The sequence below is a fragment of the Chanodichthys erythropterus genome, chromosome 21 (genome assembly GCF_024489055.1).
Source record: "Chanodichthys erythropterus isolate Z2021 chromosome 21, ASM2448905v1, whole genome shotgun sequence".
Taxonomy (NCBI): domain Eukaryota; kingdom Metazoa; phylum Chordata; class Actinopteri; order Cypriniformes; family Xenocyprididae; genus Chanodichthys; species Chanodichthys erythropterus.
This window is the reverse complement of record NC_090241.1, coordinates 31,056,437-31,344,794: the sequence shown is the minus strand read 5'-3', so window position 1 is coordinate 31,344,794 and position 288,358 is coordinate 31,056,437. Positions and strand designations below refer to the sequence as shown.

At 36.2% G+C, this 288,358-nt stretch overlaps 1 protein-coding gene across 3 annotated transcripts; it reads right to left on the bottom strand.

The window, feature by feature from the left end:
- Positions 1 to 169,072: 169,072 nt before the first annotated feature.
- Positions 169,073 to 287,394, bottom strand: tafa3a (TAFA chemokine like family member 3a). Of its 3 annotated transcripts, XM_067373678.1 has the most exons (6): positions 287,224 to 287,392; positions 280,031 to 280,163; positions 200,637 to 200,749; positions 176,301 to 176,450; positions 173,656 to 173,780; positions 169,073 to 169,798 (listed from the first exon to the last, which is right to left on the bottom strand). In XM_067373678.1, exons 3-6 carry the CDS (start codon positions 200,746 to 200,748, stop codon positions 169,787 to 169,789), a joined length of 399 nt encoding a protein of 132 aa, XP_067229779.1. In that variant the 5' UTR covers position 200,749; positions 280,031 to 280,163; positions 287,224 to 287,392; the 3' UTR covers positions 169,073 to 169,786. The 3 variants fall into 3 exon arrangements, with proteins under 3 accessions (XP_067229779.1, XP_067229777.1, XP_067229780.1); XM_067373676.1 differs by lacking the exon at positions 280,031 to 280,163 and having other exon boundaries at positions 287,224 to 287,394; XM_067373679.1 differs by lacking the exons at positions 280,031 to 280,163; positions 287,224 to 287,392 and adding an exon at positions 247,156 to 247,169.
- Between the last annotated feature and the right edge of the window lie 964 nt (positions 287,395 to 288,358).

Sequence of the window (288,358 nt, the reverse complement as noted above, 5' to 3'; positions counted from 1 at the left end):
ACACACACACACACACACACACACACACACACACACATATATATATATATATATATATATATATATATATATATATATATATATATATATATATATATATATATATATATATATATATATTCTTGACCATGAAATGTTTACCAAACAACCATGCATCATTCACTTCATTCAAGGAAAGGAATTTTGTCTTTAATGTCTCAGTGAGATTGTAATGCTTTAAGTGATTCATGTTTACTTATTTAAACTCTGTAATTACCCTGTAATTATTTAGAGATAGAGAACATGTTTTTCCAACTTATTAACAGAGCTTGTGATTTGCAACACTGGAAAGGGTTTTATAATTCTTTGCCTCCTATTAAAAAGATGAGAAGACAAACATCGTCCTCAGACATAATGACTTGCTTTTCTTCCATAAATTACAATGCCATCCATGACTCAATTCACACGATCACTTTACACGAGTTTCATTAACTATCAATTAGCAGGTGTCTGCCAAGCGGTGGGTTTTAACCACAGTGGAGAGCATCGCGGGAGTGGACTTCAGAATGAGAAGAGGCGAAGCATGACGGAATTTTCCTACAGGACGATCGAGCTGCACCAACATTTCCTCCCTGTACTAATGAAAAGAGCTGACCTCTCACCCTCAATGGTTTTACATTACCAGAGAGGGAGAGAGAGGTAGCATTACTTGCACCAGTGCCCCTGAGAGATGGACTGTGAGACCAAAAGATAAACTGAGAGAGAAATGTAGAAAGGCTATCTCTCTCCAGACAGTTCTACTGCTGCCAGTGTGATCCTTAATTATACCACAGGTACAAAGCAGTAGATATCCGATTTCCCCTCCTCTCTCCCACAGACTTTCCTAATTAGATAGTAACATACAGAAGGGGGGGTGTCCAGATCCCCTTTCTGTATTTAAATCAGAACATGAGCAGTGGATTCTGAAACCAGTCAATCAAAACCAGAGGCCCGTCATTCGAATCAAGACTTTATTAACTCATTCTAAATCCTGTCAATCAAAAACCTGTCAGAATCCAACATATTTCACCTCTTCTGTCAGAGCTGTGGCCAAACACGTGACATATTGAGCCATGAATGATGCTCAGTGGTATATTATATTATATTATATTATATTATATTATATTATATTATATTATATTATATTATATTATATTATATTATATTATATTATATTATGTATTAATCTAGGTGAGAAAGCTAGTTAGTTAAAGTAAGTAAGTTAGTTAAACTGTGGAAATGTTTATAGCTACCTAAGTATTATAAGGCGGCATGAAATGGAAGTTGCGATAGGCTTGTCGAACAAGAAAAATTGTAGGGCGGGACTTAATTTTGTCCATCGGGAATTGATTGGATCATTGTGGTTTACTATTGCTGTGACATCATGTGAGTGACAGCTTGTCCCACCCACATGCCAGTAAACGTCATCAGGGAGAGGGAAAGTTATTTTAATTAAAGATCACAAGGGTACATGAATTAATGATGCGCACAGAAAAATCCTTTATAATAAATACTGTAATATTCAATAAGAAAATAAAAATGATCAATTTTGATTTCATGATGACTTTATAACAAAGATATCTGAAGGCCACTCTATCGCCCCCTTGACTACTGGGATTGTTACTGCAACAGTTATAGTTATAAACTGTGGCGATTGCAAATATGCATGTTTGAGTCCTAAAGGGATCCTTTTAGACTTTGAGTTGGGAATTTGGGTCTTGGGCCATTAAAAGGTATTTGTACATCAATTGCTTGTAAAGGTTCCACAAGCTTGTGCCAGTCCTTTTTTTTATATAAATTGAACAGTTACTGATGTGGCATCTTATTCTGTAGTTTAATTAAGGTTTTCATTTATGACTAATTAAATTGATTATACCCCCTACAGATCCCAGCAGCTATGTAATTACGTGGAAGTTGTTAAGCAGGTGCTGCAATGAAAAAATGTCTTGTTAAAGGTTGTGATTGTGAATTCATCACATTAGTGTCATTGACACAAAACGCATGTAATTCACCCAAATCCCATATGTAATCCCACATATAAGGCAGCCTTAAAGTTTATGTTGCCCTATTAAAATTAATAATGCTTTCTATAAAGCAGTTGTGAGGAATAAAGTATTCCTTGATCTTTCCAGAATAAAAGACTTATGAAAAAAAGGTTACAACAAAGTGTAACTTCCATATTTAAATTTTCATTTATGACTAATCAAATTGACTATACCCCCAAACAACATTTGTCTGATGTCCAGTCAACAACTACTGTACAGACGTGAATTTGCATTTCCTTCAGCCTGAGGCTTATTCATTTCACTTTTGGTGTGAAAGGGCCTGTACATTTGCCAAAAATATAACTTTTTTTTTTTTTTGCTATTAAAAAACAAGCAAGCGTAGCCCAGATGAGAAAAAGTAACTACTTCACAGTAATTACTTTTAATAAAAAATATAAGTAAAGCAGTTACAAACCCGATTCCATAAAAGTTGGGACACTGTACAAATTGTGAATAAAAACAAAATGCAATTATGTGGAAGTTTCAAATTTCAATATTTTATTCAGAATACAACATAGATGACATATCAAATGTTTAAGAGAAAAATAAGTTGATTTTAAATTTCATGGCATCAACACTTCTCAAAAAAGTTGGGACAAGGCCATGTTTACCACTGTGTGGTATCCCCTCTTCTTTTTCTGCAAACGTCTGGGGAATGAGGAGACAAGTTGCTCAAGTTTAGGAATAGGAATGTTGTCCCATTCTTGTCTAATACAGGCTTCTAGTTGCTCAACTGTCTTAGGTCTTCTTTGTTGCATCTTCCTCTATATGATGCGCTAAATGTTTTCTATGTGTGAAAGATCTGGACTGCAGGCTGGCCATTTCAGTACCCGGATCCTTCTTCTACACAGCCATGATGTTGTAATTGATGCAGTATGTGGTCTGGCATTGTCATGTTGGAAAATGCAAGGTCTTCCCTGAAAGAGATGACGTCTGGATGGGAGCATATGTTGTTCTAGAACTTGGATATACCTTTCAGCATTGATGGTGCCTTTCCAGATGTGTAAGCTGCCCATGCCACACGCACTCATGCAACCCCATACCATCAGAGATGCAGGCTTCTGAACTGAGCGCTGATAACAACGTGGGTTGTCCTTGTCCTCTTTAGTCCGGATGACATGGCGTCCCAGTTTTACAAAAAGAGCTTCAAATTTTGATTCGTCTGACCACAGAACAGTTTTCCACTTTGCCACAGTCCATTTTAAATGAGCCTTGGCCCAGAGAAAATGCCTGCGCTTCTGGATCACGTTTAGATATGGCTTCTTTTTTGACCTATAGAGTTTTAGCCGGCAACGGTGAATGGCACGGTGGATTGTGTTCATCGACAATGTTTTCTGGAAGTATTCCTGAGCCCATGTTGTGATTTCCATTACAGTAGCATTCCTGTATGTGATGCAGTGCCGTCTAAGGGCCCGAAGATCACGGGCATCCAGTATGGTTTTCCGGCCTTGACCCTTACACACAGAGATTGTTCCAGATTCTCTGAATCTTTGGATGATATTATGCACTGTAGATGATGGAAACTTCAAACTCTTTGCAAACTCTTTGAAACTCCTTTCTGATATTGCTCCACTATTTTTCGCCGCAGCATTGGGGGAATTGGTGATCCTCTGCCCATCTTGACTTCTGAGAGACACTGCCACTCTGAGAGGCTCTTTTTATACCCAATCATGTTGCCAATTGACCTAATAAGTTGCAAATTGGTCCTCCAGCTGTTCCTTATATGTACATTTAACTTTTCCGGCCTCTTATTTCTACCTGTCCCAACTTTTTTGGAATGTGTAGCTCTCATGAAATCCAAAATGAGCCAATGGCATGACGTTTTTCAAAATGTCTCACATTCAACATTTGATATGTTATCTATATTCTGTTGTGAATAAAATATAAGTTTATGAGATTTGTAAATTATTGCATTCCTTTTTTATTCACAATTTGTACAGTGTCCCAACTTTTTTGGAATCGGGTTGTAGATACTTTTTTAGGGAGTGATGCAATATTGTAATGCATTACTTTTAAAAGTAACTTTCCTCAACACTGCCTATCAATGAACTACACCATGGTCGCATGACTTCAACATCACCACAGTTAATCTTCTGACAACTCTTTTAGTCTTTATTTAAAAACAATTTGTTTTAACCACTAACCTTATTTAAGGCATTTAACGAAAAACAACAACAATGAAAAAATTAGGTTGGGTTTGTCTATTATTTTACCTAAACATTGTGGCCACCAAATAGATCGCCACCAGTGGGCACTCCTCCCTAGTCCATTGGCATCTCATTGTGAACTGCATTTCCCATAACCCTTTGCCTGGACTCATTATTCTTCATTACTCTCAGCTGTGTCTCATTAGCTTGTCAACTCTGCCTTTAAGGCAGGAACACACCAAGCCGACGGTCGGCCGTCGGGCAGTTTTTGTTCGTCGGCCGACTAAGTTTTCTCAGTGTGTTCCACACCGTCGGCTTTTTTCCGGCCGATTCGACATGTTGAATTTGCGTCGGAGCTTGTCGATCCATCGGGCCATCTGATCATTGTTATTGGCTGGTCAGCTACTGCCACCTGCTGGTACGGGAAGGCATTTCATCTTACGCAGGCACAGAACGGACGTGCTACTTGACAACTTTGGACCCAGACGCTGCCGACGTGAGCCAACCCCGCAGTCTGGATTATGGTATTGATCTCCTGCCTGTTGCCCTGGATTTGCGTGTGTCTTGGACTCTGTCATTGTTTGTATCGTTTGCCTTGGTTTTGACCCTCTGCCTGTTACATGGATTATGATTTTGGATTGCCCCAATAAAAATGCATTTGGATCTTCACTCAGTGTTTCAGAGACACATCCTGCAGCACTCTATAGGACCAATCTTATTTCACATGCAGAGAGGGTATTTATATATTTACATAGGCACAGCAGCAAAAAAAGAGACAAGTCTGTTTAATTCTAAAAGTCAGAGAAGGAAGAAAAAACTTTAACAAGTTTAAGCTAACCAAAACAAATGCATTTCAGTTGAACATATTACAAAGCAATAGCTCTTTGAATTTCCACACTGAAAGAATCATCTTAATATGAAATTGTGCAGCACACAGCAGATCCATTAAGATACTGTAATCCCTGGGTGTCTTTCGCTTCGTTATGTTGCTGCTAAACAACCCTTTCCTTGGTGAAGTGAGCCTTTGTATCAAAATTAATTTCAGGACAATGAAGCTTTTAATGTGCTCATAACAGAAATGGTTGGATGAAGATGAATGAGTGCAGCTCAGGGAACCGCAGGTTTATCTGCTTTAGAAAGAGAGAGTGAGAGAGGGAGAATGAGAGAGAGACGAGTGAAGCAGCATGCTAGCTGGTCTCTCAGGCCTTTGATTAATAGCCTAAGTTCGGCTCCGGGCCCTCCTCCCCGAGCTTGTGTAATAACTGCCCCGTGGCTGTGCTCTACTCAAGATATTTTGAGGAGAAATGGATGGCTGACTGTTCATCTTCGAGACAAGCATCAGCCGGGGCAATTAAACAATACAAACATGCAGGTCTTCACAATTCGTTACACTGTTGGGTCTGACAGAACAAGAACTATGGGGAACAATCCGCAAGGGTGATCTCGAAGCCCAACCAGTCATGTTTTGAATTACTGGTTAAGAGCACACATCGATAAGAAACTGAACGATGGCATTGTCTCTCAGTGGCTTGGGATGCAGTTAACGGGTGGTTAAGTTGCAGTTTGCAGTACAAGATTGTTAGTGTCAGTAAAGGCTGAACGCAAGCTATTTTGTTGAAACAAATATGGAGTTGTATGCGACAGCGTATCATAAACCTTAGTCAGGGTAGTGCCACATTGAATTTTTGACATGAATGAAAATGAAGCTATGAGGGTTAGAAGTACAATGGACTGTAGTTCAATGGATTGTACTGTTGTTCAACATACCGATTGTTCAGCTGACAAAACATCTTTCCAAAAGACTTACAATAGACAAATCTCCATAAAACAATTTTCAGTTTTGAAAATTAAATGTGATGTAGGACCTTTATCCATCTTATTTTGCACTGTGGAAAGAAGCTATTTTCGGATTCATTAGTCGCTATCGGTGAATTACTAGAAGAATAGCAAAGTGCAATAAATGGTAAAACTGACAGTAAAATTTAAAAAAAAAAAAGATGCAGATAGAGGCATAAATGTACTGTGGAAGCTTGTTTCCGCCACTGAGTAAAAAATAAAAAAGGTATAATTGCAACTTTTTATCTCGCAATATTTCGCAACTTGCAATATCTCTTTTATTCTCAGATTTGCATTTAATAAACTTGCAAATGCGAGTTATAAAGTCAGAATTGTGTGATATAAACTCACAATTGCGAGTTATAAAGTCAGAATTGTGAGATATAAACTCATAAGTGCGAGTTATAAAGTCAGAATTGTGATTTAGTCAGAATTGCAAGATATAAACTCACAATTGTGAGTTATAAAGTCAGAATTGCAAGATATAAACTCACAATTTTCACTTTATAACTCGCAATTCTGATTTTATATCTCACAATTCTGAGAAAAGATTGCATGTAAAGGACCTCTCAGCCTGCACCCTCTAGAGTTTCATGACTGAACTAGATATTTATTAAGTAGTATGGGTAATTTAATAATGCTTTCAGCTAACAATAACACTGGGCCTATAGGCGACACAAAACACCACCAGTGATCTCATCCATATGCCGTGGCTATGAGTATTTGCCCTATAATCTTCAGTGACTGCATATCATTTAGCCCCGGCTATACAGTGAAACCTCACTGGCCCAAAATCATGTTCTGATTGGCCAATGGCCATTGCTATGCCCAGGCACGATACAATACAATGAATTATAATATTTCAGCACATAAAAAGCACATTTAAAATACAAATCAAGTCTTTATTTTCCATCAAGACTTGTTCTGATGCATTGAAAAGTCACTGAGAGTTTAGCTGGATGAGTAATTTCACGCATATTCTCAACCACATTCACTCAACTTCAGAGTTGGCATTTGAATTTACCCTACCTTGACATGCTAAGTAATTTCTATTTGATTTCTCTGTGAAGGATCATTCCTCATGAATCCTCAGTTGAGAGTCTCCCTCCATGAACATCCAATACTTTGTGAGCTCCATCTGGCTGTAATTAAAGAAAAAGGCTGTTCCTAGACACCAATAACTCACAAGTAATTATACATCAATTAATAAATCCCCACAAGCTTATTAAACACAGTGTAATAATTAGCTACTTGCACCTGACAATTTATTGACTATTTACTGTACAAAAGAATAATGAACAGAAAGAGGATGTTGATAATCGTCTTCCTTATTAACAGATAGGGAGGGAAGTATGTAAGAGAGAGTAAGTGATGAGGGGGAGCGAGATTTTCCTTTAATTACTAGCTTTTATGACCTGTAATCCTATTATTATGTACAGTCATTCGAAGAAGCAATGATAAGCTCATTATTCAAGCACCAGTGCAATAAGAGACGTGCACTTGGCACTCCGTCATAAAATACGCAATCTTAAAGAATCAGCGCTGAAACTCCTACAAGAAATGCACATGAGGGGTGACCGTGTTCAGGCTAAGTGAATGTGTATGTTGTCAGTGGTTAGCGGGAGGAGACGATGTGGACTGAATTGGATATTGATCCGTGTGTGTATTGAGCAGCATGTAATGAATGAAGACGACTGGGCCTGTACATGACTTCGGGATGGTGACCCTGGACGTTCAGAATGAAATAGCTGTGCTTTAGTTAGTGTCCTTACAAGCCCAAAGTTAGAATACCTTGGAGGTTTTTTTTTTCAACTACATGCAATTTATGTGTCACGGGTTGATGTCTTTTTATGTTTGGTAGCTATTTATTGTTTTATCTGTAAACCAGTGTCGTTAGTGTTCTACTTTTTATTATTCTTCAGCATTGGAAGTCTATGGCAGCCCATAGAATTGCTTGGCACACAGATAGCGGATAGTCTGAACATTAACCACAGCAATTTTGAAGTCTCTAACTCAATCGCTCTAGCGCCACCAACTATCCAAAGTTGCACTCATGTTTATGCTAATAACTTTTGAACCATAAGGGCTAGAAACAAAAATCTTTGTTTTCCACTGATGCCTTGGCTCAATCCGATTCTATGAATGTCATTTTATGTCATGAAAACTTTCCCGCCATTTTGAATTTCCAAAAAACCTAGTTTTTCAAGCTTGATTTTCACCAGAATTGAACCAGATCATCTTTAGACCATGTTGACAAAAAGTTATGGAATTTAAGTTGATTCGTCAAACCATTCTCAAATAACGCACAAACAAACTCGACAAAGAGCATTTCAAAATGGACATAAGGCTATATCTCCGCAATGTTTTAGCGTATTCTGACCAAACTTGGTGTGTGTTATGACAACCATGACATGAGGTACCTGCACAGTTTCGGCACAGTGCCACCTTGTGGTCAGAAGATATGAAAAATTAACATTTTTGTTTATAACTTCTGAATAGTTCTGCCAAAAATCAAACTGGTCTCTTTAGATTCAGTGCAGCTTGCCGATTCAAACAATAGCCAATTTTACCATATCTGACATTTTGAATTACGTCTTAAAATTCCTTGGGTCATGCCAAGAACATACAGTAGATGCCAATTTTGCCATAGTCGGCTGAAGTTCCTGTCTGCCATTTTGAACTCCTTCGACCATTGGTTCGATTTTCACCAAAATCAAAAACAAAATCGAAGCGTATCATCTTCAGACCATGCCAGCAGAAAGTTGGATTTCGTGTCTATAGACATTTTCATATACCGCATCAACAAAGTTGATACCATGATGCCAAAATGACTCCAAGGCTGTATATCTGCAATGCTTTTGCATACTGACAGCGCCACCTATTGGTCAAAATTGATAAACCATTAAATCACATTACCAGTGCTTGTATTTAAAGTGATAATTTTGCCGCCATTTTGCCTGAAATTATTTTAATATGTCTTTAATTGCTCATTCTTGTAGTTGGTCTGATGCTCCCAGCCATGGTGACATGACTCATCGTGCCCTCTTTGTGCATGGCCCCTTAATGGCTGCTAGCAGCTGCATTTTTCATTATGTTGTTATTAATATATTTTATTTTATTTTTATTTTATTTCAAATGTTAGTGATTTTGTTATGTTTTTGTAATTTGTATTCTTTTTTAACGTCTAGCCTATATAGTTTTGATTATTTTTTATTTATTATTTCAAGTTAAACTAGAGAAATTATTTTGAGATTAAAAAAACATTTTAAACATTTATATAAATTTTTAATTTTTACAAGTCACAAACAGAATTCTTAATGTATTTGCCCACTGTTAGACATTGTTATCCAAATAAACTAGTGAGAATGTGAAAACTCTTTTACTTTTTAAATGTCTACATGGCCAAAAGCATCCATAGTTGAAGGAACATCCAACCAGTGATAAAAAATAAACTCATAAACTGATCAATATATATGCCAGTCTGTGAAAATAAAAGGAATTGAAGCTAATCAAAGTTCAAAACAACAAACAATCAAAACCACTGAGTCTAATAGCAGTCTATAGCAAGATAGTAATTTTGCTAGTAGTCCAGGATCTAATCCAGTGCATTGATTTGTCACAACTGATGGCATTTCTTTGTCACAAAATACTCAGACATTAATATGATTAATGTGTGATAGTTAAGAGGACCGCCTGTAATCGTCTCACTGATTAATTTCTCGTCCTTCAGTCTTTTGGGATTGAGAGTGGAAAAACTATTGATCGCCCGCTATCATCTGCGTTTATCTTGGTTAAGACATCAATTCCACTAGCACTGATAGACTCAATTGTTCAGTCAATCAATGCATCATGTGAAGGTTATATGGATTTTATAAAGGTACACCTTTAGGATAATATAAGGAGAATTCACTAAAAAAAACCAGTATGCTTGTTGAAAAAGTTTTTTTTTTTTTTATTTGCACGTACTATCTTAGTTGTTTTAGCGCCCGATTCACTAAAGGAATTATGTAAATCAAATCGCAAAAATGTATGCAGGCACCTGAATCGACTCTTTAAAATGCAGAAAGTGTGCTCGACTACACCGCTCATGACTTTTATGAATAAGGCATAATCTATAATAAAACTTATTTGCATATAAAGGAAGTGTGTTAGAAAAATGTAAAGAATGGCAATTACTTAATTTAAATATGCATGACGTAGCGCTATACCAGACAGGCAGCACCTGATTAAAGTGAATTGCAGGTGGTTGGTGAATAAAAGAGGTTTTGTGCTTAAATATCATGCTCAAAAGTGTTTAGAGAATCTGCTGCAAAGTGAATTTATGGTGCAATAATTAAGTTGAGATAAGCTTCATGTTTGTTCATATTAGAAAGGATTGTTGGCTGATTGCCTTCGCTTCAACACCAGATTTGATATTACAAATTTCATTGTTAGTGAATATTAGAGCCCATAAATCATATCTCTGACCCAGTGGACTAGCTCACATTCATTAATAAACATGCGGATGTTTCGATTTTATCATCTAATACCCGACACTCATGCTGAGGAGAGGTTATTCCTGTCTGACTTCTGATATGGATTCTTAGGAGACCAAGTGAGGTCTCACATGAAGTACAAACACAATTTCTTTCCTCATGGTTCTCCTGACATAGAATGTGAATTGTTCATGGTACTTTATTAGCATTGTAAGAGGAAAAGGCAGGCTAACTAATCAACGAATCTCCTGATAGTGGATTTCATGCCAGTGATGAATTAGGTGCTGTCTGCCAGTCGTGAAATGTATTTTTAATTGCTCTTTGTAATTAAGGATTGCCAGTGGAAGACATATTACAGGTCTGGGTGTGTATTTGCTTGTGTGTGTGTGTGTGTGTGTGACCCACGTTCTGCACTTCAGAGGTTTTGTTTGGTTTTAGGCAGTTAATTGTGAGATTGTGCATGTTGCGAGAGAACAATTCTCGGCTGGACAACCGCTGGGAATTAGGAGCAGGAACAGTGAAGTGAGTCACACATTGTAATGAGTCCTCTCACACACAGACAAATTGAGTCTCCAAGTGCAGAAATGCACCAAATTTTGGCATCAGTGCAGAGGGATGCAATCAAATTCTTGTGTATACAGATAGATAAATAGATAGATAGATTGATGATGATAGATATATAGATAGAAAGAAAGGTAGAAAGGTAGGTAAGGTACAAATAAATATCTTTAGCAGATATTTTTGCACAATATGGGGAGAATTCAGCCTGGAAAGCAGCCTGGAGCCTAAATTCATGCCAGACCAACCTGTGCAGACCAGACCTGTGAATGATGAATGACATCATTAACCCGCTCAGTGAAACTCTGCGGCATCTCAGGTCTCCGGTTGATACAGAAAAAGCTGATGAGCCAGTGAGACACAGATGAAGAAAGGTATGAAGCACACTAGAACCTAACTGACATTACAGCAAAGAAACACTTAACACATGTAATAAAGGTGCATTAAATTTAAAAAAAAAAAACAATTAAAAAAAAAAAAGGTTATGTTTATGTTTTGCTGGCTTGAAATATAATGTACACACAATACCATTTAAAAGTTTGGGGTCAGTAAGAATTTTTTTTTAAAAGAAATTCATACTTTTATTCAGCAAGCATACATTAAATTGAATAAAAGTGACTGTAAAATACATTTATAATGTTACAAAAGATTTCTATTACAAATAAATGCTGAAAAAATTCTGAAAACAATGTTTCCACAAAAAATATTAAGCAGCACAACTCTTTTCAACATAGATAATAATAATAAATGTTTCTTGAGCAGCAAATCTGCATATTAGAATGATTTCTGAAGGATCTTGTGACATGTAACGATGCTGAAAATTTTAAAATGTATTAAAAAACATTAAAAATTCTAAAACTTTTGAACAGTATATTAGCTAAAATATGAAATTAGAATAGACTAGAATGGAATAACCTTATTTGCTGTTTATGATAAGAATGAAGAAAAAGGGCCAGCAAAATAGAGAGATTTATCTTTTTGATTCAGACCATCATTTGACAAATCCATAAACATATACTGTTTGTATTCAGTAAACTGAGAGAAAACGTATAAATTACTTAAAAAAAAAATTAATAAAAATAATAATAATAATAATAATAATAATAATAATAATTATCCACCATCAGAACTCGTGAAGCTGGAGTAAACCACCTTCTCAACACCTTTTATTGAAGTGTGGCTATTTGAGGTCACTTGCATTTATTTAAATCAAATCCCAAAACTCCAGCCAGAGTGGCTGATGCATTGGCTTCCCCAGCACGCAGGGCCTCTGACACTTCCCGGACGTGCCCTTGACATTTCGGCAGGTTATTAACCTTTTGGGATGCAAGCATGAGACACCGATACACAGAGAAGGGATGCAGGTGATGCGCTGGATCTGATGGATGATTCAGTTGTTGGATGTGTGCTTTAACTGTAACAGCGATGACAGTAATTAATGAAATAAAACTGAAGTTAATAAAAAAAAAAATAATTCACAAGTATATTGAGGGGGAGATTGGGAAAAGTTGTAAGAAATTTACTTTTGGCATTTGGTACCAAACAGAATTGTAAAATTAATGATTGCTTGTTACAAGTTTTCCAAACACTCCTTCTGCTCCAAACCAATCAGTGTGCCTAATTTCACAGATTACCTCTTTACTTGTGTGGGCTGCAGAAGATTTCAGTGATAGGAAGAATAGAAGCAAGTTTGCCACACATGTCCTGAAAAATGAAGCCAAAACATTTTTGATTGCCTCCTGGTGGCTGGCTGCAGTACTGTATATGTCAAACCCCTGCCCTCTCCATGTAATCGAATGGGATGTGATCCAAACTATAAAAATCAAATTACACTTAAAATAGACTTTTAAGTAATCATTCACGCTGATGTGTGTTCAAGTGTTCATTTACTAATAAGTTTGGTTTTAGTAAGTTATTTGTTGCTATATAAACAGGTTGTGATGTCATGATTGATAGCTGTGCTCGTGATTGAGTCTGGGGGAGTATGGGCGGGATCTTGATACCATGACAATTGCTCTGACTTGGACTCCAATTCCCATAATCCTCCCTGCCAGTCACCTGCACACACTCCACACTAATCACTAATCACCACACCCAGCTGAAGCACATTAAAGGGATAGTTCACCCAAAAATGAAAATTTGATGTTTATCTGCTTACCCCCAGCGCATCCAAGATGTAGGTGACTTTGTTTCTTCAGTAGAACACAAATGATGATTTTTAACTCCAACCGTTGCCGTCTGTCAGTCAAATAATGCTAGTGGATGGGAACTTCTACTATAAGAGTAAATCAAATTTGCATAGACAAGTCCAAATTAAACCCTGCGGCTCGTGACAACACATTGAAGTCCTAAGACACGAAACGATCAGTTTGTGCGATAAACCGAACAGTATTTATATCATTTTTAACTCTAATACACCACTATGTCCAACCGCGTGCAGCACTCGTTAGTAAGGTCTGATCGCGCTCTGACAGCGGCAGTGATGTCTCGCTCTCAATTGAAGTATATGCGCGAGACATCACTGCCGCTGTCAAAGCGCAATCAGACATCACTAAGCGAATGCTGAACGCGGTTGGACATAGTGGTGTATTAGAGTTAAAAAATGATATAAATACTGTTCGGTTTATCGCACAAACCGACCGTTTCGTGTCTTAGGACATCAATGTGTCGTCACGATCCGCAGGGTTTAATTTGGACTTGTCTATACAAGTTTTATTTACTTTTATAGTAAAGTTCCCATCCACTAGCATTATTTGACTGACAGAAAGCAACAGTTGGAGTTAAAAATCATTATTTATGTTCTACTGAAGAAACAAAGTCACCTACATCTTGGATGTACTGGGGGTAAGCAGATAAACATCAAATTTTCATTTTTGGGTGAACTGTCCCTTTAACTGGACTATAAAAGACTCTCATTCACCACACAACATTGCGAAGTCTTGTTTACCTGTGTTGCAATTCCGAGCAATTCTGCCTGTCTGTTACCAATCCTGTCTGTTACTCATTTACGATTCTCTGCCACCTGCCTTTGGAATGTTTATTGTTACCTGGACCTGTGAGTGATATCTGCCTGCCCTGATCTACTGCCTGTATCCTGACCACGATTCTGCCTGTCCCTTGTTATACCTGTCTGCTCCTGTTTGACCCTGCCTGTATGACCACGCTCTTTTATAATAAATGCTTGAAATTGGATCCCTGCCTGAGTCCCGCTTCGTTACAGTCATCAGCATAAAGCCGGGTGCACACTGTGCGATTTATAATAGTCCTTTACGATTGTTGCTTGTCAGACTGTACGAACATGATCATCATGTCACACTGTGGGATCTCAGCCGTCATTTATGTCAGACTGTACCACAGTCAAGACGCGTTAAAAACGGACGCATGCATGAAAACTTGTCTGGAGTTTTACATCATCAACCCACACACGTTCGGTGACTGTGAGCTGCATTACACACGGGACTGAAATGGTGGCTGACAAAGGAATCTCTAGCGTTAATTTGATCATGGCTTGTCTTGAAAAACGGGGGACAATTTGTCATTCGTCGTAGGAGAAGTCACACTGGAGGACTGTGCGCCAAATCTTCTGACACTGCGAGAATTTAGTCGGAGGTCAAATTTGATTGCAACGGTCATTAATCGGCTGTCGGTGAACATGTCAAACTAGCGATCAAAGACTACAGATTTTAGCCTAGGAATCTTTTAGAATTCTCAAAATTTGTCTCAGACGACCAAATCGTGGCCAAAATCGCACAATGGAGGTGGTTTTGGAGGCCTGAAAACTAAAAATACTTTTAAAAATACTGTTACCTTCTTCATGTAAACTAAAAAAATGCAAATTTGTGAAAACAGTGATGTCACGTGCATGTGTTTAGTCTATAGGCATGTATGAACACTTGACTTTACTCCAACTCCACATTTTCCTGACATTTTGTCGCTTTGTAGTCCAAGGTCATTTGTAGTAATAAACCAACCTCAATGACTATCCAGACAAAATTGCTTAATGTTTTTGACATGTTGATTGTTTGTGTTCACCGCTCTATAGAAGAATGCATTTGTACACAGGCATGTAGTGTTTCTTTACAAAGTGACATCGCCACCTACTGGCCTGGCATGCATAATAAAGCGGATCCGTGTGAACGGGCATCGTTTTGACATTATTGTCGTCTGTACACAAAAGTTTCAAAAATGCAAAGAAAAAACTTTTCAGTTTTTTAGTGCATTGTTGTCATGTAAACGTACCCTAAAATGAATTCAATTAATAATAATTTGTTTGCTTTTCTAAGATAAACAATTTTGTTACTAGAATGGATCATCACTTTTGTTCAATGTAAAATCTGGCTCCTGAAGCAGCTAGAACCAGTTGAAAACCACTGCCCTAAAGTATAGGAAATTTCTTCTTATGTTTAATTGTCAAACACTGACCTATGATGCCCAGGTCCTTGCGTTACACACACACACAAAAAAAATGTTTCCCCTTAGCCTTTACATCTTTAATACACTCACCTCAGTCTCATGGCACACCAGGGAGCAACAAAAGAGTTCCACTCTGAATATAGAATAAAGGGCGAGAGTAGAGAGGAGAAAAAGAAAAACTGAGATGGTGATGGAATATTAGTTTCATTATTCATCTCACACTGGATTGGCCAGCTCATACTTTTTCCCAAAGGAAAGCATATGAAATTTCAATTGGCATCATTCTGTGTGTTGAGTTTTAATGTCAATATCATAGACTGGCTTTCAGCGGCCTTGCAGCCACAAGAAACAGGAAACTTCAAAGGAGCAGCTCTGTGGAATCCCTCAGTCTTGAATTAAAAATGTTAACCTTGGAGACATGTTAAGTACAAGGAAGGTAATGTTGTAGAATTCAAATGAACAGCTCAGATGATGCTCAGAGATCAGGAGAGTGGGGAATTATTTGCAGTTTCTATGTTTCTAAATTTGCTTTTAATACACTTTGTGTCAGAGTGTAAAAATATTCCATGTCATTACAGACTAAAAATGCTCTTTTAGTGCAACACATCAAAATTACTGAGAAGATGTTAGATGTTGAAATGCATTCAGAAGCAAAAACGCTGATAGAGGCGCACTCAAGTGCTGAAATATGCATGCATGATTGAGAAGTGCTGAATGAGAGTCTCGAAACGACAGGTGATTGAGAGACAACACAGAAGCGGAGAAGTGGAATTGGAAAATTAGCTCTAACTAGGTGCGTAAGAATTAGGGCTGTCAGTTTAACATGTTAATTTGAGATGATTAATTATTTAAAATATAATGAGATATAAAATAATTAACACAAAATTAATTACGGCCCCCTGCACCCAATATAAATTCTACCACCAAAATGCAAAGCATATTTTTGAGAAATTTACATATTGCAACACTTGCTCAAAAAGTCAACTAGTAGATCATGATGGGGTTGGTTCCTAAGGAAAAGGCATTTTGGGAAAAATGTAAAACATTGAATGCCAAAAGAATAAATGTAATGTAAAATATAAACAATTAAAAATAACAAAAGTCTAGCTCAGAAAAATTGTCAAACTTGATAGAAAAATGTTGTGTAAGCCAGTGACAGGCTTTTGATCAATGATATGGAAATAAAACAAACAATATACTGATTTCCACATCCACATTTTATCTATTTAATGTTTAAACCTGCCACAAAAATACAAAGTTCTGTCATGAAACTTTAGATGGCACAGACTGATAGGTCATTAACTCAATCTGCTTGTAATCACATCATTCTCTAAACTGTAGGGCACAGCTGATTGGTTCCTGTCGTATCAGTAGCCAGCGAGCTCGCTGCTCACCCTTCAAATACTTTGTTAGCATTTGCTGTAGCAGTGCAGCGCACTTTCAGAAACCCCCACCTTCCCCAGCTCCACCTGTATAGATCTGCTATGGGTAATTCATACTATTGTAGCAGCAGTTTGTCTTACTTGCTCACAGGAGTGTGTTGTGTATGTATTGGCAGGTGAAAATCTTGTACTTGATCTGCAGCAGCAGCAGCAGCGTTACAGATCTATTCTGCCAAGACCAAACATATAAACATTGTCATATCCATTACCATCTGTGTCTTTGAAGTACCTTTAGAAAACATTGATATCCATCCATTCTCCATACTGCTTATCCTCTGTAGGGCCACCTCTGTGGACCTTTGATGGTCCACTTTAGACATTCAGTCAGACTTTAGATTAGGGTCCAATTCTCATTGATAACTACTAACTACAACTACAACTACAACAATGACTGCTTATTAGTTAATAAGGTAGTTGTTAAGTTTAAGTATTGGATAGGATTAAGTTATGTAGAATATGGTCATGCAGAATAAGGCATTAATATGTGCTTTATAAGTAATAACAGCCATTATCCTAGTAATATGCATGCTAATAAGCAACTAGTTAATAGTGAGAATTGGACCCTAAACTAAAGTGTTACCAGACATTTCACTAACTTTGCAACTACATGTGAGCTAACACTCTTTAGAGTATTAGTAGACTGTCTATCCAATATCTGCTAACACTTTATTTTCATGGTCCCCAACAGACTTTGACTATAAGTAACTTTGCTACTACATGTTAACTTCTTCGACTTACCTGTACCCTAAGAGTCTATACTAACAAACTACAGTCTACTATTTCTCTAATGCTACGTTCACATTGTCAGTTTTTGGGATTGACAACCACATTTACTTACGGGTGTAAGTCTTGAAATGTCCCATTCACACAGCAACTTACAGTACCGTCTCGAATACTGTCTGTATGAACGTGCAACGAGAGTCAAGCCCGTATTCTCGTACTAGTAACTATGGTGACATTGACCAAAGTAATATCAAAGATGGCAACATCTACAAAACTGAAAAGTCTTATCACTTTTGACATGACAGAGTCTAATTCAGACGTGAGTTCATCCATCACATTTTCATTAGCCAACAGCAGCTTCAATGTAAACATGCACTAGCTGGAAGCCTTTGTTGTAGTAGAGTGTTGTTGCCATGCCGTCATTTTACGTTGAACTGCTTCTCAAATGAGGGTCAATTCAATGCTGGATTTGCATAAAAGATTAACATGACGGCACATGCTAGCCAGTGAGTCGAATCAGCTCTACAGCAATTACATAAATTTATCCACTAACCATTCAGAAACTTCCAGTTGCATTCTATAAGATTAACTTCTTCCTGAGTCTCTCCATCAGTTTCCAGCTCCGGTTTGAACAGTGTAAGGCTAAACACAGTTACTGACAATCGTAATTTTGGCTGCGTGAGATTCTCCAGCTTTGTTGTTGTTGAGCAACTGAAACGCAAGCTGTTAAAGCTCCGCCCTCTTTTGGAAAGCGGGGCGGGAGCAGCAGCTCATTTGCATTTAAAGGGAAACACACAAAAATGGCATGTTTTTGCTCACACCCAAATAGTTGCAAATTTGACAAGCTATAAAGGATATGTGAGGTATTTTGAGACTTACATCTTGTTAAAGGGGCATTTTAGGTCCCCTTTAAGGACTCAAATACAGGACTGACAACCATTTTCTACTGCTGTGTGAATGTGGCCTAAGTGTTAGTTGACATGTAGTTGCAAAGTTACCTATAGGTAGTAGAATGTCTAAAGTGGACCATCAAAATAAATTGGAACCGACAAGAAGCAAAGCTTAACCCCTTACTGACCTGAAAATAAAACTAGATATGGCTGGTCCAAACTCCCTGTGGTGTATCTTGCCCCAGGGTATAGGCGCATAATGGTTGGCAGATGCTGTTGGTTGAGGGTGCCAAGGCTCTGCATCCAGACACAGGCTGAGGTCCTGCTTCAGTGCATAGAACACCTAAAGGCCTGTGCAGGCCTGGGGCGCAGCCAAGCACATGGTAGAGCAGCCATGCTACATATATCAACATACAGCACTGCATGCATGCACTGTTTCCCTGTGCCTTGTTTCGGATAAAATGATTTGTAGGTCCTGTGGTGCACGGACAGAACTGTCGAGGCCCTATTACAGGCTCTGGTAATAAGATTAGCAGCTTTGCTGGTTTGTTAGAGCATTTTGTTTCGGTTTTTAAATGTTTGAGAACGAAAACAGCCTGATTAGCTTTACATCTAATAACATGGATTATTTATCCTGTGGTGTTTTTTGATTTAGAAACCTAGGCTTAATTGACTGCTGGTCCCAGATGTTTGGGTTCAGTCCTTGGACTTAAAGACCTCATGCAAAGATCTCAACTTGGAGCTAATTTGCATAGCAAACAAAACATAATTAAAGTAATCTGTTGATTACATGGAGTTGATGCAGTAACCGTAATTGGATTTTTTCATCCATTTTAAGATATTACTTTGTAGCTAAAGACAGTAAGACATGTATGAACACAGAGTTTAGATGAAGAGTTTGGAAGCTGCACTGTCTGTAGCATTAGAAATTATGTTTAAATATGGATCCTTGTAGTTGCAGTACCACCAGTGGCCTGTGAGTGGTTAGAGGCCTAGCTTTTCAAAAATGCAATATAAAAAAGATATAATGATATATAGCGAGAAATCTTCCGATAAATGATTATATGTAAATGTAAATTTACTTACTCTTTAGGGAAAACAGCCAAGCTTCTTTTTTTCCAAAAAGACTGTCAAGTTCCAAAGGAACATCATAAAAGTATTCATATACAAGTAAACGTAAAAGTATTGCATACACTATATTCTTATAGTGTAGTCTAAGTTTTCCAAAACCATAAAATAGCTTTGTCGGTGGAACTGAACAAAATTTAAACCATAAACTGTCACTGATAATCTGCCAAGTCTTTAAATAGTATAGGAAAGCATATTTTGAGTAATCTGAGAGCACCTGAACCCTTTGTGAGTATAATAGGTGTTTTTGAGTCGGCAACACAGAAGAGTCACATAAGGACTGCAACAGCTGTTGTGTAAACGCCGGGGGGAGCAGCAAACTGACTCACATGCCACAGAGGCTACGATCTGTCATCTTTCATCTTTGTTGCATGAGTTCATTCCTCTGCCCACCTTACTGCACACTCAGCAAGAAAGTGATGGAAGTAGCATTTATTGGCAAGTTTTGTTTCATTACCCCAAAACCTCTGGGGTGAATTGTTTGCAGTTTTTCGGTGCAAAATTGCAGTGTCCAATTGTGTTCAGAACATATTTTGTGAGTATATTCATGTTACAGTACTTATATTGCATAACTCCTTTTGTGAATTGGGCGTTAAAACAATGCATGCATGGCTATGATTAAATCTTAGTGAATTCCCTCTTCATTCCACCATGTCATTTTAATTAATTTTTGGTTTGATTTAGCTTTTGGTGGTGAGTTACATAAAAAAAATTTGCAGTAGCGACTATATAATAATATTGGCAACCATAGCAACAGGTTAACATGTTATCCACATAATGAGATTAAATGTCAAATCTGGTCAAGAAAGATCATTTGCTCTACCAAGGAACATAAAAATCAAAATGTCAGGATGAAAAAAAAAAAAAACAGCATGTGAAATTAGATTTTACATTTTCTGTAGAATCTTTTTCTGTGCTTGTCCGTGCAAAACTCAAAGTGAAGGTGGTAACATAAATATGTCAACAACAAAAAAAGCATAGAAAAACAAAAGGATTACAGGAAAAAGCACACACTGACTTCAACAAAATCAGTTAAAAATATTTTGTTGTTTTTCTCTCGTTTTTGCATGTGTTCGTAATTTCTTTGTATGACAGCCTGGCCAAAAATAATATCCACCCAATTTGGCATCATTTGACATGGTTTCATTGCTTTAACACAAATAAAAATGACTCCAAGCAAAACTATGTAATATGATTACAAAATCTTTGACAAATTTTTAATAAATAAAGGGTGAAGAGGCACCACTTTTGGCCACTAATATATTCAGGGCTTGACATTAACTTTTTTGCTTACCAGCCTCTGTTTCCTATAGGTTTTCCAAAGATACTAGCCACTCAGCATTTTCACTGGCCACAAATTGGACAGCGATACCATGGGGAAAAATGGCCATATAGATATTTTTAATATTATATCATAATTTGGCAGCAGGTATATTAGGCTGCTGTCACTTTAAGACCTGATGCATGGATCCATTACACTGTTACACATGCGTTTTCTTTCTGGTTATGTTTACTTAAAACATAACTGACTGTGTTTACCTGAAGACTCACCAAGTCAAGCATTTTGCCATTATTTTGTGTGTATTTGACTGTTTAAGTGCAATACGCAGTGAAAAAGAACTCAATTTAATACTGAAAGGTGGCTTTATGTTATATATGTTATAAAAATGCGCAATATACGCAATCCCACACCAAAATTCAAGCCCTGTAATACCAACAATATTCATCCAGAGCAAATGAAATGAGTGAGTGAGGGGAGGCGGGTTTGTGTGTCAACTCGCTGTCGGAGAAATGAGAGAGTGAGAAAGCTCAGCTACTATCATGTATCTATTCTGTGTAAAATGAATATTAGAAGCATTTCATATATTTTAATATCAATATGTATAAAAAAAAAATGATATTTTTGACACTACATTGCACTTAGTTTATTATTTCAGATAAAGTGAAAAATGTATATTATATATAAAATTCAACCCACCAAAGTGCTTAAACACTGCTGAAATCCACCCGCATCTGGCGGGTTAGCAGGTGTTAATGTCAAGCTCTGATGTCAAATGTCTAAGTTGCAAAAAGAAACAATAGCAATAGCAATCAATAGCAGAGGTCTTTCATTTGTCACTCAAAATGCAATTGAATGTGACATCACTGAGAGTGTGTTTAATCTACAATCGTTGAGTGTTTGAGATGATATGTTGAAGTGAACGGCTCAGGGAAAAGGCTTGGTGTTGACTATGACTTCTGGTGCTCATAACCAAAACATGATGACTAGAATCTTATTATCAGTTAATCATCTTTCTACCAACAGCTCTGATTTCTCTAGTGGGTTTGCACAATTGACCAAGAATTTTTAATTGAAGTTGATTATACAAGGCTTCATTTTTAGCAGCGACCGTCCCTTTGAATGCTAAACTATGGCTGGATGACAATAAAATGACCTCTCCGAGAGCTCACCTGTGCAAGGTGACGTGCGGCAGTCATCAGTATTCAAGACAGGATCTCGCTTAGAAACCATTAGCATCATCATGGATCTTCACTCTAATGAGGCTCCAGGTTTTCATGTCTTAATTGGATTGCTTCAACACGGTCCCCTATTGATGCTAGTCCTGCACAGTTTATCATGGTAAGTAATGAGCAGATAATTCTCTGGCCATATCTAATCTTTGGCATCATCGATAAATTAGGTGAAAAGTGCTTTTTCATCCTTGACCCTAACTGGGCAGAGGAACAATCCCACCAGAATACACAGTTTCCACATTTTAGAATGTTTTTTGAATGACTTTTCTACTTATTTAAAGGTGTTTAGCAGTTAAAATGTCTAGAATTCAAAATCAATTTACTTGATAAGTATAACCAGTACTACTTGACCTGCTTCGAGCGGGATTCGAACCGGGGTCTCCATCGTGGGAGGCGGGCACGCTAACAAAGATGCTAAAGGCTGCAGCCACTAACATGCTTCTTGAGGCCAGGGTTTTGAGTATAACCAAGTTGAGTGAAAGTAACAAAATACTATTGTTATAAAGATACATTATCTGAAAAAGGTCTTAATATCTTGTGCAGTATTGCTTAAGTAAATTTACCTTGTTTAGAAAAATTTTCAACCGGTAAAATAAGACAAAAAGACTTGATTCCACACAGGCCTGAAAATATTGCTAATGCTACATTTTCGCTTACATATCATACAGGGGTTAAAAACTAAACTAAAGGTTAAACTAATACATTTACGAGCTTAAAAGACTGTAGCACACAGTTCTTGTTTAACTAGCCACTTCAGAAAATATTACCTGCTAAATTTTTCTGGTTAACGGCATTGCTGCTAGTCCATTCTATACCAGCACTAACATTCATGCTAGTCTTTCAGCAGGGTACAGAGTAAATCTGGGGTGTATGTATGTGACAATTTACTCCCAAAGCAACAAATTACTGGCAAATAATCAGGAGAATAGAGCAATGCAAGGATACAGTGTTTTATCAGCAGAAGAGGAGATGATTGGCTTTTCGAAGGCCAAATAAGTGCAGCTGGGGCTCTTTCAGTTGTCTCTCTGATATCTCAGGCCCTGAAGGAAATTGATACTTACACTTGGAAACTAAACTGTCAAATATAATTTATCTATGGTCATTTGTTTTATTATCTCTAAAAAGGACATCGCTAAGTAAGTGAAGTCAGCCCAAACACTGTGGAGAAGACAGACTCGGAGAGAAGGGGGCTGGAATACTTATTATATGTAGAGAGAGAGGGGGAAAGAAACAGAACAGTTTTACAAGGAAACATGGTATTAAAAAAAAAAGCTTCCATCTTCATTTATAAACCTAGCAACACTTTATTCCAATGATCCTCAGTGAAACCCAAAGGCAAGGACTGCTCAATCCATTTACCTAAACCCATATATCTGTTTAACAAATGCTTTGTATGTTTATCAGGACATCCATTTAACCGGTAAGACTAACATATGCTGTTACAAACATTTGATTATTGGACTTCTGAAACTAAATTACATACCATTCTAAGCCACAGTTTTAAGTCTGGAGCATGATAAAGGAATAGTTCACCCAAAAATAAAAATTATCCCATAATTTACTCACCCTCAAGCCATCCTGTATATGACTATCTTCTTTCAGCCATACACAATCAGAGTTGTAGTAAATAATATACTGTCTCTTCCCAGCTTTGTAATGGAATTGAATAGTGCCCATGTTTTTGAAGCTCTAAAAAGTGCATCCATCCATCATAAAAGTAATCCATACAACTCCAGTGGGATAATAAATGCCTTCTGAAGCAAAGCGATGGGTTTTTATAAGAAAAAGTGCCTAATTTGTGTTTCACAAATCTGGATATTAAGCTAGGATTGGAGAAATATTTTAATACTGAAACTAGGGATGGGCGGTATACCGGCAGACACGATTAACCAGTAGAAATGTGTCAACAGGTAGAGATTATGGACTATAGTCTCTAGTGCCATTATGCTCATTTCAGGTTGCTGTGCAGCGTGTCTGGTCACAAAAGCTTATCGTAAAGCTTAAGCTTAAGCTTTGTGATTTTAAACCGTTGAAGCACAATAGGCAGTGAAACAGATCTCATTTTGCCATATGCGCACTGTCTGAGAGACGAGCGCACATGAAGCCCAAGCTCAGTGAGCGCATGTGTACGGAACTGTGTACTTTTTGCTGCTTTATTGGCCTTGAATGGTTAAATACATACACTAATATGTTTCAAAATGTCTGTCTTTGCAAGTATCTAGTAAATACAGTCATTTATGCCTTCATTTAACATAAACAGTTGAGAAAGAAAACGCATGTGAAACAATATATTAGATCTGGCCAGCTCTTAAAGTCACAACAGCCTAATATTCCTGCTCTGTCATTCATGTTAATCAAACAACAAAAGAGAAAATCTCTCATTTTTTGCAACTTTAATAAGAACAAATGTATACTTAATTTACACAGTGAAGACCACGCAGTGGTCATTTTTTTTTAAATACATTTGACAACTTTATACAATTTATGTAGCATTTTTTTCAGGTAGGTTTATTTTAGTTGTGTCTGTTGTATTGCAGTTTTTTGTCCTATTGCTTGTAATTAGTTTATTTGTTCTTATTTTATCACTGACTGTTTACATGTCTTCAGTAAGCTTCAGTTTTTTATGTAGTTAAGCTACAGTAGTATTAGTTTTTTTGTGATATTGACATTGGCGATAAGAATTATATGCTGTCTATGTATCAAAAATGTTGATATAAAAACATTATTCAAAGCAAAAATTACTATATCGTGATATGTATTATTATCATGAAATAACACCACTCATATCATGATATAAGATTTTGGTCATATCGCCCACACCTAATTGAAACTATTGCTATGTTTCCATGTTGTGAATTTAAATTATGGAGATTATTGTAAAAGCAATTTGCAAATAAAGTGGGATTCTGATAAATAATAGTAGCCAGTCATCAATTACAAGAATTTTAGTGAATTTGTTTTCATCACAGTTTATGCACGTCTTATGCACATCTTCTTACCGAATAAAAATGTATGCAGTTTTTATTTGCTTTATGGTTATATATAGCATTTTTAAAATGTGATATTCCAAAATTTATATTAAAATATGCGGGTGAAAACCCAGATAATTGTACACATCACCCTTAAGCTGTTTGTATGCCATAATAGGCTAAAACTGCTAAAAAAATAAATGTTAGTTCCAAGTCTGAGGAGGTCTAAATGGTTAAAGGAACATATATGCCTTTTTCAAAACAATCTCAGTTTTACATTTTTAGTGATTAGCAGATTGTGCTTCACATTAAATGTGTAGAGCAGCTGGTACTAACATCCTACTGTAGGAATGGGTCTCTCTTTGTTCTTGCCAACCACGATGTATAAGCACAGCTCCCCTCTGAGCTGCTGAGGAGCTGTTCTGAGAGACAAAGGCCCCGGGCAGTGTATGACACTTCACTGCATCTCATTAACAAGGACTTGGGAATGCAGAAAGAAAAGTTCTCAGTCATGCAACAAGAACGACAGCACTATCTCAGCCACTTAAAGGTGCGGAACATTTTCTTTCTTCATCAGAAGCTGAGAAATGACGTCAGCGTCGGCCACACAACAGATGCACAATGTAAATTATCCAGTGACTCACCACAGAAAAAGTATCTGAATTCAGGCAAGATCCATCTTTTAAATGAATTGGTGATTAATTTATGTCTTGAGGGAAAACTTGACATAATAAGCTTGAAATATGTAAAATTGGTATACTTTAATCATCGGAAGACCATCCTGCCAAAAAACGACTTTGACCAGCATAAATGTAGTTCGGGAGGAGCCTAAACATTTAGTCAATCATCATTACGAGCGTATATAAGCAGCAATCCCAGCGACAATTCTTCCAGCTTCCCTATCCTCCTCTGTTTATCTTATTCTCCCTCTACGCAGTACAGGTGTTGGTCATATAATTAGAATATTATCAAAAAGTTGATTTATTTCATTAATTCCATTCAAAAAGTGAAACTTGTATATTATATTCATTCATTACACACAGACTGATATATTTCAACTGTTTATTTATTTTAATTTTTATGATTGATTATAACTGACAACTAAGGAAAATCCCAAATTCAGTACTTCAGAAAATTAGAATATTACTTAAGTCCAATACAAAGAAAGGATTTTTAGAAATCTTGGCCAACTGAAAAGTATGAACATGAAAAGTATGAGCATGTACAGCACTCAATACTTAGTTGGGGCTCCTTTTGCCTGAAGTACTGCAGCAATACAGCGTGGCATGGAGTCGATCAGTCTGTGGCACTGCTCAGGTGTTATGAGAGCCCAGGTTGCTCTGATAGTGGCCTTCAGCTCTTCTGCATCGTTGGGTCTGACATATCGCATCTTCCTCTTCACAATATCCCATAGATTTTCTACGAGTTTGCTGGCCAATTAAGAACAGGGATACCATGGTCCTTAAACCAGGTACTGGTATCTTTGGTACTGTGTGCAGGTGCCAAGTCCTGTTGGAAAATGAAATCTGCATCTCTGTAAAGTTGGTCAGCAGCAGGAAGCATGAAGTGCTCTAAAACTTCCTGGTATACGGCTGCGTTGACCTTGGACCTCAGAAAACACAGTTGACCAACACCAGCAGATGACATGGCACCCCAAACCATCACTGACTGTGGAAACTTTACACTGGACCTGAAGGAACGTGGATTGTGTGTCTCTCCTCTCCTCTCTTCCTCCAGACTCTGGGACCCTGATTTCCAAAGGAAATGCAAAATTTACTTTCATCAGAGAACATAACTTTGGACCACTCAGCAGCAGTCCAGTCCTTTTTGTCTTTAGCCCAGGCGAGATGCTTCTGACACTGTCTGTTGTTCAAGAGTGGCTTGACACAAGGAATGCGACAGCTGAAACCCATGTCTTGCGTATGTCTGTGCGTAGTGGTTCTTGAAGCGCTGACTCCAGCTGCAGTCCACTCTTTGTGAATCTCCCCCACATTTTTGAATGGGTTTTATTTCACAATCCTCTCCAGGGTGTGGTTATCCCTATTGCTTGTACACTTTTTTCTATTGCATCTTTTCCTTCCCTTCACCTCTCTATTAATGTGCTTGGACACAGAGCTCTGTGAACAGCCAGCCTCTTTTGCAATGAACTTTTGTGTCTTGCCCTCCTTGTGCAAAATGTCATTGGTCATCTTTTGGACAACTGTCAAGTCAGCAGTCTTCCCCATGATTGTGTAGCCTACAGAACTAGACTAAACCGCTTAATATATATTGATTAGTTTTACAATCTCTTTATGAGCTTTTTGAGGCATCAAAGTGGTAGTTGCATAGCTGCAGATTGTCAATGGAGGGACAGAAATCGCTCAGATTTCATTTAAAAATATCGAAAAGATGAACAAAAGTCTTATAGGATTGGAATGACATGAGGGTGAGTAATTAATGACAGAATTTTAATTTACATCAAACCTTTAAAGGCACCCAATTTTAAAGAACTATCTGAAAACTAATATGCTAAGAGTCTACAGTCCTATTTAAAAACTCTCTAATATTATTCCTTTCTTATAAAAATAGTATTGTTAATATCTTTTAAACAGAATTCCCACACTTCCCCATGAGAGCCCGATTACAATCTTTCAGTATCAGAAGCTGCCCTTTTCTTTCTTCTCTATATGGCCACGCTTTGAATGACAGACTTCATTAACAGCTTTTGGAGCTTCTTGGGACCTCACATGTTCAAGCGCTCTTTTGGCACTGTGTGCTTTTCCCCAGTTGGTCCCCTATGGTTTATCTAATCACGCAGATGCAGACAGACTGGTGGGGGTGATGCCCCCTATGCCACTCTCGCTGCGGGCAAGGTCGGGCAGGAGGAGGTGCTGCCAAGCAGCCAACGATTTCCCCAAGACTTTAATCTTGGCACTGATTCAATTGCCTGTCCTGCTTGTTGTTTTTTCCCATTAACAGGTTTATTTGGATGTTCCTTTTATGCACGCTTTGTAAAATGAATGTGGACATTATTATTCATCATTATCTAACATTATTTGCCTATTGAGTGCTGAAATTACTTTCTTCCAACAGGTTTTTTCAATTTCACTCGTTGGGGATTTGGTTTTAACTTGAGTGAATCCCTATTCCTAACACCAAGTGTTTTCTCATCACACAAAAAGTAGCCCCAGGAAACGTAACTTTGGGAATTGTCAGCCAATTTACATTTAATTTGATTGGAATCTTAATCAATAGAACAACCAATATAGTCTCCCCCTCAAACACAACAATTTACACCCGTCTTAAAGCTAGAGCTAAATCTGTGTGGTATTGGTGGGGATTTCTCAGTGATTTGTTTTGTGTGTTATCATTACACAAATAGGTGGTGCTAAGTTTCGTTCGTTTAAATCTTTCAACCAATTCATTCAAAACATTGATTCATTCAGTAATGTGGCTGCATCCGAAATCACATACTTCCCTAATATAGTAATTAAGGTCAAAAAATGTAAAATTAAGGTATTTTTTAGGTCAAAAAGTATCAAAATTAACTAATACTTCTGGCGAGATTCTGAAGTGTGCACACAATGGACACCATGAGGCCATGGGAGAGGATTTGTGAATGGCAGTAAAGTGACACAACTGACTATCAAAACAGAGTAATTGACAATATTTGAGTCTAAGTTACTAAACTGTATATTCTTTGAATAATTGTATAAAAGCAATATCACACTTGCAATCTTTTTTTTTTTAATCTTTTTTTTTTAATCTAATTTGTGATTACCTGCAGTAATATTAACAGCACTCTTCCTCTGTGATATTGCTTAGATGTAGGGTAGGTCATTTTCGGAGAGGCTAGTAATAGCGAGCTAGCTTTGAAAGCACAGGATCCCACCCTCCCTTTAGAGCGTCTCCAAAACCATGCCTCCTCCAAAACACATGAACGCGTACAGCAGGGAGCAAACAAAAGTACCAAGAGAGACGGCATTAAACATGATGCCTGCACAAGGGTATGTAAAACATATGTTGACAGGCAGGTAAGACCGAGGGATATGATTGGATGAACATTTTATGCTCCTATGCCTTCTACACATTAAATGTTTTTGAAGCAAATCACCTACTCTGCCTTTAACGGTAATATAAATATTTTTTAGTTACTAAAACCACATATTGCCTCCAACCTATCTATTTAAAACAGACAATGCAGTCAGACAATGCACCATAAAAACGCTACGCAAGTCTTCGGAAGCCATGAAATTTTGGGAAATTGAAGTTATCAGCATTTGATACATCACAAGATACATTTAAAGTTTCTGTGCTGCAGTCAGTCACAAAACACACAAGAGCTATCACTGACGTCAAACCAGCCCGAGACAGGCTCAACCAATAGCATGAGTTCAGGGCGGGACTATAAGTGTGTTCAACCAATGGCGGATAGGCGTAGTGCAAACAATCATTATTTTTGATCAATTACACACCCATCAGCTTTAACTAACTAACAGACTTCAACACGTTTTGGTGTTGTAAGATACAAGTCGCTAGAGTGATGCTTCTTTATGTTGGCCTTAGGATGTTCACAGCTCTTTATCCTGGTCCCACCTCTCTTTCTCTAATTTGTCACAGGCCGAAATCAAAGTGCTGGGGGCTTTTACACAGTCTGCGCTGTCTTTCATCTGGCAATTGGCAATGTCGAGAGGTGGGCACGTGTGAACAAACATGCAAAGCCTCCAAATGAGTGATCCTGCTGTTTTTCCTCATCTGCTGCCCCAACCACCACCAAATCTCTCTCTCATTCCCTTAACGCTCCGTGCTGCTCACCTCTTTCTATTTCTCACTTTTTCTCTGGTGTTTTACTTATCACACCCTATTCTAGGCTTTCTGTTTCCTGGCAGAATGTTAAGAGATGATGAATTGCTAAATGGTAAGCGACTGAAGTTGTAGAAGCACAAAGTAATTGAGAATGAGATAATATATATGCCTAGTATTTGGCATAACCTGATATTGCTGAGTTCAACATCTTCCTTGGTCAACATTTTTGTTGATCCTGGAACAACATTAAAATTAACCAATCAGATTTGAGGGACAAGTTTACAGGTTATCTCAAGTTTTGGCTTAAAATCATGAATTGGTGCTTCTACATCAGTGTTATTCATCTATCATTTCCCTCTGATTTTTGGGATAACTTATGGGTAGGGTTAGGTTTAGGCGTAGGAATAGGGTTAAGACTACATTTTCGGTCCCACGTTATATTAAGTGGCCTTAACTACTATGTACTTACATCAAAAAATAAGTACAATGTACTTATTGGATTCATATTGAATTGCAAAACACATTTGCAGCTATTGAGGTGGGGTACGGGTAAGGTTAGGGAAAGCTTTGGTGGTATGGGTAGGTTTAAGGATAGGGGTAAGGGTTAGGGGATGGGTCAACAGTGTCATATTAAATGTAATTACAGAAATTAATTAAAGATGTAATTACATGCAGGTGTTTTTAAAATATAAGTACAATGTAAAAACATGTATGTACACAATAAGTGCATTGTATTAAATGATTAATTTATATGTAAGTACATAGTAGTTAAGGCCCCTTAATATAAAGTGGGTCCAAATTTTCAGACTAGAATGTTGTTTCAGGATCAACAAAATATGTTGATCCAGGAACGCATCTAACTCAGCAATATCAGGACGTGCCTAGTATATATGTAGTGGTTTTTGTTATATCACACATCATGGTGACATTATTTTATTTTTGACCCCTCCACGCCACAAGTGCTGCTGGTTTTGTTCCTAAATTACATTATTATCACTTATAGCTGTATATGTAACAGTTCTCCTTGTGCAATTACTGACTGTATACACCAACACATTATATTGCTTAATGTGACTACTTCATTTGTCTTTATTCTAACAAATGAGTATGGATAAATGTGTTTTTGGAGAGAGAGGGCTTTTGGGTAATCAGCTGTTTTGATGCTCTCTTGGATAACTGTCACATGGCAGTGCCTCAAAGGAAAATTAAAATTCTTTCATCCTTTACTCACCCTCGTGTTGCTTCAAACCTGATGACTTACTTTCTTCTGTGGAACACAAAAGGAGATCTTTTGCATGTTCTCTTTTATACTATGAAAGCAGAGAGCTACCAGAGGCTGCCAAGCTCTAAAGGAAAGAGAAACATGATAAAAGTGCATAAAACTGTTCCTTTAAAAAAGGCATTTGGTCATTACTCAAACTTTCACAGTACATACACATTTTTTGACTGTCACACACTAATGTGTGCCTTGTCAATGAATCATCATATTTTGATACTCAGCTTATAGGAAGGTAATAAAATATCAGACGTTTTACATCCAGAATCATTCCTTTAAATGGATTTGTTGTGGGCCGGTGCATTGTAAAGCGGTTCACCTTTTTAATGAAGACATGAAACTTCACCCTCAAGTTTGCAGGTGGTTCAAGACTACTTTAAAATCAAATCTGCGAACTCAGGGCATAAAAAGAAACATTTGATGCTGAAAGAGCGAAAGAAATCAAGCTAGACACAGAGAGAAACAGCGTAGGGCTCCTCTAATAAGTTTCGTGATGCTCCCATGTGCTTTTTTCTTTTGATGTTGCACCAGGGCAAGATTTCGGAGGAGTTAAGCGTAATCCAGGAGACTACGGGAGATGTACTCACAGACAGGGTGGAGCTCCACGTTTGACAACTTTCTTTATCAGGTAGCAGGAGAAACAGAAACCTTTCGATACTGACGAGACTTATGCAAGACTGTGGAAGATAATGATATGGGGCATATTCACAGCATATTAAAAAAATTATATATACATGATGCTTTAACTTAGTATTCACTGTAAGTAAACTGCTCTGTTAAAGTCAACCTTTTAAGCATTGCTGAGTATTTTCACCTTAAAACTGCAGTGACCAAAGACTTCGCAGGCGTTTCTGACGTCACAAACTACCTTGTAACCAATCACGTCAATGTGTGATTGTCAAGACTGGATCTCTGAACTAATGTGAGTGAGTGGAGGCGGGGATAATTTGCATATTCATAGAATCGCATATACAAAGTGAGGCAAGGGTGTAGAGTTACATACAAGCATTTTTAAGGCATGAAGAATTTTTTTTTTATGGAAAAAAATGTTTCAGTGTGTCATTTTGGTGATCACAGATGAGTTTTAAGGGATAAAATTATTGAGGGGGACTTATTATTCATTGTGAGCATTTCAGCCAATACCTGACATTGGTAAGGTTAAGCAATAAGGTAAAAATATTAAGGGCACAGATTTCATTCATATATTATTTTATCTGGCAAATTCATTAGTTGCCATCAATCTAAAGATATAGTCAATGAATTTCATTACAAACATAATTTTCATTTTGTAGCCTATATTTACCTTGTCTATATATAATTGTATACATATAAACACATTTTACACATTTATAAATGTATAAATATAAAAGTAAAAATTAACAATAAATGAAAATGTTTCAAATGAAGTTTTCTCATCTAACAACATTTGCAAATTAATTTTCTTGCTCTTTAAGCAAGCTTAAAGTCACCATGAAATCAAAATCGAAAATTCTTGTTTTATTATGCAATATTGCAGTATTGATCATAAACTGTTTATTCGTGCACATCATTATTTTTTTTATTTCATATGCCCTCATAATCTTTAATCAAATTAACTTCCTCTCCCTCTTGCAGCGACATCTCTTCTCTTCTTTGATGATGTGTTTAAAGGCATGAGGGAGGGGCGACCTGTCACTCACATGAGATGGACCAATAGCAAATCACAACCATCCAATCAATTCCAAATAGACAAAATCAGGTCCCGCCCTACATTTTTTCTTCTTCGACAATCCATTTTGCTCATATACATCACAATAGGGAAGAACAGACTATTCCAACTTCCTTTTCATGCCGATTTGAACACTTAAACAAGATATTTATAGAATGAATTTCGTTTCCACTGAGTCTTAGTTTGTATTTCCTTGATTCACCTTATGAGTTGGAGAGACTGATTAAGTCGTGCACCTGTTTTTTTGTTGAGTTGCTCTTTAGTGTGTGTATTCAATCCCTCAGTTCATTCACTTCTTTGTTTGGTGTTGTCTTTATGTATTGTCTAAAGCTGTGATGTTGCTGTATGGGTTTACTCTTTTTTTTCTGGATTACCCTTCTTTGTTTAATTTGTTAAATAAGTCTGCTGCAGCGACCCCTCTTCTCGTCACCTTCTTCGTCCTCTCCTCTTATGGATTGTGACACTAATGAATTTCCTATCAACAGTTCAGATTGTGGTGCACCAATGTTTCATAGACAACATGCATACATACATCGAGGGTAAGCAAGAACAGGCTGGAAAGGAAGCTTCATGTGACTTTCAGCAGAGGCACAATGGCAATTAATTCTTCACTGTCTGTTCACACGCATAATCCATACTTCTGCCAAGTGGCATGAGGATGGATTTCTCAGCTCCTATAAATTTTCCAGATTCTCTGCTTCAAGTAGTCTTCCAATAATCTAGGATTATACCTGCAAGATAAAGTAAAAAAGGCGATCCATCTTCTTTAAGGGGTTTAATCTTTTATGGAATAGACTGGATTATTTCCTTGGGTAAGGTTTTATGACCGGGCTTAATTCCCAGAGAAGTTTCTGCACCGTTCTGAGATGCCCCCCAACACACTGTAACCCCCTCCCACTCACCGTTTCCATTGCACCTGGGATGTTTGATTAATGGCCACCACTTGACCCGTTATGGCAACACTCTGCCAAAAAGCTAAGATTAAGTGGCAATGTCGGACCTGACGGGGCCCCTGCTGCTAATTTTACGTGATGTATGGAGGTAATACTGCTGTAGCATCTAGACCGGGGAAACAGGAATCCCGGCCACCCTGTTTGACCGTTATGCACTTACTGACTATAACTGAAAAGTTTCTAGGCACTCAGATTTTCTGGTCATGCCACACGTGTCCGTACTTGTGCCAGGAGTTTCAATAAATCTCCATATCTGTGCAGTTTAAAAGGATTCAGCTGTCAGTTCTGAGGATGCAAGTTCTTTTTTCCTCTAAAGCAACAGAAAATATATGGCTGTTTCTTCAAGTATATGTGCTATTGTGGTAGATTTTTGTATTAAAACAAACAAATTTCAATGTTTATATGAAGGTCACAGCTGTCTACTAAGCCTTTTTTGTTGTTGTTGTTGCAAGTAGATTGTATTATTTTATTCTTGTCCTAGACTTTCAATCTTAAAATATGAAAATCTATTCTAAAAATATGAATTATTAAAGGCACAATATGTACATTTTTGCCACTAGAGGTCGCTTATTCAAAACAGTGGCGTATCTTGATGATGCCTTGTTTGCGTGGAATCATGGGAGGTGTTGTCTTCACATCTACAGCCGGTGGACAAGAATCGGGATGGGACTCAGGCAGAAATCATGTTAATGGATGAAATTATTAACATTACTGTATTATGAAGCAGAGCAGGACCGAGTGATGTGCGAGCAGAAATGAGGCCACTGGAGAGATTGCTAATGAGAAGAGCGCGACACATGACTCGAGAGCAGCTGAACTTTTATTATGCCGCAGTCGCCGCTTCTGCTTCTTCCGGTCAAGCATATGTGGGGTAACACAGTGCTGTTTTCTCATATTAGATACATTTGTGTGTTGAAAGTTGTTATAATGCTACACTCTAAAAAAATATCCGTAAAAACAAGGAAAAGAAAAGAAACAGGAAACTAACGAAACCATACTTAATTGCAGTGAATGACTAAAATATAACAAAACATAACTGTGACATTTATAAACAAAGTGAAAAAATCATCAAACATTTCAGTATTTATTGTGGAAATAATCAAAATACATCTTTACACATTGACTGTCCTTACCATGACCAACAATTTTGGTTATCAACAAGTCAAAAGTGTCAGCGAGGTGCTTAAGATGAATTTACCTATTAGAGTGTTTTATCAGGTTAAGCAAAAAGTGTAAAATAATATTTCATTGCACATATTTGGCTTGCATAACATGATAGCTGTGAAATGAGCCATAGCAAGAAAAAGGAGTTAGCCATAATATTTCTATAATGGTTAAAATGTCATTTTCACCACTGAATGCTATTAATCATAATACATGATATTAGATGTGGTGGTAATGACTTTCATTGGGCAAAAAAAGGGCAAAAATGATACATTTTATGGTGTGCATGTTTATTTACTGTTAGTTAACAGACAAATGAACTAAACTACTGAGGTTGTGAAAAGCTAAAATTGATGGGGCCAAAAGTACCAATTTGAAGAAACACAGACATAACTATTTTCATTTTATTATTATTATTATTATTATTATATTTATTTATTTATTTTTAAATAGCTTACATATACACTCTAAAAAATGTTGGGTTAAAAACAACCCAAGTTTGGTTGAAAATGGACAAATCCAGCGACTGTTATTTTAACCCAGGGGTTGGGTTAAATGTTCCCCCAACCTACTGGGTAGTTTTATTTAACTCAACTATTTAAAAAAAAATATATTGTATTGCTTGCTTAAAATGAACCCAACATATTTAGGAAATTAACATTTAATAAATTAACATTTATTAATAAGTTTAATGAACATACATTTATTAAATTGCTTATTCATACACTCTAAAAAATGCTGGGTTAAATATGGACAAACCCAGGGACTGGGTTGTTTTCACCCAGCCATATTTCTCAACCAATTTTGGATTTATTGTTTTAGCCAGCATATAGTAATATAATAAAAGGCATGTTTTTGCTCAGCCCCAAATAGGGGCAAATTTGTGGGGTATTTTCAGCTGAAACTTGACCAGACCAGAGACTTCTATTACATCTTGTGAAAGAGGGCATAATAGGTGCCCTTTAACCCATCCTGCTGGGTTTGTCCATATTTAACCCAGCTTGGGTTGTTTTTAACCCAGCATTTTTTAGAGTGTAAATGTTCACCTTTTGATTATTATTGTTTCTTCTAGAAATTATGTGTCTGATTTTTAATTTCCAACCTATTTTAGGTTCATTTTAAGCCAGCCAAAAAGTACAATTTTTAAACAATAGTTGGGTTAAATAAAACTGCCCAGCATGTTTGGCAAACATTTAACCCAACCGCTGGGTTTGTCCATTTTCAACCGACCTTGGGTTGTTTTTAACCCAGCATATAAATCAAATACATTAATAAAATATAAGTCAAATTAAAAAAAATAAAAAGCAGACAATGACAAAAGAGATTTTCTCTATGTTCGGTGCATATTCTTCTCATAGTTTTCAGTTCAGTAAACAAAGGCCTTTGGGCCACCTTCACTATTGATATGCCCAACAAAAGTTTGTCCTTGGAGGACTGTGGGATGCTTAAGCACAGAGCTTTGAAGCATCGAGCAGGATGTTCTCCGCTGGCTCCTCAGAGGCGTGTTATGCTATGGAATGATTAGCGAGCATGCTCATTACAAATGCATTCATAGTCTTCTTTGAACTCTCGCGCGGAACATGATCAGAATACCGCCGTGGTGAGGGATGTTTGAAAGAGAAAATGTGACAAATTTTGATGCTGAGTTAAAGGTGGAGTGGAAAGGAGAATGAAGAGCGCTAATTTTCCAAAACCAGTTTGTGCTCAAAGGTCTGGTGACTCAGAGATTCAAAGTAAATTAAAAACTGTCAACGGCACTGTTAATAGGCACTACAGCCAGCGTGAAAGTGAAAAGCTAATCTCTGCGTTTAAAATCTACTTTTTTTTCCCGCCAGTCTGTTCAGGCGACCTCTACAGCAGCGTACAAGGGTATCAAAAAACACTAAGAATGACACCTCCTGAGGCAGATGATAAGATGTTGAGGTAGAAATGTGTGTGCGTGTCCATTATCTACCTCAGAAACTCGCACAAAGCAAAATGTAATTGCTTGCTACTATGGAGTCCATGGACTTTCCTTGATTCAATCATTTACATGATAATGAATTTCAAACAACTGTGTATCCCAGCATGCAGTGCATTGCATTAAGGAGGAGGTAATCAGATATTAAATTAAGAGCTGTGTACATGGTACAATATCATAATGGTAAATCAGAAACATTTTGTTACTCACATTTACTGATAATTAGACTACTCAGAGTAATCTTCTGATTCAAAGGGTGTTCGTTAAAAGAGCAAGGAACAAAGAAATCTGATGGAAGTTGCTGTTAAATGAAAGCCAATAGCAATGCATCACAAGAGGAAGAGAGAAACGCGGAGAACTCCCTGCACCCTCGACAATCTGCAATGTTACCTGGGTAGTCAGATCCCTAATGAGCATGCTGATTAACTTTAGTTTTATCAAATGAGCGCACTCACAGGAGGAGAAAAGGGAAAGGGAGAACTGACAGAGCGTTCTCCATAGGTTGGATTTGATTTATGAACATATGCACTCAGAGTAATATGTGTCAGAGTAATATAATTCCCCTTGAGGTGTGTCTACGGGGGTTAGAAGACCACTGAGATTGCACGTTATGTTGTTCATTCTGAACATTTCCATTAAAGCTTAGCTCATGACAGATTAGTGGATATTACTGCACACCTATCTTCACATAATAATACAAGGAAGAAGCATTGCTTTCATTTTGATTTAATGATTTAAATGTTCATGAATTTTGGTTGTGGCTGGTTTAAACTTAGAGATGTCAATGGGTGAATCTCACGAAACCTGTATTATGTTATTATGTTTCATCCCAACCAAAATAATTAAACAATCAATCAATCAATCAATCAATCAATCAATCAATCAATCAATCAATCAATCAATCAATCAATCAATCAATCAATCAATCAATCAATCAATCAATCAATCAATCAATCAATCAATCAATCAATCATAGTGACATTATTTTTTATCACAATTAAACACCACAAATTCTCATTACCTCAACATAAATAATAATAATAATAATAATAATAATAATAATAATAAATATAATAAATTATAAAATTATAAAAATAATAAAGATATATATTTTTAAGTATTTATCCATAAGTATTTCTTGCACTTATTTATTTATAAATAAATAAGTTATTTATTTATTTATTTATTTATAAATACATTTATAAATAAATAAATATTGCTTAAATTAAATATTTTAATATTTTTTGCATAGTGATGTTTTTTTTAATCACAATTGAGCACCCAAATTTCCATTACCTCAACATAAATAATAATAATAATAATAAAAAAAATATAAATTATTAAAAGGTTTTATACGTCAGTATTTCGGTAACACTTTACAATAAGGTTCATTAGTTAACTAATAATGAACTGCACTTCTACAGCATTTATTAATCTTTGTTAATTTTAATTTCAACATTTACTAATACATTACTAAAATCTTGTTAACATTAGTTAATGCACTATGAACTAACATGAACCAACAATGAACAACTGTATTTTCATTAACTAATGCTAACGAAGATTAGTAAATACAGTGACAAATGTATTGTTCATGGTTAATTCATGTTAGTTAATACTTTAACTAATGTTTAACTAATGAACCTTATTGTAAAGTGTTACCAGTATTTCTTGCACTATAAGTAAAGTAAGCAGCATAATACAGTTAAAAAAAAAAAAAATTAAATGTCTAAATTAAAAAAAATAAATATGATTTTCAAGGAAGAATTGCTTAATTGCCAGGAAAATATTGTCACAAAAATGTTAGGGTGAAATGCGACTAGAACATGTTTTTGTGAGATTCACCCTATAGCTAACACTGAGGCTCATTATAAACAAAACTTCAATTCAACTTTTAAGACCTCAAACGACATGTGCCACAGAGATTTGTTCCTTATTTCAGAGAAAAAGTCAATGGCCTTTGGGTTCAAAACTGAAAGAGTTTCAGCATGCACCACGATCTGAATGAATTCAGACCCTGCTGGGGATTACAGCTCAGCTCGCTTTGTATTGTTGTTGTGTAGCATTGTGTTTTCAATGCAAATAACTACACCTCACTCTCTTAGGCTTACTCAATCCCCCGTGCACAAATTATAATGCCATTACTTGTAAAAAAATAAATAAATAAATAAATAAAAAAAGGCTTCAAATATTTAAAAGATGCAGTCTGTTGATTAAGGAAAGAAAACATACTGTTGATATAACTATTAAACTTCATTCACTAACTTGTCCCACACCATGTGTGCAACAGACATGAATCATACCTTAAATCACTGATAAATCAAATGATTTTTGCAATATGGACATTTAAAAAGACTTACATCGATGGAAAGACCTTAGAGAACAGATTAGCTCTCCACATGGTGGAGATGTCTCCACAAGTGATCAGCACTAAATACATGTAAGAAACAGAGTCTTAAATGTTTTGTGATCGGATCAAAGCGTGTGACAGCGTGACATTTGTAGTGGAAACGCTATCCGCTTGCCGCCCACATGATTGTTTGGGGATGCTGGGAAGCGCACCAAAACAAGCAAAGTCATACCATGAATACTCTTGCTTTCAGTATATTAGCCTATATTATTACATTTGAATACAACATAAGTGGCTGATAACATGCTCATTATCATTTTCTCTAAAAGCAAGAGTCTCATCGGAAACTCTGGATTATTTTGAGTTCCGAGTTCCTAAATTGGGGAAGTGTCAGTGAGAAACATGGTGGAATCAATGGATGCAACATCTGTAGTTGAAAGTAAATTGAACTAAAAACATAAAAAAGCGAAACATATCTGATGTGCATTCCTTGTTCTTCATTTTCTAGGAAGTAGAGTTAAAAAGCCTTGCTGTTTTTTTTTGTTTTTTTGTGTGTAGTTAATTAAGAGAAAGTATGCCGCCATCTTACACCCAACTCATAAATACGAACTTCCCAGGAGGACTTGAACACACCATCAGCTATCCAGTGGGTGAAATTAAATATTATTTTGGTTTAGGTTGAGGAACGCAGCAGCTAAAATAGCATTTCAATAATACATTCTCAGGTGTTAAAAGCTGACAGATCCACCTTAATGTCTGTGCTGTGTACGGTTGAATAGCATGTTAGTATGCATGTGAACAGGAGCTTTTGCAGGGAGGTGATGTTTGCCTCCAAAAACAGCTCTTTTGTCAAAAGGTGATGTATTATGGACAGTATGAAATGAAAAGCACTTTATTAGAGGAATTATCCTGCTGACCTTAGTGCAATGAGAGGGATTACAGAAGGCAAAGAGAGTAATCACGAACCCCTCTATCACCAGGGAAATAACTCACTCGCTCTCTCTTCCAACCCGAAGAAGTATAAAGCTCCTTATTTCCACCGTCTTAATTGCTCCTCACAAATATGGTCACCTAATGCCGGGTATTAAAGAGTAAAACCATAATACCAACACACCAATCAGGCTATAGGTGAAGGTGTACTGCTTATCTACCCCAACAAGTGGAGGGAATATGTGACCCGGGAATAAACCCTTTTATAAAAGGGCCTAGCCGAGCTCCCAGAGCACTACAAGACACAGGGCTTGGGAAAAGGAAACAGGCTCCGCTGTATATATGCCGGTGAGGTGGGTAAGCCAATGAAATTCTGGCATCTTCAAACAGGGTGCTGGGAAGAGTCAAAGGTTAATAAAAGGGCATCTGGATGGGAAGATGAAGACATGGCAGCCAGAGGGATTAACCAGCTCATATATCAAAGAGCTTCCCAAGCAAAGGGGCTCAACGCACGGATCAGCCAGGAAAATCTCTGCCTCCTTCACTGCAACTTGAGGTGAAAGGCCTCCGTCTCTCTCTCTCTCTCTCTCTTTGTCTGAATGGTTAAGCATGGGTCTAAGTGAGTGGTTTTTAGTTTTTTTGGTCACACCGCCTTTTGAAGCTAGAAAAACTTTTTGGGTCCTCAACCACAATCTGATCTGTCTATTGATATTGTTGCTAAATGTTTTGGCACTTAAAAGTGTAGAATAATAGGACAAAAATGTATACTTATTTATATTCATTCCTTAAGAAGATGATTTTGTTCAAAGTGATTAGCAAATGAGATTCATTCAAGGAATATTTTAACCCAAAAAGTGAACTTTTTTCCCATCTGTGAAACACAAAAGGAGATGAATGAAGGGTAGGAGGATGAAAGACTGTCAAACTCTAAAAAGCACATAAAAGTATCATAAAATATGACTTTTATGCTATATTTAAAGACCTCTAAAGCTTTTTTAAAAAATCATAACACAAATCATACAACTCGTGTAGAAAAGGTGTGCTTTTACGGTTACGCTTTATTTTACAGTGCCATAGTTACATTGTAATTACTCAAATAAGTACTTATTACTATTAATTAGCTACATTTACTTACTATAGAATTACAATTAGGATTTGGTGTAGTGTTAGTTATTTGTAATTATGCAAAATTTACTGTATTTCTATAATGAGTACATGTAGTAACGTGTAACTACAGCACTGTATAATAAAGTTACTGCTTTTACTTCACTAAGTGATCAGACCTTTGATTTCACCTAGCAATAGCCCAGAACACCCTAGCAACTACCAACAAAACCCTAGCAACCACATGGCAACAATACTGCATATATAGATGCCTCAAGTCACATTAGCCGTTCAGCATGCTACCAAGCACATTCAGAAATGCGGTTTGGAAACATTCACAAGTGCGATACTTACTTGTTCTAGATATGAAGTTTGAGCACGAACACTTGGTATCGACCAATCTTTCATAATCAACTTTTATGCAAACCCAGCGTTGAACTGATCCTCATTTGCGAAGCAGTCAGTCATAAAATGATTTGCACAAACATACAAGACTTTACCTAATTTTTTTCATTAATGAAATTGAGCCACTGTGTCCTCAGTGGCTCAGATGGAGACTCTTATCTTAAAAACAGAACATTTGTAATGTTTATGTGGTACATTATATCCATAGGTGCGATACAATCATGGTGGACTATGTGCGGCTCACTCAGGCTTGTCCCTACTGTGACATCACGGTAGAGTGAAATCTGGAAAAGTGTATTTTCAGATACTGCTTCTGGTTTATGAGGATTATAAAAAAGGAGTGGGGGGATTTTTACCAGTATAGGCTGGTTGTTTATACCACTGTGGACACATTAGTGTTCAAACACCGAGTAAAAGTGAATTTTGCATAATAGGTCCCATTTAAAAAATTACCAGGGATACTATCAATTTTGATCAGACTTATGATTTCACCAGACAGCAACACCCCCCTGCATTTAGTTGCTGATATTCAGTAAAATAAAATATTTATACCAACTACAAAGCTCGGAACATTTATAATCATTCTGAATATGTGTTTATACTGTAAGGGAGGAATAAGGTGGAGAACTAGAGACAGAAAAACTCTTTCAAGGTGCATTTCACACGTCAGACATCTCTCCCTCCTACTGAGACAAATTCAGGAATATTTCATAACCTTGACACGTTTTTCATGTTATTGTTTTTCCGACACTGCATCAATTATTCAGGCTGATGACAAAAAGAGAAACAAACCGTGGCCCTGCAGGTCGCTCAGTCTAAGAATTTCAAGCTATTGCTACTCACCCAGTCAAACATTACATTATGTTCCTCTGCAGATCACTGGCACCAGGAAGTCCTCAGCGTCGCATTTACCGAAACATGCTTTTGATAGCACCCACAAGAGAAATAGATTTTGATCATAATGCTGCGCCTCATCTCTCAAATGCGGATATTCACATATTATTACAAGCTGCGCATTTGAGACAGACGTGTAATCTGGTAACAAAATAAGGATTTGCTTCCCCCCTCCCCCTTTTTGTGAATGATTGTTTCCCCTGCTTTCACTCCCCATATCAGTCAAGCAAATGCAATAACACTGTGTTGTGCAGAGGGTCTTGGTTGGGCGAGACTGAGCTCATAACATTTCATTTATCAGATGTTAGGAAACACACAATGTACTGCATATTGGCTTATGCTGACCTGGTGTAGCATACGACAAAAGCATAATAAAGTAATAAAGAAAAATGACCATTAGAGATTCGTATTAGCTGGCCACAGTGACCAATATGTCCATAGATCATTTAGCGTGGGCCCTTTGTGAATGGTAATTTGAGACAGCCATGGCTAGTGGCTCACTAGTGCTTTGCAAATGAACAAACATTCCCAGCATATTTGTCATTGGTGTCTCATTAAAATAGTTGTTTCATGCGTTCGTTTCAAAGACTCCAGTGCTCTGTTTCCCAATGCATTGTGCGTTCTGTAATACAATGAGCGGGCGGCTCGGCGACTGCCTGCCGTGCATAAATGACAGATCTAAAAAGATGCTCTGAAGCATGCATTCTCCTGTAACACTGCATTCTTCAAACACGCCAGCGATCACATCTGACACAAGAAACTGCAATGGCTTTTACATACAGTACAGCAGTATATGTTTCTTGCTCGTTTCCAGGAAGTACCTACAGAGACAACATTTCAATGCATCATAGATGATACCACCTTGAAGCTGCTCTAAGTTTAGTAACTTTAAAGGGTTAGTTCACCCCAAAAAAGTTCTGTCATTAATTACTCACCCTCATGCGAGATCTTTGTTCAACTTCAGAAAACAAATTGAGATATTTTTGATGAAATCCGAGAGGTTTCTGAACCACCCATAGGCAACAACGTCATTGCAACTTTCAAGGTCCAGAAAGGTAGTAAAAAAATAATTAAAATAGCCCATGTGACTCATAGACTTTAAAAAAAGATGGACGACGCGACAACGCTTCCTTCCATTGTATTGAACTGAAGCCAAAACGGACACCGATGGGCGCTGACACATTACGCAAAAACGTCAGTTTGGAACCTGGGCATGCGCAGAAGGAATCGTCAGTGGAGCCCGGAGGCGGAGTCGCGGTATCAAACTTCCGCCCAGACGGCTGCGTCATCATTGATGTATTTTAAATAGGCTATATAAAGTATACGTAATTTAAAATTCTACCTATAAAATAATAGGCTATTTTGTTTCTAGAGCAATAATATTTGTGAAACAGCAAATTCAGTAGATAAACTCAATATAATATGCCATTAGAAACAACTTTAAAATGTCAGAAACGGTCCTGCCATTTTAAATAAAAGGTTTAAACTAACGTTACAGGAGATCGATTGCTGTAGACAGTGCTCTATAATTAATTAGAGTAGGCTATCATTAGTTTTATCCTGCTAATTATTATTTTATACCCATAAAAATAATTAGTAACTGCCAGATAATGATCACCTGCTATTTTCCGTCATGGCTAACGTTAGGCGTGTTATCTTAACTAATAACGTTTATTCAGGGGCGCAACTATCCAGTGTTAGAGGGGTATGCAGCAAAAAATTTTGGCGCCCCACCCCCACTTCTAAATAAATAAGTGTGCTGGACATCATCATGTATGGGTTTAAAATGTTTATTTTAAAGTATATCAGACAGCCACTGTAAGCCTACCATAATTATATGGTATATATGTACACATATATATGTTAAAAAAAAAAAAAAACTATTTCTTTCCATGATAAACCAGCCTTATTGCATAAGTAATGTTTTCCAGCTTCTAGTCATTATTATTGTGCATGCTACCTTATATTTACCAGTTGTCATTTTACTTTAATAAAATTGAGATGTGTCAAGAATGGGATTGGTACCAAAGGGTTTAACCAAAATCTAAATGTAGATATCAGCAACATTATTTTGCAGTAAGTTAGTAAACACTTGTCAGTCAACATTAATATTTGCAAGCCTCCAAGTTTGGTAGCAAATATATGCATAATTTCCACGGTAAACCAGAGATATTAAAGTTGTTTTCCAGATTCTTGTCATTTATTGTACATGCTAAGTTACCTTATATTTTTCAGTTTTCACCTCAGCAACCTCGGTTTTGCATATTCTAAGCTAGCTACATATTCTGTCTGCTACATTCCCAGTGTTAGCAAACGCTAGCTAGTCTGTTAACATGGATAACGTATTTGCAAGCCTCCAAGCATAGACGTCACATTTTAAATCCTACCTGTTGCCTTTCACCATCATCTCCTTTTCCCTCTTTCTTTTTCTATTTTTAGCCCCCGATAGCTTTTTTGCTTTATTCATCTTTTTCGAGTTTCAATTAACGTTACAACTCACTAACGTTACTGCTGCTCACTCAGCGCTGCGCCCCGCCCACTCGCGATATTACCCTTCTATGTCTAAATTCTATGATGGAATCTTATGAGGGCACCGGCGCCTACTCTAGCCTGTTAGTCCTCTAAAATTTATATTACCTTTTTTTATATATAACTTTTATATAAATTTATATAACTTTTATTATTAAAAAAAAAAAAAAAATTAACCACTTTGGCGCCCCCATGGTGCAGCGCCCCAATGCGCCGCATATAGCGCATACCCACTTTTTGCGCCACTGCGTTTATTAATTAGCTTATGAAGCCCACATTTAACGTTACCCAGAAAAGCTCAGATATCCTTCAGATCCTGTAGGTCAGTTAGTACAGCTTACTGCTGAACAGCTCAATTTGTCGGTGTGAAATAACACAGAAACTGAAAATTAATAGTTATTTATTTATCTTCACTCTCCCCTCGAAGCCCCGACAGTCCTCAGACGAGCTGTCAATCAACTGTGAATCACGATGACACGCCCCATTTCCATAGCACCAAATTGCTAGCTAAAATCAAACTTATCACAAAAACGAACAATTGAATATAAATCAGCGTGATAACAGCTACCTTAAATGACCAGAACCATCTTTCGGAAAATTTTATTTGAAGCATAATTTATTTTTATGTTTTAACTTAAGTCTCATTCGTCTGCATTGAGCGGGCGGGGGTTTATGACCTGTACTGCATCCAGCATCCAGGGGGCGATCAAAGAGCCTGCAGCTTCACTTTTCAGGACGTATGAGGCACACCCAATGTGACTGCAGTGGTTCAACCTTAATGTTATGAAGTGACAAGAATATACAAAACAAAAATAATGATTTTATTCAACTATTTCTTCTCTTCCCTGCCAGTTTCCTACGCTGTTCATGTTGTAAACACAGTGCAGTGCTTTTGGGTTCTACGTCAGGACGCCGACTCAGTTTTGGCCGACGCTGTTCACATGAGCACCCCAACGCATGCGTGTGATGCTGACATTCTGATGAAGAACCTGGAAGCGCTGCACTGTGTTTACAACATGAACATGTAGGGGAATGACAGGGAAGAGAAGAAATAGTTGAATAAAGTTTGTTTTTTGCATACAAAAGTATTATCGTTTCTTCATAACATTAAGGTTGAACCACCGTAGTCACATGGAATATTTTAATGATGCCTTTACTACCTTTCTGGACCTTGAAAGTTGCAATGACGTTGCAGCCTATAGGTGGTTTAGAAACCTCTCAGATTTCATCAAAAATATCTTAATTTTTGTTCCGAAGATGTACGAAGGTCTGACGGGTTTGGAACGTGGAACATGGGGGTGAGTAATTAATGACAGAAGTTTCATTTTTGTGTGAACTAACCTTTTAAAACCTTATAACGCATGTCTTAGATAGCAACAGGAAATTCAGAACATACTAAAACTAAAAGCTACAAAACTAATTATGATGGGCTCTCTATTTATGCAGTTTTTTTTTTTTTTATTGTTTTAATAATAATTTCAGACAAATTGTAAGGCAGCATCACATTATTTGCTTTAAAATGTAATCCGAAAATGCACTGCAACAAGCTCAGGCAAGATTATTAAAGTTGCAGTAAGTGATTTCTGAGAAACGCTGTTGAAAGTGGATTGGACTGAGAACCACAACACAATCAGCTGTAGGGGGCGTGTCCACTTTATGATGGGGGAGGAGAGAGAGTGAGCAAGAGGGAGATTTATAGAAAGAGAGATGGCTGAGAGACATTACAAAAGAGAAACTGTTAGAGGAATAAAAGAAGGTTTATGATCAGGCAATAGCATTAATATTAGAAAAGCTTTTCAGCGCTGGAGAGACCTAAGAGGGAAGGCCTGAAAACAGACACAGAGGCTGCGTTGTGTCTGCTCCATACACGAGTAACACTGATTTTGCTGTTTCACAGAAACTAGATATGCTGTTGTAATGTCATCATCTTCGCTTTATTTTCCATTAAGCGTTATTTTGCTTTGCTTCAACTATGATAAAGAGACGTCTCTTGCATTGCATGTTCATGTCTTTTGGGGGCGGAGCAATGAAGGGAGGGGTGTGTTTGTTTGGCTTCATTTCAAATATCAACAGTGTTCCTCAAAAATTGCATACTGCACCTTTAATAAATGTAATTCAACATATTAAATAATTTCCCTCATAGTTTCTGTGTATGTTTTTTATTCTTATTAGAGAATGTTTTTAGCTAAGCGAGTTGCTAAGTCTAAGCAGCGTACTGTACACACTCACCGGCCACTTTATTAGGTACACCTAGCTAGTACCGGTTTGGAAACACTTTTGCCTGCATAACTGCCTTAATTCTTCATGGCACACATTTAACAAGGTGTTGGAAACATTTCTCAGAGATTATGATCCATATCGACATGATAGCATCATGCAGTTTCTGGTGTATGGTGCATGAAACTGGTGCTCATGTTGGTAGCTTAGCAACTCTCCTAGAATCAATTGCATTTACAGCATCCAAATCCGTCACTTATGTGTTTCCACAAGGGTTAGGATGCTTACAAGCAGAAGGCAGAGAGTCTGCACTCAGGGCTTCCTTAGCAAAGTTGCTATTTATGCCTAAGACACTGCATTAGTTTAAGGGGGTGGATTGGGCAGGTCTGTTAGAAGGGCTCATTAGAGATTCAACCTTCAGCATTAAAGATTCTTTAGACCGTTTTCTTGCAGTGGGAGGATTCTTGCTCAGTTGACCTTATCAGCTTCAAACGCATTAAAAAACTCTAGATTAGGTCAACAGTGTTGAAAACAGATACAGTGAATAATCCAATATAACAAGATTTACATAAGATGATGCAGAAAGAAGATCAATTACAGAAGGCAGAAAAATTATGATATACGACTTAGAACAAACCAAGCATGAAGAGTAATGATGCTTTAGTGTGATAATGAGAAACCAGCTATAGACAAAAATAAATAAACAGCATAATAATACATGTACGCTAGCTGCTGATGAAGTGAGCACATGAGACTAGTCTGTCTTATTAACTGTTGAAATGCATACAATTTGCATACCAATGCACTCGAAGGGCTGACAACGATTTTGCATTCTTACTAACAGGTGTTACTAAAACAGATGTTTCTTAAAAGGTGTGCAAGCTATGTGCGCATGGTTGTTGCTCACTTGACTGCTATTTACAGTTTTAAAAGTGTGATTATACAACATGTTTGTGTTCTAACAAGACTACAGGGGCATTTTTGAACGCTGCTCACTGACCCAAGTCAAACAGTGTTCTCTATGTGGGAATGTTTTATTTTGCCCCTCACTGTAAACCCTAACGCTCAAAATAATTAATTAGTTTGAGTAGGGCAAACTCAAATTAAACGAATTAGTTCAATCTAATTAACTTCTATGAGTATTTAGAACTTTCTTTTTCTTTTGAGTTCACAAAACTTTAAGTAATCTGAATTGTTTATTTGTTTTGAGTTTTATGAACTTCTTTTAATTTAGACAAACTTAAATTTACCTGAAATTAGGCTAGGATTTCTATTTCCCAGTATGTTTTGCCATGACACTCAAAAAGGAAAATAAATGCTAAAATTAAGTATTATTATTATTTTGCCAGATGTTAAGTGGGAGATTAGTCTTTAATGTTCAGCCATGCTAATTTAGAAGAGTTTCTGTTATGTTGAGTTTTTTGGGGGGTTACCATCATGAGGGGCTTTCACACTGAATAGGAACTCTGTTGTAGGAACTAGCCACTATAGTTCCCCGAGAACTATTTTCTCCCCCAGGCCATGTTCCTGTTTGCTTTTGCACCGGCACTAGGAACTATGAAGCGTCTTCAAGCGCGGCATTTACAAACACTAAAAAACTGTGAATGGAGGATGCTGTGATTGGAGCTGTGTGTGTCGTGGGTTTCGTGCTAATGAAAATGGAATGTAAACGCATAATTCACATGACTGAAAGAGAAAAAGTAGGGCTAAGAGACGAAATCTCCTATGACAACTTTCAGTATTGCATATCATCAAGGCTGAGAAAAGAACACAACCCTGCAGGCAACAGGTAAATGCCGTTATCACTGTTTTCCATGTTCATGAGTTAAATATGTTTACACAGCTTTTTAAAAAATACCAGTGCCGGCGTTTGACATGCATTTGACCAATCAAAATACATTTACATCACTGGTGCTGGTTTAGACCCCACTTTGAAGTAGAAGCTAATTTAGTTTCATCAAAAGGAGATCCTGCGGTGTGAACACAGCAAAATCCGGGTACTTCAGCCAATAGTTCTAGAAACTATGACAAGGTTCCTCAGGTGTGAAAGCCCCTATGGTGATGAGTGGAGCATGGGCTTAGTTTGAGAACAGGTATATCATAAATATTCTATGTTGACATACTCTTTCAGCAATTACTATGCTATGCTAATGTTATCAAAGCCTTGTTATCAATTAGCATTTGTTGAATTAGCTAGCTACATTTCCACTACTAAAAATATAAGTTGATATTACATTATAATTTTAAGTTTAATGTATGAATTAACTTATTCAAAAATTTAAAATTAAGAGCAATTAAAATGTACGAGTACAAAATTGAAATCTGCCATTACTTAATTAATTAATTTTTTTAGTTTTGCCAACATATTTGGGTTTACAGTGCTTTTATCATCCACCAGGGAAAACTATCACTTAGAAGAGAATGTAAAAAAAATCCTAAACCTTAAGAATGAGCAATAGCCCTAAGCAACCACCACAACAATGCGAGTAGCCTATGCATAATCACAAAGCCTCTGAGAACCGGACAACGGCATTGTAGAACTGAAAAAAAAAACAATAAGAATTCAATGCATGAAATATGCTATAGTTCCCCATAATGTGCCAGACTGCAATCCCCGAAGAGAAGCATTTCTTACAGAATGTGGGTTTACCCTTGCATACAGTAGAATGATTAATAAACACAATTCTGCCAAGACATTTACAAAAAAACAAGTCTGAAGTGGAGACTTCAAAGCGTTATGTATTTTAATCATGTTGAGATGCTAGCTTGGATCTCGCCTCCGGCTCAGGCAAGCTCCCCAAACGCCCTTCTCCATTGTCTCTGCTTCACTGAGTCATGTGATGGGCGAGGTCCCTCCATGGTCCCACAAGTCTCTGTTGCTCTCTCAGAAATGACAGTCCAGAGAAGCACTTTTATGATGATTTATTTGAGCCAGTCACTGCTCAGTAATGGAAATTCATTTGCTGGAGTTCCTGATGCTCTGCAGGGGTAGAACGGAAGCTGCAGTGCTCATCTATAGGCTCGGATAGTAGGAGACCACAGACTGTTTGAAAACTGTTGAAACAATGCCTGGGGTTCAGGAGACAAGCATGAGGTCAACTGAGGTGGCCATTTGTGACCTGAATAGGAGTTCTGCAAAGAGCCTGTCCTTATATTTTGTGTCTTTATCAGTAATACATTAGAGACCAAAATCTGAATAATGCTCTTATTTAAGCAACAGTTAGTACAAGTCTGTGCATTATTGATGGCGATTTTTCAGTGACTCTTTCTGCAAGTTACATAAGTAGGCCTTTATGAGTCAATCGTTTAATCATTCATTCAAACGATTCATTCAAATACACTGATTTATTCAGGAATGAAACAAGTGTCTTGAATGAGATGTAACCGGCTGGAAGGAAAAGACACACACCGGAAGCAAAATTATGCTTTTCATAATTGGGGTTTGTTTAATCTGACTGCTGTTCTTAAAAAAAATGACAGCGGTCAATGGGAGCAAAACTTAAGCAAGCAAGCTTACAGAAACAGATTTTGGATAGATGAAGATTTCACTAATTACACCATACAAAAAGGGAAAACAACTCATCCACAGTTTAAGCAATCACAATTTAAGAAATGACAGAATAATTTGTTGCAAATATAAGTTAAGACAATAGTTAGCGTCAATCCCAATCAACTAGATGTACAGTAATTCAGACGAGGACATGTAGCCCCCGACGAAGTACAGTAAAATACAAGGTAATAGACTAACAAAACAAAACAAACAAACAAAAAAAAAAAAGCAACAGAGTCCACCAGAAATAACCAAATTAATCGAAAAAACAACTTAAATGTTAGTACAGACTGGAATAAGGCAGTGGCTGAGGTACAGAAGAAAAATAAAAGCACATTAGCAAAGTCACATTTTCTTTGCCACACATATTATTGATTAACCATCAGAAAAATAAATCAAAATAAATCACAAAACAACTTTTTTTGAATGGATAACAGTTAAAGTCCACGTGAACCGGAAGTTGCAAACGACTTTTCTCCAGTGCTATGACGTATTACCAAGTGAAACGGAATATTGAATAGAGGGCAGAGTTCTACTTTAGCACTCCTCCTCTCCATATCTCGCTCATAGCACACCAACAGTTAGAGGGGAGTGGTTTACGCGTTTTCAACCCAAGCTGTCAAACTGACGTCATCAGAGAAGGAACGCCATTCCAGACCGGAAGTAACTTTTCAGATTTTGATTAAAGATTACCGCGACAAACAATTTTTTTTCTGTGTATTAACTTGCATGGATTAATTGTTCACCACAAGACTAGTAATATGCACTAACAAAGTAAATAAGGTCAATTTTGATTTCATGTGTACTTTAACAGATATATAAATTATCAAATAAACATTATATTGAATCACTTTGTATCAAATCGTGAAATTTACATACCCAATCCTTAAGCAATCGCCATGAGGTTCACTCATCACACAAGCGATCCAAATGCATCTACTGAAATGTACACATCAAAGGCTCTTTCAGACTCTGTTTCATAACATATGTGTGCATATTAAACACATTGGAGTAATATTTACCTGAAAAGATGATGATATCAAAGTAAATTAGATCTTCTTCTTCTTCTTGATTTTTATGGCAGTTGGCATACAACTTCAAGGTGCATTAACGCCACCTTCTGGTTAGGAGTGTGGACTAAGATTGCAAAAACCCTACAATATTGTGCTGTGCTGTTATTGTCAACTAAAACTGAAAATAAATATATTGAAATTGGTTTTCATCAATTTAAAAAAAAAAGTTAACGTAAAATATAAATATTAGATGAAAGACTTTTCAGTTAGTTGCCAAGGCAACATTTCTCATTTTCATTTCTGTTTTTAAATAATAAAATTAGTAAGTTATTCAAACTAAAACTGAAATAATGGTAACACTTTAGTTTAGGGTCCAATTCTCAATATTAACTAGTTGCTTATTAGCATGCATATTACTAGGATATTGGCTGTTTATTATTTTTCAGTATTAACATTTTGTACTTTTTGTAAGCAACATATATGGGAATTGACTGAATTGTGGAAGTTGGCATGACGTACCAGAGCAGAGCCAGTGACTGAAGATGAGCAGTTGAAAAATAAAGCAAAAAGGCTTGATGCTTCAGCTGAAAAGTCATTTACGAGAGAAAGCAAGTTACTTTGATTTCATGTGCAATAACATTTTGATTTAATGTAATGTTTCGTATTTCCATTTAGTGTTTTAAGGTTTCATGTTCTCATGTGCAAAGATTAATTAGAAAAAATCTATTTTTGTATTCAGTGTCATATTTGTCTTTGTTATGTCTTAAATGAGTATGAAAATCTGCATATGTGTGTGCTTGAATAAATGCATGAGATGAAACTGTGTGAAAAAAAGGGGGAGAGAAGGAGGGAGAGAGAGAGAGAAAGAGAGCAACCAGCACTCTTGCGTCTCTGTGGCATCTGCTAGGCCTTCCCTATGTTTATGATCAAGTGCAAACAGTGTATTTTTGAGTAAAAATGGCATTGGAATCCCATTTAATTTTCATCATCCATAAAAAATTAATGTATGACTTCACATGGTCTTCAGAGATTCCCTGGATAGTTCTAATGGTCCTTTTTGACTACAGCAGACCATATGCACCAAGAAGCCCAGCCTCTGTACAGCCTGCCCTCAGCAGTAATTCAATTCATTTCAGTTGTCCATTAGCTCAACAGAGCAGCAAGTCTAAGGCTATTTTTCCTTTCCCAAGGTGCTGTGCTGCATGTAAACACAAAACAAAAATCACAAAGAGACAAATAAATCTTTTGCCTTTAATACAACACAATGCAAACCTTGACTTTATTTTTCTCCCCACAATGTATTTGCAAGATGTACGCTCCAATGAGTCTTCCAGTGTGTCTTCACGGGGAGATAAACTTCCTCTCCAAAACCTCCCAGACAGTGAAGCGATTCAGAACCAGGTAAATTCACCTCTCTGAACCATTCTGTTTGACAGCCTATTATTTTTGCTTGCTTTCCCATTTCCATTGAAATCCGTATAATAAAGCTATCAGTAATTACACTGCTAAAAAAAAAAAAAAAAAAAAAAAACATTTTCTTAATCAGTTTTGTTGTGTTGTTTTGCAGTAAAACTATCTACTTAAAGTCTAACTAGTGCACTGATTTTCAGCCCGCTTTGTACAGTATTGTTACAATGTCAGAAGTGTTTGTGAACAATGTGCACTCGTTCTCTGTGTTACCTGGACCCAGAAATTCATCTTTATTTGTCAGCGAAAGACTTTTGATATGGCTTTCATGAAAACAACAGATTATACTTCCGCATTTTTGTATTCCCGCCCTCAGACATTCGGATCGACAGAACAGTTATTGTAAGGGTAGATTTATTACTGAAAATTGTATCGTACTTTGTCTACTCTTTAAACAGGCCGTTTTGATTCAGGGGTTGGGCGGAACTGATAGAACAGCAGTACAATACAACAGCCTGTTTTTTCTTGTCGTGTAGCACCAATTTCATATGTTTTTTCTGCGTTTCTACTGTATAAGTAGGCAAGCTGCATGACAGGAATGAGCTGGAAAATGGAAAATAAATAAATACATTTTATTCAATATATTTTCTCCAAAAACATGTATTATTATCAAACTGAGATGGAACAATTTTGTTATATATTTTGTTTTAAAGATGTTTAGATTTTTACTGAAAAAAACAAAAAATAAATACTGATTAAGAAAATGTTTTTTAGAGTATATGCGTGGTGACTATTATAAGACTGATAAAAGGTACATTCTGTGCATAAATTAGTCTTTAAATTAATGGATGTGACCCTGACATAAAACATACCAAAAGAGCTTATCGGAACAAGGTGTAAGCATGCTGCCTGTGCTGCTCATAAATCTCTTGCCAACATTTACATGGAAATCAGCAGTGTAATTTACTGAGGGCCATCCTGTAGCTCATGATTGTAAAACATAGGTTACTCTTGCTTCTTTGTTCCAGGGAAAAAAAAAAAAAAAAAAAAATCTATACAATTACATTGTCAACCTTTAACCTTTACTTTAGTACTTTGTTAGTCTTCCTCTTATCCGGGAACTAAGAAATTGAACTTAATTAAACGTGTCACCTGTTTATAATAAATTTTTATGCACTCTCAGGATTTTCCTTGATTGCAATCAAGTGGAAGTATTGATGTAATGTTTCACATTAGAAGTGGGCGGTGTGTAGGTGTGTGTGTGTGTATGTATGTGTGTGTGTGTATATATATATATATATATATATATATATATATAAATATATATATATATATATATACACACACACAGGTGCTGGTCATATAATTAGAATATCGTAAAAGTTCATTTTTTTATTGTAAATTATTTTTAAAAATGAAACTTTCATATATTCTAGATTCCCTACATGTAAAGTAAAACATTTCAAAAGTTTTTTTTTTTTTTTTTTTTATTTTATTTTGATGATAAGAGCGTACAGCTCATGAAAGTCCAAAATTCAGTATCTCAAAATATTAGAATATTTCTTAAGATCAATCAAAAAGTGGATTTTCAAAACAGAAAAGTTAAAGTTCTTTAAAGTATGTTATTTAAAGTTATAAGACTTGATTTTCCTGCTAAACAAAAACTGAGATCAAGCATCCTGCAATAAAGCAATAAAGCGTATCTGGAGAGAAGATCTTAAAAGAATAGCAAGGGGCAACGCCTTGCCCCACTCCAAAAGGACAACGCCTCCCTCCACCACACACACACACACACACACACACACACACACACACACAAACTCTCCTTCCCCCTGCCTCAAGTCACTGAAAGTTATTCAAAACATATAATGTAACTTGTGTATCTATTGTTTTTCCCTTTTCATGTTTGGTATCATTTAATTTGTCTCAGTGCGATTGGTAAAACAGTCTCAATTTCATAGCAGTCACTAGAATTATGAAGAAGATGGAAAATTAAGGAAAATTCTGCCCCCTTTTTGGGTGGTGTCTCTTCTCCTCTCCCCCAAAACAAGTGTTGGTGTAATAAACATTTACGATCCTTTTGTTCTGGTTCTGGTATAAAAGGTAAAGAGCAAAGCAGTCATGTGGGATCTTCTGCAGACCCCCACAGAGAGGTGGGTGAATGTCTGAGCATTTCTTTGAGTAATCGATATTATGCATTTATCATTTCTGAATTGGCTTCAAATTGTCTAATTGTAATGTAATTGGCATATATTTTTACTTGACAAATAAAATGTTATATTTGGTTGATTCTGTATTATTCTTAATCCATTATTTCTAGTAAATCAAAGCGAAGGTATTCCCTCAAATCTGTGTTCAGGATTGTTCATACGAAAGGTTTAATAGATGGAGCATAGGGCACGTCAATTAAGTCCATTTCGATTTCTGACAATCACTGCCTTAAATAAGTTGCAGTTTTCGTAAATATATCAAAACTATGCTTTTTGTTATGAGTAAGCAGAGCGCGACCGACTTAAAGGTAAATATTTACCCTGCATCCAATGTTTAAGGTCAGACTGACGAGTTTGTGTCCGGGAAGAGCAAGTTGGCCAAAGTGACTCTTCTAAAGCGATACCGGGACTGCAGTGAACGAAATAATTGAAGATATAAGGTAATCAGAATAATCGAATATCTAAATTAATACATAACAAATTATTAATTTCTAATTGGAGACACAACCCTTAGAATAAGAATCATTTGAAATTGGAGTCAGATTAAGCGAGTGAAATTAAGTAAACTTAATAGAGACGCTGAAAAGGTATACACGCGTAACCTTCGCCCAACGCCGTCGGACTCCGTTTTTGGGCCGATGGGGGGGGTCCTTACAAAGTACACTCAATACTTGGTCGGCAGCACATATTACAGCAAATGACTTGCTCCTAGCACAAATTACAGTATCAGTGAAGTGTGGCATGAAAGTGATCAGCCTGTGGCACTGCTGAGGCTACAGCAGATGATCACTACAGATCATCTGTATATTGTTGGATCGACTGTTTCTCATCTTTCTCTTGAAAATATCCCATAGATTCAGGGGTCAGGCATGTTAGCTGGCCAATAAAGCACAGTAATATCATGGTCAGCAAATCACTTGGAAGTGTTTTTTGCACTGTGGGCAAAAGTCCTGCTGGAAAAGGAAATCAGCATCTCCATAAAGCTTGTCAGCAGATGGAAGCATAAAGTGCTCCAAAATGGAGCTGCATTGACTTTGCACTTGATAAAACACAATGGACCAACACCAGCAGACGTCACAGCCCCCCAAAACATTACTGGCTTCAGAAACTTCCCACTAGACTTCAAGCAGCTTGGATTCTGTACCTCTCCAGTCTTCCTTCAGACTCTGGGACCATGATTTCAACATGAAATGCAAAATTTATTTTTATCTGAAAAGAGGACTTTCCACCACTGTTCACTGTCCAGTTCTTTTTCTCCTTAGCCCAGGTAAGATGCTTCTGACGTTGTTTCTGTTTCAGAAGTGGCTTGGTAGTCCTTTTCCTGAAGATGTCTGAGTGTGGTGACTCTTGATGCGCTGACTCCGGCTTCATTTGACTCATTGTGAAGCCCTCCCAAGTGTCTGAATCGGCTTTACTTGACAGTATTCTCAAGCTTGCAGTCATCCCTGTTGCACCTTTGCCTAACCAATTTTATCCTTCCAGTCAACTTTGCATTTAATATGATTTGATACATCACTCTGTAAACAGCCACCACATTCAGTAATGACCATCTGTGACTTACTCTCTTTGTGGAGGGTTTCAATGATTGTCTCCTGGACCATTGCCAAGTCAGCAGTCTTTTCCATTAGTGTGGTTTCAAAGAACATGAGATACCCAGAATTTATACTGTAGGGATGGTCATTTAATGAAACTCAAATGTAAATATTCTAATATTTTGAGATACTGGATTTTGGACTTTCATTAGCTGTACACTCTAATCAACAAAAAAAAAAAAAATAAATAAAATAAAACTTTTGAAATGTTTTACTTTACATGTAGGGAATCTAGTATAAATGAAAGTTAAATTTTTTAAAATAATTTACAATAAAAAAATTAACTTTTCACGATATTCTAATTATATGACCAGCACCTGTGTGTGTGTATATATATATATATATATATATATATATATATATATATATATATATATATATACACACACACACACACAGTGTACAGAAAGTATTCAGACCCCCTTAAACTTTTCACTCTTTGTTATATTGCAGCCATTTGCTAAAATCATTTAAGTTCATTTTTTCCTCATTAATGTACACACAGCACCCCATATTAACAGAAAAACACAGAATTGTTGACTTTTTTGCAGATTTATTAAAAAAGAAAAACTGAAATATCACATGGTCTAAGTATTCAGACCCTTTGCTGTGACACTCATATATTTAACTCAGGTGCTGTCCATTTCTTCTGATCATCCTTAAGATGATTCTACGCCTTCATTTGAGTCCAGCTGTGTTTGATTATACTGATTGGACTTGATTAGGAAAGCCACACACCTGTCTATATAAGACCTTACAGCTCACAGTGCATGTCAGAGCAAATGAGAATCATGAGGTCAAAGGAACTACCTGAAGAGCTCAGAGACAGAATTGTGGCAAGGCACAGATCTGGCCAAGGTTACAAAAAAATTTCTGCTGCACTTAAGGTTCCTGAGAGCACAGTGGCCTCCATAATCCTTAAATGGAAGATGTTTGGGACGACCAGAACTCTTCCTAGAGCTGGCCGTCTGGCCAGACTGAGCTATCGGGGGAGAAGAGCCTTGGTGAGAGAGGTAAAGAAGGACCCAAAGATCACTGTGGCTGAGCTCCAGAGATGCAGTCGGGAGATGAGAGAAAGTTGTATATATATATATATATATATATATATATATATATATATATATATATATATATATATATATATATATATATATAATCTACTAAATTAAATATACTACACAAACAAAAGTGAAAATTCTAAATTCTGTCTTTATTTACTCACTTCAAATGAGCCTGACTTTCTTCCATGAATCACAAAAGGAATATTCAGGCTGCTATTTCCCATGCAATGAAAACAAAACATAAGCATATTTTTATGCAAAAAGGCTCAAAGTGACGCAGCATCTTTGAATATGCAAATTATGTTGAGATTTGAGGGCTACGGCAGAAGGCAGAAATTTTCAGAGAATAATGATTTTTCTTTTGGAAGTTTTGGGTATCCCTCAGTTTTATGTAAGGCGCATCAGGATTATTGATGCATAAGTCAATGTGCAGCTACAGGGACTGTTCATGCATTCATGCATCTCTATGCGCCATATTTGATAAATAGAGTGCAGCTTGCCCATCTTTTTTAAGGAATATCACTTCCCATCAGGCTGGAAAAAGCACTCCATGGTACCAGATTTCAGGGGTGTTTATGGTTTGCAGGGTGCCTCTGGGATATGCTGACAGGGCTTGAGGGATTTATAGTGCTGAGGGGCCAGATCCCAATGGAGCGCTGTAAGTGGTTCTACAGGAAATGAGGGTCACCTTCATAATTGCTCAAACAGAAAAGGAAGCCTTAAACGTTTGAAGGATTGATTTTGGCCACTGAATAGGGAATACTAACTCATCCAAATGGAAAAATAAAGAAAAATTACCTCACCGTGATGAAAATCTTCCCCTCCAGCATAGCTGTCAAATCTCATTTGCGCTTTTCGGTTTTCACGTGTCTTGAAATCATGATGCAACGTGTTTGAGATCATTTTATTGCACATGAAGCTATCATATGGCTTCAGAAGATGTTTTTTGTCATATACTTCAATGTATAGATAAAAGTAGGATTGACATTTTACTAGCTCTATGTGTTACACATACACTACCATTCAAAAGATTGGGGTCGGTAAGATTTTTTTCTTTTAAAGAAATTAATTCAGCAAAGATATGTAAAAAGTGACAGTAAGGGTTTTACATTGTTACAAAAAATACATATTTCAAATAAATGATGTTCTTTCTATTCATCAAAAAACCCCCAAGTATTATTATATTTATTATTATTATTATTATTATTTTAGAATGATTTCTGAAGATTGGAGTAATGATGCTGAAAATTCAGGTTTACTATAACAGTGTCACGCCTGCTAGCCGGAGTGCCTATGATAGCCACCAGAGGGCACTCCTTCTGTCACATTATGAACTGCATTTCCCATAATGCTTTGCCTGGACTCATTATGCTTTATTACATTCAGCTGTGTCACATTATCTTATCCTTGTTAACCCTGCCTATAAAAGCCCTGTGTTTTCTGTCAGTCTTTGCAAAGTCTTGTATGTTGTTACACTGTGTTTCTGGCTGTTATTCTGGGTACCTGTGTCTTTTTTTTTTTTTTTTTTGATTCTCTGCCTGTTTTCTGGATTACCCTTTTGCCTGTGTTTTCTGTCCCGTTGCTCATTTGGATTGTTTGCCCATGTGTTTGACCTTTTGCCTGTTATATGGATAATGATTCTGGATTGTCCCAATAAAGCTGCAATTGGATCTTCAACCCAAGTCTTGGAGCAGTTTATAACAGACAGATATAAATTATATCTTAACATATAGTAAAATAGAAATTGTATATTTCACAATATTAGTGCAATTTTTTAAAAAGTAAACTCCTCAAAGTTCCAACCAAGAAAAACATGACACCTATCAATGACAGAAATAAGACGCTGTGCATCAGCGTCGAGATTTTAATGAGTATCTGTGTCTGATGTAATGTTTTCACTGAAAGCAATATCCGACAAGAAGCAGAACAGTTTCATTGTTGATTTTAGCTTGTCACAATTCCAATCCTGCATCTTCCTCTCCACTTGCAGTCAGTAAGGCAGAGAAAACACAGAGAACACTACTGACCCGAGGCAGATAGCTGTCAGTCATCTTGAGTGACAGCTCTCATTGGAGCGCCATCTTTTAGGTTGCTGCTTGCCAATTTGTAGCAAGTCTTACACATGTATCATGCACATAAAACATTTTTAATACAGCCTACAAAAAAATGTGGGATGCGTGCAAAACAAAATTCTATCCTCAAATGGTGCCTTTAGGCTCTGAGCCACATACTCAGCAGCAGTGAACAGACTCGAGCACACTTCTTGGGGAATTTGCATTGGAGGGCGGTTTGTCAAAATGCTTCATCCAAATTGATCTGGACACATATTTTTTATAGCTGTTCCTGGGTATCTGTGTTATTTCGCTCTGGACGTTGGGACTTAATTTGGTGCGAGCAAAGCCTCAGGCTTTTTTTTTTCTCCCTTAAACAAGCAGATGCAAGATGGTAATAGTAGAGCCAAGGTCCATCTGGTGCTTGTTCCCCTGGCCTGTGTGACAAATAATCACCTTCATGGCCTAGTGCATCTGAACCAGGCAGGACAATGTCCAGCTGATCAAGTGACCGCTCTTTGTTTCAAATATTTGTTGCCAGACCTGTGGAAATTTTAAAAATAAAATTGCAATACAATAGTAAAGGTATAGAAAAGATGCTAAGTAAGTGCTTTTGAGGAAGAACTACCATTGCATTTGAATCTTTGAAAGAACTCATGAGAAGAAATGCATGTTCTAAAATTTGAGGTCAGTAACATTTTTTGAAATTTTATGATAATTAAGGTTACATTTCAACATTAAATACAGTAAAAACAGTAAATTACAATTTAAAATAACTCTTTTCTATTTTAATATATTTTAAGATAATTTATTAGTAAAGCTGAATTTTCAGCATCATTACTCCAGTCTTCAGTGTCACATGATCCTTCAGAAATCATTCTAATATGCTGATTTGCTGCTCAAGAAACATTGTTTTATTATTGTCAATGTGTAAAACAGTTGCTTAATATTTTTTGTAGAACCGTAATATCATTGTATAGCTCAAAAGATAAACAGAAATCTTTTGTAACACTATAAATACTTTTACTTTCACTTTTGATCAATTTAATTCATCCTTGCAGAATAAAAGTATTAAGTATTAAAAAAAATATTACTGACCCCAAACTTTTGAACAGTAGTAAAATAGCTTGTATTATTAGAATCTGTCTTGTTTCTTTTGTGTTAGCAGGAATTCTTATCAGTTTTTCTATACCATTTTCGGTGTACATTTCTGTGACGAGCAGGGTGGGCGAGAGCCGTGAGGGAACTGCGCGAGGCCAGTTACGCGAGTGATAATGAGCGTCACCTGCGAGGCGTGCCGGCCTCGAGTCTCTCACGGAGGAGCTCCGGAGGCATAAAAGGAGGAGCGACTACAATGAAGGACGAGGGAGGACCAGGCCTGGACTTTATTTTATGTTTTATTATGTTTGTGTGGCCGGCAGACGTCCGCGAGGGTCTGCCGGCATTACTTTCGTTTTGTTCTTTGTTTATTTTTGAATTAAAAGTTACGTTGAATGTTCGCCGGTTCCGCCTCCTTCTTCCCACAACTACTAACCGTGTTACAATTTCATTTACATTGTTTTCTATATAACCATTTGCAGAAACTGCTGAACCATTAATTAAATTGCATTTATTTGTGTGGTATCTTCTTTTTCTGATAAACCCAGCACTAAATGGGACTCTGTGTCTAGCTGCTTTACATGTCATTCAGATGGCCTTTCCCTGTCCAAGTATGTGAGTAGTAATAGTGTCCTATTTATAGAAAAAAGATTTCCACCTCCCCTTGACAAATTAACTCCAAAGACTTCCTTTTTTGAGCAAAACATGGACCTCTAAGATGCTCAGAGGCCATTTTAGTTTTGTTGAACAGCTTTGAGGGACTGCTCCAATGTCTCTGTGACCAGCTTTATGCCTTCCTTCTTTCAGAACGTCCAGAGTTTCTTATTAACATCTTTTGCAACTTTTCCCTTGCCAGATCACTTAGAAAAGGCACTGAAGCAGCTCTTAGTCAAGTCTTTCCAGCTGTGGGAGTAAGATACAGTAGCTTGCTAATCCATGAGCGTCGACTGCTTCAGCTCAAGGACTCTGCTATTTGTCAAACAGAGGCTTGTGGGAGTTACCGATGGTCTCCTCTCTCTTTATTGAGTCACCAGGGTTTGGACAACTCTGATTGGTCGAACCCTGATGGGAGCCGGGGAAGCCACAGCACTCTTCTCGGAACAACGGATAGATAGGATTTTCAGTGCTTTTCAAACAGTGCTCTTTGATAGCAGAGAACCACTATGGTTTTGAGAAATTAAAATTGTGTATTTAAATATATTATATATATATATATATATATTTCTTTTTTTTCTTTTTTCTTTTACACCAACAAAGGAAGTTTCAAAGGAAACCAAAAAATGCACAGATTGACAGCCTGCCTGGTAAGAGTATAAGTGGAGCGAAGCAACAAAGATTACTGTAATCACTCTGAGCATTTACCAACGGGTTTAAGGTCCAAATGACAGTTTCAGTGCAGCCTCAACGATCAGCAAAACGATCAGTCATTTTCTAAAAAAATTAAAATGTATATACTTTTTATCCACAAATGCTTGTCTTGCACCAGCTCTGTGATACGCCACGCATTACGTAATCATATTGGAAAGGTCACGCTAGGTGATGTAGGCAGAAGTACCGAGCAAGTGTTTACAAAGTGAACGTGCAAAGACTAAGTCAAACGGCCTTTACAAAAAAAGGTAAAACAATGATGTTGGACGATTTTGAAGTTGTAGGAGAAAATAAGATGGAGTTTTTCGCCCTACCGTGGTACTTCCGCTTACGTCACACATGATCTTTCCAACATGATTACGTAATGCGTGGCGCATCGCAGAGCAGTGCAAGACGAGCATGTTTGTTTTAAAAGTGCCCTAGAACTTTTTTTTAAAAAGATGTAATATAAGTCTAAGGTGTCCCCTGAATGTGTCTGTGAAGTTTCAGCTCAAAATACCCCATAGTTTTTTTTTTTATTAATTTTTTTAACTGCCTATTTTAGTTATAATGATTATTATCATTATAAATGAGTCGAATCAGGGCTACTGGCCCTTTAATTCTCATGCTCCACGCCCCAAGAGCTCGCGCTTGCCTTGAACAGTGCATAAACAAAGTTTACACAGCTAATATAACCCTCGAAATGGATCTTTACAAAGTGTTCGTCATGCATGCGGCATGCATGCTTTGGATTATGTGAGTATTGTATACTGTTATATTGTTTAAATTTGATTCTGAATGAATTTGAGGCTGTGATCCGTGGTTAACGGCTAATGCTACACTGTTGGAGAGATTTATAAAGAATGAAGTTGTGTTTATGAATTATACAGACTGCAAGTGTTTAATAATGAAAATAGTAACGGCTCTTGTCTTCGTGAATACAGTAAGAAACAATGGTAACTTTAACCATATTTAACAGTACATTAGCAACATGCTAACGAAACATTTAGAAAGACAATTTACAAATATCACTAAAAATATCATGTTATCATGGATCATGTCAGTTATTGTTGCTCCATCTGCCATTTTTCGCTATTGTTCTTGCTTGTTTACCTAGTCTGATGATTCAGCTGTGCACAGATCCAGATATTAATACTGGCTGCCCTTGTGTAATGCCTTGAACATGGGCTGGCATAAGCAAATATTGGGGGCGTGCATATTAATGATCCTGACTGTTACGTAACAGTCAGTGTTATGTTGAGATTCGCCTGTTCTTCAGAGGTCTTTTAAACAAATGAGATTTATATAAGAAGGAGGAAACAATGGTGTTTGAGACTCACTGTATGTCATTTCCACGTACTGAACTCTTGTTATTTGACTATGCCGAGGTAAATTCAATTTTTCATTCGAGGGCACCTTTAAAAGTATATAATTTTTTTTTTTTTTTTTTAAATGACCAATTGTTTTACTAGATAAGACCCTTGTAATAAATGTAATAAATTACATTTTATAATATATTCAAATAGAAAAAAGCTATTTCAAATTGTAATAATATTTAACAATTTTTCTGTTTTACTGTATTTTTGATTAAATAAATGCAGAAGAGATGTGAACGGCACTGTAGGAAATTATGTACAGTCAAATGTACAGTTTAGTGAATCAAAAATATTAAACTACAGAAATCTGGAGTCCCATGAAATAAATAATTCTTTAACAATTTTACCACCTGTGCTAGTTTGTTTTACCAAAGTTCTTGTTCAACTTAATTCTGCTGAACAGCTTACATTGCATTTTGAGAGGAGACTTCTTCACAGTTGGACACACTCTTTCCTTCTCTCTGGCTGTGCCAAACCCACTGTGCAATCCAGAGGGACATTTTTCCTGAACAGACATCAGCTTAGCTGGGTCGAAGGTTCTTAATTACATTTAGAGTAAATGGAGAAGTTAAGGAAGGTGGAAATCACAAGGGGAACAAAAACAGAAATTTAAGCATAAACACAGAGATCTAAAAAATAATGTGAATAATAATGCAACAGATAAAGCATCCTATGTCAATAAAATGTTTAGCCCAGCACAGTGCAAGAGTATTAAAGTATTATGTATTTCAAGCATTTATATTAACTGATTACCAAGACAAACACATTTTTCTTTTTAACTTGCACGGATAAATTGTTCACCACAAGACTAGTAACGTGTGCTGACAAAGTAAATAGGATCAGTTTGATGTTATAAAAACTTTAAACGTCATCATATAAACTTTTAATATAATTATACAATATATATATTTTTTAATATCATAAATATATTGATATTTCATTTTGTGGTTTAATTTTAATACAGCTTTGAAAGAATTTATAACAGTTTATTGCAATAAAACTATTTTTGGCATCGTCATGCACAAAATGTGCCTTTATTAATGTTTATGAATTTCGATGAGGATAAATCAACAAGAAAAGCATGCTAACTGAGTATCTAAACACTAAACAGACCATATAACACTCGTGTGTTAATATGTGTGAAAATATGCCTTTCCAATTCCATTACAGTTAATGGTGCATGTTTCAGATTTTATGCTCATATTCTAAATTTAATTCCGTTTTCTCACCTCTCACCTGAGACAGTGAGATGATGTCAACTGATCTGTGAGAGCAAAATGGGGGAGTAAATATAGGATAAAAGTGATTAACGACAGCACCTCGTCGCTCTCAGAAAGCAGATGGTTATGAGTGAATTCAGCATTCATACACCGCTCACCTTTGCATCTTCTCCTGCTTTATGCTGTTATTTGGAAGCTGATTACAGGTTGCCTGTGAACATTAAGTACCATACACTATGATAAGTAAGTGGATTTCAAAGATTTTCTCCAGAGCGCTTTGTACAGAGTGTTCCTGTCTTCTTCCTGCAGGACGAGGTTGTCATATCCTGAGGACATCAAATTCTGCAGTATCAATCGCTCAACTCAAAGATGTTTGCTTCGCTGTAAGAAGGCTAACACAATCTCTGAATATATCTCAGATGCAAAACATGCCAAGAAAGCATTTTAAAGCATTACAGGCAGAATTATATCATGTGTTCTCTCTATAGAGTTTGACATAAGCTGGACTATTCTATTCTATTCTATTCTATTCTATTCTATTCTATTCTATTCTATTCTATTCTATTCTATTCTATTCTATTCTATTCTATTCTATTCTATTCATAACTAGTGTTACATTTGCCCCTGACTTCATTGGTAAATTTTCTTTGGTTGTATAGTCCTATTTTTGTATAAATTCATAAAATAAAATAAATGTAAAATATAAAATAAATAAATCAATAAAATGAAATAAAATACATTAAAAAAATCTAAATAAAATATATAAAATATAAAATAAATTAAAAAATTAATTCGAATAAATAAAAAAATAAAATATAAAATAAATAAAATGAAATAAATAAATATATAAAAATTAAATAAAAAAATCTAAAATACATTTTACTGATCATTAATTCTGATTTTGATGATTATTATTACTGTGAGATTAAGTGAGATAAATGTTTTATCAAGTTTTTTTAAAGATTTTTACAGTTACTTTTTTGATCATGTTTGAAATGTTTCTTCCAAAGTCGGCAGGTAGATTTAGCAGTCTGTGAGCGAAGAAAGAAAATGATGCTGGTGGATATCTTGTTACCTTGCTACTTATTGTCTCAAAGTATACAAATTTTATGCCATAAGCTGACAAACCCAGTGATTAATTCCTTCCCATTGCACACGTTATTTCCAGACAGAATTATAAAAACACACCTGTGCACCTTTTTCTCCTGGAGGTTGCATCAAGCCAGCCAAAACCTTAGATCTTGCCAGATGGAGAAACTGCTTTCCAGTTTTGTGAGCAATATACATCAGGCGGTCAGTAAAGGGAGTGTGGGCGGTCCGTGGGTGGGCCGTCTGAAGTGGAGACTGGGTAGAGAAGGACGATTCTTTGCTGCTTGATAGCTGGAAGTGTTTAGAGGTCTTGTGGGAAAGTAGAAGTCAAGTAAATATATCTCTGTCTGATGGAATGTCATGTTTCTGTCAAAACATTTGCTGTAAGTTGAATCTTCTACTATTTCAACTCCTAGCTTCATTTTCATTGGACTTGTTTTATTGTTTCAAAGTAAGGAAAAAAGATATATATATATATATATATATATATATATAGAGAGAGAGAGAGAGAGAGAGAGAGAGAGAGATGCCTTAAACTGAGGCATGAGTGTCACTCGCTTTATTTTAAAAAGTGGTGAGGTTCACTGATGCTTATCTCTTGAATATTAATTAGGTTACACACAAATCATTTAGCATAATATTTTGTTGATTGTTATGTTCAAATCAACTTGTGTCATTAATTTGATAAATTCACTCATCGCTTTGAGTATGAACTTTTTATTTTAATAAACCAAAATTAGTAGATGCATATCAGGGATCTTCATTCTGTGCTTTACAATAATTTAAAAGCATAAGTGTATAATTTATGAATAAAAATCTTTTGTTTCGAATCAGTGGTTCGGAGCGTGTATCAAACTGCCAAAGTCACATGATTTCAGTAAACAAGGCTTCATTACGTCATAAGTGTTTCGAAATTTCAATGGTTCACCACTAGGGGACGTGACTTTGGCAGTTTGATAAAAGCTCTGAACCTCTGATTCGAAACAAAAGATTCGTAAAGCTTTGAAGCTTCACAAAGCAGTGTTTTGAAATTGCCCATTACTACATATTGTTGAATAAAGTTGTTATTTTTTTGGCGCACAAAAAGTATTTTTGTCGCTTCATAACATTAAGGTTGAACCACTGTAGTCACATGAACTGATTTAAATACATCTTTATTAGCTTTCTGGGAATTGAAAGTGTTAATTATCTTGCTGGCAATGTAGGCCCGGATTTCATAAAAAATATTGATACTATTGGCTTGTGGGAGTGAAATTAACTATTGATTTCAAATCATGTTAATAGAACACACCCCTATCTGCCATTGGTCAGACAAAAGAGTTAACTCCGCCTCAAACTCATGTCATTGGTTGAGCCAGAGTTGCTATGCTGGGCTGAGATTCTCAAAAAGAATGTTTTGTTTTAAAATTTTTGCATTTTTCAGCAGAATTAACAAAAAAAGTTTGCTTGCAGTTAAAATCATTATTTTAGCTGACAATACTAACTTCAGTTTTAAACTGGAATATGAGAAAGTAACACCTTCACCTTTAAACCAACACATACATACACACAGACAGTGCTCCTGTTGGACTGAATGTTTTGATGGTACCCTACGAGGCCCTATGTCATAATTGTGCAAATATAATATCGAATGAATGTTTGCGCATGTGGCACGAGAGTGACTGTGCATACATAACAGACTGAGACAAGAGTAAGCAAGTGGTTGAGATTTTATGCGATGAGAGAAAGAGAAAGAATGCAAGCAAGAAAGAAGGATGAAATGACAATCTTGAAAGCAAACTCATTGCATCAAATCGAGCTTCTCATACTGAGCCCGTCCACATTTCACAAGTTCCTCACATCAGAGAGGAATTCAAACTTCATTTTAAGACAGAAAGAGAGAGATGCTCGGGGTCGGAAGCTACAGAAGGAAGGGGCGTTTCCTTGGAGAAGGCATGCAGTGCCTCAGTAAAAAAATAAATAAATAAATAAGATGAGGACATAATTAACAATATAAAAAACAATATTACCAAACGTGATCAAACTTCAGTGGCTCTGGCTCCAAACCCCTTTCATTATTACTGAATGATCGACTCTCAAGAATAAGGGTTATCGGCCATTATTAACAATGAACGTGTTTACACTTGCTGGGCTTTTAATGAACACTGTGTGATGCAAATAGTGAGCAAATAGTGATGCAATACTCAATATTAGTTAGTTACTTAGTGCCTGAGTATAAATCTGCTATGCCATTATACTCCCCTTAAAGGGCCCTGTTATGTTTTTTTTTACATTTTCAACATTTAGACATTTAGACTGCTGTTTAACGTTGCATGAAAAGATCTGCAAAGTTACAAAGCACAAAGTCACTCCAAAGGGAGTTATTCTTTATGTCAGTGTGCACTGTTTCTGAACTTCCTGAAACACCTCAATTGTACTCTTCAGTTTTCTTCCGGGAACGTACTTCACAATCTTCCTCATTTAAATAATTCCCACAGAAGGAATATGCAAAATAAAGGGGCGAGGCCTGCCTGAGTTGCATTAGTAGTATGTTGAAACTCACAGTTATGGTAAGGGCTGTGACATTTCTAAAACATGCTTGAAGAGTTTGACCAATCACAGCACACTGGTCCAGCAAACCAATCAGAGGACATTGTGATTTTCGAAGGAGGGGCTTCATAGAGACTGGAACTAATCAGAGCATTTCTGACAGACTGAAAACAGAGGTGCTGCAACAATGTAAAATACAGTAGGCCCCTATGTGAAAAATAATGTGTTTTTGAAAATTCAAGCATGAAAACCTATTCTAGTATAGGTAATATTATGCTATATTCTAGTAGAATAGGTCCCCTTTAAGGCAAGTCAACATAGGCAAAAACACTTTTTTCACGCACTTGTCAATTTTGAGATTTTGGACTTAAATAACTTACCTTCTTTGACAAAACATCCAAAATACACATTTAATTGTTTGTTTTATTACACTTTATACAACAGTTCTTTCTAATTCTTGAATCTGATTGGCTGAGAGCCGTGCGATATTCTAGTGATAACAGCACTCCTATCTTTTCACCATTTGTATCACTCGAAGTCATGGTGGTCGAACAAATCCACCGTACCTTTTATAAATACTACACTTGTTGTACCACAAACTGTAGATTTAAGAGGGTTTTTTTTAGGTGAGAATGTAGTTGTTTAGACCTGAAATATTTAATCATATCGCCTATTTTAGATGTCTTCGGAGATGCGAGCTCCAGGCCGTCAGCGGTCGTTCAGTGCTCTTGTACCCGTCAAGAACAGCTTAATCTCGGCCAGTGCTTCGGCGATTCGCCGCTGTGTCTTATAGTGGTTAAACATGAGATATAATTCATTTTGGGTACATTAAACAGGCAATCTTTGGTCTTATTAATCTATTACTTGTTCCTGAGCAAATCGAATGTTAAATTTAATAATATTAAGGCTATATTTAACTTGCATCCTGTAGAGAACTGCTTTTGTAGGTTTGAGTGAATTGTACAATTGTGTTTATTTCCTATTGTCATTTATAATGGCTATTGTTGTTCATTTAAATATTGTTGTTCAATAAATATTATTTTATATAAATAATATATTGTATTTTGTATTGATAAAGAGTCCATTAGTGTAGTAATGAGTGAAAGTTACATTAATACGGCATTAGATGGTGGCAAACTTTACGAGTGAATGAGTCAGTCACAAGAGACCTTTAAAATTGAAAGGGACTTTTGTAAACTAAGGACGTTGTTTTAGCGCCATTATGGAAAATTCCCTTAACTGTAAAAAGGTCAAATACAAATCGTGTGATATTGCTGTATATCAGCACAGCTGTGATTTGGCCGTATAGGTAAGGAAAGCGATCTTTGTATTTGTCCTTTTTATAGTTAAGGAAATTTTCCATGACAGCGCTAAAACAACATCCTTTGTTTACAAAAGTCCCTTTCAATTTTAAAAGTCTCTTGTAGATTTCCAAATAATTTCTGTTCTCAAAATGTATGTGCATATTTAATAAGATAATGCTCATTTGCATTTTTAAAGAAAATTGCACTTTTCAGAAAACTTTTAATGTAAAACAATTGTCTTAATGTACTGTGATTAATAACCTGGGGAAAGTATGGTGATATCCGTTTTATGGTGATATAAACATTTTTACCCTAATATATTGACCTCTTGCCTTAATACAAGCATATACATTTTTTCATAGGTTAAAGGAGTTCAAAAGGCACAGGAATAGAATTTTGGTTGCTTGTTGAGAGAGTCAACTAAATGCATATAGGCTACCTTTAAACTTGAAACTGTGTAATGATCAAATCGAACTGGAACATTCATTTACACTTGACTAGAAACACCAAAACATTCTCATTTCAGAAGCCAGCTACTGCCACTGAAACACAGAGAAGGAGCAAGAAAACTAGAGAAAAAGTGCAGAGAGAAGGAAAGAGAACTCAGAAGAGACAATGTAATTTTGTGGTGGTGTTTTTTGGCCGCATGCTCCATTTGCCCTTTGAAACAGAGAGAGAGCGATGAGCATTGGCAGGAATTGAATGAGTAGATTAAGACCCCCTCCGCATAGTCCTTCTCTCTCTTTCCCCACAGGCCTGAGAGCAGCAGAGATGGAGAAGAGATTGCAGGCAGAGATGTTCTATCACAGGAGCCTTTGTCAAAGGCAAGATTGATTGGATGATTAAGTACAGAGATAGGAGGAAGAGAATTAGCGGCCACTACCAACACTCACTGTCACTCGCAGGGTTACGCGAGGGAAGGCAGAGTATCCGCTGCGTGTATTGTCATTCCAGTTATGCAGCGCCAGAACCCTCTAACTTTGTGCCTAAAAATAAATATGCTTGTGCGGTGATTTCAGGAAGTATTTCTATAAAAGGGCTCAGCAGACTTTCAGAAACACGCTCTGGTCAAACTTTATCAATGAATATGGTGGAAATAAAGAGTTATCTTTTGAAAAAAAACTGACTATTACATTGGCTCAATAAATGACTTCCGAATAACTATCCCCATTCAAAAATATGTATTGTAGTAATATTAGCTTAAAGGTGAACAGTTAAAATTAAAAATTGATATTACCCTAACATATTTAATTGTTTTTAGTCAATCTATCCACCTTATTCCTATGCCCCATGACGCTTTGCGCAAATTATGGGTGTAACTTCCATTAATCTGTAAACAGTCAGTGAAAGACTCGCTCTATGAATGCAATATGTAAAAAAAAAAAAAAAAAAAAATGAGTACAATGAGATGACATTATTCTACTCTCCCTTCAACCAACGAACATTAAAAGTACATTTAAAAGTGTAAAAGCATCAACAAGGTACTTTCAACAGCACAATTCTTTCCACAGCAATAACGGAAGGGTTAAACATAACTATAGTGATATATATCTGTATTGTGCAATATACGTTGCCTTAAAGGTGCCATTGAATGAAAAATTGAATTTACCTTGGCATAGATGAATAACAAGAGTTCAGTACATGGAAATGACATACAGTGAGTCTCAAACATTAATATGATAAAAATATATATCTTTACAGTGCAAGAGGCATAAAAGTTGCATTAATTATTTTAATTTAATGGTTTAAAATATGAAATTATTTATATAGAAACATGATGAATGGAAATGTGAACTTATGTTTTTTAATTGTGAAATATAAGCTTTATGACAACAACACTGGTCTGATGCTGCATTATATTTACACAGAATCAACGCAGCATCAGAGCAGTAGTAGGAATGACCCACATGTGTCCTATAGCCTTCTGGACTCTTGACACTTTATTATAGACCCGCTAATCGGCGGTTTTCCCCTTGTGGGCTCTTTAGCGGGGTCAGATTTCTGCTCTGTCACCTTCAAATCCCACCAATAACAGATCACATTCAATGCGCTTTGGTTTTTCTTTCAGCAGGGATTACTACAACAATGCTGATCAATACGTCAATATGACATCAAAACTTCTGATTCTGAGACCGCTTTCATGGTGACTTTGTTGCGATCTCCACTGAAACTCTAGAGGAAGCACATGTGAGATTACTAGGGTCTTTTTCTCAGGAGAACAATCAGAGAAGCAGAGGACTTCAGCTAAATTCTCCATTTGCTATAAGAAAACCAAATTTAGCCATTAAAGAGATGTGATTTCTCTTTCCAACAGGTGCAGTGCTTATTTACACAACCACATTTGGCTCTATTATTGAAAAATAATAGCATTAGACCATTAAATCAGTATTTGGCCACATTCAATATTTTTACCCACGTTCTATCATTTCAATTTATTTCCACAAAATAGATAATGGCATTCTGTGAAAAACAGTGAAGACTGTGGCCTCAAAGGCAACTGAAATTCAGCACAGTAGGATGTAGTGGGGAAAAAATAGCTTACGTAGCCTATTTCATTCAAATATGAGTTCAATTAAGACAACGTGCATCACAAAGGAAGCGGGAGACCGAAATCATGGCAGAAGAGAAGCACACAATGGATTTTTCAATTTGGGGCCTATTCATTTGTGTTTGTGTAGCTAAGCAGGACCACCCTGCCTCCCCTCATGAAATCAAATGGCAAGCATTGAATTGGAGCCATTAGGAGCATTATTCCAATTGAATGTATTGATTTGTTTGGTAAGGCTTTGAATGGTCCGCTAAAAGAGTGAATGTGCGGCAAAAAGAAAGAAGAAAAAGAGAGATAAATACTGACAATCTAGCATGAAACAAAATAATGAGGGTTATTCAGTTTCATAGCTCCTTTTATTTATCATTTGACCTCCTCGAAAAATGTTAATCATTTAATTTTACATAAAATGCTAGCGTTTTGCCCTGCAAGGACTTACATTTCCATGGACTGTCATTTGAGATTCATATTAAGCATATGGGGCCGTTTGCAAAAGCAACTGCTTTGTCCCTGAGAGACCAAGTTATGGATGAATTTTGAGAACCACTGAAATGTATTTGAAATTCAAAATGAGGACTCGCTTCATGTGGCGGTCTCAGAGGACTGGGGATTCAAACGGCTGCTAAAATGTTTGGTTTGCAAACACATTCTGTGAGATACAGAGGTTATTTCCAAAAACTTTGGGCCAAATAGCCACTTCAAGTTTATCTTTTCCTTTGGATGCATGTTGGATATGAATATGGATATTGAGCGCCAAAGAAAGGCATTATGGGGGATGAGGACAATCTAAAACAGAAAATAATATTTATTTTGCATTTGCCCCTTTTCCTTTTTATATTCAGTTTGCCCTGCTTCGTTACAAAATGATGAAAAGGTAAAAGACAATAAACAAATAAACGTGTTTTAAACCCTATAAGCTGCCAACCTCAAAAACATTATTGGGCTTCATCGGTATGCACATTAACTGTGCTCAACAAAATGATACCAAGATAAATAATTGTGGTAAAATTCTAAGTTAGCTTTGAGTATGTCATTCATAGATAATCCCAGAAATATATATATAAATATATAAATATAAATATATATATATATATATATATATATATAAGATATAGCTTTTCATCCAAGATGATGGGCAAAGTCAAGGAAAACAGCAAATGTAAGTTGGATTTGGATAAATATTTAAACATGATCAAAGACTACTTTTTGAAAAAAAAATTGAAATGTTGATTTATAGTATCAGTGTTTGCATTAATTTTACTAGTCAAACCTGAACACCAAGACATTTTGTTACATATAATATCAAAATTCAACAAAAATGTAACAAAAATTAACAGGAATGCTTTATCAGAGCTATAACCTGATTTCAACCTCTTATTTGAGTCTTCTGGCTCAATTTGCCATATTGTTACACCCACACCAGTTCATTTGTGTGTGTATGATGTTGTGTTGTGTTGTGTTGTGTTGTGTTGTGTGTGTGAGTGTGAGTGTGAGTGTGAGTGTGAGTGGGTGTATTTTTGCCTATTTCCCATTCATTTCCTATGGTGGTCATGACCGTGAACAACACAAGTGAGAATCATTTTTTTAAAACCCATTTAGCTTTTTCAAATCAAGTCCACTATTATTTCATCACATAGCGACTACCATAAAAGTCACAGAGTTTCGTAACATTCTGATGAAATTACTAAAATGACCGAACAACACCAGAGGGTTAATCCTTGAGTATACTGAAGGCCCGCAGATTTGGCTCACTGTCTGAGGGTTTGAGCTTGAGTACGTATCTGAATGCACAACACAACTCAGTGTCACAGTATTACATGGCATATGCATCTCAAAGATTAAAGAAATGCCTACTGGGATATCTCACTAATGCACAGCACATGAAACACACACACACACAGTCCACATATGTTTCTGTAGGGAGACATTGACTCAGCTTACTCTCTGGATCGATCCAGCCCTGCAGGTTCCTTTTAATACTGACTATTGACTCCAGCTAGTCTCACAGAGCCAGACTTTTACATAAGTCTGGTCAATTTAGCAGCTTATTCTGACCAAAAGTGTCCACTCACACTAACATGATGTGGTCGAGCAACAAGCTATACATTTTTTTAAAAATGTTTTTTACTTTAAAAAAAAAAAAAAAAAAAAATTATTACATATATGAACCTATGCACCCCTAAAACTGACAATCAGATTGCAAAATATGAGTAGAAAAACTGAAATATCACATGGCCCTAAGTATTCAGACCATTTGCTCAGTATTTAGTAGAAGCACCCTTTTGATCTAATACAGCCATGAGTCTTTTTGGGAAAGATGCAACAAGTTTTTCACACCTGGATTTGGGGATCCTCTGCCATTCCTCCTTGCAGATCCTCTCCAGTTCTGTCAGGTTCGATGGTAAACATTGGTGGACAGCCATTTTTAGGTCTCTCCAGAGATGCTCAATTGGGTTTAAGTCAGGGCTCTGGCTGGGCCATTCAAGAACAGTCACAGAGTTGTTGTGAAGCCACTCCTTCATTATTTTAGTTGTGTGCTTAGGATCATTGTCTTGTTGGAAGGCAAACCTTCTGCCCAGTCTGAGGTCCTGAGCACTCTGGAGAAGGTTTTCGTCCAGGATATCCCTGTACTTGGCCGCATTCGTCTTTCCCTCGATTGCAACCAGTCGTCCTGTCCCTGCAGCTGAAATACACCCCCACAGCATGATGCTGCCACCACCATGCTTCCCTGTTGGGTGATGGTGATGAGCAGTGCCTGGTTTTCTCCACACATACGCTTAGAATTAATCTATCTTGGTCTCATCAGACTAGAAAATCTTATTTCTCACCATCTTGGCAAACTCCATGCAGGCTTTCATGTGTCTTGCACTGAGGAGAGGCTTCCGTCGGGCCACTCTGCCATAAAGCCCCAACTGATGGAGGGCTGCAGTGATGGTTGACTTTCTACAACTTTCTCCCATCTCCCAACTGCATCTCTGGAGCTCAGCCACAGTGATCTTTGGGTTCTTCTTTACCTCTCTCACCAAGGCTCTTCCCCCCCGATAGCTCAGTCTGGCCGGACGGTCAGCTCTAGGAAGGGTTCTGGTCATCCCATAAGTCTTCCATTTAAGGATTATGGAGGCCACTGTGCTCTTAGGAACCTTAAATGCAGCAGAATTTTTTTTTCTAACCTTAGCCAGGTCTGTGCCTTGCCACAATTCTGTCTCTGAGCTCTTCAGGCAGTTCCTCATGATTCTCATTTGCTCTGACATGCACTGTGAGCTGTAAGGTCTTATATAGACAGGTGTGTGGCTTTCCTAATCAAGTCCAATCAGTATAATCAAACACAGCTGGACTCAAATTAAGGTGTAGAACCATCTCAAGGATGATCAGAAGAAATGGACAGCACCTGAGTTAAGTATATGAGTGTCACAGCAAAGGGTCTGAATACTTAGGACTATGTGATATTTCAGTTTTTCTTTTTTAATAAATCTGCAAAAATGTCAACAATTCTGTGTTTTTCTGTCAATATGAGGTGCTGTGTGTACATTAATGAGGAACAAAAAAGAACTTAAATGATTTTAGCAAATGGCTGCAATATAACAAAGAGTAAAAAATTTAAGGGGGTCTGAACACTTTCCGTACCCACTGTATATGTGCAAACAAACCTGGGTCATTACCAATACCTTTACTGGGAAAGTAAAATCAGTGTTAAAGGAATATTTCACCCCACCCCCCCTCCCTACAAATTTCTCATGTCGCTTTGACCTTGTGTTATTTTTATGCTTGAAAAAGGGAAAAAAGCATCAAAACCATCAAAAGGGAAAAAAGCATCAAAACCATCAAAGTACCATAAAAGTAGTCCAAGTCTTCTGGAAAAGAAAAGGCATATTGTCTCCTTTTCACAGAAGAAAGACAATTAACACAGGGTTGGAGAAACATATAATAATAAATAAATAAATATTATTAAAAAATAAATAAAATATTATTATGATCTAAGAGTATGGAAAAAAAATATAAAAAAAAGAAATAAGTATTTATTTATAAATTATATATACTTTTATTTATTTATAGTATTTATATATAAATACTATATGAGTAAAAAAAAATCCATTTCAATTAACAACACAAAAGTGGGAATGTCTCCTTCACCTCAGTATAAAGGAAAGCAAGGAGAACAGGCAATGTAGGCCTCACACCTCATATTTATCACAGTTGATTTTGCCTTTGCCAGCTCAGTGTTATATTCACTGCCCTCCCCAATAACACCCACAACACAATTTCCCCACACAATGAGATTAGTTGACATTAAAGCTTGTTTGAGGACGGGCCATTTTCTAGTCCGCCCTAGCTGCTCTTACCCCTCACTGGGAAATCGCATCTCATTTCAACTGTCAGATAAGCCCGGCACCACGTAGAGGTCATCGACCTTCTCCCGCCCACTCTGCCACCTCTCCTTTGAAGTGGTTGCGCTGACCTGCAAATTCCCCACCCTCTGATTGGCTAAGGGACCGCTGATGCGATTGGGGAATGAATACTGAAAAAGGTCAAGATGGCTGCTCACAGGCCCAGGCATGTAGGCATCTGATACGGTAAAGCCTATTTTCAGCTCTGTGCACCTGAGGTTCCACGTTGCGTGGAAGAGGCGCGTGTCCTGACCTCCTCCGTGTCATACCCTTCAAATGGAAATAGGTGACATTAACATGCGGCTGAATGCTAACATCTTGGAGTGGGAAGATTTTAATGTAAAGCTGCTACAGAAGCAGTGACAGAGGTCATCTGATGCTGCTTTGATGTGTTTTTCATAGCACAATAACACCTAGAAATATATCTGTTATATCTGTGAAATAATCAATGTTAAATACACCTAGATAGAGGAAACTATTCATAGAGGATTTGTTATTGTCTGCAGAACAGACTGCTGTGCCATAATTTGAATTAAACAACTTTTATTACAGAATTATGCCGGTCTTGCGACATCTGGAGAACAGAGCAGTATTTGAAAAATCTGAATTGTTTTATTATACTCAAAACAGACTATGCATTAAAACTCATTGGCAAAGACAAGGTGATGCTAAAAACATTTGGAGCTTAAGTCCCAGAAGCCCATCCCTGATGCCATAAATGCAGTTATGTTTTTAATTACAGGACCATATACTAAAAATGGACACAGAAAACGTAATCTCATCTGAGGTTCACTTCAATAAGCAATCAATAAGTACACTTTAATGAGTCATTTGAGTCCACCACAAACAATTGCCTTAATTTTGAATTTCCAATACGTTTCAGCAGTTCTCAAAACTCCACAGCTGTTAACTTCACAACACGTTCAAAATGGCCCCATTTGCTAAATATGAATCTGTCCAAATTGACCTACATTATTTCATGTAAGCTCAAGAATGTTACTATATATATAGTTCAGTCATGAAACTCTAGAGGGCACAGGCTGATTGTTACGGTGCTGTATGCAATAGAGATGAGGCAGATACGGAAATCCACAATGATGGGTATTTTAATGATCCAACACGGAGCCGAAGCATAAACACACATTACAACATTAAGAACAGACAAGGAGTGAAGGGAGTGAGTGCCATATAAAGGGAGTGCTAACAATAGAGTCCAGGTGCAGGTGATCCGTGATGATGGGGAGATGACGAGGGAAGTGAGTGCAGGTGTGGAGAACAGGAGGATCATGGGATATGGAGTCCAGGAAAACAAGGGATCTGTGACAGTACCACCCCCTCCCGGTAGGCGCGTCCTCGCGCCGTAAATAGAATAACCGGGGGGGGCGGGCGCCCTGGAGACCTCATGCAGGTGCCGGGGGATGAGTGGACTGGAGTGGAGGTCTCCAGGGCGGATCCATGAGCCATGGCGGGTCAGGGGCCTTGGTAGGCCACGGCGGGTCAGGAGCCTTGGCAGGCCACGGCGGGTCAGGAGCCCTGGGCTGCCGAGAAGCCATGGAGTCCAGGCAACGCTGAAGGTCCGTTGGACCATGGCGACACCGGCGGCTCCGCCGACCGAGGTGTAGGCAGGGCTCCAGAAGGCCGCAGCGGAGGCAGGACGACAGACAACAAAGGGAGAACAGGAGGGAGGGAAGAAGCCAACAGAACTGAGGGACAGAGGGACGGAGTGAATACGGAGGAGTGAAGTCCTGAGGTGAGGGCAGGCTGATGGACGACCAATGTTTGACCGGAGGAAGGATGGAGACTGGTGAAGCTGGTGGACTGATGGGCCATGGTGGAGACGAGGGAGGTTGGAGCCAAAGTGGAGGTAATGGGACCGAGGGCCGAGGTGGAGTACTGGATGAAGGGGCTTGAGGTGGATGTGACGAGTGGAGACAAATGAGAGGAGGTGGGAGAGGGAGGCAGGGAGGGAAAACAGTCTTTGAGCTGGAGACTTTTATAATAAAGTTCATGATATGAGCAGCTAGCTCGGCGGCGGCGGCGGCTGGAGCGGCAGGCTCGGCGGCGGCGGCGGCTGGAGCGGCAGGCTCGGCGGCGGCGGCGGCGGCTGGAGCGGCAGGCTCGGCGGCGGCGGCGGCTGGAGCGGCAGGCTCGGCGGCGGCGGCTGGGCTCTGGAGAGACTGGAGCGGGCTCTGGAGAGACTGGAGCGGGCTCTGGAGAGACTGGAGCGGGCTCTGGAGAGACTGGAGCGGGCTCTGGAGAGACTGGAGCGGGCTCTGGAGAGACTGGAGCGGGCTCTGGAGAGACTGGAGCGGGCTCTGGAGAGACTGGAGCGGGCTCTGGAGAGACTGGAGCGGGCTCTGGAGAGACTGGAGCGGCTTTCCTCCTCCTCCGCTTTCTGGGCCCAATAGAGGAATGTGGGTCCAGCAAGGGGCAGGCAGGAAGTTCACTGGAGGGGTATGAGGAGGAGGACGGAGCTTGGCAGACTGGCCAGGCTGCCCGTGTTTTTGGAAGGACTGGACGAGAGGAACACTTAACATCCTGAACCTCTTGGATAAAGAATTTGGAGCAATTTAAATACAAAACTAAATTTATAGCATCAGCTAAGGAAACATAATCGTCAGGTTCAGAAAAACGGATGGTGTCCTCGTCCAGTCCATCCAAAAACAGGGCGATCAAATGAGCATCTGACCAATCTGTCAAATAAGCCAACTCAACAAACTCCTCCACATACCTCTCCAGTGAACGACCCACCTGGAAGAGGCTGACGAGCTGGTCAGCCGCTGATGTCGGAGTGAGAGGCTGTGGGGGAGCTGGAGCCACAGGAATCAGGAACAATCCCATCTTTTGGTTTGTGGATATCCAGCGGTATAGGTCTGTTCTTCTGTTACGGTGCTGTATGCAATAGAGATGAGGCAGATACGGAAATCCACAATGATGGGTATTTTAATGATCCAACACGGAGCCGAAGCATAAACACACATTACAACATTAAGAACAGACAAGGAGTGAAGGGAGTGAGTGCCATATAAAGGGAGTGCTAACAATAGAGTCCAGGTGCAGGTGATCCGTGATGATGGGGAGATGACGAGGGAAGTGAGTGCAGGTGTGGAGAACAGGAGGATCATGGGATATGGAGTCCAGGGAAACAAGGGATCTGTGACACTGATACAGTAGGTCCTTTAAATGCATTATGTTGATCCTGCAGCCAGTTAGATTGCTTGCTCAAAATGTAAATAGTCTGGTTCATTATTTGCTGTAAGCTGGCCTTTCAGAGATCCTCTGAAACCCTCCACCTCCGCCAGCTCCACCTGCATAAATCTGCCACAGGATGTATTTGTCTGTTTATACAGTAGCAGCATATCTTAATGCTCACAGCAGTGTGTCTGTGTATCTATTAGCAGTAGCAGGTCCATACTTGTTCTGCAGCAGCATAGAAGATCTAGTCGGCCAAGACCATAATAAATTAACATTGCTATATTCAATTACATGCAAAACCTATTTTGAGAGATATCATATATATATATATATATATATATATATATATATATATATATATATATATATATATATATATATATATATATATATATATATATGTGTGTGTGTGTGTGATGCAAAGCTGAATTTTCAGCATCGTTACTCCAGTCTTCAGTGTCACATGATCCTTCAGAAATCATTCTAATATGCTGATTTGCTGCTCAATAAACATTTATGATTATTTTCATTGTTGAAAACAGTTGTGTACTTTTTTTTTCAGGATTCCTTGATGAATAGAAAGTTCAAAAGAACAGCATTTATCTGAAATACAAAGCTTCTGTAGCATTATACACTACCGTTCAAAAGTTTGGGGTCAGTAAGAATTTTTATTTAAATTAATTAAAGAAATGAATACTTTTATTCAGCAAAAGTGGCATTAAAGACATTTATAATGTAACAAAAGATTAGATTTCAGATAAACACTGTTCTTTTGAACTTTCTATTCATCAAATAATCCTGAAAAAAATATTGTACACAAATATTTTGTACAATTGTACACATTAAATGTTTCTTGAGCAGCAGATCAGCATATTAGAATGATTTCTGAAGGATCATGTGACGCTGAAGACTGGAGTAATGATGCTGAAAATTCAGCTTTGCCATCACAGGAATTAATTACTTTGTCAAATATATTCAAATAGTACACAGTTATTTTAAATTGTAATAATATTTCACAATATTACTGTTTTTACTGTATTTTTAATTAAATAAATGTAGCCTTGGTGAGCAGACGAAACCTCTTTTAAAAACATTAAAAATCTTAGTGGTTCCAAACTTTTGGACTGTACTGTATATATATATATATATATATATATATATATATATATATATATATATAATATGTATAGTATATATGGTGCACAACCCTGTTTGAAATACAGGCTTTTTTCTTTTTCTTTGACTGATGCTGTGCAATGTAAAGCACACTATCTAACATTCAAAGTTTCCCTTTCAATCTAAATGTCACCCTGGCATAGTCAGGCCCTAGTGGTATAGGAAGCTTGGAGTCCCAAATGTCAGTGAATACACTGTTTTGATTAGATGACAGCACTCCCTGGCCCTGTATTATTCTTCAGCCCGCACAAACACCTGATAAAACACCCTCATATCTTGCATCATCCTACTTCTTTTTTTGTATTTGGACATTGAGGATTTTTTTAGGTATGATTAATTAGAAAAGACAGCAGTAAGAAGCTTTCAATTAGTTCTAGGGTTCAATTACATCTCGAACTCAATGTCTTTTCACACTGGGATGGAGAACGCTCATCTGTGCCCTGGTTGTATAAGCCACCCCGATTGTGGCGCTCTACTTGTAAATGGTCTAACAGATCTGAGATTGCGACAGCATGACGCCACACTCAGTGTCTCCCCTCTCAATTTCTTTCGAGCAGCATGGGGCCTCTTTATGAAATTCTCCCTGGCAATCTTCGGCTTATCCTCTCCTCTCCACAGCAGCACTCTGTAACCCTGAGTCATCAGAACTGCCATTTCTTTAGCTCATTTCAGATGGGCACATTCTTTGAAAACTTGTCAAGGCTCAGTATAACCAAGTTATTAGTGTTAACTGAAACTAAACTCGGGGGAAGACCATCAGTAAAAAAAAAAAAAAAAAAATCTGTAAACTAAATTAATAAATTACTTTGGAATAGCAAAAGTGCTAAGTATAAATGTGAATGTAAACAGAACAGAAATAAAAGCTTTAGATTATTGTGCATTCTGTCCAAAATCTATACCCAATTTAGATAGGCAGGGTCATCTGATCAACATATAAAACTACCAACTAGTTGTCTTTTTTGTACTAGACATTTAGAGACAGGTAAATCTGAAATCAATGATGCTACAATTATAAACCAGAATGCTGCTAAACTCTTGAATATGTTATTCTATGCAATGAACTTCAAATCCAGCAGCTATACTGTAGGTATTCTCTGGTGTGGGGCATCTGACGCCACACCTGAGCGCATTCAGACCTTGCTGCTGAATCATAAATGCCCCAGAGATGCCAGAGCCAGATATAATTTATAGAACATTTCTTCTATAGCAAGTACTGCAGTATGCTGTATTCCTTTGAATATGACAAATAACACTTTTTTAACAAATAAAGCAAACTTAAGTATAGTGCAGTTTCTGATAAAGAGTAGTGTATGCCATCATACCCAGATGCAACAATTTGTGGTGTTATTTTACAAGGTGCAAAATAAAATGAAAAACTGAAAAATAATAATGAATAAAATCTATTTACAGTGACCCCCAAAAAATTACTTTAATCACAATAAAAAAAAAAAAATTATATATATATATATATATATATATATATATATATATATATATATATATATATATATATATATATATATATATATATATATATATATATAATGTTTTTGCATTAGGTAACAAAATATCAAAACAATGGATATTTATTTTAAAGAATTATACTAAAACATGTTGGTTAGACTTCAAAATATGAAGCATTCTTCTAAATGAGGACAAAAAAGTTGTTGTCAAATTTTGTGGAACATGTTCATATGTTAAAGGTCCCGTTCTTCGTGATCCCATGTTTCAAACTTTAGTTAGTGTGTAATGTTGTTGTTAGAGTATAAATAAAATCTGTAAAATTTTAAAGCTCAAAGTTCAATGCCAAGCGAGATATTTTATTTAACAGAAGTCGCCTATATCGAACGGTCAGTTTGGACTACATCCCTTTACTTCCTTCTTTAATGTTGTCACTAAAACAGTTTTTTGACTAACCTCCGCCCACAGGAATACACAAAAATAGGGGGCGTGGTCTTGTTGCGTTTGTAGAGTGTGTTTGTCACCATGTCGTCGAAACGCTGTTATTTTCATCCCGCAGTCGAATCACCTTTGTTTGGCCTTCCCAGGGACGCTGTACTTAGAGATCAATGGTTACAATTTATGTTTAACTCGGTTCCCGAAAATTATAATCCACATGTAAAACTATGTGCAGCAGATTTTGCTGAGGACAGCTTCCTCAATCTCAATCAGTTTAATGCCAGATTCGCACAAAGATTATTCTTGAAAGATGGAGCAGTTCCCTCTTTGTCTGGAGAAGGCGTTGTTTATGGACCACAACTGGTAAACTAAGCTGCTGTCGAATCACAACACAGGAACCGCTGGCACAATCAGAACTAGTTACGTTTTTCTGAAGGAGGGACTTCATAGAACAAGGAATTCATCAGCCCGTTTTTATGACAGTGGAAACAGCGGTATACAGATAAGTAAATTATGTGAAAAATACTGTTTTTTTTAAACGCGAAACATGAACACATGTTATATTGCACAATATAAACACAATCAAAGCTTCAAAAAAACACGGGGACCTTTAATGTGACAAACTGATCTGGGTTTATTCTGAAATGATGTCACATCTATGAAAATTGATGTCACATCTATGAAAAATTACCCCTTGAGATCAGTTGTTTAAAAATATTTTATCTCAGGAACTTTAGCATTATTTGTTTGCAGATATCACTTGGTATGATATTTTGCATCTAAGTGCCCAAAAGTGTCAAAAAAATTCACTCTTAAAGGTGCAGTAAGCAATTTCTAAAGAACACTGGCTGCATTTGAAAATGTGAGGACACATTTCAAGGTAAGAAGGCATCAGGGCACATCCGAATCCAATGTTAGCTTAATTTCCTGTCTCCTGAGATACCTTCATCTGATCGATTTTTGAAGACAGCATAGATGTATCCTTCTCTACTTTTGCTATCCCACAATCCTATGCGTTCCATTCAGTGACAGTTGAGCTAGAAAAAGAAAGATGGTGTCTGACATTTGCGGATGCTCGATTGGATTGAGATCTGGGGAATTTGGAGGCCGAGTCAACACCTCAAACTCATTGTTGTGCTCCTCAAGCCATTCTTGAAACATTTTTGTTTTGTGGCAGGGCGCATTATCCTGCTGAAAGAGGCCACAGCCACCAGGGAATACCAGCCACCTGGTGCCATGTGTTCCCCAGGTAAGAGATGCATTCGTCAGACCAGGCCACCTTCTTCCATTGCTCCGTGGTCCAGTTCTGACACTCACATGCCCACTATTGGTGCTTTCAGTGGTGGACAGGGGTCAGCATGGGCACCCTGTCTGGTCTGCTATGCAGGCACATACGCAACAAACTGCAATGCACTGTGTATTCTGACACCTTTCTATCAGAACCAGCATTAACTTCTTGAGCAATTTGATCCACTTTTTTTTTTGTTTTTCTGTTTACACAGCCAGGATCATGTAAAATTCATGTTTTCAGCACACACAGAGAAGAGACATCTAGCAAATATTCACAAAATTGTTTGTGTGTTGATTTAAATTTTCAACAGCATTTCTCATAAATCATTCTCTGCAACTTCGATTAAACTGAAATTGAAAATTAAAGAACAAAACAAAAATAAAATCTAGTGACATTTTCAAAATAGTATAGTAACCCTGCCCAGTAGTATTGAGCTATCTTCTGTAGCTCATCGCAACTCATACATACATCACTGACATCATGTGATTTCCATGTCGGGAAGTTCTGTCAACTGAAATGTAACCTGCCAGAGAGGTTTATAGCTGTTTTCATCAGTAGTTGTTGTTGTTTTTACTGAAGGGAAGAGTCAGCCGTTGACATTTGAGTGTTCGGCCCTTTACTGTAGCCTTGGGGAATGTCTTTGCACAGTGCATTTCAGCAGGACTTGGCCGAGCTCGAGTTCTGACACCTTGACATCCCTCAAACATGGCTGGAAGCATCTTATTCATTTGAATCTCACACTTCTCTGACTGCTGAGGTGGAAGGGCGCAGCTCATCCCTCACCTCACTCATACTGATTCATTGAGATGGCAGAAAATACAGGCTGAATCACATTTGTGTTTTCATACATACAGGGACAAACACATACAGACATGAATACTAGTGGCGACGCTATAGAAGTCAAGGTTCAACGATAAGGATGAGCACATAGCTTGGGGCCATTGAGGAAAATTCAGGCTAGATGATGGAACTGTCACTTGCTATATTGGGACAGTTCAGTGCTGTATGTACACTCTATGGGTTCATTTTAAACCAGCCATATAGTAATTTTTAAACAGTAGTTGGGTTAAATAAAACTACCCAGCATTTTTGGAAAACATTTAACCCAACCGCTGGGTTTGTCCAGTTTTAACCCAACTTGGGTGCTTTTTAACCCAGCATTTTTTTAGAGTATACATTTTGCATTCATTGATCAAAGCCTCACAAACATAAACATGATTTTTGTACTGTGTTTCTTTACACAGTTTTTCAAATGGGGGCTGTAAGAGTATGATAGGGGTCTATTAGAGAGATTTTATGAGAGAGAAAATACATAAAAAAAAAAATGTATTTTTACTCAAAAATGCAATGCCTTTACAAAATGGATAACTTTATTTTGATATATTTCTACGCTTTGTATAAATTTGTAAACCACTACCAGTCATTGGAGTATTAGTAGAATATCTGCTTAATATCTGCTAACACTTTATTTTGACGCTCCCCAACACTGACTGAACTGTCATCTTATTCTACCAACCCTAACAGTCTACTAATACTCTAGAGTTAGTTAACATGTAGTTGGAAAAATGTTTTTTTAGGACAAGTGAAATATTACAGGGGGAACAAAAAAACTGAACTTTGAGCTGCTATTCTGATTCAGGTAGTAGAAAAAAAATCTTATTGTTGAGTCCTGGCAATATCCAGATGACCTCTATTATGTGCCTCAAATTTCAATGGGAATATTATGAAGTGAACCACTTTTCTTGGCCTATATGTCTTGCCCATTGTACACAGCGCAGGCAACATGTACAAATAAACACTATCAGCAGTACAATTCATTGCTAGTCAGTTCCCCACGGATGGAGCCATCAATCTGGGTGGAACAAATGCACAAACAAATACACAACCACGCCTGAAGGCAGAGCGAGTTTGGGACTACAAGGCCTCCTGAACACGATTCAGAGGAGACATCATAGAAGAACCTCCCAAACAGCACCTCCTATCAGATTCACCTCTCCCTCACTGTCAGCATGGTGTTAGCCTCTCCTTTCATGCAGCGCCCTTGGGATTATCATATCAGTCTACGTGACCTGATTAACCGACTGCCGCCTCACGGTTGAAGTGCTGGTTCGAGCGATGCTGCTGCCCCTCTCCATTTCTCTTTTCTCATTAACCTCTCTGTCATGTTTTTCTTCCTTCCTTTTTCCATGCCAGCTGAATTTACCTTTAAAACTTATTTCGGACGCCTCTGCTCTGCTTTGATGGTGTCAGTAACTTTCTGCAGCATTATGGTGCTTGAATTGCATCATGTTGTAGTTCATGTATTTCTTCATGACACTTGCACATGAACGGTTCTACTGATGTTGAAATTCTGCATCCTTTCTTGTAGTTTATGGTAATTTCTCAACTTGTAATACATACAATTTAATGTACACTTCATTTATGATTATTTAAATATTAAAACGATGACACCTGCAATAGCATGAAAGAAAACATAAGCAATGGTTGCCCTCATAGTAAGACCAATAATGCATAGAATTGGGTCCTTTCTGCAAAAGATTCACATAATTAAGAATGGAAGAATTGGCTCCCTTTCAGTTTATGTGTGTGAATTTGAATTGAATTAGCCACATCCCGTGTATGAAGCTGAGCTGGAATTTGAATGGCAATTCCAGAAAGATTTTAATGAAATGTAATTCAAAGAAATTTAAAACAGGCAATGTATTATGGCAAATAAAATGTTCTTCAACCCTTTTTGACAAAAGTTAAATATTAACTAAATTAATAAAATATGAAGAAATACATTTAATACAAACTAAATAAAAATATAAAACTAAATATTGTTAACTAGATATTGTTTAAACTCATTACAAATTTCTGAAAGTGGCATCTATAAAGATTCAAACATTCAGAAATTGTCTTAAAATTACACTTTACATTCCAAATGGGCTTGCAATTCTACATTCTGTTTGCTTCCTCAATTCAAAGTCAGGAATTGAATAAAAATCATTCTGAATACAATTCTGAATGGTACAGTGGCAGAGAGAGCTCAACGTGCTGCAACTAAAGAAAATGCATGCAAATAGAAACATCTTCATCAGTTTGATTACACATGTGCTGCACATACTAACAATGCAACCAAATATAGAAACACGCTGCAAATACTCACAACACAATCAAACACAGAAATGCGCTGCAAATACTCACAACCCAAAAAAATATAGAATTGTGCTTCAAATACTCACAATGCAACCAAATACAGAAACAGGCTGAGCTTTCTCGGCCAGCGTAGAATGGTGCACAACCTTGCTACACTGTAAAAAAATAAATAAATAAATAAAAAATTTAAATAAAAAAAAATAGTTGGTTTAACAAGTTAAAATTTTGAGTTAATTGAAATTAAAAATTTGAGTTAATACAATGAAGGTGATTGATTTAATCAACAGAAACTCAAAATATTGTTATTTTTTACAAACATAGTTCAGCACAAAGGTAAATAGAGAAATAATTATAGTAAATTAAGTATATGAAAAATGATACATTTAAGATTTGTACCTCTTAATATGTGGAGACGTGAATCTGCAGTGTCAGTCTTCACTTTCTGATAAAGATCAATTTCACTAATCACTAATAAAAAAGTCAAATCTTCAAGAGTTTGAAATATATTTCTTTTCTAACTTAATAAAACCACCCATTAAGTTGTACTAGCAATGTCTGTAGGGACAGTTCGGATGTTTCACATGTTGTGCAATCCAAGCGAGATCTTAAACACAGATGGCGATCATTGTTAGGCATTAGTGTGCCCTGTCATTAAGAGGTGGCCAATTAATTCCCCTCCATAACAGCAAGTGATGCTAATGAACGTTGACTCCGTGCGGTGCCCTTCTCCATGGGATTTAAACGAGGACAGAAAGACGGGCACGTCCTTGTCAATAGTGGCTCTTCTGCAAAAAACACTTTTCCTGTCTATTCTTAACCTCCTAAACGTGTAATATGTGCAATCAAAGGCCCTTCACTGCACAATACAAATAAAAACCCACAGGATGAAAAATATGAAAGCTGTTAAATGAACATCTGGGTTATATACACCTTAAAGGTGCCCTAGAATTAAAAATTGAATTTATATTGGCATAGTTAAATAACAAGAGTTCAGTACATCGTAATGACATACAGTGAGTCTCAAACTCCATTGTTTCCTCCTTCTTATATAAATCTCATTTGTTTAAAAGACCTCCGAAGAACAGGCAAATCTCAACATAACACAGACTGTTACGTAACAGTCGGGGTGTACGCCCCCATTATTTGCATATGCCTGCTCAGGTTCAAAGCATCAGACAAGGGCAGGACGTCTGGATCTGTGCACAGCTGAATCATCAGACATGGTAAGCAAGCAAGAACAATAGCGAAAAATGGCAGATGGAGCGATATTAACTGACATGATCCATGATAACATGATATTTTTAGTGATATTTGTAAACTGTCTTTCTAAATGTTTTGTTAGCATGTTGCTAATGTATTGTTAAATGTGGTTAAAGTTACCATTGTTTTTTATTGTATTCACGGAGACAAGAGCCGTCGCTATTTTCTTTATTAAACACTTGCAGTCTCTCCAACAGTGTAGCATTAGCCGTTAGCCACGGAGCACTATCAAACTCATTCAGAATCAAATGTAAACATCCAAATCTGACACATGCATGCAGTATGCATGACAAACACTTTGTAAAGATTCATTTTGAGGGTTATATTAGCTGTGTAAACTTTGTTTATGCACTGTTTAAGGCAAGCATGAGCTCCGTGGGCAGGCAGCATGAGCATTTAAAGGGGCCACAACATGAATTGGTGCATTTCTAATTATGCCCCAAAATAGGCAGTTAAAAAAATGAATTAAAAAAAATCTATGGGGTATTTTGAGCTGAAATTTCACAGACACATTCAGGGGACACCTTAGACTTATATTACATCTTGTAAAAAAAACGTTCGATGGCACCTTTAAGCACTATCAACAACATTTTCATGGAGAAAACTCAAACATACTAGTAACAGATAACCAGATCTTCATCCACTTAGAAAAGTTGTCCCAACTCAAAATAAACAATTTTGACAACTTTACAGGTCAAATAATAAACTTTTTTAATGTGTATATTTCAGGTAAAAGCTTTTACAAAAATACCAGCTTCAGATTTATGATTTAAACCCTTCAGTAGGATAATGCCATAGACTTGCATTTTTTTCTTTTTATAATTTGATCCTAAAATAATATATTAAATAGTTTTAATAATATTTTAATTTTAAAATATTTTTATAATTGGTAGAATGAACAAATAAGTTTAATTTTTAACAATTAATGTAATCATTTTAAAATAGAATAATAATAATAAAAAAAAAACACGCACTGTTAGTAAAGATTAAAGATTCCATATAATGCAGTTTCTTTGACTGTGTTAACTTATTTCCTATTAAAACAGGAAGTTGGAGAGGGGCATATCAAAGGGTATGCTGCATCCGAAATCACATACTTTCCTACTATATAGTAGGCGGCAAAAAGTACCCAGATAACCTACTACTTCCAGCGAGATTCTGAAGTGTGCATACAATGGACATTTTACTATCCCATGAGGCCACAGGAGAGGATTTGTGAATGGCAGTGAAGTGAGGTAACTGGGTCACATGATAATGACAGCATGGCGAATGTAGTACGTCCTGATTACAATCTTTCTACACACCCTTTACTATAAAGAATGTACTTTTTAAAATAGCCAATAGTCTGGTTTATATCATAGCCATGAATTGTGATTTGCTAATTAAAATGCATAAAATAATAGAGCAAACTACTTCCCCTAAGTTTGAAAAATAACATCTATCAGGCTTGATGAAAGTCTCATGCAAGTCTCATTCAATGACAGACAGCAAACAGCACTTTATATTCAGCAAATTTGATTAAATTCAGATTATTTAGGCAGATTACTGCCTGTTTGGGTTCTGTTCTATGTAGAATAATTACCATTTGGATGTAAATTAGATTTCCTGATGATTATGTTTGTAATAATAATTCTCAATAGCACACTCCCGATAAATGATTTATAATTTATAGCCGTTATTAAAGCAAATACTCTCTCTTTATTTCCTGTATAAAGCTGAAGCTCTGTTAAACAGCAGAAACACTGTCGAAACACGAGCCTTCTGTTGCCTTACCCTTCGGATTCAAGATGGCAATATTGCATTTGCTGATGGAAGGATTTGCATTTTGGTGCTGTAGAGTTGATTCGAGTAAGAGTTTCTAGTTCCAGATCAGTGCTAATGAGTAGACAGTCTTGCTTTTACACAGAACTAGCTGACATTTACATGCAACTTGTTTGTGTGCTCCCCATGTTCATTGAAGGCCTCTGGGCACTCTCATTAGTTTATTATGGTCTCATTAGTTTTGAATGTCAAAACTTGAGCATTCTGGATGTTTTGGTCAGAGAAGATTTTGACATTGTTCATTGGTTGTCCTTAAGGCAGGTGACCTCATATTAACTCGCTGTCTTATTGAACCAATGCAACAACTTCTTCTCGACTATCTTGAAAAGGCATCTACCGTTAAATAACAATTCATTATGACATCCTTCAAATACAACACCGGATTCACACAGCGTCGGGTGGTTAATGATATACACTTCAAAAAAAAAAAAAGATACCTGCTTAAAATTTTACCGTTCAGTGCCCCAGATTCACTGGAATCCTGGTGACAAATGACAGAATTCAGCAGCTTATTATGATACTGTCAAAAATAGGACATCACCGCTTAGACTGGTGTGAATGTGTGATCCAAATAATTCCTTATTCATAAACTTTTCACCTCTGCGACGCCGAGGACAAATGAGGATTTAAATGGCTGCTCAGGGTACAGTGAGGTATGGATTATGAATAGGGACAGCGATTGATTCCCCGGCGCCGTACAGGCCAGAGAAGCATGACAAGTCTTGTCGGGCACTGGGCCCAGGAGCCGACGGTTTGGGTTGTGAAATTTGTCAAAGTCATTGTGAGTTTTTGTTACAGAAGGAACGAGTGTCAGGGAGAGTTGTGGTATATTAAAAAAGACAAGGGAGAAGAAAAAGACTTTGGAGAAGTTTAAAAACATACTGGATTGTGACGGGTTTGTACAATGTTTTTATATGAAAGATTCATGTTGAGAGAGCCATATCCAGAGGTTGCATTAACCCCAAAATTTTGTCACTTACTGAACTTTAAAAACATTGACAGACAACTGGCAGCTTAAAAACAAGATCAATTGCTTTTCATGAATAAAAAAATGTTACAGTAGAAATGTTAATACTGATCAGAAGTGGAGAAAAGGGTGCATTGAAAAGTAGAGAAAATAAAGTTTTAATGCACCCCCTTGAAAATACACCAGAGAGGGACATGAGTGAGAATTTGGGGAGAGAAACATGAGACTCCATGTGCAGTCCAGTGGAATAATTCATGGGATATTGTTTATTAAATTATGTGACCACGGTGCAAGACTGCTGTTTGTTGTCTTTTTCAAACTGCGAGAGCAGGATAAAAGAAAAAGACAAGAACCAGCCACTTAGTGAGGATAAAAAACTCTTGGCACAGAAGTTGTTGTGATACTTTACTCAAAAATTTCAACTTGAAGTTAGTTTAAAAAACTTTTTTTTTCTTTTTAATCTTTCCAAATCTAATGTTTTCCTTTGTCTTTTGAAATAAAAGACTTTGATGTACTAAAATTATGTAAGTTTCAACACTGAAAGCTTTCTCCTTGTTCCAAAAGGAGAATATATTGACATTATAAATGGCTCGCTCAAACTTCTGCAACTTTTTTGAAGTCAGAAAGTTAAGAATGACCACCCAGGGCTGCGTTTCAAGCATCGTAACCCTAAGTAGATATAAAAACTATTGATGCCAATGGTTACTGTCTACGTTTTGGGAAACACAACCTAGATCTACTCATATATAAAGATAGATAGTGTTTACATAAATGTCTTAAAGGCACAGTACCAAATGGAAAAAAATATAAAGTTCTGTCAAGAAATGGCGCAGACTGATAGGTCCTTAACTCAAACTGCTTGCAATCACATCGTTCTCTGTAGGACACAGCTGATTAGTTCCTACTTTATCAACAGCTAATGTTCAGCCGATGTTCAAAGTCAGCATCTGCTGTAGCAGTTTGCAGTGCGCTTTCAGAATTCCTATGAAATTCAATATTGAAATTAAGTGAACGTTCTTTAACCCCTTGTCAATGTGAATTATTGTGTGGTCTGCCTTTAAATTCCTACTAGCAACTATACACAAGTTTTAAACCAAGCGTCATGTTTTACAGTCTTGCATTCGATGTAGGAGTAAATTACTAGGCATACTGTAAACGATTACATATTACATAATTGTTTATACAGCAGCATAGCAAGCGGTTTATGTAGTCACTTTGAGAATACAATATATGTGACCCTGGACCACAAAACCGGTCATAAGTCACACGGGTATATTTGAAGCAATAGCCAACAATACACTGGGTCAAAATGATCGATTTTTCTTTTATGCCAAAAATCATTAGGATATTATGTAAAGATCATGTTTCATGAAGATATTTTGTAAATTTCTTACCGTAAATACATCAAAAATGTATTTTTGTAAGTGGATATGTTTTGCTAAAGACTTAATTTGACAACTTTAAAGGCAATTTTCTCAATATTTTGACTTTTTTGCACCCTTAGATTTAAGTTTAAGTTTATTTTGCTTAAATATTGTCCTATCCTAACAAACCATACATCAATGGAAAGCTTATTTATTCAGCTTTCAGATGATGTATAAACCTCAATTTCAAAAAATTGACCTTTATGAGTGGTTTTGTGGTCCAGGGTCACATATGAGAACACATTAAAGTAAAACAGGCATTCATGCATGTATACACATTCAACCGTAAAGGTCTCCTTTTACTCTCTCTTTTTTGTCTATCTTTCATTACCTTTCTGTTCCCCACATGACACAGTGGGGTTACGAAAAAAACATTTTTTTTTTTTTTTTGCTCAAAACCTCCAATAATGCCTTCATTATTTTTCTAAGGGCGATGTTTTCATTTCTACGCTGAGTGCGTGCAGGCTGATTTTAGCTGCACGCAGTATCAGAGTCATGCTCCGTCATTCATCTCTTGTTCCAAACAGCTTTCACATATAAAAATAGGTGGACAGATGGTTTTGACAATGACAATTATCAAATGACACTAAATTATCATTCTATTTGCTCAGGTGGTTCTTTTTCTCATCTCCATCAGCCTGCAACGTTATATCATTTGTTAAAGCCACACATATTGCACGTTCTATTGTTGTTTGAGACATTTTGGCTCAGGCACATCTTTGTTGATCATGGAATGACACACCAATCAACCAATCAGATTTGAGGGACAAGTTTACTATTTATGTCAAGTTTAGGCTTACAACCAGGGTTAGGTGCTTCTACATCAGTGTTATTCACATATCATTTTCCTCTGGTTTTAAGTTATGGGTTAGGACTAAATCTTCAGACAGGAATGTTGTTCCAGGATCAATAAAATATGTTGACCTAGGAACATGTCTTACTTGGCAAAATCATGTTGACCGAATACTTGCGTAGGCAGATCTAGTCCACCAAGACCAAGCATGTGCCCCATTTTTTATACTCAAATAAATCTCCATACTAAAGAGGCAGGCACACATAGTTTGCATTATCTTCTTATTTGTCCCCTGTACGTTAGGGGATTTTTGCATGATGTACACTTGCATTGTATTGTTCAGTCTTCATTGTCACCTGCTCTGTTGGGGGTAATTCATGTATGCAATAACAGCATATCTATTCCTCCAAGACCAAACAAATTAACATTGTCATATCCATTACCATGCCAAACACTCAGAGAGTTGTCATGGCAGAGATAACTATGTTCTAATTTATGCTCTACAATACAACAAGCAAACAATAAGTATAAGTCACTAGTAATAGAAATATCAAACTATGTCTGACATGCACTCTTTTAAATACATATTCAACAGGAAGTGTTTAAATCTCATATGAGTTAGAATTAACATCAGTCTCCGTAATTTAATTTAATTTAATTTACATATAGAAAGTGTACATGTGGCTGAACTGAAAGAAGCATGTACAATTCACACATTAGGCCTACATTGTATACTTCAGAGCGTTTAATTGACACAGCCGAAGATGTCGTCTCTCACACATCCAGTAAATATTTGAATAATTCATTGCTAATAGAAAACTGGCCTGATTTGCATGTAAGCGTAATTGATTTGGGGAAAAATATGGAATAATGAATCTGGGCCTGCTCTTTATATTTTTCTCCCTCTAAGATTCTCTCCAAATTAACCCTCCTCTCCATCCTCTGTCTCCTTTTCTCTCTCTTTTTTGTCTATCTTTCATTACCTATCTGTTCCCCAGATGACACAGTGGTAATAGCCTGGCACAGTCCTGGTAAACAGTTTTGACAAATTAAAATCACCCACAGCTCAAGTGAACGACTGCTTTTGTGTATACAATACATGGATGTAAAATAGAGAGTGAGCTAGGAAGAGAGAGAGAGAGAGAGAGAAGTGCATCCATTCAATAATGGATATATTTGGATGGATGGATGGATGGATGGATGGATGGATGGATGGATGGATGGATGGATGGATGGATGGATGGATGGATGGATGGATGGATGGACGGACGTTTCTGGCCTTGTCATGCTACCATTAAAAGTAATAATTACAATTATAGAGTTCCAGTTGTGTTTTGATGTTTAAGGAAGCGACGTGGACTTCCTCTACTTGAAAAACCTCTTTTGGACAGGTGACATGACTCATCAGCCTCTACAGGAGGAAACATATCTGCTATAGCATCAGACAAGAAGAGCCTTCTTCCATCAGAACATATTAACCACTAGAATTCGACTAGCTTAAAGTAACTGTTGCCCTATTTTAACAGAAAAGTTGAGTTAATGCACGGATGTATTGTCAAGTGGGTTGCCTGGGTCAAGTATTTCTTATTGATTCAAACAAGCCATTCTGGATTTGCAGAACTGTACATTTCATAGCATTATTGCAAACTAAAGCAGTAAACCAAAATGGGCCATATATGTTAAAAATGTGTTAACCACAGCAAATAGGTGTTCTTGGGTACAACATAAAGGCAAAAACATAAAAAAAATACTATAGCACATATATCTGAGTGGCTTATTACTTTTATAAGCAACAGAAACATATTAACATATTTCAGCAGTGGCATGTAACGCAGTCACTCCTACTGGCCACTTTGGCGGGTTGAATTTTATATATAATATATACATTTTTCAATAGTAATCTTTTAAAAAGGCAGGAAATATTAATCTAAGTGCAATGTAGTGTTGTCAAAAATATAGATTTTTCAAAACATATCGCTATTGAAATATCTGAAATGCTTCCAATACTTTTTCCACAGAATAGATACATGATCGCAGCTGCGCTTTCTCGTTTTCTCATCTCTCCGACAGTGAGTTGAAACACAAAGCCGCCTCCCCTCACTCACTCGTTTCATTTGCTCCAGATGAATATTGTTGTTGTTACCGGGCTTGAATTTCACCGTGAAATTGTACGTATTGCACAGAATTGTACTAATTCCCGAAGATTTTGGGCTCAACAGTAGCCTGGGTGCCAGCCCGAACCCCGCCCACAACATTTTTTGGACGGGAAGTTCGGTCTGGACTGTGGAGTAATTATGCTCGGCTCCCAGAAGGCCGAGCCAATCAAATTGCCAGGGCGGGCTTTAATCGATGATGGACAGGCTATCTGCGGTTACGTAACCACCCACGTCATCAAAGAGCGCTTGGGTTGAATTTGTTTTCACCAACGATGACTGCTGGAGAAGTAAGATGTTTAGATTCCGCTATCACGTCTGTAATAAAAGAAATCGACAGCGCATTAATTTTAAAAGACGAACAAAGAACCGCAATCAAGGCATTTGTCGATGGGAAAGATGTGTTTGCCGTCCTTCCAACTGGATTCGGCAAAAGTTTAAGTACAAGTTCAACATACGTCACTTACTGCGTTGCTCTGATTGGTTGTAGGTCTATCCAATTGAGTGCAGAGTTTTGTTTTTTACTGGTTCGGTTAAGACACGCCCCATAATTCAAGTGCAATGGAGCAGTATCAGACTCACATTCTGCCTAGAATATGAGTATGACGAAGTCAGGCTAGCTCAACAGTCAAATACACACAAAATAATGTCAAAATGGCAGTCTTGGTGAATATTCACGTACACGCAGTCAGTTATGTTTTAAATAAACGTAAACAGTTGAGAAAGAAAATGCATGTGTAATAGTGTTATGGATCCGTGCATCAGGTCTTAAAGTGACAGCAGCCTAATATACCTGCAGCAAAATTCTGAGATAATATTAAAAATATCTATATGGCAGTCATACCCCATGGTATCGATGTCAAAATTGTGGCCAGTTAAAAGGCTGAATGGCTAGTAACTTTGAAAACCACTAACCACAGTGGTTGGTGAACAAAAAAGTTAATGTGAAGCCCTGCTAACAATCACACAGAACCGCTGAGTAACCACCCAGGACTTCCTAGAAACCAAATAACATCTACCTAAAGTCCACTTTCAAATCCCAGAAACCCCTAGCAACCCCAAAACCCATAGCAACCACCCAGAACCAACCATCCACATGACAACAACCTATAATTGTTGCCAAGTAATAGTTCATAGTTCATCTAACATTACAGAATTGTAGCAAGCTGGTACATTAATATAACATTCAATACACGTGTGGTCACAGGTGTGCATGTACCAGCTATTTTTCAGTGGCTTTGAACGTGGCTCATCCAATCATTTTCATAATTATAAATCTAGAACACAGACTCCAATGGTAAGCAGCCAACGCAAGGACCCGCTCCAAATCTGGATTTGACCAGAGGGTATGTATACAGTGTGTCTGCTTACAACAGAGCAGTTTTAATTAAGCGGCACGACTCCCCGGCCAGAGCGCTACACTTTCCTCCTAATGAATTCATTAGGTTACATTTACCGAATCTATCTATGATGAATACATTCGCTTAACCTGCGTAATAGGTTTGCTTAAAGGGATAGTTCACTCAAAAAGGAAAGTTCAATCATTATTTACTCACCCTTATGTTGTTCCAAACCTGTACGGCTTTTCTTCTGCAGAACACAAAAGAAGATATTTCCAGACAAGGTCCAGACAACACTGGACTCCATTGGCTTTCATTGTCTGGACAAAAACTCTTTCAAAATACAGTATCTTTTGTCTTACATACAGGTTTGAAACAACATGAGGGTGAGTAAACGATGATATAATTTTTATTTTCTCTTTAAGAATGTACCATTGTAACCCATTCTCTGTCAGTCTAAGAAGAAATAATGTACCTCAAAATCTCCTAATCTCTGAAAGCAATAAACTCGAAAAAAGAGGCTAACAAGAGTGCCAGTGCCTAATTGCGCACTGTTAAATTGGACAAAAAAAGTTCCAGTTACAGTCAGTGACTCCGCGGGCGGTAATCACGCTCGCCTATTAGGACTGCAATGTCTCTTAACTTCCAGCTCAAAAAAATCACTTTCCATCCTTCCTTCCATCTATCTTCATTTTCTGAGGTGACATACTGACAGGGACTTCCATCATGTGTCATTATTGGTGCATGAAGCTCTGCGGCAGAACCATCCAGAACTCGAGGAAGGACATCAATCTGAAAATATCCCCTCCCTCAAAGACATCTCTAAGCACATGTCACAGGAACATTAGGACGTATGTGAAAGGAATCTTGTAGCTGAGTAAGTAATTAAGACTGAAGAGCGTATGCATAATTCACATGAGTGGATTTACTGCTGTCAAAGATGAGACATTTGGCATAGGTGAGACTAGCAAGTGGCAAAAAATGTGTCAGCGACTTTCACATGGATGTGGAGCTGTTAAAATTTGTTGTTCTCATTATTAAAGTGATAGTTCACCCAAAAAATGTATGTTCACAACCTAAAAAGTAATTCAAGGGACGTGTTACCACAACTTAAATAAATGCATGGTTGCAAGTTACAAAAATTTGAATTCATTGCTTTAATTAAACCTTTTAAGTTGCAAACATGATTTTGTAGAGTTCTGTTGACATAATGATCATTACATCAACTTAATATTGTCTGTAATTAAACTCAAATTTCTGGGTTAATTAGCTAAGTTGTAATAACTTAATGAAACTGTTTTGATAACTTCGGAAATTAGGCAGTGGATTTCTAGTTCCCAGAATGCTCTGCATATAGGACTGGATATGGAGAATAAATGTTGGAATTAAGTGTTAATTTATTTGTTTTTAGTGAAAGGAAAGACCTGTTAGTGTTTAATGCTTTTATGTTTGACATTTAAAAGAGTTTCTGTAATGTTGACTTTTTTGGGGGGTTATCATTGTGCTGAAGAGTAGATACATGAAGGTAAACTCTATAAGCAATGACAGCGCTAATGCCAGTGACAAGTAAATATCATGCTTGTTCATTAAATATACATGTTAAATAAGTTATGTTAGCATGTGCTATGATAGCTGTTGATTTGAACTGATCAGATCAGATTAATTGATTCCAGGGCTACAACTCTGGTAGTTGGAGCGACTTAATTTTTTGAGTTATCAACTTAAAAACTTGTTTATTCTACAAATTAAGTTCCTCTAACTCAATGTAGCTTGTTGGTTGAATGTAAATTCACTCAAAGTTGTCATGACTCAAAAAAATGTATGCAAATTGTTGCGTTAGTTTTTTTCTTGTGCCGACACATTATTTTGTAGATAATTTGCTCACTTTGATGTCATTTCTAATCCGCTTGATGTTTGAACACAAAAGCAGGATCTTCTTTTGCATATAGGCTGTCATGACCAAAAAATATCATAAAAGTAGCATAAAAGAAACTAATATTATTTGTGTGTTGCATTCTAAGGACAAACTTTACGAAAAAAAAAAAAAAAAAAAAAAAAAAAAACTTGCCTTCTGCCTATGTCCCATTTGCACTCCTCAATATCCAAACCAATTGCTTCCGGCACTCCTGACGTCAAACCTGCAACAAAGACCCTTTAACAGGAAATATTTATACACATGTTGGCTATGTTTAGAAAAAGTAGTATGCAGAATGATATACAATATGCAATAATACGTTTCAAACAGTAGTGTGCTATATTGTTGTCACATGACCTCACTAAGTTATTTCTTTAATTCTCTTTAATTATTATTATTTTTAATTCTCTTAAAGTCTGAATGACATGAGGGTAATTAATGAAAGTTAATAATTTGATATAAAATTATATTAATATTAATTTATTTAATATCATAATTATATATATATATATATATATATATATATATATATATATATATATATATATATATATATATATATATATATATAATATTAATAATAATTATATATTAATATATTAATTAATTTAAAAAAATAACTATTAACTATTACATAAAATAATTCTAGTCATAAATTGTAAAATTATAATACTACATAGTCATTTTTGCACAAAAATTCATATTCTAGGCTGCTTTGAAAAGAAAGTGATTCCTGGAGTGCAGTATATTCACTCACCAGTTATCAGCTTGGAAATAAATATCAATTTTAATGTTAATATAAAAATAACTTTTGACAATAAAGAGTCACTTCTGGTTCATTCATCACACTGGAAGGAAGGTCAAATCGAGCACATTGCATTGTGGGATACAGTTTCCCACAAAGTGCGCTTGTGCATGCTGCGCATTTTGGTAAATGTGAAGGTCAAAGTATTCATACAGAAAATGTGCATAACCTAGCCTCGTTTACATTGCTGCTTACTGAAAAACTAGTATGTAAAACTATTATAGAGCATTGGAGAAATTAAATATAAATAATTTTGTAGGTAACAGTGAGCCTTGATCATCCTTCTTAAAGCAAAACATGGAAATCCGCTTATTTAAGTAAGGTACCACCTGCCTCTATCGCAGGGCCTGCCAGTATCAGGAAGGTGACCCTTCAAGTGTTGCCGTTGACATTGAGTAGCATCCCCTGGATATTGCTTATTTAAAGTTAACGTAGGAGCGAAACGTTGATCAAAACGGGAGAGGACGGCGAAAAGACAATAGAGAGCGGCACGGGTCATCTGCCAGATCTAAGATGGTGTGACTCACTTTGACTTCAATTAACTCCTGAGGGAGGTTTCCCGCTCAATGTGTGATCTTTATCACCGGGCTGCCTCTTAGATCAGTATCATGGGCCGAACCACAGGGAAATGGAGATGGCTGGCTTGACAAAGTACAGAAATCACTTCTATTTTTGGGTCCGTCCCTCCCTCCCTTAACAATGCCACCTCGCAATTGACAGTCGTGACCTTGATCTAAAAGGGAAAAGTTTGTAAAGGCTCAAGGTTTGTGCTGATGCAGTAAATAGGGAATTTGACAGAGTACAAAGTGTTAAGGAGAAAATAGTGATACTACAGGAATAGTTCACCTAAATAATAATAATAATAATAAAAAAAACACTGTCATATACTCATCCGTTTCCATGTCGTTTCAAACTCATATACTGTTATTTTTTTCTATGACCACGTCTGTGTCAAGCTCCAGGGATGATAGAAAAAACAAACTGATTTGTGCATTATATTTTAAGTGTCATTTGAATCTAAATGTAAACATGAATTTTACCAGTGAATAGCTAGTACTAATCTACTGTCTGACTTCAGAAGATCTAGAATAATAAACGGCAAGAGTCATATGCACCACTTTTATGTTGCTTTAATTGTGTTTGTTTGTCTTTTGTGGAGTTTAGTCACTATGTTGTATGGGGGAAACATATATAATATGCCCTTGTTTATATATATATATATATAGTCATTGTTGCACAAATATGCACATTTTAGGTTGTTTTGAAATGAGAGTCATTCCTGGTCTGTCGACATGGCAAGAATCAAAAGTATTTTCACTCCTGCATACATAAGCACGCCACAATGCACTTGTCAAAAAAGCTCTTTTCAGTATTCTGCTTAACTTGAACGATGAAAACATCCGGACAACCCGACTGCATCATTCTGTGATAATCTTGCAGAACATTCTGAGATATATTTCAGCTACACAGGACACACATTTCAAACTGAAAAGGAGTAAAATTGACAGAGTAAATATGGCGAAGAAAAACTCATAGACATCCTAGCTCTATGCGATCAGAAAAGGGTGAGACAGACGAGGAGAGCAAGTAAAAAGAAGAACCTGCTCTCCAAGAACCCACTGTGGGGAATTTTCTCTCTCTGTTTCTCTCCCCTTCCTTTCTCCTCCCTTCCTGCTATGACTTCTCTGCCATGCAATTCCGGGCTTTGATCACTGTTTGTACTGTGTGTATGATATTTAATGTAATTACAGTGAGGATTTGCAGGCCACGTCCTCCCCTGCAGGTTTGTAATATTAATGATCCGCTGTGGGTGGCATGATTGCGGGTGGGAGGGTAATCGCAGAACGCGTTGCCGTGAAAACCTCCTCTCACCGGAGACAGCGACCTCGTTCATTGCGTCTTAGATTTTGTTAATGGCAGGGCACAATAAGGCCAACGCTTTGACAATGCTATCCCTCCTGTATTTGCACATCCAAGAATAGAAAATGGAACTGCTGGCTAACTGACTGACAGAACAGGTTTGTTATGAGTCAGTGACTTTAACTGGTTTGTGAGCAATGAAATGGAGGGAAAAAGAAGCATTTGTATTGTTTTTTGCTCACGAGCCAAAGTTACTCAGCATTTTCACTCGCCACAATTTTGACATCAATACCACGGAAAACTGCCATATAGATATTTTTAATATCTCATCATTTGCCTGCAGGTATATTAGGCTGCTGTCACTTTAAGACCTGATGCACAAATCCATTATACTGTTAAGGCTCCGGTATACTTCAAACTAAATCGAAGAACGAACTGATGTGATGTAATTTCGAAGAAAAAATCAGGCCAAAAAAAAAGTTCGTTTTGCATTCTTTTTGGAAATTCGAAACGGCTTGCCAAAGCGAACTTTCAGGAAAAGTTCGCTTCAGCTGCAAAACACCTTCGTACTACCATTGGTCCGTGACGATAACGTAATAGGAGGTGTGCGCTGAAGCTCCGCCTTCACTCGCGTGGGTCGCGTCTTTTTGTGTGTTGAATACATTAAGGTAACTTAAGAGCTCCGCGGGTGAAAACATGAACACACTCGATAGCCACTTTATAGTACAAAATGAAGTTGTGCTTGTTAAAAAAAGAGGCACTAACACTGTTTTCCATGTTTGATACTGTAAAGCTGCTTGATTTTAAGCAATCTATTGAATAAAGTGCTGTATGACGTGACGTGACTGGACTGCTACTTTGCAGAGCTCGTGCTAATTCCCATGCTGTTATGATCAGACGTTTTTCTTATGCTTTCTAAAATAAATGCTTATTGTTTTATAATTTTTGTTGTGTTTATTTTGTTACTGAGAAAAAAGTGTACGGCACATATTTACATATTCGTATAACCGTCGCTCTCAGCGGGCAGTGTAGGCGGCGTCATGTTCTTTTACAGTATATCGCTGGTCATGCATTTTGAACTTCGTTTTACCCCCAGGTCCGTAGCCAGCCTATTGAAACGGGGGGTTCTCTTTTTCAAAAAGTGGACCTTTTTGCAGTTTTTCTCCCCCTTTTGTATATAATTATGAGGTTCAAATACTTCATTTTGGTGACCTTTATGCACTAATTTGTGCTGGATTAGCTTGTCTGCTGGTATCTTGACGAGCTTTTGATGCACCTAAAATATTTACTGCATTGTTGTCAAATTGCTTCCTCATGTACCACCTTTGTACAAAAGTAGATATTGCACAGCCAATATCACTGAATATCCCACTATATTTTATTATTATAATTATGCTACGTTTATAAGGCTATTATATTGTAGACTATTGAGTGGATAAAATATAGGAATCTTTTTAATTACAAAAAAAAAAAAAATACCCCCCCAGGGGCAGAGCCAGACATTGTAAACATTCGGGGCTTATAGCCCAAATTTGTCCAAAGACATTTTAATTTTCTATTAACAGCTTTACTGACATGAACGGAACTTTTGTTGTCGTGTTCTTGTTCAGAAAATGTACATTATTTGACACTGTAATTTGTAAAACTTTGGATGTAGCGCCTGCCTACCTCCCAACACCCCACCCCCCCCACCCCCACCCCCGGAAGAAAATTTTGTACATTTTAAGGTTAAATGCATCAATCTGTTGCAATCTGGAAACTCAAAATTAAGAGCTTCAACCCATGTACAGTGTGCAAACTGAACAAAGAAACAGCATCGACTTGTACCTGGACATTAAAAAGGGTTCAAACATCTTTTTTACAATACTTTTGTACTCATTTGTTTTTAAAAGATAAATCCTTGAGCTTTTATTTTGATCACCAGATCACCAGCTGATTGCGTGCGCAAATGTGCTCACTTCTCTTTAAAACACGTAGCACAGACAAACATGTCTTTTGCTGTTTTATAAAGGCAGCAAGCCATATCACAATTAAAATTTTTAGCTCGTTGGCAAACGTAGTATGCTTTAAATTATCAGTTCATTATGAAACAGTGGCGGCAGCGGAGGGTCATTAATGGGAAACACTGAATGAATGTATAGCTGATAAATGTGCTAAAGTTGTCATATCGGTTGTTATATAACAAAAACCTTCCGCCGGACCGAAAGAGAGTCTCGAGGCTGCCGCTGCTCTGAGTGAGTGACAGGAGGCGTGTCTGTGTTCAGCTGCGGTGTGCGTGAACGCGCTGTCGGAGAGGAGAGAGAGAAAGCGCTGCCGGTGTATGGATACTGTAGAAAAGCGGTATTGAACTGCTTAACGTATTTTAATAGAGATATGTTTAGAAAAATTATATTTTGAGAGTACTGTTAAGAAACCTCAAACCTGAAAGATTCGGGGCTTTTGGGAAAATTCGGGGCTCCAGCCCCCTTAGCCTAACTCCCTCTGAACTGCGCGCACGGCGCGCGCACACACACACACACATCCAGCTACAATAATGTATCATATTAATATGAAACAGCAACCCAGAATATTTGTCACAAGCATTGATTAAAACAATGATGATAATAATCACATAAAAAAAAAAAAAAACGACTTAAATTCTGGACCTTTGGCAGTGAGGGCATGACCCATAAACAAAGAAAGAAAAAGAACTTCGTTTGAAGTATACCGGGACCTTTACACATGCTTTTTCTTTCTCAACTGTTTATGTTCACTTAAAATTGACTGTGTTTACCTGAATACTCATCAAGACCAGCATTTTGACACTATTTTGTGTGTATTTGACTGTTTATGCACAATTTAATACTGAGAGGTGGCTTTATGTGCATTCACTTTGGGTGTGACCACAAAATCTGCCGGAATGAGTAAAATTATGAGCAATGTGTGCAATCCCACGCTGAAATTCAAGCCCGGTAACACCAACAATATTCATTTAAATGAGTGAGGGGACTTAGTTTACTTAGTTTATTACTTTAGATGACTTTTTAAAAGACTACAATTGAAAAATGTATATATTATATATAAAATTTGACCAATTCAAAGTGGTTAGTAGGAGTGACTGCGTTACACGCCACTGCTGAAATCCTACCACATTTGGCAGGTTGGTGGCCCTGCGTACAGCATATAGCTAACTAAAAAGTAGTGATGTTATTATCTTAACTGCATTTTTAGCAGCTTAACAGTAGTTTTCTAAATAGTGTAACTTTTCCAATAACAAACTACTTTTTCTAAATAAGTAGAAAATGCTCCTCTATCCGAAGCAGTGATTGAAAAATCTGACTCATTTTAATAAATGGGAATGAATTGACTCACTCAAATGAATTGGTTCACTAAAATGAATCAATTCATTTTAGTGATGCGTTTTAGTGCTTTGAATTGATCAAGTGAATCAAATCAATTTTAGCAAACCAAGTTTTTGAAAGCATTTAGAAAGTGATGGGTTTGTAGCCTCCTCAGGAAGGATGTCTGACATGATGTGGGCAACGCGCCAACACGGCCAGGTGTATAATCATGCAGTCGGCTCAAGCTGGACTCACCTGACTGAGAGAGGAGGCCAGGCCCTTTGTCAAGCTACAGACGCATCAGGTTATCAGCCAGACTCAACCGAACCAGAGAGATGTTTCTTGACTTGCAATGGCTTAACAGTTCGCATAGACGCTCTGATTCGTTGAGCCATTATTCTCCTGTAGACAACATGGCTTCGACTCCATCTTGCATCATCTATCATTTCGTTCTTGTGTCCTTGTCATTTCCTGTCTTATAAGTCACTATGCCTATAATTACAGTGGTACAATAAAGTGGTAGAAAGGACAAAAAATAGAATAAATGGCTAGTTGTCACACCATTTACTTTGGTAAAAACTTGATCAAGTAAATTAAAAAAAAAAGATTTAATCAATTTTCTATATTATTATATTTCTATACATTTCCATCATTAATGCTTAGGGAAAAAATACAGTTAATTTAACACTGATCTTTCCTGTCATCCCAATAGCAGGGCATGTTGTCACAACAGGAATGATTTCAGAAAGAGAAGCAAACTTAAATAGCCTATTATAGGCATTTAATTTAAATCTAAACAGTAAAACAACTCAAATCGTTTCCATCATTAATGCTTAAGAAAAAATATAGTTATTTAAAAAAAAAAAAGCACACTTGCTTTTCATGTTGTCCCAATAGCAGGGCATATTTTTCACAAATGGAACCAAACAAATAGAAAACCTGACTTTAAATGGTAAAAAAAAAAAAAAAAAAACATTGCAGCACATTTCAAAACAATTATTTTCTTTAATTTTTAAAACATTCTTTAAAAAGTATATACACACACATACATACATATACATGTGACAACTTGCCCCTACCTGACATTTATGAAAAAAGAACCCTTGTCATCAAAACACAGTTCAGCTTTTGGGTTAATATCTATCTACATTACATAGTTGATTGCTTGATGTATGCCAATGTTGTTTCATTATGTTCACTTGTAGTTACCCAATAGAATATGGATATCTAATGCTTTGCATTCTTCATATACAAACCATTCAGAACTGAATGTATTTGTGAGCACATCATAAATCACCATGAATGCTTTTATGGTTTCCTAATCATGGTCGTAATTATGATAATGCCGCTATAAGCGAGTTACATTATTTCACTTTGTTGAATCACTAATGCTTGCATTCATCAGAGCGTCGTGCTTTAGACTCTTTGGAGTTTGGCAGAGACATGTGGCAATATCTAATTATTCAGTCTAAGAGTGTGTCAGAGACCCTGGAATGCCAAATCAGTCATGCTGGTGTCACTCCAGGGACATCTGCACTACTCTGTCTTTATTTTACTCTATTCAATGTGGTGGATGATGGATTTATGAGCTGTGTGCTCTCTCTATCTTTCTCGCTTTCTCAGCTGAGCAGATTGCCTGGGAAACTTCAGGGTCTCTGTCAACCCTGTTCTCCATTCCTCCTTATGCCACCTTGATGAACATTCACAGTCAATCTGTGGATTACTCATGTAGCATCACACTGTGTTTTTCATGAACAAATTTGGACAGGTGACCTTATCGGCCAAACAGTCAAACATGTAATTCCTGACCAAAACAGACTACTTATTAGTGGTGCATGCTAAGGCAAACTTTATATTTATGGATTTGAACTCCTAACCGAAGTGTTAAACTTTAGAGGGTAGCTTGTTCCATGCCAAAGGGGTCTAATTCAAATCATAACCACAGGGTTGGATGTTTGAGCTACACACATGAACGATTTCTCAAATCATGTTGCTTTTTGAGGCTTTTTTCGAAAGGGAAATGATAAAAACTTTGGGAAAAATCCATATATTTATCTGAGCCCTAGGGATTTGAATATCTTAAAGGCTTTTTTTTTACTTTGGGCAGTAAGCAACTGCCAAGGAACCACCCAGAACATCATGTCGACCACTTTTTAATGCCCCATCGACCACTCAGAACACTGCAACTATAGCAATGTCCTGGAAAACACCCAACAAGCACCCTAGCGAACTGACAGCGAGTTTTGCACAGGCAAACACCATTCACATTTTCTTCAGAAAATATATAAATCTGTGGACAATTATTGTGAACAGGGCTTGACATTAACACCCACCAATCTACCAAATGCGGGTGGATTTCAGCAGTGGTTTGTCACTCCTACTAACCACTTTTGTGGATTAAATTTTATATATACATTTTTCAATTGTATTCCTTTAAAAAGGATCTGAATTAATAAAAAAATGTAGTGTTGTCAAGAATACAGATTTTTCGATACATATCAATACTGAAATATCTGAAACGCTTCCAATACTAATTTTCCACAGAATAGATACACGACACCAGCTGCGCTTTTTTTCGACCCTCATCTCAAACAAACCCTCCTCCCCTCATTCACTCGTTTCATTTGCTCTGGATGAATATTGTTGACATTACAGGGCTTTAATTTCTGCGCGGGATTGCACGTATTATGCATAACTTTACTCATTCCTGCAGATTTTGTGCTCACACCCAAAGTGAGTTCACATAAAGCTGCCTCTCAATATTAAATTGAGTTCATTTTAGCTGCTTATTGAGATTAAAGGTGCCCTAGAATTAAAAATTGAATTTATCTTGGCATAGTTAAATAACAAGAGTTCAGTACATGGAAATGACATACAGTGAGTTTCAAACTCCATTGTTTCCTCCTTCTTATATAAATCTCATTTGTTTAAAAGACCTCCGAAGAACAGGCGAATCTCAAAATAACACAGACTGTTATGTAACAGTCGGGATCCTTAATATGTACGCCCCCAATATTTGCATATGCCAGCCCATGTTCAAGGCATTACACAAGGGCAGGACGTCTGGAAGTGCACAGCTGAATCATCAGACTAGGTAAGCAAGCAAGGACAACAGCGAAAAATGGCGGATGGAGCAATAATAACTGACATGATCCATGATATCATGATATTTTTAGTGATATTTGTAAATTGTCTTTCTAAATGTTTCGTTAGCATGTTGCTAATGTACTGTTATATGTGGTTAAATCATTTCTTACTGTATTCACGGAGACAAGACTGTCGTTATTTTCATTTTTTAAACACTTGCAGTCTGTATAATTCATAAACACATCTTCATTCTTTATAAATCTCTCCAACAGTGTGTAATGTTAGCTTTAGCCACAGAGGACTATCAAACTCATTCAGAATCAAATGTAAACATCCAAATAAATACCATACTTACGCGATTATACATGCTGCATGACGAACACTTTGTAAAGAACAATTTTGAGGGTTATATTAGCTGTGTGAACTTTGTTTATGCTGTTAAAGGCAAGCGTGAGCTCAGTGCGCGGGGAGCATGAGCATTTAAAGGGGCCACAGCCTAAATCAGCTCATATTTAATGATGCCCCAAAATAGGCAGTTAAAAAAATTAATTAAAAAACATCTATGGGGTATTTTGAGCTGAACTTCACAGACACATTCAGGGGACACCATGGACGTATATTACATCTTTTAAAAAGACGTTCTACGGCACCTTTAAACAGTCAAATACACACAAAATGATTTCAAAATGCTGGTCTTGGTGAGTATTCACGTAAACATAGTCCATTATATTTTAAGTGAACGTAAACAGTTGAGAAAGAAAACGCACATGTAACAATATAATTGATCCGTGCGTCAGGTCTTAAAATGACAGCAGCCTAATATACCTGCTGCCAAATTATGAGATAATATTGAAAATATCTATATGGCAGTTTTTCCTCATGGTATCAGTCAAAATTGTGGTGAGTGAAAATGCTGAGTGGCTTTGGAAAACCAATAGCCACAGTGGCTGGTGAGCAAAAAATTTAATGTCAAGCCCTGATTGTAAACATGTATTTCAAGCACTTGAAATGTATTTTGAACTTCTAAAAGTCTGGTGATGTCGGGGAAATCAGAAATCCCACCATAACATATCGGCTCACAGCATGAACTATTTGTAGCTATTTTGCATTCAGCTGAACATGATCAACACTGGCACAGAAACATAATCAAAGGACCAAAATGCCTTTGCTTATATTAGTTCTGTCTGCATATTTGAAAAATGATGGCAATTATCACATTTCATATATTCGAGACAAACTGCAGCTTGAAACGCACTGAGGAGTAGACAGATATAAGCTATGATATCTCAAAGAAATAAATAAATTATTTTATCCAGCACTACATTTACCTCTGTTTACACAGTTAGCTGTAATTAATCTCCATGACAGCATATGTGCAAAACACACTAAACTTTCACTTGCCAAGAGCACAATCATTTGTTAGTCTATTAAAAATCATGATGTTGACTGCATTGCTTCTATGCACACCAAGCATAGCTAGCCACAACATGGTATTGAATTTAAAATAAAATTAAATAACTACATGTGATGTATGCAGGCACAAAATCTTAAAATATTAGAATATAATTTCACTTATTTAAAAAATATAGCATCATAAGTGTATTCAGACATAATAAAATATAAAAACTAAATAAAACAAAAAAATGAAATTGTGGGTATGTGATAAAACAAACCACCAAAAGTTTAAAGTTCCACTTCAACACCAATTTGTGTTTATGTAGAGTATTTAAATACCTTCAAGTCCTTTAGCACATATAAATTAGCAGTTAGCATTAGCAGAGTGCTAAAATAATGTGCTCATAATTCTCCATCTGTAATGCTTCAAATTCATAAAACAACAGTCAAGGGCTGTACATTGTCTGATTATTCAAATTGTACAATGCATAATGCACCGTAATCAAATATTAAAGTTATTGTTCAGGCATCAGCTACAACCACAAACTCAATATAAGTGCAACTAGCGACTAGCTTTATTATTCTGCATTGCCAAAGGCTGAATACAATCATGCAATCATTTCACAGAGCTATATTTAGACACATAAACAGAACAAAAAACATACTGAAAAGCAGCAGCAGAAATTATTCATGAGAGGACTGAGATATTTCTAGTCTTTTAGCTCCTCAGTCAAAGCTGATGCCAGGATGCTTATATGTGATTCTTGAATACAAATGCTACTAGGTGCTCCATTACCTAACATGAAAGTATCACCCAAATGTCAACCCAAACTCTTTGGAAAAAAAGTGTATATGGCAACATTTTTTCAAAAGTATATTACATTTATTCTTGCATGCCGCACTTTCAAAGTGAAGGGTCCAGTGAGTGTCACTAAAAATGCATGAAATTTTCCCTAAAACAGGAGAATGTGGCAATGTATTATTGTAAGCATTGCATAATCGATTATGTTACCAAAAGATGGCATGAGATAAAAACATAATTTGCTAAAGCAACCATGCCAATAGCTTGCTTCAACACACCTTTGAGCTCTTTTAATGTTGTGTTAAAGTCCCCCTGAAATCAAAATTTAAGTTTTTTAGCTTTTAGTATGAATATGTTAGCCTTAAGGTTATGAATAAGCTGGTGTGTTTCAAAACAATGACAAAATTCGCATTTAGGAGATATAAGCATTCAAAACTTACAGTCTCTCACTTCCGCTAAAATTGATCACGGATTTTCATGACATCACCGCAAGTCACTTCAGTGGGCCTTTAAAATGTGAAAATCTCTTTTAATGTGAAAATTTGCCCCATCATCTTAATTTGCAAGAAAGTATATAAAAGTTGATGGTGTTTTACTGCTATAGTGTCCATTTCAGTTCAGTGAATTGTGAATATATAGCCTACACTCTTAACAATAAAAGTTCCAAAAAAATGGGTTTTTGCAGCGATTTCATTGAAGAACCATTTTGGATTTCCCAAAGAACGTTTCGGTGATCAGTTCTTAAAATAACCATTTTTTTTTTCTTAGTGTAAAGAACATTTTAACAATCTAAAGAACCCTTTTCCTCTATAAAGAACCTTTTGTGGAATGGATGTTAAAGATTATTTATGGAACCATTAATGCCAATAAAGAACTTTTAGTTTTAGGAGTGTAGGTATGCTTTTGGAGTTTTTTCCAGGTTGCTGCCTGTAGGCTTAATGTCTTGCCTCAGCGAATACCGATATATGCGATTAATGTTGATTAATTAGATTAATCAGTCGACATATCAAGTAATTTGTTTTTTAAATTTTTTATCGATTGACAGCCCCTATATTAACATTTACCGTACTGTAGATAAATGGTGCAATAACATGACCTCAACCTTTCCAATGCAATTATTATTTTCCAATCCTCACTTTTATTATTATATGTTACTTTATACGACAAGCATATAGTTGCACAGATTAATCTTATTTTGTGCATGGACACCACACAGTGCTTCATGCCAAGCTGAAACAAATTTGTTGGGAAAGAGAAACCTTTGAATGGAAAGCCCTGGAGGCTCTTTTCTTTATCTCATTCAAATGTACGGCACCAACGTGTCTCTAGGGACCCTGGCAGTCCTAAGGCTTAGAACACAACAACAGCGTTATCACAACATCTGTGGAGAGGGGCAGAGAGGGGAGACAGGAGCCATACTATTATGTGAAAGTTCATAGCAACCTCTTTAGGGCTTGTTTTGCATTTTCCGCTGCAGTTTTCACTGTAAATTGGTGTGTGACACATTCGACCCCTGATTTGACCGAACATGATGATTTATCGATACATTCACACATTGCAGGGATCTTGTCTTGGTTGCTTTTTATTTCATACAGCTCATAATAGAGCTTACACGATTTATCATACTCAGAGCTCCATATGTTTGACAGCTGGGTTGCCAGATTGACTGAGAATTAATTTGAAAGGGTTATTGATCTTAAACAAAAATAAAACTGGGCTTTCATTATATATAGATAGAAAGCTAAAGTCACTGTTAGATCGTCATGGTATTCATTAGATGCTAGCTAGAGGTGTAAAAAAGATGCATCATGTTGAAATATGACAAAGAAAACTCATTACACCAATTACAGAATTTAATAAGGGATGTTTCTAAAACTCTCGAGTGGCCTAAACCAACTGGAGTGGTTTATTGCTTTTTGAAACAATGGCAAAGACAGTTTAATAAGGATTGTATTATTAACAATTATCGGAATAAACAATTTCTCTGCTAACTAACTACTGCCCAGCAACATATCAACTTGAAGCATTGAAGGGATACTTCATCCAAAAATAAAAAATTGTGTCATCATTTACTCACCAAAGTCAAAGAGGATGGATGGATGGATGGATGGATGGATGGATGGATGGATGGATGGATGGATGGATGGATGGATGGATGGATGGATGGATGGATGGATGGATGGATGGATGGATGGAAGGAAGGAAGGTTCATTTTAAAAATGCTTAATGATACACTCTATAAAGGTTACAGTTGCAGAAAAAAGTATGTGAACCACTTGCAGAATCTGTGAAAATGTGAATAATTTTAACAAAATAAGAGAGACCTTTCAAAATGCATGCAATTTTTTATTTAGTACTGCCCTGAGTAAGATATTTTATATTAAAGATGTTTATATATAGTCCACAAGAAAAAAAAATAGCTGAATTTATTAAAATAACCCTGTTCATAAGTCTGTGAACCATTGATTCTCAATACTGTGTGTGGTTACCTGGATGATCTATGACTGTTTTTTTGTTTTGTGATGGTTCTTTATGAGTCCCTTGTTTATCCCGAGCAGTTAAACTGAGCTCTGTTCTTCAGAAAAATCCTCAAGGTCATGCAGATTCTTTAGTTTTTAAGCATTTCTTTTGCATATTTGAACCCTTTACAGCAGTGACTGAATGATTTTGAGATCCGTCTTTTCACATTGAGGATAATTGAGGGACTCGAACACAACTATTAAAAAAGGTTCAAATATTCACTGATGCTCCATAAGGAAACACAATGCATTAAGAGATGGGGGTGAAAACATTTGGAATTTGAAGATTAAGGTAAATTTTATTTAATCTTTCTTCCGAGAAAAACATTACACAACAAACAGCATTATCAAATGAAAAACAATTATATTTAAACGAAATAAGAAAAATTTGGACATCTTCATCCTGTTCAAAAGTTTTCACCCCATCGTGTTTCCTTCTGGAGCATCAGTGAATGTTTGAACATTTTTAATAGTTGTGTTTGAGTCCCTCAGTTGATCTCACAGATCTCAAAATCATACAGCCACTGCTGGAAAGGATTCAAATATGCAAATGATGCTGGAAAACTGAAGAATTTTTGGGACCTGGAGAATTTTTATGAAGAACAGAGCTCAGTTTAAGGGTATGACATCATACTGTTTTTGATCACATAGTTCAAAAAGAGGTGTTTCATTTTCAGTATTTGCACTTGTATTGGCCAATAGTTTAGCTCTGTTATGAAACAGTATCTAATACAGACAAAAAAAATTTCAGAAACAAATGCATAAGAATCTTGACTATAAATAATGTGATGCGATGATATTTACTACTGTAGTTATTAGCCATTTGAGCCATTTTATGCCATAGTAACACACGCACACACACACACACACACATAGATAGATAGATAGATAGATAGATAGATAGATAGATAGATAGATAGATAGATAGATAGATAGATAGATAGATAGATAGATAGATAGATAGATAGATAGATAGATAGATAGATAGATAGATAGATAGATAGATAGATAGATAGATAGATAGATAGATATAGGTATAGATATAGATATAGATAGGTGAGTAATGCTGACAGTATTTTCATTTTTGGGTGAACTATCCCTTTAATGTCTATGGTGGCTATGGTTCTGGTATTTTGGTCCTGAGGTAGTAAAATGTGATTTCTTTAAACTTCAGCAGTAACCCATTCAAATGAATAAGAAAACCCCTGAATTTCTCAAGCAAAAATTGTGCTGTTCCTTTGGAATGGCCCATATAAAGACGTACTGTGCATCTATAATAAGGCTACAAGCAAACAGAATAATTTCTGAAATGTGAGCTTAAGGCCCTGCATACTCCACCACAAACACACATAAACTGTCAGAAACACATGCTGCATTGTAGTTTTATTTTTGTTCATCAATTTGTTTAATAGGCACCGTGACCAATTTGTGAGTTGCACCGGAGTTATGCAGATAACTAATTTACATGTGTATTCCCCTGACAGGAAACACATTAAAATACATCACAACAGAGAAAAATGAAGAGCAAACAGCTTATATGCCAGATCACAGCAGAGAAAGCAGATTTAAAACAAGCTCAATGTAATGCAAGTAATGAAAGAAAGAGGAAGTACAGTAGCATTTGTTCATGATGACGACTAATTCACTTTTGACTGGATAGTAGATGCTGTTTGTCCAGAGGGTATTGTCCTAAACTGCACTATTTACTTCTTAAAGGGTTAGTTCAACCAAAAATGAAAATTCTGTCATTAATTATTCACCCTTGTGTCGTTCCAAACCCTTAAGACCTTTGTTCATATTCAGAACACAAATTAAGATATTTCTGATGAAATCCGATGGCTCGGTGAGGCCAGCATTAACAGCAAGATAATTAACACTTTCAAATGCCTAGAAAGCTACTAAAGACATATTTAAAACAGTTCATGTGACTACAGTGGTTCAACTTAATGTTATGAAGCGACGAGAATATTTTTGTGTGACAAAAAAATAAAAGAACGACTTTATTGAATAATATCTAGTGATTTCAAAACACCGCTTCATGAAGCTTCAAAGCTTTATGAATCTTTTGTTTCAAATCAGTGGTTCAGAGCACGTATCAAACTGCCAAAGTCACGTGATTTCAGTAAACGAGGCTTCGTTACGTCATAAGTGTTTTGAAATGTTTTGAAATTTTAATAGTTCATGTGACTTTGGCAGTTTGATACACACTCCGAACCACTGATTCGAAACAAAAGATTCATTAAGCTTCAAAGCTTCATGAAGCAGTGTTTTGAAATTGCCCATCACTATATTGTTGATCGTTTTTTTTTTTTTTTTTTTTTGGCACACACAAAAAGTATTCTCGTCCCTTCATAACATTAAGAACATTATGAACTGTTTTAAATACATCTTATATATTTTCCTAAATATATCTTTAGTAGCTTTTTGGGCATCTGAAAGTGTTAATTTTCTTGCTGACAATAGAGGCCTCACTGAGCCATCAGATTTTATCAAAAATATCTCAATTTGTGTTCCGAAGATGAACGAAGGTCTTACGAGTGTAGAACGAGATGAGGGTGAATAATTAATGACAGAATTTTCATTTTTGGGTGAACTAACCCTTTAATGTGTTTTGTTGAATTCGGAACTGCGTACTACTCATACTATTCCTGTCATAGAAAGATATGATCAAAATAGTAAGAGTAGCATGTATCCGAATTCTGAATTTTTTTTTCTACTCTCTTAAATGAAGGTCCCAAAAGGGTTTTTCACAGCAATGTGATAGAAGAACCATTTTTGGTTCCCCAAAGAACCAGTTAGTTCTTAATACTGTGTGTGGTTACCTGGATGATCTACGACTGTTTTTTTGTTTTGTGATGGTTGTTCATGAGTCCCTTGTTTGTCCTGAACAGTTAAATATGATGTCACAGATCAAATGTCATAGGTAATGTTACAGAAGGCACAAGGAATCATTTTAGGGGGGGAAAAATATTATGATTTATTTTTTCTTTTCTTTTTTTCTTTTTGCACAAATGCCACCATTACCTAAGAATGACCCATAAGTCAACAGGTGCACAGTAACACTACTAGGATCTGTATTTTCACTCAGGTAGTGTAGACACATCACTCGCAGCGAGACAAGGAGAAATATATTTCCGAAATGATACCTGTCATTTACACACTCTACTTCTCTCCTTCTCTGTCTCTCTCTCACACACAAACACACTGACAGTCACTTTCTCCTCAGATGAATTATAGATAGATCCAGGGACTCCGCAATAATGCTTTTGTCACATCTATATAACATCTACCACTCTAACGATTTATCTGCTGTTATATTCAGCCCCAGCTCAAAGGTTCCCTCTTGACATTTATGTGGAGTGTTATGACTGCTCAGTGCAGAGGGACGTCTCAATAGCAGTGACACTGACTGGAGAGCCAGAGAGCTGAGGGCCCGAGGCATGCAGATTTGCATGAGACCTTTCCCCGTGTCACAGAAAGATCAGTCTGGCTGCAAACTGTGCCAGCAACCATGTGTGTCTGCGTGTGCGTATGATTTTGGATGATTTAACATGTATGAATCTCATTCACAGAGCAACAAAACAAGACATTTTGATACTTTAAGTACACTTGAATTTCTGAGGAGATATATAATTGGTATTAACCAAGAGTTGGTTGAAGTTGAAGTGTCAAACTAAAACTTATGTTAAACTTCTTTTTGCTAGACTGCTATTTCCTTGGGTAAATGCAAATCTATTTTATAATTTACAACCTAACAAAGTTCTTATGAAATATTCTGCTTGAAAAGTGTACTTGTGGTATCTTTCTTAAAAATAAATGTCATTTAATATTTTGTTGACTAATTTCGTGACCTTAATACATTTTTAAGTTTGTCTTCTTAATGCTTTTTTGGTTGGCACTGTATATCAAGTCCAGGGTCTTCTAATGTTACTTTTTATATCTTAAACATGATTACATCCAGTTAGTATTGGATAATTAAAAACCAAAAGCACTTCCCAAAATCACACACTTTTCACCCTATTTTTTGAATTTCAAGGAGGTTGGCACTCTACCAGCAAAATGCATAATTCATAAAGTGCACCTGCTCTATCTCTCTCTGTGTCTGCATATTTGTTTCTATCATTTCCATGAAAATGTGTTACAATCATTCTCCATCCATAGTGACAGCATGTTTTATTTTGAAGTTGTATGTTTGGGGTCAGGTGGAACCACTTTCTGCTGGCTGCTGGCACACACATTGGATTTCATGTTTTATAGTGACATTCCAAAGACATGATTTTTATACTGAACAAACTGTATCTTCTATCCCTTAACCCTAACCATCACAGAAAACTTTCTGCACTTTTAAAACATCACTTAGTATGATCTATTAGCTGTTTTCCTCATGGGGACCAAAAAAAGTCCCAACAAGGACAAGGATTTCGGATATTGTCATCTTTGCGGGGACATTTTGTCCCCATAAGGGTTTACCAGGACCACACACACTTTCAATAAAGTATTAAGTATTCTACTTATAGTACAAAGAGAGATACTGCCATATGGGTCACGGCATTCTGATGAAATTATGGTTTTATTTGCCATGAAATATCTGTGTCCTCCTTGCTGTAGGTCAACTGCTTTCCTCTGATGTGAAGCAGAGAATTTAGAACAAAACATGTTTCCCTGTCATTACTGGTGACTATCAAATATTTATTGGTCCAAAATATAAAGTCAACATAAAATAAAATAAAAAATCTACCTTATTTACCTTTAATATAATATAATATAATATAATATAATATAATATAATATAATATAATATAATATAATATAATATAATATAATATAATATAATATAATATAATATAATATAATATAATATAATTATTATATTATAATATAATATAATATAATATAATATAATATAATATAATATAATGTAATATAATATAATATAATATAATATAATATAATATAATTTATTATATTATAATATAATATAATATAATATAATATAATATAATATAATATAATATAATATAATATAATATAATTTATTATATTATAATATAATATAATATAATATAATATAATATAATATAATATAATATAATATAATATAATATAATATAATATAATATAATATAATATAATATAATATAATATAATATAATATAATATAATATAATATAATATAATATAATATAATATAATCTCTTATGTTCACCATGGCTGCACTTTTTATTCAAAATACATTAAAAGCAGTGATATTGTAAAATATTTTTATTAGTACTATATATTTTAAAATCTAATATATTCCTGTGAGTTTTCAGCATCATTACTCCAGTCTTCATTGTCACATGATCCTTCAGAAATCATTTAATATGCTGATTTGCTGCTCAAGAAACATTTCGTATTATTATTCATGTTGAAAACATTGTGCTGCTTAATATTTTCTGAAAACAGTGATACACTTTTTCCAGGATTCGTTAATGAAAAGAACAACATTTAAAATAAAAATCTTTGTGACTTTACTGTGACACTTGATTAATTTAATGCATCTTTGCTGAATGAAAGTATTAATTTCTTTTTTTTAAGTATTAAAGTATAATATTTATGAATCTTTGCCTTTCAACCACCTGACACAGAAATTTAAATATCTAGCCTTCAGGCTAGCCTGCTGTAGAACCCGCTACATTTAAACTTTCTAAATGTCAGACTCCAGAAAAATGAAAAGAAACCATCAAAGAGAGGGCAAAATACAGAGAAGAAATAGATGGAAAGGCTAAATTGCCCAAAATAATATCACTGATAACATCGCTGTTTCCATCTGAACTGAAAGAATCAGACAAGTTGAAAGCAAGCACTGGCGGAGAAAAGTTTTTCAATTCATATTCAACTAAGTAATTGAATTGGACCAATATTATGTGTATGAAACAGAACTAACATTTATCATTTGATTAATTTTCTTCTCTAAGAGTTCTGTTTAATCTTAAAGATTCTCTTTGTATTAGAGCTGCATTAATCATTAAAAGATTGCAATTTTGATTCAAACACCAATGGCTTTGTCTATTAAACCTTTGACAAGTACGATCACAGCGGACATTCAAATCTGTTTACGCTGTCCCTGAACCAGAGAAAGTCGTTGTCATGTAATATAGGTATGAAACAGCTTCACAGTATCATTATTTCTGTGTTAGAAATGTTCAAATTATCATAGAAGTACTGGGATAAAAGTTTATAGTTAGGATATAAACTCTGATGTCCACAGTAGCGAAAACTGAGCAAATCACCTTTTGAAAGTAAATTGATGCATCAAACATAAAGATTGTATGAATTACATCATTACGCCACAAGGTGGTGACAAGTGATGTATTTGTCATTGAATCATTCATTTAAGAGATTCATTCAAAAACACTGATTCATCCAGTAAATGAAACAAGTGAAGTATTTATGAGTGAGTCATTGAATCATTCATTCAAACTGATTTCTTTTTAAAACATTTTAAATATACTGCAGCAATTAACATTTCGCCATTACCTCTAGTAAATTACATGTTATTTTGTTCAGTTGTCTGTTCAGAAACGTGGGAAAATCGTGATTCTCAATTTATCCAGAAGCGTACAGCTCCACTTTGTATGTAACATAGTAGTATAGTAAAACTATAGCATTTATTTCCAATTGTGTGTGGACGCATACAGCCAGCAGAAAGTGGTTCCACCTGATCCCAAACACAACAACTTTAAAATAAAACATGCTGTCGCTATGGATGGAGAGTGAATGTAATAGCTACATTTTCATGGAAACAATAGAAACAAATATGCAGACAGAGAGAGATAGAGAGCAACAAAAAAGCAGGTGAATGAGAAGATTGCGAGTGAGATTGTCCGGTTTTGGATTTGTAGACAGGCCCTGGATTCATGATGGTGTGATCTGTATTCACCTCAGAGGAAGTGTTAGTCTCCTTCCTGCTGTAGGCAACTGCTTTGGGGTCAGTGAATCCCTTCCACCACTGCATAACAAAAGCTTGTGTGTGGAATCCTTGTGTTGGAGCAAGATCTCCATTTTATTTTATTTATTTATTTATTTATTTTTCAGCTCTAGGCCTTCTTAATTTGAGCCGTACTGTGAACCTCTGTTGTAAGAAGTCAAGCACACTTGTTAAGAACACCCAATTGAAACTTATTCACAAGTGCAGCTGTCATTTCAGAGTCATTAGAGTTTTTATACATTTCATTCTGATTGTCATTGCAGGACTCTCTCACTTTAATAAGCTTGCCCCGAGCTTTGACAGACAGAGCTGTTCGTCAGTGTAGCTCTAATGAAGCGTGCGGTTCAAACCCTGTCTGGCTGGAAGTCACTCTGGGTACCTTGGTCTAATGGAGCTCTTTCTTTATATCAGCATGTATGGACAGTTGAATGATTGTGCTGCTTATTGAGGAAAGCTGAGATAGTACTTTTCAAAGAGATAATACTTCTTATTTTCAATTGACAGACAACAATAAGAGTAAAAAAATAAAGACTTATAGTGAAAAATGGAACCAATACATATCTATAAAATATAGCCATATCTAAAATATGGATAGGGTCCGTAAGCAAACACATCTCCCTAAAAATACCCAGAACACTCTAGCAATCAGTAAGAACACCACTTAAAACTTTTTAGATCAACCTAGCAACATGGTTAAAACAGCTTAGCAAACACTCAGAACACCCCAGCAACCACTTACCTAGTAACACCCTAGCAACCATTTAGAACAACCTAGCAACACCCTAGCAACCACTCATCACTAGCAACAGATCACTGTAACAACACCCTGGCAATCACTCAAAACACCCAAGCAACCATTTTAAATAATTTAGAGCAATCTAGCAACACCATGGTAACTTAGAACACCACAGCAACCACTTTGAACACCCCAGCAAACACTTAGAATATTACATCCTAGCAACCATTTAGAACTTCCTAGCATCAATTTGGCAACTACTTAGAACACCATAGCAGCTATTTAGAACAAATTAGCCACAACTTAGAACACCCAAGCATCCACTCAGATCACCCTAGCAACTCCCTAGCAATCACTTAAACCTTTTAAAACTATTTAATACTACCTAACAGCAACTTGGAAACTACCGAGAACAACATTGCAACACCTTAGCAGCCACTTACAACACTATAGCAACCACTTATAACACCCAACCTAGCAATCATTTTGAAACACCATAGCAAACACTCAGAAAACACCCGTTAGAACACCCTTGTAACAACCATTTAGAAACCCCTGCAACCAGTGTTGGGTGCTGCATTACTAATTAATTGATTACTGTAATTTAGTTACTTTTCCCTTAAAAAAGTAAAGTAATGGATTACATTTAATTTTCTGTAGTTTAATTACAGTTACTTCTGATGTAATTGCATTAAATACTGTAGTCCAGGGGCTACCGCCCTGCAGATTTCAGTTCCAACCCTGCTCCAACACACCTGTCTGTAATTATCAAGCAGCCCTGAACACCATGATTAGCTGGTTCAGGTGTGTTTGATTTGTGTTGGAGCTAAAATCTGCAGGTCCAGGGTTGGACACCCCTGCAGACTATACCTGTAACTATACCTGTAACTTACCCAACTCTGCCTGCAACCACTCAGAGCACTCTAGCAACACCCTAGCAACCACTCAGAACACCCAAGATACGCAACACATTTTCTTAAGAAAAATTTTTCCTAAGAGAAGACAATGATTTTTCACTCAATAGTGAAATAGCCCAGTTTATATTTTAAATGGGCAAACTTTTTTAAAAGTTCAACTATTCCATGCAGTCTCTCAATTAATATATGTTCATAAAACGGCATGCACAATAATTGCGAAATCATTTAAAAAGTGCTGTTAAAAAAGCTTTACATGAAATATAACATATCGCACCACAGGAAACTGCTTCCACTGTGGCAACATGCCATGTCTAATGGCCTTATGTGGATGTGTGTGTGTATGCGTACACGTACTGTATGAGAGGTCTGTGTGTGAGCAGGCTTTGAGAGACAGGCAAAAAAGGAAAGACAGGATTATTAATGAAACTGATTCTATCACTGCAGGGGTAAGCATATGTTATGATAAATAAATGAAATGAATTGAGCTAAATAAATAATGTTGATTGGGGAGATGTCCAGAGAGAGAAAGCAAGGGAACAAAAAAGGAGATATAGCCTATAGGCTGATGAGAGCTTTCTAGAGAAGACTACATGTCCCTGAGGCCTGCAATATTAGCCCCCTGTGTACTGTCATTAAGAATGATTAGACCTCTGCAAACCTCCTTCAAACAAACGGAGAAAAGAACCAATAATGTCTCATAATACCAGACTAATTGTGGAGGAGACTTCAAAGGGATAATGTCTTTCTTGACAGATTAAAACATAAATGAAAGAAGGCCGCCATTGCAGGCTTTCTTTAACTTCCTTTACAACAAGGTTCCCACAGATTTTCAACTATGAATTTACATGTCTTTTATAGCTGGTTTTTGTTACTAGAAAAACGTTTTTTAAAATAAATATGAGACTTTTTTAAAAACAATATTTTAGAACTGAGCGTAACCCAGAGGTGCTGTAAAAAATTCCAAGACTTTTTCAGACCTAGACATCACAAACACACACAAAATTACCAGGTTTTCATGATGGTGGGAAGTTCTGTTCCAAACCTTGTAAGATCTAAACACTCAGCAACTGATTTTTTTTTTTTTTTTAAAGGTAATTTTCACTTTTTATCTCACAATTATCAAGCGTAGCGTCAGTTCTGGCAGGTCACGTCAGTAAAGATCACATCAGCTGACTCACGTCTACTTATAGGAATACGACACCTATCACAGCATCCATATATAAGCTTCTCAGTATTATCAGCAGCGATTGCATTTCTCAGGAGCCAATACAAACTCTATGCAATCATCAATCATATTTGAGGATAGTGGTCCTGACAAAACTGACTTTTTTTCTCACAATTCTGATTTTTTTTCTCAGGATTGTGTGATATAAATGCACAACTGAGTGTTATGAAGTCAGAATTGTGAGATAAAACTTGCAATTTTGATTTTTTTCTCAGGATTGTAAGTTTTTATCTTTATAACACGCAAGGTCACGCTTTAGATTAGGGTCCGATTCTCACTATTAACTATGTATTAACTACAACTTTTGACTCGATAAACTCGTATTACTGCTTGTTAATAGTCAGTTGTTAAGTTTAGGTATTTGGTAGGATTAAGGGATGTAGAATATTGTCATGCAGAATAAGGCATTAATATGTGCTTTATAAGTGCTAATAAACAGCCAATATCATAGTAATATGCATGCTAATAAGCAACTAGTTAAAAGAATTGGACCCTAAACTAAAGTGTTACCATACGCAATTGCGAGTTATAAAGTCAGAATTGTGACAAATAAACTCGCAATTCTGAGAAATAAAGAACACCTTAACAGAAAAAGAAATTGGAATTTATAAGCTACCTTCTGGGGTGCAACATTTGTGGGTGACAATATGTCACAATATGAGGTAAATCCAGCACTGAGAACCAGCGTTGTTATGAGGTTTAGTCACAAGCTCTTTTTAATACTTTTCATTGGTTAAATACCAGACAGACAGACATAAAGGGTGACTAATAGTAATGATTTATGAAAAATAATAAATATGCAGAAATATGGAGATTTCTGCCAGACAGTGATGATATTTTAAGTATAATACCATGCAGAAATCTGGCCCTCCTTATTCTAATAAGCATAAAAAGACAAAGCATACATGAATGAAAATAGTACATTTTTAAGTAACACTTTATTTTAAAGTGTCCTTGATACACATTGCATGTACTTACATGCATAATAATTACATGCAGCTGAGCCTAAACCAAACCGTATTCCTAACCATAACCCTATAAGAAGTGCACATACTTAATTATTATACTAAGTAGTTCTTAAATGCATTAGACACCTTAAAATAAAATGTAACCCTATTGTAAAGTCCAATTGTAAGGTGTCTTTGTTCCACTGTAACTACATATACTTACTATAGGGTTAGGATTAGGGTTTGGTTTGGTTTAAGGTCAGTTGCATGTACTTATGCATAATTTATAGTTATTACTACAGTAATGTAACATATGTAACAATGACATTGCAAAATAAAGTGTTACCAGAAAAATGTATAACAGTATTCAGTTTGGTGCCTGAGTGGCAGCTTTGAAATGCAACATATATGAGTTTTGCATACTGAAAAATATATGCTATGTGTTTTGCCAAAAGTGTTTTAATGCATTACATCTAATAATAATGTAGTGAAGATCATCTCAATAATTTTTATTATGAAAAATTATAACTTGAATATAGAAGTATTCTAAATGTTCTAAATATAAATGTTATATTTTTTTTTTATTTCTGAATGTTTACTTGAATACTTCTGATAGCTGAAAACATGCACTGTTTATTTAATTTTCATAATTCTTTATTTCATTTTTGACTGTTTACTCGTCTAGGCTAATTATAAATTTACTTGAAGCAATGCTTAGCAATGTTGACAGAAAAAAAAGAACAGCAGTTTGGAGTAAATAAAGGATTGATTTTTTATATATATATTTGGCTCTAGTTAGCTCACTAGGTTTTGGAACAGAGCGATAGATGCAGACGGGAACACCTCAGTCGCTCTACAATACTAGTCCAAGGTGCAAAGCATATTTTGCTGCTCTCTGCCTACATTGAATAATTGATATCCCATGCACTCTTGCTGAGAAAGGAATAAGACATAGCAGCATTCAAATATCTTTTTAGATAAAAAGAAAAATTGATTAAAAAAAGATAAGCAAAATTAAAAAAGTGAAGACGGAAGCCCTGGGGAACACATTTAGCATATAAATGAACGGGAGAAAAGGAAAGTTCTCCCCAACTTGTGCATCCTATACTGCCTCACTGTATTTCCTCTGGCCCATGTGACCAGCAGTCATTGTTCACTTATCATCAGCAGCTCCCCCATTCACATCAAAGACTAATCATCACTCTTATCTAGCCTAGAATATATATTCTCTATTTTCATTACTTATCTGTAATATTCTCTTCTGGAGTTTGAATGAGGTTTATAAACGTTACTGTTTAAAATCATATTTTTAGCTATAGTTTCTATGTAGATGTTTGTTTCTATACTAGGACTGTCAATTTAATAAGGTAAAATATAGTATATGGTAATGTAATTAAATAATAAAGTTAAAGGAATAGTTATTCATCCATCATATAGTCATCATTTACTCACCCTCAATATGTTCCAAATTTGTATGAATTTCTTTCTTCTTCTGAACACAAAATAAGATATTTTGAAGAATGTTGGTAACCAAACTGACTTCCATAATATTTCTTTTCCATACTATGAAAGTCAATGGGGCCCATCATCTGTTTGGTTACTGACATTCTTCAAAATATTGTCTTTTGTATTGCTTATTGTTAGTTAATGTTAATTAATACATGAACTTATGTTAGTGTGTAAATTTTAGCGTTATCTAGAGGTGAGGTTGCGAATTGCAATATAGAGAAGCTACGGTGGCCAACACAGGACAAATATGTTGTCATCTGAGACAGAAGAGACTATAGCCAGTCAAGCAAACGCACTCTGTAGAGAAGTTTGTCCATTTAGGGCTACTATAGAAACATGGCAAGTTCCATGTAAGGGGACCTGCGGTGTATGTAGATAGAAATGACTCATTCTAAGGTAATAAAAACATAACGGTTCATTATGTAAGGTCTTTATACACCACTGAAAACATAGTTCAGTCAGGACCACTTAAGTCAAAAACTACAAGAGACAAAATTTAGTCAATTTTTTATTGGCATATTTTGCTAAAGCTACAATTTGGCAGTATGGCTCTGTTCTAAATTCCCCGTCCTTTCATGAGCTCCATGAAAGCCAAGACTGGGAACAGCAGCAGCTTCTGGGGACAACCTCCCATTTTTTTTAAACTGGGAGAGCAGCAGAAAATCCCCCTATTGAGAACAGAGCATGCATCAGTGACAACAGAATGACACTGATTAAGTTATACACAAGTTTAAGGTGGAGCTGGGGAGGAGGTGGGTTGCAAGCCACGAGCAGTGGAAGCAGCCAAGCAGGCAGAAAGATGGAAGCTGCGTTTAAGTAATGTGCCTTATTTTAGAGTTGCCAATGGAGTCCATAGAAATTGGATCAGCTGATATGGGTGGGGTTGGAATTTGAGAATCAGCTGAGAGCGGAGCTTGACTACAAGGCCTGCCTGAACTAACGCTGACGCTTAATTTATGCATATTATGTTGCATTTCTGTCAATAGATCCTCCTAAAATGTACACATTGCAACTTTAACTAATCAACCTTAATTCATAAAGAATCTATTGTTCATTCATTCATGTTAATTCATGTTCCATTGACTATACTTCATTTATACAACTTGTTAATGTTAAAATGTATTAGTATAAGTAGATATTAACAAAGAAATGCTGCAAAATAGTGTTTGTTTGTTGATGATAGCTAATGTATTAACACATTTTTAAAAGTACAAAAATGTATCACATTTTTAAGTCATTGACAACCCATGTAGTCATTATCATTATCTTCAAGCAACATCAACAGTATTTCCTTGGAGAAATCAGTCCTCTCAATGTGTTCTCAAGCACTTAAGATGTTTTTCAAGTTAGCTAAACTATGAACAGATGCCTCCAAATCACTCATTTTGCAGCAGTTGTTTTTGAATTCCTCATTAACCATAAGTAATGTTCACCTTGTTCACAGTGGCTATGCTAGTTCATTGTTCAGCACTGAATTGGCACGTCAGATGATCCCCAGCATACAATTCTCTGCCAAAGACTTCCGCCAAGACTTCAGCTCTCATCAGCTCTGCTTCCAATTGCCAAGACTGCAGCACACAAGGAGCTCAGATCAGGAAGAGGAAAACAGCAAAGAATGATCCTGTTGAAGCCCACACAACAGTCCACACAAACTCAACCAAACCCTTTATCTGACAGACAGAATACAGTAGAGTTCAGCTGTGTGATCAAACTAACAAATTCTTGAGGGCAACATTGAGGGGTTTTGATCTTCCAAAGTTCCCTTTGGTATTAGTTTCAACTTCTGATATTCACACACATTCTGAGAGATCTTTGTTTTTTGATCTGGCATTTATAATGTTACAAATTATTAAGGCCTATTTTAAATGAAAAGATGTTCTTTTGAACTTTTCTATTCATCACAAGAATCCTGAAAAAATGTATCACCATTTCCACTAAAAAATAAGCACTATAACTGTTTTCAAAATTGATAATTGATGATAACAAGAAAAGTTTCTTGAGCAGAAAATCAGCATATTAGAATGATTTCTGAAGGATCATGTGACACTGAAGACTGGAGTAATGATGCTGAAAATTCAGTGTTGCATCACAGGAATAATTTTTTAATATATTAAAACTTTTGAATATTAACAGGTTACATAAGATTACGAATCCCCAATTTTTAATGTGGTCTCAGATGTTTGGATACTACTGTATATATATATATATATATATATATATATATATATATATATATATATATATATGATATAATATAATTAAAAATATTAAATCAAATAGAGATTAAAAAAATATGAATGAGAAATTAATGAATTCAGCTTAGCAATTACAGGAATAAATTACAATATAAATATATTTAAAAAGATAACTGTTATTTTAATTTTAAATAATATTTCAGAATATATATAGTGTTTTACTTTTTATTTTATCAAATATATTTCAGTAAATATAGTGTAAAATATGATTTATCATTTAATTTAACCATTTTTATGTACATCTCATTTTGCTGTTAGTATAATATTGATATATATACTCTAGTGGGATCCAAAAGTCTGAGAGTACGTGACAATGATGTACTAAAACCTTTCCTGCATTTTTTGTCATTTTGACACCATTGTCAAAATGATTCCCGTTCACACGGATCCGCAAAACCCCCTAAAAAGGCTGCATTGCTCATGCCAGGCCAGTAGTTGGCGATGTCACTTTGTAAAGAAACACTATGCACCTTCTGAACACGTAATAAGTATCCACATGCCATCACCATTTTCACAAGTTCAGGTATTTGTATTTTAGATGGAGACGACAATGGTATCATTTTCAGAAACTTGCCATTTTCAAAAGTATACATTTTTAGGCCCCCAAAACTCCAATGTCTTGTACATGAACGGCCAAAACGCATAAAAGGTTTTATGTTTTTAGTTGAAAACAGTGACGTGTAAACCCCCTGAGAATGCAACAAAGAAACAAATTTGCGCCACACTGCTCTCTAGACATCAGCGTGGGCCAATGACAAACCCACACCTGTCGAGCTTCATGCACAGCTCTAATAATTCCCCTCTCTTATCTCTCAAACATCCCCTAAAAGACAGCTAAGGAAGTGAAAGCTCAAGGGCTTGAGTTCCTGACTTCATGCCACAGTTTTTCACATCCCTGCTCACAACCCCAAACCTGCTGCTTCTAAAACTCGAAAGCAAGAAACAAACAATAACAACCAGAGGCTGATGAATGGGTCTTGGCATAGGAGCTGGGATCGAAGCAATTGATCCGAACCTGGCTATCTCAGCGGCGCTTTTACCCTCTGTCAAACCCCTGCTAGAGGGAGATGGATTTTGTCGGCCAGACCAGTGGATTAATGGTGGAGAGGTGACAGCTGGGTCCGGCGCTGTGGCCATCCCCTCGGGCAGGGTGCGTCTGGGCATGTGTGCGTGATGTATCGACAGTTCTTCGGGAGGTAGATGCTTTCTGTGACTTTATTGTGCGTTCCTGCATTGACAGCTCTAAGACCTGTAGATTGGGCCGTCCCTTGGCAGGTGGAGTCAGTGGCATCCTGCTTGGTACTGCTCTTGTGTGGGCAGGTCAGGTGCTCAAGGTGATGAGCTCAACAAGAAATTAAGTTATGAAATAATTTACTCAACCTCATGTTGTTCCAAACCCCTATGACTTGTTTGGAAGGTTGAAGAATCCAATGGTCAATCTTTTTCATGTATTGAAAGACTAGCAAGCTTCAAAGAATACAATAAAAGTTGATTCTGTACTAATATTCCAAGTGTTCTGAAGACACATACACTACCATTCAAACGTTTGGGTCAGTATGATTTTTTTAAAGAAATTAATGCTTTTATTTAGCAAGGATGCATTAAAATTGATCAGTTTACCGTGACAGTAAAGACTTTGTTACAAAACAAATATCTCAAATAAATGATATTCTTTTGAACTTTCTGTTCATCAAAGAATTATGAAAATAAGTATCAAGCTTTCCAGAAGAAAAAATTTAAGCAGCACAACTGTTTTCAACATTGATAATTATAAGAAATGTTTCTTTAGCACCAAATCAGCAAATTAGAATGATTTCTGAAGGATCATGTGAAACTGAAGACTGGAGTAATGATGCTAAAAATTCAGCTTTGCATCACAGGAATAAATTATATTCTAAAATGTATTACAATGGAAACAGCTCATTTTAAATTGCAATAATATTTCACAATATTACAGATTTTACTGTATTTTTAAACAAATAAATGCAGTTTTGGTGAGCATAATAAGAGATGTTTCATTCAAAGACATTGAAAATCTTACTGACCCCAAACTTTTGAACAGTATAGTATATATAAACAGGCCTAAATCAAATTTGGATCCCAGTTTTCGGAAATGTCTTTTCACAAGTACAACAAGGTCAGACAACCTCTTAAAAAAAATTAATAAGTCATCTGCTCGAGAATTTTCCCCCCATCCTAATTTTTATTCAGAGGGCGCAATACTTTATTCTCAAATATTAGGATTCAAAAGCCCATCTCATGTGAAAAGTACATGACAGAACACTGAAGGTCACAAGCTTAAGAGCTCTGGGGCAAACCATTCATTTCAATTCCTTTGCCAACGTTCCAAAGTGCCGCATACTCCTCTTTTTTGTTTTGAAACATTCGACGGAGGGTGAGGCGAGGTGTTGTTAGCATTCCAGGAGCGTGGCGCTCTCCTCTCCTCTCACTCACTTTCTCGTTCTCTCACCCAGCACCACAGCATCTGCAATTTCTGCAGTGCCACACAAACCATTGCGTTCTCACCCGAAACATTCCCTGTCAGCTCGTGAACACAACAGGGTGCGCGCGCACGTATTCTCACACAGAGTAATGAGGACAAAAATGTAAGCAGACAGCTATGGAATTAACAAAACCTCCTTTTTCACTCCTCTACACTTTCTGAACGCCAGCCCCCATCTTTCGTACTTTTCCTTCTTGCATATTGTGCCTTCCTGATATCTAATTAAAATAAAAACAGTACGGTGAGACTTCATCTTTCCTGCGTTGCTTATAGTAGCTGATGACGAGAACACAATATTATGTCATACGAATGAAGACGATACATGCAAAAAAAAATTACACAAGATTATATACTAACAGAGTGTTTAAGCCTGTGTGCTCTTATAGTGGCTTTCAATTGGATTTGCTTCAGGACTCACAATATCAAGACACAAAAAAATGTGCCCAACAATTTACATCGTCTATATACTGTAGTTTGGGTGTTTGGTTTCTAAATATCTCATTTCACACACTTGAAGCCAGTAACTCATTGCATGAAACATATTTCTGTTTACTTTTTAGTTTTTGTTTGTGGTTTAAGAATGTTATCCATGTTGGCATCTACCTATGTTGGCCAGCTTTTACAAGACGAATGATGATGAATTTGCACTAAAATACTTGGAATGGATGCACCGATTTTGACATTAACAACTAAAAGATGTGGGAAGCGTTTTCTCCTCCTTTTTAGGAGAATAATCCCACTTAAAAAAATATTAATTTTGCTATATGGTTGGTTGCATTTTATAATTTAAATTTAGCACTGTTTTTCACCTGAGATGTATGTACACCACTATTCAAATGTTTTGGGTCGGTTAGATTTTTGGGTAACACTTTACAATAAGGTTTCATTAGTAAATATTACTTGAGTTAACATGAACTAAGAGTAAACAATACTTCTACAGCATTTATTAATCTTAGATAATGTTAAATTTTACATTTACTAATACATTATTAAAATCAAAAGTTGTATTTGTTAACATTAGTTAATGCACTGTGAACAAACAGTATTTTTTATTAACAAACATGAACAACTGTAACAAATGTAATGCTCAGTGTTAGTTCATGTTAGTTAATACATTAACTACTGATAACAAATGAGACCTTATTGTAAAGTGTTACCATTTTTTTTATATTTTTGAAAGATGTCTCTTATGCTCACCAAGGCTGCATTTATTTGATCAAAAATACAGTAAAATTGTGAAATATTATTACAATTTAAAATAAGTGTTTTCTATATGAATATATTTTAAAATGTGTCAGTGTCTCTTTCAATTACAACTTCATTTTCCACTATCAAGCAGCTTTCGAGTGGGTTCATGTTTTTACTCATGGACGTCCGACCTCAATGGACTGAACAGAAGAAATAAACCAGAGAAGATTTCCACGTCAACGAAGGCGGAGCCTCAGAGCCACACCTACCTTTTATGCAATCGCCATGGAGCAGTGGTAGTTCGAAGGTGTTTACCAACCAGAGCTAACTTTTCTGGAAAGTTTGCTTTGGCTAGCAGTTTTGATCTTCCAAAATGAACACAAAACAAACTTCATTTTGGCCTTATTTTGTTTGAAGTGATGTCAAACCAGTTCGTTCTTCGATTTCACTTGAAGTATGCAAACTGGTATGCAGCCATACACATTAAACTAAAGGTACTTTGTTTTCACATTTGGCTCCTAAACTCTGGAATAGCCTTCCTGATAATGTTCGGGGCTCAGACTCACTCGCCCAGTTTAAATCAAGATTAAAGACGCATCTCTTTTGCCAAGCATTCACATTATGCATCTCATATCCTAGTACTCCAGTTATATCAGATCAAATGCACATAATTTTCTTTGCTTAATGTTATGAACAGCAGCTATGCTTATTATTCTCCATTTGCTTTTCTTTTTTATTTCAGGATGGCCATCCCGAGGTGACAAGAGAGTACATCAGCTCCAGTTTGGATCCAGCCGCTTATGAAGACTTCAGATGCCTCCACACGTTTGAAGAAATGACCCCAACCCCTGCAAGGATTTCAGATGATGCAAACTCTGGATCAACATGCACCATTCCAAATTTTGCTATATATCCTAATCATTGTTAACATGTATTCATTACTTCAGTGAGCTCATTGTTTCTGCCTTAAATGAATGCATTGTTAGCTAACATGATTTGCATATGTATATTTCTGAAATTACATAATTTGGACAGTCACCTCTTACTCTAAATTGTAATGTCGACATGCATTTTCTGCAAAGCTGTTTTGAAACGATATGTATTGTGAAAAGCGCTATACAAATAAATATGAATTGAATTGAACTTCACATTGACAGTGTCACATCACTGCACGATCACAATATAAAGTTCTGAAAGTTCCTACCACTGCACAAGTGTGCAAAGAGCAACAGGGAAAAGGTGTAAAAAGACAGAAAATGGAGGAATCAAGTGGTTGTCTGAGCAAAGGGGACGGTGGGAGTGGGAACGGAGATGGATTGTTTTCTGTTCTCCGGAGCTGCATGAGAACTAAGGGAGACTTTTTTCCCCTGTCCTCAACTGGCCTATTCATCTGTGTCACAGCCCGACGCAGATGTGAGAGGGGAAAGGAGAGAAAAGAGTTCATTTTAAAGCAGCTCTCAGCGAGGAAACTCCGTATCTCAGAGCTCATCAATCTAATCTATTATCCCGCTTACTCCGAGCCGGTTATCGGAGAAATACAATCTCCTGATGAAATAAAAAAAGTGTCTTTTTCGCCCACTCAACCTTTTCCATGTCACGCATGAAGGTCCGCGTTGCTGTACGAGTTGCTTTTATCTCTTTTATGTTCTCTCATTTTTGTTATCGAAGTCTTGGGGAAAATGTGATTTTTTTTTTATTATTTTTTTTTTTCGGTATGTACTGTAATGGTTAGGGTGCATATATTTTATACTACATTTTTTCTATATTCAATCACACAAGATCAGCATGTTAAAGAATTGGTTAATTTCAGAATTAAAATGTCTTTATAATTTACTCACCCCCATGTCATCCAAGGTGTTTTATGTCTTTCTTTCTTCTGTTGAAAAGAAATTAAGGTTTTTGAGGATTACGTTCCAGGATTTTTCTCCATATAGACTTCAACTGTTACTAATGGGTTGAAGGTCCAAATTGCAATGCAGCAATGCATACTTTTTAACCACAAATGCTCGTCTTGCACTAGATATGCGATGCGCCACGCATGACATAATCACGTATTTTGTAAATCAGTGTTTACAAAGCAATTGTGCAAAGACTAAGTCAAACGGCCTTTACAAAAAAAGGTAAAACAATGATGTCTGACATTTTTTAAGGAGAAAATGAGATGGAGTTTTTCACTCTACCGCAGAACTTCCACCTACGTCACATGTGAACTTTCGAACGTGATTACATCATGCGTGGCGCATCACAGAGCTAGTGCAAGACGAGCATTTGTGGTTAAAAAGTATATACATTTTTTTTTTTTTTAGAAAATGGCCAATCGTTTCGCTAGATAAGACCCTTATTCCTCAGCTGGGATCGTGTAGAGCCCTTTGAAGCCATATTGAAAGAAAAAGCCTGGAATGTTTTCCTCAAAAACCTTAATTTCTTTTTGACTGAAGAAAGAAAGACTTAAACATCTTGGATGGCATGGGGGTGAGTAAATTACCAAGAAATTTGAATTTCAAAGTGAACTAATTCTTTAAATTTGACATCCAAATAAATGTATATTTTATATGGATTTCAATGCATTTTGCTTCTTGAACTCTACTATGCCAGCAACAAAAAAAACAACAATGCTTTCTAACCACTCTTATAGAGCAATGCCACACTGTCTATTCATACAGATATGTGAATAGTCTTGAGTTTAATGGTTGTGCTTTGGAAGAGCATACTTCAGCAAGTCAATCAGAAGAAGTAATTGCGTCTAATAGGTGCACCTCGTTGCTCGGCCCGAGAGATTTCTCTGTTCTCTGATCGCTGCCAAACCTCTGACGACCTGTCGTCTCTCATGAGTCCTCTGTCACCAAAAATAAATTGCCTGCTCACTGAACGGGTCACAACAACAAGCGATGTCATTACTTTCACGGCAATTGATCACACCTTCGGAGAGAAAAGTCAATAGTCAACATAATTGTTAGTGGTGTTGAGCCTCACATTGAAGAGGTCTGGTTTGTAATGCATGCAGCTCATCTTGCGACCCTCCTTTCAGGTGAAGTTGTGCTAGTTTTTGAGGATCAGGCTGAAGAACCTAAATTGTGTGAGGGGTCCTGTATGTGTAAGAAGAGTCCAAAATTAGCACGTAAGTGCTGAAAGCGAGAAAAAACTGCAACACATTCCATAATTTAACAGTGTTCTAACCAGATATGACGTGATAAAGCAAAAAGCAATTTTTTTTTTTTCTCCCACATTAACCTGAATTTCTTTTCGGGTTATCTGCAACCACAACCAATGGTCTGGTGGGGACATTTTGTTTCACGGTTTACATTTTGGCAGAGGCTATGTGTACAAAATATGGAAAAAATAAATTAAATAATAATAAATGTAAGTACTATGCTATTTGTAAAATAGGTACAATGGTGGGTGGAGCTATTGAAAATAGCCTTTGCCAACAGTTGGCTATAGAGTGGTGCAAGGATGATTATTTTTTTGTTGGCCAAAAACTGGAAATGAGTTTGCATTTGCAACTGGAAATGAGTTTGCATTTGCATTTTCACTTCTGGTTCCACCGTCCTGAAGTTGATTTGTTTTATGAATGGGTTTTTGGTTAAATGCTTGAAATAAGGCAGCGGTGTCCAAACTCGGTCCTAGAGGGCCTAATCTTGTAGGCGTTTCCTAACAAGTGGCTAAATGAGACGGCAGAGGCATTCAGGGACATTAAACATCAGCTGAACAGGTAAACTCGTTTACTCACTAGTTCGCTTTCACAGCCTTGTGTTTATAATCATCAAACTACAAACCCAATTCCAAAAAAGTTGGGACACTACAAATTGTGAATAAAAACAGAATGCAATGATGTGGAAGTTTCAAATTTCAATATTTTATTCAGAATACAACATAGATGACATATCAAATGGTTAAACTGAGAAAATGTATCATTTTAAGGGAAAAATAAGTTGATTTTAAATTTCATGGCATCAACACATCTCAAAAAAGTTGGGACAATGCCATGTTTACCACTGTGTGGTATCCCCTCTTCTTTTTATAACAGTCTGAAAACGTCTGGGGAATAAGGAGACAAGTTGCTCAAGTTTAGGAATAGGAATGTTGTCCCATTCTTGTCTAATACAGGCTTCTAGTTGCTCAACTGTCTTAGGTCTTCTTTGTCGCATCTTCCTCTTTATGATGTGCCAAATGTTTTCTATTGGGTGAAAGATCTGGACTGCAGGCTGGCCATTTCAGTACCCGGATTCTCCTTCTATGCAGTCATGATGTTGTAATTGATGCAGTATGTGGTCTGGCATTGTCATGTTGGAAAATGCAAGGTGAAAGAGACGACGTCTGGATGAGAGCATATGTTGTTCTAGAACTTGGGATATACCTTTCAGCATTGATGGTGCCTTTCTAGATGTGTAAAGCTGCCCATGCCACACGCACTCATGCAATCCCATACCATCAGAGATGCAGGCTTCTGAACTGAGCGCTGATAACAACTTGGGTTGTCCTTGTCCTCTTTAGTCATGGCGTCCCAGTTTTACAAAAAGAACTTCAAATTTTGATTCATCTGACCACAGAACAGTTTTCCACTTTGCCACAGTCCATTTTAAATGAGCCTTGGCCCAGAGAAAACGCCTGCGCTTCTGGATCATGTTTAGATATGGCTTCTTTTTTAACCTATAGAGTTTTAGCCGGCAACGGCGAATGGCATGGTGGATTGTGTTCACCGACAGTCCATGTTGTGATTTCCATTACAGTAGCATTCCTGTATGTGATGCAGTGCCGTCTAAGGGCCCGAAGATCACAGGCATCCAGTATGGTTTTCCGGCCTTGACTTTTACACACAGAGATTGTTCCAGATTCTCTGAATCTTTGGATGATATTATGCACTGTAGTTGATGATAACTTCAAACTCTTTGCAATTTTCTCTGAGAAACTCCTTTCTGATATTGCTCCACTATTTTTCGCCGCAGCATTGGGGGAATTGGTGATCCTCTGCCCATCTTGACTTCTGAGAGACACTGACACTCTGAGAGGCTCTTTTTATACCCAATCATGTTACCAATTGACCTAATAAGTGGCAAATTGGTCCTCCAGCCGTTCCTTATATGTACATTTAACTTTCCCGGCCTCTTATTGCTACCTGTCCCAACTTTTTTGAAATGTGTAGCTCTCATGAAATCCAAAATGAGCCAATATTTGGCATGACATTTCAAAATGTCTCACTTTCAACATTTGATATGTTATCTATATCCTTTTGTGAATAAAATATAAGTTTATGAGATTTGTAAATTATTGCATTCCTTTTTTATTCACAATTTGTACAGTGTCCCAACATTTTTGGAATCGGGTTTGTATTATAACTCAAACTTTAAGGGAAAAAACATTTAAACAACGACTGAAAGAGTTGTCAGAAGCTTAGTGATAGTGATGTCGAAGTCATGTGACCATGGTGTAGTTCGCTTATAGCCTACTATAGCTTTTGACTTCTGCCGATTGTATTTACGCATCAAAATTCATAAAGGTTGTGTTCATTTGTGAAGATTATTAAGATGAGAAAATCGTGAAAGAATCATAAGCTTTTGTTAGTCGCAGACCTTACTTTCTGCAATAATCCTAAAGCCAATGGAAAATTCCTATTGTTTTTTTGTCGATGGAACCAGAGTGATGCTAACTTCTGTCATCCCTGCACCACTCTATTTGAAGTCAGTGTAAATAGACACCGCCTTCAGCTTCTGTGGGCAGAACCTGATCTCACTAATTTCAACATCATTATTGATCCCGGAACAACATTCCAAGCAACCAATCATATTTGAGGGGCAAATTTACAGTTTGCCAAACACAGGTGTGACACAGGTATTTTTTGGTAGTTTCAGCCCGAAACAGTTATCATTTTCACATCTAGCAACAGGTTTCAAGTTCAGTCTTAAAACCAGAGTTAGGTGTTTCTACATCAGTGTTATTCACCTATCATTTCCCTCTGATTTTAGGGATAACTTATGGGTAGGGTAAGGTTTAGGGATAGGGATATGGTTAGGATTAAATTTTTAGACAGGATTATTGTTGCAGGATCAACAAAATATGTTGGAACGCATCTAACTCGTCAAAATAAGGATGTACATTTCTGTGGTACTGCTGCATAGCTCTGCCTACAGTGAAGTTTCATTGGTTCAATGTTCTGCCCCAGGTAACTGTATACAAAACATCAGTTTCTGATTGGCTGTGATGTATCATGCAGCTTTTTTCGCTTTTAGTGACAATTTACTTGTTGCTAAAAACTTGTCTGGTTTGGTACAAAAATGAATACAATTTCTGAATGATTCAAAGCTATAATATAATATAATATAATATAATATAATATAATATAATATAATATAATATAATATAATATAATATAATATAATATAATATAATATAATTAATATAATATAATATAATATAATATAATATAATATAATATAATATAATATAATATAATATAATATAATATAATATAATATAATATAATATAATATTTTGTAGTTACTCTGAGGCCCGCAAGTTGAGATCCACTGTTTTAGATGTCATGTGACAGGTTTTAATGACTATAATATGCCAAGAGTGTGGTTAGTAGCTATATGATGCAGTGGGTGACACAATGACCTGCACCAATGCAAATATATTAATCATAGACATGCAAAAAGTTAAGCTATATATATATATATATATATATATATATACTTTTTTCACTGATTCCTCCGCATAGGTCTTGATACCGCATAATATGATGCAAGGTGTTCCTCAGTGTTCCGGTCACCACTGCCATACTCACTCCCCCTCACACTACCTTTGATGAAGTAGTTTGCTTTTTTTTTTTTTTTTCGTGTGTCCATCTGTTCTGCTGTGAATATACATACATTTGTGCAAACCACCATTTGCCCTTTCCTCATAGTCACAAATGCATCACAGCTAATTAATGAGTTGCGTAGAGAGCGCAAATCGATCTCCGCAAAGGGTCTAATGGGAAATTAAAAATTGTTACCGATACTGAATCGTGCCAAGCAAGAGTGAGCTGCTGCCACAGCCATTTTGAGAAAATCACACAAGCACACCCACACTAAAAAACATCTCGCTCTTCCTCTCTCTATCTTTTTTACACACAGACATACACACACTTACTCTTTTCTTCTGTCTATGTTGTCCCACAGGATGTGATTAGATACAGCAGCAGCCATTCGGCAGTGTGGGATCCCAGTCTGGTCACATAGATTTGAGACTTTGAAGGCACATATATCATTTTTCCTGCAGGCCTCCACAGCCCTGGCCTCCACTCATTATAGAGCTCCTGTCATATGCTTCAGCCTGATAAACTGAATGTCACATGTGTACCGTGAAAACACAATCCACATATACTAGTAATCATCATTTGGATCACGTTTATATTTGACATTATGATCAAATATCTGATTTAATGAGTCATTATATAAAAGAAAAGAAGGATGAGGGGGCTTCTAGGAGTCCGGGCAGTCATGAAAAAGAAGAATAGCACATCTGAAAATTGACTTTGTAATAGGTATTCTACAAAATGCCAATGTCACGCAACATGTTTACCTGTAGTTTTGCATTGTGACTTGTGGGACATCCTGTCTGCGCTCGATTCCTCACTAACAGCTGACAGTACAAGGACACTGTCATGCTGAATGTGTTCTAGGCTGAACTGAGTGTGAGCTGAGGCAAAAAAAAAACAAGGCAGCAATTCTATTTCTGTTACTTCTCTCTTTCCCATTCACACATAAATGAAAATGGCACTTTATACAAAGAGGGTAAAAAATGATAAACTATTATACAATGTAAATTTTAAAACCTGCTTTATAAAACCGATAGTTCCAGCCTTTGATTCTGATTGGTTGAGTCGCATTACATGACTGCATTATGACTGCATTACATAAGTATTGCTGCGCCAATGAGTGTGTATGTTGCTGCGTCTGTCTTAGCAACCACTAGTAGTAACGTACACACATGATTGTTCTCAATTGATTATGTTCATTGAAGCCTCAAGTGACCAAGTGTATTACCTGCATTCTAATTTAGCATTTACCTTCAGGTCAGTCCTATGTTCATAATAAAAAATCCGTTTGAATGTCCGCTGTGATCTTGTCCTTTTAACATTTAATGGGTTTTCCCATGGCCTGACACTGCTAGTCAAAGCATTTGTCAGTTGCGTCTTGTTCCGTGTTCACGACAAGTTTCAATATAAAAGTCTTTGCGACTGAGTGACTCCCTTTGCCGCCATTTAATGGCGTAATAAATGTAACTTCTGTTGCTGTTCACGGTCAGGGACTATTTTTTATACTTTTAATGATTATTTCATGAAAGTTGCATTGATACATATTTTTTGGCTTTAATATTTGTATTGTGTGGTAACCGTTTTATAAAAGCAATAAGCCCCAAGAAGCCGTGGTTTACAATTCATTTATAATAGCCAAGGGGGTTTTAGGCACTATATGCTCTGTGTTGTGCCTAACAATGCCTCCTAGCTATAAATTCAGTGTAAACCATGGCTTCTTGGGGCTTATTGTTTTATTTAAAGTAAACGCATCAAATGTCAGAACGCCCCTTAATATGTTGACAGTTTTTGAATTCATGTTCACTGTAGAAAAAATTCATTTTTAATGACCAAAAACATTCCAGTAATATATAAATCACAAGTATGATACTGTTTTCAGTAGATTTTTACCTTTTTTTTCCTGAAGGGAATTGTGAAATTTCACAGATGCACAAGGGATTCAGACTGTGCATGTTTTTGAAGTAACATAAACCAATAAGCATGACATAATTTTTCTGACTCTAAAGGACTAAGTCACATGGCATTAACAGCTCAGATGTCTTTTGGCACATTTTGGGAACTTTGCACCGATGAACAGAAGATGACAGATTCCGTATTGTGTTCTTCAGAGGGGAACCAATCATCCCTGTTACAAAAGTTATTGTTAGAAAAAAATTATTGAATAAATAACTTTTTGAAAGTAATCTCTTATGCTCAAAAAGGCTGCATTTATTTGATACAGTAAAAACAGTAATATTGTGAAATATTATTACAATTTCAAATAACTGATTTCTATTTGAATATATTTTAAAATGTAATTTATTCCTGTGATGCAAGGCTGAATTTTCAGCACCATTACTCCAGTCTTCAGTGTCACATGATCTTTCTGAAATCATTCTAATATGCTGATTTGCTGCTCAAGAAACAATGTTGAGACTGTGATTTATTTTCCAGGCTTTTTTGATGAACAGAAAGTTCAAAATAACAGATTTAATTGAAACAGAAATTGTTTGTAACATTATAAATGCCTTTACTGTCACTTTTGATCAATTTAATGTGTCCTTGCTGAAAAAAAAATCAAAAATTCTTTAAAAAAAGAATCTTACTGACACCATGCTAAATTTTGAATAGCAGTTTATATGTGTATACATATCTATTGACAAAATTATGCAACTGAAGGTTTAAAAAGAGTAGCAAAATTGCACATTAAATGAATAGAAAATAGAAAGAAGCAGGTCTTGCATTATTTAGTTTGACCTCGAAAAGTGGTCAAACTCAGTTTTCTGAAGGTCAAGAAACTGTCTTTTCATTGAACAACTGTTAAAAATGAACAAAAAATTATATTCTTCAAGGCTGTATCCTATTTTTAAAACACACAAACACATACAACAGACACTAGGTTACAGTTTCAAACAGCACAGAGCTAGTGTGTCCTAACGTCATCACAAAACCTTGTCAAATGGCTGTCTCACCCCCTCTGACCACTATATTATTGCCTTACACTGAAAAGGAGAACATCTGATATTGTGTCCACTGAGTTTTCACTGCCATTTTATGCAGATTTGTCTGTTATTGTGAATTCCTCCCGCCCTTATTTAACCCACGCCTTTATAGGCCTTGGACCATTAGCTTTGGGCTTTTACACATGCATAAACACATAGACTGATGGACACAGTCCACAGATTTTCATATTGACCCCCCCACCTGCCCCTGCTTTCTCTTATTATCTTTTTTTTTTTTTTTTTTTAGTTAAACACACATATGCATATGAGGCCACTAGCTCTTTCAAGCTGCTGGGGATGTAAATGCTTTTTTCCTTGAATTATTCACATCCCTAAACGAGCTAACAACCCCAGCAGAGAGTGCAGTGTTAAGAGCAGAGAATACTGGTGTTAGGTTTAAATTCAGATGTCTATTCTTAGAGAGCTCTGGGACCACGATACACATTTAGTTCGTTTCATTTTGCAGGCAGCTTCAAACTGACAAAGCCATGTCAGCGACGTCTACAGTTGTCGTTGTGATGCTAGTGCGCGAATTTTGCTTTGTTGGCAAATTGGAATCGTGTGCTTCCATTTAGATAATCATGTAAAAATATCTTTCTGTGAGTAAAGCACACATAGAGGGAGATCTGTCAAAATATGACACATTTTCTTACTGACTTTAAAATGGCGGTTGCACTTAACTTGCTAGTAACATGAAATTGCTATAGGTGATGGGGCTCTGAATCTAAACAGCTCAGTTTTGTAGGATTTTGCAACAAAAGTACTTAAAAATTTAACATTAGAATCATTTAATGATTTTTTTCTTTTTAATTTACAGTAATGTGACCCGCCCTGTCTAACATAAAACAGTTTTAGACCAGTGATATGAGAGTCTTCATTACATGTTAACTTTAAAGTGCCCTATATTACCTTTCATGCAGTGTGTACTATAGCTGTTTGTGAATGTAAAAGGTCTGCAAAGTTTTAAAGATCAAATTGTCCACGACAAATAAAGTTATTATCTCATAAAAGAATTGATTCTGAACTGCTGAAATGAATTGTCATCAATTCCAGTCTCACTTCCAGTTACATACCAACATAACAAACAAATTTGCATAATGCTAGCTTATGGTCTTCATTGGCTGCTTGTGAACAATGTCTACTTTGGCCCTCAAACACTGTAGTTGTAGCTGAGGCCTGGAAGAGTTTGGTTCATGTTGTTCATGTTTTCAGCGCTGTGAATCCATTTTGCATGCACTTCAAAATTATGAGGACCATCACCATCATTACTGTTGGTGTAAAAGTGTATACTATCGCTGAGGAAGCCTCCGGAACAGATATGTTAATGAGCGTTTCATTTCTGACACGCTGTAAGTGCTGACCAATCACAACAGACTGGGCCATCTGACCAATCAGAGTAGAGCAGGCTTGTGGAAAGGAGGGGGTTTAGAGAGACTGAAACAACTTTGTTCAAGCAGCTCTTGAACCGATCATCTCCTCCTACTAGTTAATTTATAGCATCAAATACAAAGACGTCAGTACATACCATTTTCCAAGTTCAAGTCCACCAACGTTAATCTACTAACTCCCCTGAATGCTTTAGGTGCGTTCACGCGACCTCGTAATTCCTGTAGTTACAAGATTCTAGCTTGTAAAAAGCGTTCACGTCCTTGTAGAGCTCGTAATTACAGCTTGTAAGCTGGAAGTTTTCTGAAAGCTCCCAGATGTACCACGTGGCCGCTGTACCACCTGACCGCTGTAGATTGATTTATTAGGCGTTGATAGTGGTGCCATGGAAGCGCATAATTCCCAGTCCAAGGACCAAAAGGACGTGAACAGCTCCGAATATAACGTCACGTGTTGTCATTTCAAGATTCCGGTAAATACGAGGTGATGTGAATGCAGCTTTTGTCGGACAAAATGGCAGATTCAGCGTAATGATTGGTTAGATCGCCTGTCAATCAAACTCCCAGCGAAGGGACAATTAGGTGATGTGCACTCTACAGTATATTATGAGAAAATTAAAGTGTTTTTTGAACTCGGATGAATGTACACCCGTTGTAGGCGACAAAAAACTAAATTAGGAACCTTTAATATAGCATAATAGAGGCACTTTGAACAATTTTTAAAAAACTGAGTAAAAAAAATAGTTGACCATTAATATATGCATTTAGATAAATATTTAAATTGAGTATTTTTTTTTATCTATCAAAGCAAAAACATATAAAATATAATTTAAGTAAACTAAATATATTTCAAAACTGGTTAATAATAAAGCAGAATTTGTTGCTAAATCTGGTCTGCATTTTGAAAACAATATTTTAGATTTCAAGATAGATAGGTCAAAACATGACACTTTGACTAACATTGCCTAATTTGCTAGGAACATGAAAATGTTAGGTGATGGGGCTCTAAATAATAAATACAAAACATTATAAGAAACAGCCCAGTTTTGTTGGATTTTGCAGTAAAAACACCTAAAAAATATTCTCAATTTAAAAGATTAGATTTTTTTTTACATGATTTATTAGATGTAGTTTTTTATTTACTAGATTTTTTTCATTACTTCATTATGTGATTTTAAAAAATTTAAATATGAAAATTGTATGTATGTTGTATGTAAAAAAAAGAGAAAAATGTATGAAAAAAGAGAATTTTTTTTAATTGATTACATATCCTCCTGGGACCCAACATTTTTTTTTTTTTTTTGAATTTAGCATTTTTTTCACGTCATTATATTGTTTAGAGCATAAGAAACAAATGAAAAAATAATTTTTTTTAAAAATTATATTTTATTCATATGTTATGATATGTCCTCTGTAGTGGACACCAGGACTAAGTTCTTTAAAAAATAAAATGACATGAAATGACATTTATAGGCAAAAACAATGGAATTTTTTTTTAATCACCAATCAATTTTTAGGCTTCAATATTGTTTTTAACCAAACTATGTATAAAGATGATTCTCAACTATGTTATGAAACATATAATGGAATTAATTGATTTACCATTTTACTTTATGCAATATGAGGGTAAAATGGCCATACATCGGTTTTCCCATTCAATACAATGTATCTATACACTGTATCTAATTTGCATATTAATGTATTCTTGGAGCAATATGCAATGAAAAAAGAAGTGTAATAATGTGAGCAATAATTGGTAACATTTTCATAATAATATCTAATAATTAATAGGAATACTGACATATAATTTCTTTCCCTATTCACTTGTTGTGTCTCCTAAAATGCCTGATAAACATGATTTAAGTCCTGGTGTCCTCTACAGTGGACATGTATGAAATCAATGTTCTGTTTCATAACAGAAAGTCATATTTTGATTTGAAACCCCATATCATTTTCCTGAGATGTTCATTTATAATAAACAATTTGAAAATTAATCCGATTTAAATAAATTTTAAATTTAATCACAAAATATTATCATATTTCCATAAGAGTGCTAATTTTCATTTTCAGTCATAATTAAAGACCAAGAAGTTGTTGTTGTCATGGGGAAACCTCTAAAAATCTGGTATCTCTGCAAAGCCCTGAATGTGCTCTTTACAGGACATCCAGACTTAAAACTGTGACATGTATGATGTCAGAGAAAATCACTCAAATATAATGTCCACTACAGAGGACAGAAGTCTATTCCTGGGTCCCAGGAGGATTACATATTTATGGATAATAAAGCCAAAAAATATATATAAAATATAATGGTAACACTTAAAGGGTTAGTTCACCGAAAAATGAAAATTCTGTCATTAAGTACTCACCCTCATGCTGTTCCACACCCGTAAGACCTTTGTTCATCTTCGGAACACAAATGAAGATATTTTTGATGAAATCTGAGAGATTCCATAGACAGCTACGCAATTAAAACTTTGGTGCTTCAAAAAGTTCATAAAGAGATCAGAAAACTAATCCATATGAATCGAACCGTTTAGTCCAAATTTTCTGAAGAGAATCGATTGCTTTTTATGATGAACAGATTTAATTTAGGATTTTACTCACATTTAAACATTGATCAGAGAACATAAACAAAAGCTCAACCGAACCTGCTACACGCGTGAGAACGAACCTCTTCCGGAAGCTTAAACATGCTGTGTAACACGCAAAAACAAACCTCATCGGTTACCTCATTAATATTTCAAAAGTGACTACTTTTAATGCGCATGTGTGTCTGAAAGTGCATCTTGTCTGAAGCCAGACCCTATTGGCTTTTATTGCTAAACTGGAAGATTGGGCTGTTGTTAGTAACGGCATTCATATTACATTTCAACACAGGTATAGACCAAAAACCAGATGTGCTCAGCTGATGGGTATAATATTGGTGTAATTGATCTGCATTTACTGACATGCTGATGATAATTCATTAGAGCTCAGTTTTGATTGCACTCTGTTTTTAATATCCCCAATCAGTAGAAAACTGGTACTAATACAAGTCTATGTTATCACAACATCAAGTGTGCATTAATAGCATTGTGATATTGTATTGGTGGAGTAGATGGTGAAGGAAAGATTCTGTAAAGACATGAACCCAATGTCACAACAAGAAAAACATGTTGTTGATGAGGAGGAGGTGCCAGCAGTGTTTGCTGCTCCAGGCATGGGAAACTCATCTGCTAATTACCAATGAATGTTAACAGCCATCCCCTTCCCAGCAACCGAGGGCCCTGGGCTTAAGGAGAAACCCAGACTGCACTCATTCGGCTGGGCTCGGTACCTCCGCTGGCACTCCTCTGGTCCCACACAGATGGAGGGGAGTGCCCTCCGGTAACTGGAGACAGCATATGAGACATGGATGACCAGGTCTCTCACAAGAAGGCAGCAGTGGGCATTTGGGTACTACACTACAACACATAATTAGTGAGGAGCATCTGTTCTAGAAGGTTCCTCCAAACTCAGAGGGCTCGGAGAGCTTGAATAAGCCTCTGGCCTTCGGTGGGTGCCGTACCCTTTATTGCTTTGGATGATGAATTGCGCCATGTTGCCTGTTGAGGGACTTGACGGTGATTATGGTAACGAATACAGATCAAGCACGTTCTGCGGTATGTTGCGACACTTGCATTATGCCGAGTGGAAGCGGGGCACGAGTCGGAAGGGGTTTGAGTCAGTGTCAGTGTGTTGTGCATCTCAGCAGACCTAATAAAAGTATTTTAGATATAAATGATTTATAATAGATTTTTGTTGTTTTTTAACTCAACGGTAAAAAAAACTATCCACTGTAATTTACTGATTTGCAATTCACAGACATTCACAGGTAAAGCACTCTTGTAAATGAATGTACATAGCTATAAAAAAACACTTAGATTAGGTACCAATTCTCATGAATTATTAACTATTAAAGGATTAGTTCACTTCAGAATTAAAGTTTCCTCATAATTTACTCACCCCCATGTCATCCAAGATGTTTATGTCTTTCTTTCTTCAACCAAAAAGAAATTAAGGTTTTTGAAGGCTTTTTTCTCCATATAGTAGACCTCAACAGTTGAGTAAGGGTAAATATAGGTCTTATAGCAAAATAATTGTCATTTTCTAAAAAAAAAAAAAATGGCAATGCATATGTTTTTTAATCACAAATTCTCATCTTGCACTGTTATGTGATGCATCACGCATTACGTAATCACGTTGGAAAGGTCACATGTGACCTTCGTTCATCTTCGGAACACAAATTAAGATATTTTTGATAAAATCCGATGACTCAGTAAGGTATGCATCGCCTTTTTCAATGCCCAGAAAGCAACTAAAGACATATTTAAAACAGTTCATGTTACTACAGTGTTTCAACTATTCAAATATTATAAAGCGACGAGAATACTTTGTGTGCGCCAAAAATAACAAAATAACAACTTAATTCAATAATATCTAGTGATGGGCGATTTCAAAACACTGCTTCATGAAGATTCTAAGCTTTACGAATCTTTTGTTTCAAATCAGTGGTTTAGAGTGTGTATCAAACTGCCAAATTCACGTGAACTACTGACGTTTCAAAACACTTACGACGTAACAAAGTCTCGCTTACTGAAATCATGTGATTTTGGTGCTCTGAACCAAATATTCGAAACAAAAGATTCGTAAAGCTTCGAAGCTTCATGTTTTGAAATCGCACATCACTAGATATTGTTGAATAAAGTCACTATTTTTTTTATTTTTGGCGCACAAAAAGTATTCTTGTCACTTTATAATATTAAAGCCACTGTGATATAGGCCTCACTGAGCCATCAGATTTTATCAAAAAATATCTTAATTTGTGTTCCAAAGTTGAACGAAATGTCTTACGGGTCTTGAACGACATGAGGGTGAGTAATTAATGACAGAATTTTCATTTTTGAGTGAACTAACCCTTTAACTACGACTTTTGCTTCAATAAACTACTAATTACTGCTTGTTAATAGTTAGTAAGGTAGTTGTTAAGTTTTGGTATTGGGTAGGATTAATGGCTGTAGAATATGGTCATGCAGAATAAGGCATTAATATGTGCTTTATAAATACTATACGCAGCTAATACCCTAGTAATATGCATGCTAATAAGCAAGTAGTTAATAGTGAGAATTGAACCCTAAACTGAAGTGTTACAAAATTTTATGTTTAAAAATACACATTAAAATTCACATTTAGATATACAAATTGATTTTTTTTAAATATATTTTCAAGCAAAAAAATATAGCGCATATTTATATAAATAAAATATATAAAAAAAAATTAAAGAAGTTTTTGTTGCTAAATCTGACAAAATGGATATATATATATATATATATATATATATATATATATATATATATATATATATATATATATATATATATATAAAAACTCCTATCAAACCACAAATCTCTGTTAAGGGCTTTAATCCTTCAAACTTTTCAGACAAGGAATTTTTCAAACCAACGTTAAAAGTTTGTCTTGAAAAATTACAGTTTCCGTTTATATGAACTTACTTGAATTAATTTTATTCTACTCCCTTATATTCAACTGCAAATTGCTGTTCTGCATGCATCTAATTTTAAATCTAGAAACTGATCTGGAATCTTAAAAGGCATTTTCAATTCAATTCTAAATGCCACACAATCCTGCACTCCTTTTGTATTCCACGGAAGAAAATATTTTCTCAGCAGGTTGTATTGGTATTTTGTGATGACGAAGCAGAAGCTCAAAGACACATCAAACATCAAACGCAAGATACATGTGTGTGTGTGTGTGCATATATATCAACAAATAAGATGCAGAGATGACTGTCATTGATGATAATGCAAACTTAACATGTTTGACAGTCATCAAAAGAGTACTCTCATCCCAGCGTTTCGTCCTTCCTCGCATCAACATCCTCTCTTGAGGGAGCCTTATAATGAGAGGGTTGTCGAATGTGAGCACTCACCTTTCCTGCCAACTCATCAGCCTTGCTATCAATGTTCTGACCCACCTTATGGAAACTTGCCCATTAGGCAAAATTGGCTCTCTCCCCAAGAAGCTATTTACCACAGCAGAAGAAATAAATAAATAAATAAATGCGCACATATCAAGAAATGGGGCCAAGGAGAAAGAAGCTGTTAGGAAGCCATCAAATAGTCATTCTATGTGTATCTCTCTCTGTCTGTCTCTCTCTCTCTCTCTCTCTCTCTCTCTCTCTCTCTCGGAGCAGATAGGTATCAACTCATTCCAGCACCAGCTCCCATTAACCTGTTCACAGGTTGCAAAAGAAAGGAGGCGATTTTTCTCCCCCTTCTCAGAAGCTCCATCTCTCCTCCTCATTCGCGTTCTCGCTCTCCATCTCTTTTGGTAAGAATCACAAAAGATAATTTCCTTTTCAAATGACTGCGGCCCCCTCAGCTGACCCCTGGGCATTGAGGCGATGCAGAGAGGGAGAGGAGAATGAGGTTCTGAGGATAACTTCCTCAGGCACGGCAGCCGCACAAACCTCACAAAACACTGCATTCATTACCCACGGAAATAAGGCTGATAGGAAAGAATTGAGGAGAAAGTGTATTCGGAGGCGTGCGAGGGTTATGTTCGCAAACAATACGTGACAGCTGGTGTGGCGTGTGCATAAATGGGGCGAAAATGTACATCTGATTAGAGACTGGCTGCTCGTTCCAAACTCGCTCGTAGGACACTAAACCTGCACACCTGATGGGAAGCAGCGCACTGTTGTTTGCCAAGCTACAAGCTGCTACTCATTTAAAGCAGGGGGTCTCAAATGTTTTTAAAGCACGGAGCCCTTTCATGACCCTCAAACTGATCGAGGACCAGTTCATGTAAATGCTTACGGTCAGAGCTGAGAAAAACATTGCAAAAAATAAAGGAAGTTTCTATTTATAACATGTAAATAGTATCACAGTAATCTCAATTTTATAAATCTGGTTGGAGTTTAAAGGGATAGTTCATTCAAAACTGAAAATTCTGAATGGTAACTTATATGGACTACAAAACACTACTACTTCAACTTAATGGCCTTTTTTGTGTTGCACTGTGCTGGTTAAACCATTTTTAGGGCCCTGTGAAATTCATTTAATTTTTTTTTCCCAAATTCTGTTTTATTTTTTCCCAATTTTTATTTATTTATTTATTTTTGTTAAAGGTGCCCTAGAATCAGAATTTGAATTTTCCTCGGCATAGTTAAATAACAAGAGTTCAGTACATGGAAAAGACATACATTGAGTTTCGAACCCCATTGTTTCCTCCTTCTTATGTAAATCTCATTTGTTTAAAAGACTTCCGGAAAACACTCGGATCTCAATATAACACGTTACGTAACAGTCGGGATCATTAATATGTATGACCCCAATATTTGCATAATGCCAGCCCATTGGACGCATTAGACAAGGAAAGGCAGTATTAACGACTGGATCTGTGCACAGACAAGGTAAGCAAGCAAGAACAACAGCGAAAAATGGCAGATGGAGCAATAACAACTGACATGATCCGTGATATCATGATTTTTTTTAGTCATATTTGTAAATTGTCTTTCTAAATGTTTCATTAGCATGTTGCTAATGTACTGTTAAATGTGGTTAAAGTTACCATCGTTTCTTACTGTATTCACGGAGATGAGAGCCGTCGCTATTTTCATTTTTAAACACGTGCAGTCTGTATAATTCATAAACACAACTTCATTCTTTATAAATCTCTCCAACAGTGTGTAATGTTAGCTTTAGCCCGTTAGCCACAGAGCATAGCCTCAAACTAACACAGAATCAAACGTAACCATCTAAATAAATACTTTACTCACATAATTCGAAGCATGCATACAGCATGCATGACGTACATCTTGTAAAGATCCATTTGAGGGTTATATTAGCTGTGTGAACTGTGTTTATGCGATGTATATATAGTTAAGAGCTCGAAACGCATCTCTTAAAGGGGCCGTGCTGAAAAAATCAGTGCATAGTTAATGATGCCCCAAAATAGGCAGTTAAAAAAATTAATAAAAAAAAATCTATGGGGTATTTTGAGCTGAAACTTCACAGACACATTCAGGGGACACCTAGGACTTATATAACATCTTGTAAAAAAAAAAACAATCTAGGGCACCTTTAATTTTAATGTTTAATAAATTAAATTTCAGTCATCAAAAAGCATGTCTAATTAATTGAAATTATGAAACGTATACAATTTATCAACAATTTAGGGCCCTATGAAATTTATTTTTCACAAATTCCTTTCTTTTTTTTAAATTCTGTTTTAAGTTTTCTGGATTCCATTTTAATGGTTTAATTAAATTTTAATAATCAAAAGCATGTCTAATTAATTTAATTCATAAAAACAACAAAATGTATTATTATTATTATTATTATTATTATTATTATTATTATTATTATTATTATTATTATTATTAGGGCCTTACAATTATAGGGCCTTATGAAATTTTTTTCTTTTTTTTTCAGAAATTGTTTTTTTATTGCAATCAAATGAAGACATGCACATTAATTTATAATTTAATCATATGAAATAAAAAAAAAATTGTCAAACAAAGTGCTGCACAACAGAGCATTACTGTTAAAATTAAAACATGGAAGAAAACTATTTTTAATAATAATTTATTATTATTATTACATTGAGATATAGCTACATTCTGCTGTACAATCATAATATATTTCTGTCACAATTTCTTCAAGTGAAACTGAAGAAACTGAAACTTTATTTTTACAGGTTGCCATGAAGACCTTTGAGTTTATGTGACTGGAATCCGTGAATCTGTCTGCGTTTTCCGCATCACGGCAATCATAGGGTCCTATATTTTCTTCTCTCCTGTACAATTGTATAAGTACTGAATGACAAATTTAACATTAAAAGCTTTAATCAGTTAGTCCTCAAGGCTGACCTGTGCAACTTCAGAACATAATCAAAACAGCACATCACATCACAAAAAGGAGAGAAGTGATAAAAACCTTTCTGGGCTTTTTTTTTTTTTTTTCTCCCCCCAACAGTCCTTTGCTAGATTTTCTAAAGGCTGTAAACAATAGAGTGTTACATTTGGTTTAAGAGGCTTCTGAGAGAATTCTGAGAGAGAAAGAGTTTTATTAAAGTCTAAAACAACCTCTCTGAGTCACTGCAAAATAACATGCAGAGGAGTCAGATGAGGTTTCATGTGGAAAACTTTAATAAAAGTTCTGTCTCTCTTTAGAGAATCAAAGTCATAGCAAATAAGCCCTTGAAACAGCCCTCTTCACAGCGAACAGCACATGCAACTAAAAACGACACAAAAATAAATTCACCCATAACCATGTTACAACATACAATGTGACGACGAAAGCTATATGGATATTGAGCAATTAGATCAACATGGCGCCAAAGTTCTCAGGTGCGTCTTTTTACCCAGTTTGACTCTAGCATTCTCCGGATCCAATGCTTTTTTATTAAGCTCCGTCAGGTTTCATTACTAACTGGAAAATCTAATTTCATTCTGTGTATCTGACAGTATTTCAAACTAATTCATCTTGTCAAGGTGCAGGCTCGACAAGCCCACCAGATGGTGTTTGCGTAAGATGAAACCCTGCTACTTGCCCACCAGGTTCTTAAAGGGCACCATTACCTACAAAAAAGAAAACGCTCTTTGAGATTGCCGTTGCTCCTCGTTACAGTCGTCTCCCCATCTCATTTCATGCCTCAAAGCAAATCTTCTCTGCTTCACTGAAAACAAACATAAGTGCTGTTGGATTGTTCTAGATATCTCAAAATACATCATGTACCATTTTTTCTTACCAAACCGAAAGAGAATGTTTGTGAGATCCAGTGTTATAGTACATAAAGCCAAGATGGCTGCAAAGGTGAATAAGGTCCATGCAAAAGTCACAAAGTGTTCTGAATAGTTTTTCATACATTCATACATGAATACAATATGGTTGCTAGGGTATTTTGGATGGTTGCTAGGTGATAACCTGGGAGTTTTAGATGGCTCAGGTCAAAAAAGCCCACTCAAGTTTCTATTATGGGCCTGTTGTAACTCTTCTCCATCCAGTGATCATGATGAATCACTAGAAAATATACAGAAACTAGTGTTCTTACTTTTACCCTGAACTAAAACTATTAAGGACCCTCTGTGGTGAAAATCAAGTTTTAATGTTGTTTATATGTCTGTGTGGTGTATTAGTATTTTCTCGTTAAAACTGCAGTGAACCAAAGACAGTCTTCTTACGTCACAAACTACCTTGTAACCAATTATGTCAATGTGCCGGTGGGCTTTACAATATCATTAACTATAAGTGCTCTGAAGCAGGGGAGTCTCAAGAGAAGCTAGATTATCCCAGTATTTTTTTCTGCTGATATGAAAAATTGTGTACATTTAGCAATATAGCGAGTGAATTGTGTATATGATGTATATTATGATGTTATGATGAACTGTCTTTCTCCACTGAGGTTCTAAGTTGTTCAAAGTGTTTTTAAGAACAAGGCAGATGTCTGACTCCGAGATGGCAAATGGAACAGGGTTTGTGTAACATTAGCAACACATTATTAGCTGTTTGATAACAGTCAAGCAAAAGGCTTATCATATTAATTACCGTTATGTGTCTAACGTTGTAAAGAGCGATTCCATCATGCAGCGTTTACCTCAGTAAGTTGACCGAGTGGACCTCTGAGCTGGTGTGAGGAGAGGTGGGGCTAATTTGCATATTCATATTCCACGTATACTAAATGAGGCAAGGGTGCAAGTAGAGTTACATTCAAGCTATTTTTAAGGCATGAAGAATTTTTTTCTCAAGGAAAAAATGTTTAAATGTCATTTTGATCAAATTATTTACTACATTGGTAATTGAAATATAGCTGAAATGAAACAAAAACACTTTATTTCAATAGTCCACTTTAGATATTCTACCAACTATAAGTAACTTTTCATCTGCATATCAACTATAGCTTTTACAGTATTAATAGACTGTCTGCTTAATATATGAAATACAGCTGAAATGAAATAAAATATAAGGTAACATTATTTTGGTGGTTCCTCAACAGACATTCTACTGTAACTTTGGAACTACATGTCAATGTATTCTACTAACCCTAACCTAACAGTCCATTAGTTGACTTGTAGCTTCAAAGTTACTATAGTTAGAAAAATGTCTAAAGTAGATTAAATAATTTATTGAAATAAAGTGTAACCCAATATGAATATTCGATTACATTTTTTTTTTTTTTAAAAACTAATTGAAGTAAATACTAAAATTAGTTTAGAAATACAGATGAGTTCTGTGAAAAAGGTACATAAACAGCCATATTTACACCGATCAGGCATAACATTATGACCACCTTCCTAATATTGTGTTGCTTAGGTAGGTGGTATGTGTTAAAGTGACATCCACATGGATATCAGGACCCAAGGTTTCCCAGCAGAACATTGTCCAAAGCGTCACACTGCCTCCGCCAGCTTGCTTTCTTCCCATAGTGCATCCTGGTGCCATGTGCTCCTCAGGTAAGCGACACACACGCACCCGGACATCCACATGAAAAGAAACATGATTCATCAGACCAGGCCACTGTTGGGGATAAACAGTTTAGGACCCTTGAGACCAGATATGTTGAATAAAGACCCGGAGTCAAAGTTTAAAAAAAATATATAAATTGAAGAAAAATTTAATGAAGAATAGTTTGCAGTTTCATCAGCAGAAGCCAGCTTCAAGTCTCCCAAAGAGTTTGTAGGCCGCTCTGCGTACATTCACATTTCCACAACAATTATACTCTAACAGAGTCAACTTACTACGTCATTACTTCAGGTTGGATCATTCTGATTTGCTAGAAAAATAGACAAGATTAGAAATTTTCCACACGTGGACAGATAGTAAGAAGCATATCTCCCTTCGTCACGGTGACGACGAGGGGGACCCTGGATTTAGGTACCGGATGTCCTTTAGGGGTCATGATGTGGCGTCTGCTGGTCTCGAGCAGAATGCCAGTTGTCCAGTACAAAGGGACCTGCACAAAACACTTAGCGCACATACACAGATACACATGATTCACAGCTTCTTCAAGGCTGAAGTTGATCTGAGCTCTGCGCTGAGCAGGAAACTTTCCCCAAAACATACTGATAACATGTTCTTTTCTCTCAGTGAGAGGTATAGAGGAAAATAGATCCTTAAACATACATTGAAGAAGTCATTCAAATAATTGAACAGACATATAAATGTTGATTAATAACTTAAAAGATATATATTGAAGCGGTAGTGGATTCCAGAATCCACCCCTTCACCACCTTCCTCCATTGCTCTGTGGTCCAGTTCTGATGCTGACGTGCCCACTGTTGGTGCTTTCGGCGTTGGAGAGGGGTCAGCATGGGCACCCTGACTGGTCTGCGACTATGCAGCCCCATACGCAACAAACTGAGATGCACTATGTATTCTGACACCTTTCTATCAGAACCAGCATTAACTTCTTGAGTAATTTGAGCTATAGTAGCTCGTCTGTTGGATCGGACCACACCGGCCAGCCTTCGCTCCCCACGTGCATCAATGAGCCTTGGCCGCCCATGACTCTGTCGCCTGTTCATCACTTATCCTTCTTTGGACCACTTTTGATAGATACTGACCACTGCAGACCAGGAACACCCCAGAAGAGCTGCAGTTTTGGAGATGCTCTGACCCAGTCATCTAGCCATCACAATTTGGCCCGTGTCAAACTCGCTCAAATCCTTACGCTTGCCCATTTTCCTGCTTCTAACACATCAACTTTGAGGACAAAATGTTCACTTGCTGCCTAATATTTCCCACCCACTAACAGGTGCCGTGATAAAGAGATGATCAGTGTTATTCACTTCAACTGTCAGTGCTCATAATGTTATGTCTGATCGGTGTACATAAAGGATTTTGTGCTGAAAATAATGACTATTTCAGCACAGTATTGTGGGTGATTAATACTACCACATGCACTATGCAGCAGTCAAATTGATACCAAAAAAAGGGACAATTTTAATGCATTCAACTCAACTGTTGAGACAATTTAAGAATCAAATACCCAATCAACAGATGTCTAAAATCTTTGTACAGTAAATTGTACGTATGCTCTTAATTCACTTCCAACTTTTTTGACTACATTAGCCTACAAAGAACATAAGGGAACGCTCTGAGGATTTATATGAATAAAGTGTTCAATATTAATGCATTATTATAGATGTAAGGTGAGCTTTGTTTAAGTACTAATGGGGTTACGAGGTGTAGAGAGGTTAATTTCAGTATCCAAGCTGAGATTTACATCATTGTTTGTAGATTAAAGAGGGCTTTCCAGGGAATGGTCTTCTCATGTTTGCCCTCTCCACCACCAAGCAGCTGAACGTATTGCGGTCTGATTAATCTTAATGAATTATGCAAATGTGCGCTATCTCAAGCGATTTCAGAATGTTTCTGTATTGTTTTATTAATGCGCTTTTGAATTACTTCGCACAATTACAAAGCTCTCTCTCCTTCTCTCTCGCACACGCCGCAATGTTTCTCATTCAGTCGCGTTCCTTTATTAAAAACTCGTGGCGGTCTCTGGCGAGTTGCATGCACGAATAAGAAATTAGTCATTACTGTAATTTAATGACTTTAAACCAAACAAGACTGCGGTCTAGATTACTAAGCGTAACCCAAATCCTCCTCCCCTGCATCCCAAGGGTCTGATCTTTGGGAGTATGTCTCCTTAATTTCTACTTAATTAATTATGTTCGTTATCACGACTACCCTGTGGTGAGAGCGCGGTTTCAATTACGATGGGAAAACTGACACAACAATACAAAAGAAAGCCTTGACGAATGCTCTCACAGAGATGCTGAGATTCTGAAAGTTTGCTATTGACCGAGTGAGCTGAAGTATCTATTTATTACTCGGTGAAGAACTCTTCTGCACATAGGGCTGCTTCAGCACAGCACCTAAATGAGAGCATGAGTCATTCAATTGATAAGAGAAACATTATCGAAGCTTTTACATATAATTGCATACACGATTCACTTCAAAGAGCACATCAAAAGGCGGCAGCAACACTGCTTATCTCCATAAACGTGATATAATGTACAAATCTGAGGATTATGAGAGGATTTGGATAACAATTTGCATGTGGGCAGAAATGCTATAGATGAGGACGGGTTAATATGGACTATAAAACTACACTGACATGACAGTTCCAATAGATTATATTAGCTGCCTCTTCATGTATCCTTCAAATGACAGCTTGTGCATTTCAATCAGGATGTCCAAGGATTATGAAACATCCAGCGTGTAGCATTCATTCTAATGCGTGATTTCATATTCAAAGCATAATGCCGATATGCTTATCAATGCGCTGTCAGGCTCAGAAGGAAATGCCAACAGACAGCGTTCATATTAAAGTCAAATTGCAACACTCATGCCACTACAGTGTCTCCTTGATCTAATGACTTTTTCGAGATCCTTGCTCGGGCCTTTCGGTGCAATGTGTGTGACCACTTAGGGTGCAGATGTCGTGCATGTTGTTTGCTTTCTTCACCTTTTGATTATGGATCCATCAACTCAAATAGTGATGTTTACAGGAGGGGGAAAATGTTAAACTTCTGTGTGCACTAAAGAGAGAAAACAAGAGCTATAAAACTTTTTTAAATAAATTTCTCAATTGCAAATTTTTTTTGTATGCATTTAGACATTTCTTGTGCACACACATCTGTTGTTTTTTCCTCCAAATGTCACTTAGGGGCTCAGTAGCATCTCAAATGGAATGTTTTGGCAACCTACGAAAATGTTAAAGGCACACTATGTAATTTTCGCCACTAGAGGTCACTTATTCAAAACAAACGCGTAGCTTGATGACCCCGTGAATGAGTGTGGAATCATGGGAGTTGTCGTCTTCACCTCCACAGCTGATGGGAAGCAATTTGACAGGCTCGGGCAGAAATCATGTTCATGGAAAAGCTAATGGATTAAAAGCTACATTTTATTAACGTTACTGTGATATGAAGCAGGGTGGGCCGAAAGCCACGGGAGTCCAGCGGAGATTTTATTATGCTTATCCTGCAGTCGGCCACTTCTGCTATTTTCGTTTCGTATGTGGGGTAACGCAGCACTGTTTTACATGGTTAAAACAATCATACTAAATACATTTGAGTGTGTTGAAATTTATAATGTTTATATTCTGTGCATTCGCTTGGTGGAGGGTATAAGATCTAGATCAATATTAGAACGTCATAATAATAAAAACTGGATGACTTGTGTTGCTAAATGACATGCAATTCATTAAAAAATATACTGTATGATATAAAAAGCTCTTTATGATTGTGCTATGTTAGCCACTTGACAAAATAGTGTTGTCTTTGAGGCATGGTAAAAACATGGTACTCATGGTAAATCAAGAAATCAATCAATTCAAAAAATAATACTCACCGTTATAACAATGATTCGTTTTCTGTCTATACATGCATCCAAACAGTTGCTCACCCATCTAATAAAATACATAATATATTAAAGAGTCTTTGTGGTTTCAATGGTTTCTACAAAAGTAAAAGTGGAAATCGAGGGTAACGTGGAAATGACGTCATTGACCAGCAACGAAATGACATGGTTTGTGTCCTGGATTTAAACATTGTTGGAAACATTTGGGATAATGTAAGTACACAAGTCAACAAAATATATAACACTGTTCTAGTGGTTTTTGGATATTTTAATATAGAAACCTTACATATTGTGCCTTGAAATAATGAAATATGTTAAAAAGTGAAATAGTTCCAAAATGAAAATAATGTCATAATTTACTCAACCTCATGTAGTTACGAAATGTGTATATGTACAGTACAGTCCAAAAGTTTGGAACCACTAAGATTTTTTATGTTTTTAAAATAAGTTTTGTCTGCTCACCAAGGCTACATTTATTTAATTAAAAATACAGTAAAAACAGTAATATTGTGAAATATTATTACAATTTAAAATAACTGTTTTCTATTTGAATATATTTCACAAAGTAATTTATTCCTGTGATGGCAAAGCTGAATTTTCAGCATCATTACTCCAGTCTTCAGTGTCACATGATCCTTCAGAAATCATTCTAATATGCTGATCTGCTGCTCAAGAAACATTTAAGGTGTACAAATGTACAAAATATTTGTGTACAATATTTTTTTTCAGGATTATTTGATGAATAGAAAGTTCAAAAGAACAGTGTTTATCTGAAATCTAATCTTTTGTAACATTATAAATGTCTTTACTGCCACTTTTGATTGATTTAATGCATCCTTGCTGAATAAAAGTATTCATTTCTTGAATTTCTTTAAAAAAAAAATAAAAATAAAAATTCTTATTGACCCCAAACTTTTGAATGGTAGTGTATAATGCTACAGAAGCTTTGTATTTCAGATAAATGCTGTTCTTTTGAACTTTCTATTCATCAAGGAATCCTGAAAAAAAAAAGTACACAACTGTTTTCAACATTGAAAATAATCATAAATGTTTATTGAGCAGCAGATCAGCATATTAGAATGATTTCTGAAGGATCATGTGACACTGAAGACTGGAGTAACGATGCTGAAAATTCAGCTTTGCATCACAGGAATGAATTACTTTGTCAAATATATTTAAATAGAAAACAGTTATTTTCAATTTTAATAATATTTCACAATATTACTGTTTTTTACTGTATTTTTAATTAAATAAATGTAGCCTTGGTGAGCAGACGAAACCTCTTTTAAAAACATTAAAAATCTTAGTGGTTCCAAACTTTTGGACTGTACTGTATATTATATGTACATTAACAAAGATTAATAAATACTGTAACAAATGTATTGCTCATTGTTAGTTCATGTTAGTTAATACATTAACTAACGCTAACAAATGAGACCTTATTGAAAAGTTTTACCACTTAACCTTTTAAGCTGGGTAAAATATGGACAAACCCAGCAGGTTGGGTTAAAGGGCACCTATTATGCCCTCTTTCACATGATGTAATATAAGTATGGTATATCTCTGGTATGGTCAAGTTTCAGCTTAAAATACCCCACAAATTTGCCCTTATTTGGGGGTGAGCAAAAACATGCCTTTTACTATATTAATATATTGCTGGTTAAAAAAAAAAATCCAAAATTGGTTAAAAAAAATGTCTGGGTAAAAACAACCCAATCCCTGGTTTTGTCCATATTTAACCCAGCAGTTTTTATATGCACGTTCAGATTTATATATATATATATATATATATATATATATATATATATATATATATATATATATAAAGTTTGAAACAGCTGGTTGGACGTCCTTGATGTCCTAGTGTTTTTTTTGTTGTTGTTTCATGTGGTCACTATGTCAAGTCAAGTCAAGTCAAATTTATTTATATAGCGCTTTTACAATTGGTAATTGTTTCAAAGCAGCTTTACATATTAGAAGCACAGAAAAAAAAGGGAAGTGGTTAAAACTGTACAAACAAGCGTGGTAATATGTAACATATACAAGATGGTGCTACATTAAGCCAATGTCGGCTGACTTCCAGGGGTGGAAAAAAACCCCTAGGAGAAAAACCCAGCGTGCTAGCACTGGGAAAAAAGTCCTAGGAGGGAAAAGACCCCTTGGAAGATATATATATGTAAATGTATATGGAGATCAAAATCTGAATTGTACATTTTTATTATAGAGATTAAAAATCGATTATATATAAATATATGTAAGCGGATACAGGGATTAAAAATCTGAATTATAGATGCAGCCAGAATTGGATCTTTAGGCCCATTGTCTCCTGGGCTACGTTGTAGTCAGGTCCAGACGCAGGTTCTCCATCTGATCTGGATACGGCCTGGATCCAGCACCCGGCAAACCTCAGGATAAGCAGAGAGACAGATATTAGCGTAGATGCCATTCTTATTCTGATGTACAGGTATATCTAGTGTTATAGGAAATGTTCTCGGTTCCGGCCGACCTAATTATTGCAGCGTAACAATCCTTTAACGGATTTGAAAAATGTTAATGTATTGATAATGTGTTATGTGTATGCAAGAGCAAAGAGATGTGTTTTTAGTCTAGATTTAAACTGACAGAGTGTGTCTGCTTCCCGAACAATGCTAGGAAGATTGTTCCAGAGTTTAGGTGCTAAATAGGAAAAGGATCTGCCGCCTTCAGTTGATTTTGATATTCTGGGTATTATCAACTGGCCTAAATTCTGAGATCGCAATAAACGTGAAGGACTATAATGCATTAAGAGCTCACTTAGGTACTGGGGAGCTAAACCATTTAGAGCTTTATAAGTAAGTAGCAAGATTTTAAAATCTATACGATGTTTAATAGGGAGCCAATGTAATGTTGACAGAACTGGGCTAATATGGTCATACTTTCTGGTTCTAGTAAGAACTCTAGCTGCCGCATTTTGGACCAACTGTAGTTTGTTTAAAAGCCGAGCAGAACAACCACCCAGTAGAGCGTTACAGTAATCTAGTCTTGAGGTCATGAATGCATGAACCAACTGTTCCGCATTTGTCATTGAGAGCATATGTCGTAATTTAGATATATTTTTTAGATGGAAGAAGGCGGTTTTACAGATACTAGAAACATGACTTTCAAATGAAAGATTGGTATCAAAGAGCACACCCAGGTTCCTAACTGAGGACGAAGGTTTAATGGAGCACCCGTCATGTGTTAGAGAGTATTCAAGGTTTTTTCGTGAGGAAGTTTTTGGTCCAAAGATTAGGATATCAGTTTTTTCTGAATTTAATAATAAGAAATTTCTTGTCATCCAGTTTTTAATGTCAGCTATGCATTCTGTTAGTTTTGTGAATTTGTAGGTTTCGTCAGGGCGCGAGGAAATATAGAGCTGAGTATCGTCAGCGTAGCAGTGAAAACTAACACCATGCTTCCTAATTATCTCTCCTAAGGGCAGCATGTACAGAGTGAAAAGCAACGGTCCTAATACTGAGCCTTATGGTACCCCATATTTAACCTGTGATCGATACGACATCTCTTCATTAACTACCACAGACTGATAACGGTCAGATAAGTATGATTTGAACCATGCCAAAGCAATTCCACTAATGCCAATATAGTTTTCAAGTCTTTTTAAAAGAATGTTATGATCGATAGTGTCAAAAGCAGCACTGAGATCTAATAACACTAATAGAGAAATACAGCCACGATCGGATGATAGGACTAGATCGTTTGTAACTCTAACGAGAGCAGTCTCAGTACTATGGTATGGTCTAAATCCTGACTGGAAATCCTCACAGATTCCATTTCTTTCTTAAAAAGGAGCACAGTTGTGTTGAAACTGCCTTTTCTAGTATCTTTGACAGAAAAGGTAGATTCGAGATTGGCCTGTAATTTACTAAATCTCTCGAATCTAGTTGAGGTTTATTAATAAGAGGTTTGATAATAGCCTGCTTAAAGGTTTTTGGCACGTGTCCTAGTGTTAAAGATGAATTAATCATATCAAGAAGTGGACCTACGACCTCTGGAAGCATTTCTTTCAGTAGTTTAGTCGGCATAGGGTCTAACATACATGTCGTTGATTTTGATGATTTGATAAGTTTAGATAATTCTTCCTCTCCTATAGCGGCGAATGATTCTAGTTTTACCTCAGGGACACTACAGTGCACTGTCTGAAGCGAAACTGTAGACGGTTGCATGTTTATAATTTTCTCTATAATATTATCAATCTTGCAAGTAAAGAAGTTCATAAAGTCATTACTGCTGTGCTCTATGGAAACGTCAGCAGTTGAATCTCTGTTTCTAGTTAATTTCGCCACTGTGTCAAATAAATACCTAGGATTATGTTTGTTTTCTATTAAGAGATTTGAAAAATAAGTAGATCTAGCATTTCTTGTGGCTGTTCTGAACTCAATCATTTTTTCTTTCCACGAAAGGCGAAAAACTTCTAGTTTTGTTTTCTTCCAACTACGTTCAGCTTTTCTAACAGCTCGTTTTAGAGCCCGAGTGTGCTCATCATACCACGGCGTTGGATTAGTTTCCTTAATCTTCTTTAGACGTAAAGGAGCGACCGCATCTAATGTGCTGGAAAAGAGAGAGCCAATAGTTTCTATTGCAGCATCGAGTTCTTCTAAGTTGTCAGGTATACTAAGGCGATGAAACTGCTCGGGGAGATTATTTATAAAGCAATCTTTAGTGGCAGACGTGATTGTTCTACAATATTTATGGCTGGGTGGTGGTTTTGTAGCCTTGGCTAATTGTATTATACACGAGACTAAATAATGATCTGATATATCATCGCTCTGCTGTAGAATTTCAACAGCATCAATATCTATTCCATGCGACAGTATTAGATCTAGGGTATGATTACGACAATGAGTGGGTCCTGACACGTGTTGTCTAACTCCAATAGAGTTTAAAATATCTGCAAATGCCAATCCAAATGCGTCTTTATTATTATCTACATGGATATTAAAATCACCAACAACAAGGACTTTATCCGCAGCCAGTACTAACTCTGATAGAAACTCAGCAAATTCTTTGATAAAGTCAGTATGTTGCCCTGGTGGCCTGTATACAGTAGCCAGCACAAATGTCAACTTACATAATGTTACATAAAGCACCATCACTTCAAAGGAATTATATTTGAAATTCTTTTGAATGATTCTGAATATATTACTATAAATTACAGCAACACCTCCCCCTTTGCCTTTCTGTCGAGGATTGTGTCGATAATCATAACCTTGAGGACTAGATTCATTTAAAGTAATGTAATCGTCTGGTTTTAGCCAGGTTTCTGTCAAACACAGCAAGTCTAGTTTATTGTCTGTGATAATTTCATTTACAATAAGTGCTTTTGAAGAAATAGATCTAATATTCAGTAACCCAAGCTTTATCATTTTTTATCTGATTTATCTGTGATTTTCATTTTTTGAACATCAATTAAATTTTTACCCTTAAAAGGTTTCGGAAGTTTTTTGTATTTACTAGTTCGAGGTACAGACACAGTCTCTATGTGATAATATCTAGGTGAAAGTGTTTCTATGTGCTGTGAATTATCTGAGTTCTGTGACGTGAGGTGGCTAGCAGACGGTCGGTTTAGCCAGTTTGTCTGCGTCCTGATCTGGGCCCTGGTTTGTCATGTTTCAGCTCTAAGACTATTTGCCAAATTTCTAGAGAGAAGAGCAGCACCATCCCGGGAGGGATGAATACCATCTCTTTTCAACAGATCAGGTCTGCCCCAAAAGCTTTTCCAATTGTCTATGAAACCTATATTATTCTGCGCACACCACTCAGACAGCCAGCCATTGAGTGATGATAACCTGCTAACTATCTCATCACTCCGACGAACAGGAAGAGGGCCAGAACAAATTACTTTTGCTGACATTGAATTAGCGAGTTCACACACCTCTTTAATGTTAATTTTAGTGATCTCCGACTGGCGAAGTCGAACATCATTTGTGCCGACGTGGATAATGATTTGAGAATATTTACGTTTAGCATTAGCCAGCACTTTTAAATTTGCTTTGAAATGTTATTGTATGACAAATACAATTTGAAACTATGAAATGTTATTGTATGACAAATTTCTGCTCCATAGACAAAAGTCAGTCATACAAGTTTATAATGGCATGAGGGTGAGTAAATAATGATAGAATGTTAATTTTTGGGAGGATTACTCCTTTAAAATCTTCCATGTACCATCTGGTCATTATGTTTGATGAACAACATGCATCGACGCATGCTACACACCTAATCCATGTCCAGTTAGTGCCAAAACCCCATACTTAAGCCACACAATGCGTATGAATGCAATCCTTTCCTGGGATTTTGGAATTGATGGGAAGGTCTGGTTGCTACTTTATAAACATGGAATATGATAATCTTCATTTACATAAATCTCTTTCTTACCAGTTTCACATTCATCCCTCTCACCTGGCATCATACAGAGGTCAAGGAGAAAAAATACAGCAAGTGTCCATAGCTTTCCACACCATCCATTAACCTTATTGAGGTCGTTGATCATTATGCAAATCTTCATCTCAATTACTAGAAATCCTCAGAAGCGACTAACCTTTAAAATGAATCCAAATAAAACCTGGCATTTTTGCGCTCTCGCTCTGGCATTCCTCCAATCCCAATACCTTTAGTATTGTGACTGTATTCCTAATGTCCCCATTACCATTCAGATGCGGGTGATGGTGATGAAAGCAGTGGTTGGTGTTAGGTGATGCGACATGAGACAAACAAACCGATTCCTACCTGTGTCTTCCCTGCACCCTGATGAGCCCGGATGCCCGTGGACTCAATCCCCCTCACAGCTTCCTCTATAGTGGCCGAGCTCGCTCCGCATGTAGATAAGGATGCTAGGCGTGATAATTCATAAGGGTTCATTCAGGATCTTCTGGAAAGCCTTGTGAATTCTGTGGCTGCTGCGACTGCCCTTGGCCCAGATGGATTAACAGCTGAGACACCCAGGATGGCAAAGTCTAGTTAATCCTGGGCTCTCTACGAGGTATCATCGCTGTCCCATATCTGGTTCTGTCCTCAGTCTGATACCACTCATTAGACTCCACAGCTGGTCTTATATAACATGGTGCTCTCTCTGCATACTATAAATGCTAACTGTGTATATTTGAAACATGCAGACGCATCTACAGTTTTCTAAACTTTAGAAAACTGTAGGTGCGTCTGCATGTTTCAAATATACACAGTATATTTCAAATATTTCGAATTTAGAATCTAAAGACAGGGGTTTTGAGATAGAGTCAAGACAGCCTGAAACTTCTCCAAACATGCTGCTTATATGAGCACACACAACAACAAATGCTAAATTATTAAAAATACTAATTGTAAATTTGTGTTGCTGGTGAAGCTTTGCAAACCACTCACCGAAGTTTAATCAAGGTACCATTTTAAGAAAGTAAGAGTTAGATAAAGTTAGATAAGCAACAAACAAAAAATGGGTAAGTACATGGATGCTGTTTAAGAAAATGTATAAATATATCACTATGAAAAATTACAATCTGTGTACAATCAAAAACAAAAAATAGTCCTCTCTGACATTGCGTCCGAATATGCCTACTTCCATACTATATACTAGGCGAAAAACAGTATGTGGGCCGATTAGTATGTCCGAATTCATAGTATTCATAAAACAGTAGGCAAAAAGTACCTGGATGACCTACTATACTTTACTATCCCATGGCCTCAACTTGGGATTGAAGGTAAAGAACAATTTGTTCATGAATTGTGAATATTTTTTTACACTAAACACTTCAAAAAAACATTGTAATGAGTCGCAAAATTTAACAAAAAAATGCACAAAATGCAGCACATGAACTGGTGAATCGTTCACAGACCAAATTCACTAAAAAGAATCATACTTCTGAATGCTGCATCTGCAGAAAACACTTGTAGAATCATTTGATTACTGCCTCAGCTCTGCTGTAAAGCTAACATTTGGATAGAACAAGCACTTTATCACACTACTTAAGATGCAGTTTAGTCTGTGTAAAGCCATATTAAAATATGTGTTCTGAGTTTGTCACACTACAGAAAAAATGTGTTTTTAACCACCTAGCCAAATTTAATGATTAAAAAAAAAGAGTAAATTAAATATGTTTTCAAAATCTTGAAAAAATAAGCAGTATTCTCTGCTCTCAAACACTGGGGGCGTGTCCACGGATTATCAGTGGATCCCAGTTGAAAGTTTGTAAAACTATCCAGTGTTAAAGATGCCCTAGAATTAACAATTGAATTTATCTTGGCATAGTTAAACAAGAGTTCAGTACATGGAAAAGACATACAGTGAGTCTCAAACATCGTTGTTTCCTCCTTCTTATAAATCTCATTTGTTTAAAAGACCTCAGACGAACAGGCGAATCTCAACATAACATCGACTGTTACGCAACAGTCGGGGTGTACGCCCCCAATATTTGCATATGCCAGCCCATGTTCAAGCATTAGACAAGGGCAGGACGTCTGGATGTGCACAGCTGAATCATCAGACTAGGTAAGCAAGCAAGAACAACAGCGAAAAATGGCAGATGGAGCAATAATAACTGACATGATAACATTTTTAGTGATATTTGTAAATTGTTTTTTTAAATGTTTCGTTTCGCATGTTGCTAATGTACTGTTAAATGTGGTTAAAGTTACCATAGTTTCTTACTGTATTCACAGAGACAAGACTGTCGTTATTTTCACTTTTTAAACACTTGCAGTCTGTATAATTCATAAACACAACTTCATTCTTTATAAATCTCTCCAACAGTGTAGCATTAGCCATTAGCCACGGATCACAGCCTCAAATTCATTCAGAATCAAATGTAAACATCCAAATAAATACCATACTTATGCGATTAGACATGCTGCATGACGAACACTTTGTAAAGAACAATTTTGAGGGTTATATTAGCTGTGTGAACTTTGTTTATGCTGTTAAAGGCAAGCGCGAGCTCCGTGGGTGGGGAGCGTGAGCATTTAAAGGGGCCGCAGCCTAAATCAGCTCATATTTAATGATGCCCCCAAAAAAAAATCTATGTGGTATTTTGAGGTGAAACTTCACAGACATATTCAGGGGACACCTTACACTTATATTACATCTTTTAAAAAAACATTCTACGGCACCTTTAAATTATCCCTGCAGAGGTGAGTGTTGGTGGTGATTGTCATCTCTCCATCAAGATGGCTCTTCACAAAATTAATCCCCCTCTTCTTCATATAATTGTTTTTAGGAAATTTAAATAAGGAGACTGAGCTGTTTTACTATCGCAACCAGGTGATACTGTATGCATTTGCGTGACAAAGGCATAACAAATGTAGGCTGTAGTAGCTGTAATGACATTAACTCGCGATTGAGCGGGTGAGCCACTGATGCTAATATGCTGTAGTTATTATAGTGTTAGTAAAAAAAATCCTGAACACAGAATTGGTGGAAAACTGTTTAACGGTCTAACTCCACAATTCAGTACTACATAGTTCACAGTTTTTGGAATGTGTTTCACCAATAGATTTGTAACATTTATAATGTTTAGAAACAATTCTCAGAATTGACTTCACGTAGACTTTAAGTAAAAGTGTCTAACGTTGCTACTTTTATGGCTCATTTCATATGCCTGGAAGTAGCGATCAACGCCATTCTCGCGCAAAAAAGAAACCGACACAGTGAACAACAATGGAGGACATACAGCAGATCTTGTTCTTGCTTCTCGGCATGTGGTTGTTTGTTTGATGTGCACCGACATTGTGTTGCAACGGTATTGTATTTCAACTGTATATTTAAAAAATGGCACATCTTGTGTTGTTATTCTCCTTGTAGTACGCGCAAGTGATTATTCTCTGTCAATCAATCAACATTCTGCAGTGAGTCTCACTCCACCCTTTAGATACCGGACTACTGTGCTAGGTACCATAATGGAAGAGTCCCAAAAAATTGGTACGGTTCGGTTCGGTATTTTGGTATCATTCACAACTTCTGACAAAACGGAAATAATTGCGTATTGGAAACGAGCCATTAGTTAATTGCTCAAAACACTGTTATGAACAAGTCAAACACCTACCTTGATTCAAGGGCAAGAAAGGTCTTTGAGTTCTTAGTTTCAGAGGACAGTCAGACCCTTTGTCCTAATGCCATGCAGCACAATGTCCTGAAAACACATTCAAAGCACTCAAAACTGCCTCAACACAAACACACACACACACACACACACACACATCTAAATGCTTTTATCTACGAGTCTTGGCTAATGGCGCATTCTTTCATTTGAAAGCTTGCTCACTGTCTGCAATTAGCTAAACACATTAGTACATTAGTCCATCATTATGAACGCTCCAACGTCTGAATGTTATGTTTATGACATGTTTGGAGCTAGCCTTTGTGCCACTTGCTTGTCAAAGTAAATGACATCTTGACTAACCTCGCAGTGCCCCTTCTTGTTGTACTGTTGATACTGCTAATGGTAAATTAGCCAGACAAAATAGCTGGCAAATGGTATTATGCTAATAGCATTAGCCCTGCCCTATGCAAGTCAGTCTGAAGTGTTCAGTGACAGCTGCATAAGCGCTACGTGACTCACAGACTGAATGCTAATAAAGTGGTGTCTACATATAAATCGGTATATCAAAGAAAGAGGCTACATGTCAATTTCAGTGTGAACATTAGCATAGTCATGTGACATCTTGATGCTCTTGAAGATTTTATCAAAGTTGGCAAACACGTCGTGACAGATGGATAATAAAAGATGTCTGATTGTTTATTCTTTTTGTTCTGTAGGTGGGTGGATGTTATGTGGATTTAAATGCACTTTCTCTTTTATGATGGCAAAGTAATCATTCTTCAAAGTTACAATTGGACGAGATTTCCCATAGAGATACTTTTATTTGAGATAATACTGACACTTTGACTCAATATTGGCCACCAAGGCTTTTAAAAACAAACAATAAATCTTTTTGCTATCTTCTTTTTCGCTGCTCCCGTATACCACTTCAACTTTTCATCCATTATTAATACCTGTAATTCTTATTGTTATACTTTCCTCTTGCTCAAGTCCATTTCAAAATGGAGCTGAGTGCCCTCAAAACCATACCCAAAAATCACACACCTCACATTGATCAAAAAGTCTGCCCATAGTAGAAGAAAGAAAATATTGGCACCAAAGGATAAGGGACTGAATATTAGTGCCTCTGGAACGTATGATTCAAGTAATAAGTAAACCTTTAAAGTCCACATTCGCTTCAAAAATGTAATCCACGGTTCCGAAATTGCAGAACTGTCTCTGAACTGGTCCACATCTTGATTTTTATGGAATATTTACTTTACATGGTGTATGATCTTGTCCAACACTGTTATAAAACAAAAACTGGGAGTTTGGCAGAGCGAAAATACTGTAGAAGAGGGAAGAGGGGAAGAGAAAAATTCCATGTGTTTAAATGGTCCATTCCAAGTGACATTAGTATTCAGAGGTCCAACAACTTGATCCCAATAGTTGTGAAGTAGTTTGAAGTCTATGTATCTTCATTTCCATTGCTTTGATCAAAAAAAAAAATGCTGCTAATCCCAAATGTATATTGGTCCCAGACTATCGTGTGACCTGAAAAAGAGGAGTCCAAGTTATCATTTCATAAATGTCTGCATTTGATTTCAGTAGTGCTGGACTGGATACAAATCAGTGTCAACTCACAGAGATTTTGCAATACCATTTAAACCAGAAGATACATTTGCAATAGATGCTATTTACACATATTTTCTTAGCGATAGATACTATTTACACCAAGTGCAAATAGCAATATATTTTATTTACACTAAGTGACAATAGCAGTATTTTCTTAGCTTTATGCTAGTTACACTAGGTGAAAATAGCGACAGATTCTATTTACACCATGTAAAAGTATCAGTTCTTTTAATAAGAGTAAATAGTAATTAGATGCTATCTATACTTTATATTGTAAGATACTATTTGCACCCCAGTATTTTTGTACATTAACAGGATGCAATAATATCATAGAGTGTAAATGAGTATTTATTAAAATGGATGCTGCCTTTTTGGGAGAATAAAAACCCTTCCTTCACTTTCCCCTAACCCTACCCAATAAACACTTTTAATATTATTAAACACTTGTTCGCAGTTTATTTCCACTTTTAGAACATTATTTTCATTTTTATTAAAAATAAATCCAAACTTGGCAAAAGGCGGATTCGAACCCGCGTCGATCGGATTAAAAGCCAAGTCTGTGAGCCTTACTACACCACTGAAGACTTTGAAATCTGTGTGTCTTTTTAAAAACTTGAGTGGCCCAACCAGACATTGGTGGGCGGAGCTAGTGTAAATAACGTATATATATATATATATATATATACGTTATTTACACTAGCTCCGCCCACCAATGTCTGGTTGGGCCACTCAAGTTTTAATATATATTCCAAGTAAAGATCTGACAATTAAATGCATTTAATGTTCTGCATAATCCATATAAATATTACAACACTTCAGTTTATATCATCATAACATAATGACAACAATCACAAAGTGTTAACTAATTACCTCTGGAATATAAGAGGGCCTACAGCACTATAAAAATGGAAAATTCTTCTATTAGAATTAATCCTCTAAGGCTTGAGGTGTTAGTGAGGGGACTGACACATGCTCACACAGGCACATTCTATTGTCACCTACAAGTGTCATTAACCACACCACCAGCATGAGCTCTGTGGTAGCGGCCTCAAATAGAGACACACTGTGGGACCGGAGCCGTTAGTTCTTCTGGATCTGAGAGGGTTTAGCATGCAAGTCTGGTCCTGTTCCAGCTCTGTAACACAAAAGCATGGCTCTGGGTTCAGAGGCCAGGGTAGGGCAGGTCTCTATAGTTGTGGATGAGGCCAGACTGGCAGGCTGCTAAGGGAAGCCCAGTGTAATCTACACCTTCAGGTCATTGCCAGCAGGTTGCTGGAGGACACATAGAGGAAGTGGAAGGTGTGCTGGTAGGTGTCTCCTTCACTTCCTGCCTCCCTCTCTAGTTCAGACATAAGATCTGGTGGACTCACTAGACTAAATTTCAGACTCAGCTACTGAAAACTGTAATAATTTGTCATATTGCTCAACATTATATTCTATTTTGTATTTTTCAGCAATACACACAACATATTAGCCAATTTAATACACAAATTTAAATGACATTACACTGCTGTTCAATTTGGGGTCATAAGTTTTTTGTTTTTGAAATATGTATTTTAAGCTCACCAAGGCTGCATTTATTGGATCAAGAATCCATTAAAACAGTAATATTGTGAAATATATTTACAATTTAAAATATCTGTTTTGTATTTTAGTATATTTTCAAATATATTTTATTCCTGTGATACAAAGCATCTTTACTCCAGTCTTTAGTGTCACATGATACTTCAGAAAATTCTAATATGCTGATTTTCTGCTCAAGAAACATTTCTGATTATTATCGATGTTGAAAACTAGGTTAGTGTATGCAAATTTTGATTAATTTCCACTTTTTTCCCAAATTACAAATTAGTTTGTACATTAATTTTTTGATGTGGTGTTAAGAATTTGAAATTTCATATTTATTTTTATAGAACATTGACAAGTAGACCTGAACCAGAAGGGATGTAATCTGTTTTACAGAATACGGAAGTTTGTTGCGAATAACCCCCATTCTAGTGACTACATATAATCTTGAGTACATTAATAAAGAACTTCATAATTAGCACATGCTAAAACCAGAACATTCAATCAATGGATCTGTTGCAAAGTTAAAGTAATGATCAGAGTGATCAGACCTCTGATAAATTGCACAGATTAAACAATCCCATCATGCCCTCGTCATTTCTGGGATCTCTTCTTGTGGTTATACTGCATGTCCATGTGCATGGACGGTGGCCTGGAGGGCCCCAAAATCAAGCCCAGGTTTGAGAGAAGCTCCCAACACCTCAGAGGTCTGCCTGCTGTTGACGTGAGTGCAGTGGCATGAATTATTAACAGGGCTAAAGTAAAAAAAAAGGTCTGCCTCACGCAGGCCCCTCTGCCCCATGAATAATGGAGGACTCGACTCAAGCGCAGGCATTTGGTGAGTCAAACTTCTCAGCCTGATGGATGGCTACAAGCCCTACGTGTCAACCGTACAAACAGAGTGGCTCGCAAAACACACGGCGGCAAACATAAAAACAATAACTCGCATTAACCTGTGGAAGTGCATCATTGCCCTGCTCTGACTTTCCTAAATGCAATGTCACATTGTTTTTCTTTTGTCTGGGAATTTTTTTTGCACATTAAAGGTTGTCTAGGGTCCCAGATTGTTTTATTTAAAGTCAGTGTCAAATGCAAGAACCACTAACAAGCTGAAAGCATGACATTCAAGGAAAGAAGAAAACTAGTGCATTCTGTGGAAGAACGGAAGTGATGATTAAAGGCCCGTTCACACCAAAGACGATAACTATAACAATAATGATAAAGATATAGTTCTAAAAATCATTCTAAATATAAAAGAATAGCACCACAACTGTAACGATAATGGCACAGAGAAACAATATCATTGGAATCACTTCCAGAATGTTTTTTTACAGCTGATGAAAACATTGACAGTCAATCAGAATCCATTCCGCTTTAACGAGCTCGAGCATTTAAAGTGGCAGACGACTGAAGCGCACGCTTAGAATAAACAGAGCGTTATTGTCCATTGGTGTGGACGCTAATATAGTTATCGTTCTTGGTGTGAACGGGCCTTAACACTAGTTAGCAAAAGGCTTTTTTCTTTTAAATCAATCAACAGTCAAATTAATTATCAGGATAAAAAAAAAATTGATTAAAAAAATTGTTTAGAAAAGTGGCGTAAATCTTTTCTTTTAAATAAATAGACAGTAAAATCAGATGATATTTGAGAATTCAAAATGATAATTATATTAATTATAATTTACAGATATTACAATAAATCATCAGGATAAACATTTTTTTATTTCAAAATAGATAAAAATATTTAGTTAATGTTCATTTAAATTCAGAAATGTTGGGTATATCTTGTTCGATATTGTTAAAATATATATGTATATTTAATAATTATTACTACTACTAATAATAATAATAATAATAATAATTAAAAAAAAAAATAAAATAAAAAATTATATATATATATATATATATAAATTTATTGTAAATATAAATTTATTGTAAAGCACCCTATGCTTGGGAAATTATAATATATATTATAATATCCAATAACAGGGTGCTTACAATAAATTTATTTTTAAAATTTTAAATTATTTTTAAATATAATTTATATATATACATATACATATATAGATATAGATATAGATATAGATACTGACCCACTTTATTTGATTTTCTGTTGTATAGTCTGATTGTTGTTGCAGAAACATTTCTTAATCTGATATTGATATTATTATGATGGCTATAGGACTGTAATTGGATGGGCTCCCTCTCACCTTGGTCGTCTTGACTTTGTTTCCCGTGCTGCAGCTCCAACCTTTTAGATCCGGCAACACCTTACACTCTTCACCCTCCATACATGGCTGCATCTGACACCACCACTTCTGTGCTACTATAGAAGCTGCGCAGAGAGAAAGACAGGAAGAAGAGAGAATCTCAACACTGCGCTCACTCTGTGGGTCTGGAAAGAAACATCCCCAAATCACCATGTATCCAATATTTTGAAGGATGACTCAATGAAGATTGAGAGAACGAGAAAGCCTCAGAAGATCTCGCTCAAGTTCAATGTCAAAAGAAATGAAACTACTTCGCTCTATCTCTTTCGGCCTAAAACAATGAGGCTAGTGAAGGAGGAGGTCTTTGATTCAAAGCTGACGGTTTGAGTCCATCAATTCAGTGGGCTCGACGCTCACTGTATGTCTTTCGAGAAAAAGTTCAACCTTCATGTCAAGATGACAAGGGTTTCGGTTGGGAAGCTGGCATGATGTTGAGGGTTAAGAGGAATTGAGAAGTAGAGGGGAGACAATGTCATGTTGAAACTTTTATCTCATATATTTTTAGGAAAACAAACCACAAATATTCATGACCTTGTATGTAGAGATGCAAATTTTGTGTCCAGTCAATGAAAATGTTCCCTCTTCCAAATAACACCAGCAACTGACTAACAATAGCAAGAGGCAGATCAATTAAAAGGCTACTGGAGATTTTAAAAACAATCCCCTTAATATCTTCCATCCAAACTTTCAACATGAAAAAGAAAAATGTGACTGTCAAAATTTGAGCACTCCTATTTTTTCTATGATAAATCCATGGTAGTTTGTCACCACTGTAATTCTTACACTATGCGAAAGAAATCCCACATTAATTTATGATTTTTACTGTATAACAATAAGCGTAATGAATATAGCAACTATAATTAACATAGTTAATTGTATATTTCAATAGCAATTGCTACTTTCTACAGCTTTCTACAAGTACTTCTTTGAAAACGGGACTGTTTGTGGGGTCCGAAAACCTGAGACCACTAGTGAAATTTCCATTTTGATTTTTTTTCTAATACAATTTCAAATTAATTTTTCAATACTTTCATTACAAATTTACAAAGTGGTCTCAGTTTTTTTAAAACCGACAGTATGTAGACATTCTACAGCATAAAAATAGTGTAGAGAGGTCAAGTGTCTTTCAGTCTTAAGTGTATCGGCTTTTGTCCTCGTACAGCAGGTAGAATCATGCGCTGTGGTCTCGGTGCTCAGCAGGAGGTGGCAGCGCCTGTCAGATGCATTAGAGGGCAGAAAAGAAGATCAAGATCGATTGACCTGTCCAGTGAGGGGGCCGTTGACATGTTATTAGACAAGCAGCCCACGCTGCACTCAAGCGAACAGCAGGATGACGGTGTCACACTCAAACAGTCTCTGAAGTGACAGCCCAGAGAGATGAGACTGAGATAAAGAGGGGTGGCAAGACTTTAAAAAAAGACAGCCAACTTTACATTGTCAGTTTAATTTAGGAGCATTAATTCTTAAAATAATAAAACAGGCAAAAGACGGATAAAAGCAGCTAAAAACAGACTAGCTAATTTCTACTGTGTTCTTTTGTAAATTATTTATACAAATATATATACATATACATTGTATATACATATATTTCTTAAAAAAAAAACTGTTTATTGTCATAAAATTAAAATTATGTTAAAGGGATCCTTGATTATGATTTCACTTTTTAACTTTAGTTAGTGTGTAATGTTGCTGTTTGAGCATAAACAACATCTGCAAAGTTACGACGCTAAAAGTTCAATGCAAAGGGAGATATTTTCTTTTACAGAAATTGCCTTTTAAGCACTACAACAAACGGCTGGTAGGGACTACAACGAGTTTCTTCCAGGGTTGGTGACATCACAAACTCCAAAATGTACAAACACTGCCCCTGAGAACACGCAGCAAAGAGGGTGAGGACATGTTGGGCTGCTTTAGAGAAGAGGAAGAGTTGTTGTAGTAGAGTGTTGTTGTCATGCCATCATTTTACGCTGGACTGCTTCACAAATGAGGGTCAATTCAATGCTGGATTTGCACAAAAGATTAACATGATGGCACATGCTAGTCGATGAGTTGAATCAACTCCACAGAATCTACATAAATGTATCCACTAACCATTCAGAAACGTCCAGTTTCATTCTAAAAGTTGTAACTTCTTCCTGAGACTTTCCATCAGTGTCCGACTCCGGTTTGATCAATGTAAGACTGAACACCGTTACTGACAATCATCATTTTGGCTGTGTAAGATTCTCCAGCTTTGTTGTTGTTGAGCAACTGAAGCATGAGCTGTTAAAGCTCCGCCCTCTTCTGGAAAAGGGGCTCGGGAGCAGCGGCTCATTTGCATTTAAAGGGACACACACAAAAATGGTGTGTTTTTGCTCACACCCAAATAGGGGCAAATTTGACAATATAAATTATATTATATTAATAAATTATCTGTGGGGTATTTTGAGCTGAAACTTCATAGACACATTCTGGGGACTTATATTACATCTTGTAAAAGGGGCATAATAGGTCCCCTTTAATTTTATATATATAAAACTTAATAAAATCAAACAGCAGACACACACAAACACGAATAAATACACAACAAATAAAAACACTCTTACCGTCCACACAGGAAGGAGCTGCTCTTGTTGTACCAGCAACTTGCCCAGGGAAGCAAGAACACTTGACAGTTTGGGAGCGCTCCTCGATTTTGTTCTTGTTACAGCAGCGGTGGGCTGCAATGACCTCACAGGTTCCCGCTTTGACGTGCACTGAGGAAAAACAACAAGGACACAGAGTCTATTAAAATCAACCAGCTGTTTCATACTCCCCTCGCCGACAAAGGAAACGATGAGGCTCTAATGCATATTCTGTTGCTGGCGGTGGCTGCAATGGAAATGAATTTGACGTGAAGGCAGTGTACATTTTAATTAATGCTAATGCAAGCAGTTTGATTTGTCTCAGGTCAGAATTCAGAAGAAAATCAGAAGTCTCTGCATGTGATCAACATGTTGGGTTTTATGATTCACTTTAGTAATTACAAGTAAAACGATTAATTGATAATCACAGACCTTCAAGCGTCTAGAAGGTTCTTTCAGGCAATTTATTTATTTCTTTTTTGTTTTGTTTATCCTTCACCTATGACTGAACAACAGCGAGAAGGGGCATTACTTAGCATCTAAAAGTGTGTATTCACACATCTTTCTGAAGCTCTAAATTGAGGAGTTAAAAAAAGAAAAGAGAATAAAAACATTTTGAAAGTTTTAGTGTACCTTTCAAATCAGCCTTAATTGCATTGGTAAAGATTTTCAATTTAAGACTTGAGTTAAAAATTGATTGAAAAAGGGGCCTCCATTTTCCCATTAGCTGGCCAATCTCAAAATCTCATCAACAACATTAAAAACATTTTGCCTCCAATCAATAAAGAGCCTTTAACGTGCGCACAAAAGAGTCTGTCGAGCGGCAGGCCGATTGTGGGCTTGGAAAAGAAAAACAGAGATTTACCGATGCAAACGCTGGCGGGTGAAGGGCTGAACCCCCTTTGTGTGATTATCTCTCAGCCCAAACACACTGCAGGGCCAAAGTTAATTTCAAAACGTTTGAGTGGATGCAAATTGAATATTCAATGGTGTAGTTTGTTCCAAAAGCTTATAAGAAATGATTGCTTTCACTCATTCAATATGCTTTTATTTGTGTATCTTCAAACCTAATAGTGCTTGTAAAAATCTACAAGAAAATAAACTGGGCTGGGTTATTCCACAAGCTGGAGTTTTAGGGGAAATTTTAAATACTTTTTGAATGTTTTGAGTTACTTCAGCTCAATTGGTTTTTACGTCTGAACGCAGGCTCAGTATTGAACCAATACTAAATTTGTTGAATAAAGTCATTATTTTTGTTTTGTTTTTGAAAAAGTATTCTCATCGCTCCATAATATTAAGGTTGAGCCACTGTAGTTACATCGATGGTTCTAACGATGTCTTTAGTACCTTTGCTGCCTATGTGTGGATCAGATACCCCCGAATTTAATCAAAAATATCTTAATTTGTATTCCGAAGACAAGCGAAGGTCTTACGGGTTTGGGATAGAGCTTAGATCGGGCCCAACAAATCAAGCCCGACCCTACCCGAGCACGCTGCGCAGTTATATATATATATATATATATATATATATATATATATATATATATATATATATATATATATATTATGTAAATACTATTAATAAATGAGCAAAAATTTGCCACTCAATATTAAATATTCAATTATTGCTGTCAAAGGTGAGGACGGTGGCGGGAAATATCGGCAGCTCTAGTTTGGGATGACATGAGGGTGAGTAATTAATGACAGAAATTTCATTTTTGGTTGAACTAACCCTTTAAATATGGATATTTTTCTTACACAAACGCATCACTTCACTACAAAAGGCCTTTATTAACCCACCGGAGCCATGTGGATATCTTTTATGATGGATGGATGGATGCACTTTTTTATGGGCTTCAAAATCTCATCCTCTATTCACTGCCATTATAAAGCTTGGAAGAGCCAGGACATTATTTAACTTAACAATAACGATTGTATACGTCTGAAAGAAGTCATATACACCTAGGATGGGGTGAGAGTGAGTAATTCATGGGGTAATTTCATTTTTAGATGAACAATTCCTTTATTCCTTTAAAAACATTCATTTAAGAATTTCTTAAAATAAAGAAATAAAATGAATACAATAAAGAACTTTAAATTCTTAAAAAAAAAAAAAAAAAAATCTGCTCTTAAAACCTGAGGAAATAATGGGTAGAGCAAAGTTTGTTTTTAAACTAGCTGCATAAAATGATGTTTTCTCCATCAGCCCTCTTAAAATGAGTTTGACACCCATGTGGAAGAGCATGGCACTAGCAACACCAGTGCAATGGGTGCAATCCAGAGCACACAAATGAATAAATGTAAATGATATTATCTGTGCGCTCAAGAGCTTCTGTGAAAACTCTTTTCATTTTGGCAGTGAAAATTAACAGTTTCTATGTTTGGCACTGATCAAAATGTGTTTCTTAACTCGAGGTCACACTGAAATTGAATCAAATTTGCAAAACAAAGAAAGTGTCATGTTCCTGGAACAGAATGTTTTTGGCACAGCCACAGAGATCAGCACAGACACAGGAGCACCTGATCCCGGATCAGCCCTCAGCCTGCTGTGGGAAACCTTTCTCAGAATAGCTGCCTTCCTTACACTGCAGGAATAGGTTGGCGGGGCCTGGAGAAACAGTGCAAAGTACTGATTAAACCACAACCCTTTCACCAAGGTCATAAACAAGCCAACCAAATCTATAGGCAGTATGTGTGTGTACGTGACCAATCGGCTCCTGTGAAGATTAAGTGGCCAGTGTTCAGCAAGGTGCCTGAGGACCAACAAAGAGAATTAAACAGTTACTTCTTGGCTCTGTATAGTCGACTTATGTGAGACCATTTCTACGAAGGTACCGTGTCTTTCTCTGGACATCTGCGCAAAAATTCCATGGACTTGCAATAGCTGCGATCGATATGTTTCGCTTAAGGTGTGCAGGCTGGTCGTCTGGCAGAGTCAGGGAACGTCTGCCTCAGCAGCAGGAGGGGGCACGATCAGGGCGCTAACAGTAATGGGAGCTGGCACGGCTCTTAGGCATTGCTTTCAACATCACAATCACATCCATTGACAAGCATTGAGGAATGGATAGACAAGAAGGATGATAAATGCATCAAAACTAGTTTAGGTTATTTCACAAAAGCCAAAATAAACGAGAAGCTATATTTTAAATGAGAAGCTTATTAGTTGAAGCCTAAAAGTTTGTGTGTAATAAATTCTATGTTGAATCAAATAAATTTTTTTTTTTCTAAAGATACTTTTTGTAATGTCTATTTGATGCTTTTCTCATTTAACACAACAATGACTTTAAGTTATCTTTTGGGGGTAATTTCTTTCCAAATTTGATGTGCAATTAATTTGCGGTTAATTAGATTAATTAATCGTCACATCATATAATTAATTAGATTTTTTTTAAAAATATTATTAATAATAATCGCTTGACAGCCCTAATTTAAAATGTAAATAATGCAGCCATTACTCCAATCTTCAGTATCACATGATCCTTCAGAAATCATTCTTATATGCTGATTTGGTGCTTAACTCTCTGGAGTCGGGTAACGCGCCGGCGCGTTTTGCAGGATTTTTTTCACATTGCAGCAAAACAGACTTAAATTACTCCGTCATTTTTTGTCATAGAGACATAAGTAGTATATCAATTGAAACTATAGAATATCTTATTTTATTTGTGTATACTCAGAGTAAAAACAAAGTGTTGTGCTTTTTGCCAAATAAAGAAAAATAACATGATGCATGATCTCTCGTCTCCCTCTGTCCAATCTGATAGTTCTCAGAAAATGAACTGAAACTTAGAGAATACTAATGACACAAAAGTGAGACTTATGTCTAAAAAAAACGTTGAAATGTCAGGTTTTAAATCATGTAAGTAAAATCGAAAACAAATATTCTCTGTTTATGTAATCTGTATGAAAAGAGACACATGTCAGACCTCCGTGATTCAGCTCATTGGAGCCAGCACTATTCAGACGTCAATTTTGAGTCAGTACATGCATTCATCGTCTTAATCGTGTATTTATTGTCTTCAAAAGTGTTTTGCATAGCCATAGTTAGCGATCTCTGGAAGCCTGTTAGTTCCTGGATTGTCACATGGCCTATTCTTCTTTAGGAGATATTTGTGGACTAAAGGTGCACAGAGCGCCCTCCGGCTTCCAGTATGAATTGAAAACACAGTATCCAGCGCTCATAGTGATGACAATAAATATTGAATAAATATTACTCCTCTGTATAGAAAATTGACAAACATATGAGAATCCATTAATATTTCTCCAAATGTGCATGCTTTTAAGCTAAAAGCCTGTATGAAATGCCATAGAGGTAACATAATTGTTCAGACACTTTGCATCACAGAAATACATTATATTTTAAAGTATATAATAGAATACCATTATTTAAATTGTAACAATATTTCACAGTATTGCTGTTTTTTCTGTATGCTTGATATAAAACATGATGAGCTTGAGACATGATCACAGAGGGTTTTTTCACAGCTTACCTGACTGAAAGGCCTCATTATTATGCAAGTCATTACAGGTCATTATGCAATTATTTTGTCTTCTTGGGTGTAAATCACCCATTATTCATGATGATTCACGCCTCCACACATACTGTGTTTCTTGACAAAAAGTGTCTTAGAAAATTTAAATCTCTCTATTGTTTTATATGAAGGAGTAGGCAGGATAATTTTTACATAATTTTGAAGAAAAAACTCTAGTCTACAACCTCCAATACCCAGAAGTCTTGTGAACACATATATAATATTATTTTTTGGCCTTAATTCAGTGACTTCAGAGTTTTTTGTTTTTTCAATAACCACGCATAAATGTTATTCCTTCAAAAATACAAACATGTACATACATGTTCCTCACATATTATGGTAGCCTAGTTTGTGCTGAATACAGTGTAATGAAACTTGTGTCATTAATATGTTTATGAACAACTGAAAAAAAGCACAAATGTCAGGGCAAGTCAAAACTTCTCCAGGCCCCAAATCAGCCTCAAACTCCAGAGGGTTAAAAAAAAAATAATTGCTTAATAATATCAATGTTGCTGATATACATTTTTTTTTCATCTTCTTTGATGAAAAAAAAGTCATCTTTGATGACTCAAGAGAACAGGATTTATTTGAAATAGAAATGTATTATAATGTCTTTATTGTCAATTTTGATCAATTTAATGATTCCTTGCCGAATAAAAGTACTAATTTATTTATTTTTTTAAAAATTGTACTGACCCCAAACTTTTTAACAGTAGTATTTCAAACCTAATAACTTATGAATTTATATTATCTAATGCAATGATACTTATAATATTTTAAGTGTGGCTAAAGTGTCCGGATACTTAATTTACAAATATAGAATACCTTTCCAAATACAATAGTTTATATAAAAAAAAACAAAAAAAAAAGAAACAAGGTTTTTCCAATCACCCAAAAAGTCTCTCAAGCAATGACAAACATATGGTTATTTCACAGGATTTGCAAATGTTGCTGGCACTTGTCAGATGTGGTTAGGATCTAAGAGTCTCCATGCAGTTTCTCATTAATGCGAGTTGAAGGGTAAAATCATCTAACATTGGGATGTGTGACATTCTCCACAAGGGTAAAGGCCATTTTAAAAATAAAACAGAACAGATTGCTGCTTCAGATGCAAGTATGAGCATTAAGCAGGCATTTTTTCCCCTTATGCCTTACTTTTGTGCTTTTCCAGTCTGTCATTGATGAGCTTTTTTGGAGCTGAGCGGCTCTTTTTCCACAAATAGTCAACGAACATATTGACAAATAACAAAAAAGGAGAGAAAATACATAAAATGTTCCTGCTAAGCTCCTATTGAATTAGCATAACACAGCCACCCTCTGCTTTGGTGCAAGAGAGAGAGATGACAGACTTTGTTCACACAAAATTGCTATTCAAAGGTTGTTTTTCCACCTAGAAACACTGTGACGGAGACGCTGGATGAAAATATGAGAGCAAGGTGCTTAACCATTAAAGTAAACGCTGACAAAATATATCCATATACCTCAGATGAATGTAGTAAACAAATGATTAAACCGTCATTAGCCGAGAACACATCAAAACAGTTATTATGTTGCCAAGCTAAACAAAAGGATAAAGGGATGTCCTTAAAGGTACAATCTGCTTTCGTTTCATGTGACAGGCAACAATTACCCATGAGCGATAACAAAGCCTCTTCATATCTGTTAACTCCTCTTATATGTTTCAAACACAAAGCTCTGTTTGCAGCCTCAAAGCTAATAACTACAGGGACAGTTTTTTTTAACCTAGAGCAAAAACAAACCATTGCAGACTACATTGGATTAATATAACATAATCATATAATTATAAATGTCCTTGCACTATATAATTGTATATAAACTACACAAACACAGATTTCTCATAAAATCAAACTTCTTGCTAATGCAATGATATTCAGTCAAGTGCCCCGTTGTGCTATTTTAAAGGTTCCTAATTTAGATTTGAAGGTAAATAAGTTTACATGCATCCAAGATCAAAACACTTTAATTTCCTCATAATATACATTGCAGCATCTCCTCTTTCCTCACGGTGTTCAAAATGGTTCGATAAAGGATTCAGTCTCTCTAAACCCCTCCTTTCTGAGAGCCTACCCTGCTCTGATTGGTCAGATGGCCCCGTCTTTTGTGAATGGTCTACTGCTTACAGCGTGTATCAGAAACTAAACGGCCATCACCATGTCTGAATTTCAGCCACTTATCTTCCTCAGCACTTGATACACACAGTGGTACGAACAGTAACAATGGTGTCGGTTTTACCGTATCAATTCGAGCTTGTCCTCATCCTTTAGAATTTCATGCAAAGTGGATTAGGTTTAGCTGTGCAGAAAACTATAACCGAGTTATAAAACTAAACTGAGTTTACATCTCGCAATTCTGAATAAATGAAGATATAAGCTTGAAATTCTGACTTTTTTCTCAGAATTCTGACTTCTTTTATCAGAAACTCAGTTCTGAGAAAAAAATCAGAATTGAACATTTAAATCTCGCAATTCTGACTTTCTCACAATTCTGACTTCTTTTATCAGAACTGATATAAACTCAGTTCTAAGAATTCAAAGTTTATATCTCACAATTCTGAATTTATAACACACAATTACGAGTTTATATGACACAGTTCTGACTTATAACTCGCAATTCTGACTTTATAACTCACAATTGTGAGTTTATATTTTGCAATTCTGACTTTATAATTTGCAACTGCGAGTTTATATCACGCAATTCTGAGAAGTCAGAATTCAGAGATTTAAACTCGCAATTGCGAGGAAAAAATCTGAATTGTGAGATAAAAAAAGTCGCAATTACCTTTTTTATTTTTTATTTAGTGGCGGAAACAAGCTTCCATAGAAGAACAGACAAGAACAGTTTGGTTTGTGCAGGAAGTAAGACTGGTATTACAGATGACTCGAATCAGGCAGAACAGACTCTGACAACAACTAAAATTTTGCAGACCTTTTATATTCATAAACAGCTACATTACACACTACATTGTTGGCCTGACACATGCCTAATGCAACATGCTTAAAAATATTAATTAAAGTATTCACGAAGTGGCCAGGTTCTTCCTGGAACCAAACACACATTCATCGCTAGAGTCTCGGTAGTCTCTTCATCCCAAGGCACTTGACAGACAATATCAGCCTCACCAGTTCAATGGAGCAGAGATGGTGTGTGTGTGTGTGTGTGTGTGTGTGTGTGTGTGTGTGTGTGTGTGTGTGTGTGTGTGTGTGTGTGTGTGTGTGTGTGTGTGTGTGCTTTTGTTTATATTACATTGTGGGGACCAAATGTCCCCATGATGTAATATAAACCTGAGTTCACCTACATCGTGGGGACCAGCCAGCGGTCCCCACAATGTAAATGGGTTTATAAATCATATAGAATGAGTTTTTGTGAAAAAGTAAAAGTTTGCACAGTTTCCTGTGAGGGTTAGGTTTAGGGGTAGGGGCAGGGTAGGGGGATAGAATGTACAGTTTGTTCAGTGTAAAATGCATTGAAGTCTATGGAAAGTCCCCACAATTCACAAAAACAAACATGTGTGTGTGTGTGTGTGTGTGTGTGTGTGTGTGTGTGTGTGTGTGTGTGTGTGTGTGTGTGTGTGTGTGTGTGTGTGTGTGTGTGTGTGTGTGTGTGTGTGTGTGTTGTATGATGTAAGGAGTCTGATATGTTCAGAATGTACTGACTCTTCATGACAGTAAAAAACATCTGTTCCTCCATCATTGTTCTATGCTCAATAAAGAAGGAAGGGTAATATTGATTTAGTCATCCGAGAGTTAAATAACATCATGAAGTATTCATTAATGGTGCACTGACCAGAGCACACTGGCACATCCACAGAACACCTTCCTTAAAAAAAAACAGAAGTCTCACTTTTCACAAGTGCACTGTGCTTAGTACTAAAAATCAGCGTTGCACGAATAAAAAAATCTAAAGTATTGGTACACAAATGCACTATTTATACAATTACACACAATATCCATTATTATTAATATTATTAAAATGAATACTGCCTTCTTTAAAAACACACCATATATTACACCAGAAATGTATTTTTAAGGACTACAACAAATGACTGGTAGGCACTACAACAAGCAAACTCCAGTTTGAACAATGTAAGGCTGAACACCATTACTGACAATCCTCATTTTGGCTGCGTGAGATTCTCCAGCTTTGTTGTTGTTGAGCAACCGACGCGTGAGCTGTTAAAGCTCCGCACTTTTATGGAAAGGGGGCCGGGAGCAGCAGCTCATTTGCATTTAAAAGGATTAATGATTGAGCGGAGCGCACTGACATAGAGAGCGTCACTCATATGTTCTGTTTCAAAAACATATGACTGCCATGTTACAGACACACACATTTTTCTGCCTAAGGAAATTTCCTAACTAACCTATGTTCATTTTTTATGCCAAGAAGCAAAGCTACAAACTTCAACAACCAAAAATTAAAGACAAATAAGTGCAGCTATATTTTTAGATGACATGGGTGGTCAGTAGAGGCAGTACAGGAAATGCTCTTTATCTCAGTTCAGCACAATTGCATTGAGTAGCGCATTACTAGCACATTCGGCAAGTTGTACTGCAGGAAATGAGTCCACTCTTTTTCCTCGACTCTATGATCAAGCTCACTTTCACTCCATCTGTCCTAACACTTATTACTCAGTGTGACTGCAGCGAAAAGAAAGAGAAATGCTTCTCTCCTTTTTTTTTTTCTTTGACCAGAGAGAGCAAGTGAAGCAGACTGGCAACCCAATTACCATACCATCGCTATGGCAATTTACAGCAAGTCACTTATGAAATTGTTATGAGGCGATAGGAGAACTAGCCATCTGCGGTCTGCAGAAATGGAAGATCAAACACTCCGTCTCGACGCCACACTGGTTACCTGATCAGAGGTGTTTAGTGTGGGGAGGGGTGAGATGGTCTCTTAAAAGTCTAAATGAATAGATGTCACATCAAATGTTCTTTACCGGGTCAGAGCTTTGACACAAATACGCTGTGTTTTTCCTTGACACAAGACGCACTCTGATAACCAACGAGCCGTGGAAAGCCCGGGCTGGGCTGCTGACAGCAAATTTTCGCCTGCAAGATATGGCCGTTCAGGTTCTGCTGAAAAACAACACACATACACGGCTAAAGTACCTCTGTGGTTAGCGAACGCTAATATGAAGTCAACACTCCCAAAACAGGAGTGAGTCTGGGCAGAGGTCCAAAACCTCATGCTGGTGTAAACATAAACTGAAAAGCACACAATAGAAACACACATGAATACCTGTAAATGATAAAGGCTTGCTTTTGATATATATATATATATATATATATATATATATATATATATATATATATATATATATATATATATATATATATATATATATGTATATATGTATATATTATATATACACATACATACATACATACTGCCGTTCAAGAGTTTAGGATCGGTGAGATTTGTAATGTTTTTAAAGGTGCCATCGAATGTTTTTTTACAAGATGTAATATAAGTCTAAGGTGTCCCCTGAATGTGTCTGAAGTTTCAGCTCAAAATACCCCATAGATTTTTTTTTTATTAATTTTTTTAACTGCCTATTTTGGGGCATCATTAAATATGAGCCGATTTATGCTGCTGCCCCTTTAACTCTCGTGCTCTCCACCCACGGAGCTCGCGCTTGCCTTAAACAGTGCATAAACAAAGTTCACACAGCTAATATAACCCTCAAATGGATATTTACAAAGTGTTCGTCATGCATGTGTCAGATTATGTGAGCATTGTATACTGTTATATTGTTTAAATTTGATTCTGAATGAATTTGAGGCTGTGATCCGTGACTAACGGCTAATGCTACACTGTTGGAGAGATTTATAAAGAATGAAGTTGTGTTTATGAATTATACAGACTGCAAGTGTTTAAAAATGAAAATTGGGACAGCTCTTGTCTCCGTGAATACAGTAAGAAACAATGGTAACTTTAACCATATTTAACAGTACATTAGCAACATGCTAACGAAACATTTAGAAAGACAGTTTACAAATATCACTAAAAATATCATGTTATCATGGATCATGTCAGTTATTATTGCTCCATCTGCCATTTTTCGCTGTTGTTCTTACTTGCTTACCTAGTCTGATGATTCGGCTGTGCTGCTCCAGACGTTAATGCCTGCCCTTGGCGTACACCCCGACTGTTACGTAACAGTCGGTGTTATGTTGAGATTCACCTGTTCTTCGGAGGTCTTTTAAACAAATGAGATTTATATAAGAAGGAGGAAACAACGGTGTTTGAACTCTTGTTATTTAACTATGCCAAGATAAATTCAATTTTTAATTCGAGGGCACCTTTAGAAGAAGTCTGTTATGCATTAAAATAACTGTTTTCTATTTGAATATTTTAAAATGCAGTTTATTCCTGTGATCAAAGCTGAATTTTCAGCATCATTACTCCAGTCTTCAGTGTCACATGATCCTTCAGAAATCATTCCAATATGCTGATTTGCCACTCAAGAAACATTTATTATTATTATCAATGTTTAAAACAGTTGGATTCATTTTTTTTTTTTTTTTCAGTGTTCTTTGATGAATAGAAAATTCAAAAGAATATTTATCTGAAATAGAAATCTTTTGTAAAATTATACATTATACATGTTTTTGGAAAGAAATTAATACTTTTATTCAGCAAGGATGCATTAAATTGATCAAAAGTGTCAGTAAATACATTTATAATGTTACAAAAGTATTGAAAATGCTTCTATTATGCAATATAAAATATTCAACACAAAATTGTATAAGTGTATATCTGAGCTCATATATACCATACAAAATGTGAAGAAACACTTTATTTTAAAAATAACAATGGCACGACAGAATAAATGACATTTCAGAATTAAATTTCCCTATTTTTATTCTTCAGAAACACTCTGGTTTTCGACTGAAATTCTATTGTGCAGAACAGAAATTCTTAATATTTTTACAGTCATTTAATTTCCCAGACAGCCTTCTGCAAATAAACATTACAACCCTTTAAGCAAAAGTCAACATTATTAATAAATCCATTTCGCTGATGATGCCTTGAGACATCACCAGCGGCATCATTATCATTTAACACAACCGGAGTTTTCCGTTGGCATTATTTCTTTTTAAAAACAAATGAGTGATTTTTCCCTAATTATCGCATTAACCATAATGCGATAATCAACAAATCTGCATTTACATGAATGCTTAAACAGTTTGAGAAATATTATTTTCGCATTCTGGGTCAACACATAACCACACAGCTTAATGAGGCAGGGATAGTGATTCCAAAATACTCTACAGATCATTGCTTACCATTCTCCCTCTGTAAATATCATTCATCATAGCGATATTCATTTGAAAGATCTCTCTAGCTCTCTTTCCCTCCCCTGCTGTATCCTTTCCCAGACACCAGGGTGCACATAGTGGTCAAGCCAAAGGTTTGGTGACAGATTGCTGTAGCTGACAGATTCAGAACACATCGGCCAAGGGCTCAAATGAACCTCTGTCCAACACCATCCATCTCTACATTGCGCCATTAATGGCTGCCCCTGATCAATGGTCCTCCCTTGAGGAATCACACACCTATCTCAGTCAATGGTCTCTGAATGTTATTACATTTCAGTTGTTGTGAAAAAGAGCAACACCCTGAAACTAATAGAGTCGCTGTCACTGTTTGACACGCACTTGGCAAATGGTGGATGAAAGTAAAGGTGAAGAATACCGCTATTACAGCATTTCAGAAATGCCATTAACTCTAGAGAAAGGCAAAAAGAGCTGTGAGATTTTAAATCCATGATTTTTTGTGCATATACATACAGTTGTGCTCAAAAGTTTACTTGATTTTGTCCATTGGTAATTGATTGGTTGGTTGTGGTTCGCTATTGGTCGATCTCATGTAAGTGAGATAAATCATTTATAATAAATACTGCAATATGCCATAAAAAACAAGATTTTTCAATTTTGATTTCATGGTCACTTTAAATCACAATTATCTTATCTTGAATAAGATATCAAACCAAGTGCCACTGTTTGACAATCACATTTGAAACACAACCAATTTTTGCAACGTTTTGCTTGAAATGTGCGCTTGTTCCGTATTTCTTTAATATAAATTAGAATTGGTTTGATATTTTGTTATATAATACAAAAACATTCCAATATTTAAGTGTAGCTTATGTGTCTAATTGTTTTATGGGGTGATGTAGGATAGTACAATTGAATTATTGCAATATATGTATAATTGCAATAATTCAATTGTATTATCCTACATCACATACAGTGGCCCCATAAAATAAAATTTTATATACTATATAAAATAAAATAATTCGCAAAACATAAAATAATTTAATTTAATTTAAACTATATATATATATATATATATATATATATATATATATATATATATATATATATATATATATATATATATATATATATCCCTCCATAGTTCAATTGTGCCCTGGCTGCTCTGTAGTTAATTTGGGAACTGAGGAGAGAATTCTACTTTTCTCACTTCTGAGACTTTTATTACACCTGCCTGTCTGGGTGTTTTTGTCTTGTCTAGCTTTCAAGACGATAGCTTCAATATTTAGTTACTTTCTCCATCCATTAGAGGAGCATCCAAGGTCAAAAGCTTGCTTACCAATGAATCACATCAAAGCACCTGACTCGATTGGAAAATAAAGGGATGAAAGAAATGACAAAATGACAGAAAAGTTCTGTATAAAGGCTCAGGTTTGATATTACTTTATGGATTTGACAGCGCATTCTAATTAGTCCACTATATATGAAATGATTATGTAATATCATATGAAACATACTGGTATATATCAAAATACGCTCAAAGGTGTGTTGTCATTTTTGGAGCAACATTCAGCCTAATAACTCCATTAAAAGGGAGTTCTGTGTTCGTTTTCCCACGTGCTCGCTCATTCCGAATGCATCCTGCCTCTCGCTACAGTCATGTTTGCTCTAAATAGCATGCGGTCCCCACCCTCAAAGTGTCAGTAGTGTTTTATATCTCACATATGCACACATGCACACACATACACTCTCCTCTGAGCCTGCAAAACATGACTGACAGGAGAAATGTCATCACACATGCTGCCGTGGAAACAAACAACACCAATCAGCTTCCTGTGCTGTTGTCTACAGACCGAGGTGGAAAGGAAACAGCCCATGAACTGAAATAAACACAACTGTCTCTGATTCAGAATTGTATAAAATATAGTACATGTTCCACATAAAACAAATGCTATATTAACTGGAATGTACTGCGTTAAAAGATCATTTTTAGTTCAATTATAGTGCAATTTCTCAAATGTAACTTTGAGATTTGAAGGTTGTACATCTCTGTAGGCAATATTTTAGGATAGTTCACCAAAAAATAAAATTGTAATTATGTATTCACCCATTCCAAACACGTTTGGTGTTATTTTCCAAGGTCCAGAGTAGATTGCCAACCAAAACCGCCATGGCAAAAGGCATAAAAAAACCTCCATGACTAGCTCTGACTCATTCAACTACGCCATTTCGGGTCAAGGTGAAATATTGCAAGTATTAATTGTTAATCGGCCAAATTACAATGAGTGTTGAGCAAAGCTGCCGCCAGCCAGAGGTGAAATATTACAATTATGAATTCTTAATAGTCTAAATTATTTTAACTGAGGTCTGTTCAAGAGTCATTAACCTACTGAATGGTAGCTGCTGGTCATAATTAATTCACATTTGAGAACACCACATCGCTCCCTGACACTGAACATTTCGTTTTGCATAATTTAACCAGCATTACTTTTCTAGTACTATCACTGGTCACTGTGGGTCACCAGACAGGGATTAGACTGCATGTAAGATATGAATGCTAAATGAATCACAACAAAACTGATATGCGTCCACTTCTGAGAGTGAATAATGGTTTTGTTTATAGGACTTCAAAAGATTATCACACAAAAAATGGACCCTTTAGACTGTGATGACGCGTTTCCACAGTTATCAACCATGCAAATCTAGAAAACATTTTAATATTTTCATTTAAAAAAATGCAATATATAATTATAATGCTATAATTTGTATTATATTATCTAAATTAAGAAAAAAAAGAATTGACACTGCCACGTGAGAGTTTCTAATACAACGGCTATACATTTTCACTCTCTTTTGGAAAGTCGCGGAAACACTATTGTGGATTTTCACTGTAAACCCTAATGCTCAAATTAATTAATTGGTTTGAGTAGGGTAAACTTAAATTAAACAAATTAGTTCAATCAAATTAACTTTTATGAGTATATAGAACTTTCGGTAACACTTTACTTGAAGGGGTGTGCATAAGACGAACATGACACCTTCATAATCTTGACATGACACATATCATGAATATGAAGGAGGTTTTATGCATGTTTATGACAACTGTCATTAAATGTCATTCACTCAATTATGTCATTTTTAATGCAAAAATGACATTGTTTGAGATGTCTTTGTTACGACAACTTGACATAAACCAACACATCATAACCTGTCAGTGTCTTTGTCATGACAACTTGACATTAGCAAAACATCATAACCTGTCATAAACATGACATAGAAAATTAATTATCAAACTTAAAAAAGCTACTTAGCTTACATTTCAGTATAGTGAAAACATATATACACGATTAACTATGACTTTTCCCTCAATAAACTCTTAATTTACTGCTTATTATAGTTAATTGTTTAGGTAGGATTAAGAATGTAGAATAAGATCATGCAGAACAAGGCATTAATATGTGCTTTATAAGTACTAATAAATAGCCAATATTTTAGCCATATGAATGCTAATAGTAATAAGCAACTAGTTAAAAGACCCTAAAATAATGTTACCATTATTTTATAACAGTGTCATCTTTTTTATGAAATTTGAAATTGTTTATTATCTGACCTTCTGTTGGAGGAAACTTAAAAAAAAAAAAAAAATGAAATAAAATGAAATGAAAAAAATAGTCATGAATCTGATATAAAATTATTTGTCAGAGTATTGTCACTTAATGACATTTTAATGACAAGTTCAATTTGTACCACTGTACTTGAGCTCAAGATACATATTTATGACAATATTATAATGGCCTCATGACAGCCAATGTCAAAACCAACGACATGACAGTTTAATGTAATGTTAACCCATAAAGCTAAATGATGTCAAGTTGTCATGACAAAGACACTGACAAGTTATGATGTATTGGTTTATGTCAAGTTGTCATATCTCAAACAATGTCATCTTTGCATTAAAAATGACATAATTGAGTGAATGACATTTAATGACAGTTGTCATAAACATTCATAAAACCTCCTTCATATTCATGACATGTGTCATGTCATGATTATGAAGGTGTCATGTCAGTCTTAGGCACACCCCTTCAAGTAAAGTGTTACCGAACTTTCTTTTTTCATGAAACTGACACATTTTAAGCAAAGACTATTGAATAACACAAGACGCATCACTCATAATATTTTGAATGGGGGAAAGTGCATCATGCAATATGGTGGAATAAGTCCCGCCTCCTAAAAAAGAGCCAATTGCTGATTGGTGAAAGCTATTGTGTCACTGCAGCGACTGTTAGAAGCTTTGGTTCCTATAGAAACAGTCAGACATGCACTTCCTATAGAGACGTGAACTTAGAACTGCGCATGCGCATTAGCTTGATCCAGCCAGTTTTTTTGTCATGATTCGAGCATTTAGAAACAAAATTTATGAGACAGTTGTTTGTCAGATTTTCTTGGTGATTTCAAATAAGAAATTTAATCGAAAGCTTGCCAAACAGCTTTGGAGAATTTGATGTTTCCCCATTCAGAGAGATAGGAGCTGCACTTGCATGCCCGAGAGGCATTTATAAGATGGCTGCCGAGTGAAAAGACTTGGCTTAAAGGGACTTTGTTTTAAGTAATTTGACTTTGAATTTCATTGTTCGTGAGTTTTATGAACATGTTTCTTTTAATTTAGACAAACTCTTAAATTTAACTGAAACTGGGCTGGGATTTCTATTTCCCAGCATGCTATGCCATGACACAAGAAAGGGAGAGTAAATGCTAAAATTAAGTTTTGTATAAAGTTTTTTTGTGCAATATGAATGTTAAGTTGGAGATTTAGGCCCAGTTTCACAGACAGTGACTACCTTGTCTGTGAAACTGGGGGTTAACGTTTAGCTATGCTAATTTAAAAGAGTTTCTGTTATGTTGAGTTCTTAGTTTGAGAACAGAAATATGTTAAATGGTCTATATTGCAGCAATTGCTATGCTATGCTAATGATATCAAAGCATTATGTTACCACACAGCATGTTAGCATTTACTGAATCTAATTAAAGCTAGCCAACTTTCCACTACTAAAAATATTTAAGTTGAGATTACATGATTTTAAGTTAAATGTATGAGTTAGCTTACTCAAATATTTCAAGTCAAGAGCAAATTAAAATGTATGAGTACAAAAAAAAAAAAATCTGAAAATCATTTTTTGAGTTTTGCCAACTTTTCCGGGTTTACAGTGTTTGCTGTTGAAGTAACTTAGAATACAAAAATTATATTTGCTGTCGTCTCCTATTCACCACTATACATGTTCACTCGACTATGACGACTAATTAATAGTAATTCAGCAAACAGCACAACAATAATCTTACAACTAGCAGTAATGCATGCTGGGAGCTTACAGACCCTTAACCAATCAGTAGCACTGTTCAATATCACAATTTTCAGACTCTTTTTTGCTTGATGGGACAATATTCAAGGGAATATTGTTAGTCTAACTTGTGCTTTTATGTAGATTCATGGTAATTCACATTTCTAAGCATCTCTGACTCAAGAGGCCCCTGTTTGCTGGATAAAATGTAATTGCAGTGTAAAACATGAGTCATCAGTATTTTTGGTCCATTTTCCAGGAAGAGAAAGACATTTAAAATTAAAATGTGCACTGTATATCTGCTTTATTTTAGGAGTACACTAAACTACAGATGGTTTCTGAGTAAACGGGTAGGCCTACGGAGGAAAATTTGACCCAGATATTCAGACATTTGACTTCACAAATACAGGAATCTATGTTGATGTATTATGTAGAATCAGCACTGAAAATAGGACAAAACTAATTCATTTTAATGTGGTAACATGCTGGTGCTTTAATTATTTTGAAAGTAAGACAACATTCCATAGTGCAACATTTTTAGAGTGAAACTCTTTATTTTTAAATAAATAATCATAAATATCATTATTGATAATCATTTATTATTACTATTATTTATACACTTTCACTCTGCAAAGACAAGACAAAATCATTTTTCTTTAAAATAATACCATGAATCATGTACAATAAGACCAATAATATGAGTTCATTTCTGAGCATGTTATGAACTGACTATATGGACTGATAGAGTTCATTTTAAATACTGTACAAGTCCCGATGTAAAATATTTCATTTCACTTGGGCTAAACTACCTATTGTGGATAACTAGCAGAAATGAGGCGGGTAGTGTAAACCAATGAAGGGAGTCAGGGAACAAACAACCCGAGAAATCCACAAAACCTTTGGAGCATCTCTCACAATAGTTCTCTCGCCTCGTCTTGTTTTTGCAAAGGATGCCTGCTCGTAAATGTCTTCCAGGATTGATATCGTATTATTACTTGCACTTATTGAGTGGGTAGTTTCAAAGGGACAGTTATTAAAGCAAATATCTTTAATTTACGATCTGGGGCCATCAATCTGTTCTAGTAATAACAGCAAGGAATTCCTTATTAGAGTTGAGAGAGAAATATTGAGTTTCCTGACATATCCTCAGCTTGGTGAAAATATAACCGTGCTCAAATCATGAAATGCAAGTCTACAGGAGGTGTGCAAACGAACCGTGAGAAAAAAATGGCCTGCATTATCATAGTGCCGCAGTTAACCGAGTGAAATCTAAAATGCTGATTGATGTCATCATGGTATATATGTGCATTCAAAATCAATTCCTTGGTTAGCCTTACTATGCAATATTGCTTTCATTATAGTAATAACAATTGACATGCTATATAGTGAATGGTAAACTAAAATTAAACGTATCTTACATGCACTCTTCAAAATTGCAGGGTACTGTTAGCCTTTTTTTAAAAACAGTAATTTTTAAGGCTTCATGATGGCGATTTTAACACTCTGCTCTCAGCGCGGCCCTCTGGAACGCTGTCAGCACTTCTCTTCTAATTGCCGCCGTCAGTTAAAACCATTATGATCCCCTTTTATTCTGCCCAAAATAGAAAAAAAAAACATGTTGCTCAGAGTTACAGACTGACCGCCAGGAAGTCTCAATGGCTACTAATGAGATGCTAGTCATGGGTAAATGCTTGGTGTATAAGTTCTATATAAGAAGTCAGACGAGTTATAATAATGGTGATAATGACATGAAACACAAACTTGTTTAAATAGTGCTTAATAAACTTATTTGATTGTTACTGATTATTACTGTTGCTATATGTTTACTTAAATTACAGTTTCAGTGCAGTTTGGGCACAGCTACTCTTGCTTTACTATTACTATCGTCCACTCAGCACTTAAGAAATGTAAATTCAATGCTATTTACATACTGCATTTTCAAAAAATATTGCAGTAATACGTAAATAACTATGGATGTTAATTATGTGTAGGCCAAAAAATATCTATATATCATCTTTTTAAGAAGTACCCTCTATCTAGATGAGATCTGCACACTCCTGGGAAGGACTTCATATAAGCCAGACTCTTGCTGGCTGCTTTTTCCTTCACATTTTCTGTGTGTGTCAAACACATGGTCAAACTTCACCAAGGCAAATGCCATCTATGACAACTGGAACGCTTACTACTTTAATGTCACATGCATTAAATGTCACATGCAGTACTTTAAGTCAAACTATAAAACAAATAGTTTGAGGACATTTATGCCATGTCTGTCTGTCTACTGTATCCATATACTGTATCTGTCCATCCATCTATCTATCTACAGTATCTATTTACTGTATCTATCAACAGTATCTATCCATTCATCCATCGTATACACCTATCTATCTATCTATCTATCTATCTATCTATCTATCTATCTATCTATCTATCTATCTATCTATCTATCTATCTATCTATCTATCTATCTATCTATCTATCTATCTATCTATCTATCTATCTATCATGTCTTTACCCCAGTATACCGTGAGAAGTGTTCCACATTGTCCAGTGTCCCAAAGGAAACAATGACCTGCCCTGCAGACACCAGAATATCAGAGTCCAAAAATTGAGATGTCTTCCTCCTATCTTTCCCTGGAACAAGCTATAGTTATGCTATTCTACACAGAGTGCACTGAGGCATGCACGATTTCCCTTGTAGACATACAAGCCCACTCTAGGCTGAAATTCTGCAGTCTGCGACAAGCCAGCCAACATGTACTCGCATATGGAAATAACTGTAAAGATTATATAAAGTGTTTAAAATTTCATTTAATTGAACAATACCAGCAAGGAACCCTCATGTAATTTATAATATCAACCAAGAAGCTCTATAACAATTGGAGTGAAGTATAAATGGCAGTTATGAAATCTACTAGCAGGGGCTAACTAGACCATGCTAATGAATAATGTCAACCATTATTTATCAAAACCAAGAAGGTTATTATACAAGTGCAAGAGTTAAAGTGTAAGTGAGTATGTGCAATTTAACCTTGCAGAATAAAATATTTTGATGATCTCATTGACATTAAAAATTCAATTCAGTTTGGGGCCATATTTCATCAGAACATTATTCCAGAACCAGTTACATCTATAACTTTATGACCTGCATGGTGTATCACTTCAAGCCCTGTATCTAAAGAAAAGAGATCAGCTGTCAGATTAAATCTGATAATCAGCTCTTGCAATGTGGTTTTCACGTCTCTATTATTCCAGCGTGCGTTGCAGAATCTCCCCCTGTAGCTACTGACTAACAAATCAGAAAATGCTTGATTGCTGTGCATTAGCATGGAGACGCATCTATTTAAGGAGAAGAGGAGGGAAACATTCCATCTAATCAACAGCAAGACATGATCTTATTGCTCTATGAATTTATATGGAGAGATTTTACATTGATGCATCAACGTCTTCAAGATCAACACAGGAAAAAAAACATATCATCTCAATTGTTTCTCCTAGAGAGCAATAAGATTAAGGGACATTTCTAACATACTGTATCGCTTTGAGTTTCACAAACTGAGTTCAGATATGCCAGTCTGTAATCTAAAGTCAGAAATTTCCATATAAACTATTTCCCAACAAATTCTTCCAAGACCAAATGATCAAAGCTATCAATGATATCAATGCATATTTTAGAGCTCTTATTGTAGCATAGCTTCTTAATGCCATGTCAGCATCGGAGGCTATTTTCACGGCAAAAACGGAGTTACAAAAAAATACATGAGTTGCACAGATACAATAAAAATAAAAATCAAACAAAAAGAAAAATACAGCAGTTAATAATATACAAGAGGCTTTACATTGACATATTACAAAAAAATTTAAAACCCTTTCTGGTAAAATCTTACTTAGTCCTTAAGTGAGCTTACTAAATAAAAATGTTGTCTACTTGCATTAAAAGCAGGACAGTCCAATTAAATATGTTTAAGGGAAAGTCTTGCAGAACATACATGGAGTTGGTTATTCACCTTTACCTAATCTAGTATGACCTATGCGACATCTAGTGAATACCACTTGATCAAATCTTGTTTTAAAGAAGATTAAAAGTCGTGGGGATTTTCAGCTCTTACTGTACAGTATGGCGAAAGTACCGCTGTATGGTGAAAAACTCCATCTCATTTTCTCCTCCAACTTCAAAATCGTCCAACATTGTGGTTTTACTTTTTTTTGTAAAGGCCGTTTGACTTAATCTTTGCACGTTCGCTTTGTAGACACTGGATCGGTACTTTACTCGGTACTTACATCACACGTGACCTTTCCAACGTGATTACGTAATGCGTGGCGCAACCCATTTGTGGTTAAAAAGTATATATATTAGGGTTAGGGTCGTTTCGCTAGACAAGACTCTTATTTCTCGTTTGGGATCATGTAGAGCCCGTTGAAGCTGCATTGAAACTGAAATTTGGACCTTCAACCCGTTGTACCCTAGTAAAGTCCACTATATGGAGAAAAATCCTGGAATGTTTTCCTCAAAAACCTTAATTTCTTTTTGACCGAAGAAAGAAAGACAAACATCTTATTGGTGAGTAAATTATCAGGAAATTTACTTAAAGGGATAGTTCACCCAAAAATGAAAATTTGATGTTTATGTGCTTACCCCCAGTGCATCCAAGATGTAGGTGACTTTGTTTTTTCAGTAGAACACAAATGATGATTTTTAACTGCAACCGTTGCCGTCTGTCAGTCAAATAATAGGAGTGAATGGGAACTCTATCAATAAGAGTCGAAAAAACATGCACAGACAAGTCCAAATTAAACCCTGCAGCTCATGACGACACATTGATGTCCTAAGACATGAAACGATCGGTTTGTGCAAAAAAAACCGAACAGTATTTATATAATTTTTCACCTCTAAAACACCAATGTCCAACTGCGTTCTGCACTCGCTTAGTGAGGTCTGATCACACTCTGACAACGGAAGTGATGTCTGGTGCATATACTTCAATGAGTGCTAGACATCACTGCCGTTGTCAGAGCGCGAAGCAGATAAACATCAAATTTTCATTTTTGGGTGAAATATCCCTTTAAGTAGCAATTTTTTAAACAATTTTTCAGTCAAGCACACTGAACATTGTTTTTTAATGGGGACAAAAACAGAGAAGAATACAATAAGGAAAATAATTTTGCAGCGCATTTTCAAAGCAGTCTTTACAACAAATATCTGAAACAAAGACAGATCTCAAATATTTCCTAAAATATAAAAGACCAATGTTTGAGCAACATTTTCTCTAGAAATGCACACATTTAATTGTCCATGTTTATTAGGGAGACCCCCCAAAACAACTAGGCCTTTATTGCATTTCTGCAAGTTTTATGTTTTTATTTAGTTATCAAAGTTGCCAGATATTATCTCATTTCCCTTGCCTCTGTTTTTCATCTCATGCCATATTTTTCCTTCTTCCACCCAACGTTACCCCCCCCTCTCTCATGACTAACTAATGAGTCCTGGCATTGCTGTTGTCCCTGAGGTGTTTTTGGGCTGATCTGTGCTCTCTTAAGGGTGTTCTGAGAGGTTGACTCTCCAAAGCAGCAGGAGGCCCACACTTCTCTTAAACAGCAGGGCTAAAGAGGTTTGTTTACTGGGTAACACCTTGGCCTGACCTCCCCGAGCCATTGGGAGTTACTCTGTGATTAGTTCTGTGCTAGCCTGGAGCTGAGGAACCGGCATCGGGTGGAAAGCCACTCTCTCCCCACCACAGGGTGAATGATTGGGCAACTCGCGCTGTAATCAATCACCCTTTCTACCTCCGACATACCGCACGTACACATCCGCCGGGAGAAGGATGGGGCCTCCGAAACTTGTTGCTATCTTTGTCGCCGTGCCTGAAAAGCTGCATGATTTTATTTAGAGTCGGCCTTTGACTTGATAACAGGAGATTAATTGTCGCTGTTGCTTGGCTTTGTCCCCAATGGGTCTTTGTGGCTTTCGGCAAACACAAAAAAAGGAAGACACAGCCTCGCCAGGATATATACGCAGCTAATGTCTGTGTGTGTATGTGCTCAAATATGACATTCTCTTTTCACTCCTGGTCCTCAACTGTTTGCCACTTGGCCCCTGTGGACAGGGTCTCATTATTGCAATGTGTATTCACATCTTCCACCTTTTGCCCAGGGTTCTCCTTCACTTTGTCGTTTTCTCCTTACAATGAGATTTCAGTGACAAGCATGACACCTTCTCCTCTGGCGCCCCTGTTGGCCTGCAACTGGGCTCCACTGACCTAACACTGCACTCCCGTCAAGAGACTTCAGAAAGTAAAGTCACAAAAGTTATTACTTTTACATCTCAATGGTTTCTCCTAGACAGGAGCAATGAGTAAACAGAGATCAAACGGAGACTCAAATGGAGAACAGATCCAGAGTTGCATCATTCATTGAAATAAAACTGTAATGTTTAGTGGCTTGGTGCAATAACAAAATATTTTTTCATAGTTATGAATAAAACAAAAAATGACTTCTTGTTTCTTTGTGAAATTTTCTGAGTGAAAATTGTTTCAAAGTAAATTCAACACCAATTTTTTTCAGTACATCAAATCGCAAAGGTTGCAATTTAATTATATAAATACACTGCCCGGCCAAAAAAAAGCCTGTTTGGATTTTAATTCTTAAGAATCTATGAATGGATATTTATTACAGTGATTATCATGTTTCTAGCATGTTTTATTATAACCGTTTGGCAACGGTTCTTCTAACCCTAACAGTCAGAGTGTACAGCTTTTCATTTCTTAAACATCCATATCAGAAGATGTTTCATGGCCATATTCCAGAATGACAATGTCAAGATTCATCAGACTCAAATTGTGAAAGAATATTTGTGAGGGAGCATGAAGAATCATTTTCACACATGAATTGGCACCTCTTAGTCCTGACCTTAATGTCATTGAAAAGGGTGTGCTGGAGTAGACTTTACAGAGTGCTCCCCTCTTGCATTGTCAATACAAGAAGTTAATCAAAAACAGATGCACCTCTTGATGGAAATAAAATCACAACATTTATTTCCAGCAACAGATGCATCATTTTTTGGTCAAGATCTTGACCAAAGTCTGTTTGATCATCTGTTTTCTCTAATGCTTCCCATTAAAGTTAATGTGTATATATTTGCATGCAACTCACCAATATGGCTGCGATGTGTTGAGGCCAGGCTCAGCTGACCCCAGAGAGACAGCAGACAGATGCCCAACAGCAGCAATCTCCTGCCCACACGCTGCAGTTCCCTCTTCCGCATCCTACAAACACACACAATTCATAAAGGCAATTAACATATGATTCAATGACATATGGGAAACATATGCTAATTTATCTTAAATACACCATCAAACACATGAAAATATAAGTAGCATGGTTTAGTAATGCTTTCAAATGGTAATACAACGGTACTTTGATATTGAGGAACGGGGCTAGTTGTTACTGTACATAGGCTATATCTCATTAACCACACTAGCATATTCAGACGACAATTTAATAAAGGTAGATTTTAGGTTGTCACATGTATTTTTAAAATGTATTTTTGCTGTATTATCAATTACTGTTTATCAGTAGTCTTTCTTTTTAAATGTAACTGACAAACCTGCTATCCTGTTGTTGTTGTTGTAACAACTTCCACCATATTGTGTAAACTATTGGGGCATGTTGTCACAAAAGGTCAAGATGTGCTCAGTAATGAATAATAAGGGTGGAAATGTTCAACAGCTTTTTGTAGCCAAAACGCAGGCATGTGTAAGCACTGTAAGGTACTTCAGTCATTGTATTGTCTACAAGTGACAAATTGTTACATGAAATGGCAATTTTGATTTCTTGTTCATTTTAATGTAATACCATGCTATTTTCCTGTAGGGAAACATTCTCATTTTACCCCATTTGGCAAACAAACCATTTTACAATTTCCCTTAATTGCCTCAAACACCCAGAAAATAGCCTATTTACAGTACCATTTAAATGTCAGATCAAATATTCAATTTTATTCTGAAATGCAGTCAGTCAAACATATGACTCCAAAGCACAACATGACCCATAAATCCTGAAAATGCGAAATAGTTTAGAACACGGCAGATACGAATCCAAACAGCCATTAATTTCCTCAAATATCAGCCATCCTTCAAATGTGTAAGCGAGTGACAGAATCTCGCTCTTTGGCGGTGGTCCGCTCTTGTCTGGAAAGCACCGTAATCTTGATATACTATCAGAGGCTGCAGGCCAGTAATTCCCTCTCTGTCTTTGAGGGGTCCGGAGAGACCAGAACACACAAAAGCAATCATCGCGCCGACATGCCAAGCTTGTCTTATTCTTGTGAAGGGGGGACAACAGCAGTATCACAGGCATCTTTTCATGTCTTTTGCCAACATCTCTCCTCAAATTACAGCAAAGGCGGGCTCCATGTGAGGGGCTGTAAGCCTGCATGTTTGGCAGAGACTGTGAGGCTTTTCTGCATATGTTCAGCAGTAAGTCAGACTCTGGAGGTTTCCATGTCCTTCATTACACTAAACTAAAAGAACATTGGTTTGGTTTGTGGCCACAGCAGAAGCATGCAAATAACCTCATTTGAGGTTTTGATCAAGGCGGGCATTTTCTGAATCAGTACTATTTGATTAGAGAAAAAGCATTCAGTTGCATTTTGCAAGCCAATGAGGACTAAAAACATGTTAATGAACACTAAGTCGATATAAAGAAAAATATATATTTATATATAGTAGGGCTAGATTTCTACAGTAGTGCTTACACATGAAAAACTGACTGCCACAACGTAGGGTGTTCTGGATGGTTGCCAGGGCATTCCTATGCAGCTAATAGACTTCTGAGTGGATGCCAGGGTGTGTCTGTGCAGTTCCTGGGGATTTCTAGACGATTGCCGGAGCTTTGCTATTCTGTTGCCAAGGTGTTCTAGTGGTTGTTAGGGGGTTTCTGTGCAGCTGGTAGTGCATAGAGTGTTTTTACTATGAAGTTGCTACCCAGCTAACAGGAAATGCTCTCAGAATTATGGCTAACGTTGTGGCAAGGTTCTCTCATTCTTCCAGAATGTTTGTTCAAAGTTATAATAATGTTCTCAAAATGTTAGCACAAAACATTATTTATACATCGTTCATAGAACGTTTTTACCTGAAAAGTTTAGTTGGATGTTTGTTTTCAGAGAACATTCAAAAGTAACATTTCCATAATGTATGCTATGCATATGCATATGCTATGAAGTTGGTAAGGTGATATAACTTACTTCTAGTACAACTTTATGTGGTTGCTTGGGTGATGCTATTCAGAGAGTTGGTTGTCAGGGTGTTGCCATGTGCTTGCTAGGGTGTTTTGGGTGATTGCCAGGGCTTTGTTAATTATTCTTATGTGGTTGCCAGGGTGTACTGATGGTTGTCAAGGCATTTCTATGTTGCTGATAGTGCTCAGAGTGACTTTTACAATGTCAATATGAGGATGCTAGTAAGTTCAGAGTGGTTTCAGAAAGCTGCTATTTAGCTGCTATAGTGTCTGAATGGTTGTGCGTTCACATGCAGTTGGTAAGGTGTTCTGAGTTGTTTTTAGCACATGCTAATGTGGTTGCTAGGATGATGCTTGATGATGGGTGTTCTGACTGGGATACCTCAAAGACTATACTTCACTTTTTACACGTACGCGGGGGTCAGCATACAATACGCGTGACGCAAATTTCATCATCAGAATAGTGTGCACATACTGTATGCGCACCATTGGATTTTTGCAACCATGCATACTTTGCATGTGGAGGTCACACAAGCGTATTTATTTATTTATTGTAGTAATTAGTTTATCCACAAGGTGGCAACTGTGCCCTGGGGGCGTCGATTCATAAGGTTGTTGAAGAAAAACTGCATAAACAGAACAGAATGGAACACATGCGAGCTACAGCGACAATGGAGGCCTACATAGACCAGAGATTGTGTGAAGTGGTTAGAAAATACCGTCATTTGTACAGCTCTAGCATGAAAGAATACAAAAATGTTTATATGGGTTGTAACACGTTTGCTTAAAACTGCGAATGCATCATACGCTTGTGTACGTGTACGAGTAAAATGAAGTATGCTTTGCAAGGCTGAAAGAGTACTTAATTTGGCATGTGCGCGCTGTTTTATGTGCTGGGCACATCCAGAGCATGCGCTTAAAAAGCCGCCTCTCTTATAGTGAATGAATACTGAATTGAGTTCTCTTTTGTGTCTTCTTGTGCTTGAACAGACAAATACATGTCAAAATATTCTCATATACACAGTCGGTTATGTCTTAAGAATGTAAATAGTTTAGAAAGAAAGTGCATGTGTGACAGTATTTTGGATCCATGCATTAGGTCATAAAGTGACTAATAAACCTGCTGTCATCTGTGGTAAGTGGTTGCTAAGTTTTTGCTTCACTGTAATGTTTTCCATTTTAATCATTCCCCAGGTGAAAAACGTCAAGTCGGATTACCTAGAAAAGAGATGACACCTCTCCTCAACAAGCCACACAATCTGAGGTAACATTCATGTCCATAACACAAACTATAACAGACTTCTAACTCCTACTAGAAATTATAACAGTGATGATTGCCTTAGCAAACAACACTAAAAAATGAAATATGCACTTTAAATCTTGATTAGGAAATTCAAGTCTTTGCACACATTGTCAGAGCTTCACAAGTATCATTCATCAACCCAGCATCTTTTCTTTCTCTTTCCCCCGTGCTTTCTTTCTCCCACCCATAAGCACAATTAGCCTCTCTGCCCGCAATAACTACACAAAGCCGATGGGGTTCACAAGCTTATGAGGTCGTTGACAAGTCACTGGAGTTGAAGTATTGAAAACACACACACTGTAAATAGCTGACGTCGCCCTGCATGCACCCAAAGGGCTTGCACGTATTGATTGAAGAGAGACGTGGGTAAATAGGAGCCAAAGAGGTCAGAATGTTTTTTTCCTAACAAACCCAAGCGTGCAACAGCACTTTCCTAAGCGGACATGTTTTGGTTTAAGGGCAGAACAATTCAATTGCATTTTCAACGTGTTAAGAAACAAACAATGTAGCCCTTGACAAGCCCTCATGTGGTCCAATCAAATCCTCAAAACACCTGATCCAATTCAGGGTATGATGGAGGCAGCCATTAAGTTCACTATTAATTTGGTCAGTATATACTGTATAATGCCTAAGTTTTTAAAATAAAATGTAAAGCAGTATGCAATATGCAACAGTAAATGTTTCACACAATAGTGCAAACATTTGCATTCTGTGCACAGTATACGTACTACATAATGCAGAAACATTAAGAGTATACACTACACTAAAAAAAGCTGGGTTAACCCAGCAGTTGGGTTAAATGTTTTCCCAACCTGCTGGGTAGTTTTATTTAGCTCAACTACTGTTTAAAAATTACTGTATTGCTTGCTTAAAATGAACCCAAATTATGTTGCCAATTTACATTTATTAATAAGTTTAATGAATAATAATTAAACAATAAACATTTCCTAAATTCATTATTAATAAATGGTTACATTTTGATTATTATTGTTGCCTTCTATAATTATGTGTCTTATTTTTAATTTCCAACCTATTTCGGGTTAATTTTAAGCCAGCCATATAGTAATTTTTAAACAATAGTTGGGTTAAATAAAACTACCCAGCACGTTGGGCAAACATTTAACCCAACCGCTGGGTTAAAACAACACAGTCATTGGGTTTGGCCATTTTTAACCCAACTTGGGTTGTTTTTAACCCAGCATTTTTTAGAGTGTACTGTTGAAAAATTTGGGGTCAGTAAGATTTATTATTAATACTAATACTTGACATACATGTTATTATATGTACTTACTATAGTAATAACAGTAAATTATGCATAATTACAAGTAACTAACCCTAAACCAAATCCTAACCGTAACTATATAGTAAGTACATATAGTTATAATAATATTACACAGTACTTATTTGTGTAAGTACAATGTAACTACGTCACCTTAAAATAAAGTAACCTTAAAGTGCACTAGAACGTTCTTTCACAAGATGTAATATAAGTCTAAGGTGTCCCCTGAATGTGTCTGTGAAGTTTCAGCTCAAAATACCCCATAGATTTTTTTTAATACATTTTTTAACTGCCTATTTTGGGGCATCATTAACTATGCACCGATTCAGCGCGCGGCCCCTTTAAATCTCATGCTCCCTCCCCCCGAGCTCTCGACTATAATACAGTGCATAAACAAAGTTCACACAGCTAATATAACCCTCAAATGGATCTTTACAAAATGTTCGTCATGCATGCTGCATGCATGCTTCGGATCATGTGAGTATAGTGTTTATTTGGATGTTTACATTTGATTCTGAATGATTTTAAGGCTATGCTCCGTGGCTAACGGGCTAATACAGGGCTAATGTATTATACAGACTGCAAGTGTTTAAAAATGAAAATAGCGACGGCTCTCTTGTCTCTGTGAATACAGTAAGAAACGATGGTAATTTTAACCACATTTAACAGTACATTAGCAACATGCTAACGAAACATTTAGAAAGACAGTTTACAAATATCACTAAAAATATCATGTTATCATGGATCATGTCAGTTATTATTGCTCCATCTGCCATTTTTCGCTGTTGTCCTTACTTGCTTACCTAGTCTGATGATTCAGCTGTGCACATCCAGACGTTAATACTGGCTGCCCTTGTCTAATGCCTTGAACATGGACTGGCATATGCAAATATTGGGGGCGTACACCCCGACTGTTATGTATCAGTCGTGTTATGTTGAGATTCGCCAACCTGTTCTTCTGAGGTCTTTTAAACAAATGAGATTTACATAAGAAGGAGGAAACAAAGGTGTTTGAGACTCACTGTATGTCATTTCCATGTACTGAACTCTTGTTATTCATCTATGCCAAGGTAAATTAAATTTTCCATTCGATGGCACCTTTAATACTTTCATTCTGCAAAGATTCATTAAATTGATCAAAAGTGAATGTAATGACTTATAATGATACAAAAGCTTTCTATTTCAAATAAATGTCACATGTTGTGCTAAAACTCATCACATTATTTTGCATTCTTAGCTAAAACACATTTTGCACAATATACGGCAGACTTATTTGATGCAAACAGCACAACATAATGCAAAAATAATAGTAGTACACTATTCCAAATGATCCAAATCCTGTTTTTCCTTTGTGGACCCACAATTCTTCACTCCCTCTGAGGCAGTATGACTCACTTTTAAAGCATATAAACACATAAACCAGAGGGAGGAAAGAACCAACAAGTTATTAAGCGTCTTCTCCCCAGACTCATCATCTCGCTGCAATATGTGTAAAACACTATACACCTAAGGGACACCACCATCAGCAGCTGATTGACAGCGTTAAAGACACCAATGAAGGCATTTTAGAAAACATTCAAAGAACAAGCATTAAGAGTAAAAGTGCAATTGCCAAACCACTCAAATGCAATAAAGTGAGTGAAGATGAAAAAAACTCCTCCACCTGTTTTCCCCTAGAAGAGCGAATCACTTTCAAACGAGCAATCCAGCCCACCATGGCTGGCTAATTAGTCCCTTTGGAATGCCCCTCGTGCAGATGGCAAGATGTCTGACATATTTATTTTAGTCCTTCTCGTCAAATCTCTCCTTTCTCTGGTTCTCAAACTCACCCTCTTCGTATGAACGGAGGCGGTAAATGCATTTAATCCTGCAGATGTAGAATCATACAAGTTCTCCAGACTCGCTTGACCTTGCTGCGTGGATGTAAGTGCGCTCATATGAAAGAAGCAAAGAGAAAACAAAATTACAGAGCCGCCCAGGTAGGCGCATTTCCCCACAGGGCTCGAAGGGAGCGGGCACGCGAGGCTCGCGTCTGCCAGCTCGCCAACCACAGGAGTGCAACTTAAGATCTAGACATCTGCTGGGTGAAGTGGGGAATCAAAGATGGAGAAGGTCTGAAAGGAAAGAGAGAGGAATGTATTCTGAGGAAGAAAAGAGGGCCTCAGGTGTAGTTACGGGTCCACAGCATCATTGATGGGCCTTGACAAGCAAGAGCCAGCAGGGGGAAAACAGACGTTTGGGCGCTAGGCACTTTCCACAAATAGGATTCAAAATGGGTCTGAAGTACTGTATTAGATTCTTTTTTCGACAAATGCTCAGTCAAAGGAGGTGATCAAAACATGGTGATCATCAAGCTAAATATTATATTAGTCTGTTGCTAATTTAAAACTTTATAAAACAAATACAATTTAAAACTTTGATTTACATAGAAATCTAAATTAGACTATAAATTAAGCTTTCGGTTCAAATGGGATAGTCTGTTTGCGACCAAATGTGCTTTTTCCTTCAAAGGATGTTCACAACAAATAATATTTAAACACTAGATCTCTTATTTCATGATCTCTAAAAAAAAAAAAAAGAAAAGAAAAAAAAAAAAAGAACAAATGATGAATGTGGACAATACGCAATCTATTTATCTACAGAAGACCTGTCAGACAGTATTGTTATCACTGACTCAACAATACGATTTATGTTTTGATCAGAAACACTATCTAAATGTGTTTGTGTTGAAATTAATAAGACAACATATGGTGGGCAGAATACTTTGTGTGACAAGCTTTTTGGTTCAGTTGCTTTGAAAACTTCTAATATCAGCCAATATGGAGCCTTCAAAGCTCAGCGTTTGATGACAGTCAGTTGCTGAAATCAATAGCAATATATGTAGATTTTTATAAATGGATTCTATTGCATCTGAGTTCAGACTGATGTACAAAGCAATAACTTTCAGTTGTCAATGTTTTAAAGGAATTTCTATAAGCAATTATTGTGGTGCAATCTGTTCAGGTCAGTCTCAGATGTACCTAGCATGGTTAGCCAAACGTTTGAAACTGTCAAAAAAAAAAAAAAAAGTAACAAAATACTGTAGTATTTTGTACTACCATGCAAAAGTTTGGAGTCTGGAAGATTTTGGGAGATGTTTTTTGAAAGAAGTCTCGCCAAGGTTACAGTACAGTGCAGTTATATTGTCAAATATCATTACAATTTAAAATAACTTTTCTATTTTGATATATTTTAAAAAATTTAAATTTATTCCTGTGATGCAAGGCTGAATTTTCAGCATCATTACTTTTCTGCGTTTTTCGCATCCGTGGCAAGCATTTTGAGAGGTGTTTTGACAATTCAGAGCCACCATAGAAACGTATGCCAAAATGGCGCCTGACAAGTTGATCCACTTCGTCTTGCATCACAAACAAAGTGTGGAATACATATGCAATGCCCAGCCAAAAAAAAGTCACTGTTTGGATTTTAATAGGCAAATACTTAAGAATCTATGAATGGATTATTATTTCAGTGATTATTCTGTTTCTAGCATGTTATATGTTTGGCAACGGTTCTTTTAACCCTTAAAGATGGAAATAACATAACATCACAACATTTATTTCCATCAAGAGGTGCATTATTTTTGTGTCATGATCTTGTATTGACAATGCAAGAGGTGAGCACTCTGTAAAGTCTACTCCAGCACATCCCAAACATGTTAGAAACATAATAATCACTGTAATGACACTAATGATGCATCCGTAGACTCTTAAATATTTGCCTATTAAAATCCAAACAGCGACTTTTTTTTTTTTTTTTTTTTTTTTTTTGGGCCAGGCAGTGTATATTAGTGGTTTTCTTTTTAATATGTAGCTCCAGTATCACTAGCAAAGCATCAAACTGAGCTACTGACATCCTGAAGTAAACTTTGAATCTCTTGGGATAATCCTGCAGCGCCTTGATAAGGAGGTGGAACTCTCCTTCCTCTCTATGCAATCTTAGAATTAGATGGATCCAATATTTCCTCTTTCTTTTTCTCTTTTTAAGAAGAGAGAGGACAACAAAATCATCCTTACTGCTTGAAGACTCCATTTTGTATCATTTTGTGAATTTTTTCACAGTGGATTAGTTAATACACACCGGACTCAGTATGCAAGGTTTCTGTGCATGACAATTTTTTAGGATGACGAATATGAAAAAATACAAACTTAGTGTGCAAAGACCTTAACTTGTGATTTTGCCGTAGGAACTAACAAATCATGCTTCACAGCTTAGACATAACAAAAATTGTCCTTGTTGAAAACAGTGCTAATTTGCACCCTGGTTCTGACTCAAAGAACGATATCTGATGCTATATGGTTTATCGATAGGTACGTATGACTTTGAATGACTGGAACAATTTGTTGTAAGATTGGGGGGAAAAACTGAGAAAAAGGAAAGAGAATGCAATATAGATACAAGAAAGAGAAGTCTGCATGATTACACACCTATATAAATGTGAGAGCTGAACATCATTTTCCTTGCAGCTTCATCATTTTCCTTTTCAAGAAGTGGTTGTTAAAATATGAGGGAAGCTAGTCGAAGTCTTGCATATCTTGGCTGTAAAAGTCAAATCGTACACTGATTGCATGCATTTCACCGAGCTGAGAATACAAAGGATTTTCTTTGTTTTCTGGGTTATCTTTCTACTTTGTGACACAGTGAAAACTCCTTACGAATACTCCTGTGCTCTTCATTTCCAGATGAAAGATTCCGCAACAACACGAACTGAGCTACTGGAAACGTGTCTTTAGTCTACCAGCAAATGTCTGTTGAAACAAGGAATGGAATCATGTGCAAAGATGATTTCACTCTTGATGGCAAAGAGCTGTGAAACTTAAGACACGCCTTATCTTATCTTACATTATCTTAAAGTGGTCCTAAAATGCCCCTTTTACAAGAGGTAATATAAGTCTCCAGTGTCCCCAGAATGTATCTGTGAAGTTTCAGCTCAAAATATGCTGTTTTTGTATGTGTCCCTTTAAATGCAAATGAGCTGCTGCTCCTGGCCCACTTTGCAGAAGAGGGCGGAGCTTTAACAGCTTGTGCTTCAGTTTCTCAACAACAACAAAGCTGGAGAATCTCACGCAGCCAAAATGAGGATTGTCAGTAATGGCGTTCAGCCTTACATTGTTCAAACCGGACTGATGGAGACTCAGGAAGAAGTTACAACTTTTAGAATGCAACTGGACGTTTCTGAATGATTAATGGATACATTTATGTAGTTGCTGTGGAGTTGATTCAACTCTTCGACTAGCATGTACCGTCATGTTCATCTTTTGTGCAAATCCAGCGATGAATTGAACCTCATTTGTGAGGCCGTCTGGCGTAAAATGACTGCATAACAACACTCTACTACAACAACTCTTCCTCTTCTAATCCTTAACAAGGATTCAAGAAAGCGTTGTAACTTTGCAGATGTTGTTTATGCTCAAACATTTGACCGGTGGACCCATGGTTTAAAACTCCTGCATTATAGACACACGCGTACAGGTACATGCATGTACACACACACACACATCTTGTCTCGACTACCCTGTGGATGTGCCCGACTCATTCTGCAAGTGTCTCTCATTTTCCAGGTCTCTCCTCATAGGTCCCGCTGAGGGACAGAGGTCAAAGATTTCGGAATGACTTGGACTAAAGCATACAACTCCAAAGAGGATACGCGAGGAGTGTGTCAAATATAGTATCAGATCAGAGGACATTTTTTTGCATTGGGTGAAAAATACAGCTAGAACAAAAAAAAAATATAATTTTTTAGGGGGAAAACTATTCATTATATAAGGAATTACAGCATTTGTTATAATTACATACTCTGAACTACATTTTTAATAAAACAGTTGTATGATGAAAAATTAAAATGGTAGATGGATTAAGAAAATAACCCTTTTATTATGTCCTGACCTGATTTTATTTTAAGCCAAACATTACATTAAATTAGCAAGAGTTAATTATTCAATTTAATCCTATTAATTCAATTATGTGTCCCCATGGATTTTTTAATTAGATTTTACATTTAGCAATAACAACTTACCCTATAAAACTATCATGACAATGTGCCATGGACAAAAAAACAGTACCCAAAAAAATAAAAGCAAACAAACAAACAAACAAACAAATAAATAAATCACACTTATGAAGCCCAAAACTATTGTATTTGGTGACGCAAAAGCCGTAACAATCTCTTACAGTGGCTTAACACTACTGTTATTGTAATTTTGTCATGTGATGTTTGATTAGAACACAATCAACAGTTACACTCACTCCACCATGACATAATTTTATTATTAATATACATGACCAATACTTTGGTCCAATGAGATTTCCGTATGTGGGTGGGGCTACTTGGATTGTTAGATTAAAAACACTGATTAACACCCTTTTATCACTTAACGCTTTATCACGTCATGTTTGATTGGGACACTATAATATTGTTCTATTTATTCTACTACAAGTATAAACTCAAATGTTGGCCAGGTTTTTGTATTATTTCAATGGATTATGCATTCTATTTTAACATCATATTTGTACACAAACATTTGAAGAACAAAAAAAAATTTATTCACATTCATTCAAAAGCATAAATGGTGCAAAACCAACATTCAACAGGTAACATCAAGTGTATCAAGTGAAAATTTAAAAAGAAAAACAGAAAGCATGTGCATCCAAAAATCTCTGAAATATCTTGTTTATTTTAAAGGTTTCTATTTCTGCACCATTTGTGGAATTTAAAAAAAAAAAAAAAAAAAAAAAAAAAGCCTGGGGCTACTGGATGTCTCAGACCAAGAGCAACGTTTTAAAGGTGGAAAAAAAAACAACAACCTACAAATGGCTTACTTAAAAGTGGTAGAGAGAAAAAAAAATATTGTAACACTGAAAACGGACACACTCTTAAACATGTAAATTCAGCTAGGCTCTGTCATCTAGTGCATTTTCCACGCAAAAGTCTCTATAAAGCCAGCGAAGTGCATTCTAAATAAATAAAGCAATCAGTATGCAACCTTTACTGCTTTTAACTCTTTCTTTTATCTGAAAATTGGGCTCCCGGTTATTTTAAAAACATTCCCACTTTCCCTGTTTCCAAACTACTAGTATTTTTCCATCATCAAAGCCCTAACTGTTCTCGCCTCCACCGACTGAGATTTTACTCAAGCACATGATTGCTAAATGCTAATGCTAAAGCACGAGGGGGAAATCTGACACAAATTGAAAGCATATTGAAGGCCAGAAGAGCCGTAATGCGATCAAAGGCATGCTGAGTGGATCTTCAGGCTTCCCCCTATGCTTTTCAGCTGACACTGTGTCTGCCTGAGCAGAAAATTATGTTTCTGTTTTTGTCAGTCATAAGAAAATACTCCTCCTTCTAACTGTGAGCCCTGGAGTCTGAAAGCTCTAATGCTGATGACAGAACCCACAAATTGGCATGAGCTAGATTTAAGAGTTGAAATAAATACCTGCTTAGAGGCATAAAAAAAAAATATTTTTTGCACAAAGTGAAGCTTTCTGGTATAGTGCTGCATGAAGTCAAAAATCTGATTAATTGCATTCCAGTTTGCATGCTGTAGTTTAAAGAAAAATGCAAAGCCAAATGAGTTAAAGATCTTGGCACTTTAGAGATGCCAAGTGACTCATACAAGTGGGCTTGGGCTTTTTATTTTTGCAGTTTTCTCTTTGATATTCTAAAGAGACATAAAATGGGCATTCTTGGATTAAAATCAAGACATTTTCGTCTGTTGTTAGTGGTGGTATGGGGCGGGCTGCTACACCACTCCATGACCGGACTGCCCTGAGCTCTTTCCCTGAAATGGCGTTGTCTTGGATGGAGACGTTTAGTGATGTAGTCACTACAGCAGTCGCCCGCATTTGATGATGGCCATGCATTGATTCTCAAATGGTGGCTGTGGATTGTCACTATATAAAGCATACCATCATTCAGAAATTTAAAGGGTTAGTTCACCCAAAAATTTTTCATTAATTTCTCACCCTCATTTCGTTTCAAACCCGTAAGACCTTCGTTCATCTTCAAAACACAAATTAAGATATTTTTGATGAAATCCGAGGGTTTCTGAACCACACATAGGCAGCAAACCTCGAATTTCATCAAAAATATCTTAATTTGTGTTTCGAAGATGAATGAAGGTCTTACGGCTTTGGGACGGCATGAGGGTGAGTAATTAATGACAGAAATTTCATTTTTGTGTGAACTAACCCTTTAAGGTGATAATCAGTAAGATTCTTTTGTTTTTGAAAGAAGTCTTTTATTCTCATCAAGGCTGCATTTATTTGATCAAAAGTGCAACATAAATAGAAATACTGAGAAATATTATTACAGCATCATTACTCAAGCCTTCAGTGTTAATTAAATTAAATGCATCCTTACTAAATGAACATTATCCATTATTTCAATCTTACTGAGCCCAAACTTTTGAATGTACATAATATAAATATATTTTATAATACTGTACGTCTATAAGTATAAACTCAAATGCTGGCCAGGTTTTTGTATTGTTATTTAACAGAAAAAGTTTAAATAAAGGTTATTATATTAAAACGGATCCAGTACTTGATTATAATTGGTTGAGCCATGTTCCATCAGCAACACTGCACCACTGCGTCTGCGTGCAACCATTATATATAATATAATAATATATTATAATAATATATATATATATATATATATATATATATATATTTTTTTTTTTATATATCAATAGCATTACATTTTTGTGTCTAGGTGTTTGTTTTATGAAACCTTGCCAGGTATGTGGAATAAGCATGTTATAAAAGCAATAAGCCCAGTGAAGCCGTGATATACAAAAGTTGAGTGCCAAAAACTCCCTTAGCTGCACTAAATTCACTTCTTTGGGCTTATTGCTTTAATGTATCATTATTTAATAGATTAGAGGTCATCAACCCAGTAAACACATTCAGTAGTAACACCTAGAAACCATTGCATTCTATTTTTAACATAATATTTTGTATACAAAACACTTGAAAAAAGAGCATATTCACATGTATTCAAAATCATAAATGGTGTAAAACCAACATTCACCAGGGAACATCAAGTGCATCAAGTGAAGGCTAAAAAACAAAGCATGCAAATCCAAAAATACCTCAAATACAGGTGCATGACCAAACATTATAAAACACGCAGTTTTATTCAGTCAGCACACTAAAGTCAGCATATTGTTGTTCACCAGAATGCTACAATGTGACGTTTCTTCACTTGATGAATTGTTTTATCAAGTGAAGACTAAAATCTCAATAGAGATCTCAAATAGAGGTCTTGTTGAACTCAGGGAGAGGGTCTCTACACAATGCACCTTTGTGCAGGGACTATTAATTGAAAAGAAAACGTTTTCTTACAGTTTTACACATCCAATAATTTAGATGAAAAGTCGTGTGAATGAAAAGCAGATGATTTTGCAGTGAGGTTTTGTAACTGAGAATCATATGACATCATGCTGCTCTGTTCTTGCAAGTGGCAATCACCTCATGACTCTCTCTTGGACTCAAACATGAAACACTTTTTACTGTCAATTAACATCAGACTGCTACACTCTCCCTTCACCACCAGACCACCGTGAAACATTGGACACTGCAGAGTTTGTATCAGAAAAGAATGATCTGCTGTGATTTTCACTCTATGACTGCGAGTTTGATCGATAATTGTGTTTTCTTCAATGTTGCACTTGTCATCTGTACAGACAATAACAGCAAGACTTTTTTCTGTAAGCCACAGATGAAAGAATGATGCAATAAAAGACATGTATTGTCTGAAACATTCTTTTTTCTGCAACCAGGTTTCAGTTTTCTACACGTCTGTATATATTTAATAGTGTATATATCTGTGAAACTTTAAAACAGTACAGAAGGCAAGTAGCAGTCGACCAATATACCATGAAGCACAGATCAAATGGCCAGTATCACCACAATAATGCACATTTTCCTGTTTAAAAATATTTTTTGAGGGAATTTTGAAGAATATTGTGCAAAATAAGAGTTCATCCATTTTAACCATTTTGTGCATGTCTCATTTTACTCTTTCCCCACCATTGGTGGAATTTTCCATCATTTATGAGGCAACGCCATTGACAGAATTCTCCAGCCTTCTGTGTTTCCACAGTTATATGGTAGGGGGCGCTATTATGCAACTACTGAAAAAGTAGAGTATCTCCGGATCAAAACACAGGCGAAGAAGCAGAAACAAGCGATAAAGGCATTGCTTATGCAAGTTGCAGTCTTTGAAAAAAAAAAAAAAATCTAAATATTGCTTTTTTATGAAACTTAACCATATACAAGTGTTGATAAAAAAAAAAGCATGAAGCTAGAAAAAAACGGGTTTTTTGTTCAAATGTTTTATATATATATATATATATATATATATATATATATATATATATATATATATATATATATATATTATATTGCATATTCAGATATTCATACAACAAAATATTCTGGGGGCTATGTAAGTTTTGTTAAAATGATCAAAAATGCTGGCAGTGGCTGGCAACTTTTTTTTTTAAAAATGCTGGCGGGAAATAATAATAATAATAATTAAAAATAATTATATACATGGCATTTAATTGTAAACAAATTGTAACATGGTAAATAACTATAAATTGATTACAGATTAATATAAGAAATATTTGTAATATTTTTTAAAATTACACTAAAATAAAATTACAATATTTAATCATAAGTTTTTCCTTTTATAGTTCAGCTCATAGCACCAAAGTAACTAATGTAAATTAAAGTCAAATTAAAATAGTGCAATTATTTAAAATATACCAGCTGCCTTGCTCTCCAGAAACTGGTCGACCATTACTATAAGCTAGAGTTTATTAAGCACTAAGCTTTTAGTAAGCAAACAAATGATTCACATTAATGGGTTGAGAGCAGCAGAATTGAAGCTAAGCAAAAGAGGGAAAGGCAAACCACAAACTCTGAGACCTGCTTTGGCTGTGTTAATAGGCCTCTTTAAAACACCTGCTGTGAAGGTCTGCAGAGTGAGAGTGCTGATCTAAGATCAGGAATCTTTCTCTCTCCGCATTAGTCTTAGTCAGCAAGCGAGAGAAGGTGTGCCTCTGGAACAGCGCTGCCTGGTGAACAGCCTCCTTGCATTATTCACAGTACCAGCAGACAGGTCTGGCTGCTCCATTTGCTGCCCTGCTGTCAAGAAGCAGCGAGCATGCAGTCTTACATTATTGACCAATGCAGCTTGCAAAGGGGAAGCGGGCGAAGGGAGGGAGGGAGAGAGAGAGCAAGAGAGTCCACAAAAGGGATAGCAAGATAATCTGAGTTTAAAGAGGCGCTTTTTGCACCATTCTACCATGGGAAAAAAACACCACTTGATGAGTAAGCACAAGGAATAATGGAATGACAAAATAAAGCAAAAGAATTACCACGGCCTACACTTTTGCCACCACCACGTTAAGATTATTCGATTTCTGGCATCAGCGAGTCATTACACACCAAGAATTTAACTGGGAAAGGATTTTCTCTTTGTGTTTGCCCTGTTCCAAGCTCTTTTTGATACTTTAAGCTGGTTTATGGATGCAAATGGGTTCAATTGACACTGTTTTCTAGAGCAGTACACAATCCACCTCGCCCTGCAACCACTCTCTGTTCTGGCAAAGTCACAAAATAAAAACGTGCACCCATTTATGATAAAAAAAATAAATAAAAAAAAATAGTAGCAATTTTGCTTGGTTTATTAAAAGTTGCATTAGAAGCAACCCATAACCACTCAAGTCAAAAACAAGAATCATTTCACTGGATCATCAAATACCCTTCAATAAATCAATCAATCAATCAATCTGTACATGTATGTACTAGTATGTACTAGACTTTGAGAGCAAGCCAGTAGTGAAATTCTAAAAATGTGACACTTTGAGCACTGTTGAGCGGATTCGTAAACACCTCTGATTGGCCTTTGTGTTCTCCCACTCAACATATATGTCTGTGATTGGCTACAATGATTAACACACAAAAGTTTTTGAATTTGAAAGCGTTTTGAAAGCGGGAGTGGAAGTGTTTGACAGCGGGCGTCTTATGCTTTCAAATGGGCGACAACTGCATTCAAACGCTGTATCTGTGTAAGCGCTCAGTGAAGAGCATTATTGATGACAATTTACAACAAGTTTTTGAAGCGTTGATCATTATAACCAATCACAGACATATCTGATGAGCGCTTGAACACAATAGCCAATCAGAGGTGTTTACGAATCCACACAACAACACTCAAAGCGTCACATTTTTAAAATCTCAGTACCGACTTGATACCGAAGTTGGTACTTTTGACAACGTATGTGTGTGTGTGTATGTGTGTGTGTGTCGGGGGGGGGGGGGGGCTATACTCTACATTATGGGGACAAAATGTACCAACAAGGATAGCCGTATTCAAATCAAAATCCCTGTCTTTGTGGGAACACTGAGGTCCCCATGAGGAAAACAGCTTATAAAACATACTATGTGATGTTTTTTGAAAATGGAAAAATGCAGAAAGTTTTCTGTTATGTTTATTTTTAGAGGTAGGGAATACAATATACAGTTTGTATACTATAAGAATTATTATGCCTATGGAAAGCCCCTGTAAAACATGAAAACTCAACGTATGTGTGTGTGTGTGTGCTTGTTTTCATGATTTATGAGGACACAAATTTGTATAATGACATGGGTATTACACTGGTATTACGACGTAAACATGTTTTATGAGGACATTTCATGAGTCTTCATATTTAAAATAGTTTTAAAAACAAAAACAATGTTTTATTAAAAATGTAAAAATGTTTGTGTGTGTGTGTGTGTGTGTGTGTGTGTGTGTGTGTGTGTGTGTGTGTGTGTGTGTGTGTGTGTGTGTGTGTGTGTGTGTGTGTGTGTGTGTGTGTGTGTGTGTGTGTGTGTAATTAATGTAAATTAATTAATAAAAATACTAAATGATGTTTTTGTGAGAAAATAAAGGTGTGCACAGTTTCCTGAGATGGTTAGGTTTAGGGTTAGGGGTAGGGTAGGGGGATAGAAAGTACAGTTGGTACAGTATAAAATGCATTGCGGCCTATGGAAAGTCCCCACAATTCACAAAAACAAACATGTGTGTGTGTGTGTGTGTGTGTGTGTGTGTGTGTGTGTGTGTGTGTGTGTGTGTGTGTGTGTGTGTGTACTCTGTGAATCTTGAATAGGCTCCTAAATATTACCAATACTGTATCTCTAGAATTTTATTTTCATTAAGTACGGACACTGCATGTCCAAATCAAATCTACATCCATGGCGTTGATATATTTAGAGTTCCGATTGTTTTTTAGCATGTTGCTATGTGGTTGTTCTGGGTGGTCGCTTACTGATTAAAATCAAAAGAACTCATTCGCAAGTCTATGGTTCGGGTCCCTGGTTCAATGTAAGCCTGTGGGATTTTTATTTTTACCTATTTTATCATCTGCCAGGTGAAAATTGCAAGTCTGACCATATAGAAAAGTAATAGTACACCTCTCCTCAACATATCACATGATTTGAAACATTATTCACGTCTGGAGCACAAATGGTGCAGGATGAGTTACACTTTCATACTATTTCATACTATTTAAGGAATGAGCAGTAGTAATCATGATATGTTCCTTAGCAAGCAGCACTAAATTTCAAAGCCTTGCAAATGACATTCTTTTGTACTGAATCTGCACAACATATTTGCTTGTTTGCAAAATGTGAAATTCCTTTCAAGGGCAGCGAATAAAAACCGCTACAGCTCTTAGCCTTGTGAGACGCTGCTGACATTAATTAGATATGTAATTGAGTTCTCTGGCATGTTTAGACAAGCTAATTCTCAGAGCAATTTTGAGCCTTTATTCCTTTATTTCAGTTGTTAACGTTCCACAATCTTGAATTCTTTAAAATCATTACGCAGGCCACTCCTAATGCATACAGATAAGCTTCTCAGCAAGATGGCCACAGGAATGAAGCAACAAACTGTACGAAAATAGAGTCGCTATGTATGTACCAAAGCACAAATCCGATCGTTTATCCAAAACCAGCAACAGAATCCAAAAGTATTTAGTATATAAGGCATATATGTGTGCATGCATTTGTTCTTAGAGAGCTGATAGACAAAGAAAAAAAGCATGTTTGACTTCTAACTGCTTTGTTTCTTCTTTCTAAAGACTCTTTGTAAAGATTTTGGGTTCTTCTTTTTCTCAAGGTTTTGCCGTAGCACATTTTCACCTTCTTCCATTTATTCTTATGCACATAGTCTTGACTTTTGTATAAATTTGTTGCTATGCACAGAGATTAATATTTATTTTGCCTATAGCTGTCTTGCTGCAAATTTACATTCCCCCGCAGCCTTATGGAAAAACATTACTGGATGTCATCATAAACGAAAGTGTTACATAAAGCTGTGTTTAGCAGGGCTTCACTAAATCTGTAGCTGCTTTTATGACACAAAAAATGTTTTGCTGTTATCACCATGATTCCGAAACACACTACAAGAGATATAAACACTCTTCCCATATATTATTCATAACTTAATTAAGACCGTAAGGCTATATTTCGGCTGCAAGGAAACTGAGGTAAATAAAGATGAAAAGTATATACAGCATATGGACAAAAATAGGATTGAACATACAGCAGCTACAAACTGGATCTGGACACTTAGTAGACACAACAGTACAACCACAAATGGAATTTCTGCCATCATTTACTCAACCTTATCAACACTCTGCAATGCGAGTAAATCAGTCGCATATGCGACCAAATTTCAGAACGCCAGGTCATTATTGGCCTGCTCCTGCGTTAGCATCACACGCATGTGTCGTGCTGCTCATGTGAACAGTGTCGGCCAATATTGGCCCGGCTTTATGACGTAGAACCTGGGAGTGCTGAGCGTAAACAGTGTAGGACAATGGCAGAATTTGTTGAATAAAGTCATTATTTTTGTTTTGTTTTTGCGAACAAAAAGTATTCTCAACACTTCATAACATTAAGGTTGAACCACTGTAGTCACGTTGACTATTTTAACAATGTCTTTAGTACCTTTCTGGACTTTGAATAATGGTAATTACGTTGCTTTCTATGGGGGATAAAAAAAAAAGTTCTCAGATTTCATCAAAAATATCATCAAAAATATCTTAATTTGTGCTCCGAAGATGAACAAAGGTCTTATGGGTTTAGGACGAGAAGAAGGTGAGTAATTAATGACAGAAATTTTATTTTTGGGTGAACTAACCCTTTAATAGTGTTTGAAATGTATTATATTATATTTATGTAGAATTTTTTATTTGCATTATTCTTGCATTTCATGTAAAAAGTCTGACGAGAAAAATAAAAAATGTACTAGCCAATGGCGACTTGAGCAAATCTGAGATTCTTTCTTGTGTCGAGCACAAAAGTATAAAAAAAGCACCACAAAACCTTATGACTTGTGCACAACATTACATCTCTTGCAGTACAGACTGATTTTTTTATTTTTTATTTATTCACTGTCATAACTCTCATTCCATATCTGCATATTCAAATTGGGCATGTTGTGACTGCTTATTAGACCCATGAGAACCACATGACATTTGACACATTTTTCCTTACCATATTTGAATATATGCAAATGAGATATGAAAGCAGCACTGGAAAAGATTATCAGTGAATAATGACTTCAATTGATCTGTTTTCCCCTCACACAAAGCTACTGCAGAAAACTTTTCAGAAAACTTCTTCTAATATCACACGAGTCACGAGTTAAAATAAGAAATAAAGTCAAATAGGTGCACACTGGAATAAGAAAGTGGTGAACTATTTGCCCAAAAACGAGGCCACTGTAGTTTATATTCTGTAAATAACAATTTAGTCACTATTGGATAAAACATTCTGCCATCAACTCAGCCATTTTAAAAGAAGGCATCACTATGCAGTTCATTTTTACTAACAAAGAGCCCTTTGATGGACTTCAAAATGCTAATACTCCTTTAACAAATGTATTCCTTTTGAATATCAGAGAACAACTGAGGGATTCCGGGAAAGATTGTGCTGTCGGCAAGCCATCTGCATGAGCCTGTGCTTGCTTATGTGTAAAATGAAGAGAGGGAAGAGCTGGGAGGGGAACAGCGTTCTCATCGCTTGTGAATAGATGCTCTTGACATTGCATTAAACAGACATAATTGCCAGTTAACCCCTTGCAGGTAGCCTGGGGCAGGACGCTGCCTCCACAATTGCAATTCCAAAGCGTAGAGTTCAGGGGCGTAGCCCAGGGGCCACCCAGGTGAGGGAGCGACGTCTATTTATTTCCGTTTATGTCAACTCCTTTTTTTCAAATAATTTTTCCTCTTTTCTGTCCCCTCTCTTTCACTCAGTATCAAACCCTCTCTCCAACTCTCACTCTTTAGATCTTACTTTATAACTTTTCAGAACAAGAACTAAGAAAAGAATTAACTGGTTTGCGGTGAAAAGAACATTCTGGATGACATTCAAAACCCACATGACTTAGTTTCTTCCGAGGAGCGGAAAAGAAACAGTTTTTGAATAATGTACTGGTTCATGTTTTGCATACAATTACAATTAATGGGGACTGGACACATACTGTAAGTAGTCAAATGTACCACTAGCTATATTTCCATCCAAAGTTGTGAATTTAACTTTTGCACAATTGGAATATCCTATAAACATTTGCTAAATAAAGCTCCGTTTCCATCCGATGAGTCAAAGAGAATAAAATCTTGGAGGGAATTATACCAAACCACTTTAATGACAGACTTTGGCAAGATACATTCCTACATTCCTGCTTTGAGGTCCCCATATCTATGGGACTGAACTAGATAGGGCCTTGAAAATGAAGATTTCAAAACAAAAGTTTATTAAGAATGAGAATATATTCAGATATCTTGAATACTTTTAGAGTTACAGGCATGCAAACTTTGGAAAAGGAATATTCATGGCACTCAGACAGGTATGTCCTATGCAATTATGTTGACAGAAAAACATATATTTCTAGTTTCAACATTATTTATTCTTTAGATATTCCTCTTTAAAAGAAAAAAAATATCAGCTTTATGCAAAGTGTCCCACATTTGGTTTTTGACCACTGAAAATGTGTACAATTTACCAATTTAAGATCTCCGTATCTCTGGGATTGAACCATCGAGGGCCTTTAAAATGAAGATACCAAAAGAAAAGTTTGTTAAAAACCAGAATCTAAAAGGATATTAAGATATCTTCTTGAGTTACAGGCATGCAAACTTGAGGGGAAAAAACACAAGAAGTGTCACTGTTGGCATATAGAGAGACAAATATTGCTAAAGTCAACCTATTTTACTAACAGACCTAATAGAATCTCTGTGTAAGAATAAAATAATGATTCTGCCATCTTTCTAAAGACATTTTCACACCCCTGTAAATTAGCTCCAAATCAATAATTTGAGTTGGGGAAGTTTCTGAAATCTGAAATTTGACACAGACCCAACAACGGTTAAAATAAGAAATAAAGTGTTTTTATATATGGTGTTTTTGTGACTTTGACCATTACAATTCTTAATGTGTAACTTTGTGTAACTTTGTTTCTTCTGTGAAACACAAACATAGTCTTGTTTGTGTTTCACAGAAGAAACAAAGTTACACAGGTTTGGAATGACATGATGGTGAATAAAAAAAAAAAAAAAAAAAAAAACTATACCCAGTTATAAGTTAATTTAACACTGGAAAAAGTGGTAACGTCTAACTGGTTTTATTCAAGTGAAAAATATAATTTAACATCATTGAACCAATCTATATACATTAAATTATACCAACAAAACTAATTTTTATGGGTTGAAATCAATTGCAGGTTACCACTTTTTACATTGAAGACAGTATTCTTTCACCCAGAACAGTAAAACAGCCAAAGAATGATTTAGACATTACAGTGTAAATATCACTTTTTTGAGCATATATACAGAAGAATTCATAAACATGCTTTAACACAAACCCTAAGGAATGCCCAACCCATAGACCTCAATTGTAAATGCATTACTATTAACATATTTTACCTTATTTTGAAACCAGAAAAATCCTGTTATAATAATATGCTAATGCAAACACTGCTTTAACCATTTAACACCTTACCCCTTCGACTTCCATGGTGCAAGTGTATTTAATAATGATCTGTGGTAATTCACAGCAAGCCAGAGATGCTACTGATAGAACTTATTTTGAACCCAGAACATTCTTTTAAACCTAAAATAGAGCAATTATTAATACGTGTATGTAAAACACTGATTTGCATAATTGTCTCTACATAAATTATCTCTTCAAGGCAATATTGTGGCTGGAATCCTTGCAGCACTCCAGATGCAAAAATGGGGCACTAGATCATGCCAAAAACAGAAAGAGAGACAGATTTAAACATCAAAATTGCCCCTCTTTATTTTCTTCACACAAATACCTCAATTATTCACTAGTACTTCACAGAATAATCAGAATTTTTTGCAATTATGTAATTATGTTGGAATTTTTCATTATAGTCTCTACCCTCCGACCACCAGCCATGATCACCCCACCTACATTTCTCTTCATTAAATTTCCTCTTTACTCGGAAACATGTCATATTATGGGAGCAAAGTGGGTTGCAAACACATTTCAGAGTGACTTTAAAAAGTCACAGTGAACGAGAGCTATCTGAACGAGAGCTAGCACCGCTGACCTCTGAATGTTAAAATATAGTCCACTTAATCTGGGTCGAGGTGGTAATGGTATGTCACACAGCCACAATTAATGAGATGAGCTGGTCAAATCTATCCCACGCTCCATTAGCTCGACTACAAGGTCCTGTCAACAGAGCCTCATTACTGCACTAAACACAAGTGCCAGCGGCAGACTGAAGAACACTAAAAAATTATAAACCATTTGCACCCAATTCTACAATTCTGGAGAACTAGCAGAGTCTAGATGTTAAGCACTTGCTAATGTGTAGTGCCTATTTGGGTTGCTGTCCGTGGTTCTGAAACATGTTCCTCACGTCCTCTGTTCCTTTCCCCTTCCCTCCAAGGCAGCTTTGACATCATTTTCAATATCACACAGGCCTTAACGTAGTGGCACTGAATTTGCCTGTGCACAGACAGTTTAGTGCTCTTAGGAGTTCTCAAATATGTCATGCTGCTGAGGTTTAGGGCTTAGATGTCTTACATTGCCCTTAAATGTAATATGCCTTGTATTGTAAGCAGATTTAGTATGAAAGCGTCTAAGAACAGGCTCTATGCAAGTATGCAAACAAAGACACAACTGCTTGGCTAATACTTAATCCATGCTCTGTAGGGCTGGGCGATATGGGCAAGAAAATTATCACAATATAATTTTTCATATCAGTCGATCGCGATAATTATGATAAATGTCACATTTTTGCTCCTAAGTGAAAGTTGTAGAAACCAGACCAGTAATTGTGGGTTTAGACTACTCTTTAGTGTCAGAACATGACATACATTTCACATTTATGAATTCTTTACACTGTTGCAGTCATTTTTCCTTAGAAATAGAAACATTTATTTCTTAGTTTCTGCATGTTCAAACAGCTGATACTGTTTCAAGTCATGACTTTGATGACGCATATCTTCAGCACAGTTTGCAGTGCAGGCTGCAATATTAATAATATTACATGGTACATATTACATGTTTTGACAGTAGAAGTAGCTTGAGTTAGGATGCAGATGCAGAATTAATGTTCATTAACAAAAACAGTAAAAATTGTAACAACTGCATTTCAGTAAAATTTAAATACACTGAGTTTTGGTAAAATTAACCATTGGTCTTCCATAGTAGCATACATTAAGATCAGGATCAGTTAAAATCACACATATAGCACCTCAATACCATGATAAAATGTAACTATATGGTTTCTATGGTATTTGTATAAAAAACAGTAGCAATACAGTAATTTTTAAACAATAATTAAGTTAAATAAAACTGCCCAGCAGGTTGGGCAAACATTTAACCCAACCACTAGGTTAAAACAACCCAATCGCTGTTTGTTTTTAACCCAACTTTGTGTGTTTTTAACCTGTGTACATTAATAATATAATACAATTTGATATGAATATCCCACATTTCTGCCACCATACCATGGTGCAGTTAGTGTTACTACAGTAATTCCATGGCAAATTATGGTGATTTGTAGATTGAAAAGTCCTCTGACTGTATTGTTACGCACAGTGTTTCTCAGCGCTGAACATGATATTGCGCATTCATCGACCACTTGTTATAATTTTATCAAGGAAAATGATATTGCAATAATTATTGCTATCGTTTTCTCTCCCAGCCCTAATGTGGTGGTATCAAACCTCATTACTTCAGGGGCAATAAAGTTAGTGTTAGTGCCATTAAAGTGTTAGTTCACCCTAAAATTATTTACCTACTATCATGTAATTCCAAAGCAGTATGATTTTCTTTCTTCTGTGGAACACAAAAAGAACATTCACGCTGCTCTTTACAATGAAAGTGGATGGGGACCGGGCCTGTCAAGCTCCAAAAATGCAACATAAAACAAAATAAATGCAGTCCATATGACTCATGTGCTAAATTTCAAGACTTCGGAAGCAATATGATAGCTTTGCATCAAGAACAGTGTAAAACTGAAGTCATTGTTCACTGAAAATCTTGTTGACAGCCATGTCACCATTCACTTTCATTATGTGGAAAAGAGCAGCTTGGACTTTAAGCTATAAAGCTATAAATAACTCCTTTTGTGTCCCATTGAGGTTGTGTATCTAGAAGTGACTGACTTAAAGAGAAACTTTCAGGCCTAAATGCAATAAATAAATAAAATAAATAAACAAATGCAAATGGAAAGTCTCTTACTATGAAACGGTACAGCCAAATATTTACTAGAATAAATACTGAAATAAATTCCTCATGGTACAGACAGAAGCTATAAAATTGTATTTTGAAAATCCATAAATATATGCTCTCTACAGATTTATTTCCAGAGGGCTTATCTGATTTTACATTTAATGTGAAGACGATAAGCTCTTCCATCCAAAAGATAAAGTAAATGAATTTCATTGAATGCCTGAATCATTTGTCAAGCAAACGCTCAAAATAGCACAAGATCATTCTTATTGACAAAGTAAAAACCTAGTTAAGATCCATAATCTCTGATAGGCAGTGCCTGAAAACAAAACAAAACTGATGAGTAAACCCCCCAAACCTCCCTTTATTTCACTTTGCTATTATCACAAATGCAAGAATTAGACTAACCCTAAACGAACATAGTCTCCATTTGCGTGATCTCAAATAACCTCCATGTCCTCAATGAGTTATCTTGTGTCATGCAGAGACATATACATCTGTGTCTATAAAGCGAAAACAGCAAGCAAAAATATTCCTTAGAGAGTAAAGTCTTTTTTTATTTATTTATGCAACAGCTTTATTCTCGGTTGTTACGATTACATCATATAAGTCTGGAAATTCTTTCCATTAGTATAAAATGTCTATTGTTAGAGATTTTGCTATATTGTGTATATCACGTTATGCTGTGAAAAATAACTCAATGCTTTGCTAATTCTGACCGGCAAACTGCTGAAGCGTGTGCACAGAAAGCCGCGTTTCTCGTCATATGATCGTGAATTCAGAAACACCCCCACAGCATGATGCTGCCACCACCATGCTTCACTGTTGGGACTGTATTGGACAGGTGATGAGCAGTGCCTGGTTTTCTCCACACATACCGCTTAGAATTAAGGCCAAAAAGTTCTATCTTGGTCTCATCAGACCAGAGAGTCTTATTTCTCACCATCTTGGCAAACTCCATGCGGGCTTTCATGTGTCTTGCACTGAGGAGAGGCTTCCGTCGGGCCACTCTGCCATAAAGCCCCAACTGATGGAGGGCTGCAGTGATGGTTGACTTTCTACAACTTTCTCCCATCTCCCGACTGCATCTCTGGAGCTCAGCAACAGTGATCTTTGGGTTCCTCTTTACCTCTCTCACCAAGGCTCTTCTCCCCTGATAGCGCAGTTTGGCTGGACGGTCAGCTCTAGGAAGGGTTCTGATCGTCCCAGACGTCTTCCATTTAAGGATTATGGAGGCCACTGTGCTCTTAGGAACCTTAAGTGCAGCAGAAATTTTTTTGTAACCTTGGCCAGATCTGTGCCTTGCCACAATTCTGTCTCTGAGCTCTTCAGGCAGTTCCTTTGACCTCATGATTCTCATTTGCTCTGACATGCACTGTGAGCTGTAAGGTCTTATATAGACAGGTGTGTGGCTTTCCTAATCAAGTCCAATCAGTATAATCAAACACAGCTGGACTCAAATGAAGGTGTAGAACCATCTTAAGGATGATCAGAAGAAATGGACAGCACCTGAGTTAAATATATGAGTCTCACAGCAAAGGGTCTGAATACTTAGGAACATGTGATATTTCAGTTTTTCTTTTTTAATAAATCTGCAAAAATGTCAACAATTCTGTGTTTTTCTGTCAATATGTGGTGCTGTGTGTACATTAATGAGGAAAAAAATGAACTGCAGCAAATGGCTGCAATATAACAAAGAGTGAAAAATTTAAGGGGGTCTGAATACTTTCCGTACCCACTGTATATATCGTTATCGTGGAAAAAAATTCTCATTTTGTGAAATATGATTTCGGTTATACCACCCACACCTTCTTTCCATAGTCAAAGCTAAAAAAAATACCTTTGCTTGGATAATGGTAAGCTTAAGATGTTTCTTCATCATGGTGAAGATTTCCGCAGAATACACAAAAAGCCTGAGCAGTCTTCTGCTGTGTGTGTGTTAGTACAATGACAAAGACTTATAGTTTTATGGCAGCGTTCCTTGATTTATGGTGGCATTATTTAATTCAGTCGCATGACAGCATGAACCTGTTGGACATCTTCATCCATTAGCCTTTCACATTGTATTCACATCTACCTTATCACCGTAAGAAAGTCGAGCTCTGAAAGGAACAGCCTGCGGTTTTCATTACTGTATTGTGGCCGGGCTCAGAGATAAGGTGAGGGAAACAGTTCAGTGTGTGACCAACCGTTTTTCATTTCCTGACAGCAACAAACCCGAAGCATATTAGCATACTAGCATTAGAATGTATCAGGCATAACATCTAACTCTTTGGAATTGGAGGCAGAACATAATGTAGCTGTGCACAGCAGCAAAATTCCCAACCTATTTTGGATTTTTTTTTTCCTCCAAAACTGCATCTGCAAACAACAGGGGAAACTGACGGATCAAATAAACAAAAGACTGCAGCAAATTTAGCATTCTCCCGCCGAGAACAGTTTGTGAGCCGTGGGTTCATTTTTAGCATAATTAGTATTTCTCTGGTATTTTGCAGCTCTGTTGTTCTGAGAAAAATCTGTACATTTGTCATTTTGAGCAATCAATTCATCAGCAATTATCATATTTTACAAAAAGAAGGTTGATTTGATTTTGAACTTACAGGACATTACATAATGATGGGCATCTACATCTCATCAAGAATCCATTGCGTTGGCTAACAGTGCTGTTTAGATGCACTCGCTGACGTTGTTTTAGCACACAATTCAATAAAGGAATTATGCAAATCAGGTAACAATGCAAATATGCCTGAAAATGTAAGAAAAAAAGAAAGAAAAAAAGAAAATTACTTTTATTGTTAAAAAAAAAAGCATTAAAGTAAGTAAGAATGAAATTGTCTTTCCTCTGGAAAAAAGAAAGCCATATGGATTTGAAATGACATGAAGGTGATTAAAGATGAATTTACATAGTGGCTGGAAATAAAATAAAATAAAATAAAATAAAATAAAATAAAATAAAATAAAATAAAATAAAATAAAATAAAATAAAATAAAATAAAATAAAATAAAATAAAATAAAATAAAATAAAATAAAATAAAATAAAATAAAATTAAATTAAATTAAATTTGTCCAAGGTGTTCCTCAGCTTGGGCCCAAAACGCTGGGATAGGCTCCAGCATCCCCGTACTCTGTCAGAGGATACTTAGTTTGAAGAATGAACGGATGGATAGAAAATAAAATAAATGATAAAATAGTGCAACTAAATTGCAGGGTTAAACAAAACTGCAAGTACAGTAATGGCCAAAAGTGATGTCCGGACTAGGAAAACTGACAGTAAAGCTGCTGTCCATAACTTTTTTTTGTGTTCAAAATTTACAAAAATTATATAATGAGCGAGTATATCATGAATCCATTTTCCAAACCATGTTTTTGTCTTATCCCGAATCACTTTGGTATGCCTATAAGAAGTGTTTATTTTCAGACTATTTAAGACTGGATCGGGTCGTACCACTGCGGAGTAGGACAGTACCTGCATGACTCGTCATAGGCATAAACAGAAAGAAGTAGTTCCGGCTACAGTGTTCTTCCGCAATACGCATACAGTTTTGTTTATTAACTGCTAGAGCGCCTAAAGTTGCGGACTGCAGCTTTAAACATTAAAAATTTGTTACAGATTTTGTAATCATATTACGTAGTTGTTCTTGGACTCCATTGTTTTATTTGTGATAACACAATAAAACATGCCAAATTGTGCAGACATAATCTTTAGCCAGGCTGTCATATAAATAAATGATGAACAAAGTATTAGTAAGTGATTATGTTGTAGTCAAAGTTTTCTTGTGAACTTTTTGCTTTTTTATGCTTTTTTGCATAGTAAAATAAAACCTGTATTTGTAGTTGGCCTTTTTTGAAAAAAAAAAAAAAAAAATTATCAGAAAAATACCTTAATTTAGATTAGATTTAGATTTTTGTTTATCCTTCATATTTAAAATATTTTAAAAATGTAAAACATTTTCCCCATATTTTGATTGTTTAATTGAACTTATAAAAGATAAAAAAAAAAAAAAAAAACTTTTACTTTTGGCCACTACTGTAGTTAGAGGGTTAGTTCACCCAAAAATGAAATCTATGTCATTAAGTACTCACCCTCATGTCGTTCCAAACCTTTCGTTCATCTTCAGAACACAAATTAAGATATTTTTAATGAAATCTGAGAGTTTTTTTTTATCCCCTATAGAAAGCAACGTAATTACCGTACAAAGTTTTTTTATCCCCTTTCTATGGGGATAAAAAAACCTCTCGGATTTCATCAAAAATATCCTAAATTGTGTTCCACAGAACACAGGGTTTTGCACTGAAATACCAAGAAGCAACATGATACAACATACAATCCAGTAGTACCATAATTCTTTATCCACTTCAGAAGAAAGGCCTTATGGCAAGCCTTGAAGTTCAGGTGGCACCACCAGCGGTTCATCGCCCCTTAGACCGCAGGCGCTGCTAGCCCTCTGGATGAGTATGCAAAGGATGTTTCTACAGGACAGGAATGCCCTAAGTCCCTCTCATTAGCTTGAAAGAAGGTATTCCATCCTTGCAGAGAAACAAATCTTTAATTCTCAGTTAGGCTGTGACCTGTCAGGCTGGAACTGACGGTGAGCTGAATGTTAACCAGCGATGTGGTGAAGGTGAGCTAGTCGAGATGATGCAGGAGGTTTGAAGAGGTTTGGAGGTGAGCTCAGAGCGCACCTCTTGTCTTTCTCAAGTTAGAATAGAATCAATGAACTTTAACGATCAGATTTTTCTTTCAAGACGTTGCGCAGCTGTACTCAGAACTGAAACGAGATCAATGAACTTTGAAATTCTTCTCAAAAGTTTGGGCGAAGATTAGACGGCGCCAAGCTGGAGAGGGCAACTCACGAATAAAGCGGGCGAAACTAGCCTTCAGACACAGTTCTGCATGTTCCTGTCAAGCTTTCTGTGATGTCATACTTCCTTTTTGTTTCACATCAGAGGGTGCGAAAACAACGAATCTGCCAAACGAAGCTGTTAATCGGTTGGCAATGTTCCTCACGGGCTTCCGCCAAACACGGGGAAAATGCAGCACGACACAAGCAGCCCTAGCATCTGTTCTCTAATCCAGAAGACCCAGTGCTTTTTCTGTTGCTCCGGCTTTTATTTATTAGCTGTCATTTTGGCTTATCTGTCTGCGAGAAGAACGTGACATTTCTAATTACGAAAAGGCAATTCATTAGCGCAAAAACACGGCAGATGCCTGGGCAGGAGGTCAGAGAATGGAGAGTGCCACCGCACAGCAATCTATATTCAGACGACACAAAGACGAGAGGCTTTTATCTTTTGACACGGCAGGTATGCGAACAACGTCGCGCCATTGTCAAGTCTTCAGCTGGGGCTGTGAAAGAGACCAGGCCCGGCAGTAGAGACACAGGCGAGATGGCTTGATCCGCGGATGTCTCAGCTTTGGGGAAACGAAGCTGTTTCAATTTGACGGTGGAGAACACAAGCAAGACAGGCTCTCAAATGGATCAAACCTACAGGGAGGTGAGCGTCACCTCAACAAAAGCATACTCTGTCATCCTACAGCTCCATTTTTACATCACAGGAAATGCTTTAGCCAGAATTCTGGGAAGTCTTTAAACTTGAAAGGCACTTACAGTTATCAAAGAATAGCCACACAGTTGTGCATAGTACTCACTTATGAATCATAATTCTAAATGTCACTACCCCGGAATAGAGCCCATCTGCAGTTTGCAAGCTTGGATATTACTGGCGTTTTGTAGCGCCACAGTACCAGCATTTACTGCGTTTTGATATCATCATTTCATACGTTTCCATTCAACACATTAACTCACCCGCATGTTGATCCGAAACATTTGCATTTCTTTCTGCTGTGGAACACAAAACAATGGAGTTGAATGGACAAAAAAATAGATATTTTTTTTCAAAATATCTTCTATTATGCTCCACAGAAGGAGAGGAAAGTCTTAGAACAGTCAGGCTTGGAACAACATAAGAGTAAATGACGACTGAAGTATAATTTTTATGTAAATTTAATTTTCAAAAAAAAAAAAAGAAGTCATTTGCACCCTTTTTATGAGGGATATACATACCCGCACTGAAGCTAAAAAAGTCTGGAATACTGTATGTTTTAAACAAGCATCTGGGCTGGGTTTCCCGAAACCTTATTAACACTATGCCGTTCTTAAATTATACCTTAAGCTCAGGGGTGTTTCCTCCGAGTAGGCAAGGGAGGCAGTGCATCCTCAAAAAAATAGGATAAGAAAATAATCCATATTACGTATAAAACAACACAAATATTACAAATTATGACATCAAAAAGAGCGCAAGTCACGCGTATTTCTTAAGGAACACTGCCCAACAGCGACACCCGCAGGTGAAGTTACACAGAGGAGTCATGCCTCCCTTTCCTCTCATAGAAAACCATTTAAAATCATCAGACCCCCGGCGTGCGGTGGGTTTTGTGGGGGGTAATTGAGAATGAATGGAGGAAAGTCACGTGAGAGGAGGCAATGTCTCCATTGCGCTGTCATTGGATGTAATTGGTTGTGATTGGATATGATTGGTTTGTGCGATAAATCCCGCCTCTCGTTGACGTGCGCGTTCCGCGCGTATGTTTGAGAAAATAATGGCGTCAATGGGAAGACTAATTGAAAAGTAAGTAAACAGATCACCCAGTTAGATATCACCGCTCTATGACACGTTAAAATTAAACTTGAAATGGACTGAAAACATGATGGGTTTTTAGTGCAATCAGCTTGGTGAAATTAAAAATACAATTCGTGTCTGTGACAGACGGTGTTTACGGAGCATGACTGATGATCCAAAATATCCTAGGTTGACAATTAAAAAGAAAAAACGCAATATACAAATAAAATATATTGTTTAAATTATTATTGACTTTAGTTATTATTTTGGAAATAATGTAGAAATGCTTAAAACACTAACTTGATGAGATTGACTTTGTTTTGATAAATAGAACATGTATTATGATACATCGTTAATGTAAAATTACAAAATAGAATTGTATTTGGTTTCTTTTTTATGTACTGTAAAGTAATGTTCATTTAAGAAGGAAGATGTGTCAACTTTAAGAGTAATGCACATTAATTTACATTGATTCATAAAAAAAAAATTGCCTCCTCATTTCAGAGCACCACTGCACGCCACTGCTTAAGCTGTACCTTAACATTAATACACGTTTCCAGAATACCTTCTGTAAGTCATACTTTCGTAAGGTTGGTCTGGAGCACTCTTAGCTATACCTTATCACTGTTCACAGTCAATACGAATATAATTCTGAAGCTGTAATACACCCAGTGTTCGATTAGGATTAGGGCAAAGAATAAAATGCAAAAATTCACTGCTAAATTCGAAATGTGCTTTAGCGCTGATCCAGAGACCGATGCGCGCTCCGCGCTTGTCATGTAACTGTTTTTAACCTTATCGCGCTTTATTTTAGGTTTCAGACATTTAAATACACATTTGAATTAAGAAGGCTACTGCATAAAAAAGACATTTATAGTCTGTTAAATTCCATGCGCTTACGTCTACGGAAGCTGCGACAATAACCCTTTCAATTATAATTTGACGAAGTGTTTTATTCATATTGTACATGAAACAATAAAGTTTACTCTATTTTTCTTTTATGTATTTCGGGGAAGATTTCATAAATCCGACAGCTCTAACTGCCGTGTAAACTCACCGCGCATCAGAACACAATCACTTCCACATATTCCACATATCAGAATATATCATACATTCATAATATAGTTAGCAAGTTTGTGAATATTTTGAGTAAAAAAATGAAAAATAAACATGATACTACATGTCTGTCAGCTGCATGGCGCGTCTCCAAGGAATTAAAACTTTGTTCTAAATAACGGTCGCCTTAAACTCACGCTGATGGGAGCTCCGCGCCCCCAGAATATAGATAAATTACAATATAATGCAATTTGGATTACTTTTATAACATCCCATGAGTCCTGATAAATGCAATTTCTACTTCTGAAGTGCTTCTTTTTATAAAGAACACTGATTTCTCACATAATGCAGTGAAGCAGCCCCTGTATAGAATGAATTATCGATTCTCGAGCCATCGATATCAACCAATTCAGCACCGCCGCCATGGACAGCACCTGGTAACGTCGCACTTAAGAAGATATACTTTAAGCAACCTCCTAGGGGATAGTTCGGGGAACATGCCTAGAAACGATATATCTTAATTTAAGGTCTACCTTTAGAGTCTTCGTAGCGCGCTAAGAGACTATGTTATCGGGAAACCCAACCCTGGTCTGCATGGTGAATTTATTGCACCGAAATTTCAGCTACCGAAAATTTTTCGGCAGAAACAGCTATTTTCGATTTCGGCAGAAATGGTTTTGGAGGACCGAAATCAGTGACTGAATCAGATGGTCACTCAACGCTTCTCAGAAGGCACGTTTTGACTGTGTTCAGCATCTATTTTGTGCACAAAAAATGTATTTAGGGCTGGGCGATAAAACGATAATTATCGCGATATAATTTTCCTTGATAAACCTAAATCAAGAGTTCGATAAATGTTTGATAATGTTAATGCGCCAAATCGGAACAAAACTCATTTGAACGGCACACCACATGGACCATTTATCCGCTCGGCTCAAAGTTCAAACGGCGGAGCGAGCTTATTAGAGCAAATGCGTTTACTCTGACCGGTCTCGGTCACGTGAGCACTAAACATCGCTGTGAGATCCAGTAAGAAGTGCTTGAATTCAGAAAAAACACAAATGTCTCAGTGATTTAAACTACTTTACAGCCAGATGAAATAGCGCTGACAAACAGGAAACGATACAATCGCTATCATTTGCCATGGATTTACTGTAGTAACTAACTGAACCAAGGCAGAAATGTGGGATATTCATATCTAATTTTATTATTAATGTAGACATTAAATGTATTAAATGAGTAATGGAATATAATTACAGTATTTTTGTGTTTAAGCTATAGCATTTGTGCATTCATACTAAATGTTTCAGGGGCCGTTCACATATCGCGTCTTTTGCACGCTCAAATTCGTTATTTCAAATGTAGCCGTACGGCAGCTGATCATACTCAGATTTGCGAAACAAATTCCAACTAAAACCACAATTAACGGTCTGGTTTCTACAACTTTCACTTTGTAGCAAAAATCTGCCTTTAAACTTGAAAGAACTAAAGATTTAACATTTATCGTGATCATTATTGATATCAACTATGAATTTTTTTGGCCATATCACCCAGCCCTACATGTATAAACTACAACAGATTTCTGAAAGATCATGTGACACTGAAGACTTAAGTAATGATGCTGAAATTACAGCTTTGCATCAGAGGAGTAAATTACATTTTAAAATATATTAAAACAGAAAACAGATATTTTAAATTGTATAATAATATTTTACAACACTAATGACCAAATAAATGCAGCCTTGAAGAGCATAAGAGACTTTTCACAAACATAAAAAATCTTACCAACCTAAAACTTTCAAACAGCAATATAAAAGGCATTGCTAAATCTACCATATGAACCCATTCTTATGGTATAAACCACCATAACAAAAAACCCTACTATATTGCATCGTAATCTCTACAAGGCCTTAGCTTTACTACTAAATTGATTCTTTGTGTGCAAAAAACAACTTGTTTGAGCAATAAACATGCGCACCCTGTACACGCACACACACACACACACACACGCGCGCGCACGCACACACGCACAGTACAGAAAGGAATACTATATCCATGTATAGGTGGACTCTCAAGTCAATGACTCAGTAAACAAAAGCCATTGAACAAGTATTTGTATTTTTCTGAGGACAGAGAAAAGGAAAAATTCAAGGCAATGCCGTGTGCATTCAGAGAGTAATTCCTGTGGGACAAGGAGAAAGAGCCGGCCGAATCAAACCTTGCTTAGGAGTCATTATTTTTAGCCTTGTTTACCGGGTGGCCTCTCTTGTGCTCTTCTTCTACAGTATAGGAAGAAAAACAAGAAAGTGGCTCGGAGGAATGAACACATCATTATACAATCTAATGCCACATCATTAAGATCAAATCAAGTCTCTAGACAACACTACAATATAAGATAAACAACAGAGGAAATAAAATAAAATAAATAAATGTTACTGTGAGACTCCACACAACGCAATTGACTATTTTTAGGCGAGATGATTAAGAGTATATGATGCAGCATCATCTCATTTCTGAACAAAAAATACCAAAATTCGCAGAGTAATCCCTGGTGCTAATTAAACAGAAGTTAAATTAAGGGTTTGCACAGTTTTTGCAGTTGGTAATTTAACACTTTTGATGTTTTAGTATATTTACACATTAGATCTGAGCATTTAAATTTTAACTTCTAACACATACTTCTATTAAAAAAAAAAAATTAAAATTAAATGCTAAATGAAAAAGTCCAAAACCTACGGTATTCAAAACATACTTTCCATTTTGTACAAATATATTTATCATCATCACAAGAAAGAAAGAAAAAAAATCCCTTATACAGCAATGGTAAAGTGTGTAATGTATTTATGGCCCGGTCCTACAAACCCTCATAGAGTATGAGAGTATTATTATTTTACTTGAGGTGTAGTTTAGCTCAGTGTTTCTCAAACTGGGGTACGCATACCCCTGGGGGTACGTGAGGTGACAAAAAAAAGCGGAGTAGTTCAATTAACTATACCATACCTTAAACATTATTTTTATTTAAAACGTTATTTATTTTATAAATGTAATGAAGTTTCAGTGGAGAGTGGATCCATTTGCAGTCTTTATTAAAACACAGCAAATACAACAAGGGCAAAGACAGTACTGTGGTCAGAGACAGGCAAGAGGTCGGGGCTGGCAGCAAGAATCAAAGTCAGGTCACAGGCAGAAATCGGGACAGGCGGCAAGCAAACACGGAACAAAGTTCAGGCAGGAATCAGGGCAGGCGGCAGCGGTTCAACAGTGATAAACAGTCCAGGTAATAACAGAATAGCAGTCCACAGAATAACACTCAGAAATGATCATAATAGCTTGAGTGTCTTAAATAGTGTGTGTGTGATGTGGTGCAGGTGCAAGCGCAATCAGTCTCAGGAATGAGGGCCTATGGGATTTGGAGTCTGAATAGTAAAGAGTCAATATTCAGGTGATGGCTCCCTCCAGCGGTCCGGAGGATGAGCCGAGGGAGCCACATTCATGACAATAAAGTTATTCATAAACGTAAAAATATGCACTGGAAAATCAATTTAGGGGGCAAATATTGTCCCTTAATGGAAAAGGTGTGACTGCAGTCGAAGTGGAAGAGAGGGGGTACGCAGAAGGATGGTACTCCACGCTAAAAAGTTTGAGAACCCCTGGTTTAGCTGATCCAATATTTGCTGTGGCACGCAAATGCAGCTCACTACTAAGTGCTGAGAATAATTGTTTATTTAGTGAACGCTGCTCTATTACATATTCCCTAAATAATAAATTCATAGGACATGATAGTATTACGGTTTAAATCCATATAATAAATATATAATGACGTTGCGGTATGCATTTTCAAATGTCGTTTTAAACGTATAAGGGCTAAGAATATGGCTTAAACACAATGAACACAATGAGAGTGCAAAGACGAGCGTCAAAATGTACAGTAGCTACTGTCTGACAGACAACAAAGAATTGATAATGACATGTTAATGGAATTGTTAATGGATGTACAGTATGAACATGTTCATGAAAAACCTTGAAAATAAATTTTTTCCAAAAGATTTCCAAGCAGAAAATAAATAAATAAATAAATAAATAAATAAAGACTAAGTTTATCCATAACAGCCTCATTTACATTTCTATTGTATCTACTAGGGCTGGACGATATATTGAATATTCAGTGTAATGATATTGTTAGGGTTGTACCAAGTTTGGTACTGAAATTTTACAAATGTGAGAATACCAGCATTTCCCCCTAGCATTTTGAGCACTGTTGAGCGGATTCTTAAACACCTCTGATTGTCCACTGTGTTCACATGCTCAACAGATATGTCTGTGATTGGCTACAGTGATCAACACTTCAAAAACATGTTGTAAATAGACATCTTTAACTCTCTTCACTGAGCGCTTACACAGATACACTCAGGAGCGCTTGAAAGTAGGCATCAATCAGCGCATAGCCAATCACAGACTCTCTGTTGAGCGCAAATGCTAGGAGGAAATGCTGGTATCAAATTTTTAAAATTTCAGTACCAACTTGGTCCCAAAGTATATTGTGTATAAATATAAAGTTAAACAACTTAAATATTGATTTTACAGCACTCATTAGATTAGCTTTATGATTCTTCCTTGCTCAGTAGCAATAATGGTGCGAGAGTTGGAAAATTCGATTCTGCAAATCAGTTGAAGGCAAGTTGCTGACTGCAATGAACTGATTCAAAATAGATTCAATGATTTATCTGCATTTATTTAAGCATCACAAAATGTTCAAGGAAGTCTACCTACCGTTATAAATAAATAAAATCTACCTCTCCAGCACTTCAGATAAATAAATATATTGATATATAAATGACTGAAAAATGTTCAGATCAATACCAGTATCTATCCTAACTCGCTTACATCAAATTTGTTTTCTACAGCAGCTACTGTATATTCAAAAACAGCAATAATAAGTCAATAAAGGAGTCACTCAGTGGCACAAAACTGACCGACTTTGCCTCTCTTTCTGTCACCTTTATCATTATCTCTGCGTCAGCTGTCATGAGTACACACACACCCATATTCCAGCTCTCACAGCTGTCATATCCAAAACTATGAATATTTCAAAGCTCGGTGACATACTGGCTATTAAATCAAATAACAACCTTCACAAACACACACCCTATGATTTGAGTTTAAAGAGACCTCGCTCAAAATTCACCCCTGAATCAGTCAAAATAAAACCCCTACTGCAGATGTGGGAGGACAAAATGTGGTTATGTGGACTTTGGTGAAAATTAACAATGAATGAACTTTTGTTGACTAAATAAAGGCACTGGTTAAGCTGAATTGTTGATGGTTAGTGAATAAAATTGCTGGCATTTTATGCCAAGTGTCACTTTAGTCAATCCGCCTCACTGTCTTTGACTGGATGAGCAGTTTGCCGTTCATTTATAACCACTGAGGTCAAATTGAAATGTAGGCAAAAATAATCAGCCCTCTGAGAATATAGTCAAGCCCTTGAGAACTACAGTCATGCTTTGCTGGTCTAATAAGAATCAGATCACCTGATCTTCCCACTTGGTGTCTTCCTGTCCTCACAATCTCCCACTCGTTCTTTTACAAATTCATCCCTCCATCCTCTTCTTTCTTTCCTCTATTTGCAAGATTCTGTCACACGGTTACATCAGCCTACCCAAAAGGCCAGAAACAGAGGCAGAAAGGGAAAAAGAGAGAGCAACAGACAGGCATATAGATAGACCCTGTGGAGATGGGAGGAGCCTGTGAATTAGACACACCTCCAAAATCATACATTCCATCCATTCATCAGCTCTCTGTAGAGCGCAAGTTAATGAATTCATCTTGATGGATCCCAAACCTTCATCTGGCTCATTCTCTGTCCAACACGACAGTCCAGAGTAATTTCCATCAGCTCTACAAAAAGTGCAGCTCCCAACAAAATGCTTTTTAGTTCCCTGATAATTGCCAATGCCATCAAAAACGAAATTCTACAGAAACAGCATAATTCATTCCAAGGACGTAGGTTCTGTTTTAACATCGGTAGGGACATTTTAAAATCCACTAAAGCGAATGCTCAATCCTTTCACTTAAACAGTGAAATTGCATGTTACAGCAGATCAGTTTCTCTTTTGTTTAGAGTATTTCAGTTTTTGTCCACTGCTCTTAATACACTGAATAAAAACATGCAGCATTCTGGAGGAGTTTATTTGGGGATAATGACCATTTGACTGTATATACCACTTATTATTTTATTACTTACCAAAGTAAGTAATTTGAAATTATTTTATTTTACAGATTAGCTTAAAGATTACAATGACAATAATATTCCCATTACAACATTGAAAACAATCTGCCTACCTTAATACATTTTAAAATGCTCATTACTCAATCCTTAATTATACTCTATATTAGTTTCCAAGAGTACTGTCTTTCTCTCCGTGCGATGCTGCGCTTGATGAATTCATTACATAAAATGTATTCATGTCTCGCAAAGACTGCAAACACATTACCAACATAGGAGGAGCGTGTGTAAGGTCGGCCAGAGACTTGAGACTAGTGTCAAATTTTCTCAATCAAACCACTGCCTGCTGCTTCTTCTGATTGCTTTTAGAGGAAAAAGATACTTATAACTACTGGTCTAGGATCAGTTTTCTTCATAATAATAGCATATTGGCGAAACGATTGGCAAACGATCCACTGCATATCTGTGTTTGTGCTCTAAAGAGCTTGTTTTGCAGTGTTGAGCAAAGCAGCCAATCACAAACATATCTGTTGATTCTTAGACACAATGGCCAATCAGAGGTGTTTAAAGGGATAGTTCACACAAAAATGAAAATTTGTTACATCGAAATTGTCAGTCATTGTGATGACGACTGGTACTTTTAAACAGCTTTAAATGTTCGTATTGCTGCTGAACACACACCCTCCCTCACTGTAGTAAACAACAGGTTGCTCCCACGTATACATTATTATGCGACAGAAAGCTCGCGCTCAGGACTGTTTGCCAAGGCTATGGATTAGAGGGAAAAATGTTGTAAATAATGTTCAGTTTCTTGCATAGACCGATCGATCCGTTTTTTAAGACTTCAATGTATCATTAGGAGCTGCGGTATTAATTTTGTTTTGTCTGCATATGTTTTTTGTTTTTTTTTTAATCTCAAAGTGACTTCATTGACTTCCATTTTATGAATCGAGGACCATTATTTCAGCTAAAAATCTTCTTTACTGTTCTGCTGAAGAAAAAAATTCACCTGCATCTTGGATGGCCTGAAGGTGAGTAAATTACAACCTGGTCTCATGGAAGAGACGTACCCGTGGTCACGTTTTTGCGAGACACAAAATTACATACCAGCGCGTAGGTCTGGCTGCAGTTTCCGACAGAAACTAACGCTAGAGGCCGGTAAAATGTCAATGAGCGCTTTGGCTCATTTTCACACACGGTTTCGACGATGGCCGGGGTTGGATTATGGATTCATAAAGACTCGTTTTGACGTCTCCAATAGTGATGGGCAGAGCGAGGCTTCGTGAAACACTGAAGCAGTTGAATCAAATGTGCCGTGATGATTCGAGGCTTCGAAACAATCTGACACTTGACTCCACGGTGACCCCTAGTGGTCAAAAGAGTGTAAATGCAACAAAACTCAAACTAAACATGCAGTAAAAACACCTTTTACAAATATATTGCAAATGTTTTATTGAAAGTAAAATCTATTAAATGCAATTAACTAATTCTCTAATAAGATTAGGCTACATATAGAGTGACTGTATATCTGTTCTTTTATCATTTTTCAAGGCTTGTTTCTCTGTTCCATGGCTCAAGCTAAACAGGCCAATAAGGGATTAATAACTACCATTATTCATTTTAATTATTCTAATGTTTAATTAAAACATCTACACATTTATAAAACTGATCAGAGATCAGGTAAAACCCATAGACACTTGTTCAATGCTTCTCAGTGAATCTGCATGATTCATGGGTTAACTTTATCATCGCCCTCAACCGGTGAACCACTGAAATTTTGAACTGTTTTGAAATGTTTCGAAACAGTGAGGACATAATGAAGCCTCGTTTACTAAAATCACGTGACTTTGGCAGTTTGATACACGCTCCGAATCACTGATTCGAAACAAATGATTCATGAAGCTTCGGAGCTTCATGAAACATGTGTTTCGAAATCGGCCATCACTAGTCTCCAACCGCAATATCATGTCACGACTTCAAAACGCTTCTTACCGGAGTGCCTGATTTGTAAACGAACGTACTTTGGACTTTCCGGCTCTACGCGTTTCGCTTTTTGTGGCCGCAACCAACTTACTTTTTGGCCGAGTTGGACTTACGACGAGGAGTCGATTCCTTCCCCCCACCAGGGTACGAATCCCGTGAAAGGCGACTGACTGGGGCAAAAAAAGAAGAGATCTAAACAAGCTGAAAAATGGTACACGGTCGGGTAGGTTTAGGCGTAGCGTCAGTGAGACATTATTTTAAAACGAAATGGAGCGCAAATGTCAAATCAAGAACCGCCGCGATTCGTCTGAAAAGCAACGTCATAAAAACGTACCGCATTCACCCTATTATCTGCTCCGGCAAAAGTGCGCCGCTCAGTGCAGCGAAACTACAGCGATATGTACTCACTGCTACGTATTTCGCGACTCGCAAAAACATGCCCATGGGTACGTTTTCGTCATGAGACCAGGTTGGTAAATTAACAGCAAATTTTCATTCATTGTGCAGACAGCTTCATTTATTATAACAGAACTTTGTGAGATTGCGATAAACTAGTAACAGCTTTTTAGTGATTTAAAAGGGAGAGATCTTTGCAGGCTTTCTGCCATGGCAAATCCGATACAGTATGCTTGCTTTTCTGCTAAAATTAACAGTGGTTTGTGAACGTAGATGCTTTAATAACATTTATCGGGAGCGGCAATGCGTAAATTGAAACTAAATGTATGTGTTTTTACATGGGAAGCTTCATCAAAGACAAAGCATCATCTTTCAAAAGATTCACATTAGACTTGTTTTTTTTTTAAAGCCTCTGCAGACAGTCTTTAGCAATTAAACTCACCTAATTATTGAATAAATCACAATCTGCAACACCACACTGCAGGTACCCGACAGCTCATCATCCTTGACCAACCTCCAAAGACGTATTCTGCCCATGGAAAGTCCTCTAGTTTCTTCCTCCAAACAACAAAATTCACTCTAAATATCAGCATCCCAGAAAGCATCTGTCCCCATGTCACTTGCCTGTAGACAAGGACTCCATTGCCATGACAACGTGACACCTAAAACAACCTTAAAAATGACAAGAATGAACAGCCTGACAGCTGAAATAACACATTTAGAAAATTTCACATATTTTTTTTAAACCCCTCAAGGGTTTCTTCTATGGTAAGTGACTCTTTATAACTCAATTTAGTTATTTTAATTATTTCATCATTTTTATTTACATTTGTGAAAATATTAGTTTCTTTGTGTGTTTGGGAAAAGATTTCGAATGCACTGGGTCTATAAGTTCATGCATTTACATCCACATTTTCTTCTTGTACAGAAATATGTAAAAAACAAATATGTAGGGCAGAACCTGGTCTTTCCCATCAGGGACTGACTGGATCATTAAAAGTGATTTCTATATAACAGATATTATGAAGAAAAACAAGTATCTTTAATGTATTAAAGTCCACATGTAGTCTATAATTGTATCCCTTAAAACTCATCTTTGATCACCAAAATGACATATTTAAACACTTTTTCTTGTGAAAAAAATGTAACTCTACACCCTTGCCTCATTTAATATGTGTGGATCAATGAATATGCAAATTAGCCCCGCCTCCACCCGCTCCCGGCAGCTCAGAGATCCACTCGGTCAACTTACTGAGGTAAACGCTGCACAATGGTATCGCTCTGAACAACGTCGGACACGTAACGGTAATTAATATGATTAGCCTTTTGCTTGACTATGTTATCAAACAGCTAATAATGTAATAATAAACACAAACCACGTTTGCCATGTCAGAATCACACAGCTGTTCTAAAACAACTCAGAACATCAGTGGAGAAACACATACTGTATAGTTCATCATAACATTGTAATATACATCATACACCTGCCATATTGGAGAAAATACTCAGCAATGGTGTTGAAATGAATTTGCACATGGTTTGTCTTAAAGCATATTAAAAACACCACATAGACATACTTTATAAACAACATTAAAAACTTAAAGTCGGGTCTTTAAATTAATTATTACAAAGGCAAACACCTTCTTTGGGATAATTTACAGTGATGAATTGTAAGCAATAAGACCATAAACATGCATTAAGACAGTAAATGGGATCAATTTTGATTTCATGTTGACATAAAATGTAAAAAAAAAAAAAAAAAATTTCCCCAAAATGTATTCGCAGGGGCATATTTATTTCATGCAAACTATGGGGAACATATCAGATGCGATAAGTTTTAATAGTCTTTTCTTCCCTTTGAGTGAAACTGTTTCTCGAAGAAGAAAAAAAAATGTACGAAGGGACTTGATTTTGTCCATAAGGAATTGTTTGGATGGTCGTGGTTTGCTATTGCTGTGACCTCACGTGAGTGACAAGCGGTCCCACCCTCACGTAATTAGTCACTTAAAATTTAGTAGGACAAATGCAATAAGGCAACATTACATTTAAAGGTATTTTCCTCAATAGAATTAACATATGTTGTAAATCATGTTAAAGCATCTGTTTGGGTTTGAGCGGCTGCGAGATTCTTAATGCGTCTCGTGTATAGTCACGTCTCTTCACTGCTTGCTCTCATTCTCTCTCTTTCATTATTTATTTCTCCTCCCAGCTTCACTTGGCAGTTATTTTGTCAGGCTGTGTGGGAGACAAAATAATTGCCTCTATATTTTCCAAATTGATTTTCTTGTGCAAGTTTAATACAGTTCTCACTGCAGAGTCTGCTGACAGCCATTGTGCAGTAGCCCTCGTTTTATGCCATTTACTGTACATACTTGCGGTTATTTACAAAGGATAAGTCTCATTATAGCAGCCTGACTGGAAGAATATTTTATTAACATCAGATGGCAAAAGAGATCATTCTGCCCTTGTGTTTGTTTATTGTCATTTAGCAAATAATTGACTAAGAGAACAGCCGTGTTGAATGCGCTACGGAACTGTACATTTGTTACAGATACAGCTCTTAATATAAAACCTTAAATGAAACATCACAAATAAAGTTTAGCAGATGCTATTTGCACCCTGGTGTAAACAGTAATCTATACTACTTGCATACCACTTTTATTAAATTAACTAGCTCATTCTGTACATAATGGGGCAAATTACAAATGGCAGTTTCGGAATTGCTACAGGAAGGGAAAGGCATTTGAAGGGGAAATGTACATACAACGGTCATAAGGAAGTAATTGTGTAGTTTATGATCACATGATCCCTGACAGTTCATTTTGAAAACAGAGGTCATTTTTTAACAGCAATCACCCACTTTTTTTAGCAGCCTTGAAAGTAATTTTCTTAATAATTTTCTCCATAAGGATTTTAATAAAAAATCTTGAATAAAGAACATGAACCAAACCAACCAGAGATGAGTCACAATATTACAATCTTTGTTTTACAGTTAAAAAAGAGAAAGAAAACAATAAGGAACAGACAAAGGTACAAGACTATTTTATGAAATAATTATAATTCCATGAAGGATTGTGAATGATGGAATCAAATAAAATTGATGCCACACTTTAATGTCAATGCTTTATATTTATTGATTATGCACAATAAAACCATATATCTTAAATGTAAATTCATTTTTTAAGTTGAAATGCCACTAATTGAAGTCTATACCTTAAATGAACAACCTTGAAATGGATGGAAGGTCAGGTCTGCTTTGAAGTTTCTATGGAATCATTAGAAAACACTTTCTCTATGGAGAAAATTAATTTTTACTTCTGGTAACCCAACTGTTGAACACTATTGAAGATATTGCCACAAATTTAAAAACCTCAAATGCCTTCAGAGACGATTTAACAGAAAACATTCTTTACATATATGCCAAACATATTTTACCATACGTGACAATTCATAAGTTGAAGTTAATTTTAACTAATTTAATTAATTAATTTAATGTAAATGCATTTGTTTAGTTGAAATACAGCTAACTGAAGTCTATGCCATAAATGAACAACCTTGAAACTAATTGAAGGTCAGGTCTGTTTTATAGTTTCAATGGAATCATTAAAAAACTATTGTTTCTGGTAACCCAACTGTTGAACACTATTGAAGATTAAAATTTAAAAACCTCTTTACATATGTGCCAAACATATTTTACCATACGTGATAAGACATAAGTTGAAGTCAATTTTAACTAAAAACATAACGAGGCAACATCTAATGTTAATGTTTTATTTGCCACAACAATCTTAGCTTGAACCTGAATTTAGCTGCTATTTATCAAGGTAATACATTTTCATTTCAAGTCCTATACTTTAAAAGATTAGTTCACTTTCAAATGAAAATTACCCCAAGCTTTACTCACCCTCAAGGCATCCTAGATGTATATGACTTTCTTTTTTCTGATGAACACAGTTGGAGAAATATTAATAAATATCCTGATGCATCCAAACTTTTTAATGGTAGTAAGCGGGATCATAAAGAATAAAGCTGAAGAAAGTGTCTCCATCCACATCCATCATAAACATATTCCACATGGCTCCAGGGGTTAATAAAGGCCTTCTGAAGCTTGTGTAAAAAAAAAAAAAAATCCATATTTAACAAGTTATGAAGTAAAATATCTAGCTTCTGCAAGACCGCCTTCCATATTCAAATTACGAAGAAAGTGTAAACTGGCATCACGCCAGTTACACTTTTTCCGTAAGTTGAATAGGGAAGGTGTAGGATGTAGCATAAGCTTTTTGAACTGTAAGAGTTTTCACACTTTCTTCGTACGTTGAATACGGAAGGCGGTCTGGTGGAAGCTAGATATTTTACTTTAAACTTGTTAAATATGGATTTTTTACACAAATGCATCGCTTCGCTTCAGAAGGCCTTTATTAACCCCCCCGGAGCCGTGTGGAATATGTTTATGATGGATGGATGGATGTGGATGGAGACACTTTCTTCAGCTCATAATCATTTGGTAACGCTTACTGCCATTTTAAAGCTTTTCTCCGATTTTGTTCATCAGAAAGATAAAGTCATATACACCAAGGATGGCTTGAGGGTGAATAAAGCTTGGGGTAATTTTCATTTGAAAGTGAACTAATCCTTTAATGTAGGGCACAAATGAAATTTGCCCATGCTTTGTTAACTAGACAATAGCCTCAGCCTCAGATGTCATGCCCACGGACTGTTGGATGAACGTCTGATGCATATGGCACACTTAACTGGAAACACTTCTGGATTTCTGAAGTCATCATCTGGTTGGTTGAATTCTACAAGATGTCCGGAAGATGTGTGTATCGCGTTCTTTAATGGTCCACCTGGAAACAAAAGCTGTGATGCCAAACCCCCTCGTGGAAGAAGAACTCTGTTGTGTTTACAACTGTGACATTGAGCATTTATCAGGATCAACTAAATGCTGGATTTAAAAGTATGTGAAGTTCACGGCTCCACTGTTGCAGTAAACTTGCACAACATTCTTGAATGAATAATTTATTAGATGCATGCCGTTCTGTTATTGTAGGGACGTCATTTTCACGCCCCCAAACATGACGCGGAACAAAATGAACTGTGATTGGCTGCGTTACATGTCAGTCAAATGTCCTCTTGGGCAGTCCTTGGCCAATGAAAGCTGCGATACAGTCCAGACCTTCTGCTGTCAATCTGAAGGTCTGGCTACGCAAGACTAACTAGATAATAACTATTCTGGCGAATTATATACATTTAAACTTTACCATCATGTAAGCCTTCAGGTTGATTTGAGTAGCCTATAGAATTTTTTCCCCAGTCACAGAAACCATCATTTTTCACAAAAAGCTACAATGGTTGATTCAACTAGCTTAAATGAAAACTGAAATAGAGTTTTAACCAGGGACACTAATTAAATATGCTCTCAAACGAAGACAAAAAAGGATCGTCGTGCATTAAAGATCACTACAGTATTCAAAATGTTGCATAATTTTACATTGCGATCAAAATCATCACAGCTATTTGATATATATTTGATAGACTCAGCCAGCCTCAGCTAAAAAAAGGTACTCATACATTGGCATTGTATCAGCAATAAGCCACCATGTGCTCTAGATACCGGCACCAGCCATTGAAAAACCCATTCGTCCATCACTACAAGAGCAACTAAAGCTGGATTTCCACTTTGAATTTTTCTGTTTTATCAGCCTACTGAATGTTGATTAAACCAAAGAATCTGAGAGAAACCTCAGCCCCACACCGATGGCGGCCGAATATAGGCCCTGGCCCTGGAGAACCAAAAACCAGGACAGCCAGAGAAAAAGCTGGCTGAGAGACGAGGGAAAATGAGGGGGAGAAAAAAAAAAGACACAAATGAAAAAGAACAGCAGTCTTTTTATCCACTCGCCTGCCCACTCTCGTCCCTGCTCTTCCCACTTCATCCCTCCATCTCACAGGGGCGGTGCTCCCTGGGACCCGAGAGAATGAAGGTAAAAAAGGAGGTTGAAGGAAAAAAAAAAAAGCCTGGAAAATTGTCTGTCGAACATCACACCTGTGTTGAGAACCGGCTCTGTCCTGTCAGGGGAAGGCAAAGGCCGCTTACGGAGGAGAGAGAACAAGGTAGGAGAATGCATTAGAGAGGCTCATGCTCTCTCGCTGTCATTAATGAGGAGCCAAAACGACATGTCCATCCACACACACCCTGGCCTTCATCAGCACACACACACAACAATACCATCCCTGAATTTGAAGCCTGAGATACAAGGCTATAAATAATGGAGAATAGTGCTTTCGAAGTTTTACATGAATGCACAGATGTGTGTTTGTGTGTGGGTGTGTGTGGATGCATAGGAGCTAGTGCTGGGGATTTCGAGATTTCTGTTCACCAAAAAGATTCATTCTAATTTGTTAAGCCATTTGTTCAGTGACTCTTTCTATCAACTACATAATTTCACCAGTTGTATGTGACAGTGATTTTAGTATAATGAGTGACTATGACTAATATATATATATATATATATATATATATATCAGAGGTCATGTTAACCGAAAATTTGCCGTCATTGACAGAATTTTTTTTGCAATGACGGAAAAGTCTGAAGGCCGTCAGTCATTTTGACAGATTATTACACTGAGGCTGACGTAACTTTTAACTGTAATCCCCACTCCTGTCCAGTAGGTGGTGAGTGTGCTCCAGTGTGGCAGCAGAGCACGAGTTCAGTCTCCAGAATAAAGTGAAAACGATACGTTTGATTACAGGCAAGCACCCAATTTAAGTCCATTTTATAATAATAAAGTTATAATACTTATACTTACATAATTAAGTTTCTAATCCAGTTTGTTTTGTGGCTGACTGTCAAGTTCATGGTCAACAAATGGCTTTTCTGAGGTATAATGAGGTATAATGTTATGTTTCCATTTCTGATTGAACTGTTTAAGACGTGATCATAGACTGTAAAAAATAGGACGTGATACAGATTTCGGTGAGCTACTGTATCTTGCAACATATTTTCTGATGTTCATTCATGTTTATTTCATTTTGTCAAGTAGTAAAGAGGAAGGGATGATCGCGTTCACTCACGATCCGTGCCAACTTTTTAAGATGAAAACTGAGAAGTGACACATTCTTTTCATAATATAAATAAATGTATAGCCTAGGCCCATTTGCTTATCCTGTAAGCTCGTAAATAACAATGAAAATGTGGACGAAAAAAGAAACTAATCTTATTCAAATCTAAAAATTGAAAATGATGGGGAATAATTCGTTATGACGGAATTTTTACTATCCTGTCCGTCAAAATGATGGACAGTGTGAAAGTCTAGCGTGACCTCTGATATATATATATTAGAAAACAAAAAAAAATCTGTAATAGAAGTAGGCTACTAAAACAGAAAACCTGTATTGCCAGCTGGTATGTTAATGAGGAGAGAAACTGAGGAGTGGTTAAAAACAAGCCAGATGCAAGGTGCACAAACTGTCAAAGACAAATCATCTCTAAACCACTTATTCACACGATACAGTTTATCAAAACCACCCTTTAAAACAACAGCAGTAGCCTACCACAGCACAGTGAACTCATCAAACGGTAATACAATGCAATTTTGTACTATGAATGACAACCATATGTTCTCAGTGTGTTCTCTCAGACTGATATTTACATAGTACTCTAAACTAATTAAAAGAACCACAGTGCATGTCTTAAAAAACATGGTAATCCCATGATACATTTGATGTTTTGTGTATTGTTTTGATACTCTTCTGATTTACCTGGCGAGTCATTCGGGAGTGGCACTGGCACATGCATGTGTTTAACACAGAAAAGACCTTCATCGCTCGTAAATGATAATAAACCATGTATTTCTATGGATTGTAAGTAAATATCCACTTATTTGTGTTCCCTGGGTTCAAAAAGTTTCCTGTTAATGTTTCCTGGAACGAGAAACCGCTTCAAACGGCCATTCCCAGAAAGCTGTCGGAATGATTTGAACTGAATCACAATGAACCGATTTACAACTGTGTGTTTGGTCGTCATTGAAAAGAACAGATTCAAAAGAATTATTCATTTGTGAATTGTGAAGCTCTTGTTCTGATTGTAAACAGCTGACGGAATTCAGTAGACACACGGTAATATCATGGTACTTTAAATGAGTTTACTATTAACTTTATTTCGTGATATCTTTTCTGATTGAATATCCTTGATCGTACAGAGTCATTCACAAGATGCATGTGCTGGGATTTAACTTAAATTCTTTGACTCTAAAAAGGATGGATTTCTAGGTTTGATTTCAAAAGACTGTAAGTAAATATTCACTTCGCTCTTTTGATCTATTTAGTCTATTGCGTTGTTTTATGGAATGAGAAACCGCTCCAAACAAACTTAATGTCGAACCTATTCAGACAATGGCTGCATCCGAAAACTGGAAAATGCTGCCTTCTGAGGACACATTTCAAGGTAGGAAGGCATCAAGGCACGTCCGAATCCAATGTTAGCTTCACTTCCTGTTTCCTGAGATACCCTCATCTGATCGATTTTTGAAGGCAGCATAGATGTATCCTTAGCTGCCTTTGATATCCCACAATTCTGTGCTTTCCATTCTGTGACAGTTGACCCACTAACATAAAGATGGCGTCCGAAAGTTGCATTTGCTGCTCAGTTTGTGTATAAATGTACGTTTTTGGCCAACATATTTAAATTTTGATATCATTTCTATCAAGAAATTACTACTGTAATAATTAAATATTTGTTTAGTTCTCACCAAAGCTCGTGCTATATTGCTGTAGATCATTAAACTGTTACGCTGCCTCAGAAGTCTGTCCGAGAAATCAGTTTCATGAGGTACCTTCATGCACAAACGCTGTCGTAAGTCATTCTCTTATAAGGCGGCGAGGCAGCAAGACAGCTACCTATGTTTTCGGACGCAGCCAACTTCGCTATGACATTTGGCCAATTTACACAAGTGAACCGACTCAAAAGAGTCATTAATTTATTATTTGAGCATCGCTCGTTCTGATTCTAAAATGCAAAGTGTTGGCAGGAAAAATAATGTTGTAGTGAGATAAACTGGTAGCTTATATAGATTTTGGCTTTTGAAAAGTTTTTTTTAAAAAACAATCAATTATAATAATTCATACTTTTCTCCAGACCCAAGCACTCCTTCAGCCTGAGGGCCTTGGGCTTCAGACTGTGCATTAATTCAGTTGTTCAGTCACTGTCAGCAGATTCTCATTCGGTACAACTCACCAACTCGTTCAGTGTATGGGTATATTCATTCAGTACAGTATGTCCCACCAATAATAGGCTACTTACAGCCCATACCATAGTCAGTCTTTGAAATGGGAAAAGACCAAAGCAGCCATGTGCTTCACAAGGGAGAGAGTTCAATGAACAAAATATAGTGCATGGAAGTGAATGAGAATAGTTTGTTCAGGTAAAAAACACTACTAACACAAACTGTTTGAACACACTGAGAAACTGAGCATCATTTCAAAATTATTGCAGAGATGTCAGTGATTATGGAGATGTGGGTTGTAGGTCAGCGCTCTGTTTAAAAGTTAATTTAGCCCTAGAAAGATTTCACTCTAAGTGCCTACTTATACGGATCGTACAACTTTATGGCCAGATTTCTGTGAGACTCATTCATCACTGTGGTCATTAAAGACAAGATTCCTTCCTTTTATCTCTTTGTATTTTTAATTTTCAATAAAGTTAGAACCTTTTATGTATAGGCTAATAAAAGAAATAAGCTTTTTATGATGATGATGACAATCTAATGATCATGAATAGGCTATATCGTTCAAAAGTTTGGGGTCAGATCAAAAGTGAGAGTAAAGACAATGTTACAAAATTATAAATTCTGTTCTTTTGAACTTTGTTCTTCAAAGAAACCTGAAAATCATGGTTTCCACAAACCTATAAGAAATGTTTCTTGAGCAGCAAATCAGCATATTAGAATGATTTCTGAAGGATCATGTGACACTGAAGACTGGTGTAATGATGCTGAAAATTCAACTTTACCATCACAGGAATAAATTACATTTTTTCTAAATATATTAAAACAGAAATAAGTTATTAATTTTTTACAATACTATGGTTTTTACTGTATTTTTTAATCAAATAAATGCAGCCTTGTTAAGCATGAGATTTCTTGGTAACACTTTACATTAAGGTTCCCTTCATAAAGGGTTTATAAAGGTGTTTGTTAATGACTAATAACTTATTTACAAATTCATTATAAGTCGTTGATAGGCAGTTATAACTGCATGAATAAAAAGGGTGACTTTAATGTATTACCTGCCAAATAGTGAGCCAGTTTTAATTCACATGTTATAAATTCTTAATAAATGTATTTATTCACACATATTTTTCTCAGAACCAGATTTCTGGTTATTTCATGATGCAGCAAAAAATATACTGTTATGGTGAGACTGAAGGATGATTTATTTGTGGTTTTATCAATAATATCTCATGACTTATGTCACGTTTCTCACAGTTGCTCATCAGTATTTACTCTGTGCATTACCTATGATACTCTATAAAAAGGTCATGATGCCTATTCAGAGGAATGTATAAATGTATGTTTTTCAAGATGAAATTATCAAACTTTATTTTGAAAAAAAAACAAAATCATACACGCACAACCATAACTTGAGATATTTATACTGAAAAATGTAATTACATTATTAGTTAGCTGTGAAACCTAATGAAGGGTGAATCATTTATTCATAGTTTATAAATATTAGTAACTTGTGAAAGTGAACCTTAACGTAAAATGAATTCCTATGGACCATTAATTCATGATTTATAAATGTTATAAAAAAATGCATGATTCACATGTCTCCAGTTTACATTAAGGTTCACTTTCACAAGTTACTAACATTTATAACTCATGAATAAATGGTTCACCCTTCATTAGGATTCACAGGTAACAAATAATAATAATTAATAAGTATTTTTATTATTATTATTATTAATATCTTATCAAGTTAGGGTTGTGCTCATATGTTGTTGTTTTTTTCAAAATAGTTTGATAATTTCATCTTGAAAAACATTAAATCAGTTTTTATACATTCCTCTGAATAGGCATCATGACCTTTTTACAGAGTATCATGGGTAATGCACAGAGTAAATTCTGATGAGCATCAGTGAGTAACCTGACATAAGTCATGAGATATTATGGATAAAACCACAAATAAATCATCCTTCATTCTCACCATAACAGTATATTTAATAACCACAAAATCTGGTCCTGAGTAAAATATGCGTGAATAAAAACATTTATTAAGCATTTATAACATGTGAATTAAAATGGATCACTATTTGGCAGGTATTACATCACAGGTATTAAGTCACCCTTTTTATTCATGCAGTTATAACTGCTTATCAGCGACTTATAATGCATTTATAGTGTCATCAACAAACACCTTTATAAACCCTTTACAAAGGGAACCTTAATGTAAAATGTTACCAACTTCTTTCAAAAACATTAACAGATCCCAAACATTTTGAACGGTAGTGTATGAGTATTTGACATTTTATTGTGGCCCTCTTGGAAATACATCATCAGGAAAGTTTTGTGTAATGAGTTTTATGTAAGTTCAAGAGAACACGTTCAGTTGAGAGAATGAATCAATAGCAACATCTGTCTGTTGTCAAAATTCAGAGTAATTGTGGAAGTGTGGAATTACTTCTACTGCAAGATCTGCATGTGTTCTTTGACGTTTAATTATGTGCCAGAGTTTCCTGCACAGCGCCATGACAAAAGAAATTATGTTTTACCCAAATTGTGAGTTGGCAGTCTGAGTTGAATGTGATGGCTTAAAAAAATGTTGTAGACAACATGTCTTTCTTCACCGGCGGCATGCACAACTAGTACTGTACCTGACTCTTATGAGCTGATACTTTTAATGAGCATGAACTCAAATTGCTCCAATGGTAGAAAAAAGATCCTGATTGTGCCACGTACTGTAGTGGTCAAGGTGCATATTATTATTATTATTATTATTTTAAATATTTAATGCCAGCAATTAATTATAAATATTATAAATAAACAAATGTTAAAAATAAAGTATGTAGTTAGGAATGATTGAAACAGGATTGCATGGAGGGTTTCTGCACAGAAAGAATTCTTTAGGAAACACTGGCGTGTGTGCATGCTTTATTTGATTGACAGGTCTTTTCCACTTGGCTGACATGCATTGAGAAAGTGGAAATGCCGGCAGGAGAGTGGGAACATCAGGGTTGGCGTCTCGAACACACATTCGCACACAGAAAAAAGATTGAGGGAGAGGAAGGGGAGGTGTTCATGGCCGTCTATGATTTGTCCGTAGCTTTTTAGAGGAAGTAAACATGGATCAGGCTGTCAAACAGACAGGAAGCCATAGAGTGGGAAAAGAGAGCATGTCAGGTTCCAGAGATGTGGGCAGCTCTTCCTTCCTGTGAAAAGTAGAGCAGAGCTCATCCAATCTTGGTGTGCCTCATTCTCTCACACGTTATCTTTTTCTCCCCCCGCTGAACTCTAAGTGATGGTTCCGTAGCTCTGAGAAATTAGTCACCTCCACAGATGCAGAGGCGCTGCAGATAAGCCATTGTCTTCTCTCTCCTTACATAGTAATTCTTGACACTGTCTCAAAATGTTGCTTTGGAATCCAACCCACCACAATGCCTTGTGGAAAAGGAGAATCGAAAGTATGTGGAACTGTGCTTAAAATGGATCTAGAAGCAAACCCGGAGAATGGTTGAAAAGTGACATAAATATTCAAGATGTCCAACCATATGTGCCTAATGGGCCTAATTTGTAAATAGCAGCATTTTTGGTTGCCTGCTGATCCATCAATGAGTGTCCAAGATATTATAGGTGGTTGCTAAGTCAAAAGAGCCCAGTCTCATAATATTATTATCTAGTATAGATATGACTTTTGTACCTCTATTATAGAAAATTTTACCAGTTTTTTTTTCTCCACCAGGTCAATATTAGTCTGGAAAAGTGAGTAATATTACACCTCTTCTCAATTAGCTCAATTATTCACTGTCAGAAAAAAAAACGTACAGCAGCTTGTCACTGAGACAGGGACAACTTTACAAGGTAGATATGGTACAAAGATATGGTAAATGTTCATAGCAGCACCTCAAGGGTACATATTACTAATCTGAAGTTATGTGTACCCTTAAGGTACTGCTATGAACATTTTAAGGGGAAATAAGGGGCTGTTCACATGACATTATGGAAAACTTTTCATGCATTTTGGCCATTCGTTTACACAACAATGGTGTTTTGGGGGCTTGAAAATGCAAACTTTTGAAAACAACACCGTTATTTTCTCTGTGAAAAAATACTACGAAAAAGTGAATTCGTGAAAACGGTTGACATCATGCGTATGTGTATTATATGTTCAGTCTATAGGCACGTAGTTTTTCTTTACAAAGTGACATCGCCATCTACTGGCCTGGCATAAATAATACATCATTTTTAGTAGTTTTTGCAGATCTGTGTGAACGGGGATCATTTTGACAATGCTGCCTTTTATTAAAGGAAAAACTTTTTCATTTTTCAAGATGTCCCTTTGAGGGTACTGCCCCGTGACTACAATTTTTTTATTATTATTATTTGTTTTTTTGGGGGAGAGTGTTTGTTGGACTGGTTGATGCTGTTCTGTAAGCTTCTTGGCTACATAGAAAATCAAAATCAATGAGATAAATGTGTAAAATTAATACTTTCAGCTTAAAAATGTGCAAAATTCCAGCAAGCTTATTTCCAGAAAATCTCATTTGGAAAGATATCTGCCAAAGACATTTAAATTAGATAAGTAAAGGGCACAAAATGTCTTACCATTATCTTGAATTCTTGTATTATGATATGACAGATATGAAAGGGACACTGTCAGAATATTTTAAAAGTCATATGCAGAAATTGCCATAAAAAATAGTTCTCAAATCACCATGAATTTTATGTATGCGTCCAGACTTTGACTTTGCTTATGTTTGCAACAGTAATACCACTATATATCGGCTAATATGGTAATTCACCAATAGATGGTGACCAGCGATGTCTTTTTGAGTATTGTGAGGTTTTGTTGTTATTGTCATTAAATGGTTTACTGTTATGGAATCTTTTCTTAAAAACAACAGGCAAAATTATGTAAAAAAATGTACATTACAATATTGTCAACTATGGGCCTGGCATGGAAAGATTTTTGCATTGTGGAATTGACAAAGATATTTCTTAAAATATATCACATACATGTTTACTAAGTCATTATGTCATTTAAGAGATTTATTCGCAGCTGAACATCAGTAAACAATATTTGCATATATACAGATCTAAGAGAAATCACAGCAAACAAAAGTTTCTCAAGCAATTTATCCTCCATTTTGTTGAAAAGACACAAACCAATGACTTGACTTTGCTAGTCTTGGCGTTTATCACGCTTTAGAGAAATAAACCAATGATTGATGAGTTTTAATAATGTCCTGACATGGTGAAACTATTTAATGATTGTGTTCCAAAGCATGTTTGTTTGATTTCAGTGCTCAATCAAAAAAATTAAATCTCAGCACAGTGTTAGACTGCCATGATGGTCATAAGAACACTTAAAACAAGCACATATCGTGTTTGACTGCTAAAACTGACAGGCTCGATTGGACCGTGAAGGATTTGACTTCCCTCCCCCGCAAAATGAGCCCGTGATACGGAATCTTTATGCTAACGCTTGTTAGGTTTTCAAACGGCTCCATTCCAACTAGCGAATTGCTTCGATCTTCACATCTAGTCTTATCTCTACATAGCATATTCACATATACATATGAGTGAAAACGACATGATCAAAAGGCCATGTGCCCAAAGCTGCCCTTGAGCCAAGTCCAACTCGTGGGTGGGGTTTGAGGTGGGGGGAGAGATAACAAAAGCGAATATTCCGATATCTGTTTCATATTCTTTGTCATAGATCAAGGCCAAGACAAGACGGCGTGGAATGAATTTATGATCAGAGACCTCCTTTGAAGTTCTCGCTGTTCTTTCAAAGAATTGTCTGACGATGAGTAACTTGAAGACTTTCTATGTTAGGTCAGAAGAAAGTGCCCTAGCAGGTGGTGGAAAAAGGAGAGAAAAAGAGAGCGAAATCTTTCCTCTGTCGATCTTTCGATCTCTGCTCTGCAAGCTTATTTATTAGACATGAGAGGGTCAAAAACTGCCAGGGGCGCCCATTTCAATCTGTCATCTCTTCACTGCTGCAGTTTACACCCGGGGACTCCCGCCCCCAGCCCTGCCTGACAAGCGCAAAACGTGCGGAAACCTTTCACATAATTGTGTGCTTTATTGTCTCGTATTCCCCTAATTACAATCAGAGAGGGGTCGTTTCTGCCCCGACAAAGAAATAACAAGCATCAGAGAAAAATAACAACCGATTGCCGTAGCCTATAATTGCGATTTTCAGCCCCAAATTGCAGCCTAATGATTACAGGCGTGGGGCGGACCTGGCAGAGGTTGCTGGGATGCACAAATGCTGCTTGAGAGAGAGAGAGAGAGAGAGAGAATGAGAGAAAGAGAATGAAAGATGATGTAAAAAGTGCAGGGTGAAGAAAAAGGAAAAAGAAGGAAACGCAGTCTCTTCAACTATAGGCCGATTTCATTGTATAGATTTTTTTCTTTTTGAAACTTTCCATCATTATCATTTCCATCAATTAATAAAGGTTTTTTTTTTTGGATGGATGGATGGATGGATGGATGGATGGATGGATGGATGGATGGATGGATGGATGGATGGATGGATGGATGGATGGAAAATAAATAGATAGATAGATAGATAGATAGATAGATAGATAGATAGATAGATAGATAGATAGATAGATAGATAGATAGATAGATAGATAGATAGATAGATAGATAGATAGATAGATAGATAGATAGATAGATAGATTATTTGATGGATGGATGGATGGATGGATGGATGGATGGATGGATAGATAGATAGATAGATAGATAGATAGATAGATAGATAGATAGATAGATAGATAGATAGATAGATAGATAGATAGATAGATAGATAGATAGACAGATAGATAGATAGATAGATAGATAGATAGATAGATAGATAGATTTAGGATAATTCTGTGCATTTAGATACATAAAATGCTAGTTAGTAAGTTAGCCTTAGCAAGACCATATTTTCCCCCAAAAATGTTTAAAATATCTTTTCCACTGCCGTCGTTTACAGAATTTATGTATTTAATTAATTGATGTATAATGTGATTTTTATATGACATTCAAAAGAAATGGCAAAAATGACAGAATTCCCTTGTGATTCATGTGTATACACTGTTAGACACTGTGTGCAAACTTAGTGGAGAGCCTGAAGAGTGTTTTGAGAATTAATTTTCCACAGGGCAAAAGTGCCCATAGTTGAAGAAACACCCAATTACATCTTCATCTGTTCCGTCAGAGAGCGCAAGAGCAACACCCGCTTTATCTAAAAACGCAAAGCCAAACCGAACGTTCAGAGCTGTGTTGAGAACTGACAGTAAAGGCCTCAGGACGTTCTGCGGCATTGGAGATAATGGAGATTTGGGGAAACAGAAAGAAGAAGGAATAAGGGCTGCCAAACGCCGACACGCTACAACAAGCGTGGCATGGGTGTGCAGCAGGAGCAGGAACCCACAGAAGGGGAGGGCAAGTGGGACGACTCCAGCTTAGATGGCAGCCTCTGAGGCCGGTTCCAGCGCTGCCACAATTATGCTGTCAGGAACGTGGGCGGTACATCCCTGACTTGTAATGGTGGAGCACAAGTCTACAGCGTATGGTCTCCATTTGCAAACACCTCATGTCTTAATTATATGTGGTGCTCACTGTAAACAAATGAGATAATCAGTACAAATATGAACTGTTTAATTGCATACAATGAATGAAGCAGTAAATCAGTTGTCTGTAAACTGAATATTTGTAGGAATTTCTACAGGTATTTTAAGGACACAATCCTCATACAACCCAAATGTTCTTGTCAGGGACTGATCCTAATGGTTGCTATGCTTAAATCCTCAGGCAAAAATTTGACAACAGAGGTGGAAAGTATAACAAAAATCATGGTGAGTAATTTTAAATGAAGGCAATAGTATAGTATTACAAAGTATTACAAGAGAAACAGTCAAGCAGCAGAAGTCGGCAGCAGCCTTTAAGTGTATTCGTTTTTTGTCTCTTTTGTTTTTAGCGTAGCTGTTGCTAGCAAACACTTGATTTGTTTACTGTGTTAACACCTGCTGAAGTCGCTTTTGTTCCCGTGCCATGTCACGTGGGTTTTCCATTTTGGTGTGCTAGCCAGTGTTGTCAAGTCCGCAGTTTTCCCGTGGAATTGGGCTGCTTACAGTTGCCGCGGGTTGTTATCATGTCCAAGGGTTGAAGCGACCCCAAATAACATATTTAGCTCCTTGAATGTGAATTTTACCAGGGAACCCTGCCAAAAACACGGATTTTACCCCCAGTATTCTTTTTTATACCAGTATGTGTTTTTTTGTGTAAAATACCCCACAGATAATTTTATAGCATGTTAAATTTGTCACTTTTGAGGGTGAGCAAAAATGCTTAGTTTTTGTGTGTCCCTTTAAATGCAAATGAGCTGCTGCTCCTAAGAAGAAGGCGGGGTTTAAAGAGCTTGTGTCAGCACATAGTGTTAGCAGCGCTGATTTCCTCATGCAGACTCACTGAAAATCATCAAACAGCAACATTACACACTAACTAAAGTTAATAAAGTAAAATCATAATCAACCACTCCTTTAATTAACAAAACCAGTTCTCACACTAGCTTTGAGAATAATAATAAGCCAGGAAGTCAAACTTCTGTTAGACCCAGTGACTGAAGAAATGTGGCTGTACCAACTAAATTCCAAGCGCATCTCAATTTGTCTGTCCGTGCTTTCCAAACATGTAAATGAAAGTAAACTAATGAGCGCTCGATCTAAGATCAGGTAGGCATGGGAAAATTGAAAAAGTCACGCTAAGCTGATCATCAAAATTTCAGCCTGGGACGATATTTTTCTGCACAGCCCTGCTATATTGAGAGAGCTTATGGTAATATGGTTTGCTTTGAGAGTGGCATATTGAAAATAAGTCCGGTGGGATCGAAAAGAGAGTGCGGAGAGAGAAATCTGGCCCTGAGCAATTTCACTGTGTTTACACAGCACCTCACAACAAGACTGCCACATAAACTCAGCCTGATGGAGCCCAGGGCAACCAGTGGACATACAGCGACCGGCTCACGGACTATAAGAAAAACACTCAAACTCAGATGTTATTGCATTAAAACATAACTACCGTAGCATATATACACAATTACTTTTGGTGTGTTTGCAAGTAGGAATAAAAAAAGAGGTTAAGAAATAAATATGTAGATACATAATAAAAGTACAATTACAAATGAGATCTCTTTTCGAGATTAAATGGATATTTATCCCCTGAGAATAAGACTCCAGTAATCTCACGTGTCTCTTTTAGAGTTTCAGGGAAAAATGAGAGCAAAAATAAATGCAAATGGCGTCCCTTTTTGGCAAATGCTATTTACACTAGCTCCACCCACTAATGTCTGGTTGGGCCACTCAAGTTTTAAAAAAGACACACGGAATTCAATGTCTTCAGTGGCGCAGCAGTAGCAAGTAAGCCTCACAAACCTGGCTTTTAACGCAATCGAAACGGGCTTGAATCCACCTTTTGCAGAGCTCGCATTTATTTTCAATAAAAATGAAAATAATGTTCTAAAAGTGGAAATAAACTGCGAACAAGTGTTTAATAATATTAAAAGTGTTAATTATTTATTGTTTATTTATTGGATAGGGTTAGAGGAAGGTGTAGGGAGAGTTTTTATTCTCCCAATAAGGGTAAATGATCATATTTGAATAAATTAGATCATTTACACTCTATGATATTATTACATCCTGTTAATGTACAAAAATATTGAGGTGCAAATAGTATCTGCCAATATAAACTATAGATAGCAAATTACTATTTACTTTTATTGCAAAGAACTGATACTTTTACATGGTGTAAATAGAATCTGTCGCTATTTTCACCTAGTGTAAATAGCATCTATCACTAAGAAAATATGCTATTTTCACTTAGTGTAAATAGTCGCTGCCATAAAAAAAATTGTAAAATTGCTCCGATTTTTGCAAACAAATAAAATTTTCAATGTATTCTCAAATATTTCTCATCAAAATCAACAAAAATAATCTGATTAATGTCACAGATCAATTTGAACAGTAAAATCTGAGCTCTTTTTATATCTAAATTGTTTAAATTATATTAAATGGAGAGCAAGACCTGCTTTACCTACTACCCTAGCCTACTTTTCTGAAATTACTCCAGTAATCTCACTTAATATATATATATATATATATATATATATATATATATATATATATATATATATATATATATATATATATATATACACATATTCAGCAAAGATGCATTGTATCAATCAATAAAGGCATTTGCAATGTTTCAAATTCATTTGCGTATTTATTTAAAATAAATGCTATTATTTTTAACTTTCTATTATTTAAAGAATCCTGAAAAAAATATTAAAGTTTCCTCAAAATATTAAACAGCACAACTGTTTTCAACATTGATAATAATAAGAAATATTTCTTGAGCACCAAATTAGCATATTAGAATGATTTCTGAAGGACCATGTGACCTTTTAAAATATATTAACATGGGGGAGGGGGATTAAATATTTTACAATATCACTTTTTTAATGTATTTTTGGTCAAATAAATGCAGCCATGGTGAGCATAAGAGACTTAAAAAATCTTGCCAATCCAAACTTTAGATTTTATCAGCAATTGTCTCACTTTTTTTCATCTCTTTTAAGAAAAAAAAAGTTGATACTTGAATGAAACATAACTGAGATCTCATGAGCTATGAAAAAGCAACCGTTGAGCAATAACACTTTCCTTTGGGGACATAAGGAGGCAGAGAGAGATAGAGAAGAAAAAATGAGAGCAATCGAGACCCGGTGGCCAGAGAGAAAGAATGAGACTGAGAGAGATGCATTTCCTGTTTTAATCTCAAAGGAACACACCGTGCAGGATGTGGGGATGTTCTCGCTCCGGTGGGAGGCGGGATGGCACACTGACGACTCCAAGGCAACCAATTTGTTTGTTTATTGTCTTGGTGTTTTGTCGCGGTCACAGTTCATTGCAGTCTGCCTCCACTCCAGCACGCTCTTTTAAATGGCATCTATAAAACATGCGGCCTCTGTCGCCTGTCTTCCTCATCCCTCTCTCATGCACTGTCGTTTTTGTGTCCCCCTTTCTTTCTCTGTCCCTTTATCCCTTCCCTCTCCTTCCCTCCTTCTGTTTCTTTCAGTATCTCGTTCTTTTTCTCTCTCTTTGTCTCTCACTCCTCACATCAGTCAAGCATTATGTGGTGGCACAGAAGCTTCCAGGATGCCCACTCACATTCTCTGCGCTCACAAAGCCGCCCTGCTCTCTGCTAAATCCAATCACACATGGAGCTGCATTCAAGAAAGAGCACGTCGGCGCAGGGAATAATCACTTGCAAAATATCCGCAAGGTTACGCTGTTGCATAATCAAGGTTATGTGATTTTTAGAGTAATGATTCCCAACTAGCTGCTTATGTGATGAACAACTAAATTCAGTTTACTGGATTTTCCCTCTAAAAACTATTTAAAGGTGAAGTAACTTCTGCAACACTAGAGTCTCCAAACGGATTTGCAAAACAATGACAAATAGGTTTCCAGATCATTCCACCTGTTTGCTAGTGGTCGCACACAAAGAACGTCCCGCCCCCAAACTCACATCATTGGATGAGTTTGTTGCTATGTACAATGTTGGGGAAAGTTGCTTTTAAAAGTAATGCATTACAATATTGTGTTACTCCCTAAAAAAGTAACTAATTGCGTTACTTAGTTACTTCTATATGTTGTGTTACTTTTGCATTACCTTTTCTAATCTGGGCTGGGCTGGGCTGTTTCTGTTTTTATTTTTTATATATAACAACAAAAATGTTCTATTTTTGGCAAATGTAAAGGCCCTTTCACTCCAAAAGTCAAATGAATAACCATTATGCTTACACTGTGAACACAATGCCTCTGCACTTACTTCCAATTTCTCTCTACATGGGAGAGCTGTCAGTCAATAAATGGGAAAACAAAGTAACTTGTGTTACTTATTTGAAAAAGTAACTCAGATATTTTGTTAATATAAAAGTAATCCGTTACTTTACAAGTTACTTGAAAAAAGTAATCTGATTACGTAATTTGAGTTACTTGTAATGCGTTACCCCCAACACTGGCTATGTATGATGAGATGGCGTCATACATTTCAGGGGATTTAACCTATGAATGGTCAGTGCTGTGTAGATTACTTGCAAATTGTAGTATGTTACTGATTCCAAATTACATGATAAAAATTGTGGTTAGTAACGTAATCTGTCACATTACACATTTAATGTAATATAATCGGATTACTTTTAGATTACTTTTGACCTAACTTGTTTGTCACATTGAATTTAAATGGGATGATATTGTACCATATTGATATAAAAATACAAAGAGAAAGAAAATGTATTCCATTCTTTATCAACAACATGAAGTGCGTTAAATATTACATTACGTTACAGTTTCCCAGACTGGGGGGGTTGTTAGTTAAATGAAAAGCTAAAACTTAAATAAATCATAAAAAATTAAAATAAATTATTTTAAAATACTAAAAATGTGTTTGAAAGAAAAACTAGTAAAAATTATAATACAAAATGTGTTTGCAATTTCACAACACTTTCTGAAAGTATATAAGCGATATGCTTTTTTTAGAATGAAAAATTTAAATTATGAAAAGGAATTAGGGAGAATCAACAAATTATGAATGATTTACTACCATTTTACTATAAATTGTAATCAATAAAAAAGTAACTGTAGTCTGATTACAAGTATTTTAAGTGCTTAATATTTGGAATCTGATTACGTAATCCAGATTACATGTAATCAGTTACTACCCAGCACTGTGAATGGTTTACTTACACTGTAGCTGTCTCAGCATATTAAAGGTGCCCTAGATTCAAAAATTGAATTTACCTCGGCATAGTTAAATAACAAGAGTTCAGTACGTGGAAATGACATACAGTGAGTCTCAAACTCCATTGCTTCCTCCTTATGTAAATCTCATTTGTTTAAAAGACCTCCGAAGAACAGGCGAATCTCAACATAACACCGACTGTTACGTAACAGTCGGGGTGTACGCCCCCAATATTTGCATATGCCAGCCCATGTTCCCAACATTATGAAAGGCATTAGACAAGGGCAGAACGTCTGGATCTGTGCACAGCTGAATCAACAGACTAGGTAAGCAAGCAAGAACAATAGCAAATGCTATTTTCATTTTTAAACACTTGCAGTCTGTATAATTCATAAACACAACTTCATTCTTTATAAATCTCTCCAACAGTGTAGCATTAGCCGTTAGCCACAGAGCACAGCCTCAAACTCATTCAGAATCAATGTAAACATCAAAATAAACACTGTACTTACGCGATTAGACATGCTGCATGACGAACACTTTGTAAAGATCCATTTTGAGGGTTATATTAGCTGTGTGAACTTTTTTTATGTTGTTTAAGGCAAGCGCGAGCTCTTGGGGCGTGGATCACCAGATTTAAAGGGCCACACACCCTGAATCGGCTCATTTATAATGATGCCCCAAAATAGGCAGTTAAAAAAATTCTATGGGGTATTTTGAGCTGAAACTTCACAGACACATTCAGGGATCACCTTAGATTATATTACATCTTTTAAAAAAAAGTTCTAGGGCACCTTTAAGATGGCATGGAAGAAAACATTTTAATGTTTAAAAATCACCTTTAATTTCATAATGAATTGAAATAAAGTGAAAGAAGCACTATTACAATCAGTTTTTCTAGCCATAGTTGGTGTTTATTGCTAGAGGTTTAAATTGAATGTTTAATCCTGTGAAATTCATTAAATGGATTTGCAGTTACATTTATTTAAATCAGGGTTAGGTTAGGATTAATGTTTCCACAGATTTGCCCTAAAATCCACACAGAAAATGCAAATTCCATTTGGGCCTGGTCATTTACAGATTTTGTGAGGCGGAATGTAATTACTGTCGAAGCTCAACAAGTATGAAATATTGCCTATAAGCCTAACACAGGGGTTTACATACTTGCCAAAGGGGCCACGAGGGCATGCTATAGTAGACTGTGGAAAATATGAGAAGAACTTTTAAGTTAACACAGTGTTTTTGCTGGATTTGATACTGTTACTATTTAATTTTGTTAGACTATGTCTAAAGTACACAACCTTGAGATTAATCACAATGATTTTCTATAGACAGCAATAAATATAGTTTATACATCTAACATAAAATTACAATAGTGGGTGAGAAAAAAAATAATTTTGGAAACATTATCATGAGGTCTTTTTATCACTTTAATGGCAAATTAAACATTAGAGTAATAATGATTAGGTTAATCTATTGCCAGCCATATTAATTTTGTTTCTGATGTCTTCAAAATATAATAATTATTAAATATATTAAATAGTTGGAGTAATGGAGTATCATGTTCAGCATCATTACTCCAGTCGTCAGTGTCACATGATCCTTCAGAAATCATTCTAATATGTTGATTTGCTGCTCAAGAAACATTTAGTTATTATTATCAGTGTCGATAACAGTTGTGCTGCTGAATATGTTTGTTTCAGAATCCTTTCATTTATATAACCCATTAATTTATATAACAGCCATCATTAGGACCAACATCTTCTTCTCTGTGTTGTCACTTAACTATTTGTTGTTATTTTGTAGAGGCTTTGTCATTGTTCTTGCACACACACAGAGTGAGATAAGCCGCGGCTCCTATGAGCCATCACAGCTTTCTCAATTGGCTATGCAACTGAGCTTTGGACACATTACGTCGAGTGTGACATCCATCTCAATGTGTGCTGTAGCTGCTATATTTGCAGATTCAATGCTCTGCAGTGGCTCTGAATTGGTAATTCAAGCATGCTGTTTTGAGACTGCTTTAGTACTTTTAATTACAAACCCAAAGATTAGGATTCGATGGAGGAAAAATCCCCATCGCTGCTTCATTATCCATGCTAGCTCTGCATGAATGTAAAAACCAGGTGGATGTGCTAAAATGAATGAAAACACACTAAGTGAAGACGGTAAACGGGAAGACAGGGGGTAGTTGTTATGGGCAGGTTGTCGTCGCAGCTAACAAGGAATGTTCTCAGAAACGTTCTGGCAAGATTTTCTCAAAGTTATGTACAAACTCTCCTTCTAGTAATATTAACAGAATGTTCTTTCAAAGCTATCTGGTCTTTAATAATGTTCTGCCTAACCTATTATGCCCCTTTTCACAAGATGTAATATAAGTCTCTGGTGTCCCCAGTATGTGTCTGAAGTTTCAGCTCAAAACATCCCACAGATCATTTATTATAGCTTGTCAAATTTGCCCCATATGGGTGTGAGCAAAAACACACCGTTTGTGTGAGTCTCTTTAAATGCAAATGAGCTGCTGCTCTCGGCCCCCTTTTCCAGAAGAGGGCGGAGCTTTAACAGCTCACGCTTCGGTTGCTCAACAACAACAAAGCTGGAGAATCTCACGCAGCCAAAATGAGGATTGTCAGTAACGGTGTTCAGCCTTACATTGTTCAAACCGGAGTCGACACTGATGGAGAGACTCAGGAAGAAGTTACAACTTTTAGAATGAAACTGGACGTTTCTGAATGGTTAGTGGATACACTTATGTAGATTCTGTGGAGTTGAATCAACTCATCAACTAACATGAGCCGTCATGTTAACCTTTTTGTAAATCCAGCATTGAATTGAACCACATTTGTGAAGCAGTCCGGCGTAAAATGACAGCATGTTAACAACACTCTACTACAACAACTCTTCTTCTTCTCTAAAGCAGACCAACATGGCCTCACCCCCTTTTGTTGCGTGTTCCTGGGGGCAGGGTTTATGTAAATTTTGAGGTTTGTGATGTCACCAACCCAGGAAGAAGCTTGTTGTAGTCCTTAAAAAGCAATTTTTGTAAAAGAAAACATCTCCCTTTGCATTGAACTTTGAGTATCATAACTTTGCAGATGCTGTTTATGCTCAAACAGCAACATTACGCACTAACTTAAAGTTAAAAAAGTGAAATCATAATCAAGGATCCCTTTAAAGGAACACTCCACTTTTTTTGAAAATAGGCTCATTTTCCAACTCCCCTAGAGTTAAACAGTTGAGTTTTACCGTTTTTGAATCCATTCAGCCGATCTCCGGTTCTGGTGGTACCACTTTTAGCATAGCTTAGCATAGTTCATTGAATCTGATTAGACCGTTAGCATCGCGCTTAAAAATCACCAAAGAGTTTCGATATTTTTCCTATTTACAACTTTTAACTCTTCTGTAGTTAAATCGTGTACTAAGATCGACGGAAAATGAAAAGTTGCGATTTTCTAGGCTGATATGGCTAGGAACTATACTCTCATTCCGGCGTAATAATCAAGGAACTTTGCTGCCGTATCATGGCTGCAGCAGGCACAATGATATTACGCAGCGTCTCTCTCACAAACGTCTCCATAGTTGCAAGGCACGTTCCCTGTGCAAGCAGGGGCTCACAGGCGCTGCGTAATATCATTGCACTGCTGCAGCCATGGAACGGCAGCAAAGTTCCTTGATTATTACGCCTGAATGAGAGTATAGTTCCTAGCCATATCAGCCTAGAAAATCACAACTTTTCATTTTCCGTCGGTCTTAGTACACGATTTAACTACAGAAGAGTCAAGTTTTAAATAGGAAAAATATCGAAACTCTTTGGTCATTTTTAAGCGCGATGCTAACGGTCTAATCAGATTCAATGAACTATGCTAAGCTATGCTAAAAGTGGTACCGCCAGAACTGGAGATCGGCTGAATGGATTCGAAAATGGTAAATCTCAACTGTTTAACTCTAGGGGAGTTGGAAAATGAGCCTATTTTCAAAAAAAGTGGAGTGTTCCTTTAAATATAGTATTATAGGTTTTCCAGCTACATTTACATAGTGAAACATTTATGGAACACTAAACAATTCATGAAACGACAAAAATGGAACGTACAGTAAGGGTAACATTAGGGCTGTGACGATACACACTTATCTTCACGAGAACGATACAATATTTTAACACTATTTTGAAGAAATCTTCTATGATGAAATATATGACTAGAAAAATATTCTTTTTATTTGACTGAAAGTCACTAAATGCAAAACAATGCAGGTGCATTTCTGAAGTGCTGTCACTAGCGATTATTTTGGTAATCGAGTAATCGTTGATTATTTTGACGATTAATCAGACAATATTTTTTATGGTAATAAAAATAGACCTAAGTGAACAATAGCCTTTAAAATGACTTAAATACATATATAATAATGAGGCAATAATTGGCTCGAATACTTTATTTGAACCAATTATTGCCTCATTATTATATATGTATTTTATCAAAAGCAAGTAATCATATGGTTTTATTGAACAACCCATCTAACCCATCTCATTGCACAAGACCTAGGTAACATATAAAACATTGTTTTTTTGACCGAAAAGCTCATAGTTGCTGAGCCCTTGTTACAATGTGCCTGTGCTTCATCCGTTTCTTGCTAACAGAGACCAGACTGGCTGCATGATTTCAATTTGACACAGCAACGGTGTGATTGCACCGAGCGAAGCCTCATTTCTGAGGCAGGAAGACAAAGGCAAATCCATCTCGCATCGGTTGCAGTTCCCTCTCACAAGCATGCAAAGCAATATCTCCAAATTACAGCCTCTAGAATCCGACAGGCTAAAGGCCGAGGACACGACTACAGCGCTCTGTACCTCAGGAAACAAAACAAGCTGGACGGGCCTCTCGCACTTCTGCCTCGCCTCTGCGATAAATCACCTGCCATCTCATGCATGTATAGTGATCTTAAACACCCCTCCCTCCGAACGAAATCTGTCCGAGTGATGATCTATGATCGCTTGGTGTGGCTAGAAATATAGGTCTAAGTATAAAATAAGTATATGACTGTATAAGACTGTTATAGCAGATGCAGAATAGAGGTTCTCAACTGGTTTTGCCTAGGACCATGATTTAACATTAGATATCAAGAGGGAGAAGTAAACAAAAATATGAATAAATTTGAAATGTATTAATACTATTCTGAACATTAATTATTGTTGGGTATATATGAGAATCTCCAGAAGAACTGGATAAAACCCACATCAAGAGGCAATGGATGGAAATAGCCTTTTTTGTATTTATCTATATGAATAATATACTAAATAATATACTAATTAATTTTTATATATTATTTACCTACCAAGAAATATCACTATATATATTTAGAAAAAGCAGTATATATATATATATATATATATATATATATTTTTTTTTTTTTTTTTTAAATAATATACTACTAATTTATTAATAATATATAGCTTTTTCTAAAACAATGTAAATATATATTTATATATTAATAATTAGTATATTTTATTTATTTTTATTCATTTAGAGTGATATTTTTATTTTATTTAAAAAATAATTTCAAAAATATGTAATAAATATACTTCATATATGTTATAATTTGCATTTAGAATTACATTTAGACATGCAAGCAATTTTTTAGGTTGCGAACCACCACTTGAGAGCCACTGATGTAGGAAACAAAAAGGCCGCTAGACACCACCTGCTTACCAGAAGCTTCTATTCCTGAAACCATTGTGCAACAGCAGAAGTGATTCATGCACCTGCTTCTTACACATACGTATACTTGCAGAGGAAAACTAAATGTGATAAAGAAATGCTTCATGTGTAGTTCACAGATCCATTAGTCTTGTTCTAATGTTCCTGACCTTAAAAGCAAATGTTAAGTTCTGTATAATTGCTAGCGCAAATGTCTGTAAAAAGTATCTTGTCATCCTATTACTGCTAACGATTGCCGCATTGACCTGCCTTTAAGAGGAAGTCTGAGAGCTCCTCCTACGTGCTAGACCGCCATCTATCTATATCTCACAGATCAGAAGGTCACACGCTCTCAAATGGATAGTACCTGAGCTTGACCACGGCTACAAATGAGAAATATCTGTTCAAATCTAACTGGCCTTTACTATCTTGTCAGGTGAAGCGCTTAGAAAAGCACTCTTCATTAAAATGCTGTCACTTTCAGTGTAGGATATCCAGTTCATTAGGGAAAAAAACATCGTTCTTTGTAAGAGGAAGAAGAAATGCAAAGGGATTATTTTCATCTTGTCAAGAGCAATATTCTGAAACATATGAAAGCATACTTTTGCTGCAACCTCTCGCAAAGGAATGGTTCACCTAAAGATAACATTTCTGTCATCATCAATGACACATTTGCATGAATGAAGAAGTGAATGAGATTTTAAAAGGATTTTCAGGGAAAAATAGCTTGCATTTTGGTATTTTCCTCATCATATGGCTTCAGAAGATGTCAAATCTATTTCATGGTACTTTTTCACTTTTGTTTCACTGTAAATTAAAAAAAATATTGGTGACACTTTATTTTACACTGTCTTTGTTACATATGTTACTTGTAGTTACTATAGTAATAACTATAAAATATGCATAATTACATACAACTAACCCTAAACCAAACCAGACCCTAATCCTAACCCTAGAGTAAGTACATGTAGTTACTTAATATTACTCAGTACTGACCTGAGAAAATAAATAAATAAATAAATAAATTTTATATATATATATATATATATATATATATATATATATATATATATATATATATATATATATATATATATATATATATTACTCAGTACTTAAATGTAAATTTTGGAGAAAATATTTCAGCCTTTCAGCGTCAAAATGTCATGTTCAATTTAATGTGTTGCTGTTTCTTTGTAATTATTTGTGAAATTTACTAGCAATTTCTGAGTGAAAATTGTTTCATAGTAAATGCATGGAAATAAGCAGCCAGGACATTCTGCAAAAGATCTTCTTTTGAGTTCATACAGGCTTTCAAAGACATGATTATAGAAGCTTGTTTCCACCTCTGAATAAAAAATAAAAAGGGTAATTGTGACTTTTTATCTCACAATTCTGACTTTTTTTCTCAAGATTGTGATATAAAATTGTAATTACCTTTTTTATTTTTTTAAAGGTCTGTCTTTTTTCCACAGAATTGCAAGATATAAACTTTTTTTAACTTTTATTTTTATTTAAAAAGCATTTATTTAATAATACAGTAAAAATATAGATATTGTGAAATATTATTACACTGTCAGAAAAAAAGGTACGGTGCTGTCACTGGGGCTGTACCCTAAGGTACAAAGGTAAAAAGGTACTAATATGTACCTTTAAGGTACAAATATGCACTTTTAAAGTACTAATATGTACCTTTAAGGTACTAATATGCACCATTTAGGGGTAAGTAAGGTACAAAGAGGTACCTTTTCACTTTTGTACCTTAGGGTACAGCCCCAGTGACAGAGCCGTACCTTTTTTTCTGACAGTGTACCATTTAAAATAACTGTTTTCTATTTGAATATTTAAAATGTAATTTATTCCTGTGATGCAAAGCTGAATTTTCAGCATCATTACTCCAGTCTTCAGCATCACATGATCCTTCAGAAATCATTATAATATGCTGATTTGCTGTTCAAGAAACATTTCTGATTATTATCAATGTTGAAAACAATTGTACTGCTTAATATTTTTGTGGAAAACATTATACATTCTTTAATTAATAGAAAGTTTAAAAAACATTATAAATGTCTTTACTAGAAAAAAAGTCAGAATTGTGAGATATAAACTCACAATTGCAAGAAAAAAAGTTAGAATTCCGTAATATAACTAATAATCACAAGAAAAAAGGTCAGAATTGTGAAAAAAGTCAGAATTGGACGATATAAACTCGCAATCTCAAGAAAAAAGTCAGAATTGGACGATATAAACTCGCAATCTCAAGAAAAAAGTCAGAATTGTGTGGAAAAGTCAGAATTGTGAGATATAAACTTGCAATTGAGAGAAAAAAGGTCAGAATTGCAAAAAAATCAGAATTGCATAACTCGTAAAGCCCAAGAAAAAAGGTCAAAATTGTGAGAAAAAAAGGTCAGAATTGCGAGAAAAAAAGTCAGAATTGTGCATTATAAACGTGCAATTCTGACTTTATTTCTTGCAATTGCGAATCTATATCCCCCAATTCTGACTTTATAACAAGTTTATATCTCGCAATTCTGATATTATATCTCACAATTGCGAGTTTAAAGAAAAAAAGTCAGAATTGCGAGATGTAAACTCGTAATTGTAAGATAAACTGTTGCAATTATCTTTTTTTGTTGTTTATTCCGTGGCAGAAACAAGCTTCCATGCATGATGGTAAGTAAATAATTAATTTTAAATAAATTATTTGAATTTCAGAATTTGTATTTATGGGTAAACTATTCCTTTTATAGGAAAAGTACAACAAGTAACAAATTCTCTCAGTGGTGCTGCAGAAAATGATCTGAAATGCCAATATGTGGGTGAAAGCGAGCGTCTGTTTCTGTAATGCACTGTGATCTGTCATCAGACTGTCAAATGATGCTCTGAGATTTGAGACAGATTGCGACGCTGTGACCTTTGTTTGCGTGACCCGGCGAGCATCACCAATTTAAGTCGCCCAGCAGACACATTGACTTAAACTAACAGAGCAGCGGCACGTTTCACAGTGAAACAAACCGAAAAAAATCTGCGGCTGCCCTTTGGTCCGTCTGTCAGCAATTCCCACAAATAACACGGCACAATAAAATCATCGCCCAACAGGCCCACAGGCGTTTTCAAAGGCTGCTGACGGCGATCTATAAAGCACAGTAATGGGTCACTTGTCATGGGGCGTGAAAGGGAAGATCTACGGCGGCTCTCCAGTCGCTCTCCTGGGAGCGCAATTAATCAAGGGCGAATAGTATCAGCATGCAACAAAAGCCGTAAGGTTATTACAGCCACTGTTCTGTTGGATGAAATGCGATGATAGCGCTAATTGCAAAAAACAGCTGACCGCACATGAGACACGAAAAGCAAGATGAAGGGCAGATGAAAAGGATGGAGACAAAGGAGGGGATGTAAAAGGAGGAGAAGTTGTGCAGAGAGTTGGTGAAGTCAGGGCCGGCCCTGCTGACAAGATAAGCAGGGGTGTTCGCTTTCATTCCTGCTGCTCTGCTCTTGTTTTACCGCATGGTTCATTTTCATTTTCACACTTAGGATCTCATTACAGGCTATAAGTGAATATGCTATTGGTCTTGATTACTAACACACAGGCTGATTCAGAAACCTAGTGATGGACGTTTTCGAAAGCCTCGAAACCTTTGCGAATCTTTTGTTTCGAATCAGTGGTTCGGAGCATGTATAAAAACTGCCAAAGTCACGCGACTGACTATAATCGAGGATAGTTACGTCATAACTGTTTTGAAAAGTTTCTAAATTTCAGGGGGTGATCTCGTCTGATTTCTAAACAGTTTTATAAAGTTGAAAACATTTGTAATGACACATTAGTATAATAAAATTATTGGCCTGACTAGTCAAAATGCAAAATCAAGCCCTATTAACAAATTAATAAAAGAACACATATTATACAGACATTTCATATTTAATGGTATTTGATGATTTGTAGACTCCATTTAATAGATTAAAGATAGGGTAGGAAATGTTTTTCAGAAACACTTTTTGTTATAAATTATATATATTTATTGGTCTAATCATCGAATCGACGGGTAAACAACTGTCACTTAGATATCACCGACTTGAAATGGCCTGAAAACATGATGACTGTGGGGTTTTTAGTGAGCAATCAGCGTGGTGAAATTAAAGGTACATCTTTGTGTCTGTGAGTGAGTGACCAGTGTGTACAAGCTTGATGACTGCTGAAAATAATTTGACTATTAAAAAGAAAAGCTGAATATTAGTTTATAAATAATATATGAAGAGTTTGGTTCCAAAACGCGATAAACGTCGTTTTCAAAAAAACTGAGTTTCCGCCAAAATCAGTATAGTATCTGGTCGGTATTGAAAAGTCATTTATTAATTTTGCGCAAAATGTGATATCCGTCATGTTATTCTGTCATGTTTTCTCCCTTTCTTTCCAAAACGCGACAAACACCAGTCTCCTTTTTCTGCAGAACGCGATATATCTGCTTTCAACCAATCACAGCGCACCATTCCACGCATTGTAAACATTAAAGGCTTTTTAAAAAGCTGTTTTTAATACCAATGTACTCGGCAAATGTGTTTATTTAACCATGCGGTGGCGCCAGATACTCTTTAATAACAAATAATTTATAACATTAACAAGACGACCCGTTGAATTCATTTCGGGAGTGATGGCTGAATGTATTTTTAGTAAAATGTCTGTATATAAGATAAATATTGGCAAAGTTTAGACTCTGTCATATATGTGAATCAACTTACTTTGTTGTGTATTTTCAATATGAAAAATAACTTTTATATTGATGGATTAATTGCATTTTGAAAAAAAAAAGTGTCATGGATTAATTGCATTTTGGGAAAAAAATAATACGTTTTTATAATAAACTTTTTAAAATCAAAATGTAGATTTGAATTTTTAATGTTTTTATAACCAAAAGATGCTATGTAAAAGTTTGAAACAGAAAATAGTGGTTTTCATCTTGCCACTTTCTTGCTAAAGAAAACACCTTTTTACTCAAATTAATCAAAATGGAGTTATTGCGTTTTGGAACCGAACTCTTCATATATTGTTTAAATTGTTACAGCCTTTAGTTATTATTTTGGAATAATTGTAAAAATGCGTAAAAACACTAACTTTATTAAATTTATACTTGGTTTTAATAAATAGAACATTTCATAGTGTAAAAATACAAATAGAATTGTATTTGGTCTCTCTTTTTTTGAAATCTTAACCCTTAAATGCATGACTGTTTCGCCAATCATTCTTACATATTCGGGTCTTTATCGACCCGGATCTATATCACACACGGAAGGATCTTTACCTGTCGCGATAATATAAAACTCCTCTGATATTAGAGTAACAATTACAGAAGAATAAAATAAATAGTATTTTGTTACCTTTTGGAGCTTGAAAGAGCTCAGTTTGAGCAGATGTTTTATGCCATCCTCACTGTCCTCGTCAGAGCTCATTTCCCAGAAAATTCAGCAAATAATGGGCTAGTTTTATGTTTGAGCCCATTCGCGATTTCAAACGTATTCTCAAAACTATTCTCAAAACTATATAATTTTCAACATCTTCAAAATCAATATTTCGATCGCTAACAGCTTCACCAGATTCATCCTGTAACAGTTACAGTCATATTTGATTGCGTTCAGTACTCGCTCTGCAGTAAATCGCTGAGCAATTTCATGTTTTTCTTATTATTTTGTTTTCTGTCTAAATGAGTCGTCACTTCAGCATTGCGTTTCAGACATTGCCACCTTGTGGAATAAAGGTGAATTGCACTTATTCCATCATCTAAGATTCAATTATTGTTGTGCAGAAAAAATACACGTACACTCATACATACCTCGGGTCATTTGCAACCCTATACAATTTTTACAAAAAATGAATACAAAAATAGGCATTCTTTTATAATTTTATGATTTTTTTCTTGTCATATTCTTTTTAATGAATTGATTGAGGAATACCAAAAAGGTTGATGTATAATTTAAAAATGTGAACGAGGAGGAGGGTAGTGAATGACGTCCCGGGTCACTAAAGACCCGAGGTATGCATTATATATATATATATATATATATATATATATATATATATATATATATATATATATATATATATATATATATATATATATATATATATATATATATATATATATATATATATATATACAATACACAGTAAGGGGCCGTTCACACAGAACACGTCTTTGCGTTGAGTGGTTTTAAAAAAAAACGTAGCACAGAATGCAAGTCTCGAGACGCGCCTTTGAGACGTGATGCAATAACGGAAATAATAGAAATAGGCAAACTGCAGAATTGACAATACAAGTTTTGACATGGAAAAAAAGAAAATAAGATAATAATGAGCGCCTCCTCCGCCATGTTGCCATTATATAAAAGAGCTGTCATTAAAAGGGGTGTTTTGGACCTCAATGACTTTCATTGTACGGTCAGAGTAAATTATGAAAAAGTTTGAGTAAAACTTTTCATTCCTTGAAGTGGAACTCATGGGCGTGTCAGTTAAAGAATTATATTAAAGCTAATTTCTATTGGTAATAATTAAGTTGTCATTTGGAAATGTTGGCTGGGTCAGCTGACTTGTTGCATACCTCACTGCCCAATCAGTTAATGACTTTGCAGGCAGCGTTTGCGAGCAGACGTATTTCACAAAACTGATTTGGAACAGACTTCTGATACAGCAAAACGGTTTAATGATCTGCAACAAATTAGAGAGACCTTTGATGATCACAAAGTGAATATTTAATTACTTTAAAATAGTAATTTCTCGCTGAAAAATGACATCAAAAGTGAAAAAAGATTATAAAAAATGTACATTTACACAGAAATTGACCACCAACTGCAACTTTCAGATGGTATATTTAGCTCAACTATCATGGAAATATTAAATCACAGAATTGTGTGATATCATACTGTAGGCAGTGAAGGATACATCTATCCTGCCTTCAAAAATAGATCAGATGAAGGTATCTCAGCAGAAAGGATGTGACACCATCATTGGATTCGGACATGCCTCGTTGCCTATCTACCTCTGTATCCTGCCTGTAGAGGCAGCATTTTTCAGCTATCGGACACAACCGCTGATTATTTAAATCTGTACGCATTGTGTGCACTGTTGATGAATAATAGTGAACAAGCATGCCAGAAAATACTACTTATTTTGCCAGTTTATAAGACAACAGATATCATTTCTCATCATTCTCTGTCACCAGCATGTGAATGATAAAGTACAAGCTAAAACATCATTGTGCAACCTTTGCTGTTCACTTTGTTCCAATAGCGCTAAAAGGCTTCATAAAAAGCCTGTCTTTGTCAGAATGTGAAACGAGCGAAAGTTATATGAAAGTGCTTAACTGTGTCCATTTACTTCCAAACAAAATTACTTAAATGAACCAAATCACTTGTGAATCATCACATGCATCAAAATCACTTGTGAATCATCACATCATAATTACGACTTCGTCTCCATTTCTTCGAAGGCTTTGAATTCTGATGATCTACAACAAATGTAAATGAGCTTTACACAACCAAGTGAATATTTAATAACCACAATGCTTAGTAGGAATACAATTCAAGTTGAAAGGAAAAATGGCATACATAAATTCATTTACTTTCAACTGCTCCATCAGATGATATTTTTATTCTTTGAACCAACCATTTAACTGCACACACAGATTTATGGGATTCATTGTGTGTGTATATATATATATATATATATGTGTATATATATATATATATATATGTATATTTATATATATGTATTTAACTGCACACACAGATTTTTTTCATTGTGTGTGTGTGTATATATATATATATATATATATATATATACACACAATATATATAAATATTTGTGTGTGTATATATATATATATATATATATATATATATATATATATGAAGACTTCAGATGCAAAAGCCTCTAAGTACCGTCTGAAATTTTCTTCTAAAATGAGCATTTTTATCAAGCTCGTATGTTTATGTTTAGTTATTTCACTTTAATGGCAATGAAAATGACCTATTAATGACCATCTGAAGTCTTCATATATATATATATATATATATATATATATATATATATATATATATATATATATATATATATATATATAATAACTTTAGAAACCACTAGATGGAGCAGTTTCAGTAGATGTTGTTCAATTCAACATGAAACAAGGCCAATTCGGAGTGAAGGTAATCATGGCCGGCATATGAAATTTTCTTCTAAAATGAGCAGTTTTATCAAGCTTGTATGTTTATGTTCAGTTATTTCACTTTAATGGCAATGAAAATGACCTATTAATTGCCATTAAAGTGAAATAAACTAAACATAAACATACGAGCTTGATAAAAATGCTCATTTTAGAAGAAAATTTCAGATGGCACTTAGAGGCTTTTGCATCTGAAGTCTTCATATATATATATATATATATATATATATATATATATATATATATATATATATATATATATATATATATATAAATATATATAATGACTTTAAAAAACACTAGATGGAGCAATTTCAGTAGATGTTGTTAAATTCAACATGAAACAAGGCCAATTCGGAGTGAGGATAATCATGGCCGGCATATTGAAGGGCTATTCCTAACCGAAGTGCTCAAAACTGGCCCCTTCAAAGGGATTTTTGGAATGAAGGATTTCAAGGGGTACAACTGATGGACACTTCGCTACCATAATTCTTTGCACAGGCAAGTGGCGTACACTTGCCTGTCGATGACAGAACCTCAAATTGGCTCGGCAAGATGTCGCAGAAGAGCATTTCAAGGAACAGTTTTTTTTGGTTCCCTATACAACCTTCATACCTTTCAAAGCTCCCACTTTGGAAGGATAAACAAAATGATAAAAGGAAGATTTATCAGTAAATGTGACATAGCCTACTTCCAGGAAAAAACTTGTAGGGAGGGACTTAATTTTGGGAATTGGGAATTGATTGGATTGCTTTTTAAAGGAAGAAGTTAAGGAATGTCAGCCACACTTTACAGTAACATTGGATTCCAGCATGCCTGATAAGGCAGCATTTTGAATATTTCAGACACAGTCATTGCATTTATTTGCAAGGGTGCACCTGTACTGTGGCCTGCAGCACAGATGCTGACTGACTATAATAATACTTGTTCAGTAATTATGGGTAATGTGACATTGATCTGCAACCCCAACAACAATCAGCAATGATTCAGATCCAAACAAGCCGATTTACCTTTCAAACCCATCACCACAGAGGATTTCACATCGGTCGGCTGGGTGTTCCTCATGTTCCACCATAAAAGGCAATGTCCAACTTTAGTGGTCATCATCATCTCTCTATTATTAACTACCCAATCCATCGACATCATATCATCTTCAGCTCTGGTATTCTCACTATCATTACCATCTTCATAACACTGGCTCTATATCATTTTTTTAATCAAAATTCCACACAGTTATAAAATAAATGCATAGTAAATCTGCATAAATACACTTTAAATCAGGCATTGGGAAGAATAGCTGTCAATTATGTTCAAGTTATTTACTATGATTATGTCTAGTCACATTTTAAAAGTGCTTTAGGATATATATATATATATATATATATATATATATATATATATATATATATATATATATATATATATATATATATATATATGTATATATATATATATATATATATATATATATATATATATATATATATGTGTGTGTGTGTATGTGTGTGTGTGTGTGTGTGTGTGTGTGTGTGTGTGTGTGTGTGTGTGTGTTTTGTTGTTGTTATTTTTAAATTGGAACTAAAATGATAACAATATATTAAAAATAAATAAACAATTATAATAAAATCGAAGACTATTTCCAATCACTCAGATGTACAAAGAATGTTCCTAATTTCAAGGCTAATTTCCAATAGAAAATAACCCAGGACTTACCTGTCGTTGAGCCGTCAATAAAAGTGAAGGGATAACCGTCTCATTTGCTTTTCATTGTCAGAAGTAAAACCCCAGCAGTGCCAACGACTGATAATTTCCCTTTGCGCAAAAACGCTCCCAAGAAAAGCATCACCTACAGATTCAAACAAGAGTGCAAATCAAATTAAAACGATTCCTGCACCAGTTCAGAAAGTCTCAAATGAGTCCTTGAAACTCCCACTCTCCAAAGTTCCTTCAGATGCGTCTGAACTTTGCGCGCTGGAACGGATCTGAATAAGCATGGATGATGAGATCTTTAGTTGCAGTTATTATAACGAAGGGTTCAAATCTGCAAAATCCCTTTATCCATTAGGCTATAGCCTTCTCATGTGGTTATTTAGTGGGGGCTTCTGGCTGCTGCAGTCATGTGTTCAGGATGGCTGCTCGCTGTGTTGTGTGGAGAGGGATGGTGAGGTGCTCGACTCGCCTCTCAAGTGTTCAGCACTTCAAGCATCCGTTCGGAACCCATGGGAGATCTCTGCGCGCGCGGGGCTATGGATAAATGGCGCCCCCTGGTGGCTACTGACTCGTTGTACGTGAAAAATGAATGTCATTGCCATAGATGACAAAATATCAGACCTTTTGACATCTGTATGGACGATTTTTTTTTAAGTCATAATTTTAATTTTTATCTCATATTTATGACTTAATTTGTTATAATTTAGAATTTTTATGTCATAATCATGATTTCACATGAATTTTTCCCCCCTTATGTGTTTGAAATGGTCTTCCATACATTTGTTTAGAGGTATATCTTTTCATAATAACTTAAAATTATGTAATTATGACATACTAAGTCATAATGATCTTAAAAGTCGAAAATATGAGATAAAACTTGAAATTGACATACGTCATAATTTTGCTTTTATATTATAATTATGACTTAAGACTTTTTAATTCATGATTTTTGACTTTTTAATTACATAATTATGATTTTTAAGACATCATTTTGATTTTTCATATCACAAATATGACTTAATTTGTTATCATTTAGACTTTTTATGATTTCCCTCTTATGTGGCAGAAATGTGCTTCCATACATTTGTTTAGAGGCATATCTTTTTTTAATAATTTATAATCACTTATGATAAAAAGATGAAATCATGACATACTAAGTCATAATTATGAGATTAAAAAATCTAAATTGACATACCTTTTACTTTTATATCATAATTATGACATGAGGTTTTTAATTCATACTTTTGACTTTTTAATGACAATTATGATTTTTAAGTCATAATTTTGATTTTTCATCTCATAAATGACTTAGTATGTTATAATTTAAACTTTTTATGTCATAATTACGATTTAACATGATTTTCCCCCCTCATGTTGTGAAAATACATTTGTTTAAATGCATATCTTTTCATAATTTATCATCACTTATAAAATATGTTGATTTTAAATATTTATCATAACAACCTGTATGTTATTATCTTAAAGCTACAGTTCGGTTTGTCTTAAAAATATTATTATTATTTTTATTATTATTATTAAAACATTCCAAATGAAAAAAAAGCATATTCATTTTTAAAAACTCTTCATAGCATAATTTAGATGCCACTTGATTTGATTTTTTATATAATGCAAATACATTTTTAGTGTTGTTTAAAATTCAAAATACATTTGGAATCAATAGTAGAATACATATTGAATAATTCAACACATCTGTTAACGAACCCCAAATTGTACCGAACTTTGATCGCTATCACAAATTTAATTTGTTCAATCAATTCCAACATGATTTGCACTGAGAAACTTTATTGCAACCGAGTTTGATAATGCATGAATAATTCTACTTTGCAAAGATGACTGCACATTTCTCAGCAGCCTCAAAGAGAAATGTGCATCTTTGCATGTGTCTGTTATTCTCCATTAGGTTTCACTCATAAAATGGTTCCATATGGTAATTTCAGTACTATTATGACTTCATCAGGTTGCTCTGGCTTCCCACTTCCATAAGAAGCAGATGGGAAGAATAATCAATGAGGTCAGTGATTGCTTTGGCTCAGGGATGATGCACAGTACATTAGTGTTCACCTTTAATGACCATAGACACTCTACTAGCATCATAAACAAAACCCTCCCGCTGATGGCCCGTGCTCTGCACAAACCGATCAATGCTTTCTGCTGTTGTTGTTGCCTTTTGTACTGTCGGTCCATTTTAAGAACTTTTACAAATGTAAATTTTTAATATAGATAAATAAATCAATATATCACGTCATCTCATGACCCAAATGCAACCTCAAGTCAGTATTAAATAGGTAATTCTCACACAAAAAAAACATGTCTAAGTCCCATTTTACCCCAAAAATGCAGACAAAATATATATTTTGCACAAAAGAAATAAAGCCTATTTTATGACCATGAAGATTTTTGCTTTTTGACATTATTTTCCTGACAATTAAACACATTCTTTACATTACCGTAATGTGTCTATGTGTAATTAACATTATTCTTAAAGGGGACCTATTATACAAGATGTAATATAAGTCTCAGGTGTCTCCAGAATGTGTCTGTGAAGTCTCAGCTCAAAATACCTCACAGATCATTTATTATTCCATGTTGTGAATGCCCATTTTTGAGTGGAAGGAAAAACATGCTGTTTTCGTGCATGTATCTTTAAATGCAAATGAGCTGCTGCTCCCCACCCCAGTTGCAGAAGAGGGCGGAGCCTTTACAGCTCATGCATCAGATACTCTGTCAAAAAGTTGTAGTATGGAAGTTACTTTATGTGTGTGAATGATAATGGTTACAATTTCCTTGGCAGTATGAGTGCAATATATGATGTCAAACCTTGGAGGCTACACTTACCCTAAAATCCTATGTCTTTTTTTCTGTTTTACACACAATTGTATTCTGTTAGCTAGACAAAAACTGTACAGTAACCATTGTCAGTGAAGGACTGGACTAAGACTGAGGTGGACATGAGGGATATTTGCCATAGTGACAAAACATCTAAAGATTTTGACTTGCAGTGCTTACACAATGTCAAAGGAACAAAGCATTTTGGGGGCACTGACTGTTTAAATGAGACGGAAATTTAGTTTTGACACATGAGTGACCAGTTTTGGGAGAGGTATGAGCTTTTGCAGGTGAACCATGGTGTTGTGCCGAACCATCCACATTACTTTGGCAAAAGCACCAAGTGTTGAGAATGTCCGGTCTGTTTCAAGAAATGAGCCCAAGCAATTGAAAAAGATCTTTGCCATTTCTGTGACACTGACTCTTTATATGGGAAAGGAATTTAGTTTTGAAGTATGAGTGAACAGTTTTGGGAGAGATATGAGCTTTTGCAAGTGAGCTATAGTGTTGTGCTGAACTGTAAGACTGTTTTGCCAAATGATCTTAGAGTTTTGAGAATGTAATTTCTGTCTCAAGAAATGAGCCAAACCAATGGAGAAAAACTGTAATAGGACAGATTATGTCACCAGTCCCACAAGATTCTGAAGTGTGCATTCGATGGACACTTTACTATCCCATGAGGCCATGGAAGAACATTTATGAATGGAGGTGAAGCAATGTAAATGATGCTGGTACTGTAGATCACATGATAATGACAACATGGCGGATGTAGTACATCTGGATTACATTCATTCGAAACATATAGTATAGTTTTCTAATGGTCACAATGTAAGTTTGAATTCAAATAACTACTCAGACAGTACGCCGTTTCGGATGCACCAATGTTATTTACAAATGTGATTCTTATTTATTATTATTTAAATCTACATAAATCTCACTTAAAAAAACTTTTTTGATTTTAGTAAATTAAACTTAATTTACTCTGTTTATCCAATTGATTTGTCCAATGTGAGTTTTGAGATTTTCTTTACAATGTAGCAGCACAACAATAAGATCATGTTTAAATATTTCAATGGATGGATGGATGGATGTTTAAATGGTTGGTTGGATGGATGAATGGATGGATGTTTAAATGGTTGGACATATGGATGGATATTTGCATGGATGGATGGATGGATGTTTGCATGGATGAATGGATGGATGTTTAGATGGTTGGACGTATGAATAGATGGATGGATGGATGGATGGATGTTTAGATGGTTGGTTGGATGTATGAATGGATGGATGTTTGCATGGATGGATGGATGGCGGGATGGATGTTTAGATGGTTGGTTGGACGTATGGAAGGATGGATGGATTGATGGATGTTAAGATGGTTGGACGTATCGATGGATGATGGATGGATGGATGGATGGATGGATGTTTAGTTTGATGGATGGATGGATGGATGCACGTATGAATGGATGGATGGATGTGTAGATGGTTGGGCTTATGGATGGATGGATGGATGGATGGATGTTTAGTTGGTTGGACGTATGGATGGATGGATGTTTAGATGGTTGGACCTATGGATGGATGGATGGATGTTTAGTTGGTTGGACGTATGGATGGATGGATGTTTAGATGGTTGGACCTATGGATGGATGGATGGATGGATGCACGTATGAATGAATGGATGGATGTTTAGATGGTTGGACCTATGGATGGATGGATGGATGGATGTTTGCATGGATGAATGGATGGATGTTTAGATGGTTGGACGTAGGAATAGATGGATGGATGGATGTTTAGATGGTTGGATGTATGAATGGATGGATGTTTGCATGGATGGATGGATGGATGGATGGATGTTTAGATGGTTGGTTGGACGTATGGAAGGATGGATGGATGGATGGATGTTTAGATGGTTGGACGTATTGATGGATGGATGGATGGATGTTTAGTTTGATGGATGGATGGATGGATGGATGGATGGATGGATGGATGGATGGATGGATGGATGGATGGATGGATGGATGGATGGATGCACGTATGAATGGATGGATGGATGTTTAGATGGTTGGGCTTATGGATGGATGGATGGATGGATGTTTAATTGGTTGGACATATGGATGGATGGATGTTTAGATGGTTGGACCTATGGATGGATGGATGCACATATGAATGGATGGATGGATGGATGTTTAGATGGTTGGACGTATGGATGGACGGATGGATGGATGTTTAGATGGTTGGACCTATGGAAGGATGGATGGATGTTTAGTTGGTTGGATGTATGAATGGATGGATGGATGGATGGATGGATGGATGGATGGATGGATGGATGGATGGATGGATGGATGGATGGATGGATGGATGGATGTTTAGTTGGTTGGACGTATGGATGTATGGATGGATGGATGTTTAGATGGTTGGACCTATGGATGGATGGATGGATGTTTAGTTGGTTGGATGTATGAATGAATGGATGTTTAGATGGATGGATGGACGTATGGATGGATGGATGTTTAGATGGATGGACGTATGGATGGATGGATGTTTTGGACTAATGACAATTGGAGGAGGGGATATGAAGGAATGTGCTATATATTACTGTCATAATGTTTTTTTTTTTTTTTAAAAACTGTATGGTCCTAAAATAGACCCCTTTTCATATTTTATAGTGACAAGTTCTTGACAGCTTTCTTGATTCACCCTTGATTCACCCCAGGTTTTCTTAAATTAACATGATAGCCATGTAGCGTAATGATGTGATTTAAAAAACTACCAACATTTGCAGCCCTGATGCTCAGATGAACAGCAGAGTTTTTGTGCTATATGAAATTAACCAGCAAAACTGATCCAAGACTAGTAAACAGAAACCCAATATTCCCGTCCTCAGCTGTTGTAGCACATAGAAGATGAAGAACATGAAGGAGCTGAATTGTGGAGTAATCTGTCCTTATTATCAGTGATGGATGTGTGTCTGTGGGACGGTGTTATATAACCTTTGCACTGAAGGTGCTTCATCTTCGCTGGCCGTGTAATATTCTGAAAGAATTGATGGCAGTGTGTCAAAACAAAATTGAAATAGGATGCCGCTATATCCAGGTTAGGGCAATGCATGACATGATTGTGAAATAACAGCTGTGAATGTGTGGGATGTAACGACCTGCACTTGGGTCATTTGCGCAAATTCTGAATTCAAACAGTTACAAAACATAGTGAAAGGCACATGAGAACTAAGTGTCAAGTGGCTCAGCGATGTCTAAAGAATCACTTCTGCATTATGCTGAGGATAAGGACATTGTTCTTTTTTGGGGTTTTTTGTAGCCAGCACTTCTGGTGCATATCTCATGTAGTCATTCGCTTAAGGGTGAAACTCAAGCCTCTGAGATAAAATGTTTCCTGAGATTCAGGACAAGCAGTCGATCACACTGCTGTTGCTTTCTTAAAGGTTAAGGCACACTGAGTGTAGACACATGGGCATGAAGCAATTGTGAGTCGAAGGCTGACTGGTGGATACAATAGTGTTTTTGAGTGTGTGGAAATACATAGAGTGGATTTACAGCCAAGGTGTCATTTTATATAACTCTAACCTTTATATATTTACTGAAACACATCATTTTTGCTCATATCTGGAGTGAGAACTATTTGATACTTTTGATTATTGAACATAATATATAGAAATAGAAAGAAAAGTAGATTTATTTACTTGTACAATCACACTGATTTTTAAATTATATTTATACATATCCTATAATGAAATGAAAACAGGAATGCCATAAACTTCACATAAAATATAAAAAATATAATAATATAAAATATAAACTTTATATATATACTCATATACTCAAAACATATTTAGGCCTAATTTTTTGGTAATTTCTGGAGTGAGTTCAATTAGATTCTTTTGATATACTCTTATTAAACATAGAATATACATAGCAAGAAAGGAAGGTTGTTTTAAAATTATTTTGGTATATTGTACATTTTATTTTATTTTACTTTGGCCTAAATTTTTGCTCACTTCCGGAGTACAATTTGATACATTTAATAAACTCTTATTTAACAAAAAATATAGCAAGAAAAGTATATATATATATATATATATATATATATATATATATATATATATATATATAATTTTTTTTTTTTTTTTTTTTTTTTTTTGACCTAGTTTGACCTAGTTTGACCTTCATTCATCATTCACCCTTTTCTTGGAAAGTACCTTTTACAACACACATAAAGCAAAAATCCAGAGTGTTTTTGTAATAGCTTACTATGTGGAGATATTGTGTAAAAAAAAAAAAAAAAAACACAATTAATAATAATAATTTTAAAAATAAATAAATAAATAAAACACTCACATCCAGGAAGACTAAAGTGTCCTCCAGTCTAACAGGGCACAGGTATTTATTGAGTCCAAATTAGATGGCTGGAACAAAACCACAGTGTCCTTCATTTGAACTCACAAGATCTTCTCTGTGAATGTGATGAGTGCAGGCTGTCAAGTGCGTTTTTAAAAAAAAAATTGAAGTGTAACATGGACAGAGAGAATAAGGAACTAATGGTTTCAGGGGAAAGCAGCAGTGAATCAATAATTCAATACGAGTTCCTGTTATTGCCAACAAGATGCAACAGGTTTACAACACACACATGGAGACATGTACACATTATTAATCAATAGATTCTCCCATACAACCTGTTATCTATGCAGATGGTCATATAATGGTTGATCCAGTGCCGTGCATTTTGATGTCTTTCCTGTGGAAAAGCAAATATAAATATTTCAGATGGCAAAATTATACATTTCCTAATTAAGGTTTTAACAGAATGGAAAGGAATCATGTATGATTTTCAGTACAATGAAACAGAAATTGTAATACCAAGGTTTATAGTCCAATTCTATAATGGTGTTTTTGTGTGTGTGTGTGTGTGTGTGTGTGTGTGTGTGTGTGTGTGTGTGTGTGTGTGTGTGTGTGTGTGTGTGTGTGTGTGTGTGTGTGTGTGTGTGTGTGTGTGTGTGTGTGTGTGTGTTTAGGCAAATAGTTGTGATTTCATATGAGAGCCAGTAGATGGCAGTCTTTAGCTTAGAATGAGAAAGTCCTGAAACGCTTCAGCATGAGTGAGTGAAAGATTTTATCTACAGTTTTCTTTTGATTTTATTATAGAAAATGTTCCATTTTAGAAGTTTTTTAAAAGAATCGACCATTTCAGTGTCAATGTTATACTGTGATAAGTTCATCTGAAAAACATCAAAGTTTTTAGTTAAAAATTTAAAGAAGTAAAGTAAAATTAGTTGTAGCGATGATAAATAAACCCTTTTCAGAGACTGTGATGGCGCGTTTTAACAGTCACCAATAGCGTAAATCCAGCAAAGTTTTTTTTATATTTTCACTTAAAAAAATGTTATGTAAGCCTACATTCAAAACACTATATTTAGTATTATATTAAGCCTACCTTTGCATCAAATTACAATAAAACTAGTTAGCGGCTGTGGGA

Bases quoted from the DNA above. Each gene is read 5' to 3' on its own strand.
- tafa3a (XM_067373676.1), bottom strand. The intron at 176,451-200,636 runs GTGAGTTGCATG...GTTTTTCCTCAG, and splicing joins AACACATCGCAGCCATATTG to TGCACGTCAAAGCGGGAACC. The intron at 173,781-176,300 runs GTAAGAGTGTTT...CTCTCTGCGCAG, and splicing joins AGCTCCTTCCTGTGTGGACG to CTTCTATAGTAGCACAGAAG.